This window comes from Lepus europaeus, chromosome 2 (assembly GCF_033115175.1).
Source record: "Lepus europaeus isolate LE1 chromosome 2, mLepTim1.pri, whole genome shotgun sequence".
Lineage (NCBI taxonomy): Eukaryota > Metazoa > Chordata > Mammalia > Lagomorpha > Leporidae > Lepus > Lepus europaeus.
The window spans coordinates 131,732,450-132,020,807 of record NC_084828.1 but is presented as its reverse complement, the minus strand read 5'-3'; the positions used below and the strand labels follow the sequence as shown (position 1 = coordinate 132,020,807).

Genomic DNA, 288,358 nt, shown 5'->3' with positions numbered 1-288,358 from the left:
CTTCATCCAGGTCTCCTACGTGGGCACAGGGGCCCAAGGACTTGGCCCATTTTCTGCTGCTTTTTCAGGCACGGTAGCAGGGAGGTGGATAGGAAGTGGAGCACCCAGATCTTGAACCAGTACCCATATACAATGCTGGTACTGCAGGCAGTAGCTTTACCCACTACCAACAACAAATTCATTAACAATAACATACAAATTTGAATGCAGTTTCAGATAATTTTATGAAAAATTAAAAATAAGGGAACAGTTATAGACTTCAGAAAAAATGTATCTATGATGTGATATTGAAGAAACATTAAAATCTATGCTATGCACCAAGAATAAATATCTTTTTTGTATTTTTATGTTCAGAGAAATTTTTAAAAAATTTTGCCCTAGTGGATATGGATATACTATTCTTATTTTTCAAAGCAATTCCATGTTTTGAAAATAGTTTTTTAATAGAACTAGCTTATAAGTTCAATAATGATGAGGCTAATTGGTCACTCAACAAATTTTTAAAATAATTATAATTATTTTTAGTAATTCCTTTTATTGTCCAAAGTGTCCTGGTCTGTATGATGAATTGTGCAGTCAGCCTTGCAGGGGCAGTGTCATCTTGCAGGAACAGGTCTGACGCACAGGGACTGAAATTGGTGCACGGCCAAGCCAGCTGAAAAGGCCGGCGCAGAAGCTGGGCCTTGAGGACGCACATGCTCGGCTCCTCGCGGCCTAAGGCCTACACAGAGACAGACCCTGACTGAAGGCTCCCTGGGTGCCCAGCTCCATCAGGAGAAAAGCCTAAGAAATTCTGACCTCCAGCTCCTGAGGCTCAGTTCTCAACCCACGGTACGTGCAGGGCCCTCATCTTGCGGCTTTATTGGTTAAAGAGCGGGTAGTGGACCGGTGTGCCCCTCTTGGGTGTTCCATGGAAGGTAAGAGAAAGGGAGGAAGGAGGCCAACTAAAACACAGACCAAAATCCCACAAAAATCTTGCTTTGAAAACTGGCCACACACACACACACACACACAAGCATTGTGGAAAAAGAGCACAAGGGCAAAATGTAGGAACAATAATAGTGATAGTGGGCACTTGTTGCTGCTCCTCGCTGACATGACTTCCCCCCTAAGTCACTGTATTTCAAAGGCCTTGCTCCCCAGATCGGGTATGACTCCAGTGTTTTCTCAAATGCAAGGAGTCAGGAAGTCTCCCTGCATGGGCCGGTCTGTTCTGCTCCACCCCGAAACAGCAGAGTTCAAAGGTTCTTCGCATTTTCCATGCCTCGTGCTTTCTGTCTTTAGCAGTGGAATCTCTGGGATCGACGGGAAATGCTTCCTAACAAGGAAGAAAACAGGCATTGTAGCTATAACGGAATACTCAAGAAAGTTAGATTTATCACATGTAATTCCTGTTTTAGAAGGAAAAGAAAAATTGGGCTCACCATCGATCTTGTCACTTACACAGAATTATTTCAATTCCCTTTGTGTAACACTTCTGGAACACTTTCATTCCTGCCCATCTGTGATATGGAACAATAGCTCACCTCTTCAACAGGAACTCTCTTTCCTGTCAGTCTCCTTGCAGTTTCTCAAATGCTGGTGCCCTGTTTCTCTTTCTCCGACTGGAAGCCCTCTGACAACGTTGCCCTTTCTTCAAGCGTCCAGTCTCTTCTGTGCCATGGAGTCTTCCCGGGTCACTCTAGCCCACAGTGATGGTTTATGTTGGGAAATGTACACTTTCTTTTTTTTTTTTTTAAAGAAATTTTGAAAGCCATGCCGTGGTTTTTCTATTTTTATTTATTTGACAGGTAGAGTTATAGACAGTGAGAGAGAGAGAGACAGAGAGAAAGGTCTTCCTTCTGTTGGTTCACTCCCCAAATGGCCGCTACAGCTGGCACCGCACTGATCCGAAGCCAGGAGCCAGGTGTTTCCTCCTGGTCTCCCAGGCGGGTGCAAGGGCCCAAGCACTGGAAGAGGAACAACCGGGACTAGAACCTGGCGCCCATATGGGATGCCGGCGCCACAGGTAGAGGATTAACCAAGTGAGCCACGGCACCAGCGCTGGAAATGTACACTTTCTAAAAAGTCACTTCACCTTTGGACATTTTCGTTTCCTTATCTGCAAAGGAAGGTACCATCTACTTGGGGGGGGGGGGGACACTGAATAAATGACACACACATCTCAGGGTCTGCCCATCACAATTACCCATCAGCGTTTGCCATTGCACTTGGGAACTGAACGACATTAGGGAGAGAGTATTTAGGGTCAACCAGCACTGGGTTCCCATGTCGCTTAACTCCTTGACTTCATAAAATTGGAAGAAGAATTCCTATCCAATAGATTATAGTGAAGACCAAAGAAGAAAATATGGGTAAAGTTTCTCCAGCCCTTAGTGCACTCAATTTGTTTCTAACTGATTTCCTTAGAGGTCATTCGTTCATCCCCTAATTCCGTAAACATTTATTGAGGACTTGGTAAACAGTCCTGAATGAGACATAAACAGCCTCCTCTTCTGTGACCTCATAGTGCTCTGATGGAGACGCCCAGGAAGCCCCCAGGAGAGGCACCTGAGCCAGACCCGGCAGGTCAGGAAAGCTGGGAGCTGACAGAAGGAGTGATTGGTGTGACCCTGGGGAGGGAGGCCTGCGGTGGGCTCACCTTCCAGGTAGAGGCACACAGCACACGCAGAGGTCTAGATGAGGAGGGTCCCAGCACACGTAAGTCCAAAGTGCCTGGACAATGTGGACAGCGCAAGGCAGGAGAAGTCCTGTACCCCTAGGTGTGTGTGGCCCTTAGCGTCCTCAAGCAGGTCTGCTCTGACTCTCAAAACAGCTCAGAGACGGTCAAGTCAGGAGCAGTCCACCTCATTTGAAAGCAAACAAGCTCAGAATGATTTAATGACTAGTCCAAGGTCAAAACCTAATTAATGGTGAGGCCTTGTGATAGCTCCTAGGCTGCTATCTGGGTCATTATTAAACTCTTATTTCCTTCATTCCGACAAGGCAGTGAGAGTGCTAAGACCAATTCATGTTTTGCATTTTTATTTTTTGTATCCCTTATAGTGGGAGTCATTGGGTTGGTATTTGGTGAATGTAAGCTGAATGCTTGCATGAACTGATTTGCTTTCTAGAACTTAAAAAGGACAGCAAACCACAACAGGAGAAGAGCAGATATGTGGATATTGAGTTTCATGCAGGTAAACTTAAGTCCTATTCAAAACCATTACAATGTCTCTACATTGTAGTTATGTAATAGGTACATCAAGGTTGTTTCAACCATACACTGATATGTAATGCACCGGTGCCACTGACATGTTACAGCCTTATGATATATCAAATGGGGGGGGGGGGAAGCAAAGTATAACACAGCGCATTTTGGGACCGGCGCTGTGGTACAGCGGGTTAACGTCCTGCCCTGAAGCACCGGCATCCTATATGGGCGCTGGTTCTAGACCCGGCTGCTCCTCTTCCAATCCAGCTCTCTGCTGTAGCCTGGGAAAGCAGTAGAAGATGGCCCAAGTACTTGGGCCCCTGCACCCACGTGGGAGACCCAGAAGACACTCCTGGCTCCTGGCTTCGGACTGTCGCAATTCTGGCCATTGCAGCCAGCTGGGGAGTGAACCATTGGATAGAAGACCGCGCTCTCTCTCTCTCTCTCTCTCTCTCTGCCTCTCCTACTCTCTATATGTGACTCTGACTTTTAAATAAATAAATAAATCTTTTAAAAAAAGAAATGTTTGCATGTTTATACATGACTTAAGAAAATTGTTATAAAATAAAAGGAGGCCGGCACCACAGCTCAATAGGCTAATCCTCTGCCTGCGGTGCCAGCAACCCGGGTTCTAGTCCTGGTTGGGGCACCGGATTCTGTCCCGATTGCTTCTCTTCCAGTCCAGCTCTCTGCTGTGGCCCGGGAAGGCAGTGGAGGATGGCCCAAGTGTTTGGGCCCTGCACCCGCATGAGAGACCAGGAGAAGCACCTGGCTCCTGGCTTCAAATCAGCGTAGTGCACCGGCCGCAGCACGCCAGCCGAAGCGGCCATTGGGGGGTGAACCAACGAAGGAAGACCTTTCTCTCTGTCTCTCTCACTGTCCACTCTGCCTGTCAAAAATAAAAAAATAAAATAAAATAAAAGGAACTGTGTAGGCCTGACTTAAGGAAAACTCAACAAGTAGTAATAGAGGTTACCCCAGGGATGAGAACTGTGTGGTTGAGGGATACTAGTGGGAGGGAGATTTTTAATGCATATCTTTTTGAATAATTTTATTGTATTATCTGCGTTTAGGACAGAAACTAGTCTTGTAGACATAAGAGGCCTTGCAGCTTTATTTTGGTTTTGGTTTTTACATAGGGTTTAATTTTGAAGTTGCAATGCCCTTTTATGCAGTGGTGTATTGGTACGTCTATAATCCCTATGTACTTGCACTCTAATTATTGGTTGATATCTTCGCCTGTGTTGTTGACAAGCAAGGTCAAAGAGAAGCAAGAAAGCTGTATATCAGAACTTCATTCACTCATCAATGGGTGAACAACTTCCTTGCTAAGTTATATAATGATTCTTAAACGTTGGAATAATAGTTTCTCAATTTTTGTGCTCAATTTTAGGTATAATGTTAATAGCTATAAATGAGACATATTTTAAAGTTTAATCTGTATTTTTATCACTGTCCCCATTGTGTCCTTGTTATATTCAGAACAGCGAGTTACAGAAGATTTCGTAGTCTCAGGGCTGATTTATGGAGTCTCTTTCTGAAAGCCAGAGGCTGCATGGGGGCATGTGCTCTCCACATCATGCTGCCCTAGTTGAGCTCAGGGGTAAGCTTATAAAGGTAAAAACCACGTCTTGTTGAAAGTTAATTACAAAACCACGCGTCCTAACATACAGAAGCTAGAATCTTTTCTGCCACAGTGTCTTGGCTTCCATTCCTGAAATGAGGAAACAGGATTGGATCCTAAGTCATCCCTTGTTTTAAAAAAATAAGTTCTAAGACACTGTGGCAAAAAATGTTTTACATGAAGGATCTCTGTGGGTGAGACCCCAATGGAAAGAAGTGGCCATCAAACAAAGATGTAGTTTTCTCTGAAGGGAGGAGAGAACCTCTACTTTGCTTATGGCCTTGTCTAAATACTGACAGAGTTTGTGGATTCAAAAGGCTTCCATAGCCGAGGCAGCTCATGTCAAGAGCCTCGGGTGGTCACTGACATCATACATAAGGGTGCTAATTGTTAAATTAACATCAGGAGTCACTGTGCACTAACTTCCCATGCAAGACCTCTGTCTTCAAAAAGTTGGATTATGAGAGTTAACAGCAAAATTTGTTCTCAAAGATTTACTTTGTTTTAGTATATTAAGTGGAGGATAGTCTTATGTCTCCTAAGTTGTAATTATGTCTAAGTGCTCACAAAAGATGTGTCATTCTTGGGTTCTAAAGTTAATTAAGTCTCTCAGAAAAAAAAAAAAGAATGCTTATTAAAAAAGAAAAAGAAAAAAAAAAACAGTGGCATGGGCTGTGGCAACCTCCTCTCACCTTGCCTTGTGAAGATAGTGTTACCCTGCTGGCTGCCAGCCATGGGAGTTGCCAGTGCTGTGCAACCCGCTGCTGCATGTCTGTCCACTCTTCTTGCTGCTCCACAGTCTCTGTCCTGTTCTGTCCATTCTCCACTACAAATTTCTCTCCATCAGTCCCCTGAGAACATGGTCCTTCCTTTTTTTTCTTATATCTTTCTGTGGCTAAAATCAGTGTGTCTTCTTGCTATTCAGCCATCTTGGATTCACCCAAATTTGGATGTTAAACCTATGCACGTGAAAGCCTTTGTTCTTTCCATCTGTAATCCATTCCCTGACAAGTGCATCTATGTGGGTACTTCAAAAAGTTTGTGGGAAATAGAATTAAAAGATGTTGCTTTGGTGAAACGAGTTTGTCAAAATCCATGCACATGCAATCTGTCTTCGAAAAGCTTATGAAATGCATACTATGAAAAGTTATGCATAGATGTTACAGTTTTTGCACCAAAACAAACTTATCTTTCAATTCCATTTTCCATGAGTTCTTTTTTAAGCACTCTTATATTCTGAGTCAAATTACAGGTCTAGGCCAGAGATAATGATGTAAAAATGAATTTCTTTCAGATTGCACAAGGAGAGAACATTGTTCCAAAATTGGAGCTGTGTCCCTGTTTGGAAAGATGGGAAGAGAATGAAGAGGATTTAAGCTGCAGAGATTTGGAAGGACAAGGAGAAAAGCACTTTATAAACTAAGCAAACTGAATTGCTATGAAGAATCAATTTAAATTCAGCAGAGTACCAATAATTTATCCTCTGACTTTGGCAATGAGCTGTAATTTTGGATCTTGCCCAAGAAGGTGTGGGACAAGCCCCGTCTCTGCAGGTTGAAGAGTGAGAATGAGAAAGTGTCACGTTAATGAGAATAGTTTCAGGGATATCTGCTGAAGGCAAGGAAGACTTCATCCACAACCATCGTGGTAGATTTAGATAGAGGGGTTGCTACTGTGGGTTCTTGCAGTGGGTGAGAGAGATTGTACTCAACTCCTGACATAATTTTGGCTGATGGGAATTTATAACCAAGGAGCAGGCTGGAGGTCAGAGGATAGAAAATTAACAAAAAAGGAAACATCAGGGGCCAGGGGGACTCTGGCTAACTGATATAAGAGATCTTGCTGAAGTCAGGCCAGGGTGATTAGACATCACCTGGGGAAGACAGAGGATGAGCAACCTAATCAGGTGTTGAGGGTGAGGAGTTCTTGCTCCACTGACTTAGAAGGGCTCTTTGCTACACCTGCAGTTCATGTGGAAGCACACAGATAGGCCTAGAAGGTTCAGGAACCTGAGCAGAGTATTGTCAAGCACAAGAGACACTGAGTGATCGTTTTCCAAGGGGCTCAGCTATGACAACATATCTGGAAAGATAACTGTTAACTGCACTCATTACAGATCCCCTTCATGGCTGAAAATGTCACTTTAGGGAGCCCCATCTTACTTGGAGGGGACAGCTTCTCCTTACTGGAGGAGGGGCAGCTGTGGGGAGCAGGATTTTCCTTATGTGACCTGAGGTGGCTGAGAAGGGGGTAAACTGAGGCCTTGCCTTCACTCGGGCAGAAAAGCTCCATGGAAATTAAAGAGAACTTGCAGTATTTTTTTTAAAAAAAGTCTAGTTTCAACTTTAAAAAGTAAATACATATTGATGACTTGGTTTTTAAAAATATTAAAATTATTTAAGAAAAATGAATGAATTTGGAATTGAAGAGCAGAAAGAATGCAGATCCATGGCTAGAAGGGCTTCACAGTTTCTCAAGTTGGGGCTCCTCATCCTCCCCTTTTTTAGACAGACAACTGGTTTTAATTTGATCTTCTTTTTCTTTAATTTTTTTAAATTTCAGGATAGTAAAAATAGTTCCCATGTAGTCCGCACCCAACTTCCCCCATTGTTAACATCTCATTAGAATGATACTATTTGTCATCATCTATAAACCACACCCAGATTCCCCTACCATTGACATCTCATATTAGTATAAAATATTTGTCACAATTAATGAACCTACCATCCTGGATGCACCTGATCCTCGTGTCTCTTTACAGACTGAGAGGTGGAGAGAGGGTTGGTTGGGCCAGGTTGTCTCAGGTGAAGACGGCCCTGGGAAGCAGACACACGCTGTCATAGCCTAACCCGTGTGAATAAGCCCTCTTACAGCTTTAGCTTCTAGGTCTAGTCTGATTTCTGTGTATAATGTCAGTGCTTTCCTTACAGAACTGAGTTTCTTTCTGTCATGTCATTAAATATTATTTTTTAAAGATTTATTTATTTGAAAGGCAGAGTTACAGAGATACAGAGAGAGAGACAGAGAGAGAGGTCGTCCATCCACTGGTTCACTCCCCAGATGGTCACAATGGCCAGAGCTGTGCAGATCCAAAGTCAGGAGACAGGAGCTTCTTCCGGGTCCCCACGTGGGTGCAGGGGCCTAAGGACTTGGGCCTTTTTTTTTTTTTAAGATTTATTTATTTATTTGAAAGGCAGAGTTAGAGAGGCAGAGAGGGAGAGAGGTCTTCCACCTGCTGGTTCACTCCCCAACTGGCCACAATGGTCGGAGCTGAGCTGATCTGAAGCCAGGAGCCAGGAGTTTCTTCCAGGTCTCCCATGCAGGTGTAAGGGCCCAAGCACCTGGGCCATCTCCCACTGCTTTCCCAGGCCATCAGCAGAGAGCTGGATCAGAAGTGAGGCAGCCGGGACTCTAACTGGCACCCATATGGGATGCTGGCACTGCAGGTGGCAGCTTTAGCTGCTACACCACAGCCATCTTGTACTGCCTTCCAGGTCATAGCAGAGAGCTGGATAGGAAGTGGAGCAGCTGGGACTTGAACCAGCAACCATACGGGATGCTGATGCTTCAGGTGGCAGCTTTACCTGCTACGCCACCAGTTTTAAATATTATTAACTTAATATTATTAAATATTAAATATTATTATTTAATTTTAAATATTATTACTGCTGTGTCACTGGCCCCCATTAAATATTATTTTAAAGCAATATTAAAGATCTCTTATTTAAGTGCTACATTTTTATGTATGTAAAACATCTTTTCAGATTACTCTCTAGAAAAATCATATTAGTTTTTTTGTCCATCAAAAGTACATCAGTCCTATTTCACCACACTCTCACGAGTTGGTCTTATCAAAATGTTCCATCATTACTTATTTGATAGGGAAAATAGGGTGTAGAGTTGCAGAATAGAATTTGCATTTATTTGATTATCTTCAAGGTTATCTATTTTAATGGGTTTATTAGTTATGAAATGTTCATATTCTTTGCCTTTTTTGTCTCTTAAGCTAATCATGCTTTTATTAATTTGAAATATTTTAATATCAAGGAAATGAGTATTTACCTGCCATTTTGATCACTTATTTTTAGCAAAAATAGTTTTTATGCAAACCTCTAAATATAAATATTATAATAGTGAGTGACAGTATTTGGAAATCTTTGTTTATGTTTTCCTTTGTCCACTGTAGGTTTTAAATACCAGCTCACATCATCATCACCACCACCATCATCATCCTTACCATACTTCCACATCTATTCCAGGCACTCCTCTCCTTTTTTGCTTGAACTAAGTATTTTCAATTATGACTGTTATATGACATTCCAGTAACGCCAGTCAAATTTGGGTTTCTATCTGGACTACTCAGGATTGACAAGTGGACAACGAAGGAACGGTAGTACTTCTCTATGAAAGGCCTCTTTCCATGAATTAAAATGAAAGCCAAAGCAGTACTTCGTGGTGATTAGGAGTGGCTACAGGTTTAAGAATCAGAAGCCCTTGCACCCCACCTACTACCCGGCAATGCCTCCTTGCAAGCTGCCTCTCTGATTCTGTTTCTTCCTCTGTAAAATTAGAATGCTCAATCCGGCAGGACTTCTGTGAGAGGTAAATGAAAGGCTGCATGCAAGGGTTTAGTTCCAGGCCTGACAGCAGCAAATGCACCACAAATGGTGTGATTCTTGTGTTGATTTGCTGTGGTGCCATTGCAAACGTTATCTCCTTATGCTGCGATGTGCGATTTTTCACGCGGTTCTGCTTCCCAAGCATCTTTTAAAAATACCTGCAATGACCCTGTCTCAAGCTCTGATGCATGTAGACTTAATTATTCCTTTTATGGAATTCTGATAAAGGAGAGGGTAATGATCATTTCCTGGTCATGAGCTCAGTGAATTTTTCTGACAAAGGAGTTGGGTAAACTAACAAGCTACCCCTTGAACAGCAACAACAACAACAAAATGATATTAGTAGTGTAATCAAATGTTTAAAAATTTATGTAAAGAGCTTCCAGATACTCAAAGACACCAAGGGAACTTAGGTGTGGAATAGGAACAAGAAAGCAGAAAGCAAGCAGGAGGTGTTGGATCCCCAGAGCAACTGCTGAGGGTGAAGAATTAACCAGATGTCCCATGGCACACTGTGGTTGATGAGGAGAGGAAAGTAGAAATCAGGTTTTGCTTTGTTTTGGTTTAAATCCTTTCAATTAATTGAAATGGTACTAATTGAGCTTACAACACCAGTTACTCTCCCTTTTCTCAGTTTTTGAAATGAAAAAAAAAAACTATTTCTCGGCTAGCTCACTTTCAGAATATAGAAATGGAAAATAGGAGGTCAAGGCTGGACCTTTCTTAAGGAAAGAAAAGTCATCTCTCAACCACACATCAGTTCCTAGTGTTTCCCACACAAAAAGGTGACTCGTGCTCATTGCTTAGTCTACCTGTCATCTCACCTCCATGTGCTCACTTGTAAGGCCTTTCTGGATAGTCTGAGTAGTTTCTGTCAAAACACCTAGTTTGGTCCAATGCTTCACACACTCTTAATTGCATATTTGTGTTGTGACCACGCATTTTCTGGACGTTCCGTGATGGCAAGGCCCTTGCTGAAGCTCTGTGCACCTGAGCACCTAGCCCCTGGCCAGGTATAGTGAAGGTGCACCATGCAGCTCCTCTGTGCACACTTGTCCCAAGACATAGCCTCAAAGACCAAGTAACTGATCTCCGTACTGTCTCCCCCATTCTCCTGTTGGCTCCCTTCTGTATGTGACAGGGACACACACTTATTTCTCCTGCCATGCGCAACTCAGTCCCTCATCAGTTCCCCCTTAGTCTCTACTGACTCTCAGGGGTCCCAGGAGAGCTAACTGGACCCCTTGGAATAATATGGTTGGGTCCTTTCTACTCATTCCATAATAGAACTTGCTCAGAAAATGAGTAAATCCATTGCGAACATAGGGGATCTTTCAACCTTCAGTTTTTTAATAATAAGAAAGCTAAAGATATTAACAAACAAACAAATAAATAAGCAAAGAAACCAAGCCAACCTTGTTTCCCTGGCCTCCTTGACACCAGAGAGGTGTCTATATTTCTATATTCCGTGCCACTTCCACGCAGGACACAGGGCCTTTGGAGATCTCTCCTGGGGCAGAGCTCTTGGGAGCCAGATTTTCATTTTTAGGTAACAAAACTGATACAAATTCATGTAAATGAAAAATGCCGATCACGCAAGCGTGGACATGGAAACCACCGCCTCCCGGCGCAGGAAGACAAGGGGCAGCCGCTTTCCGGCACAACCTTCCCGGGAGTATTTTTCTGTGTGCTTGTTTATCTCTGTGAGTACAAAGATGGCAACAATGAGTTTTCAAAAGGAAACCTCTTTTAACCTGTCCCAAACATTCAATTGTTTTTGAAAGGCAACATTTTTTCATAGCAGGAGAAATGATGGTTTGTTAGTTCAGGGCTATAACCCAGCTCTTAGCACGTGCTTGGTTCAATCATCCCCTGTTTGAATGAATGAAAGCAAATGACATCACTCTGGTAAACAAGAACGTGGTTCTATATTGAGAGTATCCATTTGTTTATACACATTTCTTTCCTTGTGTAAGAGTTCTCTATGTGCAATCACTGGGCAATTCTTCAGAACCAAATACAGACTTCCTGTTCACGGAGGTCTCTGAAAGTACCCTTAGGTCTTTATGGTCTGCAGGTCCAGGAACTTTAGCCAGAGTGTATGGGGTTTAATTGAAAAGGCCATGTTAATAATGAGCCCAGATCGTTTTGTTCTTTGGAAATAAGCAAAGTCTTTGAGAGTCTGGCATGGTCAGAACATGAAGAAAAGGCTGCTGTTTGAAGTTGTGGCAGAGGAAAGAACTTTCCTTCTACCCTTCTCAGATTTTAATCTGAAATAAAATAGATTGAGAAAATAAAAAACAGAAATTCAGAAATTGATTGACACTCAAAGCTCACATATACATTGGAGAAACCCAGGAAATGAATAACCCAAACAACTGACTTAGAATTCAAGCTTTTTAAACATCGTCTTCAGCTAAAACTCAAGGGCAGCACAAGGTGTTCCTGAAGGATGGGGCTTACGGAGCTGCTCCAGTGTTGTCTGTTTTAAAGTGTATGTTGGGGGCAGGAGGCTGGGGCTGGGGCTCAGCAAGTTAAACCGCCGTCTGCAGCCCTGGCATCCCATATGGACGCCAGTTTGAGTCCCAGCTGTTCCCCTTCTGATCCTGCTCTCTGCTAATGTGCCTGGGAAAGCATGGAGGATGGCCCAAGTGCTTGGGTCCCTGTAACCCCGTGGGAGACCCAGAAGCAGATGCTGACTCCTGGCTTCGGCCTGGCCCAGCCCTGGCTGTTGCAGCTATTTGGTGAGTAAACTAGCAGATAGAAGATTCTCTCTCTCTTTCGCTCTTGCTCTCTCTCCCTCTTTCTCTCTCTCTCTCTCTGTCTCCCTTCCTCCCTCCCTGCATCCTTCTGTGACACTGGCTCTCAAATAAATGGATAAATCTTAAAAATAAATAAATAAAATAAAGTGTGTGCGTGTGCGCACGTGTGTGTCCTGCCATCACCTGTATGGAATATATATATTTTATCTAGATCGCATTGTGGGGAACAATCAGATAAACTTGGACTGAGGGGTATTCCATCATATTTGTGTAAATCACCAGGAATTGCAGTGAAGTTTACAGAGAGACAGGTTTCTTTTTTTTTTTTTTTTTTCTGCTTTCTCCTATTTCCATGATCTTCTAAAGTGAGGTATCCAGGAAGCAGACTATTTTGCTCTGGAAATTGAACTAATTTAATAGAGAGCATGGCAAGATCCCATTCATTACCCAATTAACAGAAACATCTCTCCTTGATTAAAGTTTGTTGACATCATTATCCTAGAGCAGAAGCCATGAGCACGCAGCTGTTCCTAGAGCATATATTCCTGAGCTGATGAAAGAAAAACCAGACTCACGCTGCGCAACCTGAAGTCTCCCTGGTTTATTCGTAAAGCTTTCTGTTGGGCACTTACTGCCTGACCAGATAGTGGCTTCTCCGGGATAGTCTCCCCATCGGCTACCCTGTGCAAAGTAGTCCTGGTCATAGAATCAAGGCTATTGCCGCTGAAGGCAGATTTGAGATGTGATTTTTTTCTCATAAGACAAAGGAGGCAGCAGCCACTAGAAGGTTTGTCTGTTACCAGAAGCCTAAGGCGGGAAAAAGAATGGGAGGCACAGTCCCTGCAAATCTCCCATCCTACCATCATCTCTGGAACACTAAAAATCTGCCATTCCATTTTGACACTCAGAAATGTGGCCAAATATCCATATATTGTAGTTTAGACATCCTTAAAGCTTTGGTACACATCGCTAAACTGCTTCTTGGGAAGTCTGAACAAATTTATATTCATACTAATGATGTGTTTTTGTTTTTGTTTTTTAGAATTTTTCCCTTTCTTTTAAAAAGATTTATTTTATTTATTTGAAAGAGTTACAGAGAGAGATAGAAACATCGAGAGAGGTCATCCATCTGCTGGTTCACTCCCCAAAAGACTACTATGGCCAGAACTGAACCTATCCAAAGCCAGGAGCTAGGAGATTCTTCTGGATTGCCCACATGGGCGCAGGGGCCCAAGGACTTGGTCCATCCTCCACTGCTTTCCCAGACATGTTAGCGGGGAGCTGGATCAGAAGTAGAGCAGCTGGGACTTGAACTAGCACCCATATGGGGTGCCAGGGCTGCTGGCCAGGGCTTTAACCCCCTGCGCCACAACGTCATCTTCCCAACCATGTTTGAGACTGAACAATCATCAAATCTTCATCAAATTTGGTATTATATTTCTTACTGTCATCAATTTAATAGATGAAAAGTGGTATCTCATGCATATTTCAAATTGCACTTCTTTTGTCACCAGTTTAGACATTTTTCTATATACTTGGTGAATTTTTTATGTTTTTTCTTTGGTGTATCATCTGGTCCTGGCCTTTGCATTTCTGCCAAAGTGCTGTCTGGCTTCTGCTCAAGCATTTCTAGTAACAGAAACTACTGTTTCCTGGTCAACAGTCCTGGATGAGGGCTGCAAACTGTCAGAGAATGTCTCCAATTGAACTGAAGTCTTTATATTAAAGTTTTTGACTCCCCCCTAATTCTACTGGGTGGGGCTACCCAAATTGACATTCTCGGCAGCTGATTTCATTGGAATGTTTGGTGACAATTGATATAATCCCCCTAAATTCTCCAAGCCAGCTTCCTAGTTCCTTCCATTGTAATTTTTAAAAAGATGTATTTATTTGAAAGGCAGAGTTACAGAAAGAGGGAGAGACACAGAGAGAAGAGCGCTCTTCCGTCTGCTGGTTTGCTCCCTGATTGGCCACAATGGCCAGGGCTGAGCCAGGCTGAAGCCAAGAGCCAGGAACTCCATGCAGGTCCTCCACTTGGATGCTCAAGCTCTTGGGCCATCTTCTGCTGCTTTCCCAGACATTAGCAGGGAGTTGGATTGGAAGTGGAGGAGCCCATACAGGATGCTGGAGTCAGAGGCAGTGACTTTACCAACTACACCACAACCCTGGCCCCACTTTTTGTCTTTTTATTGCAGCCGTTCTAATTGGAGTGAGCTGACATTTTGGTTTTGACCTGCATTTGCCTAACAGCTAGTGATCTTAAGCATTTTTTTCATAAATTAGTTAGCTGTTTCAGTTTCTTCTTTTGAGGAGTATCAATTTGTATCATTTGCCCATTTAAAAAATTGGGTTATGACTTTTTTATATGACCTCAAAAACAAAAGCAACAAAGGCAGAAATAGACAAGCGGGATATGTCAAACTTAAAAGCTTCTGCACAGCAAAGTGAAACCACAGCCTAAAGAGTGGGAGGAAAAGTTTGCAAACCATTTGTCTGACAAAGGATTAATACCCAGAATGTGTGAAGAACACTCTGAAACTTCTAAGCTAGGCCTTAAGAGGACTAGTGGCTTCTACTTCTCTCTTAAGAGGATCTCTCATGGAATACTCAGGCCTGCCAGGCTGTGAGGAAGCCCAAGTCAGCCAGACAGAGGAGAACCCTGGGGCCCTGGACCACACTTCAGTATTCCTGGAGCCAATCTGCCAGTTGCATGCAGTCATGTGGGCAACTCCAGACAGGACCAGCGAACAACTGCCCAGCCAACACTCAGGTTGGCGAGAAATCATACTTTGTTTTTGTTTCAAGCCACAAGATGAATTTGCCTCATATGAATTCTTCAAAAATATGATCTTCTTTTATTATTACTGTTACTATCATTTAGAAATGGTGATGTTACTTATTTAGACAAAATTGTCAAAAGAAACCTGTTTCTTTTTCTGCACAGAAAACAGGAACGAGAATGGGTTGATGAAAAAAGGTTTTTTTGTTTTGTTTTGTTTTTATAAATCTTTTTTTTTTTTTGACAGGCAGAGTGGATAGTGAGAGAGAGAGAGAGACAGAGAGAAAGGTCTTCCTTTTTTGCCATTGGTTCACCCTCCAATGGCCACTGTGGCCGGCGCATCTCGCTGATCCGAAGCCAGGAGCCAGGTGCTTCTCCTGGTCTCCCATGGGGTGCAGGGCCCAAGCACTTAGGCCATCCTCCACTGCACTCCCAGGCCATAGCAGAGAGCTGGCCTGGAAGAGGGGCAACCGGGACAGAATCCGGCACCCCAACCGGGACTAGAACCTGTGTGCCGGTGCTGCAAGGCGGAGGATTAGCCTGTTAAGCCATGGCAGCGGTCTGGTTTTGTTTTGTTTTTTTTTTTTTTTAGATTTATTTATTTATTTGAGAGGCAGAATTACAGATACAAAGAGGGAGAGACAGAGAGAGAGGTTCTCCGTCTGCTGGTTCACTTCCTATCCGGCTCCCTGCTAATATTCCTGGGAAAGCAGCAGAAGATGGCCCAAGTCCTTGGGCTCCTGCACTCACATGGGAGACCCAGAAGAATATCCTGGCTCCTGGCTTCGGCCTGGCCCAACCCTGGCTGTTTCAGCGGTTTGAGGAGTGAACCAGTGGACAGAAGATTCTCTCTCTCTCTTTCTGCCAGCCCTGTAACTCTGCCTTTCAAATAAATACATAAATCTTCTCTAAAAATGGCAACAACAATGTGTTATTTCTAAAATAAATAAATAAATAGACATCCCAGACAACATTCATCAGATTTTAGGGCCAAATATCTCTCCTGGGTGTTAAGAGCACCTTCTCTAAGCAAAAATACGGATATTCCAAGTTTTTCACGTCCCTGCCACTCCGCCATGTCTAGGGTTTAACTTTCTTCATCTGTTTTAGACAGAGGAAAGATGTAGCAAGAACATCTCCCTTCAAAACACTGGCTTTTCTCCCTCCAAGCAGTGGTGAGTCCTGCGGAACTAAACGTTCATTTGGGTTTTTTAATTGTTTTTTCTTGACAATGGTAACTTGCTTCTCTAGGGAAATACTGAGGGGGAAAAGCAAAGTCTCATGTTGGCAAATAAGAACTTAAAAAATTCAGACCTCTGGGGAACATGGTGCATGGAACATTGAGACCTAATCACACCTCCCTCCCAAATATTCCCTTAGATGACGGTAAAGCAATTTTGGTTTGGTTTGGTTTCAAGGAATAAGCCTACGACGATGTGGAGGGCAGGGAAGGGGACAGCAGCAACTGCAGTGAGAAAGCTCAAAAGCAGGGCAGTGGTACCGAGTCTACAGAGAGGGGGAAGCTCAGCGCCGAGTGTGTGAGACAGGAAGTCCCACAAACGGCAGGGCTGGGCAGGTAGAAATGTGTTGTCTCACAGTTCCAGAGGCTCCAAGCCCTAGCTTCTGACTGTCTACTGGCAGTCGCTTGACCTCTGCGCCATCTTCACTAGGTTTGCTCCCTGTCTGTGCCTCTGTGTCTCAATTGCACTCTATCTGTAGGGTCACCAGTCATGGAGGATTAGCTCACTCCATAGGCAGCGACCTTGTTTCCAGGAAAGCTCACTTTCAGAGTACTAGGGGTTAGGACTTTAAGATGAAGCTTGAAGGGGACACAACTCAATCCATTACGCTGGGCCTGCAGTAAGAAAGTTGAGAACCAAAACAAGGGACGTCACAGAATCCCTCAAAGTCCCATGTGCACGTGGTGCTGGCTACTTCTGGAGGTGGGGGTGAAGTGTGCAGGATGGAATATGGAGGGAGCTGGAAAATTGAACAGGAAGTTAATTCTCCAGAGCTAAGCTGTACAATAGGATAGCCACAAACCAAATGTGACCAATTTAATTGAAATTTTAACTAATTAAAATCAGATTGACATTCAGCACAATTGCCACAATGCACGTGTTCAGTCGCCTGTGTGACTTGTGGCTATGGTATTGGACAGTGCAGGTGGAGTATGTGTCCATCAATGTAGGAAGTTCTATTGAACACTGCTGCTATGAAGCAAAGAAAACCGAAGGGGCCTAGACTGGGAGATGGCAGGTGTGGTGGAAAGTGGAGGCCACACACGAAAGTGCTGTTGAACCAAGAAACTTCCAACCCTGCAGCCCTCTTCCTCTACTTGACCATGAAACCACACCTTATGGGCACATTGCAATACAGAAATTCATCCCTCTGGCCACAAAAGTGGAAAACCTGTAACTTCAATGTTCTCTTTGTAGCGGGTGGGAAAACAGTGAAGGCACTTAAACTAATGAAATCTCTCCTGTGTATACCAAGTATTCAACATATATTACCTCATTTAATCCTCAGAATGACTTAATGCAATGGACATCATTCTCATCTAACAGGTAGGAAAATTGAGACCCAAGAAGGTTGAATAATTTGCCTTGATTATGAATGCAAACACAGAAATCAAATCCAGGATCGTTTGAGCCAAACGTTCACGTTTTTTTTCCTACCTTACTGTACTCCTTGCCTGGTGACTGGTTACCTCACTAACGGCCTCCCAAGTCCTTGGACTTCTCCAGGTCTTCTTCCTCCCACATCAAATATGTTTAGCGACAATCACTCTACAACATGGCCTGAGAGAGGGCAGAGAGGTATAAATGAGATAACCTGTGAACATTTACATTTACTCAAAATATCCTTCCATCCATGCGGGGAATCCTAACAGAAAAGACTATGCAGACACTTTTGGAGGGCGTTAAAGAACTTCAAGACATCTTGGGGTACTGTTTACCATCTTATCACTGTTTTTTTTTTAACTTTTATTTAATGAATATAAATTTCCAGTGTACAGCTTATGGATTACAATGGCTTCCCCCTCCCATAACTTCCCTCCCACCCCCAACCCTCCCCTCTCCCGCTCCCTCTCCCCTTCCATTTGCATCAAGATTCATTTTCAATTTTCTTTATATACAGAAGATCAATTTAGTATAAAGATTTCAACAGTTTGCACCCACATAGAAACACAAAGTGAAACATACTGTTTGAGTACTAGTTATAGCATTAAATCACAATGTACAGCACATTAAGGACAGAGATCCCACATGAGGAGCAAGTGCACAGTGGCTCCTGTTGTTGATCCAACAAATTGACACTCTAGTTTATGGTGCCAGTAACCATCCTAGGCTGTCGTCATGAGTTGCCAAGGCTATGGAAGCCTTCCAAGTTTACCGACTCTGATCATATTTAGACAAGGTCATAAAAGACAGAGTGAGGATAGTAACCAATGATCCTAAGAGTGGCATTTACCAGGTTTGAACAATTATACAGCATTAAGTGGGGAAGAGGACCATCAGTACACACAGGTTGGGAGTAGAGCCATTGGTGGTAGAGTAGAGGTTATGATTACAAAGGAATGAGGCCCAAGTGCACTAGACAGGTCCTAGAACAAAGGACAGAGTCATTATTAGAGGAGCTAAGAAAGATGCTGTCTAAGCTACAAGTAATTTTTCTGATTGAGAGGCAAATAGAACCTGATAGAAGGGGCTTGATAATAATCTGGTGGGCTTTAGGCCTTGTAAATTCAGAGGCCCAGGCATCTTATCACTGTTGAACTAATGAATAAAAATTTGGTTATTGCATCTGGGTATGTTTCAGCCACATTTAGGGCCAGAAACTTAGATATGTCCAAGTCTTCCCAAAATGAGGTTTTCTCACTGGAAATAGCACTTAGCCCATGACAAAGTTCAACATTGGTGCTCAATGAATGTTGAATAATATGTGAACCAATTATTCATTTGATTCAACATTGATAAATCAGTTGTTAAATCAGATCATAGACTCTGGCAAATGGTGAAATTCTTCAACAATGTTATGAGTGGGTATATGCCACTATGGTACAATATTTTAAAAAATTTTTAAAATATTTTTAAAATATTTCAAAAAATATGTGGGACCATTAGGAAGTCCAACATAGGTCTATGTCTTCTATAAAAGACTTGCTGGTAGGAAAGAGACTTGTGATACTTTATTTCCACGGAGAAGGCTTGGGATTGAGGTTGTGGTTGTGTACCCCCAACCACCACTATATGCATGACTGTATTACCACAGGGTCTGTAGTGTCTTCTCTGTCTTGGCCTTTGCCACCCAAAATGAAGATAGTTACAGTGCAAAGTATAATTGTGCCTGCCAACATGGAAAGTAGCAGAGATTTCCCTGTTGACTCCAAGAGTCCTGGGAGTGGCTCTCCTTGACCAGGGATGTCTTAAACAACAAAAATTAGCTGTGACGCTTCCCTGTGATAGACTTTATAAAAGAGTCATTGCGAGTTGGCCAGCACACTTCTGGCCAAGTGCTTTGTTTGCTGCTGTCCTTAGGTGTATTTGTTTGGTGTGTTTGATATTTGGCAGCTTGGGGTTAGCTCTTCCAGGCTGTAACATTGATTTCAATATCAAGAGACTAAATAAGTGCTAATGAAACATTTTAAAATGTTTTCTGGAAGGACAGGTTGCTCTCTGGTTTCTTCCTAGGGCAGGATATGGTTTCTAGAAAATTCAATTTTCTTTAGCTCAAACATATCTTATTTTTCATTGATATTTTTCTTGAGATAATTGTAGATGCATGTGCAATTGTAAGAAATGACAGAGATATCCTGCAAGTTTTACCTAGTTTAGATACAAGTGTTTTGGAATTGCTCTTCTCATCATTGGTGATGAAACTGTCTCCATAGATAGTTCAGACAATTTGGTCATTTTTTTACATTCTCTAGTTCTCATTTTCTTAAAATTTAGAAGGAAGAAGTTGCTCTAATTCATTTCTTTTTGTGTGTGTGTGTTTTATTTTTTTGACAGGCAGAGTGGACAGTGAGAGAGAGAGAGACAGAGAGAAAGGTCTTCCTTTACCGTTGGTTCACCTTCCAATGGCCGCCGCGACCAGCGCATCTCGCTGATCCGAAGCCAGGAGCCACGTGCTTCTCCTGGTCTCCCATGCGGGTGCAGGGCCCAAGGACTTGGGTCATCCTCCACTGCACTCCTGGGCCACAGCAGAGAGCTGGACTGGAAGAGGAGCAACAGGGACAGAATCCGGTGCCCCAACCGGGACTAGAACCTAGTCTAGGATTAGCCTAGTGAGCCACGGCGCCGGCCGCTCTAATTCATTTCTAAAATTTCATCTAGCTTTGATATTTTATTAGAATCTGAAATTGGGGCTGGCACTATGGTGTAGCAGGTAAAGCTGCCGCCTATGATCCCTGAATCAAATATGGGCACTGGTTTGATACTTGACTGCTCCACTTCCAGCCCAGCTCCCTACTAATGTGCCTGGGGAAGCAGCTGAAGATGGCCCAAGCGTTTGGATCCCTGCACCCACATGGGAGATCCAGAGGAAGCTCCTGGCTCCTGGCCTCGTATCAGCCCAGCCCCTGGGTGTTGCAACCATTTGGGGAGTGAACCAGCAGATGGGAAATTTTCCCTCTCTCTCTCCCCACTCCCTCTCTCCCTCAACTCTGACTTTTCAATAAATAAATAAATCTTTTTTTTAAAAATCTGAAATTAAGTAAGATCTCTAACAAACTGTGGTTACCCAGTTTCTGTACAGTCCATGAGCTAAGAATGATTTTTGTTGTTGTTGTTGATGTTTTTAAATATTTACTTATTTATATAAAAGGCTGAGTTACAGAGAGAGGGAGAGACAGAAAAAGAGAAAGAGATCTTTCATCAGATGGTTCTCTCCCCGAATAGCTACAATAGCTGGGCCAGGTTGAAGCCAGGAATCAGGAACTCAGTGCAGGCCTCCCAAGTGACAGAAACCCGAGCACTTGGATTATCCTCCCCTGCCTTCCCAGGTGCATTAACAGGAAGCTGGATCAGAAGCGGAGCCACCAGGACTCAAACTGGCACTCTGGTATTACGTTTTTAAAAATGCTTTAAAAATAATCAAGAGAATAACAACTTTTTGTGACATGTGAGAATTACACAGAATTCAAATTCAGTGTCCACAAGAAAATTTTATTAGAACATCAGTACATTTGTTCCTTCACATATTGCTTATGGTCACTTTCACCTTCCAGGTGTTGTAGCAGAACCCGAGTGTCCCACAGAGCCTAACACTAGCTGACCCTTTCAGAGAACATGCATTGCCTCCTTTGTAAACCATTCATGCCCTTTAACCTAGAATGCCACTCCTAGGAATTTACCCTAAAGGAAAAGCAGAAACATCCAACACTAGAGGATTCCTTAGGGTTATTGGATGGAGAAGGGTGCACGTGGTGGTTTCTAAGAGTGTTTAATAATGTGGCAAATGCTTGCTATATATGTTCAGTTGAAAATAGAGAAAAACATTGTACACATGGTTTTTGCATATAAAACAAAAATATGTGAAATACATACTTTAAAGTACATAGCAGGTTTGTGACAGCACTGACTAGAGAGGGAGGAAGATAATTAGGAAGTGTCCAATGGGCTGCAATTCTAACCAAAAAGTTTAATTTCATTTTCAAAACAAAAACTCAAGTGCATATGACAACATGTGAACTTTTGTTTTGGTTGTATGTCTGCTTATATAGTCAATTTGTTTATATTTTTTAAATTTTAATTTCTTCTCCTTAACACTGCTTTAAGAGTTCAAAGAAGTGAAGATGGGTGGAGTTCAAAGATTATGATAGTAGAAAAGTGAAAAGGAATTGAGTAATAGTAGATGGTATTGAGTAATTTTGCAATTTATTATAGTGAGGTTTATTCTTATCTATAGGATGGTCTTCTGAGGCCTTATCTCTAGATCTTATCGACCCTAGAAGTCAAGTGCCTACTTTGGTTTCATGTCATGATTAGAACTGGGCCACTGAGTCAGCGACGTTTCAGAGTTCAATGACATTACGGTGACAGCCGTTACCAGTCTTTAACTGCAGAGGAGTGGGCGTTGGGTTCTGTGGTAAAGATGCTACTTGAGATGCCTGTATCCCACATTAGAGCGCCTGCCTTCAAGTCCTGGATCTGTGGCTTCTGCTTCCAGCTTCCTGCCAATGCGCATTCTGGGAGGCAGCACGTGATGGCTAAAGTTAGAGTCCCTGCTACCTACAAGGGACACCTGGGTTGGGTTCCTGGTTCCTGGCGTCTGCCTGGCTCAGCCCCAGCTGCTGTGGGCTTTTGGAGAGTGAGTCAGTGAGCAGAAAATCTCTCTCTCTCTCTCTCGCTCTCACTCTCTCTTTTCCTTTCAAATAATAAAAATAAACAAATAAATAATATAAACTAGAGAAGAGGGTGAGATGTTTCATTTCAATACCTGAGTTCTGAAGGAAGGAGGGAGAGAGGGAGAGATGGAGGGAGATAATTGATTGGTAAGAAGATAATGCACAGGATTCTATTCTCATAGCAACAACTAATGAATATCATCTTTTACAACAGTTATCTACCTTTGATCTGCATTTTTGAAAATTCCAAATGCAGAATTGTAAATGACTTTCTATCCACAAATTTTTTTTAAAGATTTTATTTTTTTTTTATTTGAGAGGTAGAGTTACAGACAGTGAGAGGGAGAAACAGAGAGAAAGGTCTTCCATCCATTGGTTCACTCCCCAATGGCTGCAACGGCCGAAGCTGCGCCGATTTGAAGCCAGGAGCCAGGAGCCTCTTCCGGGTCTTCCATGTGGGCACAGGGGCCCAAGGACTCTGGCCATCTTCCATTGCTTTCCCAGGCCACAGCAGAGAGCTGGATTGGAAGAGGAGCAGCCAGGACTACAACTGGCGCCCATATGGGATGCCGGCGCTGCAAGCGGAGAATTAACCTACTGTGCCATGGCACCAGCCCTACAACATATGTTTTTAAAATCAGATATAGCTAGGAGGTTAAGACCACAAGTGAGAGCCAGGATGCCTGAGTCTGAATCCATTTTATGCTATTTGTCATTTTTGTGATTTTAGGGAAACAATTTGGCCTTTTTTAGTAATTTAATTATTTTAGCTATTTAGGATTTACAGTTTCCTCATCTGTAAAATGAGAAAAATAATTGTGTCTCCTTCTCAAGGTGATTACCTTAAGTAGGTTAATACACATGAAGTCCAAAATGAAAACAAAAATGTCTCAATAAATGACATTTTGTATCTTTGTTCAGTGCATTCATTAAATGATATGATAGTCTCCAAATGTCATGTACTTAGCAGGCACCCTGTAATACCATTATGGTTTGATAGGATTTGGTTCTCCGATTCATGCAGATGCTGAGGTCTGAAAACCATGGATTCATGGTGCTTGCAGGGTAGAGGCTTGATCCAGTGTGGTGTCTGAAGGCGGAGCCCTTTGGAAGGGATTGGATGGGACTGGCTTCCTGGAGTGGGGCCCTGTGATTGAATCACAGTGGCTTTATGAAGAGGAGTGTGCGCCATGTTTCTCTCTGCTTCCTGGCTTGCCATGTGATCCCCCATAGGTGTTCTGCCATCTATCACTTCCATCTGACACTAGACCATAGAGCCGCCCTATCTTGAACTGTGAACCTCTTAAACTGTAGGCTGAAATAAACCTTCTTTCGTAAGTAACTACTCTCAGGTATTGATTATAAGTGATAAAAAGTTAACCAATACAAATACTGATGATAATGAACATGAAACAACCCGAAGTTGGACACAACATTTTGAAGTCGTGACCGAAATCATTATTCAAGTCAGTAGATTGCTTTGTATCTACTCTTGCCCATTGAGGTCCCATCATTCTTGGCACCTCATGCCACAATGTAGTTCAGCCATCACAATCTGCCTTTGTAATTCTACAGAAGTTTCTGAAACATGGCTTTTTGGAGGCTTATGGTTTTGTAAGATCAAGTGGTTGCTCCCAATACAGACAACAACAACAAGCTAGAGGCTTCATAAAACTGAACTTCCTATTTAACCTTCTCACCTCTGAGCCATACTATCCCAACTCCTGTTATCTTTACTTGCAAATATCTACTCATTTAATTTTCTCCACATTAGTTGGGAGCACCACCTGTTTTCTGGGCAGAGTCATACATAGTTCTGTCATTACATATCAAACACAGTATCTTCCAAAATCAGAATGCTACAGAAATCACCAAGGTTCATCTCTGATGCACACTATTTTTTGGCTCTAGAAATTACAATCGATTATTAGTTTATACTGATATTTAAGATTAGCTCATTGCAACTTTATGCTACATAAAATTCAAAGCACAACTTTCTGAAATACTGAGAATGCACACACTGTTGTAATTCTGCATGCCTATTTTGGTGGTATAACCATGGTTTCCCTATATTTCTAATTTTTTAGGCAACACAGAATCAATGTGACAAGAAGTTTCCATAACTGAAAAATTAAAAAGTACAAAAAATTTACATGTAGCTTAACATTTTAGAACATATATTTTGATTTTGTTGAACAGCACATTCAAACTTCCCAGCCAAGAGTATAGAGGATCAAAGATAATTTGGAGTTTTGTTAGAAGCAGGACCACCTCCAACCAGGAAAAGGGTGAGACTTTAGCTTTTAGAACTGTATTCAAATCATCGAATAAGAAGCTGAAGTCTGCACAAGGAACCCTGTTGGATCTCAGAGATGCCAGTCACACACACTTTTCTCTAAGGTCTCAATTAAGAAATATTCCTCCATTGGAACCACAGTTCATTCATGCACACACTCTCCTAGCCAAGCCCTATGACATTTTACATCAACCCTTCATAATGAGGGAAGGCTTCAAAAATAAATAAGCAATTAAATGTAAGGAAGTAATTAACTTTATTAGAGTATATTGGATCATTAGACTCCTTGGTTCCCAGTCATCTGGAGGTGTGGCTAAATAGCTATTTTTAGCAGCAATAAAACATACATAGCTTCCTACACTGCCACTGCCTGTGTGCTCATAGTCCTGACCAGTGTCTGAAGAATGTCCCTGTGGAGATTTGTATAGGATCAGAAGAGCAACGGGAAGTGCAGGTTCTTTGGGCTTATGGGGAAAATCAGGGTCTATTCAATTGTACTTGCGTTTTTCCTTCAAAATGGCTGTGTGATCAGAATATAAGATCAAGACATGGATGAAATCAGCTTCCTCAACTGTCTTCTCTGGTTGTGGGTCGAACCTTATTGTTCAAATAACAAGCCTTGACCAGTGTTTCCTTCTCTCTTGTCCTGTCTGGCGCTGAACACCTACCAGAATCACTTGTGCTTGATACTTTGTGATGGAAATGGCCCTACACGTCCAGTGAAGGTCACTAATCTCTAACTTCAAAATTAAAACCTAGGCAGAAAAGATTGTCCCACTTTAACCCTCTTTTTGAGTACTTAATCCATGGTTACCTCTCTCAAATAAATGTAAATAAATAAATACTTTTTAAAAACCAGTGTAGTTGAAGCTCACATTAGAAGCTGGCCCCACTAGGAAAGGGAGGCGAAGACAGCGAATGTTGACAACTCCTAACTCCTACGGTTTCCTGACTCCATGATAGTTCTATGAATCCTCCTTCACAGCTGAGAACATTGAGACCCCATGAGCCTTATACTAGACTTTAAGCTGCTACATATCCTGGGTGGCACCTACAACAGATTTCATTCTAAACCTAAAGTCTTTCTATTACACTTGATTCTGCTCACTTGCATTCATTTTCCTACATGTTTCAGAGGAGAAATTTTTTCATTTTCCTGAAATCAGGGTGAAATCACCATAATGTGAAATTTCAAGGCCTACATTCCTTTTTCCTAAATCCTCATTTAATTTCATCCCACTCATATTTACAAAACTCAGTGACCTAGGGCTCACTCTGTGTTGGAATGGCGGAGATCCCGGAAGCAAAGTGCCAGCACAGCACTTCCTAACATGTGCCCCTGGGCAGCTTTCTGGGCCTACACTTCCCTACCTGTGTGCAGGGCAGGGACAGTGCCCACCTCATATGAGTGATGTGGGAACGAAATGATGTAACTCGTGTCAAGCACTTAGAACAATGACTGAGGCTAAAATTGGCGCTGATTTCATGGTTGCTTCAAGCAGGGTAAGCCCTGGTGCCAAGCTCCAGGAAAAGAACATAGAGAGTGCTGGGGCTTCCAGACCTCCCCTTCTCCCAGCCCTGGCAGCAGCTCCCTTGAAGAGTGAGGTTTCTCAATCAGTGACTGTATGGTGACACGACAGGCTGCCAGGGTCAAGGAGACTGAAATGTGTGGGTCACACTCAGACTCCCCCCCCCTTCAGTTCTGACTCCGGGATTTACTCCAGTCATGTAGCTCCTCAAGGACCCCCCCCCCCGCTGCCGCCCAGTTCTTCCATCCCCTTCTCCCCCTCCCATGTTATTCTGCCTAATGATGTTTTCATGGAGGGTGACTACCACACATACACTCACTTTGGAAAAATACAAAATGCCCCGTGCTTTAGTGATGACTAAACGAGAAGTTTAAAAAAAAAACCAACAACGCATAGCAATCATGTAATCTTCCTGTGAACTAACTCACTCAGTGACTCCAGGCACATTAATTTCATCATGCCTCAGCTCCTGCTCTTTTATAGAGGAATAAACTGTGACACAGAACAATTGTCCGATAGGAGCCCTGAGTCAGCAGGGCCACTGAGGAAACACCTCCAAGACCTGACTTCCAGCTGGACCGGCAGCTCTAAGATGGCTTCCCACTGTCTTTCCACTGAGACCTTCTGTGACGAACTCCAGCGACTCAGGTGGCTGCCCCCGGGGCTAGAGACCAAAGTTACAGAAAAATCTTGTAGTCACATATTACCTAGCACAGTCCTGGTCTCTTTTATGTAAGTGATCCTGTCCTTAAAAAAAAAAAAATCCCATCGGGCGGGTGTTAAGGGTAAGTCACCTGCATCACACATCAGAGTGTCTGGGTTCAAGTTCTGACTCTGCTCCCAGTTCTGGTTTCCTGTGAACATAGATCCTAGGAGGCAACAGCGATGGCTGAAGTAGTTGCCACCCACGGCATCTGGGTTGAATTCCCAGCTTCTGCTTTTGGCTTGGTCCAGCCTTGGCCATTTCAGGCATCTGGGGAGTGAATTGGTGGACAGGAGCTCTCTGCCTAGTTGTTGCAAATCTCTAGGGTGTGAACCAGCAGATGGAAAATCTCTGTCTCTCTCCCTCTCTCTGTAACTCTTTCAAATAAATAAATAAATTCTTTTTTTCTTTTTTTTTTAACTTTTATTTAATGAATATAATTTCCAAAGTACAGCTTATGGATTATAATGGCTCCCCCCCATAACTTCCCTCCCACCCCCCACTCTCTCTCCCCTTCCATTCACATCAAGATTCATTTTCAATTCTCTTTATATACAGAAGATCAGTTTAGTATATATTAAGTAGAGATTTCAACAGTTTGCACCCACACAGAAACACAAAGTGAAAAATACTGTTTGAGTCCTAGTTATAGCATTAAATCACAATGTACAGCACATTAAGGACAGAGATCCTACATGAGGAGTAAGTGCACAGTGACTCCTGTTGTTCACTTAACAAATTGACACTCTTGTTTATGGTGTCAGTAATCACCCTAGGCTCTTGTCATGAGTTGCCAAGGCTATGGAAGCCTTTTGAGTTTGCCGACTCTGATCATATTTGGACAAGGTCATAGTCAAGTGGAAGTTCTCTCCTCCCTTCAGCGAAAGGTACTTCATAAAGAAATTCTTAAACAAACAAAAAACCCACAACAATATATCATTTCACTTCTATTAGAATAGATGTGAAATAAAAAAGACTGGCAATACTAGGTATTCCCAAACTTGTGGAGTAACTGGAACTCTTATACATTGCTAGTGGAAGTGTAATATGATACACAATGATACTAGAGATCACAACTTGACAATTTCTCTTAAAGTGTCATATGATCTAGAAATTGTATTCTTAGCTACTTACCAAAAATGCGAAACTATAGCCACACAAAGACTTGAACACAAATATTCAGAGCAGTCATATTTTGCTGTAGGCGTCCTAATGGTCCCCCCTACCTAGAACTCATGCATCCGCAGAACACTCTGGCCTTGAGTGTGGGATGAACCCAGAGACTTTCCTCCAATGAAGAGAACGTGGCAGGGGAGGCGTTTACCTCACAGGTAAGCACTGGTTAGGACACCCATGTCCCACACTGGTTTCAATGCCCAGCTCTAGCTCCTGATTCCAGCTTCCGGTTAATGCAGCCCCTGGGAGCAGCAGTGACAAGTCAAACGCCTGTGTTTCTGCCACTCATGTGGGAGGCCAGGATTGAGTTCCTGACTCCCAGCTTTGGCCCCAGTCCACCCCTGGGCATGGAAGTCATTTGTGGAGTGAAGCAATGAATAGGAACACCCTCTCTCTCTCTCCCCCACAGCCCCCACTCTTACAAACAAAAGAAGATGGGGAGAGAGGATATGGCAAAAGTATTGAGAAGTAGCTTCTGAGATTGGGTTAAAAAGGACTGCAGTTTCCTTACTGTTTTCTCTTTCTTGTGCACTTGCTTGCTTGTTCTCATGAAGCCAGGGGTCATGTTTGAGCTTCTCTATGCAGAGGCCCACATGACCAGGAACTGAGTGAGGCCTCTGGCCAACAGCCAGTGAGGAAACTGAGGCTCTCAGTCCAACAGACCATAAGAAGCTGAATCTTGCCAACAACCACAAGCACAGGAATGAACAGCTCTGAGAGAGACAAAGAGCGAGAGACATTGTCCATCCAGTGGTTCATTCCCCAGATGGCCACAGCAGCCATATCTGGGTCAGGATGTAGACAAAGGTGGCAGAGACCCAAATACTTGGGCAGTCCTCCCCTGCCTTCTCAGGCACGTTGGCAGGAAGCTGGGTTGGAAATGGAGTTGGTAGGCCTTGAACCAGCACTTCTTATGTGGGATGCCAGTGTCCAAGCAGCAGATTAACCCACTGAGCCACACTGCCAGTCCCCATGAACTTTCTGAAGACTACCTCATACACCTTTGTCCTAACTCAAAGAAATATGTACTTATAGAGGCATACGAGTATATTTTATTATATGAAAGTTATATATCAGCAAAATTTATTCACAAAGTGAAAACAAATAAACCCCAAAGCAAATATTAGTTTTAAACTCATGGCAGCAAATTTTAAAAATCTGTGAATAATGAACAGGATCCTAACAAAAATGTGAATTATTGAAATTGGCCCAGGAAGAAATGGAAAACCAAAGTATAGAGCAACCAAAAGTATATATTAGATTAAAAGATTAGTAAAGAATACCAAAGATTACTTAGAAGTTATTGAAATCTTGATCCTCTATTTCTGAATCTGTAAAATGGAAAGAAAGTAACACCTTGCAAAAGTTTGAGAATTAAATGAACATGCCTGGCATGATGCTTGGGATGCAGTGGATGTCCAATACTAGTTTGCTAGTTGCATCTCTTTCCAGATGGTCAACATAAGGTTAGTTAAGTCAACAAATGCTGTGTCCCTCCTTTCAAGACTTTTCCCAGATTCCCTAGCTATACAGGTGAGACAGTCTTTTTTTTTTTTTTAAGATTTATTAATTTGTTTGAAAAGCAGAGTTACAGACAGATGGAGAGACAGAGAGGGAGGTCTTCCTCCATTGATTCACTCCCCAAATGGCAGCAATGGCTGGAGCTCAGCCAATCCAAAGCCAGCAGCCAGGAACCAGGAGCCAGGAGCTTCTTCCAGGTCTCCCACGCAGGTGCAGGGGCCCAAGCACTTAGGCCATCTACCACTGCTTTCCCAGGCCATAGCAGAGAGCTGGATCAAAGAGGAGCAGTCGGGACACAAACTGGCACCAATACGGAATGTCAGCACCACAGGCAGAGGCTTAGCCTACTACACCATAGTGCCGCCCCGAGACGGTCTTGATGTAGTATTTTATATCTCCTGACCTAATTACGAAGAAAAGGGTGAAAACACCACCAAAAGGAGGAAGCAGGGGACTAAATGCTGAAGGAAAATGATGGGGGCTGGTGCTGTGGCGCAGTGGGTTAAAGCCCCAGCTTGAAGCGCCGGCATCCCATATGGGCACCGGTTTGAGTCCTGGCTGCTCCTCTTCTGATCCAGCTCTCTGCTGTGGCCTTGGAAAGTAGTAGAAGATGGCACAAGTCCTTGGGCCCCTGCACCACGTGGGAGACCTGGAAGAAGCTCCTGGCTTCTGGCTTCAGATGCTTTTTAGGGAGTGAACCAGCGGAAGGAAGACCTTTCTCTCTGTCTCTCCCTCTCACTGTCTGTAACTCTACCTCTCAAATAAATAAATAAATAAAATCTTAAAAAAAAAAAAAAAAAAAGGAAAAGGACCATAAAAGCTGGCCAGGGAGGAAGAAAGTATCTGAAGAATGTCTGGTGTCTGGGGGGCCGGCACTGTGGTGTAGCTGGTAGAGCTGCCGCCTACAGTGCCGGCATCCCATATAAACGTTGTTCGAGTCCCAGCTGCTCCACTTCCGATCCAGCTCTCTGCTGTGGCCTGGGGAAGCAGTAGGAGATGGCCCAAGTTCTTGGGCCCCTGCACCCACATGGGAGACCTGGAAGAAGCTCCTGCTTCTGGATCTCTCTTTCTCTTTCTCTGCCTCTGCCTCTCTGTAACTCTGCCTTTCAAATAAATAAATAAATCTTAAAAAAAAAAAAAAAAAAAAGGCATGTTTGGAATTGGATGATAACTGCCAATGCTGTCTTGAATGATTCTGGGGTTTCAGAAGTTTAAGCCACGGGGTTGCAAAGCTGACCTCTCAGCATCTCAGCTTGGCAGGGAGATTGATCAGAACCCAGGCTTTGCACCCGTAATGTTTTCACCTCACTCCCCCAGGGCAAGCCGCTGGGCCACAGTGGAGACAGCGCTACCTGGAAGGTTTGGGAGTGGCATTTGGGAAATGTCGTTTCCTGCCAGGTTTAAAAGAATGTGGCAAGTCCATTCTCTGCTGGCCTCCTCACCATCTAGCATTAGTCTCCTTCAAGATATGGGAGGGTTCCAAATAGTTGCTGGAGGCTCCTGCAGGTCTGACTGGGTGATATGGAACGCCAGGGAGTGTTTCCAAGGACAGCAAGGAGGAGACAGTACCAGGCTCTTAATCAGGGGAGCAGAATTAAATTTAAAAAAAAAAATAGCCATTATCATACACCCTCTACCTTCAAATACACCTCTTCTCACACACAAAGAAAAATGGATGCTGGAGTGTCAGGTCATGCCCAAAGGACAGTTGCTAAGAATCTGCCGCTGCATCACGGGAACTTTTTTTTCCCACAGGAGTTCTCTGTGCAATCCCTCCAGAAAAGCACACATCGGAGGAAAGGGAACTGGCATTGGCACTGGGCTCTGCCATTCAGTAACTTTGTAGCCTCAGTTTTCTCATCTCTAAAATGGGGATGATTATATCATGTTTTGAGACTGAAATTAAATAGCAGATGTCAAGTGCATGGCACTGTCACTGGCTAATAATAGAACCTCAATAAACACTTCTCTTGCTCACTGCATTTCACACAGCTCTGTTGGGAGGACACAAAACAACGTACCTCATCCTACTCAAGTTTCCTTTTTGCCCCTTTCTGAAAACCACAGGAAATCTTGTAGAGATCTATTGTGTTCTACAGACAGTTCAACTCAAATTCATCCTGGCAAGTGTTTGTGGTGCACAAGCTATGATCTTTGTAGATACTTGGGGTTAAAAATGATTTCCGGTTACCAACTGCTAAGACCACACCAAAGTATAGTGCCTTCCAACAGCAATACATTCGGGACTCTCTTGGTTCTGAGGGCTCCCTGGGCATGGCTGGCTTGTTCTCTCGAGATGGCAAGCAGTTAACAGTTGAGTCAATCAAAGACTCATCTCGCTTTTCTAGTGTCTCAGTGCTCCTCCATGTGCCATCTTGCTCTAGGACAGTAGTCAGACTCCTCCTTTTTTCAAGATTTATTTTATTTATTTGAAAGGCAGAGTGACAGAGATGGACAAAGACAGAGAAGGAAGAACATCTTCCATCTTCTGACTCACTCCCCAGTTGGCCACAACAGCAAGAGCTGGGCCAGGCTGAGGCCAGCAACCTGGAGCTCCATCTAGGACTTCCATGTGGGTGGCAGGGGCTCAAGCACTTGGGCCATCTTCTGCTGCTTTCCCGGGTGCATTAGCAGGGAGCTGGATCAGGAGTGGAGCAGCCTGGACTCAAACCTTCTGTCCATGGAATATAGCACATGCAAATTACTTCGAAGGATTTGTAGAAAAAATACAAATTAAAAGAAAAGCTTATTTTGATACAAAATAATTGAAATTCATTCATAGCGTATTCATAATACACATTTCCATATACTTTTAAGACCCCTTCTATGCAAAGACTTCAAAAATTTTTGCACCGAAGTTACCTTTTAATTCAATTTTCCATGAACTCTTTGAAGTTCCCTCATGTGTGCAGAAAAGAAGAACTGGTGATGGAAATCTGCTGAGTCTTTTGCTTTCTTTGCTACTGGACTTCTTAGTTCCAAACACTATACATTCAGGCATTAGTGATGTTTTCCACTTGGTTAAGATGGCCTTGTCACCTTGGGACTCGCTTTACCCATGCATTGCAACCTCCTTGTGAGCCCACTACTTTGCAACTCACTGTTCGGTCTGCAGAATAAAGACCAAAGCTTTGATCATTCAGCGCTCTGGCTCCCATCTCCTAAAGCTTCTTTCCTCCTAGGTTTCCTCCAGCATAGCTCTCATTGGGTTCCCCTTACTCAGGGCTGCCTTCCGACTTGAATCAGTCATGGGCCTCATTAGCTCCTTGTACGTCTTCAGATCACTTGTGTAGCCTATAACCTGGTGTTTGTGAGATTGTTGGATTCTTATCTGTTCCTCAGTGGACTGTGAGCTCTTTGGAGTTAGCATGCAGGTCTGTGCCTTATACACATCAGATGCTCGTGATATATATATATATATATATATATATATATATATATATATATATTTGACAGGCAGAGTGGATAGTGAGAGAGAGAGACAGAGAGAAAGGTCTTCCTTTGCCGTTGGTTCACCCTCCAATGGCCGCCGCAGCCGGCACACCGTGCTGATCTGAAGGCAGGAACCAGGTACTTCTCCTGGTCTCCCATGCGGGTGCAGGGCCCAAGCACTTGGGCCATCCTCCACTGCCTTCCCGGGCCACAGCAGAGAGCTGGCCTGGAAGAGAGGCAACCGGGATAGAATCCAGCACCCCAACCGGGACTAGAACCCGGTGTGCCGGCGCCACAAGGCGGAGGATTAGCCTGTTGAGTCACAGTGCCGGCCTAGTGAAAATCTTTGGATGGATAAATTGTCCTTTCTCTCCAGAATGATTTCATGCTACAAGGTCAACTCCATTAAAGGAAAGAAATTTTGGACGTGTATTTATACAAACGTGGTACTGGATTCTTTTTAAGTGTAAGACCTTAGAAATTGTGATATCCAGTTAAGGTGAAATTATCTGATTCTGAGATTGCAGTGTACTAACTGAGTAGCTCTCTCTACTGTTCCCCTCCATAGCAGCAGCCGGGACCTCAGGCTCCCAGGCTGTTCTGATGGAGTATTTCTGGGTTTCACCTCCCACTCACCATTCTGGATGCTGCGTTTCAGCTTCTCGGATTCCTCTCCAGTTGCCTCATGCCCTCTTGCCTAATCTCTTCAAATTCACTTTACAGTTGGAGTGCTCGTTTGGCCTAAAAGTCTCCCTGAACTTCCTGCTTCCCTTAAATACCATCTTTCAAAAATGTTCCGCTTCACCTCCACACCCACACAAAACCCCCGGAATCCTCTCCTGAATTCCAATGCGCTGATTCAGCATACCCAAAGTTACCTCAGTTAGCTTTGGTGCTCCCCAAACTGGAAACAAAGATGAACAGTTGGACTCCAGGAATCTTTTTACCCACTCTTTTTATCAAGGAAAAATTTAAAGGTGAAGAAAATGCTATAATAAACTTGTGTGTGCGCCCCCCCCAGCTTCAGTCATGCCCAACCTTATATGTTCCATGCCTCCTCGAATTCTCCTCTTCACTGCATAATTTTGTTTAAAGATTGTATTCATTTATTTGAGAGGTGAAGTTACAGACAGAGAGAGGGAAAGACAGAGAGAAGGTCTTCCATCCGTTGGTTCACTCCCCAGATGGCCGCAACAGCCAGACCCAGGAGCCAGAATCTTCTTCCAGGTCTCCCATGCAGGTGCAGGGACCCAATCACTTGGGTCATCTTCAAATGCTTTCCCAGGCCATAAGCAGAGAGCTGGATTGGAAGAGGAGCAGCCAGGACGCAAACCTGTGCCCATGCAGGAGGCTGGCACCGCAGGCAGAGGCTTAGCCCACTATACCACGGTGCTGGCCCCCACTGCATGATTCTGAAGCAAGTCCCAGATACCACACAATTTTATCCATCTCTGTTTCAGTATCCACCTCCAAAATATAAGTACTTTTAAAAAGCACCTAAAATAGTGAGGGTTGCATGTTAAACCGAAATTGCAAATTAAAAACATTTTTAAAATTCATTTTGCAACCTCATTATCATAAAGATGAACATATTAATATTATTAATATTTTGTTCACCTAAGAAAATAATCTGAAATACATTATCTGAAGGATTCCAAGACAGCAGAATAGGGAACAATGTACTGCACTACGCTAGGGATAAATAATTTAAAAAAAAGAAAAAGGTAGGGAGTGCACTCTCAGGGGAGAATGAGAGAGAAAACTGCACTGGAAATTCTGCAGAAGGAAGAGGAATGCCATGGTCCTTTGTGGAAGAGGAAGACGCAGCAGAAAGAACACGGACACAACACATGACTGCAGCAGCTGAGCGCCAGAGTGGGGGCAGCTTGGAGACGGAGGTGAGGCCAGACTGCAGCAACCCATGGTGATTTAGCCAAAGGGAGAGCATGGTGTGAGTCTGGCCTGGAGTCCTAGGGGCTAACCATTACACGTGGACTCAGTAGAAGTAAAAGAGGCCCGTTTCTCTCACCCCATGCTCCCCACAACGGCGCTGTAGCCTGGCTAAGAGAGGGCAGGTGCCATTTTGGGCTTGGGCAGCAGCTGCAGAAGCCTTTGTGCGTGTGCACAGCAGCTAGCTGACACAGGACAGTATCTTCTCAGCGGTACTGGCGGCAGTGGTGGGGAGAGGGCAACACTTGGCCGATGACTCTTGTGTATGCATGTGAACCAGCAATTCTAAGGGAGTGAAAAATCTGCAATCCCCAGACTTTTTAGCCTGGATGGGAGGTGGCTGGGCAACCATGAAGGACAGTGAGGGACCCGCAGCCTCCCAACATATCACAGGCTCCAGGGCTCAAGCTGCCCAGGTGGAGCTGACTTAGGGGACATCTGCCTCTCTGTGGACTGGGGCGGCTGGCAGGGAAAAGTGGAACTTCTGCACCCAGTGACTGGGAGAACTTTGTGTGCTGAGACTTCAGGAACTCGGCGGTTGCATGAGAGGGTGCAAGGTTCGCTGGGTCTCTGGGAAATCAGAGTGCGGTTCCACATGCTTCGAGCTCCTTGGTTTCCTGGGGCGGGTCATTGCAGCAAGAACTGTGCTCACACTGAGAACTGCGCAGATCATTTGTATGGTTCATATGGCAGTGTGGATGAGTACTGAACCCACTGGGGGCTAACACCTGGGCATTGCTCAGCTTAGAGGAAAAGAGGTGAGGGGGTGATCACACCAACAGAGATGACCATTCCCCCCTTTTTCTGTTAACAAGAGGAGATCTACCATGCCCAACTAGGGTGGTTACCCTGGGCACTTGCCCCACCCTGGCTCACTGACCAGAGCTCCTTGGTCACACCCACTATACACCTCTTGGTATTCACTGAAAGTGCAGACATTCTACTAAGCCACTGAGGCATAGTTCAAAGATAAAAGCCATAAGAGGAAAAAAACAACAAGAAACTCCACAAATGCTCAAAAATAAATAAAGAATTTCAAGAAACAAAAATAAGGAAGACATCATGACCCTCCAAAAGGAACACAACAACATTTCAATATTAGAACATGAAGACTGGGGCCGGCGCTGTGGCACAGTGGGTTAACACCGTGGCCTGAAGCACCAGCATCCCATATGGGTGCCGGTTCCAAGACCTGGCTGCTCCACTTCCAATCCAACTCTCTGCTGTGGCCTGGGAAATCAGTAGAAGATGACCCAAGTCCTTGGGCGCCTACACTTGCATGGGAGACCCAGAAGAGGCTCCTGGCTCCTGGCTTCAGATAAGCCCATCTCTGGCCATTGTGGCCATCTAGGGGGTGAAGCAGCAAATGGAAGATCTCTCTCTCTCTCTCTCTCTCTTTCTCTCTCTCTGCCTTTACCTCTCTGTAACTCTGCCTTTCAAATAAATAAATAAATAAATCTTTAAAAAAAAAAGTAAGCAATAAAAATATTTATGGAAAAATGGCATGGCCAAGTCATTACTTATCAATTACTTATCATTACTTTGTTGAATGTAAATGGCCTCAACTCTTCAGTTAAAAGATACAGACTGGCCGAATGGATTAAAAACCAAGACCCATCTATTTGCTGCCTTCAAGAAGCACACCTCACCAACAAAGATACACACAGACTGAAAGTGAAAGGATGGAAAAAGATGTTCCATGGTAATGGAAAGTAAAAAAGGGCAGGTCTAGCCATCCTAATATCAGACAAAATAGACTGTAACATAAAAACTGTTAAAAGAGACTAAGAAGGGTGCTATGCAATGATTAAAGGATCTATTCAACAGAAATATGTGACTATAATAAATGTATATGTACCCAATCACAGGGCATCTGGCTATTTAAAAAAATGTTAATGGATCCAAAGGAAGACATACATTCCAATAAAATAGTAGCAAGAGACTTCAACACCCTACTGTCATCAATAGACAGTTCAACTAGACAGAAAATTAACAAATAAACAACAGAGCTAATCAACACTATAGACTAAATGGACTTAACTGATATATACAGAATTTTCACCCCACAGTTGCAGAATACACATTCTTTTCATCAGTGCATAGAACTTTCTCTAGGATCGATCATATGCAAGACCATTAGGCAACTCTCACCAAATTCAAACAAATCTAAATCATACCATGATTCTTCTTTGACCACATGTATGAAGCTGGATATCAACAATTCAAGAATCTCTAGATTATATTCAAACACATGGAGACTGAACAACATGCTCCTGAATGAATAAAAAAAAAATATGGAAATGAATGAAGATGACAATATGTCATATCAAAACTTATGGGATACAAGAAAAGCAGTGTTCAGAGAGAAGCTTATAGCAATTAGTGTCTACATGAAAAAATTGGAAATATACCTAATAAGTGAGCTATCGATGCATCTTAAGGACCTAGAAAAGCAACAAACCAAATCCAAAATTAGTAGGAGGAAAGAAATAATTGAAATTAGGAGAAAAATAAACAAAATTGAAACAAAAAGTACAAAACATCAGTGAAATTAAGAGCTGGATTCTTAAAAAATAAATAAAATTGATATACCACTGACCCAACTGTCCGTGTTCTTTCTGCTGCGTCTGCCTCTTCCACATAGGAATCATACCATATGATCCAGCCATCCCACTCCTGGGAATTTATCCAAACCAAAAGAAATCAGCATATGAAAGAATTGTCTGTACCTCCACGTTCACTGCAGATCAATGATATGTAATCAACTAGATGTTCATCAATTATTAACTGGATAAAGAAATTATGTTATACATACACTATGGAATGCTAATCAGCTATTAAAAAAGAAAAAAGAAGTCGTGTCTTTTGCAACAAAATGGATGCAACTGGAAACCATTATTCTTAGTGAAATAAGCCAGTCCCAAAAAGAAAGATATCTTATGTTTTCACTGATCCAAGGTAACTAATAGAGTGCCTAAAATGTAATGTATAGGAGTGAAATGGGTGTTCTACAATTCAATGATTGTTTCCAGCCCTGTCTCTTCAGGTGATGAACACTGGCTTTTTTCTTTGTACTATTTGTTCAACTCTTTTACTTAGTGTAGGGTTAACTCTATGATCGTTAAGTAAACTGAAAATAGATCTTTGTAAAAATTAAGAGTGGGAATGGGAGGGGGAGGAGGAAGAAGGGTTGTAGAGTGGGTGGGAGGGAGGGTAGAGTGGGAAGTATCACTATGTTCCTAAATCTGTATATGTGAAATACATGAAACTTGTATAGCTTAAATAAAATTTTAAAAAACTAAAATACATTGTCATAATTAAAAATACTCCGAGCACCCTTGGTTGTCAGTCTCAATTCATTTTCAGTCTAAAAGATGCTGATTCAGTAAAGTTGCCTGCTGCTGACTGCTTACACTGCCCTCCCCGCCCATCACCCCTCATGAGCACTTAGAGGAAGGGTCCAGGGATATGAAATACACATGTTTCCGATGGCAACTTTTACTGCCCCCACGCAAGACTCAGTACTGACATACAATTGGTTTTACTGCTGTCAATGTTCTTCAAAGACCACTATGAGCTCTTGTAGTCCCACAAGTTGGTTTTTTACAGATGCTACAGGGGACACACACACCCTGGGGAACCACAGAGCACTTCAGTGAGAAGTTGTCAGAAATGTTGGCCTTGGCTGGATAACAAGGGGATGGATAAGGAAGGAGGGCTCACTGTAGAGTGGAGGTTGCTAGAAAGTGGAGGCAACTGAACTCTACGGCTGGGTATCTCAATAGCATTTCCAAGGCGGGGATGGACTAGAGCCATTGGCAAAAAAGTCATGGTCACTCTTTCTGCCAAAGAGAAGAATGTGGTATTTTTTGTTGCATTGTGACCTTGTTTTTGCCTCACTTTATCCTGATCTGAATGTGACCTCATTTGATATAAATATTCTGTTGGATTGTTTACTACCAACAAGAGAATAAAAATGGCCTGGCTTTGAACATCAGGACAGCTTATAACAACATTGAGGTCTACCTCTGAATGTCAAATCAGTCTGGGATGTCAGGGGCTACTTTTTTCTTTTTCATTGTCCTACTGCTTTTTTAGGGCATATGAATGCAACACAGAATACCTTCTGTACCGGTTCTATTTCACTTTCTGAATCCACTTTTCCTTTTGAATGTTTTTTGTCACTCATTTATTGGTGGCTGTCCTATTACATTATGTTCAGCTGTGTGTGAGCCTCCTTAAATCTTTTTCCAGAAAAGAAGACCTAATTCATGTTTGCATGAATGAAAACATGTTTGAAAACTTCAAACTAGCTCTGCTATTTATATAATATCAACCACTACAAAATCAAGCTGATTTTGGGAAGACAAACAGTATTTTACTTGCATAGGGCAATGACCATGACTACATTGCAACCAACTCATTCAATTAACTAGAGAAGTTTTCTTAAACTTTCCCCCTACTACTGGGATTCTCAGTAAGAAGTTCATTGTACTTAGGATGAAGTACACCACAAAATACACAAACCACACACACACTTTACCAAACCCAAAATTTTGCAGAACAATATTTATCTTTACTAATTGTGATGCTCCTTAATATTTTCTATTTTATTTCAATTAAAAGAAATTGAGAGGGGCTAGCACTGTGTTGCAGTAGGTAAAGCCGCTGCCTGAATTGCCAGCAACCCATATGGGTGCTGGTTCGAGTCCCTGCTGTTCGTTCCGCTTCCAATCCAGCTCTCTGGGAAAGCAGTAGATGATGGACCAAGTCCTTGGGCTCCTGCACTCATGTGGGAGACCCAGAAGAGGCTCCTGGCTTCTGGCTTTGGTTCAGCCCAACTCTGGCCATTGCAGCCATTTGGAGAGTGAACCAGCAAATGGAAGACTTCTTTCTCTCTCTCTCTCTCTCTCTCTGCTCTGCCTCTCTGTAACTCTGCTTTTCAAATAAATAAATAAATCTTGAAAGAAAGAAAGAAAGAGAGAAAGAAAGAAAGGGGGGAGGAGGGAGGGAGGGAGGGAGGGAAGGAAGGAAGGAAGGAAGGAAGGAAGGAAGGAAGGAAGAAAGAAAGAAAGAAAGAAAGAAAGAAAGAAAGAAAGAAAGAAAGAAAGAAAGAAAGAAAGAAAGAAGTTGAGAGACTAATGACCTAAACTGAGTTCATTATCTCCTAATGGCACTGAAACATTATTTTACATAAAACAAAATCTTTATGGATACTGCATTGAATTAATATTGATGCTGCTATTGTTTCTGAAAACCATGATGTGCATTTTGTCATAATCACTTAAAAATCTTTCTGTGCTAAATAATAACAGTCATGTTGAATGGTCTAGATACAAACAAAACATTATTTTTAAAAGATTTATTTATTTATTAGAAAGTCAGAGTTACACAGGGAGAGGAGAGGCAGAGAGAGAGAGAGGTCTTCCATCTGATGGTTCACTCCCCAATTCACCGCAACAGCCGGAGCTGCACTGATCCGAGGCCAGGAGCTTCTTCCGGGTCTCCCCCTGCAGGTGCAGGGGCCCAAGCACTTGGCCCATCTTCTACTGCTTTCCCAGGCCATAGCAGAGAGCTGGATCAGAAGTGGAGCTGCCCGGTCTTGAAGGGCCCCCATATGGGATGCCAGTGCTTCAGGCCAGGGCGTTAACCCACTGTGCCACAGTGCCGGCCTTCAAACAAAATATTTTATGGAGAGAAATCTTAGCTCAGCCTCTTATTACTCATTTGACAACCACTGGGCAAAAATAACCTAGGCAGAGCAGATGTTTCCATTATGCACCAGGACTTACATAACTGGATTTAAAACTGGATGTAGGCTTTAATTTTCAATGCTGAAGAACTACATTGTAGTACTTGTCAGGAAGAATTGCCTGTGTTCTAGACGAACAAAAGCTTTGCTGCAGGGAGTGCCTGTGAAAGGATGGCATGGGAAGACACCTGTCAAACCCAGATCTTTCCCCCATTTCTGCCCTCATCGCAGTCAACATCACTCTCCACTGCTTTCTGGAACTTTCTCAAATTTTCCCAGAGAAAATGAGATTCTGGATGGAGTTTTTATACTCTTCATCAGAAGTAGACTTACTTTGAACATCAAGAGTCAAAGAAGTCTAGAAGTTTATTTATCAACAACAGATCAGAGAGCCAGGCCTCAGCTGACTATCTCAACATGGACACTGCCGTGGTGGGGGAGGGTTGCACTGCTAAGCTGGGGGTTCGGGAGGCCCCATTGTGGAGCTGTGACCAGGAAGGTTGAGGAGGAGGGGAGTAGCCCTCCGGCTGCCCAGCCCTTCCTGGTGAGCACTGCCCTTCAGAGCAACAGATTGTGAGCCAGAGCCCTCAGCTGCCCATGCCACAGCCCTGAGGAGGGCACTTCAACTTGAACTTCCATCTTGCTGAGCTTACTGGTTTTAGCTGATCCAAGAGGGTGGGCCCCTTAAAAAAGAAGGAAATTCTGACACCTGCTACACCAGGGGGATGAACCTTGAAAACTTTCTGCTGAGTGAAATAAGCCCAAAGAAAAGGACCAATATTGTACGATTCTGCTTACATGAGGTGCCCAGGGTAGTCAAAGTCATATAGGCAGAGATTAAAATAGTGATTACCAAGACTAGGACTGGGAGAGAGAATGAGAGTTTGTGTTTAATGGGTTCAGACTTTCCATTTGGGAAGACAGACAAGTTCTGGAGATGGATAATGGTGATGGTAGCATAGCAGGCAGAATGTATGTACTTAAACCAGAGTACACACTTAAAATAGTTTAATTGGCAAGATTTATGTTGTGAATATTTTAGTTTTAATTCAAAAAAATTTTATTTATCGGAAAGATCTCTCATTTGCTGGTTCACTTCCTAAATGTCCACAATAGCTCAGGTTGGGCCAAGTCTAAACTACAAGCTGGGAATTTAGTCTGGGTCCACCGTGTGAGTGGCAGGAATCCAAGCCATCATGTGCTGCCTCCCAAAGTGCACATTCGCAAGCACTCAGAATTGAATTGGAGCAGGACTCAAACTTGCACCCCAATATGGGATGCAGATTTCCAAGTGGCATTCTTTTTTTTTATAATTTTTTTAAATTTATTTTTGACAGGCAGAGTGGACAGTGAGAGAGAGAGAGAGAGAGAGAGAGAGAGAGAGAGAAAGGTCTTCCTTTTGCCATTGGTTCACCCTCCAATGGCCGCTGCGGCCGGCGCACTGCGCTGATCCAATGGCAGAAGCCAGGTGCTTATCCTGGTCTCCCATGCAGGTGCAGGGCCCAAGGACTTGGGCCATCCTCCACTGCACTCCCTGGCCACAGCAGAGAGCTGGCCTGGAAGAGGGGCAACCGGGACAGAATCCGGCGCCCCAACCGGGACTAGAACCCGGTGTGCCGGCGCCACAAGGCGGAGGATTAGCCTAGTGAGCCGCGGCGCCGGCTCCAAGTGGCATTCTTACCCTACACCATGGCATGGACCAGATCTGTTTTTATTTACTACTGTAAACTTAGTTCTCTGGGAACAAAACTGACACTCAACAAATATTTATCAAATGAGTAAATAAAAGAAGAATGTGAGGGGGCTGGCAATGTGGTGTAGCAGGTAAAACAGCTGCTTGTGTAACCAGCACCCCATATGGGCACCGGTTCAAGTCCCAGCTGCTCCACTTTTGATCCAGTTCCCTGCTAATGTGCCTGGGAAAGCAGCAGAAGATGGCCCAAGTGCTTGGGCTCTACTCCCACAAGAGAGACCCAGAAAAAGCTCCTGACTCCTGGCTTTGAATCTACCCAGCTCCAGCTCTTGGAGCCATTTGGGGAGAGAACCAGCGGTTGGAAGACCTCTCTGTGTCTCTCTCTCCCTCTCTCTCTGTAACTCTGCCTTTCAAGTGAATAAAATAATAAATCTTTTTTAAGAAAAAGAACGTGAGACAGAGGCCGGCATTTCACAATGGGCGTGTGCATAGCACTCCTGTGCTCCCCGCCTACACAGCCCCAGCCGCAGGTGCTCCGTGATTCTCAGAGCAGCTCGCTCCGTCCTCACCACCCAGTTAGCAAACCTTTGTCCTTACACACCAAAACAAGCTTCATCTTTTAACTGTATTTTTCCACAAACTTAAGTACCCTCCTATGAGTCAGTAAAATATAAAGTGCTAAGTGTCAAAAAAAAAAAGGGGGGGGGGATTGTATGGTGTTTGAATTCTAAGTGAAGAAAGATTTACTCAAGCATGTATGGGGGTGGAACATGTGTGTATAGAAGCAGAGAGAGAATTAATCAGAGAAAAGTACAAAGAGCTGCATTTCAAACTTATGTATAGAATATGTACATTTTAGATAGATAATCTGACATTTTGTACTTTCTTTTGCAAAATTATATTTTATTTGTGGATGCAATTGTCCCATTAATAAAGCAAACATTTTTCTCTTGATGTGATTCCTACTGAGATCCAAGAGAACATAGTTGCTTCAAAATAGTTTTCAAAGTTTTGATGATTGTACTGTTCCGATGTGAGTCAGGAAAGATTAAGGAATGTGGTATACTATGACCCTGGTGAGAACACACTCATGGAAATCGGCTGGGTAGAGTTCAAGATCTGCGCTCATGTGGCCTTGGGCACTATCTCATGGGCCCCCGCTATCTCATCTACAATGCAGTATCATTGATTTGGCCTCAGTGACTTTCAAGCATTATCAGTCTCTGGTTCTAGAGCTATGTTATACCCAGTAAACGCCCCTCCTTCACCACGGTCGCCAGCTCCCTGGGCCAACTCTTGTGTCTCGGCCCACACCCACTCCAGGGGCTGTTGTGAAGCAAATCCCTAGACATCGCATCATTTTCTCTGTTTTTCCTTACTAAAGGAAATAAAAAGAGGGAGGGCCAGTGCTGTGGCATGGCGGGTAAGGCCACCGCCTGCAGTGCTGGCATCCCATATGGGCGCCAGTCCGAGTCCTGGCTGCTCCACTTCTCATCTGGCTCTCTGCTGTGGCCTGAGAGAGTAGTGGAAGATGGCCCAAGTCCTTGGACCCCTGCACCTGCATGGGAGACCTGGAAGAAACTCCTGGCTCCTCGCTTCAGATAGGCACAGCCATTGTGGCCATTTGGGGATTGAGCCAGCAGATGGAAGATCTCTCTCTCTCTCTCTCTCTTTCTCTCTCTCCCTCTCTCTCTCTGCCTCTCTGTAACTCTGCTTTTCAAATAAATAAATAATTTTTAAAAAATGAAAAGAGGGAAAGCCCAATGTTTTGTGTTTTTTTAAGGTTCTTTTAAATTATTTATTTATTTAAGAGGTAGAGTCACCAAGAGAGGGAGAGACAGAGAGGTAGACAAAGAGAGAGAGGTCTTCTATCTACTGGTTCACTCCCCAAAGGGCTGCAATGGCCAGAACTGGGCCAATCTGAAGCCAGGATCCAGGAGCTTCTTCCAGGCCTCCCACGTGGGTGCAGGGGTCCAAGGACTTGGGCCATTTTCCATTGCTTTCCCAGGCCATTAGCAGAGAGCTGGATTGAAAGAGGAGCAGCTGGGACATGAACTAGCACCCATATGGGATGCCAGCAGTGCAGATGGAGGCTAAGCCCACCATGCTGCAGGATCGCCCCAAGCCCAGCCCACCATGCTGCAGGATCACCCCAAGCCCAGTGTTGTAATGTGGTGCACACCACGGAACATTTGCTCATAGAAAGAAATTCAAGATGATGGGAACTGCAAATGGTCAACAGTTTTAGAACACGTAAAAAGTTCTGCAAGGCATGAAGATCAGAGCCACGGTCAGGAAAAGGGACAGACAAATCTCTGGGAATTCTTTGCCTTTACAAATAGTTTTCAGCAGCCACTGGGCACCTCTGACTGAAGCAATCTGTGTGGCTGGAGATGGAAGAGATCAAGCGTGAGCCAAGGCTCAGTTCCAACAGTGTCGGCCACGCTCTGCCTCTCCACTCGGGCCCAGCTTCGGGAAGGCGGGATGCCTGGGGCTTCCCTGTCATGGCCTCCCCAACACTGCTTAAACCATTGAATTTTGAGGGGTTTTGTTACACAAGTCATTAATGGGCACAGAAATAAGGCAAACCCCCTCATCCCAATATTAGATAATATTCTCTCGATTAAAGCACATGATAATAAAGTTTCTTCTGTGTGCATTTCTTCCATTTATTTTTGCCTTGGGGAGTGGTGGAGTGAGTGGAGGCACTTGGGGAGTACCTCCTTGGGGAGGCTGAGTGAGCAGGAGACTCGGCCACAGGCAGTTGGAGCAGGCGGTTGGGCTTCTGGCTCTCAGACTTGGGCATCCTGCTTCTCCCTGCATGCCAGCAGCCGCGGCACCTACCTTTGAGCCATAGCAAATCCACTTTCACTCTGGTTCTGCTCTGTACTGGCTCTTTGCATTCTAGCAAACTCTCTTGACTTCATTGGCCTCAGCTTCTCTGTTTGTAAAACCGTGGCTACAGTAACACCTGCCTGGCTCACCCACCTCACAGGGGCACTGTGTGAGGTGATGATGGGAACACACATTGAAAACAGAAAGGTGGCCGTGTGCACATCCAAGCGTGCGATGATGCAATGTCATGATGATCACACTGTGGATTGGCTTAGTCAAAATTCCCAAGAAATTTTTTTCTATTGAAAATGATCAGTGTTTGGTCTATAGATGCCAAATACCTGGATTTTATAAACCAAGGGTTTGTGTATTATAGCTAGAGAATCAGTACTATAAATCGATTAATAATTGGCTAACCCTAGATAGCTAATTATTCCACTGCCCAGGCAAAGTGACGGAAGCCCCGAGAGGCCAAGGTGCACAGTTGTTGGGTGATAGAGGCGGTGTTTAGATGCCAGGACCCTTCCCATCACATCCCAGCAAGGATTCCCAAAGGAGCAGGAGGCAGGCTGGCCACATGGACACACAAGGTCACCTCCTCAGAGGAGTCGGCTTCCTCTACAATGATGCCCTGGTATTGTCACGAGAGCAAGGCAGAAAATTCAGAGCACAAACTGCCTCAAACTGGAAGCTTTTGTTTCCCTTGTTTGCTTGGCCCACAGCTGATGAATCATGAGGTTGGCAGGGAACTTCACTGGCATCAAGAGCTGAATTTGCAGTGAGCAGATACTAGAGGGGTCTCACACCTGGGCAGGAGGCCCCATGGGACACGGGACATGGCAACCAAGGTTATACCCACTTGAGGCCCCTCAGCTAGTGTGCACATACCATAGAAAGAATTTGGAGGAAGTTTACTGTGCGGTGCATCTCTACCCAAAATGAACTTCCTGGACTGATCGTGGGACAGTGTTGCACATACTGCATCCTTCAGGTGTTTGCTTTCTCTGGCGGTGGAGAGGTCTATCATGCCTGAGCCAAGGAGGGAACTTCCTCCTGTCCTTATCAGCCCTCTCCCCAGGTTCCTCCTCAAAGTCCATGTCGCCAGCTACATGTGTACACTCCCATAGTTCTCAATTCATTGCTGAACAAAAGATGGATACGCTGAAGCGTTGACTTGAACTTAAAACATGGATTCGGAACTACATTAAAATCATAAACCCATGGAAATACCAGTGTCAGGAGCTTAGGTAAACAGATATATGTACGGCTAATCCAAAATGTGATTGAAACTCAGAGTTCAAGAAATAGAGAAAGGACCCTATCCTGTGTTTTTCATGGTTTGGACGTATAATAGTATGAGTGGTGGTCATTATCACCGTCATCTCCATTATCAGCTAATCTTTTATGGTGCATTGATTAAGTGAAGGCAGCCAATGACGTACAGTGAAGGACTTTACCTCTCGAGGACTGGGTCACCACCTTCAGGGAGTGGCCCAACTCTATTTCTGGAATAGAGGTAAGGTGAAAGGTTTTGACTTATGATAAGTTTGGAAAACAGATCAGCCCTGAAGTTCCTGGAAGGTTGGGGGCAGTAAGCTTCAGCTTGCGGACTTCCACAGAGAACCAGGATAATTCCAGCAACTCAGAGGCAAGCACCTCAGAAATGGTGGAACACTGCTCAGGTCAAAGAAGAAAGAAGCTCAAGACATGGCCACTGGATTCAGCAATGTATGATGGTGCTGATGAACGTCCCAGGGAGATCAGGACAGAGTCAGCCACTGATCAGCAAATGAGATGGGACCAGGAATTGGATAGAGGGGTGCGGCCACAGAAGGAAACTAAGTGGATGGTAGTTGAGGGGAAGGTAGCAAGGCTGAGAGATTTTTTTTCCAAGAAAAAATTCAAAAATGACATGTTTGGGGAATTGTTGAAATTGGTTGATGGGTAAATAGAAGTTTATTATCTAATTATTTCTACTTGGTGGATTTTTTTCACTTAAAAAATTTAGGGAAAGACAGTTGAAAGTGGAACACATGAGATGAGGTAATGAGATGGGTAAATGCGGCTTATTAATGCTGTAATGGACAGTAACAATGATTAGGGTATGGCCTCAGAGCAGGTGTACAGAGAAGGAAACAAGAGCAAAGTGAAGGAATTCACCTTCCAACAGGGGCAGATAATGCAAACTTATGGAAATCAACATAAAATACAGGTTGAAGAGGAAGGCTAGAAGGAAAGTGGATGAAGGATTGGGACCTCCGTTCTGCCAAGTGGGAGGAGAGATTCCGAGGTGCAAGGGAGTGGGGAGGGGAGGAAGGGAAGGGTTGGGGAAGGTGGGAAGGGCAGGAATAACAGTCACGGAATGCGGGAGGGATGAGTAAGAGGGGAGGGGCGGAACTGTTGAGTAGTAGAGCCATCAAGGAGACATCGGCGGCCGGCACCGCGGCTCACTAGGCTAATCCTCTGCCTTGCGGCGCTGGCACACAGGGTTCTAGTCCCAGTCGGGGCACCGATCCTGTCCCGGTTGCCCCTCTTCCAGGCCAGCTCTCTGCTGTGGCCAGGGAGTGCAGTGGAGGATGGCCCAGGTGCTTGGGCCCTGCACTCCATGGGAGACCAGGAGAAGCACCTGGCTCCTGCTGTCGGATCAGCGCGGTGCGCTGGCCGCAGCGCGCCTACCACGGCGGCCATTGGAGGGTGAACCAACGGCAAAAGGAAGACCTTTCTCTCTGTCACTCTCTCACTGTCCCTCTCTCACTGTCCACTCTGCCTGTCAAAAATAAAAAAAAAAAGGAGACATCGGCATGATCTTCTCTCAAAAATTAATTAATTAATTAATTTGTTTTTCAAAGAATATAAATTTCATAAGTACATCTTTAGGAATATAGTTATTTTTCCCACCATACCTGCCCTCCTACCCACACTCCCACCCCTCCTCCTCCTCCCTCTCCCCTTGCCAGTTCCATTCTCCATTAAGATTCATTTTCAATTAACTTTGTTCACAGAAGATCAACTCTATACTAAGTAGATGTTTCAACAATTTCTGCACACACACACACACAAAACTGAGAACAAGTTTTACAGTTAACTCTCATAATACAACTCATTGAGGACAGAGGTCCTGCATGGGGAGTTGGTGCACAGTGACTTCTGATGTTAATTTAACAGTTAACACTCTTATGTATGATGTCAGTGACCACCTGAGGCTCTTAACATGAGCTGCCTAGGCTATGGAAGCCTTTTGAATCCACAAACTCTGTCAGTATTTAGACAAGGCCGTAAGCAGAGTGGAAGTTCTCTCCTCCCTTCAGAGAAAAGTACATCCTTGTTTGATGGCCACTTCTTTCCACTGGGGTCTCACCCACAGAGATCTTTCATGTAGGATATTTTTTGCTACAGTGTCTTGGCTTTGCAGTCAGCATGATCTTCAGTAGACTCACACTTTAAAAACTGCCACCTCAAGCAGGCAGAGAATAGCAAGCCAGAGTGACATGGGATCTCCACTCGTCCCAGAGCTTCTGAAACCCCAACGTTGGCCATGAAGTCTCAAGAACAAAGGTTCGTTAGAGAAGGCAGCAACTGTCACAAACACTTCCCAAGAGCAGAGCCAGTGGGAAATCCACACAAGATTTCAGATGACTCAAGAGCACTTTAAAATTTGACTAGTCCTTGGGGCCAGCACTGTGGCATAGCAGATAAAGCCACCGGCCTGCAGTACCGCATCCCATATGGGCACCGGTTCGAGTCCCAGCTGCTCCACTTCTGATCCAGCTCTCTGCTATGGCCCAGGAAAGCCGAAGAAATGGCCCAAATCCTTGGGCCCCTACACCCACGTGGGAGACCCAGAAGAATCTCCTGGCTCCTGGCTTCTGATCAGCACAACTCCTGCTATTGCAGCCAGTTGGGGAGTGAACCAGCGGATGGAAGACCTCTCTCTCTCTCTCTCTCTTTCTCTCTCTCTCTCTCTTCCTCTCCTCCCTGTGTTAACTCTGACTTTCAAATAAATAAATCTTTAAAAATAATTTGACTAGCCCTGATTTATAACTTTACTCGAAGATTTGATGTATACATTGGTAATCATGGCAATGCTGATTTCAGTGAAAAGTTAGTGGAGGGGTGGGTATTTGGCTTAGCAGGGCAGGCACACGTTACGATGCTCACATCCTTTATCAGAGTGCCCAAGTTGGAGTCCCAGCTCTGCTCCTGATTCCAGCTGTCTGCTACTGCAAACCCTGGAAGATAGCAGGTGATGTCTTAAGTAGTTGGACCCCTGCCACCCATGTGGGAGACCTGGATTGCATTTCCAGCTCTGAGCTTCAGCCTAGTCCTGTTCACTCTCTAGCTTTCTCTCCTGCCCCCAATCCCGGTACTTAAAGAATAAGCTATTGGGTCCCTGAAGTGTGCCTCATGCTACACTGGGTACTATGTAATCATAATAGTTATTTCTGGTAGAAATAGTTTTGAAATTATAATTCAGTCTTGAAATATACTGACTTTCTGTGAACTGGGGCTGATCATTTGATTTCAAGCAAGTGATGCTCATCTTTCAAGCTTGGGTTTTGGACTCACCTGGCTGTGCCAGTGAGTACATATTATCCTAAGTTACTACATAGAATGAATTCCATTTAAAGTTTGACTTTAAGATCTTCAACTCATGATATTTGGTCTTACCTGTGATTTTCTCTCTGCTTGTTCAGTTCTTTTGGGTGTTGAGACCACAGGAGCCTTCTATCTCCCTGCACTGCCCTTTCCTTTTGCTGAGACAAGTAGCAAGTCCTAGCAGACTGGGCTGGAGTTCAAGTTTCGTAGCTGTGTGGTCTTGGGCAAGCTCCTTACCCCTTGAGGCCTCAGTTTCCTGCCATACGGTAAGAGGGAGGTTACTGTACCCACCTCAGACAGACATTGTGGAAAGGAACCCAGTTAACTGTGAAGAGCATTGGGGTTGACAGTGTGATGCAGATTAAGCATCTCTCCACAGTGCCAGCATCCCATATGATGTGCACCCATATAGGTGCCAGTCCAAGTCCCAGCTGCTGCAGCTCTGATCCAGTTCCCTGCTGATGGCCTGGGAAATCAGTAGTAAATGGTTCAAGTGCTTTGGCCCCTGCACCTATGTGGGAGACCTGGGAGAAGCTCCTGGCTCCTGTCGTCAGATCAGCTTAGCTCTGGCCTTTGTGACCATTTGGGGGAGTGAACCAGTGGATGGAAGACTTTTCTCTCTCTCTCCCTCTCTCTCTGTAACTCTAGTTGTCAAGTAAATAAATAAATATCTTTAAAAAAATAATGAAAAGCATTAAAGGCATCCACAGTGTAACAAACTTACAGTAAATACAACCTATATAATATATATGTGTTAGAGTTTTATCCTTGACAGTTAACAAAGGCTCACAAGTGCTGTCTCAGGGATGCTTCCCTGCCCCACTTGATGCCTCTCCCCTCCCCAGTACATGTGTGTGCTTTCGTGGCTGTCTGTCCTCAGAACAGGTCATCTCTTGTTATTGGATGTTTCTGAAAGTTTCTGATGAATGAGGGGCAATGTAACACAGTGGTTAAGAGCACAAACTTATTTTTTTAAAACAAGGATGACTTAGGATCAAATCCTGTCTCCTCATTTCAGGAATGGAAAGCCAAGACACTGTAGCAAAAAATATCCTACATGAAAGATCTCTGTGGGTGAGACCCCAGTGGATAGAAGTGGCCATCAAACAAGGATGTACTTTTCTCTGAAGGGAGGAGAGAACTTCCACTCTGCTTACGGCCTTGTCCAAATGCTGAGGGAGTTTGTGGATTCAAAAGGCTTCCATAGCCTAGGCAGCTCATGTCAAGAGCCTCAGGTGGTCACTGACATCATACATAAGAGTGTTAATTGTTAAGTTAACAACAAGAGTCATTAACTCCCCATGCAGGACTGAGTTATATTGAGAGTTAACTGTAAAATTAGTTCTCAGTTTTGTGTGTGTGTGTTCACAAATTGTTGAAACATTTACTTAGTATAGAGTTGGTCTTCTGTAAACAAAGTTAATTGAAAATTAATTTTAATGGAGAATGGAACTGGCAAGGGGAGAGGGAGGAGGAGGAGGGGTGGGAGTGTGGGTAGGAGGGCAGGTATGGTGGGAAGAATAACTATATTCCTAATGCTGTACTTATGAAATTTGTATTACTTAAAAAATAATTTTAAAAATATCCTTTCTCCTACTACTAGTTGTGAGATCCTGGGCAAGTTACTTAGCCTCTCCCTGCCTCAGTTTCCTTATCAGTAAAATACAGATCAGAAGACAGCTTGCCTCATATGACAGCCATGAGAATTATACTGCAATGCCTTCTCTGCTCTTCTTTTGTTATGAGCTCTGTCCTGTTGTCCCCAGTGCCTGATGTACAATGGTTCAGTAAGCATCACAGGACTCCAACAATTTTTTGGGAAAATAAAATCAAAATACAAGCTTATTTTGCTGCAAAAAATCTTTGAAATTGATTAATTGTTTTTATATAATTTACATTTTCCAGGATCTTTCTGAGGAGACTTTTTATGCTAAAAGAATAAGTGCATGGGGGCTGGCACTGTGGTGCAGTGGGTTAAAGACCCAGCCTACAGTGCCTGCATCCTATTTGGGTGACAGAGTCCCGGCTGCTCCACTTCTGATCCAGCTCCCTGCTACTGCACCTGGGAAAGTAGTGGAGGATTTCTCAAGTGCTTCGGCCCCTGCACCCACATGGGAGACCAGGAAGAAGCTCCTGGCTCCTGGCTTTGGATCAGCTCAGCTCTGGCCATTGCAGCCATTTGGGCAGTGAACTAATGGATGGAAGACTTCTCTCTGTGTCTCTACCTCTCTCTCTAACTCTGCTTTTTGAATAAATCAAATAAATTTTTAAAAAAGAAGTATAGGAAAGCTAAAAATCAGGGGCTAGTGCTGTGGCATAGTAGCACCTGCGGCACCAGCATCCCACATTGGCATCAGTTTATGTCCTGGTTGCTTCTCTTCAGATCCAGCTCTCTGTTAGTGGCCTGGGAAAGTGACAGATAATGGCCCAAGTGCTTAGACCCTGCACCAGCGTGGGAGAACTGGAAGAAGCTCCTGGCTTCGGATTGGCCCAGCTCTGGGCATTGTGGCCATCTGGAGAGTGAACCAGCAGATGGAAGACCTGTCTCTCTGTCTCTCCCTCTCTCTATCTCTAACTCTGCCTCTCAAATAAATAAATAAATCTTTAAAGAAAAAAAGCTAACATCATCTTCACAAAAGTTGCTTGACATAATACTTTAAGTCAGTTGCTTTTGATAACATTTCTAAATTTCATTTGCTCTCTTTTTATTTTTGCTATTGTTTTCTAATATGCTTGTGAATTTTTTAAAGCAAACGTGGGAAAGTAATTTTTAAAAACAGAGAAATTGCAGTTCAGAGACTAAACGAACAGCATATAATTATATAAATTCATAGACATTAAGAAAACAAATGCAATGTTAAAGTTTCTTTGCATTTTACATCCACAGCATGAATTGAGAAGCTCAGTCTACTTCAGAATGTTTGTGTGCGTTTGCTTTGGAAAAGGAAGAAGAGGAAGCTCAGTTAGTGATTGCACTTCATGGACAGCAGAAAGGGAGCTCCAGCTGCAAGTTGACTTTGCACCCACAGCCATGGTGATACAGGAGAATGCTGAAACAAATCGATATTTGGGCATGTCACTCAGGACAGATTTATCATCCAGTGCTCATGCCTCTCAGGGGTCACAGCTGTGCCCTTTTGTACTGAGACCTGCGCTAGAGAGAGTCACACAACACCCATTTGAGTCATGAGGTGGGGCAGCTTGCATTTGCTCATTCAGGCTTTGAAACCAACTGGAGACGCTGACTTGTGGGTGCAGAGGATGCTTGCTTGAGCCCCAGATTCAAATCCTGACTCAAGCTGCACCTACTCACACCTACTGCAGGGTGTTGTCCCAACAATTCAGTCCCTCTATGGGAACCTGAATGCATGCCAGCAGCCCTATCCATGTTGATCAAATGGTAGGTAGTTGCTGGTTTTGGTTTTTGAAGCATCGTATTGTGCTAGTTAAGAGTGTGCTCCCTAGAGCCAGACTCCCCCAGTTCAAATGCACCTGTACCCTGTGCAACAAATTAAAGGACTGCAAATTTCCTGACCCTCGCATGTTAGAGAAGGGTGAGGTCCTTGTCCCCTCCCCTTGCCTGTGAGATGGCTGCAACTGCCCTGATCAACAGAATATGGCAAAAGTGGCCCTGTCCCATGTTCTAAGCCAAGCCTTAAGAAAATGGCATCTAACACTTTCTTTCTTAAAACTGAATATTGGGGGGAGGCATTTGGCTTAGTGTTTGGGATGCTGCTTGGAATGCCTGCAACTCTTATCAGGGTACCTGGATTCCACTCCCAATTCCTGCTTTCTATTAATGTGCACCCTGAGATGGCTCAAGCTCCTGGGGCTATGCTACCCATGTGGGAGACCCTGGTTGATGTGCAGCATTTGGGGACTGAATCACTGAACAGGAGTGCTCTCTTGTGCGCTCTCTCTCTCTCCCTCTCCCCTTTTCAAATAAAATTAAAAAAAAAAAAACAGTCTGACAACACTGCTAAATCTATCACTTGGAGAGCCCAGAGAGTATAAAGAAGGAGGGAGGGGTCTGGCTGAGTCCAGTATCAAGAGCTATAACCACTGTTCCCATCAAGGCACTTGGCACATGAGCAAAGCCATCTTGAATCCTACAAACCCAAGTGATCATGAACCAAACAAAAGCAAATCATCACCCACTGGACATTTACCCATATCCTTGACCCACATAAGCACAAAAAAATAATAGTAATAAAATAGTTTTAAATAAAGTCTTGGTGCAGTTTGTTACACACCCATCGATAAGCACCACAGCACATACCAGCTGTTTTGGTTTCTTTATCTCTAGAACAGGGACGGTAATTATAGTACCTGACTTAGGGACTGTTCAGAGGATCAAATAAGTTAGCAACATTGCACCAGTGCGTAGACCAGTGCGTGGAGCGTAGGAAACGCTGTGCAAAGGCTGGCTCCCGTTCTGTGTGGATGACAGGTCCGGACTCTGAGACAGGGCAGTCTGAGGGTGGGCTCTGTGTCGCCCCACTCTCCAGGCCATTCTGTCCCTGTGTTGCCCAGCCGGCCTCTGCACAGCTGCTCTTGGCAGAATACTCCTACTGAAATGGCCGGGGCACGGCGGGGCTAGTCACGGAGCCGCGGAGCTCATTGCTTCACTGGGAGAACAGCTACTGTCCTCCCTCAGGCCTGAAAGCCCCTCCTCTGGCCCGGCCCCCTTCCTATCCATAGCTCCGCACCCACATGTGCACCCAGCACCGCCCAGCCTCCCACTCCACACTTCACCCATCTTCACCCTTCATTCTCGTTACCCTGCCATCGTCTCAAACGACCACAGGCCTTCTCTCTGCCGACACGCTCCAGCCCAAGGGCTTGGAAGTGAGTGAGCTCCAAGTTTCCCAAAGAGCGCGCTGGGGAGTCCTGTTCCTTCCTACAGGTCGTGCCACAGCAGAATGATTCTGTGAGTACAAGGTTTGGAAAACTTCCCAACACCGTATTTCCCAACTCTTCTGAGATCATTCCAAGTGTATTTACAATTAAAAACCCTAGAAAGTTCTGCTATTCAGAACTTTTTTTAAAAAAATCAAATCTCCCCAACATATCTGGAAGATGAAATACTTTTTTCTATCAATGAAGGCTTCTCGGAAGAAGTGGCTGCTGAGCTGAGCCCTGGATGAAGGTCAGCGGGAAGTGAAGGGGACAGGGAAGGAGGCAGGGAGGTGGGAAGCCAGATCTGGGAGGATGTGAGCCAGGGAGAGCCAAATGCAAGACCTGAGCGCAGAGAAGCCAGCCTCCTGAAGGCAGAAGCCATAGAAGGCCAGGTGTGCACTGGAAAAGGGCATTGGGACTCATTTTAGAAAAATCATTGATTCTCATGACCTACTTTAGATCGTTTAAAAATTTATTTATTTATTTGAGAAGGAAAGACAGTGGCAGAGAGAGAGAGAGAGAGAGAGAGAGGTGGCCCATCTGCTGGGCCAGTCCCCAAACGCTCCTTAATGGCTGGCCAGCGGTGGACAAAGCCAGAAGGCAGGCTGTCTTCAGGTTTTCCGTGAGGGTGGAAGAAACCCAACTACTTGAGCCATCACAGCTGCCTCCCAGGGTCTGCAGTTAGTAGGAAGCTGGAATAAGAAGCCAGAGCCAGGAGTTGAGCAAACGCACTTCAATGTGGAACACAGGCTTCTTCATTTCTAGGCCAAAGACCCACGCCAATCCTTTTTTTTTTTTTAAACTGGAGGTCTATAGTAAGCAAAACATGGTGCATTATTACCCAGTATCTATATACACAGAGCAAATATTGTATAGAACGGCCCTTACTACACACAATCCCCACTTATGTTCTACTATTGTTTTCCTCCTTGGAAAATCACTTCTAGCAATCTGTTCCAGTAGTCTAAGCAAGCAAAGATGGGGACTTGAACTCTAAATAGCAACGTGTGGAAGCTCCATCTTCTCCCTGATGTGCTGGAGGCATAACAAGAGGGATCCACTCTAAGACAGGATGAAGACGCTGTTCTTTGTGTGTGTGCTAAGGAGCAGGTAACTTATCTAAGTTCCATGCATGGATTCCCTTATCTCTTGTCACAGTGGGAGGCTGTAATGCCACTGCGGGCAGACAGAAAGTCTTGGGTGTATTTTGTTCCCTGGGACTGCACTTAGCACACTGGCAGACACATCGTGGGTGCATCAACCACCCTTACTAATTGCACTGCATTGTGTGCTAAAGTAAGAACTCCTCACCCACCACAGGGTAAGGAAGCTTAGAAACGGCAGCAAGCTTCACCCAGGTACTGAGCAGGTGTCCAGCAGGTAACCGGAGTCACAGGAAAACCATCTCCGACTCCTGCGTGTGTTAGCTCAGGAATCGAGTGCCTGTGTCGGCAGAAGGAACCCCTGGACTTCCGGCTGCACAGCCCCCTCCAGACAGACCTTCCAGGAGGTGAGGTCTGTGCGCACAGCAACCACGTCCCTTCTTCTCCCTTCTTCCAGGATCCCTGCTGTCTCACTATGCTTCCAGAGCCGTCATCCAGTCTCCCTTCTGAGGTCTTCCTCCTACAAGACTGGCTACAGAGTGGGGCTTGATCTCCCCAGACACCTCCTTACTGCCCCTAGCCTTTTTGGGTTAGGGGCTTCTTTGCCAAACACGCACAGGAACAGAGGGTGAGCAACAAACCATCCAGCAGGAGTACACCAAGGAGGATTCTCAGAATCTCACACAATTTTCCCCAATGTCTTTGGCATTGTTGGTGACCCCTACTTCCGGAGGGTGAATTTTACCAATGCCCCCCTCTCGTCACGCTCCCTTACTGATTAGGTGTTTCACTTCCTGTTAAAGGCTCAATTCATAGTTGAACAATTAGTGAGTTAGTCACCATCCAAGGGGTCAGGGTGTTGCACAAGGGTGAAAGTCTCTCAGGGTCTCCCCTTCTCCACACAGGAAATACATTATCTCGGGCTCTCCCTCAAAGTTACTCATGTACCACACCTTAAAATCCAGGAGGAAGTCTGAAGTAGGGCCCCCTGTAGCTCATATTTCTTTCATCTATTCACTCACTGTAGATCAACAACTCCAGTCGCTAGTCTGAAAAGTCTAGGATCTCCTGGCTGTGTTGACCAGTGCTGATCCAATGCCACAATTCTAGAAGCACAAGACACAGTCCATGGAGAAAGAAAAAAAAAAAAAAAACCCAGACCCTGAAGGGAAGCGGACTTGCTCCAAGGTGGCACCAGCATTTGACTAATGCAACTTTTAGACGCCTGGAACATTTTTCTTCTTTGCTGTTATTACTCACAAAGCTCTTTGTCGAAAGCTGGTGAGTTATAAATAAAGGCCACGGCCCACCTCTCTGGGGTGCTGGAAAGTAACTGGCCGCAGAGGGTCTCCTGGTGATCATGATGCACCTTGCTTTTTGTTCAGCTAAAACTGGGCTCCCTAAGCAATTCTACCTGCTGCTCTCAGTTCTGACCTCCAAGCTCTCAAGGAAAAGCTGGCAAGGCTTCTTGCTCCACCCCTGATCCTTCTACTGTTACGTAAGCCCAGTACCAGGCAGGGTCATCGCGCACTGTGGATCTTAATCTAGGCGTGGCACAGACTTTCTCTGGTGACACAAAGCAACTGTATCACTCCTCTGGCGGTTGACAGAATTCCCAACAGGGGTGGGTTGCACCACCTCCCATGCTTTGTCCTTTCTGCTTCCAGTCTCCTCTGCCCTGTGGAGCGTCCTTCTCTCTTAGCCTTCGTGAACCCAGTGGTTTCCATTCCTCCATGTAAGATGTAGCTAGGCGGCCGGCGCCGTGGCTTAACAGGCTAATCCTCCACCTTGCGGCACCGGCACACCGGGTTCTAGTCCCGGTTGGGGCACCGGATTCTATCCCGGTTGCCCCTCTTCCAGGCCAGCTCTCTGCTATGGCCCGAGAAGGCAGTGGAGAATGGCCCAAGTCCTTGGGCCCTGCACCTGCATGGGAGACCAGGAGAAGCACCTGGCTCCTGGCTTCAGATCAGCGAGATACGCTGGCCGCAGCGGCCATTGGAGGGTGAACCAATGGCAAAAAGGAAGACCTTTCTTTCTGTCTCTCTCTCTCACTGTCCACTCTGCCTGTAAAAAAAAAAAAAAAAAAGATGTAGCTAGGCGAGCTGAGTAGGAAGACCACGTTGGCTAATTCCATCTCACCTGGTGTGAGACATCGTACTCACTCACTTGAGTAACCAGTGGAGAAACACAAAAAAATAAAAGAATTGCCATCGGCAATTAGACCATCAAATTATTTTCATGTTGAAGAAAACAGCCCACTCTTTGGCTTAACCTCGCATTCCAGGTTCTCCGCGGAAAAGACCAAGCACCTGCACTGCAGACCGTTAAGTTCTTGGGAGGAGAATCTTAACCAGGCTGTAACTCAGTTATGAGGGTTGTTTATGAAGACCCCAGGCGGAAATATTTCTTTAACTGGGCAGGGGCATTGTCAGATCAGAGGGGCAGGGCTTTTAAGCGCTGTCCGTGCCAGCCCCGTCTTCGATCGCAGCAATGCGAGTGTCTTGTCGGCGCTGGTAGATTATTAACAGAGGTTATTGGTCTCCATGGCAAAACGATTGACTGATTGCACTGAGCATAATCTCATTTATGGGGGTGCAGGGAGAATGTATAAATGTCCATCACCGCTGAGGTTCTGCCATACTGGAGCGGCTGACGTGACTCCAAGGACACAGCTCACAGGAATTTGGTTCTGGGTCCCAAAATACTGAGTGCGCCGGGGACAATTACTGGGGCACTCTAGCCAAAACCCTTGAAGAGGCCCCGGGCAGGAGGCAGCCAGGAATCCGTTGCTGCTGAGCAGGGCTGGGCCTCCCAGCATGTGTACGGGGAGCTGTGCCAAGTGCCTGGGGATCACCCTCATCCCCCTGGCCGTGTTTGGCTTGCTGGCTAACATCCTGCTGTTTTTCCCGGGAGGGAGAGTGGCGGACAACAACGACCACATTACCAGGGAGGTCTGGTTTTTCGGAGGAATATGTGGAAACGGGATCTTGGTGAGTAGGGAAAAGCCTTACAGTCTGCCTACCTGGGCTCCCCCTCTGTTCTATCCTAAGTGCAGTGCTTACCGAACAGGGAGACGCTGTTCTGGGTTAACAAAAGCCCGAGCAATGCGTGCTGAGCAGGCAGTGCGTAGTTGACGTCCTCGCTCTGTTAGTCTGACAAGGACAGTCCACTGGGTCTACTGACTAATCCCCTGGCTTGGGCTGGCGGTCCTCATGGGACATTCAAGTCCTGTGAACCAAATCGATGGCCGCATTAAAAAAAAAAAAAAAAAAAAAAAAAAGGAATGCTTTCTAGAGACTTGATTGGCATAAACTACCAAGAGATCAAGAGATGCAGGCGTCAGTGGAGTCTTCCTCCACTGGTGAAAGATTTCTTTATCCCTGGTTTCCAACAGAATTGGGAAACTGGTGGGACAGGAGCTTTTCCTGTCCATTGAGGAACAGCTCCTCGGTCGTGTGCTAACCCATCACCTAAATAAAAACTCGGGGTGCCAGACCTGAAAGCTTGCCATGTTGAAGCTGAAGGCAGTCGGGTCCAATGGAACCTTAGCTCCCATTAACGCTCCTTCTGCCCAGCCAGCCATGCCTGGCTGGCGTTTGCCGCCCAGCCCCTGGGAGCCTCCAAGCCCCTGACCAGGGACGGGGCTCCTGACGCAGCCAGACCCCCTCTGAGAGCTTGTCTCTTGCTGGCAGATGATCTTCCCTGCGCTGGTGTTCTTGGGCTTGAAGAACAATGACTGCTGCGGGTGCTGCGGCAACCAGAGCTGTGGGAAGCGGTTCGCGGTGAGTTCCTGCGGCAGCCACGAGGGTGCGCTGTCTCCCCCCCCGGGATGGGCAGCCTGGGGCAGGGGCAAGTGAGCACCCCCGCCAGGACTCTGGGGGCCAGCTGGGGCGGGGAGAAAGCTGGGAGTCTTTCTGTTGATGCAGAATAACAACAATGATACATCTGTATAGGCGGCAACCCTCAAACTGGTAGGGGATGACACCGCTGTTACCAGGAAGCAGAGAAGTCAGAGCTGGGGAGCCAGAGTGGTGCCATTTAAAGGAAGTAGGCTTGGAAGGTGCAGATGAGGGCTGTAGCTCTCCCCCTGCCACGGACAGGCCACGGGGTCTTGGACAAGGCATTGCCCTTCTCTGGCGCTGCCTTGTTTCAACTGTAAAGAGAATTTGAGACAGGGTGAAAGATGGCACGTTCCCCCTCCCCCTACAGCTCCCCAATCCCCCACCTAAGCCACTGCCGGCTCCACTATCTCTGTGCCCAGCAGTTCCTGGCTCCACCCAGGTTCTGCCTCGGGACCTCGGTTTTCTCTCTTGCTTTGTGTGGCCCTCCATCGGTTAGCTGGAGAGCTGGAGAGATCAGGCAGGTATCAACCTCTGGGGAGGGGAGACGATGCGGGGACCCGGGGTTGGGTCCCCTTCTTGCAGCTGGGCAAGTCCCTGCGCTGTTCTGCCTCCCTTCTCCCCTCTGAAAACGAAGGAAGTGGAACTAGGTCAGAATTTCCCACGTTTGGGGCCAGTCCTGGTGGCAGGTGTCCGGATGCGCTTTATCTTCGAACAGCATAGAATGTTTTTCAATCCATGTAGTTCTAGCAAGGAAAAAAAAAAAAAAACATTTTGATGGCGCTAAGTCTTTATTATTTCTGACCCTTTCTAATCGCCCTGTAGAACAAAGGAAGTTCAAGTCTCAGGCTCCAGGAACACAAGCAACATTAACTAAAATTCAATAATGTGTGCTTGTGTCTGCTTATGAGGTTAGTTCTCATTTATAATAGTGATATAAATGAATAAGACACAGAGTTACTTACAGAAAAAAGCACTGAGTTTAGGTATATCGATGTGAGGAAAACAAAGAAGGAAAAAACGAGAATTACAGGCTAGATGATGAGTAAGACCAGGTTTGCCTCTAATCTCCACGGTTCAGTTCCATCTAAGAGACTTGTGAACCCCAGCAGTGAACTGTACACACTCACTTCAACTTCTTAAATGGAAAGATGTTTCAATCCTTCTGAAACAGAATCATCCGAACATTTCTTTCTCATCGTTATCTGCTCATTTATTCGATTAAAAGTTTATTGGAGGGCTAAGACTGGTGCATTGTGCATATATGAGGGTGCTTCCAAAAGTTCATAAAAATAGGATGAAAAGATACGTTTAATTTGGTGCAAAAATGTTTTTAATTCATGTACAATTTTCTTTATAGTACTTATTTTCCATGAATTTTTAAAAGACCCTTTGTATTAGTTTTCCATTTGAGATCAAAGATCATTCAAAGACAATGTATTCAACCTTCTAACCACCATCACAGGTCTCAAATAAGTATTGATAATTATTCCTTTAACATCTAAAATAATTACTTTAAAAAGACATAAAGCAACCATAATCTAAGATAATTATGAAATATATGTGTATATAAAAAAGATAATATTTTCATATGATGAATTATAAAAAAGGGGAAATATATGATTCATTTTCCCCTTGAAATATAATCCTACTATGCCTTGTCAACTTTGGAGGATACATTGGAAATGAGAGTTTGAAAACCAATTAGCAATGAAGAAAATCAAGTGAAGAAAAGAATCATGACTTGAAAATCTAACATTTCATTTGTAGTGCTAAGTAGAAGGCTGAAGACTGACCAGTATAAAACAGGAAGGTTTTTTGATTTTGGTGTCTTGATAACCACAGTAAGAAGTGAAATATTATTCAGAGTATTATTTTCCTTAGACTTAAACTAAGTCTAAGAAGGCAGAAGAATCCTGTGTTTGCAGGAACAGTTGAGAGAACACACCTGAAACACTGGGTCTGCCCAGGGCACTTGTCTAAGAGCTCCCTGCCTCCAGGTGGGCTTTGCCCTTGGTGTGAGTTCAGAACAACACCTGCAATCGACTGGCGGTCCAGATAGATGGGCAGTGTCCGTCAAAGAGCCAGCTGTGGCAGACTGCAAATCAAGGGACCCAGCCTTGGCCATCCTGGCCCAGGGCCCACCACATGCTAGGGAGCTGTCAGAAGGATTTCTTGATTTTTACGTGTGTGTTCATCAACTGTTAAATTTCAAAAATGAGAGATGACACAAAAAAAAATCTAGATGTCTTACTTTCTTTGAAAAATAAAAACAAAAAAACACACAAAGAATTAGGAGCAGGCATTGTGGCACAGCAGGTTAAGCCACCATTTGGGACACCACCTCCGTCACTGGAGCACCTAGTTTGAGTCCCAGGGCTTCTGACCCAGCTTCCTGCTAGTGTGGCCAGGAGGCAGTGGATGATGGCTTAGGTACTTGAGTCTCTTCCACCCACATGGAGACCTGGCTCCTGGCTTCAGCCTGGCTCAGTCTTGGCTGTTACACTCTGCCTTTCCAATGAAGTAATTAATTAAAAATCAGCCCAACGCTCCACATTTTGGTCCACACTTTGGCACAACAGCGGCCTGCCCTGGGCATGGCCGAGCCCTCTCTGACCACTCCACTCCGTCCTGGCCCCTGCCCCACCCCTGAGGCCATAGTTCCTGCTCATGCTTTACAGCTGTGTTCCTCAGTGTTCAGAGGCTCTGGGGCACTAAGCAATAATCATTTATTTTCTTAATTTGAGAGACAGAGAGATAGAGGAATAGAGCCAGAACTTGTATCCACTGGTTCACTTCCCTGCAACAACAAGAGTTTGGTGAAGGCTAAAGCCAGGAGCTAGGAACTCGGTTCAGGTCTTCCATGCGAGGGGCAGGGACCCAACTACTTGAGCCAACACCTGCTGCCTCCCTGGGTCTGTATGTGCAGGAAGCTGGAGCCAGGAGTAGAACTGGGACTTGAACCCACGTACCCTGGTGTGGAACACAGACGTCTTAACCCAGACCAAATGCAACAAAAAGGAAACAGCTGCAGCATAATTTTGGTGGAATTGTAGTGCTGAAGGTGTGAATTCTTTCCCAACATGCTCCAGGCATGCTTAGGGAGCCCTGTGCCTCTGCAGGACAGTGTTGCAAGATCAGGCAGCCCTGCACCTGCCACCCTCTCTATCTGCCACCCTCACTGTGTCAGCTGCTTGATGGCCCCTCAGCTGGCTCCCTCCTTTCTTGTCTTCCTGGAACAGCCCGGACAGCGGCTGCACCCTTCTCTTCACCTTCCTTGGGCAGTAAAACCAGGCCGTAGGAGGCAGGAGAAGCAGGCTGTGCAGGCTTGGGGAGTGAAGCAATACCAGGAGCTGAAGGGATCCAGATGGCCTCGGCCAGTTTCAGGACAAGACTGAGAAAACGGAGACCGGCTCTCCTTTGAGGCCAAGCGAAAAGGAAGCTCAGCCCCAGGTGTCTGTTGACCTTCAAATAAATTAGGCTCCGTACAAGCTGAGAAAAGTGAGTCCTGGAGCAAAAACAGTGAGCGTAGGTGACTTCCCAGGTGAGCGCTGACCTGGGTTTGTTTTCAGGGTTCCACAGCCATCACACCTCCTGGCAGCCTGTGTGTGGCTGGAGAGCATCTCCTGCCCCCTAATCCTCTAAGAATTTCTATCTCGGGGGCCATTGGGGCAGATCATTAATTTTATCAACTCATTCATGTGAAGGATGTGCTTTCACAAGTCTTTTGGAGACCTTGGACTTGACTCATTATCTTTAATAACGGGATGGGCGGTAGATTGATCAATTAGATAATTGGGGCAGGCAGGCGTTTCAGCATCAGGGAGATAAAGCCCTGGCTCCCCACCCACCATGGTCAGGGTCAGGTGAAGGGTCTGTCTGTCCTGAGAGGACAGCGATCCCACCCTAAGCAGTCTGGGTGCTGTAGAGACAGCACGTCTCCCTGTGCCTGGCTCACCTGCGCCCCCTAGGGACGTCTCCTGAGTGAGCACTTCAGGGAACTCCCTCGGAGTAGCCAATGTAAGGAAGGGATTTAGCAAAGACAAGTCTTTGAAATAACGGATTCTCTTGAAAGGAGAGGTTAAAGTATGGAGCAATATTTCTTCACTAAACATTTTCTCCTGCAGTAGCTCCGTGTCACTAGATCGTTGCAGTAACTGAGGGGGGAGGTTGCATCAGTGAGAAGGGGGAGGTGAGACGTCTTGCTAAGTGCAGAGGGAGTTAAGAACACATGAATCCTTCGAAAATGCTTGTTGGTTGTTGGGGAATGAAATAAATGAACACCCCAGTGACATTCTGGGGGATTTCCATATTTTAGCAGATTCGATTGTCAGGATAATCCGTGTGTAAGCTGTTGAGTTCTTTGGGAGCACTGTCCCCACAGAACTTTTCAAGAAGCATCAATGTATTCACCATTCTTCAGCCCAAGCGGCACACCCAATTTGCTGTTAGTTCTCGCTTCAATTTTAGCAGAATCTTCTCAAAGGGGATCTTTTCTCATGGCTGTCTTACCCTTCTCAGTGCCCCAACCAGATCCTGTCCAGACAGGTCCCAACAGGCCAGTGTGAGTTGACTGTGATACATAAATTATCTGAAACCCAGGCAGTAGTTTTTTCATAATGCACATTTTCCACGAGCTTTTTAAAGACCCCTGGTGAATGAGGAAACAGAAACTCACGCCTGTTCACTCCGACGGCCACCCCTTGCCCAAGTCTTGCTGAAGCCGAAAGTGAGGGACATAGTGTTGTGAGAAAACGTGTGCGATTTGCATAGATCTGTATAGACCGCTTGGATGCCATCTGCATAGATCTGTATAGACCGCTTGGGTGCAATATATATAGACCTGTATAGACCTCTCGGAGTGTTTGCTAGGGAGGAAGGAAATGCCTACCAGAGATATTCCCCAACATGTCTGCATACCATGTCCTCAGACCACCCACTCTTCCTCCCTTCCCAACCCTGCCTCCTCCCTTTCCTTTGGCCAACATAAGCACATATGTGACCAAGGACAGGTGGTGCACAGCTGGGATTGGAGCCCCACAGAGAGGGAAGGAGATGGCAGCGTCTCTCTGTCATCCATTTCAGGACGCTTCAACAGTGTGGACAGAAGGCAGTGCTGGGCAACCTCATGAGAATTAGCACATTTACTTCAGTTTTTCTCCCCAGTTATGTGCTCTGTATTCGGGGAAAGCAAGAGTGTGAGGGAATATGATTTTAGAAAAGAAGTATTGTAGGCCGGCGCCGCGGCTCACTAGGCTAATCCTCCGCCTTGCGGCGCCGGCACACCGGGTTCTAGTCCCGGTCGGGGCACCGATCCTGTCCCCGTTGCCCCTCTTCCAGGCCAGCTCTCTGCTGTGGCCAGGGAGTGCAGTGGAGGATGGCCCAAGTGCTTGGGCCCTGCACCCCATGGGAGACCAGGATAAGCACCTGGCTCCTGCCATCGGATCAGCACGGTGCGCCGGCTGCTGCGCGTCTACCACGGCAGCCATTGGAGAGTGAACCAACGGCAAAAGGAAGACCTTTCTCTCTGTCTCTCTCTCACTGTCCACTCTGCCTGTCAAAAATTAAAAAAAAAAAAGAAAGAAAAAGAAGTATTGTAAAATATGACATTCACCAAGTGCGTGTGATCATTGTGGCAACTCTTCCACTCCGGGGGAATTGGCAACAAAGGTTCTGGGTGACTGATCAGTGACGTGCTGGAGGCCACCTCCACCCGCAAGGGAGTCTGGTTTTCTGGAGCTGGCTACCTTCACTTCCCTGTTTACCTCTTATGAGCTCTGTGTGTCAGGTACTTAATGAGCATTGCGTACAGAAGGCGAAATGGAGACAAAAAGACTCAGTTCCGGAGGAAGTTGAGTTAAAATCAAATATATTATTAAAATTAACCTCTTCTGGCTCTAGTAATTATATAATAGGTTATATAAATTATAAATATATTACAGTCTATTAAATTAATATCTTCTGTTTGTTTTAATGGTGGTTACTAGGAAATTTTAGATTACATATGTGTTTCACGTTGTAGTTCCATTGGCTGGTGCTAGTGTCAGGGTAACTCTTTACTTAAGGAAAAAAATCATCTCCTCACTGGTATTTTACCCTAACCTGAATTTTCATGGCCTCACACTTGCCAGAAATGAGGAAAGTTTGCATTTGTATCCACTTTCTGTATTTCTAAACAGGTGTCTGCTAAAATGTCCTGCAAGTGTTGTCTAAAATCCATCAGTCAGCTCACATAGCAGGAATAACCACAAGTCAGATTTCTCCTCTTGCTGCCAGCCAGCAGGTGTGGAAATCCTGGGCACTTTTGGCTAGAAGACCTACATCCACCTACCCCTCTCCACTGCTTACCATGGTGACGCTGAGCGGGCTGGGAGCCGGCTCTCCCAGAGTCCAAACTGCCCCTGGGGATGCAATGTTGCTTTTTCATTGCAGCGATTTAGATTCTTATAGATTCATGACTATCCTTAATGACTACCTTAATGACTGCTGACTAAAAACCAGAACTCAAGATAAGCAATTCAAGTAGTCAAAAAGACATTTCTTTCCCTATCTGTTGTTTTATTTCTTAATTTTTTTTCAAAGATTGATTTTATTTATTTGAAAGGCAGAGTGACAGAGAGAGATGCAGAGAGAGATATTGTCCACCTTCTGGTTTGCTCCCCAAATAGTCATGATGATCAGGGCCAAGGTCAGGAGCCAGAAACTCCATCCAGGTCTCCCACATTGGGGAGAGGTGCCCAAAGATTTGAGCCATCCCTCACTGCTTTCCCTGAAGCATTAGTGGGGAGCTGGATCAGAAGCGGAGCAGCTGGGACTCGAACCAGTGCCTGATACGATTTGTTGGTGTGGCAGGCAGTGGTTTAACCCATTGCGCCACAATGCTAGGCCCTATGTGTTATTTTATTTCTATAAGAGAACCAATGTCAATCGCAAGCAATACAAATAACAATGTCTGGTGTTGGTGGCAGTGGTGTGGGGGTGGGGAGCAGGGTACCAGAAGTGGTGGAAGGTATAGGACGCCAGGCTGGGGAGGAAGAGACCTGGGTTCTGAACCTAGCTCAGCACCTTCTAGACCTGTGACTTGAGAGAGCTGCAACTAAGAGCAAGGGCTTTGGAAGCAAGAAGCCGTGGATGGAGCCCAGTTCTACCACCTCACTATTGTTTAACTTAGAGCAATTGCCTTAATTTCTAGTAGTCTCGGTTTTTCTGTCTGGGGAACAAAAAGATAATAATACCCATTTCACAGGTCTGTTTGGAAGATTAAATGATATAATGGGCATAGGATTATCATCAAATGGAGCTGTTTTTATTAGCCAGCAAGTGAAATGATTGGGGTTACTCTATGGCACAGTGGGTAAAGCCGCTATCTGCAATGCCAGTATCCCATGTGAGCACCAGTTCGAGTCTCAGCTGCTCCACTTTCAGCCCAGCTCCTTGCTAATGCACCTGGGAAAGCAGCAGGGGATGGCCAAGGTGCTTGGGCCCCTGCATCCACGTGGGAGACCCAGAAGAAGCTCCTGGCTTCAGCCTGGCCCAGGCCTGGCTGTTGTGGCCACTGGGGAGTGAACCAGCACATGGAAGATCTCTGTCTCTGTCTCTCCCCTTCCCCCTCTCTGTAACTCTGCTTTTCAAATAAATAAAATAAATGTTTTTTTTTATAAAGTGAAATGATTTCACTAGATGACTTTTGAGGTCTTCTCTATTATTAAAATATGATTTTAAGAATATTTAACCTGGTTTCAGCCTGACTCAGCCCTGGCTGTTTTAGCCATTTGGGAAGTGGACCAGCAGATGGAAGATCTCTCTCTCTCTCTCTGTCTCTCCCTCTCTCTCTCCCTCTGTAACTGTGCCTTTCAAATAAATAAAATAATTCTAAAAAAGAAAGTTTAACTTTATATTTGGTGGAAATTCTGGCTTTTGCAAATTTGGTTTGTTTCCCCCAAATTATTTAACTATACATCCTTCAGAAAAGACATTGCCTGCTTTATCATGATAAATTGACAAAAATTTTGTTTACTTCTGATATAAATTCTTGAATTCTTGAATTCTGATATAAATTCTTGAACAAATTTCCTAATGGTCACAGTGGATTTAAGATATACAAATCTTAATAGTCAGGGGAAACATTCTAAGATATGAGTAATATGAAATTTTACTCATTGAAAAGATCCAACAAGTAGTCATCCAGTGCCTTAATAAGCTAAGAAGAAAAACCCTACAGAAGGTGGGAGGGGCAGAGCTCCCAAACTATCTCTAAATAACTCCTGTGCATGACTTCAAGGACCTTGTGCTGGCTGGGGGAAGATGGCGATTTAAAAAAAAGAAAGAAAGAAAGAAAAAGAAATTATCCCTTAGTGTGTTGTACGCATTGTGCTATGACAGAACACATGCAATCCTGAGTGGAAGGGAGAGAGGAAGTCTGGAATGGTCAGATCTACAAGGAGAGTCACACAAGGCTTCCTAAGGCACGTGAGACTAGTGCTCACCTTGGAAAATCGCATGAAAAACACTTTCATATACTATGATATAAAAACAAAGGCCAGCTAAAATAGAATTCCACTTTTCCATTGACTCCCATCATCCAGACCCAGTCAGGTCCTCTCCATACCAAGTCTCCCCTCCCCGAATTCCCTGTGGTGACATTATTACCGCTAAGACAGGAAGGGGAAAGAGAAAGCAGCTGGCATTGGACTTACGCTACCGCAGCTAATTTTCCCAGCAGACATTTAGGGTAGGCCCTGTTGTGCTCATTTTATAGGGGAGGAAACCGAGGCTCTGAACACACAGAGGAAATCAGCAAAGCTGAGACGTGAGCCCGGGTCTGCTGTTAGCCCCTTGAGTCGGTCACCAAAGCGATATAGGTGACCACTGTCCACCTCCATCTCCAAAACGATGAATGTTTCCAGGCTACGCCCTCCTTCCTGTCTGGAGCGGACACTGCCAAGTTCTTAGCATCGCTAAGGTTTTGTCATCTGAAAGGGAAGCGGGGCCTGAATGGGCTCCGGGCCTGGTTATGCCTCTCATTTTCTACCACTCTAATTTGACTTTGTGATCGAACAGGGAAAGATGCGAGTCTCCTCTGTTTTTCACTGACTACTCTGTGTCGTATGAAAATATTCAGAAGGACTGGGATCACTGGGATCACTGGGATTGCTTAACCTGGAGAAAGCTCCCAGAAAGCGGAAGGGAGGGTGCGATGTCAGCGCCATCTTCAGATATTCTCAAGGCCGCAGCCACATGGAAGACAGGGTGAAATTAACCTTTTTGGCCTCCAAGAATCTAACTGGGACCAGGGAAGAGATGTAACAGATGTCTGTTCTTTCTGATCAGCAGAACCCACCCACCCCTTGAGACTCCAGTAATGTGGCCTTAGCAGGACGACTGGGCCAGAACACACTGAGGATCACTGCCAGTCCTAGCATCCTTGGTTTCTGTAAAGGATTGGCCTCATCTGTTGGTGCTCTGAGTGAGACTTTACCCTTTACAAAGTTAAAAATCCGTGGTTCAAATGCCTCAGCCCAGAGGCAGCACCTCGGTCATCAAGGAATATGGGAAAAGACAGGCTGAAAGGGGGACTATGGGCAGTGTGGGCATTGGCTCAGCAGTTGCAATGCTGCTTGGTATGCCCACATGCCAGGGCGTCTGGGCTCAGTCCAGCTCCACTTCCAATTCCAGCACCCTGCTAAGGTGCATCCTGGGACACAGGCAGTGATGGCACCACTGTTTGGGTCCTTGCTGCCCACACGGAGGCCTGTGGTTAGTCTCTGGTTCCTGGCTTCAACCGGGTCCAGTGCAGGAGTGAACCAGCAATTGAAAGCTCTCTCTCTCTCTCTCTCAGCCTTTCAAATAAAATGAAAATATATAAATGAAATGTTTCTTAGCAGATTGGAACATGAAAAAAAAAATAAATTTAAAAAAGAAGGGAACATAAGACAACAAAATCCATTCCAGGAGACCCCCTGGGCCCCTTCCACTTCAAAGACTGGCTCCTATCCCACTACCTCCCTGTGGTCTTCAGGTTCAACCACCCGGCTGCTTAGGTTTGCTGTGTAATCTCTGGACCACCTCAAAAAACAGTGCCGTCTTTCTCTTCCAGATGTTCACCTCGACAATTTTTGCTGCGATTGGATTCGTGGGTGCCGGCTACTCGTTTGTCATTTCTGCCGTCGCAATCAACAAGGGCCCTAAGTGCCTCATGTCCGGGAATGGCACCTGGGGCTACCCCTTCCAAAACGGGTAAGGTTGCACCCTGCAGTGCCCAGACGTCGCCACAAGGGGCAGTGCAGGCAACGCACGGGCAGGAGACCCTGCAGGGAAGGTCTTTTTTTTTTTTTTTTTTTTTTTTTTTTTTTTTTTTTTTTGATAGGCAGAGTGGATAGTGAGAGAGGGACAGAGAGAAAGGCAGGGAAGGTCTTCATGCTCTGGCCTGAGCCACGTGCTCTATTGAGGCAGAGCTGGAGCCGTGCAGAGGGGAGAAGTTGCACAGGCTTCAGCTCCAAGGGCTTTTTGAGACAGTAGAAATCACTGGCGGAGCATGTCTCATTTGGTCCGAGCGGAGGGAAGGATCTGTGGTGTCACGACTCACATCCAAATATTTATTAATATCTACAATTCGAGGCAACCAATAACAACAGAATACTGGCTTCCATTATAAGTCTTACAGTAGAAAACAAGGATGATTACTCGGTTAGTATGTGATTATTATTATTCACTAATAACCCAAATTGCCTGTAATTAATCTTTTAAGGTGCAAAATTATAGAGAATGACATTGAAAATATTCTTCCTGACAGTTAATGTTAATAGAATCTGTTAAATAACATTTCATATTTTCGTGGTACTTTGCAGGTTGTAAATAATCTTTTTTTCCCAGCAAATTTATAATTTAATCTCCAAAGGACCCCAGCGGGTAGTTGCTGTCTGCAACTTGATAAATTCATTTGTCATTTCATATATCCTTCTGCCCCAAGACTGCACTACAGTCCAGTCCAGTAACCAGCAGTCACAGTGGTCATTTAAAATGAAATTCATGGGGTGAATGCTTGGTGTCATAGTTACGATGCTTCTTGGGATGCTTGTGTCCCTAACGCAAAGTTCCTGGGTTCAAGTCTTGGCTCCGCTTCCAATTCCATCTTCCTGCTGATGCAGACCCTCGGAGGCAACAGGTGATGGCTCAAGAAGTTGAGTCCCTGCCATCCACATGAGAGACCTGGGCTGGGCTCCCAACCCCAGCATCAGTCTGGCCCAGTCTTGGCTGTTGCAGGCATTTGCAGAGTGAACCAGCAGATGAGAGTGCTTTCTCTCTTTCTCTCTCTCTCTTTCTCCCTCTCCCTCCCTCTCCTTTTCAAACAAATAAAAATACTTTTTACAGTAAGTTAAATTAAATTCATTTCAATGACATAAAGTTAAGAGCGCGAGTCCTCAGCGGCAGTCGCCGCAGTGCCAGGCTCAGTAGCCACGCCTGCCACACTGCTGCTGGATCCAGCGGCACGGAGACAGGACATGATAGCTCGGTCATCACAGATGTCCTGGGAGATGCTGCTGCATGGACTCCAGCCTCCAGGAAGCGTGGGCCGTTCTCTTTCGTTGACTCTCTGGACCTCTCTGCCCTATGCAGCGGCTGGCACATCATAGGGAGTCAGGACATGCGATGTTGGGTCTTCCTGAGCATGGAGGACGGGGCCAGGCTAAAAACAACAGCTGCTGTCCCTGTCGCTTCCAGGATCCCCCAGCGCTGGATACGAGGATCTGCAGATGCTCCAGTCCCTTCTCTGAAACGCTGCATGTGGTCTTTGCATATAACCCGCACACTTGCTCCCGCATACCTTAAATCCCCTCTAGACTACTTACAATGCCCAATCCAATGCAAATACTATGCAAATGGCTGCTATGCCTTCCTGTGCAGGGAATGGTGACAAGAGCAAAGTCTGTCCATGTTCAGTGCAGACGCAATTTTTTTACAAATTCTTTTTGGCCCACGGTTGGGTGAATTGCAGATGTAGAGCCCGAGAGCACGGCGATCCCACTGTGCATTCATGTACAGTGAGGTGATAGAGACCCTCAAGGACAGGCTGCAGCCCGGCGATCCCACTGTGCATTCATGTACAGTGAGGTGATAGAGACCCTCAAGGACAGGCTGCAGCCCGGGGCATGGGAAGTGTTAGTTCTGCTGTGATGCAGGGTCTTGGTTTTTCCCAGGTGTCCCAGCTGAGACTTCCCTACCCCATTCCCACAGCTCAACATGCAAGGCCTCTGACGCCCTGCCAGCACCCGCAGTGACTCCTCGATGACTTTGCTTACTATACAAAGTCCATTTCTCCCGCAAAAGATGGCAAAGGCTCCCCCACCATGCAGCTGGCTTCTGTGGGCATAGGAGTCAGGCAGCAGAGGGCCCACGCATCTACTGAGGTCTCCCTCCTGGGGCTCCCTCTCTCCCACCCCAGGGGTGTCAGTGGAGCTACCAACTGTGTCTCCCTTCCAGGGCCCCTTTCCTTTCACTTCCAACACCAGCATGCCACCAGCACTTTATTCTGTTCTGTACGTGATGCTGCGCTTGATGAGACGCCAATCAACTAGAACGAAATCCATCCCCCAAACCAAGAAAGGACCAATAACAGATACCAAGGAGCGCTCCGAAGTGGGCCAAGGGTCACCTGCATTCTGGCTTTAGGACCTGACAGCCTGCTTGTGTGGACTCACGCCCTGCTTGGGCAGGGCCAAGGTCAGGAGAGTCACAGCTGGCCTGTGGGCCACCCCAGGAAATGCCCATCTGCAACAAGGACAGGAAGCCACTTTTCAAAGTGCTCTGCATTTGACCTTCTCGGGAAGCAGACATCGCTCTCGTCCCAGCTGCTTAGTGTGCATGCTCCTGGGATGGATGGTGTTGCGTGTTGTTTCCGCCAGTCCTCTGCAAAGGAACTGACCCATTCACTAGCCGGCATCAGATTAGAGAGGTTCACAGTTTTAAACAGAACAGAGGCAGGCAAGCGGGGATGTTCCAGAGTTCTCCAGCCATCTTCTGGTCCCGGCACTGCTGTGACAGTGACCTAAAGGGAGGACGGTTTGAATTCCTTGCGGTGACTTCCAACAGTAGAGTGCAATGCAGGTGTGGATTACAGACCCACACTCGGTGTCCTGCACGGTGCCAGCGGCTGGCTGCTGGTCTATCTGAGAGCAGTTTCAACTATTCAGGTCCTGACCGTAGAAGTTAATCCCACTCTCTGTACAAGGAGCGAAATGTACCCCAAGCAGGCACTCAGGGGGAGTAGGTGCAGGCGAGTGTCCCCTTTGCCTCCTGGCACCCTTTTAGTAATATTCCAATGTTTCCTGCTATCTTTGGAGACAAGAACTCACATTCTTTTTTTTTTTTTTTTTTTATAAAGAGTGAGAGAGAAAGGGATGGGGGAGAGGGCACACAAGAACAAGCAATCCCAACTGTTGGTTTACTCACCAGATGCTGGCAGTGTTTTTGGACAGGGCTGGGGGCCCAGAGCCTGGAGCCAGGAACTCAGCCTGCCTCCCACACAGGTGACAGGGAGCCAATCACTGGAACTGTCACCATTGCCTCCCAGGGTTGCATTAGCAGGAAGCTGGAGTCGGGAGCCAGAGCCGGGAATCGAACCCAGAGACTCAGAGGCCAAACACCTGCCCCCACAGTCCCTTGTGATCACAGCTCCCACTCCCACTCCCACTGCAAGGCTTCCCTCCGGCTCCAGAGCTCAGCTGGAGTTCCATGCTTGGTAGGGTCGGTTACCAACCTCCGTCACCCACAGTGGATCACGGTGTCCTCACTAAAGCGCTGTGAGGCTACGAATGCTCTTTCTCAGGAAAGGGAGACATCTTCCTAGTGACCGAGCCGAAGCCAGTCTCTCCGCCTCCGAGTCGCAGTGCTTTCTCTAGAACACTTTACCCTGCCGCCTGCCAGCTGCCTCGTGCCTGGATTTCCCTCCAGCAAAGCTCCCGGGCCTGTCTCTACCTTTCTTGCGATGCTGTGAACTCTTATCCATCAGCTCCCAGGCTATGCGGGAAACTTCCAGAAGCTCATGAGAAACCAAATTAAAAGATAATTTCTTTTAGTTCGAAAATTTTTGTAATCTGTACATATAAGGGGTTTTCAAAAAGTGTGTATTACCAAAAAACTGTGCATGAATCGCAAGTTATTTTCCACCAAATAAAAATATTTTTTTTTTGAGAAGCAGAGACACAGAGAGAGAGAGAGAGAGAGAGAGAGAAGGGAGAAATCACTCATTCCCCAAATACCTGCAACAGATGGGGCTGGGACAGGCAGGAGCTGGCACTGCAGAACTCAAGCCAGGTCTCACGCGCAATGACGTGAGCCATCACCTGCTGCCTCCTGGAGTCTGGAGCCGGAGCTGAGCATCGAACCCAGGCCCCTCTGTGTAGGACACAGGTATCTCAGCCAGTGTCTTAACTGCTAGGCCAGTGCCCAGCCAGGAAGGCTCTTTACACGTCCCTTTGTGTAATAAAGGCAGCACTTGTTTCAGCTGGGAATCCGAGGCAGACGGCTCTTCAGCGCGTAGAAAGGACCAGTGGGAGAGGGAGCCCAGGCAGGCAGGCTTCTGACACCTGACCTTCTTCCCTTCTCACTGAACAGCGGCCCAGGGGACACTGCCTCTCCTTGCTCCTCCTCCTTCTCTTCCTAAGGATTAAGTGTTCAGTGTTTGCCCATGCATGTGTCACTTCATCCCCCTAATAAATTGAAGAAGAATCCTTACTCCTGGTGGAGAAAAATGAGTTCCAAAGGGTCCCATTGCCCAGGGCCACCCCCCGAGGAGTAAGTGAAGGAAAAGTGTATGGGAATGCTCTTTATCAGCTCCCTGCCCCAAACAGGAAAGCAAGACAGACAGGAGGGCAAGCCGAGGGGGACAGCCCAAACAGGTCCTCTGATGCAAGGAGATAGGAAGGGAAGCGCGTCGGGGGGATGGGTGGGGCTGGGGGGTGGGGGGTGGCGCTGGGCACAGCTGATTTGGGAAGAGGAGCCACAGCCTGCCTGGCAGGGAGGGAGAGGCGGGAGAAGGCCTGGCGAGCTCAGGGTGGCCTGGAAGACAGGAGCACACTGGGCACCACACGACAGGCATGTGACAGAGAGGCAGGCCTGCGGACAGACAGCACTGCAAGTAGGGACATGGCGTGGCCACTGTGGGTTTACAGGACCGTGCTGATCCCAGCAGAGACAGGCTCAGTGCCTGAGAGAGAGAGAGAGAGAGAGAGAGGTGGGAAGAGTACCCCAAGGTAAGATCAGAAGCAAAGAGAAAGAGCCCCCTTGTGCCTGTGCGTGTCTGGAAGGGATCACCAGAACACGATGGACAGGGCACAGGGATGTCCGGCTTGGGGCACAGTCTGGGGCTCTCCATGGCCCTAGAATGCAGCGCTGTTTTTCTCAGAAGCATGGCTAACAATGTCAAAAAAGAAAACAGGGTTCAATTTCCTTTCCTTTTTTTTTTTTAAGATTTTAAAATTTATTGGAAAGGATGGAATAGAGGTCTTCCATCCACTGGTTTACTCCCCAGATGGTTGCAATGACCAGAGTGGGGCCGATACAAAGCCAGGCACCAGGAGCTTTTTTCCATGTGGGTGCAGGGGTTGAAGGACTTGGGCCATCTTCCATTGCTTTCCCAGGTGCATTAGCAGGGAGCAGAATCGGAAGTGGAGCAGCCAGGTCTTGAACCGGCACTCAGATGGGATGCCAGCACTGCAGACGGCGGCTTAACCTGCTGCACCACAGCGCCAGCTCCCAATTTCCTTCCTAAGAAGCATCCCAGGGCAGGTGTGTGGTGCAGCAGGCAAGCTGCCTGAGACACCTGCACCCCAGATCAGAGTCCCTGGGCTCAGTTCCCAGCTCTGCTCCGGATTCCAGTTTCCAGCTACTGCACACCCAGGGAGGCACAGGCGATAGCTAAAGAAGTTAGGTTCCTGCCATCCACAGGGGAGACCCAGATTGAGTTTTGGGTTCGTGGCTTTGGCCTGGCTCCATCCTGGCCATGGCAGGCAGTTTGGGAGTGAACCAGCGGGTGGGAGATCTCTGTTGGTCTCTCTGTCTCTGTCTCTTGGCCTTTCAAATACATTTTTAAGAAGTATCCCAGAAGGAAAAAAGAAAGCGGGCCCATTCTGAGACACACCCTCTTGGCTTCCTGCAGAGGGGAAGGTCTTCCCGCCCAAGGTCTTCCTCTCGAGACAATCGGCCACCCCGCCCTTGACCCTGAGCTGCTGAAAGGGAAGCAGCTTTGTGCAGGGCCTTGGGGACAGCTGTGGGAGGGGCCTGCTGAGGAGGGGCCTAGCACATTCTGAGCCAAGCATGGCCCTCCCAGGCCAGCTGGACTGCTCCCCGCCTACCCTCTGGGGACCCCAAGAGCCACACCGGATACGAGGACATGTTCTGCCTGGGCTTGCAGGACAAACCGTGCTTCCTAGCAAGGGGCCCATGGGCTGTTGTGACCGCTCTTGGGAGAGCTGGGTGCCACAGTGACGGGGATAGAGCCGACAGCCCTCACAAGGCACAGAACTTCTCCCAAGCATTAGGGCTAGATTTTGCCCATGGACAACTCAGGGTCCACTCACAGGCTCTGTGCAGAATGAAAGGAACAGGTGCAGGTGAGCATAAAATAGCGTGATGTACATAACGCCCCAGACTGCTTGGTAAACACTGCCTAAGGGTACACTTTTAGGAAATCAACTATTATCGTGACTAAATTCTTCATTATGCACCAGAACTTCCAAAATGTATTTTTTGTTATGATTTTGTGACTTTTATGTCAATCCTTTCCATGAGAGACAAGAAGGCTCAAAGAGAATCATCTCTTTTATAGATAAGCGTTGATTGATGTGATCATAGACAGATTGTGTAATTAAGTGTCATAAATAAATCATAGTTTGCATATCCTAAGAGGCTGTGACTACTCAGAGTATCTGCACTGGCTAAGAGCCCTGGCTTTAGAGTCAGACCTAAAATCCAAAGCAGGACCTTCCATTTTCTAAGCCTCAACTTCTTCATCTGTAAAATGGGTTTGTGCTCATTCATTCGAGGAGCATTTGCTGCAGTTGCTCTGTGGCAGGCACGGCTTTAGTGCAGTAGCACCTCCTGGTAGGTACGAGGGAGCCGTAAGCTGAGGCTGTGCAAAAAGCTGTGAATCCTCAAGGTTCTGAGGTGGCTCTCGGCCCATTTCATAGATGGAGACACTGACGCTGAAAGGTGGCAGGTGACTGTGTGAGGAATGCGCAGCTAGTAAGAGAGACGTTTGAGTTCAACACCAGATTTGTCTGAATCCAAAGTGCTCGGCTGTCTCTGTGAGACCCGGCTGCTTGGATGCAGCAAAGTTGCGATGATGGGCATGTCTGCCGAGCAGGCACCATGAGCAGGCACCATTCTCAGCACGGTGCTTGGAGCGCATGCAGTCCCCGCAGTAACACCGTGATGGACAGATGACGCTATTCCCGCGTTTCAGGGACGTTCACAAGTCGCCCAGCTAGCCAGCCGCCAGAACTGTTGTTCTCCCAGAAAAGCGACTCAGGGACATGAACACGGCTTGGTTTCTAAGTCAAGGGCCACACGCTCGTCCCTTCCTTCATCTTGACGCCAGGGCACCCTCCGCCGTCTTGAAAAAGTGTTCGAATATTAATAGCGAGTGTGTTTAAGTCAGTGTGTAGAGATGCCGTGAGAAGTCAGCGGAAGCAGGTGTCACCACCAAGAGCCCACGGTGATAAGGTGGACACGACTATGAGGAGCGAACAGGGAGTCCCCTCCCGGGCCCCGGGGGCAGAGGACGTGGCCGGGGGTCAGCTCCAGGACTGTGAGAAGGAGGCTGGGGAATCCACAAGCCCCTGCCCACTGTGGTGCAATTTGGTCTCCAGCCTGCTTCCCATTTTTCCTTCAGGCCAGGAACTCCCTCCCTTGATGTCATAAAATACAAACAGATGGCGATTTCTGCTCGTTCTCTTTTCCTAAAATATCATTGGGGTAGCCCATTATTTCTTCCTTTTAGAGAAGATGAATTACTTGTCTTTTCATGTGGAATTCCTGTGTGTTAACAAAAAGCATAATTGGCTTGGCCTCAGATGGACAATTTGGTTAACATGAGGCCTTAAAAAGTATCACGCTGTTCCCTTTACCTATACGACACCGACACCGTTGTATTTGGCGTGGCTTCCAATGACCACTGGACTCGGCAGGTGATCTGGTCTCTCATAATGACAGCGTGGCCAAAGGCCCTGGGGTGTCTTTATTTGGCTCTCTCGGAGAGTGGTTTTAGCCTTCCCCCTTGCCAGCTCATTAAAATGGCTCTGCCACTCCATAGCTGTGTCCTGGGGGAAGTCACTTCACCTCCCTGTGCCTCGCTGTCAGTGAGGGGAAAGAGCCACAGGACCTAAGCAAATATGTATGGCATGTGGGGGGCTGGGCCGGCACACGGACGCACTCACGGAGCACGGCAGGGTTTGCTCTCTGTCCCGTGGTGCTTGTTTGGAATGGGAAGTGTTGCGCACATGCAACCTCTAAGGGTCACGGTGGACTCCACTCTAGAGACTTGTATTCCTTTGACAAAGGTCTCCCTTCTTTCCCCCGGGTCCCCAACAGGGACTACCTCGGCGACCACTCCCTGTGGAACAAGTGCCAGGAGCCGATCGACGTGATCCCCTGGAACCTGACCCTCTTCTCCATCCTGCTCATCATCGGGGGGGTCCAGATGTGTCTCTGTGCCATCCAGGCCATCAATGGCCTCCTGGGGACCCTGTGTGGTGACTGCCAGTGTTGTGGCTGCTGTGGGGTGAGTGAAGGGCCAATCAGATCACAGGGCTACCAGGGGGAGGGCGGGGAGTGTGGCAGGTGCAGAGTGGCAGGGCTGGCCGTGGGGAGGTTTGTCAGCCCAGCCAGTCACCCACGGGGATGTGACGCTGTGTCTCCGGCCCCAGCAGTCCCGCTCCCCATGCATGTTAACACACGGGCGGCAGTTGAACCCATTTGGTGCTGCAGATGGCTGTAGTGCCACGGACAGCAGCTCTGGCTACACTTGGAAGCGTATAAAGATGTTCATTAAAGAGCCACAGTGCTCGTCCTGGAGGCCTGTGGTCACAAGCACACATCAGGGTCTAGCCCTGAAGGATCTCACTCCCAATGGTGAACACAGCATCTTAAAAAATTATTTATTTTATTTGAAAACCAGAGTTGTGGAGGAGACAAAGAGGTCTTCCATCCTCTGCTTCATCCTCTGGTTCACTCCCCAAATGGTCCCAACAGCCAGAGCTGGGTCAGGCCCAAGCCAGGAACCAGGAGCTTCCTCCGGGCCTCCCACATGGGTGCAGGGGCCCAAGCACTTAGGCCATCCTCAGCTGCTTTTCCAGGAGCATTAGCAAGGCAGCTGGATCAGAAGTGGAGCAGCTGGGACTTGAACTGGTGCTCATATGGGATGCCAGCACCTGCTACACCACAGCGCCAGCCCCGAACACAGCATCTTTTGATGTGATTTCTGATCAAGGAAAGGAAAATAGTCCTTCTATGAGGGGAGAAGAAAGTAAACCACTCAAGATTTAGTCTCCAGCCGGCATCTCATAAAATGGGGACGTTAACATATAAACATTTCAAATAGTCTTGTAAACAGTAAGACAATCTGATTATTTCAACTAATACCCAGTTCAGATCAGGTGATTATTCTCACATACCCATAGGTGTCAAAAAGTTCAGACTGATGTATGAGGGAGAAAATTAAATAAAACTCACAAATTCTCCAGCTGAGGAATTATGCAAATAAATCTAAATAAAGATCTGTCCACTTAATATAATAATACCCAAATTTTAAGTGGTCCAAATCATTTAGTTTAATTTTTGGTAACTATTATGTCTATGGCTCCAAACTTAAATCTATACCTGTGTGCACGCACACACACACATAACTATGTAAACTCCCATAGGGAAAGCCTCCTATCTCTGCTACCTTTGCCTTCTCTTTTCTTTTTTTTTTAAGATTTATTTATTTATTTGAAAGGCAGAGTTACAGAGAGACAGAGACAGAGACAGAGAGAGACAGAGAGAGAGAGGTCTTCCATCCTCTGATTTACTCCCCCAAGTGGCTGCAATGGCCAGGGCTGCACTGATCCGAAGCCAGGAGCCAGGATCCAGGATCCAGGAGCTTCTTCCGGGTCTCCTACGTGGGTGCAGGGGCCTAAGCACTTGGGCCATTTTCTACTGCTTTCCCAGGCCATAGAAGAGAGCTGGATCAGAAGTGGAGCAGCTGGGACTCAAACCGGCCCCCCTATGGCAGGCAGTGGTCTTACCCACTACACCATAGCGCCGGCCCCTACCTCTGCCTTCTATGTACCCAAGTCATCCCACTGTCCTCACTGCGTGCACTGACAAAATCCTTTCTGTATCCTCCCAAAGTTTCTTGTCTTTATTTTTATTCCTCAAGGCTACAATAATATTGAAAATGCCAATGAAATCCTGTTATTTGAAAAGAACAGGATGCCAAACAATGTACACAATATGCAATTATGTAAATAAGAATTTACAATTATGTAAATATAGAAAAGTCTAAAGGAATTCAGTCAAAATGGTAAATGACGCTTCTTTGTGGATAGGTGACTGGCTGTTCTCCTGCCTGTTAGCCTGCAGTATTCAAAACAATCTTAATGATCATTCACTGCTTTTAAAATATAACTTTTTAAAAATCCAAAAACATCATCAATATAATGCATGGATTACAGATGTATTTCACTGCCTATTGAATTTTGTCTATACATTTTCAATTCTATTGTATTGTATTTAAATGTTTGAGTCTTCAAATGAAATTGAGAGAAAAGAAAACCACCAGTTACTATCCACAGCATTATTTTTGAGGTATCAATTAGGAATTGAGTATTTAAATCATGCAACTCATCCAACGCAGATGAATATTTGCTAAATCAGTTTCAGAGGGAGTCATACATTTCAGCTGAGTGGTACATTTTCTTTGCAAGACCTACGGAAAATGATTTTTGAACTGATGAGTTTGCGAAATCTACAGATTACCTGTTGAAAGCCCATAAGTGCTGGTGGATTGGCTCTTTTCCATGAGTTTCATTTATTCAGACACCGCATGTTGGTGATCTTAATGGCCAGCTTACCTGCGGAGCGAAAGACAGTAGATGGACCCCTTGGCTGTCAGCCCAGGGCCACGGGGAACCCCAGAGGTTTTTTCTTCCCTTCTTTCTTTCCTCTGCCCTCTCCTTCTCTCTCTCTCTCTCTCTCTCTCTCTCTCTCTCTCTCTCTCTTTCTCTCTCTCTCTCTCTCCCTCTCTCCCCCTTTCCCTCCTTCCTCTCCCTCCCCTCCAACTTTTTATTTTGAAAACTTCAAATCCCCTTAAACATTGAAGGAATGGCACAATGATCACCTGTATACTTTCACCTCTAGCCAGAAATTAAAATCTGCTCTTTTTCTCCCTTGCTCGCTCTCTGAGCTTCCGGCAAAAAATTCGCAGCCATCATGAACGGTCACTGCTATTTCAGCGCATGAGAGCTGCAGTTTTCGTAATCAGCCTGCTTCCTGTTGGCGCCTGCATTCTCACCTTGGTAGTACGTTGTGCGAAGACGTGAACCCTCAGCCTGGTTCCTGCCCTCACTAAGCTGAGTGCAATGGAACCTCTCCGTCACCCCATCCCACCTGTCTCCTGGCCCACATATTCCAGAAGGCAGAAAGTACTCACTGAGAGTTTCCTGAGCCTCACACAGTCCTTAGAAGAGGCGATCACTGGGATCATGCTTTACAGTGCAAGCCCCAAGACCTGGTTTGAACGCCAGCTCTGTGATCTTGGCTAAGTCTGTTGCCTTCGACTGTTCCTTGCCTCCCAAACCTGGTTATGAATACCAGCCTCTTCAGGTTGCTGAGTGCCTAGCACAGGTGACAGATCCGCATCCATCCTGACAGTTACAAGCCTTAGGAATACACTGACGTTCTCTGTGTGAACCAGCAAAGCTTCCAGGCAAGGAGCCAGCCTGAGGGTTCAGCCTCCTGGGTCCAAATCCCTAATCCGCTATGTAATTAGTTCTGGCATCTGACAACAGTGCATGTACCTCTCTGGGCCTCCCACTGAACTATTTTTAAAGATAAATGATGTGGGGCTTGCCCTGTGACATAACGGGTAAAGCCGCCGCCTGCAGTTCAGGCATCCCATGTGTGTAATGGTTTGAGTCCCGGCTGCTCCACTTCTGATCCAGCTCTCTGCTATGGCCCAGGAAAGCAGTGGAAGATGACCCAAGTGCTAGGGCCCCTGCACCCATGTGGGAGACCTGGAAGAAGCTTCTGGCTTCTGGCTTCAGATCAGCTCAGCTCTGGCCTTTGCAGCCATTTGGGGAGTGAACCAGCAGATGGAAGACCTCTCTCTTTCTGTCCGCCTTTGCCACTCTGTAACTCCGCCTTTCAAATAAATAAATAAATCTTCTAAAAAAAGATAAATGATACAAAACAAAATGAAGCTGCAACTCCTATAACCTCTGTACGGGTCAGACCCAGAGCTCTGAAATCAGTCAGAAGAGCGTGGAAAGCAGCCAGCGGGTGACCAGTCAGGAGCAGGAGTCATCGGGACAAAGAGGAGTGATGGACAGCGAGGAGGGAGGGCAGAAGAGAGGCTTCTTGTCAAGGAGTGACATCCTGATTGATTCATTTTTTCTGTCCTCCAGGGAGACGGACCAGTCTAGAGCTTGCTGGAGAGCTGTCCTACCTCCACGTGCGAAGACGCGTTCAACCCGCGCCCGTCTGCTTCCCCGCTCACACCACTCGCGAGGGCGGAGGAGCCCCTTCCCCTCCCCCTTCCCAAGCAGTTGGTTATTTTCCAATAGAAGAGGTTAGCCGCCTAACAAATTACACTGATCAATCTCTCCACTTGGCTTCTCGCTAGACCTTAAGAACAGGTTCAAGGCAGATTTGTCATGACTTTTTTCCTGAAAAGTGTAAAATTTATAAAGTTGGTGCCTTGTCACACTGCTGCTTTGTATATAGAGATGTTTATATCTTTGAGGCTTGAGGTAAATCAAAGGAGGAAAACACAATAGAAATGAGAAACTGAGACCAATTCTTGCTCTTAAGATCTATGGGAAAAAAGGATGATTGATGTATCGTAAGTAACCTCTAGCTGCTGGCGTTGTTGCTGGCTTGCTTGTTACTTATGGCTGGTCTCCTGAGCCTGTCAGCGTCTGCTAGGTTCCCTTATGTACAGTAAATTAAAACCCGAATTCAGAGGCAATACAGTGAAAATTGTGTGTGTGTTCCATGAGGGAAGGCAAAGGGTGAAATGGATAACACCTTCTTCTCATCTTTTCCACAAATGCTTCCTTTGCTCCAACAACCAAAACAAATCTTGATTTGGGTAGTAACTCGTCAGACTGTTACCCACGTAATGAGTATCATTAGTTCTATGTGTTACATTAAGGAATTGGGTTTTTTAATGAATGAGGCACTAACGTGGAGTCAAACCACTCTTTTGATTTGGGTTGCAATCCCAAGTCCATCACATACCGACGTAAGGGTCCTGAGAAAGTGATTTTCCAACTCTCAGTTCTCCCGTCTGTAAAAGGACTGTGGCAAGACAAACATCCGGGGAGTTCTGAGGTCAGCAAGGTTGAGAGAAAGACCTGAGCGGTTTTCACCGTGACCGGTGTGCAGCAAGGAGGATCCCAGGCACTGCCAAGCAAGCCAAAGATCAAAAGCAAATTCCTGGGATCCTCAGGGAAGGGGAAGGGGAAGGGCAGAGCAGGTCCCTGAGCTCTCTGCCCTCTGTGGCACGCCCACGCTGTCCCCTCAGCTCTGCCACACTCTGCTGAGAGCTGCCACTGCCAAGCCGCTCGGTGTAGGCACCGGTGTCCGGAGTCAAAACCGCCAAACTGTGACAGCCCTCGCGGGGGCACCTGTGAGCAACAGAACCACCCTTATTTGAGAAGTGAGAAAACAGAGATGTGAAGACGTTGGACAGCTGGCCAAGGACACAGAGCTAGTCAGTCACAGAGCTGGCACTAAAGCTAGGACGCACACCTGGCCCTGGGTTCCGAGGTCTCCTCTCCTGCTCGTCCTGCCACGTGTCCTCCCAGAGTGAGCTCGTGGCCAAACTGCAGCTCTCCTGCTTTCTCCTGGGCAGGTAAAGGTTCAGATCCTTCCTGGGACCAGTGCTGTGGCGCAGCGGGTTAACGCCCTTGCCTGCAGTGCCGGCAGCCCTTTTGGGCACCGGTTCTAGTCCTGGCTGCTCCACTTCTGATCGAGCTCTCTGATGTGGCCTGGGAAAGCAGTAGAAGATAGCTCCAGTGCTTGGGTCCCTGCACTCACGTGGGAGACCTGGAGGAAGCACCTGGCTCCTGGCTTCAGATCAGCACAGCTCCAGCCATTGCAGCCAACTGGGGAGTGAACCAGTGGATGGAAGACCTTTCTCTCTCTCTCTCTCTCTCTCTCTCTCTCTCTCTCTCCTCTCTGTGTAACACTGACTTTCAAATAAAATAAATAAATCTTTTAAAGAAAAGAATCTCTCTAAGGATCAGCTCAGTGACACCCTACTTCATGTTTGGGTTTCCATCATTTTAAAGTTTCTATTTATATAAGTGTTTTACAATGTACACATACATTAGGATAGTCATATATGTATACAACATAATTTTTTAAGATTTATTTTATTTATCTGAAAGACAGGTTTACAGAGAGAAGGAGACAGAGAGAGAGAGAGTGATCTTCCATCCACTGGTCCATTCCCCAAGTGGCCGCAATGGCTAGAGCTGAGCTGATCCCAAGACAGGAGCCAGGAGCTTCTTCCAGGTCTCCCATATGGGTGCAGGGGTTCAAGGACTTGGGCCATCTTCTACTGCTTCCCCAGGTGCATTAGCAGGGAGCTGGATTGGAAGAGGAGCAGCCGGGACTCCAACTGGTATCCATATGTGGTGCTGGCGCTGCAGGCCAGGGCTTTAACCTGCAGCACCACAGCATCAGCCCCCACAACATAATTTTTTAAATTAATTAATTTATTTGAAAGGAAGAGTTACAGGGCGGGTGGGAGAGGAGGGGGAGGTAGAGAGAAAGAGATCTTCCATCCGCTGGTTTACTTCCCAAATGGCCGCAATGAATGGGGCTGGGCCAAGAGAAGCCAGGAGCTTCTTCCAGATCTCCCATGTGAGTGACAGCAGAAGAACTTGGGCCATCTTCTGCTGCTTTCCCAGGCTATTAGCAGGGAGCTGGAACTAAAGTAGAGCAGCCATGTCTCCAATCAGTGCTAATACAGGATGCTGGCATCACAGGCAGTGGCTTTACCTGACATGCCACAACAACAACCCCTATACATTATTTTAGGAGCAAGCAAACACATACGTTGAGGCTCCATGATTTAAAAAAAAAAAAAAAAAAAAAAAAAAAAAAAAAAAGAAAACACTATGGGACTATCACGAGTCATGGTCCTCAGACTTGAATATGCACCAGAATCATTTCAAAGCTTGCTGAATAAATGCAGATTCCCAACCGCCAGAGTCGTTCAAGTTCATGAGCTTTGATAAATTCACTTTTTACGCTAACAATTTAGGATATTCCAAGGCAGGCAAACCATGGACTGTTACAGATCCTGCTCTGAGAATGCATTTATTTTCCTTTGTACTTAAGAACTCAAAGCCACATATCTCCACACCAAAGGGTATATAGATGAATGCAGAGAAGGCAACATTGTGTGTGTCTTTCTCTTCTCCACTGGCTCCCCAGCTTCTCCCAGCCCTTGCTTGCGGCTCTGCAGAACCCATGCTGGTCACTACTCCACGACAAAGCCATCTTCTGCCCTCTAGTGGTGACTCAGCTCAACTGATGGGGCCACACAAAACAGGTCACTAGCACTTTCTCCATAAATAGCTTTGGCCATCTTTCCAAAACATCCAATTTTTCTCCAATTGTTTCCCTATCAAGAACTATTCTTCGAGAACCTCATAGGCTCAAGGCATGGGAGTGAGAGCAAATAAGTGTTTCCACATAGACCAATCCCTTGTCCAAGCTGCTAGCACAGAACAAGCAAAACTCCCTGCCCTGGAGACACGGACAGGCTTATGGGGGCAACAGTGGTGTCTTACTGTTAGATGGTGTTAGCTGCTGGGAGAAAATATGACCTGGGAAGCAGAGTGGGGCTCTCATCAGGAAACAGGGGTGAATACTTACCGGCCAGCTATGAACGGCTGGCATTTAACCTGAGTCCTGTCTCTCCATCTTCACCACCGTCTTGTTGAACCACCCATTTCTTCGTTGTGCCAATTTTATATGCAAAGAAACTGAAGGTCCAAGACTTTCAGAAACTCAGCTAAGGTCATAGTGTTAATTAGTAGCAACTGCCTGGCCTTGAACTTCATTGCCGGAATGAAGTCTGGGGCGCATTTGGAAAAGAGCGTGCCCACACATGCCTGCTGTTAGCACTCACACACGCACGTCTGCAGGACTCCATGCCCGGCTTCATGCTTCCCCATCGCCAAGCTCCCTCATTCTGCTTCCCTGAAGCTCTTATTTTATTCTGTGCTAATCCTGGAAATGGGTTGTCTTTCTCTAGGACCAGGGGTTAATAACTGCTGATTTCTGCTAATCCCACCACTCCATTTTCTTCCAGGATTAGCGTCAGTAGTCACATCATCACAGCCCAGGAAAGACAGCTGAGCAGGGCCTTGTCCTGGAAGCAGCTCCCCAGTCCTCACGGTGAGAAGGTCAGGCCCAGTGGTTGGGTTTTGAGGAACATGCTTTGCAGTTTGGCTTGCTAAAACACCATCACTTATGGGGACTAGAGCCATAGCTAAAATATCAGCTTCTCAATCTCCAATCAGTTACAGCTATCAGGCTCTTAGGAGTGCGAGAAGAAAGGGAATGTGTTTTCTGGACAAATCTGCCCATCTCCTAACTGTAGAAAATCTGTTCACACACTAAGGTGGCAGAATGGATGAATTTTAATAGCATGCATGAGACAGTGAGCATTTTACACAAAGGGTCGTCAAAACATTCATGGAAATGTATATTATAAAAATTCATGTATGGATTTTTAAAAATTTTTCACCAACATAAATTTGTCCTTTAATTTCATTTCCCATGAATGTCAAAAAATTTAATTTTAATTTTTTTCATCTACTTGAAAAGCAAAGAGAGAGAGAGAGAAATCTTCAGTTTGCTGGTTCACTCCCCAGGTGGCCACAATGGGGTGGACCAGGCCAAAGCCAGAAGCCTGGAACTCCACCAATTCCATCCAGGTCTTGCATGTGGGTGGCAGGGGCCCAAGCCCTCAGGCCATCTTCCTCTGCTTTCCTAGGCATGTTGGCAGGGAGCTGGATTGGAAATGGAGTAGCTGGGACTCGAACCAGTACCCATAGGGATGCTGGCATCACAGGTAGCAGCTGAATCTGCTGTACCACAACCCTGGCCTCTTAACACATCATTTCTGATTGAGTTGGCATATAGTGCCTGACTTCCAAGAATAAGGTTGGGGTTTTTTGGTCTGTTCATCTTCAAGTCTCATTCTTTGAGAATATTAAGAAAATAGACTGAATTGATAGAAGGATTCAGTATCATAAAGATGTCAGTTCTGCCTAAACAATTCTAAAACTGTAATGCTATCCTCCCAAAAAAGAAATGCATACAGGGACGAATGATGCTTTGCTTCTAGAACACGGTAAGTTGCTGATGCATATTGTTTCCTGTCCCTTTCTGCCTCTGTGCCAGTTCCTCACTCCCAGGAAGCCTGCTCCTCCATCTTACCTGACAGCCTAGCCCCAAACGCTCTTTCCTGAGCTTCAGCGGCTTCCACTTGGTGTTAAATTCTTCAAAGCGCCTAAGTTTCTTGGAGGCAGAGCAGAGCCCATGATTTCCATTTCATCCCCTGCTGGTAACGCCAAAAAGGCCCTGACACGTGGAGAGAAGCCGCCAACCTCTCCATTTTGGTTCATCCTCACTTTTCTGCCTGTTCTTTAGGGCAGTCTAATCCTCAGAATATTCTTGTGGCCCCAGTGTGTAGGATAAACTCCAACTCCGGAGCAAAGCGCACAGCTCCTTCAAGGATGACTCTCCATGGACTTCATCTGGGCTCATCTCCCACCTCACTGCCCCCACACTCTCCCCCGCTGGGGCCATGGACTCTCAGAGTTCGGTGCCTTCATCCATGCTGTTCCTTCATAACAATGCCTGGCTGACTCTGAAGAATAAGGCCCAGACGCCACGCCTATTCGGGGTGGTTCACACCTCTTCTTCCCTCCCTACTCTGAGCTCCCATGCCTCTGTCCCGTAGTGTATGGCCCTGATGAGAATATATGCTCCTCTAGAGAAGGAATTGGGAGCCGCCGCTGTGGTGTAGAGGGTTGAGCCTCTACCTGCAGTGCTGGCCTCCCATTGGGTACCGGTTCAAGCCCTGGCTGCTCCACTTCTGAACAACTTCTCTGCTAGTGTGCCTGGGAAGGCAGTTGAAGATGGCCCAGGTGCTTGAGTCCTTGCACTCATATGAGAGACTGGGGAAGCAACTCCTGGCTCCAGGCTTTGGCTTAGCCCAGCCCTACCTGTTGTGGACATTTGAGGAATGACCTAGTGGATGCCAGCTCTTTCTCTGTCTCTCTTTCTCTCTCTCTCCTTCTCTCTGTATCTCTGCCTTTCAAATAAATAAGTAAATCTCTTTAAAAAAAAAAAAAAGGAAAAGGAAGGAATTGAGTTGTCTCCATCCTTGTATTTCCCATGCCTGTTCGGTGCCTTCCACCAGGCACCAGGAACTCAGGGAGTTTTGCATGTCTTAAATGGGCTCACCAGCTTGAAAGTCATTATATCACAGGAGCAAAGCAAGGCATGCCTTGTGTCTCTTCAGTGTCTTCCACCTACCAGGGGTTCAACAAGTACTCACTTACTGTCAAATGAATGGGGTTGATATATATTTGCTAACTGGTTGATATTAGTGACCCAGAGAATACTAGGTGATGTCAAACGTCCTATATTCATTGGGGCCCTCAGCAAAGAACAAATATGTCTTAAGACCAGAGCCCTCACTTGCACCGATTTCTCTTCAACTACCAAAACACAGCCCCGCTGGCTGGCAAGATTGGTGGGAGGTTATCTTAGTAGGCCGAGTTAATAAGTCCCCGGCTTATGGCTTATGAATGCTTTCTATTTTATGGAGCTCCTTCTAGCCTATTCTTACAGAAAGATACTCTGCCCTCGTAGTCACTTGGCCTGCAGCATCGCCCAAGGCCCATGCACAGGAAGAAGGGGCAGGGCTGTCTTCGGGAGCCCATTCCCCAAGTTGTTTGTTTGTTTGTTTTGACAGGCAGAGTGGATAGTGAGAGAGAGAGAGAGACAGAGAGAAAGGTCTTCCTTTTTGCCATTGGTTCACCCTCCAATGGCCGCTGCAGCCAGCACATAGCACTGATCTGAAGCCAGGAGCCAGGTGCTTCTCCTGGTCTCCCATGCGGGTGCAGGGCCCAAGCACTTGGGCCATCCTCCACTGCCTTCCTGGGCCACAGCAGAGAGCTGGCCTGGAAGAAGGGCAACCAGGATAGAGTCCGGCGCCCCGACTGGGACTAGAACCCGGTGTGCCGGCGCCGCAAGGCGGAGGATTAGCCTGTTAAGCCACGGCACCGGCCCCCCATGCTGTTTTACAGCACAGGCCCCACGTTTGCTTTAATGCTCTGCTGCTTCCAATTCTTAATAAATCTGAGCAAGAGGCCCCACATTTGCATTTCGCAGAAATTCCTGCGTATTATGCAACCGATGAGTACAAGTCGCGAACTTCCCAACTTCTTCTAGTTTGACAGTTTTAATACTGAAAGCCTTGGGTCTTGGGACACCCTTCAATCCCATACAAACCATGGCAAGCTGACTGCTGGTCCTCACGCATGCCTTGCTTTGCTCCTGTGATGTAATGACTTTAAAGCTGGTGAGCCCATTTAAGACATGCAACACTCCCTGGCTGGGGTGGGTGTTTGGCCTAGTGGTTAAGACACGGGTTAAGTTGTCCATATCCTGTGTCACAGTGCCTAGGTTTGATTTCCAGTACCAGCTCCCAATTCCAGCTTCCTGCTAATGCACACCCGAGGAGGCAGCAGGTGACAAGGCAAGCGGTCGGATCCCAGCCACTGGCTTGAAAAGAACTGAACTGAGTTCCTGGGCCCCGGCCCCAGCACTGGCCATTATGAGCATTTTGGGAAATTAATAGCAAATGGGAATTGTCTCTCTTTCTCACTCAAATAAGTAAATAAAAAATAAAACCAACAGAGGCCGGTGCTGTGGCGTACTAAGTTAAGCAACTGCCTACGGCACCAGTATCCCATACGGGCGCCAGTTCAAGTCTTGACTTCTCTGCTTCTGATTCAGCTCCTTAATGGCCTAGAAGAGAATACCTTCTTTTTCAACATTTCTTCAGGTTTGAAAATGTTCAAAAGACAAAGAAAAATGCTATTAATTTTTTTAGATATGAAAATGATAATTCTATTATACAGGAAAACATACTTTATAGAGCCACCTATTTAAGTATTTAGGAGTAAATATAATTGTTATTGAATTGTAAACACTTCCATTAAAGAACATGTAAAACAAGTATGGCAAATATTAACAATTCCTTTTTTAAAAATTTATTTATTTATGGGGCAGGTGCTATGGGGCAGTGGGTTAAAGCCCTGGCCTGAAGTTCTGGCATCCCACATGGGTACATATTGTTTGTTTACGATTTATTTATTTGAAAGGTAGAAAGAGAGAAAAAGAGAGCTCTTCCATCCACTGATTCACTCCTTAAATGGCCACAACAGCTAGGGCTATGCTAGACCAAAGCCAGGAGCCAGGAACTCCATCCTGGTCTCCCACACGGGTAGCAGGGACCCAAACACTTGGGCCATCTTCTGCTGCTTTCCCAGGCACATTAGCTGGGAGCTGGACTAGAAGTGAGCAGCCAGGGTTTGAACCAACACTCCAGTATGGGATGCCAGCATTAAAAGCTACAGCTTAACCCATATTACACTATGGGGCAGAGAGTAATGTCAGTGAGCCTCTGGAAGTCAGTGTGAAATGTGTGTGTGACTCACATATATTTGAAAGGCAGTTACAGAGACAGAGGCAGACACATGGACACACACACATGTGTACCGGGCAGGAGGAAGAGAGGGAGAGAACCTTCCATCCACTGGTTCACTCCCCAAATGACAGCAATGGCCAGCCCTGCACTGGGCCAGGCCAAAGCCAGGAACCTGCAGCTCTGTCTGGATCTCCCATATGGGCGCAGGTGCCCAAGCACTTGGGCCATCTTTGGCCAGGTGCATTAGCAGGGAGATGGATCAAAGTGGAGTAGCTGGGACTCAAGCCAGCACCCACACGGGATGCCAGCATCACAGGCAGCAACTTAATCAGTTGTGCCACAATGCTGGCCCCAATCTGTCCTGTTTTAGGAACAGAAGTCCTGGACCCATCTCACTCCAGTGACCAGAAACTCATCCCGAAAGCCTTCTTAGCATGACACAATGTGTGTGATCTTGATTCACTTTAACCTATTATATTCATTTATCTATTCTGGGCAGAATGGCAGGTGTCAACTTCAACTTAACATATTTTCTGTTCATATAGTTGGCCCGTATTTCTGGCACGCTGTTTAGTTTCCTTATTGATTTGTAAGTTCGTGTACATTCTGGGTATCTTAGGTCTGTTCTCCAGAAGCAAACACTGACACAGGGCTCACATGCAAGTGATTTATTTAAGAAGTATTTAAGCAAGGCTCTATCAAGGAAGTGGAGGTTTATAAGGGAAACTGGCAAAAGTGGGGGAAGCAGGGCAGGCAGGGGGGAGAAAGAAGGCAAGAGTGAGCTCTGCGACTCAGGCCCACAGAAGGTCCCCTCTGACCCCCAGGGCACCGCTGGAGTGCCAGTCGCACGCCCACCTGGCACTGCTGAGGGTCCTGCTGGGGGATGTAAGGTCAGTCTCACTTGCAGTCTACAAGAGTGAGATACTTTCCATCCATCGTTATCTGGAACGTTTTAGGAGTCGGGCCATATCCAGGTGCAGGTTGTCAGGGGTGACACAGGCCTTTGCATACGTTGCTGTTGGGAGTAGAAAGTGGCACAATCCTTTTTTTGGGGAAAATACTGGGCAGAACCTATCAAGGTTTAAAATCATGAAGGTGGGCGTTTGGTGCCTCGAATCCCGTATCAGAGTGCCTGAAATGCGGTTTTTAAGAAGGTACATGAGACTGAGGCTCTGGACAAGGTGTTTCCAACAGCATCACTCGCTGGGGCTCAGCTCAGTGCCTACGGCAGGAGTGCTCTCACCTACCAGTGCCACCTAGTGGACACAGGTGTAGGACAGGAGAACCAAAGGATTCAACAGACAGAGGCAAGATACTGTGGCAAGCCCCATCTCGGAATGAAATGACCAGCTGTTGTTTTGGTTTGAGTTCTGACGACGGAAGAGGCCGCATACATATTATAACAATGGAGGAAAAAATGAGAACCCTACAGCTCTGTTGTCTCATCAGATATGAACATGCTGGCAGGACAGAGCAATTTTTTTTTTGTTTTTTCAACAAATACACACACACACACCCCTTTAAAAATCCCAGGGGATTTCTTCAAATAAAGTGGAAACCAGAATCGTATGGACACTTTGAACATGGCATGGGAGCCAAAACGAGGTTTGTCTGTGGAATCTTCTTTCTTTCTTGGTGTGCCGGGGGTGTTACATCAGCCACTCTGAGCGCCACTCCCAGAAACGCACATACACAGATAACAGAAGGACAAAGCTCCAAGTGGAAATTCAATTGTATTTATTTTTCTTATACAGAATCAGAGGAGTAAAAACCAGTACCAAACACCAGGTAAAATGGTTTGATCTGATTGATTCAGTTGCATACTTCTGTATGCATAACATTCTAAATTAAAAATACACACACGTATGTCATATTACAAAATGCAGAAGTCAATTTTTTAAAAAAGTTAAAGTACTAGCACATAAATGATGTAGTGGGTTAGGGAAACGGTCTCTGTCAATCGCCCATTTTCCCAGTGAATCTACAATTTCCTTTTATCTTTTAACAACTTATTGATTTTTTTTTTTTTTTACATAAAAGTTGTCCCTTCCTAAGTCACTTTCTAATGAGGATTATGTCTTGAGAACACAACTTGGAAGAGCGACCCTGCTCTCACTCCACACCACCTTCCACAGAGAGCTGTTCTGCCAGCTGGAGGCGACAGCACCCCACCCATACTGCTCTGCGTGCTCCCCAAGGCGTGGAAATGAAAGGAAGGACACTCACGTCCTAAACATTATGGTGAAGCACTGTCTAACGGTGGCTTAGGTCACAGGATGACAACCCGCTTTTGACAATGTCTTTAACAAAATGTATCAGGAAAAGGATACCTTGAAAGATCTCGGAAGTTATTTTTCAATTTCACTTTTGAAGATGCCTTTTCTGTGCCAAAATTTTGGGGTGAAATTGATTGATTGGGGAATAAGAAGACTAGCTAGGCTGGCAGTTGTTTGATAAGAAATATAGTATAAATTAGCACCTTATTGTGAATTCTGCAAGGGTTTTTAACACTTACAATAATAGGCAATAGCCATTAAAAACTTGCTCTTACTTTATGTTTCTAGCTTTAGTGTTCTTTAACAAAGGCCATATTTTATGGCCCTAAAAACAACAACAACAACAACAACAAAATTATATCTGGCTTCATCTATTAGTAAACACATAGTCAGGGTCTGTATTTTATTCTGGAAAAATATTTAATATATTTATTAATAAATGTTCCAACTAATTTTGCTACAAAAATTCTAGTATTTTCTAATGCCACAAGCTTACTAGAAAATTACTTCTAAGAATTGGTAATACAAATCATCAATGATTCAACTACTTAAAAAAAAAAAGAGAGGGGTATCTATTTCTTTTATATTTAAAAACCTGAAAATGAGTCTATAAAAATATTTTTTAAAAATACAGTAACACTGCTGAGTTTTATTAGGTCCCTTGTTTTATTTATTTTTTTTCTTAGAAAGAATGTACAACTCTTTTTGCAATTGTTGCTAACAAAAGAGAAAAAGAAATAGGGCTCCCTTTCAATTTAGTAGCAAGATAAACATCACCCCACGTCTCTGAGTGCTCAGAGGACACAGAGGGAAAGGACAGGGGGAACAGAACCCATGGGTCCTTCGGGTAAAGGAAATCACTCCATGGTGTCAAAGCCACAGGGGTTCACGCTCTTATCCGCCTGCACGTTCAGCATGGACAGGGCGCCCAGCACAAGCCCTGCGCCTCTGCTTCCCACATAAAGTGCACCAAAGCCTTCTTTTCTCCTACAACAGACTCCTTTGGGTATCAAGGTTGTAGGAGAAAATTGCTGCTTTGTCCTTTTGGGGCGCCTCTCACACCTCCTGCCCGTCTTGCTTTAGGGGTCCCATAACGTGTCTATTTCCTTGTCCCAACAGGCACTTTCTCACTACAGCCCACACCTGCCCCACAGCATCTCCGATCTTTGCACTTGCTTTCTTTCCAACCAGATCAAATGCATCCTGCAGACCTCTATACTCCCGTCGATCCGAAAGGACCTCAGATAAGATCCCCACCAAAGAAGCCCCCTGTGGGAACTGAAAGGGTCCTCTTAGAGACCTGAATTATTAATGACTTTCCAACAAGAGAGTAAATTCATAGATTATAAATAATGTCAGTTCAAAATATTAAACAGTTCAGGACTTCATCGGCAATGCAAGCAGACTGCGTGCCAGGTGAACACGACACTCTCTCAGTCCTTCAAAGCTAATAAACAAGGTTTTTGGTTACATAAGAGGTATTGAATACATATTTCATGCCTTTTTATACCAACTGTAGCAAACAGGATTAGGATAATACACTTAGAAATCAATTCTGCTGAATTCAGAAACATGCGTCTCCACCATAGGCCTTGGAGATCTGCTTCATCCTTCACACAGTTTCATAGATAGGATTATTTTAAACCCTTGACATCTCAAAAGCAAAACTGACAAGGCTTCAGAATTGAGATAGCAACAGCTTGTACGGTGTTCATCAGGCTGAAATTTGTGCTGGCCTGATGTTTTCAGCATAGTTTCAAAGACAAAAAGACAGTTGCCGCTGATCCATCAAAAAACATTTGACTGCCTTTGCCCTCGGTGAAAAAATCACAACGCTTTATAAAATAAACACCACATCCTAAGCTGCAATTTGAAAGTAAAAGTCCAAGTTGCAATTTAAAAGCAAAGTTTTGTTCCATACACGTTCAGAAGCAGTACCAAGCTGGTCTCTTTCACAAGCTCACAGGTGTAAGGCTGTCACTCATATGGCTGGGAGCCTCCCACTGCAAGGCCCATGCCATCTGCATGCCACACAGTAAAATAATGGAGAAACCAGGCCTGGGTGTGCTTTTGAAAATAAGAGCCATCAGAGCCAGCATGGGTTCCAAACTACACTGTAGACCATATAGCAGAATCTTACCAGCCATATCATGATTTTTTTTTTTTAAAGCTCAAGTTAAATACATTTTTTAAAGCATTCGGATCTGCTATCATCAATACAGTTTTTGAAACTGTAAATTAGGTTTAATTTTGTGCACATTTCCTGGACCAAGGTACCCGTCAGAATTCACTGCCTGTGGTCAGCTTTTTATGGTTGGTACTCAATTGATGTACAAATTTCACCTAACCCCCATAAAGCTTAGCCATGGGAGAGTAGAAAGTAAAAAGAGAGAGAGAGAGAGAGAGAAGCAACTCTGCATAATGGATTCTGCACACACCACCCTGCGTATTCTGTCACAGGAACGCAGGCTTGCAGAAAATGAAAATGGAATACGTAATTCTGTTTTAACTTCAGTGAGTGCCAATCCAAACCAGGCAATGATTAGACTGGCCTCAAGGAAAGGAGGGAGCATGAGTTGTGGAGGCAGAAAGGGGTGCACCTGCAGACTTGCTCCGCTCCGTGGCTTTTCCCAAGAGGCCCAGGAAATGTCGGGTCCCAGCTGCATCCACATTACAATGGCAGTGATTACAGCCAGGTCAGAAAAGGCTCGCTTTTGTTCAGAGCGGACTCCACATCATTGAAGAGGGGGATCAGGTCTTCAGATTCCAACGTTCCCAGGTCAACGTTTGTTCCCGGAAGACAGTCAAGGAAATCGGGGAAACGGGTCTGCTGGGGATTGATGTTCACAGGCATCTGCCCTGCATTTTCTCCTGAAACGAAATGAAAGGAAATCATTTTAATTCCTTCCCTTGACAGAGGGATGGTTCAAGTGTGAACAGAGCTCTCGCCCTCAGCTCTTCAGCCTCCCCGTGACTGATCCTCACTGTAAACAGGTGCAGAGATGCTGGGGGGTGGGAGGGAGGCGAATCTTAAGTTGTTTCTGGGTAGACATGGTCCAGAATGTTAAAGTGCAGGAAGATAAAAAGAGGGCACGCAGAAGGCATTGTGGGTCTGACCTACAGTCTGTGCTCCGTGTCCAAGGCATGAAGAGCTGCTTTGCAAGAGGAGGGGGCCCTGCCTGTCACAAGGCACAGCTTCTCAGCTATAACCTATGGGTTATGTTCACCCATTTCTTCTTTCTGTATGTTCAAAGACAGTACGAAAAGTGTTTCCAAAAGTTTACAGAAAACGGAATTACAAGATAAATTTAGGGCTGGTACTGTGGTACAGCAGGTTAAGCCACTGCCTGCAATGCTGGCATCCCGAAGGAGTACTAGTTCATGTCCTGGCTGCTCAACATCCAATCAAGCTCTCTGCTAATCCTACTAACCCACGGAGATGGCCCAGGTGCTTGGGCCCTGGTTACCCATGAGGGGACCCAGATAGAGTTCCCGCCAATATGGTCAGCATGTGATTGGCAGGCCTAACCGACCTTTCCCTGACACATTTGAGTTCTGCCCGCCCCCGGCTCCCCCTCGTGTAGTCGCTGTATAACTACATTTCTCCTTGTGACAGGGTTTTTGCCTACTTCCCCAACTGCCCTCACACAGGTGATCCTAAACTCAGGGAGTCAACACTCACTCAAGCAGGTTGACTTGAAACCCCTGTGTTTGTCAGGCACGTTTCGTACATGACATGAACCTTCTCAGAAGAGAACGTGGTGGCCGGCTCTGTGATCTCATGAACTGCACACCTCTGTGCAGTGAGCACTTATGAGGTGAGAATCTGAGGCTGCACCACTCACCCTAAGCCATCACTATCGGAAGCAGAGAAGCGAAGCTGCAACCCGGATGGCCATCCATGCGACAGATTCCAAACACTTGCTGTTTACTGACCTGAGGTCATTTTAAAAGGCATGGAAGTTGGCTGGGAGCACCGGGCAGTGACAGCCACACCGGGAGAACAGAGGAAGGGGAAGGCCAAGATCCACGACCGGCAGAAAAAGCAGCTCATGAGGCTACGGAAACAGGCCGAAAACAACGTGGAGGAGAAAATCGACAAATCCAGAGGTCCTCAAGACCCACGGACTCCTGGTCTGAGCCCAATAAAGATTTTATTCCTCAAAAAAAAAAAAAAAAAAAAAAAAGAAAAGAAAAAAGATCTACCGGGGCCGGCACTGTGGTGCAGTGGGTTAATGCCCTGGCCTGAAGCGCCAGCATCCCATATGGGTGCCGGTTGGAGACCCAGCTGCTCCACTTCCAATCCAGCTCTCTGCCATGGCCTGGGAAAGCAATAGAAGATGGCGCAAGTTCTTGGGCCCCTACACCCACATGGGAGACCCGGAAGAAGCTCCTGGTTCCTGGCTTCGGATCAGCACTGCTCTGGCCATTGCAGCCAACTGGGGACTGAACCAGCAGATGGAAGACCTCCCTCTCTGTCTCTCTGCCTCTCCTCTCTCTGTGTAACCCTGACTTTCAAATAAATAAATAAATCTTTAAAAAGATCCACCAAAATTTTTTTCTTACTTTATTTTTTTTTTAATCCTTACTATCTTCTCAGTGTTTAAAAAATGAAAATAAATACAGAACTGCCATATGGCTCAGCAATCCCATTATACCGGGTATAGATCCAAAGAAAATGATATCAATCTGCTGAAGAAATTTCTGTACTCCCATGTTTATTGCAGCACTGTAAATAGCCAAGAAATGGCAACAATCTATGTGTCCCTCCACTGAGGAATAAAGTAAATGTGGTACACATACACGATGGAATATTATTCAGCCATGAAAAGGATGAGACGCTGTTATTTTTAACAGTGTGGACGTCACTAGGTTAAGTGAAATAAGCCAGGCACAGAAAGACAAGCATTACATAATTTCACTTACCTGTGAAATCAAATTGAAAGGGAAACTGATCTCATGGAAATTAAGAGTAGAATAGCAGTTGCCGCAGCAGGGGAAAGCAGGGGTAAGTGTGGGATGAGAGACAATTGGTCTACAGGCACTAAGTTACAGTTATAACTAAAGTTATAAACTCTGGTGTTCCATTGCCCAATAGAGTGACTTTAGGATGACAATAATATACTACATATATTTAATTTAAAGGCAAAAGATAAAAGACAGGATTTGGAAAGTTTTCACCAAAGACAGATGATAAATGTTTGAGGCGATGGGTTAACCCTGACTGAACACTGCACAATGTGCATGTGTATCATGATACCATACGGGGTTGCATACGTATGTGCAATTCTTATGTATCAGTTAAAAACAAAATGCGGGCGAGTGTTTGGCCTGGCAGGGAAGATGTTGGTTAGGACATCACAAACCACACTGAAGTGCCTGCATTCGAGCCCCGGCTCCACTCCTGATTCCAGCTTCTCGCAAATGCACACCCTGGGAGCCTGAGGTGATGCTCAGGTATTTAGGGCCCTGGTACTCAAGTGGGAGATTCCTATGGAGTTCCTGGCTCTTGGCTTTGGCCTGCACCAGCCTCAGCTGGTGCAGACATCTGGGGAGTGAACCAATGGGTGAGAGTTCTCCTTGTCTGTCTCTCTGCCTCTCAAATATAAAATGATTTCAAAAGAGAATAGAGTCCATTCTTTTTCAAAAAGACTCCCCTGAGGATTTTTCTGATTTAACTTTGATTTTATCTCTACTGGCTTCCCAGTGTTTAAAAGATGAACATAAACAATGTTTAAACACAGGAAGGAGCCACTTAGGACTGTTCCAAAGACAGTAAAGCCAAATAATAATAATAATAACAACAACAAGGAGAGAGATGGCGTGGAGGCGGAGAGAGGCAGTGAAGCAATGCATTGATGAGGAAAGCCAGCAGTTCAAACTATTCTGTGTGACCTATCCCAAGTCCAGGTCCGCATCCGAGGGCACAGAGGAGGAGCTGCAGGGAGAACCTGGGGCTGCTCCAGTGCCGGGCCCGGGAAACACCTGCCTGTGAGTGTGGCTCTAAGTCTCCGCCAATTTGGATTCACAGCACAAGGAGGACTCAGCTAGAAGAGTGTTAGCAAGCACAGGCACTCGGAACAAATGCTTGAGGAAAGCAATTTTAAAACTTGGTTAATCAATTAATTTGAAAGACAGAGGGAAAGACAGACAAGACACATGAAAATCTCCATGTGCTGGTTCACTCCTCACATGCCCACAAGCAGCTTGGGCTAGGCCAGGCCAAAACTGCTAGCCAGGAGCTCAATCCAGGACTCCCACAGGGGTGGCAGGGACTCAGGTACTTGAGCCATCACCACTGCCTCCCAGGTCTGCATTAGCAGGAAGCTAAGACTGGAAGCAGAGCCAGGACACAAACCAAGGCACTTCAAAATAGGATGTGGTTTGGCCGGCGCCGTGGCTTAACAGGCTAATCCTCCGCCTTGCGGCGCCGGCACACCAGGTTCTAGTCCCAGTTGGGGCGCCGGATTCTATCCCGGTTCCCCTCTTCCAGGCCAGCTCTCTGCTATGGCCCGGGAAGGCAGTGGAGGATGGCCCAAGTCCTTGGGCCCTGCACCCGCATGGGAGACCAGGAGAAGCACCTGGCTCCTGCCTTCGGATCAGCGCGGTGCACCGGCCGCACCGGCCGTAGCGGCCATTGGAGGGTGAACCAATGGCAAAAAGGAAGACCTTTCTCTCTGTCTCTCTCTCTCTCACTATCCACTCTGCCTGTCCAAAAAAAAAAAAAAGGGGGGGGGGGGGATGTGGATGTCCCAAATGGTGTCATAGCTGGACCAAACACCTGCCCTGAAAGCAATCTTTTATTTTCCTCACAGAACAATTAACTTTCTATCATCAGCGATGATGCAAGAAAACTTAAATGCATCCTCCACATGGTGGACACCTCAGCTGTCGTTTATGTTGGGCTGCAGAATACCTTCTGGCAGTTTCTGGTTCCTACAGTGAAGTCTCGATTAGGCTAATAAGACTAAATTCGGATTTTGCAACTGGAAGTCCCACGCCCTGAGAACACATCAGGGAAGTCTGCTGAGGCCAGGCGGAAGGATGGCCTGGCTGGGGATGAGGTAACTAGTCACCTTGGTCCTCTTTGTATTTGCCGAGGGAAGATGTGATTTCCATACTGAAACTGGGAGCTGACCAGTGAGAATCCCCCGAGTTGTTTCACTTTCAAATGCCCCTCCCATTTGCTCCCCAAATGCAGTGAGAGACATGAAAAAATGGATGGTGCATGGCCGTGGAAATATGTGAGCCAGTACCAGTTCCCGGGAGAAAAAGTGGCCGACCCATTACAAGTGCAATCTAGTCCAGCACAAATACCTACTGCGGAAGATGGCGAAGCAGCAGGGGGATCTTAATGCAACTGTGAGGAAGAGGCTATACAAAACAAGGCTCAGTTAAAAAAGGAAAAAAAAGGTTTTAAAATCCTGTGCCCAAGGGCAGATGCTGGTGCAACGGTTAAGATGTTGTTGGAGACTCCCATATTGGAGGGCCTGGGTTTGATTATGATCCCAGCTTCCTGCTAACGTGCACCCAGAGAGGCAGCAGGTGATGGCTCAAGTAGGTTGGGTGCTGGCCACGCACATGGGAAACTTGGATGGAGTTCCCGGCTCCCGGCTGCAGCCGAGCCTAGCCAGAGCTGCTGCAGGTGTTTGGGGATTGAACATGGATGGGAGATCTCTGTCTCCCCTCCCCGCCTCTCTGCTTTTCTAATAAATAAAAGTTCAAAAAATGTAATTAAGCTTTTCCTTAAAAGACCCCATGCCTATGTATAAAGCTGTATTTGGCTGAATATGGAGGCGAGGCTGGAGTTTATTACTAGTGTCGGGGTTGGGTAGCTTTACAGCTGTCATTTTATGCCGCTTAATGGGCACTAGCGCTTCTGGTTGGATGTTAGCATTGAGGTGCCTGAACAGACCATTTGAAACCACAAACACACTGCATGCCCTTGCGTGGCTCTCCTACCTGTGTCCATCTCCTCCACATTGCTGAGGAAGTCCTCTGGAGTGGTGGGGACGCTGTAGCACCCTAACCCCAGGCCGCTGTCGGTGCTCTGCTCCCTCGAGTGGTACGGCCCTCTGGAGGGCAGAAGATGGAGAAGTTGAGATGCAAGCCCACTATATCACTTTGCAAATGAAAACACAGTCACAAAAATTCTAAACCAGTGTCTTCCATCACTCCGCCCAGCTTTCCAGGCAACGAAAGGAAGCAGACTTGTGCCTCCCTTTAACTTTGAAATATGTGCCTCAATGTCATTAAAATTAATACATGGTAAGCAAATAAAACTGGTAATTCACTGGGGTCCGTGCTGCGGTGCAGCAGGTAAAGTTGCTGATATCCCATATGAGTACCAGTTCTAGTCCCAGCTGCTCCACTCCTGATCCAGCTCCCTGCTAATATGCCTGAGAAAGCAGCAGAAGATGGCCCTAGGGCTTGGGGCCCTGCACCCATGTGGGAGCCCCAGAAGAAGCTCCTGGCTCCTGTTTTCAGCCTGGCCCAGTCCTGGCTGTTGTGGCCATCTAGGGAGTGAGTCAGTGTATGGAAGATCTCTGTCTCCCTCTCTCTGTGTCTCTCTAACTGTGCCTTTCAAATCAATCAATAAATCTTGAACAACAACAAAAAATCCTGATAATTCACAGTAAATTGGCACTGATTTCATTTTCACCTCAAAATAACATGGACACAGAGTATGACACAATTTACAGAAATGTGGTTTTTTTGTTTTTTGTTTTTTCAAAACACAGAAAACAGTACTGACTCAATATGGGTACATATACTAGGGAGCAGAAAGAAGTACAGCCTTGGCTGTTGGGGGTTGAACCAGTGCATGGAAGATCTCTGTCTCTCTCTCTCTGCCTTTCAAATAAAATGAAAATAAATAAATAAAAATTTTAAAATAAATGTGATGGACACATCATCTTCTGAATAGCAACTCTACTTGGAATGGAAGAAGGCAAAAAAATGAGATTTCAGTAATGGCAGAGATGGGTTCAAATATTAATTGTAATATGTTGTTTACAGGGCTGGCGCCGTGGCTCACTTGGTTAATTCTCTGCCTGCAGTGCTGGCACCCGGGGTTCTAGTCCCAGTTGCTCCTCTTCCAGTCCAGCTCTCTGCTGTGGCCTGGGAGGGCAGTGGAGGATGGTCCAAGTGCTTGGGTCCCTGCACCCGCATGGGAGACCAGGAAGAAGCACCTGGCTCCTGACTTCAGATTGGCACAGCACTGACCGTTGCGGCCATTTGGGGAGTGAACCAACGAAAGGAAGACCTTTCTCTCTGTATCTCTCTCACTGTCTATAACTGCCTGTCAAATAAAAAAAATACAAAAACAAATAAATAAGATCAGGCGGAAATGTAGCAATCTGGGTAGTGGGTATGTGAGTAGTTCTTCTGTCATTCTTTATACTTTGCTGTATAGTTATTACTTTAAAGTCAACAACTTAAAGCCCCACTCCTTCATTATTTTGGTTACTGTTTTTCTTTTCCTCTCTCTAATAACACTCAAGATTGCATTTGCTTATTTGCCAAAAGTCTCTGCAAAGGCAGAAAAGACAGGAAATAGAGTATTATTTGAGTTTAAAAGGGTACAATTAAAGTTGACTACTTCTACTCATGAAGATATTTCTGCTAAATAATCTTTTCCTTCTGCTGTTGTTTCATTTTTTAAAATCATTGTTTTAATTAATTTTTAATTATAAAATAATTTTAGGCTCGCATAGAAGATGCAAGAAAAGTAGAATGAGTTTCCCTATACCCTTCCCCCAGCTTCCCCAATAATCTTTTACATCATCACAGAACACCCAAACCGGGCCATGGGCATTGTATTGCACCTCAACTACAGACCTTACTCACATTTCATCAGAAACATGACTTCTTGCTTTGTTCTCAATTTACCACAGCACAAGCGTTCGTCTCCCTGTTGATGCCACAAGATTCTTAGAATTCCCAGACAGCACCATCTTGTTTAAATTCTAAGTGCATTTTTGTTTTCAAACTGCTGACTAGGGGTTAACTCCATGTCACACCATCAATTTCTGAATGAGATTTTAAAGAAGGTGAATACTTCCCCCACTTCCCTTTCATCCTGCCAGCTCTGCCCACTCATCCCTCTGTCCTCAGCCCCACCCTCTGACTCCACACCTGTTCCAGTGTAAACAGAGACCATAGTATAGCTAGACCACATATTAAAGTCAGCAAAAGTCAGTGGCCCCCAAACACCAACTTACCCATTGAGGAAAGGATCTGAGCTATTATTCGTGACGGATCTCATGTCTGGAGTCATGGCGGGTGGGTTGACTGCAGCCTGGACCGCGGCCAGAGTGTCAGCTTCCATGGGCAGCTGTCTGCAGAGAGCAGCCTCCTACACAGGGCGACAGAGAGAGGGAGAGGCAAGAGTTACTCACTGTCACAAAATCTGGAGCAAACTTCACATGAAATCTTTTCACTCAATACATAAAGCATTTTATATATACTGCCAGTTAAGTCAAAATCATTAGGAAATCACTAGAGCAGAAAGTCTTAGAGACATAAGTCGCTTTTTCACATTCACAAAGTGAAGGGGACACTCAGCTTCTGGTCACTCACTTTGCAATTGTCCCAACCATGCAATTGTTTAAAAGGCCAAATCAAACAATGACCTCTCAAGGAACTTTTCAGAGACTAGGGTATTTTTATCTCAGCTTCTGAGACCAAACCAGATTCCTCTGAATTAGCAGGTAAATTTCAGTCTTTGCCAATTACAAACCAGTGAAGCGGTGAGATTACAAAATTTAGGTTCTATATGAAAGTATATCTGGCTTTATGACAATAGGCAGGAGAAAAAAATAACTAGTTAAAAAGTTGGTTTAGGAGCCGGTGCTGTGGCACAGTAGGTTAGGCCTCCATCTGTGGCACTGGCATCCCATATGGGTACCAGTTTCAAGTTCCAGCTGCTCCACTTCCAATCCAGCTCCCTGCTGATGGCCTGCGAAAGCAGCAAAGGATGGCCCAAGTGCTTGGGCCTTCCCACGTGGGAGACCCAGAGGAAGGTCCTGGCTCTTAGCTCCAGGCTTTGGATCAGCCCAGCTCCAGTCACTGTGGCCATCTGGGGAGTGAACCAGTGGTTGGAAGACCTCTCTGCCATTCCCTCTCTGTGTCTGTAACTCTGCCTCTCAAATAAATAAACCTTTAAGAAAAAAAGTTGGTTAAAAAAAAAAAAAAGTCAGTGGAGGGGTAGATAGTAGGCATAGCAGTTAAGACTTTGGCTAGGAGTTCTGTGTCCCATTGGGAGTCCTGGGTTTGATACCCAGCTCCAGCTCCTAACTTCAGCTCCCCACTGATGCTAACCCTGAGAAGCAGCAATAACAGCTCAAGTACTTGAACTTGTGCCACCCACATGGGAAACCTGGGTTCAGTTCTGGGCTCCCAGCTTTGGTCCCGGCTAGGAAGCCATGGCAAGCATTTGGGGAGTGGCCCAGCAGATGGGGGCACACAGCACAGCCACCCAGGTCTCTGTCTTTCTCTCTACCTCTCAAACAGATACATTTTTTTTAAAAGTCAGTCAACATGTTAACCAAAAATTTTTAAATAATGTGCAGTGATGCTATAACTAGTACTGAAACAGTATTTTTACACTTTGTGTTTCTGCGTGGGTACAAACTGATGAGATCTTTACTAATTATATACTGAATCGATCTTCTGTATATAAAGATAATTGGAAATGAACAAAAAAAAAACCTGGTGTTAAATTGGAAATGGCATAGAAAATTAATTAATTTTTAAAAAAATATTATGTAGGATCTCTGTCTTTAATGTGCTGTACACTCTTATTTAATGCTATAACTAGTACTCCAACAGTATTTTTCTTTCACTTTGTGTTGCTATATGGGGGCAAACTGTTGAAATCGTTACCTAATATATACTAAACTGATCTTTTCTATATAAAGAGAATTGAAAATGAATCATGATGTGATTGGAAGGGGAGAGGGAGCGGGAAAGGGGAGGGTTGTGGGTGGGAGGGAAGTTTTGGGAGGGAGGGAAGTTTTGGGAGGGGGAAGCCATTGTAACCCATAAGCTGTACTTTGGAAATTTATATTCATTAAATAAAAGTTTAATTAAAAAAAATTTAAAAAAATAAAAAAAGTCAATCTGGTTTTTCTATTTGACAATTTTGTTAACTAAAATGGTTGACTGTTGAGAAAACCATGCAGATCCAATCTAAATCCCATGGAGTTTGGATCTTAGTAGCAAAACATACAAAAGCAAGCATTATTTTTTTAAAGCTAACATTACTTCACCAAGGAGCGAAGACCCAAAAGTTATAAATCTGTTGACTGCATTTACTTTTGGTAAGAAGTCTCTCCCATTTTGACAAACACGAACACACCTCAAATTCCCTTCAGTCTCCAGAACAGTTTTGTATGTTTATCCTCACAGGCCCTTTCCCCATGTGTGCCAAGGGGTTTTCCTCTTTCCACGCTGAAGTCTACTGGTCTCACCATCCCTCAAACCCCAAAACCACAGATACCAGGGCAAACGGAACATTAGGTCACCTAGGGTAAGGTGTCTCTGTGAGATCTCTCCTCTGAACACGCAGAGTACCTGCTATCTAGACAACTCGCAGTGAAGTCATCAGCTATAAAAACCTCAGGTTAAGCCGGCGCCGTGGCTCAGTAGGCTAATCCTCCGCCTTGTGGCGCCGGCACACCGGGTTCTAGTCCCGGTCGGGGCACCGATTCTGTCCCGGTTGCCCCTCTTCCAGGCCAGCTCTCTGCTGTGGCCAGGGAGTGCAGTGGAGGATGGCCCAAGTTCTTGGGCCCTGCACCCGCATGGGAGATCAGGAGAAGCACCTGGCTCCTGCCATCGGAACAGCGCGGTGCGCTGGCCGCAGTGCGCCAACCGCAGCGGCCATTGGAGGGTGAACCAATGGCAAAAAGGAAGACCTTCCTCCCTTCCTCTCTGTCTCCCTCTACTGTCCACTCTGCCTGTCCAAAAAAAAAAAAAAAAAAAACCCTCAGGTTACCAGAGTTCATGGTGCTGCTACTCGGAGTTGTGGGGACAGGACTCTTACAAACCATGAGAGAACTGATTGATAATTAGCCTACAATGAAACAAGGGCTGTGATTCACTTCTGTTCACTGAGTTTGAAATAATCAGAATGCTTCACACGTTTTATCCAGTAACACATAAAAAGCAAACCAAAAAATGAAGATTTTTTTTAAAAGATGATTTTAGTCCATCATTCAAAATCATGGAAGCACCCTCAGAACACATCCAGAAAAACTGAATTATTTTTGACAGTTTTTACATGACAAACAGTGTGTATCAGAAACCTTACTGTCCAATCCAAGCATCCCTAAATGACTTGTATAGAAAAGAACAAAAGGAATTGAACTTGGTACGAGGAACCTGCATGGAGCACATAAGCCCCAATCCCCCATTTACTCAGACCCCAAAGCACAGTTTGAAAACATCCAGTCAGTGGTGTAATTTCTGGTTCCTTATAAATCATAAATGAAAATATCCTTTGGCTAATAATCTTCATTATCGAAAAAAATATGATGGTGCATTTCTTTATACCTAACAAAATTTTAGGCCGGCGCCGTGGCTTAACAGGCTAATCCTCCGCCTTGCGGCGCCGGCACACTGGGTTCTAGTCCCGGTTGGGGCGCCGGATTCTATCCCGGTTGCCCCTCTTCCAGGCCAGCTCTCTGCTGTGGCCCGGGAAGGCAGTGGAGGATGGCCCAAGTCCTTGGGCCCTGCACCCGCATGGGAGACCAGGAGAAGCACCTGGCTCCTGGCTTCAGATCAGCGCGATGCACCGGTTGCAGCAGCCATTGGAGGGTGAACCAACGGCAAAAAGGAAGACCTTTCTCTCTGTCTCTCTCTCTCTCACTATCCACTCTGCCTGTCAAAAAAAAAAAATTTACTCCTATATGTCTTAAGAGTATACTGAATTTGCGATACCCAAGGTCAGAATTTAAATATGATAAGAATAATTTCTGGAATTCATGGAGCTTAAAAAAATACATAAATTATTTATTATCTGTAACAACAGGCAATGTGAACATTTTGCTTATAAAAATCAGAAACTAGATGTAAAGCATATAGTTCTTTTTTTTTCTTTTTTCTTTTTTTTTTTTTTTTTGACAGGCAGAGCGGACAGTGAGAGAGACAGAAAGAAAGGTTTTCCTTTTTCCATTGGTTCACTCCCCAATGGCCGCTGCGGCCTGCGCACAGTGCTGATCCGAAGGCAGGAGCCAGGTGCTTCTCCTGGTCTCCCATGGGGTGCAGGGCCCAAGCACTTGGGCCATCCTCCATCGCACTCCCGGGCCACAGCAGAGAGCTGGACAGGAAGAGGAGCAACCAGGATAGAATCCAGCGCCCTGACCCAGACTAGAACCTGGTGTGCCAGTGCTGCAGGCGGAGGATTAGCCTATTGAGCCACGGCGCTGGCCAGCATAGAGTTCTAAATTCTCTTTTTAAAAATTTTTTATCTATCTGGGAGGCAGACTGAGACAGGCAAACAGAGATCCTATCCACTGATTTACTCTCCAAATGCCCACATGGCAGGGGCTGGGCCAGCCGTGAACCAGGAACCAGGAACTCGATCCAGATTTCCCATGTGGGTGGGCCACCACCTCTGTCTCCTGGTGCCTACATTAGCAGGAAGCTGGTACAGGGGAATCAAACACAGGTACTCTGTCTCTAGGATGCGGCATCTTGATCCATGCCTTGACCACCACGCTAAACCCCTGTCCCCAACCTTTATTCTTCAATTAAACTACTTCAAATATTCCGCATAGAGACAGCATAAAAATAATGTGTGAGTGCTAAATATATACATACAGGTCAAGAGACTATCAGTAATACTCAAAGCTGAAAGGTTCTACACGATGTTGGGGAAAACACTTCACTGTGCAGTTTCACATTGTTCTCTTTGTTTTAAATGAAAGAGATCTGAAGTCAACTCCAAGTCATCCGGAGAGGAAATGCTACATTCTGTCTGCAGGGGGCTCACAGGATCACTTTCTAACTCCAGATGACTAAAACCGAGGGAGAACACAGAAAGGGCGTTGAACATGCCTGAATCTTCCTTGTGTCCCACCAGGATGGATCCTCACCATGGCCGCCAGAGCCCTGCCTGCCAGCCAGCCCTGCCTACCATCCCTCCCTTTCTCTCTTCCCATCAACAGGTCTCCTTGCTGCGCCTCCCACTTCCAGCACCAACTGCTGGAACCGCTCCCTCTGCCTGGAACTCACTCTCCAGACCTTCCCTGAGTTCACTCCCTCACTCACTGCCTGTTGCCTACAAATCTCATCTCTCCAGAGACATTCCTTCCTGACCTTTGTTGAAAACAGCCTCGGGGCTGCCATTCTCTCCCTCTGATCCTAATTGCAGCTTCCTGCTAATGCGCCCGGAGGGAGCAGCAGATGACAGCTCAAGGACTTGGGTACTTGACACCCACACGGGATACCCAGATTGAGTTCCCGGCTCCTGGTTTCAACTTGGCTCCATCTAGGCGGTTGCAGACATTCAGAAAGTGAACCAACAAACAGAAGATCTCTCTCTCTCTCTCTCTCTCTCTCTCTCTTTCTCTCCTCTCTATCTATCCCTAAAATAAATATAATAATATAACATAATATAATAAATATATGAATTAAATGGAGTGTGGTAAGCAGGTTCATTTCACTTAATTATATTTTATAATACAATCATCCTATGCTTAGTACTTTAAAAATCCCAGCCGTTTTTGGAACATTTCCCTATGTCTGATCACGAATTGAAAGAGAAAAACAAAAACAATACAAAACCCAGGGAGTAGAAACAAAAGGTCTAACCTCATCAAGACGTCCCCAGCCGCACACAGGAGGGCTGGGTTTTGTTGTTATTGTTGTTGTTTGAAGACTAAATTTAGATATAAAATTAAAGCCCAGACCCAGAATGATCACGACGGCCCCATGACATCCAATGCCTTCGCACTGGCACAAATAAAAGGCAAACACCCATCTTCACCTAGACCAAGAAGCAGCAGTCAAAAAAAAAAAAAAAAAAAAAAAAGAAAGAAAGAAACTAAAACAATAAGGGCACTAAAGCAGGCTAAGCAAAGACAAAAAATGGGCCCTGGGCTAAGTAAGCGGGCGACAGCTGGGCGAGGCACACAGAGGACATGACTCAGGCCTCCGACTCTGAGAATGGGCAGTGCAGGGCCCAGACCTCAGCTCCTCTGGTGCAGGCAGGAGAATCGGTGCTAAGCCGCAGGCAAGCTGAGCCTCCTGCTTCGTCTCTCTGCTCCCATCCTTGCTCCAGCGAAGCATCTATTGACAGATCCCTCCAGTGTCCCCGCCACGTCCACCCACCCTATTCTGTGGAGCAAGTCTTCAGTTTGCCAGACTCTCAGGACCTGGGCTGCTCTGCCTTGAGCTTGCCCAGCCTTCCAGGTCCTGGTACACCACCTCATCCCGGATGCCTGTCCTGAACACCACAACCACAGCAAGTCACTCCCTCCCACCTTCCCAGCCCTAAACTCCTAACTAAACGTGTCCAGCTGGTATCTGAAACTCCGTCTGGTCCCAGAGCAGGATCTCGTGCTAAGTTCAAGCTTTCTCTTCATGCCATCACCACCCAGCCATGCTCAAAATCTGAGTCAATTACATCTCCCTCAGCCCCCAAAATCATTCATTCATTTGCACCTGCATTTAAAATACTACTGAGCCTACCACGTTCCAGGTACTGTCCTTAGCAGTAGCTATTCAGCAACTGACAAGGCAGACAGCGCCCTGACCTCATGGGAGATTCTAGTAGCGGCATCAAATAAAGGAGTCAAAGACCCACCTCCCAGGTATCTCCATGCGTCAAGACTCCTTCCCATCTGAGCGGCAGGCAGGACATCACTGCTGCTTCAGATATTCCAACTCATCTCCCTACCTCCAGCCAACACAGCTGTGCAAGGCTGCACCTGTCTCTGTCCAACGTTGTACTGAAGTCTTTTCAAAGAGCGCGCAAAGCACAGGCAGTCAGGATGGGCAGGAGACAGACAGGGGGCCAACAACGAAGTGGGGGACTATTTCACCAGCGCAGAGGACTCCAGGGGCACAGCATGGACTCTCACGTGAGCGAAGGAAGAGGTCTTCTACCCCAGATTCGAGACAGAGAGGGAGGACTTTCTGGTTTATAGTCAGTTCAGTGGGGGAACTGGCTGCCTCTCACTTGTCTGGGATATCGGCCACTGGAGGTCTCAAGCAGTAGTTAAGGTTGCAATGCTGCTGGATATGTCCAGGGTAGGAGATGAACTGTCTTTTGGAATCAGAAAGATAGGAGTTCAAATCCCAGTTCAGTATTTATATAGCCGTGGCATTTTGGGCTACAGTCTTAAGCTTCCTTGATAATTTGTTCATCTGGGAAAAAGATGGCTTGTAAGCACTATCTTTTAAAGATTAGAAAGCTCGTAAAGAACACGGCACAGTGAAGCTGTCTAGAGAATGAGCTACTCATAATGTTCAACACATTGGGAGGCAGAGGCGTCACGTACTTGCACATTCTATTTCATTCCATTCCCATGACAACTCCACTGTCTCCATGTTCCAGATGAAGAAAGTAAGGCCCAGAGAGATGGAGCAACTTCCGCCACGATCCCTCCGCTAATCGGTGGTGCTGGGGGAGCCAGGATCTAAATCCAGGCCGTCTGGCCCGAGTGTCTGCTCCCACAACCACCACAAACAGTGAGGCAGAAAGACAGCCAGGGAGGGTTGACGCTGGCGGCCTCACGTCCGCAGCCCTTTCACCTACTTTCGGGCTGCGAGGCTTGGGCAAGTGACTCCATTTCTCTGGCCGGCTTCCCCAGCTCTAAAATTTAAACAGCACGCTGTTTCCCGCGGGCCGTGCAGAGTGGAGTCGGAGGAAGCGGCCTGGTTAGCTGTCCTGCTCGGCGTGGAAGCACACTGCCCGCGATGCAGTCTATTATACTTCTCAACGGACACGGGTGGAGCCGGCGTCCTGGGACCTCCCTGTACAACACGCACGGTCATAAATGCCGATTTTACAGGCCGGCCTCAGGCGGCTCTGCAAAGGCACCACCCCAACCCTTCCTCGCTCCCCAGCTTTCTGTTTTCTCTCTGTCCAAGCTGGGGATGGAAAGACCATTGCCAAATAAGGCCTGGAGGATCTCCACGCGTCTGTGGTCGTCTGTGTGGCTCAAAACAAAAACACCTTCTCCTAGGGGCTGGGGCTGTAAGCAGGACAGGGTGGCGGATGTGACAGACAAACGCTGATTGAGGGCTGAAGGTGTCTCTGGAAGCAGTCCCCAGACCTCCCTTCCTCCCAGTTCCCCCGGGCCTGCAGCTGGCCTGTGGAAGAAACCAACAGAGGAGGTGAGAGAGGCTGCGGCAGCAGTGGAGCCTGCGGCAGCCCCCGGCTGGCCTTGGCTGAGGGAGCCCCTCCCGTTGCCAGCGGGCCCCTGCCCTCCCCGGGAAGGACTTCAAAGGGAGGCACATGACAATCGCCTCTTCAGGGGTGCCGGTGCGGTGCGTGTGGCCAGGGAGTGGACAAAAATGGGAGGCTGGATTGTTTTCATTACAAAGGGTGGAGTGAGCAGAAACAGAAGAAAAGGAAAAAATAAAGATAATGCTTCCAAATCCTAACGTTGCAAGAGTTATTCTGGTGCAGAATAGCTCACTCTCTCTCTCTCTCTCAAAACCCCAAGAAACTTCAGAGGCTGAACACAGAATGATCTACCTTGGGGCCAGCACTGTGGCATAGCAGGTAAAGCTGCAGGCATCCCATATGGGCGCAGGTTCAAGGCCCAGCTGCTCCACTTCTGATCCAGTTCTCTGAATGGCCTGGGAAAGCAGTAGAAGATGGCCCAAGTCCTTGGGCCCCTGCACCCAAGTGGGAGATTCAGAGGAAGCTCCTGGCTCTTGGCTTTGGATCAGCTCAGTTCCAGCCATGGCGGCCAACTGGGGAGTGAACTAGCGGATCAAAGACCTCTCTCTCTCTCTCTCTCTCTCTGCCTCTCCTCTCTGTGTGTAACTCTGACTTTCAAATAAATAAATAAATCTTTAAAAAAATAAAAGAATTATCTACCTGCTCTACAGATGGAAAACTTTCCCCCATACACATCTCTTTCACTCTGGGCCAAGGGATTCTAGAAATTCAGGGCCCTATTTCAGGGAGCCTCTCTCTCCTGACTGCCTCCTCACACACACTCAGCTGCCAGCCTCTCGCAGTCAAAACTCAGATACTCTGGGGAAGGATATGCGGTGAGGCCACAGCTAATACCCCCCGCCTGTCTGCTGCTCTTTTCACTCCTGGTGTATTTAACAATGTTGTGCTGCACGCACTCTGTCTCTGTTTTACAATCACATTAAGAAAACACGATAATGGAGATACACTCTTATATAAATAATGCCAGGTGCAGGCATTGTTGCGCAGCGGCTTGCTCGGGAAGCCCACACCCTGTATCAGAGTGCCTGGGCCCAAGACCAGGTCTGTTTCCATTCCAGCTTCCTGTCAGAGCAAAGCCTGGGAGGCAGCAGGTGATGGCTCAAATATGTGAGTCCCTGCAACCCACATGGGAGAACCAGATGGAGTTCTCGGCTCCCAGCTTTGGCCAGACCCCATCTTGGTTGTTGTGGCCATTTGGGGAGTGACCCAGCAGATGGAAGATCTCTCTCTCTCTCTCTCTCTCTGTCTTCCAAATAAAAACAAATAAATAAAACTTTAAAAGTGCTAAGTGAATTTTGAAATGGAATATTTCTTCCTACTTAAGTGATCTTGTTAACAACAGAAATAAGCTGTATTTCATTGATGGATCTCCACTTTAAAACTAGTTCATTTCATAACATTTTTCAGAGGGGTCTTTTTATTTTACTATCTATTTATATTTTTAAATTGACAAAATTGTACGCATTTATCACATGCAATATGTTGTTTCAAAAAAAAAAAGAGACCCTGTACAAAGACGTGGCCTGGTACCAGTCCTCAACAAGGGGCCATCAGGACACTGCCAAGTGGGTGACTTCTGGGGCCATCTTTGCGGTATTGTCAGCTAAGCTGCCACCTGCAACACAGGAATCCCATATCAAGAGCACCGGTTCCAGTCCTGGCTGCTTTGCTTCTGATCCAGCTCTCTGTTAATGTGCCTGGGAAGGCAGCAGAAGATGGCCCGAGTGCTTGAGCCTCTGTCACCCTTGCAGGACACCTGATGGGGCTCTGGACTCCGGGCTATTGTGGTCTTTTGGGGAGTGAACCAACGGATGGAAGATGTCACTCTGTCTCTTTCTCTCTTTTTCATTCTGCCACTGAAATAAGTAAATATTCCAGGGGGGAAAAAAAAAGTGGATGATTCCTGAGACGTGTGGGCAAGTAAAAGCCTTGAGTGAAGCCAGAATGGAAGATACGGGCCAGGGTTGTCTGGGTCACTGCTGTACATGCAGGGCCTGGAACATCTGTTGAACAAATGAATGAAAGAATGGACTGAAATGGCCGCGCTGCTACTGAAGGAGTTACAGATTCACTCACCACTGGCTGACCTGGCCTCTGACACCCGAGGCCGGGAAGTGCTTTTCTAAAAGCTAAATTCAAGACCCATGTTCTGAAGGAAAGACCAGGAAACAGCCACCATGCGGGCTTCACGAGGCAACACTTCTTATCCCTGCAGAGAGCTGATCTCCCCATGGCACTTCCCCAGACCGGCGCCCCTCACAGTCGCAAACCCCCAGGATCTGCCCTGGGAATCCTGAGGAGAATCCCGAAGCCTCCTTCCGGCGGCCTCCCTGTTGCCCGGGCAACCAGAGGCCAGGCTGAGTCAGCGTTTTTGTCTGACAGGCTGCAGTCCCCGGCCCCCAGGCCCAGCTGAGGGAAGGCTGGGAAATGGTGACGGCTTCCCAAAAACGCGGGCTCAAGAAGGGGCTAGGGAGAGCCAAGGCTTCACCACTTTAGTCTTGCAGGCCCTGGAGGCCGACGCGAAGTTCTTAAGGTTAAAATCTTCCAGGCGGCAGGCTCCAGCTCCAAAGCTTTATATGTAAATATACATAATATTTACATGACACAATAAGACACATGAAAGAAATCTTCCCTTCTGTCAGACCCACCCATGTGTTTTCATGTCAAGGAAAGCTCTTTGAGATGTATAAACAGAAATCGAGAAGTCTGTTTCTCAATGTCTTACCAGTGACTAACATTTTCCATTTTATTTGGTAAAGTTGCAAACATGAGTTTTAGGATACTGAGCAAACACTGTGCTGAAAAAGAACTCAGTAGTTTATATTTTTAAACATTAAACAACTTTTTTCTACTAAAAAACTTCAAAGGAACAAAATTCTAATTTCCTTTTTAAAAATGAAGATACCAGGAAGTAAAAAGAGATGCTTTCTTTGTTAAGACTGCCACTTCTGAGGCCACTACTGTGGCATACCAGGTTAAGCCACTGCCTGCAGTGCTTGGCATCCCATATGGGAACTGGTTCGAGTCCTGGTTGTTCCCCTAACGATCCAGCTCCCTGTTAATTTGCCTAGGAAAATAGCAGAAGATAGCCCAAGTGTCTGGGTCCCTGCCAACCATGTGGGAGACTCTGATGGAGTTCCACATTAGGGAGTGAACCAGTAGATGGATAGAAGATATCTCTCTCTCTTTCTCTCTGTGTGTATGTGTGTGTGTGTGTAACTCTGCCTTTCAAATAAAAACTAAATCTTTAAGGATTAAAAAAAAAAAAAAAACTTCCTTCTGAGTAGAACAAGAAGGTGCCTCTTGGCCCTTTAGGAAATTTAGTAAGAATAAAATTGTATCATGGAAAATGGACCAAGTCTTTCATGAAAATCACTTTATGATGTCAGTGACATATGACCCACTTTCCTAACCAGGCTGTGTACTGCAGACCGTGCAGGGCATCCCTCCACTCAGAGCACCTGCCACATTCTGAGATGATTCATTAGTGATAAGAAAAAGTAGCTCAACTCTGATGCTAAAGTAGAGTGGCAATGGTTGAGGAAATGCTCCCACTTCAGAAGATTCCTAGTCAGCAGAGCCAACAAAGTTCTGCTTAGGTAACTGTTCAAGACCTTGTTGGCCTGAGATCACTGAAAAGAAATAAAAGCATAGCTATTCGGCATGGTGGCTAAGACACTGGTGTGTCCAGATCCCATAATGGGGTGCCTGGGTTCAAAGCCTGACTCTGTTCCTGATTCCAGCTTCCAACTGATTTGCACCCTGGGAGGCAGCAGGTGATAGTTGGGTCCCTGACAACCATGTGAGAGGCTTGAATTGAGTTCTATGCTCCTGGCTTCTGCTTGGCCTAGTTCTGGCTGCCACAGGCATTTGAGTAGTAAACTAAGGGATAGGAGATCTCTGTCTGTCTGTCTTTCCATCTCTCTTTCTCATTACCTTTCCAATAAATAATATGACTTTTAAAAAATCAAGGAAATAAAGGAGCACTTAATACTTGTTTTCAGAGAACTGTTCTCCAGTGTGTCTGGTCTCAGTTCAAGTAATGAAAGTCAAAGATGGTAGCCACTGGGACCTCATGAAGTAGAGAATGGTTTTAATCCTCATTTTTAAAAACATTTATTTATTTATTTATTTATTTGAAAGTCAGAGCTACAGAGAGAGAGGGAGACAGAGAAAGAGCAAGTGAGCTCTTTCATCCACTAGTTCACTCTCCAGATGGCCACAATGGCCAGGACTGGGCCAAGCCAAAGCCTGGAGCCAGGAGCTTTATCCAGGTCTCCAACATGGGTGACAAGAGCCTAAATGCTTGGACCATCTTCTGCTACTTTTCCCAGCCACATTCTTAGGGAACTGGATCAGAAATGTTGCAGCTGGGACAGGAACCAACACCCAGATGGGATGCGCCAGCCTCAGATGTCATTATTTTGCATCCTCTACTAGAAAATAAGTTATCTGAGGGCAGCCATGCCCCACTTATCTTGCTATTGTTTTCTACCACATTGATTGAATGAATGAATGATAAGATAAAGGAAGGAAGGAATGAAAAAGTTTACAACTGGAAATAATGGAGGTTCACTTCAGATTTGCAATTTGTTAATATCCTGCCAATTGCAGTGCCAATGAGCTAACACGCAATGCTCTCATATTGTAAAGTGACATCAGATTGTGAGATAAGGACTGAGAAATTTTTTTCTCCACAGTACACTGTCAAACTATGTGGGCTAAGGAGTAATAGCAGCAGCAGCAGGAAGAAGAGAAAGGAAACTTAACACTTGTGTAACCTATGATTTATAAGGACCTGCCTCATTTATCATTTCATTTAAGAATAGTAAAAATAGGGGCTGGTGTAGTGGTGCAGCAGATTAAGCTACCGGCTGCAACATGGGCATCCCGTATGGGCACCAGTTCCAAACCGGCTCCCTACTAATGGCCTGGAAAATCAGCAGAAGATGGCCCAAGTACCTGGGCCCCTGCCACCCATGTAGAGGACCCAAATGAAGATCCTGGCTCCTGGTTTTGGCCTGGCCAAGAGCAAGCCATTGTAGCCATTTGGGGAGTGAACCAGCAGATGGAAGATCTCTCTCCCTCACTCTCTCTCTCTCTCTCTCTTCCTGTAACTCTGCCTTTCAAATAAAGGTAAATAAATCTTTAAAAAATAAAATAATAATGAAAACATACAGAGCAAGGATGGCATCCTATGAATTATGGATAAATTCAAGTAATAATTAGATTTTGCTAAGCTTCCTTTCTGCTGGAGACAGCGCACTATATGGGGCTTCTCTCTGGGAAACTCTCCTTGGCTAGAACTACAGGTAGGTGGAGATCTACCTGCAGAGCAAGGGTCCTGAGAAGACAGACCGTACAGTTAAGACTTCCTGCAAGGAAGAGGAGAGTCTGGGTCATCACAAACTTTCCAACTAGCAAGGGATATTCAGGCAGCTGTTGGCTACCCAGGACATGAGAGTGGGACAGAGTGGAAAAACGCAAGCCCACAGGTGAGCTTCCTGTCTCAGCAGGACCACTGCTTCCCTCATCCCTACAACTCCTACCAGATGCTGGGAGGCAGTTAAACAGGTAAGCCACAGATCACTCTTACTTCCCATCCTTTTCCCTGCCCCTGCTCTGGCTGAGGAACCAACAGAAGCAGAAAATCGCCAACAGAAAGAAGTCAAAACCCCCACCAAGAGGATAATATAATCCACAAAATCAGGCATTCTGGCAGGTGTTCTAAGAGATTTCAACATCATTTATTACATGAGGGGACTTCAAAATAGTTGTGGAAATGGAATAAAAGATATGTTTATTTTGGTGCATTTATATTTATATAAATATAAATATGTGGAAATTCATGCATACACAGGGTCTTCCACAAGCTCACCAATATAAACTTATCTTTTAATTCCATTTTCCCACAAACTTTTTGCAGTGTCCATGAATGGCCTTAAATTATATCTTTGGCTCTGAAGAGCAAGCTGCTTCTGGATTGGGAAAAAACTTTCCACTATTAGAAAGTTAATTTAGAACTTTTTGTCTTGTACGGTCCCTTCCTCCTAACCACACACACACACACACACACACACAGATGAACTGTGGGAGCCTCTGAGCACATCCACACGGCCTTTTCCCCTGCTGCCCTGAATGGTGGAACTCCTCTCTAGGATGCACCAAAATGCTCCAAGCTCCACAGCCTCCAGGATTAGCATGTAAGGAACCGGGTCCACATTCCTGTAACATGAACCATCAACACTGCATGAGGGTTCAAAGGCACCTACAGCTGGAGTAAAGGAAACAATTTGGGGATCTTCTCCCCACCCCTTTTCAGAAATACTTTCTGTGGGAAAGAAGGAGGTGGAGCAAGAGAAAGACTAAGAAGCAGAAACAGAAATAAGTCCTCCTTTGCAGAAGAGTCACCATGCTTTATTAAAAAACAAAGCCCTCATTTGGCTCATTTAAATATAAAACCAAGAGAGAACTCATAAATGCTGCTCTAATACTATTTAGTTCACTGTCCATGAAAACAAAGAAAATTTATTCTAAGTGGAATCATTATCCAAAGACAGAAAACAATCATACAATTATTTCCTGCCAGAAACACAATATCGTATGTCTACAAACAAGATAAACCACTGTTTCTCTAATATAACCAAGAAAGTTCAAACATAAATCTTCAGGGTAAAAGGCTCAACCGTGCTTACCTTATAAAGCTGTATTCAGCTGAAAAACAAAGCATGATTTATATTCATTTCCTTTATTTTCAAAGGCTATGCCTAAGAAATTGTTTTAATTTTCCATGTATTTTAACTGCACCCAACGTGAGTACTTTATATTCTAGAATTTATTCGATGAAAAATACATTATTCATTGATGGATAAGAACTACATTATTCATTTATAGAAGTCGAAGTCTATTTTTGGAAGTATCAGATAAAACAAAAAAAAAAAATTAAAAAAGTATTTAACCTAACACACACCCCTCCCCACTCCAATAAAACTTTCTGGAATGGTTAAAACTAATTTCCCAAAAGGAGCAGAAGGAAGCTACCCATATATCTTGCTTCATGTGAGTCATAAAGCAAAGTCTGAAGAATTACACCAATAAACTGAACTTTTCTTCCCAAAACGTAGCCAGAAAAATGTCCGAGGTCTGTAAACACGAGCTATGTTAGTTTAGCGACACAGAAGGAAAAATTGCATTCTTCCATAGAACAAACCACCAAAGCAGGGAGAAAACTGTGGGTTCCTTTAGGAACCTTGTACTCATTCTTGTACAGCACTGGATTGGGTTCAACAGTGGTTCTGTTGACTGAATGAATGAGTGACCGAGGCCCAGGCGGCTTTGCAGAGCATGCTAACGGAGCTCATAGACCAACCATTTTCCTTCCTATTCTCCCTTCAATTTTCCCTCTTTTTTCTGCTAATGACCAATAGCAGCAGATTCTTTGTTATTTGTTCTGTGGCACACCCCCCTTCCATGACCTCCTATAATCTGGGGGTGTCCTATAACTGCTATCTTTTCTTTTCTTTTTTTTTTTTTTTAAGGATTTTATTTATTTTATTTGAGAGATAGAGTTACAGACAGTGAGAGGGAAAGACAGAGAGAAAGGTCTTCCTTCCATTGGTTCACTCCCCAGACGGCCACAACGGGCCAGAGCTGGGCTGATCCGAAGCCAGGAGCCAGGAGCTTCTTCCAGTCTTCCACGCGGGTGCGGGGCCCAAGGACCTGAGCCATCTTCTACTACTGTCCTGTCCATCTCAGGGTGGGTGGGAGGCAGCAGCGGCGGTGGCGGCAGCGGTGGTAGAAGCTGCAGCAGTCGTCCTCCCAACAGTTCTTTTTTTCCATTCTCTTTCTGCAGTTCTGGGCACCTCTACCTGCCCCAGGATGGACCCCAGCACTCTCTGGCGTGCTCCCGTGTCACTCTAGCCAACCTTTTGTGGTTCCATCGCTTGACTGCCCCCTCTATTCATCAATTTCTCTCTGCGCAACTTGGCACACCTTGCTGCTGTACCACCATCTTCTCCATGAATGCTTTCATCAGAAGAACATAGCAAAAGTGACTCCATGACGCTTTTCAGAGCCACTTCCTGTCCTTCAAAACACTGTCTCTTGCACACCCAAGCTGCCATGTAGTAGGTCCCACTACGCTGAGGTAGCCATGCTGTAGGTGGCATGTGTAGATACTCTAAGCTTTAGTCCCAGCTAAGCCACACCATCAACAATCCTCACCATGGTGCCACACGCTTAAGTAGGCCATCCTGGACCCTGCAGACCAGCCCGCCCCCAGCTGATATCATTAAGTGACCTTGGTCATCACCACACAGAGCAGAATAGCTCAGCTGAGCCTCTTCCAAATGCCTAACCCACAAAACTGCAGCACAATGAAATGGCTATTGTTTTCAGCCACTAAATGCTGGAATAACTTGTTACACCGCTATAGATCACTGGAACATTCTCTCTACTTTCTCCTTTACCTCCTTCTTATGAGAAGCAGTGGGAGCCAAAAGCAGCCACACTTCTTCAGCTAGCCTTTCTGTTCGCAGCAGTTGGGCACTGAAGACCATGCAGGCGGACGACTAGAGGCAACTGACCCTAACATCGAGACGTAGAGTCAGACTCTAGATGGCAAATGCAATCACCCAGGCAGCAAAGAGTAGCTACCCATCCTTGGCACTGAGGCCCCAGAGCCTCCACCAGGCGCCACCGAAGGCCATACCTGCCTCATGAGCTCCTCCTGGCGCATCCGAATCCTCTCTCTTTCCATCTGGATCCTCTGAAGCTGCAGTTTCTGCTGCTGCTGCTGCTGAGTGGTCAGCGCGCTGGGCATGCTCATGAGCCCCGCCGGTGGGTTCTGAGCAGGGCGGTTCTGCTGGCTGAGGGTACTAGGGGTCATCTGCTGCTGGTGCTGGTGATTCATCACTACAGGAGGGAAAAAAGGACAGGAGGTTACCTACCGGGGCCTGCAGGACCTTATCAGAAAAAGACCATCAGAATGCCCTGTGCTTTGCAGTACACATTCCCAAGATTCCTTCCAAAGATCTTTCCAGTTAATCATTACTGTCTAAGTAATTATTACCTTCATTCAATTCATGGAGGGTCAGGAAGCGGCCCCACTCCTGACTCATCTAGTAAACTTTTGGGTTCTACGAAAAATCTTCTTTCACACCTTCCCTGCGTGTGGAGCCCATTTTAAGCCTTACACAGAACACACTGGCAAAAAAGCAAATTCCACGAGGGTTAACAGGAATTATGAGCTAATTCCACCAAGTCATCTTGGTGTATGCACTTTCTCAGACAAGCTACACACATGTGTATGGCACAGCTAAGGAGAGGACACGCTCATCAGCACGTGCTGGGTCCACAGCCATTGCTGGGGTGGACAGGTGAACTGTCAAGCAACACATCCATCACAGCACCCAGGTCAGGAACCCACACCTGGGTAGGACCTCGTTAATGCCCCGCCTGCAAAGGGAACCCCAAAGAAGGCTGAGCTTCTACAAAGGGAAAAATCAGTGAGAAAGAAAGTGCATAGAAATGCTAAGCATGTTTGTGACTGGATAAAGATGCTAGAAATGTTCTCAACTTTTAAAGGTTCCTCTATTTATCAGCATTTACCAACGTGTGAAATTTCGGCATATACAACTTTAGAAAAAACTGTTTGGGAGCCGGTGCTGTGGCGCAGCAGGATAAAACCCTGGCCTGCAGCACCAGCATCCCATCTGGGTGCCTGTTCGAATCCTGGCTGCTCCACTTCCAATCCAGCTCTCTGCTATTGCCTGGGATAGCAGCAGAAGATGGCCCACGTCCATGGGCTCCTGCACCCACGTGGGAGACCTGGAAGAAGCTCCAGGCTCCTGGCTTCAGAACAGCTCAGCTCGGACCATTGCAGCAATTTTGAGAGTGAATCAGTGGATGGAAGACCTCTCTCTCTGCCTCTCTCTGTAACTCTGTCTTTCAAATAAATAAAGTCTTTTTAAAAAAGAGCCTGAACTCTAATAATGCTATAATTGGAATTGCCACAAAATTATTTATTTTCATTTTTAATGCATTTCTGAAAGTGCTAGTTTTTCTCAAAACAACTGACCATTCAAATTTGCTTCAATTCTGCCTAGGCAATATCATGTAATAACGAAAACAAAATTTTTCCATCTATTTGCTCCTAGGTCAGCGCCAAAGACAGCAAGGTATAATTTTACAACCTCACTCCATTTTCAGGGGTAGGGGGAAGAGAGGACAACCTCAATTTTTGCTATACTTGGTATCACTACCAAAGACAAAAATATTGGGACAGGCACTGTGGCACAGTGGGTTAAGCCACCAGTTGGGACACCCACATCCCATGTCGAATCCACTTCCAATCCAGTTTCCTGTTAATGAGCCTGGGAGGTTGCAGATGATGGCCCCAAATATGTGGGTTCCAGCCACCCACATGAGAGCCTGCAGATGGAGTTCCTGACTCCTGACTTTGGCCTGGTCTAGCCTCAGCTGTTGTACGCATTTGGGGGGTGAACCTCTGGACAGAAGATCTATTTCTCTCCATCTCTCCCTCTCTCTCTGTCACTCTGCCTTTCAACTGAATAAATATATCTTTTTTTTTTCTTTGACAGGTAGAGTTTACAGTGAGAGAGAGACAGAGAGAAAGGTCTTCCTCCCATTGGTTCACTCTCCAAATGGCCGCAACGGCCGGAGCTGTGCCGATCCTAAGCCAGGAGCCAGGAGTCTCCTCCTGGTCTCCCACGTGAGTGCAGGGGCCCAAGCACTTGGGCCATCCTCCACTGCCATCCCAGGTCACAGCAGAGAGCTGGACTGGAAGAGGAGCAACCAGGACTAGAATCCGGTGCCTCTATGGGATGCCGGCGCCACAGGCAGAGGATTAACCTGCTGAGCCACAGCGCCGGCCCAATAGATACATCTTTACACACTGTTTAAATAAAAGATAAAAATATTGACATATTTTAATAAAGTTTAAAAGTTAAATATTTTATATCTTCAGTTTACTGTGGATATTATGTGAAAACAATTTCTAAGTAAATTGTCTTAAATGAATTTTAAAGTACCCAATCATCTATGTATTAAATGTGTGGCATATTTAGTACATACATGCACATGTGCACACACACACACACACACGAGAGGTCTTCAAACAGTGCATGGAAAATGCATTTCATGAAAAAACTAGGTAAGGATTTTAATTTTTTTGCACTGAAATACACTTACATGTTGATCCTATTTTTCTAAACTGAAAAGTCACCAGTAGCAACACTAAAGAGGTTTTGTGGGGTTTTTTTTTTTTTTTAAGATTTATTTATTTGAAAGCCAGAGTCACAGAAAGAGAGAGGAGAGGCAGAGAGAGATCTTCTATCTGCTGGTTCACTCCCCAAATGGTCACAACAGCCAGGGCTGGGCCAGGCCAAAGCCAGGAGCTAGGAGCTTCCTCACACAGATACAGGGGCCCAAGGACTTGGGCCATCCTCCACTGCTTCCCAGGTGCACCAAAAGGGAGCTAGATCAGAAGTGGGCAGCTGGGACTCCAATGGGCACCCTTATGGCACCTTATGGCACCCGAGGCTGGAGGTGGGGTGGGCCAAACACATCCACTGAAGTGTTTGGTGAAGCCCCTCACTCTGATCTTTATGCACTCCCACTGAGTGCCCAAATCTGAGCTTGACACTGGATAAGTAGCTCCTGCCCTCACAGGAAATAACAGGCCTGCATTTTATGGAAAAGGGACGTTACCCCACCACTCTGCCAGGGTCAAATTCAAGGTCTCTGGTACCAGCACCTTTGCCAGTGGTTCATCTTCAAATGACTACAAGCCAGGACAACTTACAGCAGGGACATGGGATTAGCAACAGGAAGAATTCAGGTGAGTTCAGATGGATGCACAGCTCTCTGCTCAGTGACAGGCTACCTAGGGAAGGTGAAACCATTCACAGTGCTCTGCTGAGACAGCTGGATTCCCCAAGGGACTCTCCCCTCCTGGCACCATCCTTGACACACAGGGGGAGCTCGGTACCCGATCTGATGAATGGATGAAACCAGATGGACATTTTTACACTCTTAGGGTGAGAACATCTGTTGTGACTGATGCCAAAGTAACTGCACTGAGTGTTTCACTTCTAGAGTTTATGGGTGCACTATTACAACCTTGACTGGAAGGCCCAGGTGGGATGGCCAGCAATACGCACACAGGGAGTCACAGGGAAAGCGCGCTCTTAAATACCGACCAAAGGAAGACAAAACCCAGATGTCCAGAAGGTTTAATTCATAAAACCGACTTCGAGCCAGGGAAGGGAGGCACAGATGAACAAATGGCAATTATTCAAAGGATGGAAACCCTTTGGAAGAAGCATATTTACTTTTCTGATACAACTTCTGTAGACAACAAAAAGGACGCTCAATATCCTCACTATCAGACAACCCCGGGGGAGGAAAAAGATGTTTGAAAAGCACAGGCTCTTAATCCTTTGTACAATTTTAGCCACAGACTTGGGTCTCATAACTTGCTGACATGACAGATTCGAGCAGGGCTGTCTTCAGTGTCTTCGGCAGAACGTTCTTGTTCCTGTACAAATAGGGTATTGGGTTCACTCCCAAGCCAGTCCTCTGTTAACTCCACGCAGCAACCAGACAAGCTCAGCAGATCTTACTAAATCTTTACCTGGGGGAGTTCCCTTGGAGGAAAGCTCTTCCAAAAACACACCCTTCCCAGCCCCTACCAGAGACAGTCACAGGGAGTAGCCTTGAGATGTTGATTTCTTCCACTCAATTTAGATTTGACCATTCAGACTAAACATCCCTGGTTATTAACTGTGGAGTCTGGAAAAGAGTGGAACGTAGACCATGGCTTTGTTTTCAAAATAAAGTCACACCAAGAGAGCAGGTTGTACTCGGACAGTCACCACGGTACTGTTTATAATAGCAAAGACTAAAAATGACTTTAATGCCCACCAAGGGGAGATTATGGTCTGTCCATCCAGAGAAATTCTATATAAGCATTCCAAAGAATGATGGAATTCTACAGGCACTTACAAGGAACAATCTCTAAGAAGCACTGTTCAGAGAGGAAGCAACCCAAGGGACAGAACTGAAAGTAAGAGCACGCTCCCATTTGCAGGGACCGGCAAGGGGCACTTAGTGAGCACGCACAGTAAAGCTCTCTGAAAGACACACCTGGAACTGGTAACAGAAGGAACCAAAGCCCAAAGAACCAGGGAACTTCATCAAGGTCACGAAAATGGTCACTGTCCTAGAAGCCAGTGTCCTGACTCAATCCAGGAGTCCACAATTCAGTGCCAACTCTGCTCCCTCCAGCTGTGCAGTTTCTAACTGTTCCTAAGTCATGTCTGAAACCAGAGCTCACAAGCAATGGTGGCCAATATATCCAGAAGCAAGCATGCTTTCTTCCAAGGGTTCAGAAATGGCCATCCCTTGAGTAACGGTCATTCCTTCATCTGCACTATGTGTGAGACCAGCATCGTGGAGCAGCAGGTCAAGTCCTGGCTGCTCCACTTCTCATTCAGCTCCCTGCTAATGGACTTGGGAGAGCATTGAAAGATGGCCCCAGTGCTTGGGCCCCTGCACCCATGCGGGAGACCCAGATGGAGTTCCTGGCTCCTGGCTTCAGCCTGGACCAATCTTGGCTCTTGAGACCATTTGGGGAGTGAACCAGTGGATAAAAGATTTCTCCCACCTTCTTCCCCCATCTCTGTCTGTAACTCTCTGCCTTTCACATAAATAAAATAATTCTTGGGGGGAAAAAAAAAACAACCCTGTGTCTGTAGATTCTCAGAGCCCATGGAGACAATGGGACTACAAGAGGCCCCTGGCAGAGAAACAAGGTCCCTAAGAGAGCCTGGGAAGACCAAACACCTAATTTTGAGACAAACAAAACACTCCTTGGGATAATATTCCAGAACACTTTATGGAGAGAATAACAGTTCAAACACACACACACACACAAAAGGCAGAGTATCCCAAAATGCAAAATGCAGCATCTGAGGCCAAACCATACGGGCGGACTGCCATGAACGGCCTCAAAAAGGCTAAAGACCGCGTCAGATCCAGATCTTTGCCAGTCCCCACAGAAAGGAATAACCCAAACAGAAGATGTCTCCATTGAAGCAGGAATGCATTAAAACTAAAGAAGGCATCTTTTTCCTTCCAACAGAGTCAAATTTAAATTTAGATCCCCATTTATCTTTTTCTTTTTCACTGTTCTCATCTCCTTCCTCGCCCTCAGCCTATTTTTTTTGTTGCTGTTGTTTGTAACTGGCTTTGTCTTCTGTGTTTGGAAATTAATAAATCCATGCTCTGCAGATACGTGACCACATGTGATGGTATCCAATCTAAAAGAAAACACCGAGAAAAACAAACGCCCAGCATCTAAGATACAAACACCCTTCTGATGTAACAACCCAGACCTTGGAGAAGAGACCATCAGCACGGGAATGGGGTCAAGGTGAGGGCTGCGCATTGCAGACAGGGACCCCTGGTTAACGCTGCCCTTGGCAACGAGCACTGATGTGCCTGCCCTCTGAGCCGTGCTAGCAAATGCACTTGATCTCTTCTTCTACAAAGCTCTAAGGGCAAGCTCAGGGCCAGTTAGTTCTAAGCCAGCTGTCAACTTGCTATATAAGAAGTGTAACCATAATAAAGTCACTTTCCCTTATTTTCAAATTTTAACTAACAAAAACCCAACTACCAGTCTCGTGAGCTACCCAAGACTAATAATAATGGACAATAATGTTTGCATGAGAATGTGAGAGGCCTACCAAGAGGGGAAGACTGCAACAGCAGCCCTCACACCCAGCTAAGAAGAAAGAGCCCACTGCCTCCCCGACTGATCAAGAAGCCCCCAGACAGACACCTGGATTTCCCCAATGGTCATCAGAACAAAGCCTGAAAAAAATCTGCCTAAATTTGAATAGACTGGACTCTTATTTTTCCTCGCCTCCCTTGCCACCACCTCTTTTCCCTTTGCAAATCCTTATGGCTGGCTTGTTGGGTGGAGAGGAGCATACTTTGGAACAAGAGATCTCTCTTTCCCAAGACTGACGGCTCCTGGAAATAAACCCTTCGCTCTGACCCACCGTCGGCTGTCCCAGTGGTGAGCGGCAAGGGCCTGATGATTTGTCCGGAAAAGGGAAAGGCTTCGCTCCTGAACGCTCTGCCTTCGCAGCAGCAGGGAGAGGGCGAGAGCTCACAAAGTGCTCGGCAGCTTCCCCAAGCCACGAGCTGCAGACCCGGAGGGAGGCCAGGGACTCCAGCCGCCCGGCGCGTCTCCTGGAATGTTTGACAAACGTCTTCTTGGCCTCCGAGAGAGGGTCGGCGGCTTGCCCTTCCGTGCCCTGGCCTTGCCTCCCTCGTTTTTAAAAGTAGGTTTTGGTTACACACACACAGACGCCAGGCCAAGTGAGGAAAACAAAACCGTAAGATCAGGCTCAACTACAAAAACCATCTGTGTGGATTATGGAAAAGGCCAACCAGTGTCCCAACAGCCAGAAGTCACACATAAGCCCTGCACAGACACAGAAAGCACTTTATTCCCTTCAAATCCTCCTCCCCGACTCCCATGTGGGTCTGGGAGGCGCCGAGGAGTACCTGCGGCCGTGACACGGTTCTCGGTTCTCGTCTCGTGCTCAGCCTCCTCTCCCCTTTCGAGAGCAGCAGATCTCCTGGCTAAGGTGTCTGCACCCCCGGTACACGGCCTTGAACTTTGAAAAATGTGCGGCTTTGCCAACATGTCAAAAGCAGCGCAAGTGCATGGAAGTTTATGGGTGAAGCCTTCCCAAGCGCTCTGTGGCTTTTCTACTGCCTACCCACCTCTGCTTTATCAGTAATGGAGAGATTTTCACATTCGTTTTAATAAAAATACAATATCCATGATTCAATAACCATACTAACAAATAGCTGGATGAAAAATTAAACACAGCAGGAGAAGGACCAAATATCCCTTACAGAGCAATTCTGAATCACTTGGTAGGTGCACGGCTCTCAAAGGGGCAGGTGCACTCTTCCTGGCCCAATCTCCGCTATTGCTGGTGTTTAGTGTGTGAACCAGCTAATGAGAGCACTGTATCACTCTCTGTCTCTCTGTTTCTCTCTCTCTGTCTCTCAATAATTAAAAACAATTAAAACCAGAGTGTATACAAACACACACACACATACACACACACACAACACAACGTGCCCAATGAATACCAGGCATGGTGCTAGACACTGTTTCTTTAGTAATCCTTTTAGTGTTTATAGGGTATATAGAAATGGTAAAATATTCAAAGTAAAATGTAGTTTACCTAAAAATAGATATTAAGTTAAAACAAAAAATTTTTAAAGTTGCTTCCAGAAGTGTTCCATGGTCAAATAAGACTGGGAAATGTTGGGCTAAATAAAACTTTAAAATATATTTTACTGGGCTGGTGCTGTGGCATAGCAAGTAAAGCCACCACTGACAATGCTGGCATTACATATGGGCACCGGTTCGCTCCACTTTTAATCCAGCTCCCTGCTAATGGTCTGGGAAAAGAAGCAGAAGATGGCACAGGTGCTTGGGTCCCTGCCACCCACACGGGAGTCCAGGATGAAGCTCCTGGCTCCTGGCTTTGGACTGGTCCAATGCTGGCCATTGAAGCCATCTGGGGAGTGAACCAGCAGATGGAAGATTCTTTCTTTCTGTAATTCTGATTTTCAAAACAAATACATCTGTAAAAAATCATGTTACTGCCGGATTTCTCAGAGCTTTTCATATGACAGCAGACACTGAGACTTTCTGAAAGGGAAGACCCCAATGTAACATTTCAACTCATGGGACCAGTGCTATCTGAAGGCCAGGAAATGCAGGCGCCCTGCCACATAGCAGGGACCCCAGCTGCACACGGAATTAAATACGAGCTGATATTTATTAAGCACCTACTATGTACTCAGCTCTTCAAAAATAAGCAGCTGCTTAGGATGCTGAGCCAGATGTGAGAACAACTGCCAGGGGCTGTCCAACAAAGTGCTCCTAGAATTAGGGGCCATTTGCCGTGAACTTTTTAAAAAAGAGTGTATTTATTTATTTGAGAGGTAAAGTTACAGAAAGAGAGAGGGAGGGAGGGAGGAAAAGATGGGGGGGGGGGGGAGAGAGAGAGAGAACGAGAGAGAGAGAAAGGTTTCTTCCATCTGCTAATTCATTCCCCAGATGGCAGCAACAGCTGGAGCGTGGCTGGAGCTGGGCCTATCCAGATTTCCTACGAGGATATAGGGGCCCAAACACTTGGACCATCTTCTACTGCTTTTCCAGGCCATAAGCAGAGAGCTGGAACTGAAGTGGAGCAGCTGAGACATGAAGCAGCACCCATATGGGATGCCGGCACCACAGGTGGAGGCTTAGGCTACTATGCCGCAACGCAGGCCCCTTCCATGAACTTTTTAAAGACCAGGCATCTGCATGAACTTCAAAAAAATGTTCACAACAACATAAACTTATCCTTTAATCCCATTTCTTAAAAAAAAAGATTTATTTGATTTATTTGAGAGGTAGAGTTACAGATAGAGGGAGAGACAGAGAAAGGCCTTCCACCTGCTGGTTCACTCCCCAAATGCTGCAACGGCTGGAGCTGAGCCGATCCAAAGCCAGGAGCGAGGAGTGTCTTCCAGGTCTCCCACACTTGGGCCATCTTCTACTGCTTTTCCAAGCCATCAGCAGAGAGCTGGATCAGAAGAGTAGCAACCAGGACACAAACCGGTGCTCACACAGGATGCTGGTGCTGTAGGCAGAGGCTTAGCCTACTACACCACAGCGTTGGCTACTTAATTCCATTTTGGGAGAATTTTTTGAGATGCCCTTCTACCACACTTGATCTGGGAACTGGGAAACTTCCTCCTGTATACAGCTGTTGAATTCAGTTTGATGCTTGGGTTAATAAGTTTATATAAATTCCATCAGAAACACCTTCCAGAAACCTAAGCATACCACAAGAGGGGAGTAAGAGAGCTCTCAAATCACAGACTATTAGAATTGATAAGCTTTACCATCAACTCATTCTCTGTGCCTGCACTACACATGCAGAGAGGAGACTGGGCCTATCACAGAGGGTGACCAATTGCCCTGGCCTGCCTGAGGCATTGGGATTTCCAGAGCATGGGATTTTCAGTGCCAGCTGTAGGAAAGTCCCAAACAAATGGGATGGCTTGTCACCTTAGGTCTGTGACTGTTCATGGCCCTGGGGATAACTCATGGCAGCAGAAATTTAAATTTCTGATTTCCACCCTAATCTGTTCTCTTAAAAAGAGAATCAGGTGTCAATAAAAAAAAAATAAATAACCATTTTTATTTAGAGCTAAGGTCAGGCTATCCAGATGAGCTGTCTGTGTGTCCTCTCTGGATGACAGCCAGGTGCTTCTCTATCTCTTGTATCCACATTATTTGATTATCAGAGCAAGAATCTGATACAGCCACTTATTCTGTAACACTTTAAGGAAATCAAGCATGGTTAAGGACACTGCATTGCATTCCCCATAAACATGCCCTTGGTTAAGAAAGAAGAAATCTTCCCTGCAGCATGGTTGGTTGAGCCTTGAGCCAGACACGGAGCTGAAAAGAACCACCAAATCCAGGGCAGCATCACTGAGCATAAGCTGCCACTTGCAATGCCAGCATCCTGGAGTGCTGGTTCTAATCCCAGCTACTCCACTTCTGATCCTGCTTCCTACTGATCATCTGGGATGGCCGTGGAGCATGGTACAAGTACTTGGGTTACCCAGGTGAGAAAGCCAGATAGAATTCCTGGCCCATCCCTGGCTGTTGTGGCTATTAGGGAAGTGAACCAGAGGCTGGATGATCTCTCTCTGTCTCTCCCTCTTTCTGTGTCACTCTGACTTTCAAATAAATAAATAAAGAGGGGGAGAGACACAGAGAAAGGTCCTTCTATCAGCTGGTTCACTCCCCAAATGGCCCCAAGGCCAGAATTAGGCAGATCCAAAGCCGGGAGCTTCTTCCAAGTCTCCCACGTGAGTGCAGCAGCCCAACCACTTGGGCCATCTTCCACTGCAATTCCAGGTGCACTAGCAGGGAGGCGGATCAGAAGTGGAGCAGTCAGGACTAGAACCGGTGACTATATGGGATGCCAGTGTCACAGGGAGAGGCTTAACCTACTACAGCACAGAGCCAGCCCCAATAAGTAAATCTTTTTTTAGAAATTATTTACAAAAAGAACCAGCAAGCCCACCCTTCTCCTGTGACTTGACGCTCATCTTCCTGAGGGGTGCACCTGTACTCTTTATAGACAAAAGCCACAAAGGAACCAAGGTTCCCTGTGACTCTGAAAGCACTGCAATGAAATGGACCTTCGTTCCTTCTAAACCCATGGCAGAACTTCCTCCAGTATGTTTCAGATGTGACTAACATACACAGTAGACACTATGCATTCTCCCTAAACTAACTCAGAGCTATGGGTCAGAAATTGGCTAGAATACACACACACACACACACACACCAGTTTCTTAGGAAGATGATTATCAAAAATTTCTATTTAAAAGGAAGATAATAAAGAAGAAAAATCAGAAAACAGAAAAAAAAAAATGGGCCCACTGCACTCACCGAAACAGACACAACTCTTCCTCTTGAGCAGGCATCTTAACCACTACTCTCACAGTCTCTGTGACTATCTGATGAGCACTAGATTTTGGTTGCTCCTTCCTCTCATCTTTCCAGAGCAAAGTTCCCCACTAGGCACCGATGTCGTGTCATTTTGCTTTATGCTCAGTGGTTGACCAACCCTCACTTTCCCCCACAATACTCAGCACAGTGTTCTCTTTGCTCTGTGCTGTCACAGTTCAGGCTGCCAGGGACCACAGTCCTCTTAGTTCAGTGGCACTTAAATTTTTTAAATTTATTTTCATTTTATTTGAAAGGCAGGGAGATAGACAGAGATCTTCCATCTACTGGTTCACTCCTTAAATGCCTAGAACAGCCAGGTCAGTGCCAGGCCAAAGCCAGGAGCCAGGAACTCAATCTGGGTTTCCCACATGGGTGGCCAGGATCCAAGGACCTGAGCAAAACACTTCCTGCCCCCGAGATGTGTATTACCAGGAAGCTAGATCAGAAGTGGAGAAGCCAGGTCTCCAAACAGGCACACTGCTATGGGACACAGGTGCGCCAATCGGTGACAGGTGTTGCCCAGAACGTCCGCCCTCCGTTTAACTGTTCTTTAGTAGCTGGGTCTTCCTCCAGGCCCAACACATGACACAGAGGCCACCCTCAGGTCCAGGGGGTCATCCAACAGCTAGCCCAGGGGTGCTTGTGCTGGGGCCGGGGCCGGGGCAGGAAGGGCTGGAGTGTTAGCCACTTTGACTGTCTCCTCTATACCCCCTTGGTCTTGCTTTCACTCTGTTCTCCCTGCAGGCATTTTTCAACTGTCATGTGGAAATTTTCAACAAATTTCTAACATCTGTTGAACAGGCACAGCTATTGGAGGTTGGACACCACTAAGTTTAGCTTCTGCTCACATCCCCGGAGATTCTGGCTTGGATCCCTGGGGAACACTTGGAACCAATGACTTGGCCTAACTCACTTGTTTTAGAGATGAAGAAACAAAGACGGTTACATGACTCAGCACAAATCGTGCACGCAGTCTGGGACGAGCCCAGGAGGCCTCAGAGCATCTATCGCACAGAGCCTGGGTCAGCTTCAGGGACCACCACTCGTGGCTCTGTCCTGCCCGCCCGCAGGGATCACAACCTATCTGTGAAGCTAAATTTGGTGGCCACGAGAAGCTACATTTCCTTTCCCCTGTTTCACGGAAAAACATACTGCAGACCATTTTAATTAACATATTTGCTTCAAAATGATGAAATAACACGAATCATATGTTTGCACGGCACCTTATTTGTGTGACCTGGTTTTCCAGAGAATGCTATAGCCCTTGGCTCTTTAATCCTCCAAATAATAAGACAAAATCAAATTAAACCTTGAAAAACTATATTTCACAATTCAAAAAGTTTTATATGGGAAGGAGAAGAGCTGCCGTCAGGCACAAGAGGGTACCTCAAAAGCTCTGTGGCCATGGCACAGATCTGAAGACCCCCGCATCGCATATCAGAGTGCCTGGGTTCGAGTCCTGGTTCTGCTCCAAACGTCAGCTTCCTGCTTAATGTACATGCTGGCAGGCAGGAGGTGAGGGTTCAAATATTGGGTCCCTGCCACCCACCTGGAAAGCCCAGCTTAGATTCCAGGCTCCTGGTTTGGCCTGGCCCTGCCCCAGCTGTTGCAGGCATTTGGAGAGTAAACCAACAGATGGGAGATATTTGCCCCTCTCTCTCTCTCTACCTTTTAAATAGATTAAGTAAATGTTAAAATCCTAATTTTTAACAAAAAAATAACAGCTGTGGAAAACGGGATTAAAAGATAAATTTATTGTTGTGCACAAAAATTTTGAAATCCATGCAAAGATTTCAGAATATGCCTTTTCCATAAACTTCTTGCAGACCCCTGAACTAGAGCTCTGGCCATCACGGCCTTCAGGGAGTAATAATTTGCAGCTGGAAGATGCCCACGCCTACAGGTGTCAATTGTTTCCAACTTATGTGCAAACCCAGCACCACCAGCTTTAAAAAACATTTGAGCAGCAAGGAGTGCCTCCATGCAGCTGCAGGCCCTTCCCTCTCTGTTGCTGGGCCGTCCGTGGCTTAACTCAAGTGAACTGGCCAATGGCAGGTGTCACGCAGCCCTGTCTGATGGAAAACACATGTCCACGGAGGTAGACAAACCCAGCCTCAGCCCAGCCTTGACTCAGCCACAATACAATGAAGCAAGAAAAGGGGTTGCAGACGCGTCTCTCGCCCTCCTTGTGTCTCTCTCAGCCCTGCCAACAATGAGCCGCTTGTTTCTCTTATTTCCCAGAAACTGTATTAGCCGTCCAACAAGGTCAGCAAAAAAAAGGCAGCTTTTCACTTCAGAGTGCACTTGGTTCCAAAAATCTGTAAAGTATTAAACCGAGGAGCTGCACTATCCCAACCTCACACTGGGGCCTTTATTCCAGTTCTGGGTGAGAATAACCATAAGGAAATTTCTCCGCCGGCTCAGCTGATAAGGCCCAGAGCTCAGGATACACGGCCATTCAGCCGCACTTGCGCAGATCAACTGAGTCGAGCCATCAAACCACTTCCAGGTGCCCTGGAGCGCAACAGATGGGCCTCGGGCTCCCCACCTGCCGCCAGCCCCTCCAGTTTCAACCCAAGGTGCCTTGACTTCACAGGAAGTCTTGAATGTTGAGCAGAGGCAATGATTTTCCTACTTGCTAACCCATCTGCTCATTCAAACAGTGATCAGACCACGAGGCAGTGTGCAAGCATCTGGACAACTCTGTACTCCTGGGTGTAAACATGCGAATGCCTGTACCATGAGTTTTTGTCTTCCCATTACACTCATTTTTCATTACCCAAAATGTCTATTGTATGGATACCTACAGGACTTAAGACACCAGTTCTCATCACTGCAAAAAAAAGCCAGGAAGATCTCAGGAAAGAATCACGTCTTCCTGGCATGTTTTTTTTTTCTTCAGGATCCTATTGCTATAAAGAAACCATCTTCTGGGCCGGCGCCAGAGCTCAATAGGCTAATTCTCCACCTGCGGCGCCCACACCCCAGGTTCTAGTCCCGGTCGGGGCGCCAGTTCTGTCCCGGTTGCCCCTCTTCCTGTCCAGCTCTCTGCTGTGGCCCGGGAGTGCAGTGGAGGATGGCCCAAGTACTTGGGTCCTGCACCCGCATGGGAGACCAGGAGAAGCACCTGGCTCCTGCCTTCGGATCAGCGCGATGTGCCGGCCACGGTGGCCATTGTGGGGTGAACCAACGGAAAACAAAGACCTTTCTGTCTCTCTCTCTCTCACTGTCCACTGCCTGTCAAACAAACAAACAAAAAAAATCTTCCCTCCAAGACTTACCCCAGGACGCACTTGTACGGAGCTGGTAACTTTACACAATGACCTAACACGGGAAAAGAGGAAACGGGTGCTTCGCTTTGCTGCTACATGAAGTCAGCCTTGTGCTTTGGGATTTAATGCACAGCTGGGCCACTAGCAGCACAAGCAAAATTGTTTTATTATCTTCAGACAATAGGTATACTTTTATCTCAGCAGGAAATGGAAACTCTGATTTACGCATTTATTTTCATTACTCAGGGGACAGTTCATGACGACTCTCTCGGTCAGCTCTCCTGAATGATTTTAAAACTACACCAGGTGCAAAGCATGGGAACCAGGGCTAAATCACAGCAAACCCATGCACGACTGTGTTCTACGAGGAGGGGAGCGAGGCTGCCAGGGTGAGCCCCTGGTTTTTCTGTTTTCTTTTTGTAACGTGCCATTTTAGTAAATACCTTTATTATTTAAAGAGTTCATACAGCAGACATTAAGACTCCGAGAGACAGTCAAAGGGCTTAAAGGATTTATGAAAGAGTAGACACCATAAGCAATCAAACAAGGAGAATGATCAGTTTCACAACAAATGCAAATTTTAAGAGATCCATTTTTCAGCAACCAAATCAATAAAGATAATAATGTGATGTGGGTGTTCTGTATTGAGCTAGGACCACTCAGGTTAAAAACAAAATAAAACAAAACAAGAGGGACCAACGCTATGGCACAGTGGGTTAACGCCCTGGCCTGAAGTGCCAGCATCCCATATGGGCACCGGTTCAAGATCTGGCTGCTCCAATTCCAATCCAGCTCTCTGCTGTGGCCTGGGAAAGCAGTAGAAGGTGGCCCAAGCCCTTGGACCCCTGCACCCACGTGAGAGACCCGGAAGAAGCCCCTGGCTTCAGATGGGAGCAGCTCTGGCCGTTGCGGCCAACTAGGGAGTGAACCAGCAGATGGAAGACCCCTGTGTTTGTGTGTGTAAGTCTGACTTTCAAATAAATAAATAAATCTTTAAAAAATAAAAACAAAAACAAGAATTTAACCAGAGGTAGCTTAGAGTATCTAGTAAAATTACATGACAAATTTTGAGGATTTGTGCACATATATATTTCATTGAGGACTGTATCTCTAGATGTTCTAGTGGCTCCCCCAACCAAGAAAGTTAATTATCTTTTAACTGAAAATGATATCTTTAAACTGAAAGAAAAAAAAATTCCTGGGCTCAATGCCAGGAGCTGGAAACCAGAGGTAATCCAGGTCTCCCACATAGGTGGCAGGAACCCAATCACTTGGGCCAGCACCCCTGCCTCCCAGGGTCTGCACCAGGAAGCTGGAGTCAGGAGCCAGAGCTGGGTGTCCGACCCAGTTCCTGTGAAACGTCATACCCGCTGTGCTACAGACGGCCCAGGACATCAGCAGCGGTGGTGTTTGAGCACGGATGAGGTTCTGTTCTTTCCAGCGTTCTACACCTCAATCCCTTCCCCTTACTCATCCCCACTGTTCCGAGGTGCTACAGGAGCAGTGATGAATAAGACGGCAGCAGCCTGGCCTTCTGGAGACTGCGGTCTAGTGGCAATAACATACACACGGCAGAGCTGCAGGGATACAGGCTTTGAACAAACCAGTGTGGAGTTATTTTCCGCAGAGAAGCTAAGGAAGGCCTTCCTCCTTAGAGTGTCATCTAAAAACATCTGAACGAAGTGCAGAAATCAGCCTGGGGACATTTTAGGACAAGGGGCAAGTGGGAAGGTGCCTGACCCTGAGCTCCGGGCGGGCCACGTGGCTGGGGGGCAGGGACAGCCTTGTCCGCTGTGCTGAGTAGGGTGGTAGCCTTCAGTACAGAGGGCTCAAGCGCACCACAGGGGAAGCAGCTGGGCTATCTCTTATACCGCTGTAACATTCGGAATGGAGAGGCTCCGGGGGCCAAGGGGCCACCAGTTAGGTGGATGAAGCCTCAGGATCAGTGTCTCTCAGCCCTTCGAATAGGTTCAGGGTTGTCTTCGGGGAGAAAGATCTAAAGTCTGGGGTAGAGGTGGAGACACAGAATCCAAAGCAGCTCTGCTTTTTTATGGGGGGAGGGGAGGAGTCTGTAGTTTTTATTTAAAAAAAAAAAAAAACTTAAACAAATTTTACATATTTCATATATACAGATTTAGGAACACAGTGATACTTCCCACCCTACCCTCCCTCCCACCCATGCTCCAACCCTTCTTCCTCCTCCCTCTCTCATTCCCACTCTTAATTTTTACAAAGATCTACTTTCAGCTTGCTTAATGATCGTAGTTAACCCTACACTAAGTAGAGGTGAACAAATACTAAGAAGAAGAAGAAGAAGGAAAAAAAAAAAAAAGGCACTGTTCCGCAACAGTGGAGACAAGGGCCGTAAACAATCATCGAGTCTCCAAGTGTCCGTTTCACTCCTATAGATTTCCTTTTAGTACTCCATTAGCCACCACGGCTCAGGGAAAACATATCGTGTCTGTTTTACAGCTCTGCCTTTAGACACTGACACAAGGAGATTCTAGTCCCCAGCAAAAGAAAACAAAAACCTGCAGCTCTAAATTTTATTTGGGGTAGGCCAAAGGGGGTTCTCAAAAACACAAACAAACCAAAACACAGCAACAACACCAAAAAGCACACGTCAGCTCTGGAGTTGGCAGATTCTAGCTTCGCCCCAAGCTGGATGTGTGGCGTGCATGTGTTACGGCCTCCTCTGAATGCAGCCTGGCACTCTGCCACACCCTCACCCAGTGCTTGCGAGGTAGCGACAACCTCCCTGCACCACTCCCGGTGTTCACTGTTGGAGGACACTGACCCCCAAATCACACTGTCAAGATGACCTGCAGAGAAAGGGGAACGTGCTCTTAGCGCGTTCAAATTTCTCCTGACACCATGCGAGCCCTCACCTCCTGAATGGCCACACCGGCACAGCTGAACACATCATTCCCTTTGCAAGGGCAGGCGGGAATCTCAGAGCCAACCCTGCAGGCACCTCCAGGTGACCACAGAGGGACCCACAGTTTGCACTTTCCTCCCTGGTGTTTTTGTTTTCTCGATCACAGTCTCTCTTTTAGCCTTTTGAACTATGTGTTTGGCAAGAGACAACAGTAGGGACTAAATGGGTGGCAGCATCACAATTTCATTTAAAAACTGCAGATCTGCATATTTAGCTAGCCATAGCGCAGGCTGGAAACAGTCATTTGCAGGACCACGGAAAGAGTTTAGGTGAATTTAGGCCACACCTTAGGTCTAGTGACCGAAAAACTCTTCTTGATCCTCATTCTTTTTCCTGAACATGCTCATTGGAGAAGCCATCTGAACAAGCAAACTGGGTATCACCTATTCCTTAACCAAGTGGGCCACGTTCACATAACCAATAGCGGAACAGATCCCAACCGAAAAGCAGTCTACAAAATAGCTGGTCTACCTCTTCAAAGATATCAGCATCCAGAAACACAAGGGCTGTGGAATCACTCAGGTTAAAAGATGAAGGAGAGGAGACAGCTAAACGCAATGTATGATCTTCAATTAGATACCCATGAAAATCAAAAATAGCTACAAAGTTATAAATAATGTAAGTAGTTATATATTGTTGGGCCAACTGAGTATCTTAAATATGAACTCTGCATTTGATAGCAGCATTACATCGGTGTCATTTTTTCTGATTCAACACCTGTGCTGTGATTCGGTAACAATATGTTCTTTTAGAAAACAATCTGAAGCATTTAGGAGCAAATAAGCTGGAGGTTGCCAACTTGAATGTGTCGGGAAATAAATAAAAACAAAACATTTACACACACAGAAAGCTACTGAGTATTTCTCAACATTTGGCAAACGTGACTTTGTTTATAAACAAAGTATTAATCTGGGCACAAGGTACACGGAAGTTCCTTGTGCTATAGGTGAAACTCTTGTGTAACTTCCAGAGGATTTCTTAAGAACAATAGCTCTCCACCCCTATCTCAGACTCCCCGGAGACTGGGAACTCTCAGGCTGGCAGAGTCCGAGGCTCCTGTGTGCGGCTCAGCACCCTGGGGCCTTACTGGACTCTGAGGAAGTCCCTCACGGGGGCCATAGCTGACTGGGGAGGGCAAGGGCCCCACCGGAGCCGGAGCCCATGCTGTGTGATTCTGACACCACACACACCCACGGTTCTTCCATCCCTCACCTAAGTGCCACTGAAACAATTCTCTCCAGAAACAGAGAGCACCTAGGAAGAAGGGCAAAGAGCTACCCTAAAGGTCTTTCAGAAGAAACACTCTGGCCAGCTGCCCTGGGACTAGGTTTCCTTGGGAGACGCCTGTGCACCGAGGGGGCCGCTGGAGAGCTGAAACTTTGCCCTGCAAGCCTCTCACCTCCCGGTCACAGCTGAAGACGCTACTCCACAGGGCCTTGATCGATCGATGGATTGATTGATTATAGGAACAACAGAGAGACTGAGAGCTTCCAGTCACTGGTTCACTCCCCAAATGCCTGCAACTGCCAGGGCCAGGCCGGGCCAAAGCCAGGATCCCAGATCTCAACTGGATCTCACACATGAGTGGACGGATTCCCAGTGCTGGAGCAATCATCCGCTGCCTCCCAGGATGCCTATCAGCAGGAAACGGGACAAGAAGCAGGAGAGCTGGGACTTGAACCCAGGCACTCCAGTGATGAGATGCTGGCAAGCAACATCATAACCACTGCACCACATGCATGCCCTTGACCTTGACTGTAGGAAAAACAAGCAAGGGCAGACTGGGAGATGGAGGAGGAACTAGCAAATGTGAACATGTGGAATAAGAAATGTCTCCAACCCTTGAATTACAGGAAAAATAGATTGTGCACTTAAAACCAGACTAGACCCAGAGAGAAAGAGGAAGCAAGAGATACATGGAGGATCTGAAAAGAGAGGTCTCAGGGCAGTGTTCCCGGTGTGAGTGTTCCAGGCGGTAGCAACAGAAAAACCAGTGACACGGTAAGGTAAAGGGGAGGCCTCCAGAAACCCCCGCTTTGGAGCTGGCCTTAGCATCTCAGAACGTGATGATCCATCTAGGGAGCGATTACAGCTCCATTCTAATTAATCCAGGAACTCCAGCAGTTGATCAGGGTGGAAATACAAGAATTTTATTTCTGAAGCTTCAAGTGTGAGTTCTGAGGCAGCTAAACGAAGTGTTCTGAGCCAAGACTAAATCAGCCACATAAACTTCTTTTTTAAACTTTCTTTCTTTCCAGCTCTGCAAATATTTAAGCCTTGGCAAAATTCAAAGCTTACTCTCCACTGGTGTCTGAGAAATATAATACTGAAAAGGACAAAAATAATATGGAATGAAATGCATGACAAGTACTGGGAAGCAAAGACACTTCCAATGAAACTTCCATTTATGGTTTAGTCCAAAACATATGAACATGCAAGCTAAACAGCAGAGGCAGCAGAAAGGCGAGGCACCTGCTTACGAGGACACTTTCTGTGGCGATCTTAAATAATTTTCTTAAGGAAAATAAAAAAGAACACCCCCACATACACACACACAAACAGTGGCTCTTTAGACAATTTCTTGATATGAAATTTGTATTTAAGGGATTTTTATTCTTTACTCAAATATTTCCAAGAAACTAAAAAACACAAGGGAATAAAAGGTAACACTGAGAATGTACATATAAGGATATGCACTGCAGTATCATAATAATAAAAGGTAGACTCAGGTGCAGGCATGTGGTCCTGGGGTTCAAGTGGTCCCTTGGGACACCCACATCCCATACTGGAGGGCCTGGCTTGAGTCCAGGCTCCTCTGCTTCCAGTGCAGCTCCTTGCTCATGCACACCTTGGGAGGCAGCAGGTGACGGCTCAAGCACATGTGGGAGACCCGGATGGAGCTCCTGGATCCTAGCTTTTGCCTAGTCCAGCCCTGGCTATTGGTGGCATTTAAGGAGTAAACCAGTGGATGGAAAATCTCTCTCTGCCTGTCTCTCTCCTTCTCTGTCTTTCAAATAAACTGAAAATAAACAAATAAATATTAAAATGGTAGAATCAAGCTATATCTCTTTTAAAAAAAGAATTAAACAGACTATAACAGAGTCACAAAGGAATATTGTGCAGCCATTAACACGATGTAATGGTTTATGAACCAAAGAAATAAGCCAATGTCCACTCAATACTTCAAAAGAAAATTAAAACAATGAGGGTCTAGTTCCTACCAGAATTATAAAGCCTAGATGGCGTGACAGCTAGCATTTCTGCCAGCTGAGGAGCCGCTCTGGGATGCCCTGATGGTAAACTGGGGTAGTCGTTTAGGAAACACATGGACCAAGAGCTACCAGGACTTTGCGTGCACATACACTTTGATCCTAGAATTCCCCTTTGCAAAATTCCCTTATACATTAACAGCACGCGGTACAAGGATTTATGTACAAGAAGGTACACTGCAGTGTTTCATAACAGTGAACGGTCAGGAAAAAAACTAAATATCTTAACATAGGGGACTGGCTAAATAAAGTTAGAGACATCAACTGGGGGGAATATTATATGTTGCTGACAAAGAATTAATAAATCTGCAAGTGCTAATTTGGAAAGCTCTAAGATATGTTAAGTTTTAAAAAGATGTGTATGCCCAATCATGCATCTGTATTCCTAAAAGAACATTCCAGAGGCTGATGCTGTGCTGTTCTAGGGAGGGGAGAGGGCTGGAGTCTCGGTGGGAAGGAAACTACTTTTCCTGAGTACCCTTTGGAATGGTTTGAATTTTCAGCCGTATGCTTGTTATTTTCCTAATAGAAAACAACCTAGCCAAAAACCACTATCAAAAATATTTACTGAAACAAACAAAAAAAATGCTTATGATACGTTAAGCTTAAACCAGCAGACTACAAAAACAAATGTAGAGGATTTTCCAACTTTTTTTGTTTATGTTTGTATTGAAAAAAGACAAAGACAAGAGAATATACCAGTGGGATTCTAAATGGTAAGATTACAGTGGCTTTTTATTTTCTCATTTGTTGCTGAATAGCATTTTCTACAATGACCAAATAGCAATTATAATATGGAAAAAATATAACATTCTGAAATCTTGCTGCCTCAAATATATTTAGGACCTTATTTTTTCCAGCCTTTTTAAAAAAATCTAAACCAAGCAGAGGGGGGTGACTGTGCTCTTTTTAGCACCGAAAAAAAGACCACCAGGGCTTTTGTTCTCCTGGCTGCTCTATTATTTTGCTGACTTCATCGTGCGGAGTTATTCAGAGTCAAGCATGGCAGAACAGCTGTCCCTGACCACTAGCAACTGCAAAACACCCAGGGCATAAATTTAGACTTCCAGAAAGGAAGACGAAATCAATCAGTGACTACCCAATGGGGGAGGGGAGGATCACACAGGGACGGGGGCAACTTCACCGGGAGCCCCAGAGAGGAGATCGAAGAGTGGTCAAAATGCCACTCAGCACTTGTCAGTTTGGAACCAGAGGCTGAATGATCAACCACCCCGGTATCCCATGGCCTGTACATAGCCTCAGACTTTACCTGGATGAAATCCCCACCAGGAAGAGAATGCCTTGGGCCAAACTACTGGCCATCAGTCACCAGGTAGCACTCAGAGTGTCTAAGAGAGTATAAACTCCATTAACAATGAATGAATGAATGAATGAATGAAGGTATACAAAAAAGGGACTGAAAGTTTGACCCAGTCTTTGACCTTCTTCCTAAAGGAGCTCAGTCTTCTCTGGGGCAGGAGACATCCTTTTGGAATTTTTAAAGGGTTTCTGTTGAAATCAGGCTTATACATTCACCCGGTAAAGTCAGGCAATACAGTTCAATAATTCTGACCTTGGGATGCAGCAGGTTAAGCCACCACTTACAATGCCAGCATCCCATATTGGAGTGCCAGTTCAAGTCCTGGCTCCTCTACTTCTGCCTGAGCTTCCTACTCCTGGGAAGGCAGCAGAGGATGGCTCAAGTTTTTGGGTCCCTGCCATCCACATGGGAGACCAGAGTGGAGTACCTGACTCCTGGCTTCAGCCCGGACCAGCCAAATGTTTCAGCCATTGTGGAATGAAACAGTGGATAGAAGATCTTGCTATCTCTGTATCTCTCCCTCTCTCTTCATCACTCTGCCTTCAAATAAATAAATAAATAAATAAATGTTTTTTTAAAAAAATAATAATAATGCACAAGACTGCTTTGACTCCCAGACCTGGCCAGTATATCCAGGCCCTCAAAAACTGCACACCGCTCCAGACCGCACCCTCATCGCCTGAGACAGAACTGGGGTGGGGCCCCGTGGGCCTGCTTCCAGCAGCAGCCGCCACAGATGCCATCCAGGATGTTCCTTGGCAGCAAACAGGCTCCTGGGGTCAGAGAATGAGTGCGTAAGACACGTCCCATGTGACCCAACTAGTGGTAGACTTGGACCACACTTGGAGCAACAGGATGTTGGGGCCTGGTGAGTAGCGTGCTTGTCACAGGCAGACTCATGCCAGCTGCTGAAGCTGGCCCATTCCAGCTTTGTCCACCTTACACATGAGGCCTCCTGCCCATCACCCCCTCCTCCTCCCCCACCATAAAGAGCTCAAGGTACCAAGTCATTCTCTCTTTGTTATTTCCCCTTTCAGGTATTATAGAAGTAATAAAACCACACTACAGAGAAAAAAGGTCTCACCCATAATCCAAAGGCCTGTCGTTATTATTAACATGTTAAATATTTAATGTAGCTATTCCGTGAATGCATTATGCAAAATGGTGCACTTCTAATGCACATTGCCCTTTGCTGGGAGCTAGAAGTAGGCACAGGGAAAGCCAGGTCTCTGTCCTCAAGGAACTTAGCCTGTAGGAAGAGAGAATCTGAGCAAAGTCTTTTTTGTTTTAACTCATTTATTTATTTGAAAGGCAGAATGACAGAGAGAGAGAGGGAGAGAGACAGAGAGATCTTCCGTGCACTGGTTCACTCCCCAGATGCCTGCCACAGCCACAGCTGGGCCAGACTGAAGCCAGGGGCCTGGAACTGCATCCGGTCTCCCACATGGGTGGCAGGGGCCCAAGTGCTGCGCTCCCAGGTGCATTATCAGGAGGCTGGATCCTAAGTGGAGCAGCAAGGACTTTACCTGGCACTCTGATATGGAGTATGGGCATCACAATGGTTAGCTTAACTAGACGTGCCACAATACCTCCCCTCAAGGTCTATTTTAGAAAACAAAAGCATAATCATAGCATACACAATGTTGCCTGCTGTAAAAAATTAGAATATTATAATAAGCAATTTTCCATGTGTCTCCACAGTCTATAACTGTTATTCCACTGGTTACAAATACATTTATTTTCATATTACAGGCATTATTTATTTACCAGCTATTACAGCTAACATGCCTCTGTATACACAACTTCCCAAAATGTTCACCTTGCATACTACTTGGGAATTTTATCCTGGAGAGTATTTTGGGGGAAAATTTACAGCATCAAACATGTTCATGGCTCCACACACCTGTTACTGATGTTTCCACCTAAACTTCACATGATAAAACCTACATAATCTTCATCGCCTAACCTATCCCTCAAAGTAAGTGAATGCTGATCTAGGTAAAAGATTCATTCACATCAAGATCAATGGAGCGGAGAAAGCACTGTGGTGTAGCAGGTTAAGCCAATGCCTGCAGCGCCAGCATCCTATTCAGACACCATCAGGAGTTCTGGCTGATGCTCCACTTTGGCTCCAGCTCCCTGCTGACAGCCTGGGAGAGCAGTGGAAGATGGCCAAAATGCTTGGGCCCCTACATCCACATGAGAGACCCAGATGAAGCTCCTGGCTCCTGGTTTTGGATCAGTCCAGCTCTGGCTGTCGCAACCATTCAGGAAGTACACCAGAGGATGGAAGATCTCAGTCTCTGTCTGTCTGTATGTCTGTCTATCTCTCTCTGTATCTGTATCTTTCAAATAAATAAATAAATCTTTTTTAAAAAATAGATCAATGGAGCACATCCATGAAAAAACAAGGTTCATTTCTTTATATTCTATTGTACCCCACTTTATTTCATAGTAGAAACTGAATCAGTTAATACATTTTTCAGCCTCCATTTCACACATTTCTTAAAAGCCTTAAAAGAGAGGAACTATAATAAATCTCCTCTCAAAAACAAACAAACAAAAAAAGCAGTTTTCAATAATGTTGGTTGAGGGGCTAGTGCTGTGACATAAGGGGTTAAGCCTCTGCCTACAGCACCAGCATCCCACATGGGGACCAGTTCGAGTCCCAGCTGCTCCACTTCTGATCCGGCTCCCTGTTAATGTGCCTGAGAAAGCAGTGGAAAATGGCCTAGGTGCTCGGGCCCCTGCACCCACGTGGGAGACCAGGATGAAATTCCTGGCTTCGGTTCGGCCAGCTCCAGCCATTGGGAAGTGAACAACGGATGGAAGACTTCTCTCTCCCTCTCTGTAACAGCACCTTTCAAATAAATGAAATGAATCTTTAAAAAACTAATGTTGGTTGAAGTGAATTCTGACAACAGACAGCTTCCTCAAACCCTAAGAAGGTAGCACTGATTTTCCTACAGTGTTTACAAAACGCTGCTGCTTTTAATGAAGAGAAGCCCTCTTTTAACAGGACCCCTTTCCCCTTTTCCTGTGCCGGCCAGTCTTCCTTCCTTTCCATAAACACATGCTTCCTACCAGCACCCACCACCTGCACCCCCCCCCCCCTTAACGCCCATGGGTTTCTCTCTCTTCGATAGTCTCTGGGTTTGCGTGTGTATACCCCTGTGCACTTGAGGCTAATGTATGCTGCATAAAACAAAGTTCAAAAACTAGTCAGAACATCGGAGCTGGAAAAATTGCAGTAGCCGGATGTGTCTGCCAGGAACTCGCCATACAAATTTAATTAGACAGAAAACACCGGAAAAAGGAAAGTAGAGGATACCTACGTCTAAATCTGACTTTTAGTGGACTTTCAGGCTCCCCTCCCACATGCCTCCAGCAACGCTGGTCTGCAGTAGCCCTTCTCTATTTATTTGCTGTTGATAAAATAAAATGCCTTTAACTGCCTCTGTGCACTTCCTAGGGGGAAGAAGCAGCCAACTCACTTGAGCACACACAAGATTTTCCATCTTGTCTTGAAAAGCATGCCCAGAAAATTAAAAACTCACACATGTGTTTATAATTTGAAGTACAGATCAAGACACAGACCTGAAGGATTTATGCTCTGGGCTGGCAGACGGCACATCTTCAAAGGAGGAAGTGTGTGTGTGTGTGTGTGTGTGAGTGATTTTTTTTTTTTTTAAATTCCGACGGTATTGAAAATACACTCTGGCTGCACCTTCCCAAAGTTTCTGTCCTGGCTTGGGCTGGCAGTCTGGTGAACTTGTTAGACAGTCCTTACTTTTCCTGTATTGTCTGGGAAGATAACTGGCACCCCCGCTAGAGGCCTCTTTCCAACAAAGAGCTCTGTGAATGTGTGGCCCATGATTGCTGAATTTTCATGAGAAAGGCAGAGTCCCATGCCACTTGCTCTTTGTAAAAGCGTCCTAAAATATGGGGACTTAAGCCGCGGCATGCCTGTGGCATCTGCGTACTGAGAAATGGCACGGTCTGACCCTGTCACCACTCAGCAGGGGAAAGGCTCATCTCTTACAACCCAAAGCACAAACACTCTTGACAAGCTCCTGCTGTCCACTGGCTGATGGCAAGAGCGTGGGGACGGCATGCTCCCCTTCATCTTCTCACCACTTCTGCGTGAGGTTAAAGAATATTTCAGGGCACAGGGATGTTCGGCACAGCAGTGCCCGTGCTGCAGTCCCAAGCTCCTCTGTCAATCCAGCATCCTGCTAGTGTGCACCCAAGGAGGCAGCAGCAACGGCTCAAGTACCTGGGTCCCTGCCACCCACGTGGGAGACCAGGATGGAGCTCCTGGCTCCTGACTTCGGCCTGGCCCAGCCCTGCCTGTTGCAAGTATTTGGAGAATGAACAAGCAGATGGGAGACCCCTCGCCCCGTCACTCTGCTTTTCAAATAAAAAAAATAAATGCTTTTAAAAAGTGAATATTCTAGAGCTAGAGTTGTGGCATAGTGGGTAAAGCCACCACCTGGGACACTGGCATCCATATGGGTACCAGTTCGAGTCCCAGCTGCTCCACTTCTGATCCAGCTCCCTGCTAATGCACCTGGGAAAGTAGCTTGAAGATGGTCCAAATTTTCAGCCCCTGCTACCCATGTGGTAGACCCAGATGAAGCTCCTGGCTCCTGGCTCCAGCCTGGCCCAACATTAACTGTTGCTGACATTTAGAGAATGAACCAGTGGATAAAAGACCTCTCTCTCTCTCTCTCTCTCTCTCTCCCTCTCTCTCTCTCTAACTCTTTCAAAATAAAGATTTTGTTTAAAGTGATTATTCTACACAAGCGTTCAGCACTCACATGATTACCAAATGGTAATATCTCCTCCTTACTTAGATCCTGTAAGGTCTTCCTTCCCTCTCCCGCTCACAGGGTATGCCTTGGGATTCAGACTTAAGCAAACTGAGTAAAGCCTTATAGTAGACCCTGTTTGGCAAGCACAAAAACTAAAATTTCAGTTAAAACCACACTATGCTGGAGATGGTTACTTGAATTAAAGTGCAAAAATCATTTTCAGAGCCTGCTTCATTTAAGTGTATGAAAATTCCTTAGCTCCAAAGGCCCAAGGAATCTATCTCCTTTCAGAAGGAATCTGTTTCCATGAAGCCACTAACTCCACGATGAATTTAAGTGAAGGGTTTCTCCTCCCACAATTAAAACATGCTCAATTTATAAGTCACATTTCAGGAATATATTTGACTCTTAGAAAAAAACAAGATACCAGGCATCTACCAGAAGGAAGTTTCTTGGGGGAGAGGAAACTGAAGCATTTCCACCAGAGGGCGCTGTTCTCGTTGGCAGTAATGAATGTGGTATTCCTAACTTAAAGCCCCAAATAAATTTTTTTCTTGAAATTCTTTGTGATGAACAATGAAACTGTCTTAAAATATAACATATTATGGTTAAATACAATAAATATTTACTTTAGCCTATTATAGGCCAAAGTCCTATGTTTTTCACAAATATAATCTCATATAATTTCCTCATACAACACAGAATCCTCATTCTACATATGGGGAAACTGAAGCACAACTAAGTAACTTAGCAGTCACCAAGCTGACAACTGGCAAGGCCAGGATTCAAATTCTGGTAGCACGAGCCCCAAGCGTATCTCACCTATGTCCTGTCTGAATGTGCTTTAACAATGCCACTGATGCTAACACAGCTCTAGAAATATTGAAAATTAGCTGATAAGAGGTGCTAATCCTATTATCAGATAGTAATGTTATTTTGACATCGTTTTCACATATACACAAGTACTTCCCATCGGAGGGAAAATAGCACTTATGTTCACTTATTTGTCATCTACATCTCATGAAAAGTGCCAAAGTTCTAGATTTCACAAGGAGGGAGAAAGGAACTTGCTCTTTTATTTTTAAAGATAATGAGTACGAATCACAGGCAAAGCTGAGGACTGAAGTGAAATATTCTGAGTAAATCATTATTACTAGCACCACCCTGGGACTCAAAATTTTATCCTGGTCTTCAGAACTAACTTGGCATTTCCAATTTTTTTTAAGATTTATTTATTCATTTGAAAGAAGAAGATGCAGAGAGAAAGGAGAAAGAGAGATCTCCCATCTGCTGGTTCACCCCCCAAATGGCCACAAGAGCCAGAGCTGGGCCAGATTGAAGCCAGGAGCCAGGGGCTTCTTCCAGTTCTCCCAATTGGGTGGCAAGGGCCATCTTCCACTGCCTTCCCAGGCATATTAGCAGGGAGCTGGATCAGAAGTAGGGCAGCTGGGACTCAAACATACGTGATGCCAGCACTGCAGGCAGCAGCTTAACCTGCTATAGACAACGCTGGCCCCGGCATTCCTGGATAATATTTATCCTTGGGACACAACTGTGACTCTCTGTAGGCTAACAACATATTCTGAAATGGGCAAATATTCAAGTATTGTTGGAAAAACCCAAGAATATATGTCTTGAGAAATGTACTGCCCTCATTTATTAGAAATATGGAAAGCAAGGTATTTTATTTAGCTACAGTACGTATGTTTCACAAAGTCCCAATCATAGCTTCTTTAGATTACTCCACTAACATGACTGGACTCTGTGTGTGTGTGCACACAAGCACAGACAGTCACATGTGCCTTCAATATCCAGCTTCAACCATTCCAGTCCCTTTCTAATTTAATTAGTACACTTTCTACTTGTTGCACAATTTTTAAAAATTACAAGGAGCACATAGAAGAGCACAATGAAGCATATTCACCACAGTGTTATACGTACCAGCAACACACTACTAACAGCCTAATTATCTATCAGACAGGAACTAGTTAAATAAACTAATCATAACATATCAATATGCTGGACTACTGGGCAACTTTTAAAAAGAATGAAGCAGCTCCATGTGTGTGGCTATAGAGGTGAAAAAAGCAAAGTGCAGAACACTGGGTATAAAATGCTAGGTGCACGCACACACACACACACACACAGCAGGAAACACTGCCTGGTTCCAGGAAGCAAACTGGGAGACTAAGGAAATGGGGATTGAATGAAGACTTACTTTCTGACAGCCCCTTTGAAGTGCTTGAATTTTTTTTAAAAAACATATCCATAAAAGATTTTTTCCAAAGAGAGTAAAGTGAAGGTGAAAATATTAATAACTAGTTTTCTGAACATTACATGGTCAAAGTCACCGCGCAACAGGTGCAATGCCACCCTGACACCTGCTTCCTGCATGAGCTCTCACATAGTTGAGACCAACAGGGCATGGGTGTCTGGGAGGTGCTGGTTTCCAACCGCTGGGAGACGCACCTGTGCCCTTCTCCCAGACCTTTCAGATAAGGAACACCACGAGGTCTACCCCAGGGCAGCTGCTCTCGAGATACGGTGTAGTCTCCAAGCTATGAAACAGCAGGTTCAGGCTTCCTGGAAGAACGGGCGCTTGCAGCTAACTGGGGTCTTCCCAAGTTCACGCTCACTTTGGCTAGGCCCCAGTGAGAAGGAGGACTGTCCAGTAACGCCGCTTCCATTTTTATCCTATCCATTCCTGAAAATCCACCAGGAGATTCTTTTCACAGCCTAAAATTAGCTGCTCCCTGGGTACAGCAGTCTGCGGATATCTAATCTTAAGTGGAAATGTTATCGCAAACAGCATCTTCTTTTATATAACTTTAAATTGGCCCAGTTTTTCTTCTTTGATTTTAGCCCCTGGGGGCAAGGGAGGGAGCTGAGCTGTCCCTGCTGTTCACGGCCAGTGGGCAGGGGTTTAGCTCTCTGGGTGTCCAGGCAGCAGGCAGAAAATGCGATCCCCTCAAGTCTGAAGGCCACACCTGCACACGGTGACGCAGTGGAGGATGAGTGACACTGTCCCCAGGGTCCACAGAGGAGCTGCGTGTTGGCTATGCAGTGGTTAACTGGATTGTGAAGTCGGACTGGCCTGCATGGCTGGGAAAGTCTCCTCTCATCTACAACACGGGGATCCTGTGCTGAGGATTTGATGCAACAGGGCCTGTGTGTGACAGTGACCAAATTCACAGACGGGGGCAGCTGCCCTATGTGCCTATGTGTGTGTGAAGACAGGAGGCCTAAGGGATTTTTCTTTCTTTTAATTTTTATTTATTTAAAAGGCAGAGAGAGAGTTCTTCCATCCCTTGGTTGACTCCCCAAATGCACGCAACACCCGGGGCTGGGCCAGGCTGAAGCTGGGAGCCAGGAACTCCATGCGGGTCTCCCATGTGGGTGGCGGGGATCCAAGCAGTTGGGCCATCACCTGTGTACTAGCAGGAAGCTGGAATGAGGAATTGAACCTGGGACTTGAACTGAGGTTCTCCAATATGGGACGTGGGTGTTCCAAGTGGCATTTTAACCACTGCTCCAAATGCATGCCATAGGTGCTGTTTTCAAAGAGCTCCCATGAAGGGAACTGGAGCAGAGGTGGCAGTCCGTGTCAACCTAAGGTGGGGGCAGCAGTGTCATGAGCCATGTGGTAAAGAGACCAAGGCAAAGGGGGCAAGGAGGGTGATAGCACCAAGAAGGAGGAGAAAACCCTGCCTGGGTGCAGGAAGAGGCACCGAGACGACCAGAGATGCTCCTGCCCAGAGCCCGCGGGCGGACCCTGGTAACTCCAGCGGGCAGGCAGCGTGCGGGGCTTACCGAGACTTGGCTGGGCCACTGCCATGGACCTCTGGGGCACTGGCGTGGAAGTGACGGCAGCGTGCAGGTTCATGTGATTCAGGGGCTGATTCATCGCCTTCCTAGGGTCTTGCCATGTGGTGATTTTTTCTATGTGACTAAAAGAAGGAAAAACAATTCTCTTTTTAATTGCCAGCATCGTTATCACCACCACCAAAACCAACACAGCAGTTAAGTGACACCAACTCTCAGCTTAGGCTGCTTACACATGGCTGATGATTGTGACTGGCTTCTCCAAGGGTGCACCTGCCCATGTGGCCCTCCTTGGGGGGGCAGTGTCCCACTGAGGATTTTGCAGGGGCCTCTCTGGACACCAGCTGTGCTGTCCAGACTGCTCCCAGGTGCAGCAAGCCCCAACAAAACTCCCCTCGACCCCAAAAGCCGGTTCCCTAGCATTCCCAACACTCAGGGGATGATGCTTCCCCACCATCCCCTTCCTGGGGTGCCATGGTGTGAGCCCCTCCTCCAAAGTAAGGCCCCAGCTCTCCTCCCCTGCTGCCAGCCCCCCACATTCTCTCCATCATGGAATTAGCATGAGAAGGCTCTTTCACCTGTCCTCTGCCAAAGACGGGCCCTGACCCAGCCTCTAACTGGACACCCCCGAGCTCTTCCTCACAGGGAGGCTTGCTGAGGCCTACAGGGTAATACATAAAGCCCTCCGGGAGCTCACCTTCCACCAAGCAAGGCAATGGCTCGTACTGCGGGGGGAGAGGAGCAGCGGCAGCAAAGTTGAATATGCAAAGTTAGGCAAGTACCAGATTATGGAGAAACCTGCACACTGAGGTGTGAAAGTGTCCCAGGCAGGGGAAGATACCCTTAGACTACTGAGCATACACAACTCCCAACAGTTGCTACTATAATTCATCTCTGAGAAGCCAGCTCCAGGGTTTCCAGGACGTCCTTGGAAAGTTGGGAAGGGCCTCCAGCTTCACCCACCTCCTCCAAAACCTCATTGCAAGTCACTTCTGGGGCCTCCCAGGCCCTGTTCCACTCTAGCAAGCTCTACCTTTAATGAGAGTGTGTTCTACACATCATCAGCCCTCCATATCTATGGATTTCACATGCACAGATTCCCACAGATCAAAAATAGGGTCAGGAAAAAAAAAACTGCACCTGTACTAAACATGTATGGACCTCTTTTTCTTGGCCCTAAACAAAGCAGTTTAACGACTAGATGCATAGCATCTACATTGCATTGGGTATTACAAACTTTGTGCCATTTTAAGGAAGGGACCCGAACACCCTCATATTCCGGTATCTGCGGGAAGTCCTAGACCCAACACCCTCAGATACCACGAGTTGACTGCATGTATTTTAAAGATGAATCACATCTGCCGGCACCGCGGCTCACTAGGCTAATCCTCCGCCTAGCGGCACCGGCACACCGGGTTCTAGTCCCGGTCGGGGCACCAATCCTGTCCCGGTTGCCCCTCTTCCAGGCCAGCTCTCTGCTGTGGCCAGAGTGCAGAGGAGGATGGCCCAAGTGCTTGGGTCCTGCACCCCATGGGAGACCAGGAGAAGCACCTGGCTCCTGCCATCGGATCAGCGCGGTGCGCCGGCCGCAGCGCGCCTACCGCGGCGGCCATTGGAGGGTGAACCAACAGCAAAAAGGAAGACCTTTCTCTCTGTCTCTCTCTCTCACTGTCCACTCTGCCTGTCAAAAAAAAAAAAGATGCATCACATCCTCCTGGTGCTCCTATTTTTTATTTTCCAAATGGTATCAGGTCTTTCTGTGTCCATCAAAAACATCACACTTTGATAGAAGACATTGGATATTGGCTTGTTCTATGTCTTGCAGCTAGGTCTGCCTCTTCCCCGTCAAGCCCCACCCACTGCTGACCCTTCTTGGCACACACAGAAGCGAGCCTGGTAGTGTTGTAGGTAAGGGACCAGAGGAAATGCATCACCACACCCTTCCCCCAGGGTTGCCTCTTAAAAACTTCTTCCTTGCCCTGCAGCTTAAAATTGCTATTGTAGCAATGCCACACTGGCCTGGCCAAAAAGATCCAGCGGACTGCATCCTTCCATGATCTACAGGCCATTACGATATCATCATAATAAAGCTAACCATGCCTGACACGCCCAGTGCCACCATGCCCCCGGTGCCACGACACATTGAAGACTTCCTAAAAAGGTGAGAAAAGTGGCAGTCACCAGACTCCTGGAAATCTCCGCCATTTCCTGGAAACCCCACCAAAGCATCACCCCCGTACCTCCAGATCTCAAAATGGGATCATCCCGGAGGGATGCAGCTCACTCTGGACCACGCCTGCACCCCTGCTTTAATGTGTACTTCTGCTTTGCTAATAGATCTTACTCCTCTGCTAACTTTTATCTATGTCGAATCTCTTTGTTCACAGGAGACAAGTACCTGGACCCCAAGCCTCCCAACAGCATCTCCTTGTTAAGAATCCTTAATTTAAAATAATAATAATAATAATAATAATAATAATAATAATAATAATAATGGAGATCTCGCTCTGTGGCACACCAGACTAAAAGCAACCTCCTGTGATATGAACACCGGTTCAAGAGGCTGCTCCACTACTGATCCAGCTCCCTGCTAATCACCTGGGAAAGCAGTGGAGGATGGTCCATGTGCTTGAACCCCTGCCATCCACACCCAGGGAGACTTGGATGGAGCTCCAGGCTCTTGACTTCATCCTGGCCCAGCCCTGGCCATTGCAGCCATTTTGGGGAGTAAGCCAGAGGATGGAGGACCTCTCTCTCTCTGTAATTCTGCCTATTAAACAAATAAGTAAATCCCTTTTTTAAAAAATACCTAATGCCTACTAAAAACAATGGCATCCGTGGAACCTTTGGTGTCCGGATCCTCTGTTGGGATCATGCAGCTTAATTCTAAGTCAAGGCCGGCGCCTCGGCTCACTAGGCTAATCCTCCACCTGTGGCACCGGCACCCCAGGTTCTAGTCCCGGTTGGAGCACTGAATTCTGTCCCGGTTGCTCCTTTTCCAGTCCAGCTCTCTGCTGTGACCCAGGAAGGCAGTGGAGGATGGCCCAAGTGCTTGGGCCCTCCTGAACCCACATGGGAGACCAGGAGGAAGTCCCCGGCTCCTGGCTTCGGATCGGCGCGCCGGCCGTAGCAACCATTTGCAGAGTGAACCAACGGAAGGAAGATCTTTCTGTCTCTCTCTCTCACTGTCTGTAACTTTCGCTCTCTCTCTCTCACTGTCTAACTCTGCCTGGCCAAAAAAAAAAAAAATCTAGGTCAAGAAACCTCTTTGCACTGATTGTGTTTGTCTCGTTTTTCTTCCCTTCTGTTTGCTCACATTTCAATACTGAAACCAAGGCAAGCATTGGAGCAGAGTTTAAGATGCTGCTTGTGGGGGCCGGCGCCCTGGCTCACTTGGTTAATCCTCTGCCTGTGGTGCCAGCATCCCATATGGGCGCCAGGTTCTAGTCCCTGTTGCTCCTCTTCCAGTCCAGCTTTCTGCTGTGGCCTGCGAGGGCAGTGGAGGATGGTCCAAGTGCTTGGGCCCCTGCACAAACATGGGAGACCAGGAAGAAGCACCTGGCTCCTAGCTACGGATTGGCACAGCGCCGGCCGTAGCGGCCATTTGGGGGGTGAACCAACAGAAGGAAGACCTTTCTCTCTGTCTCTCTGTCTATAACTCTACCTGTCAAAAAAAAAAAAAAAATGCTGCCTGGGACACCTTCAACCTATATCCCAGCCTCTTCCAGTTCTAACTTTCTGCTAATGCATACCCAAGAGGTAATAGGTGATAGCTCAAGCACTTGGTCCCCACCACCCGTGTGGGAGAACCAGAATAAGTTCTGGTCTCCTAGCTTTGGCCTGGTCCAGATCTAGCCATTATGGGCATTTGGAATTTGAATGAACCAACAAATGGAAGATCTCTATCTATCTATCTATCTACCTATCTACCTACCTACCTGCCTATCTTGTCTTTATCTCACTGCCTTTCAAATAAGTAAAAATAAATAAATAATGAAAGTAGTAAATGCTGACAGTGTTAAAAGTCTTATTCAGATTTCTTCATTGAAGACTTAATGGTATTGTTGTGGGGAATTCATCCATTGCCTTGAATGAAAACTTGGACGTTTTCCTAAGACTTTTTTTCCCTTGAGTATTATTTTATTTAAGTGAAAGGCAGGGTGAGAGAAGCAGATTGTCCATCCACTGGTTCACTCTGACTGAAGCCAGAGGCCCAGAACTCTATCCAGGTCTCCCACATGGGTAGCAGGGAATCAAGTACTTGGGCCATCACCTGCTGCCTCCCAGGCCCATTAGCAGGGAGCTGGATCAGAAGCAGAGCAACAAGGACTCGAACTGGTGCTCTGATATGGGATGCTGGTGTCACAAGAGGTGGCTTCTCCCACTGCATACAACATTGTCCACTTTAGAAGACTTTGAAATGAATGTGATCTTAAAAGTCAGCCTCTAAAAAGGAAACAGAGTTAACTACTGAGTTTCAAAACTGTAGATGCCTTAAAAAGTAAAAAATTAGTAAGTCCAAAATTATCACAAAGAAATTAAAATAAAAGAACCAAGTCTGTCTTGGTAAGAACAAAGCATTAGGCCGGTGCTGTGGCGTAGCGGGTAAAGCTGCCGCCTGCGGTGCTGGTATCACATACATTGAATGCCGGTTTGAGACCCAGCTTATCCAGTTCTGATCCAGCTCTCTGCTATGGTCTGAGAAAGCAGTAGAAGATGGTCCGAGACCCTGGGCCCCTGCACCCACGTGGGAGACCTGGAAGAAGCTCCTGGCTCCTGGCTTTGGATCGGAGCAGCTCCAGCAGTTGCGGATATCTAGGGAGTGAACCAACAGGTAGAAGACCTCTCTCTCTCTCTCTCTGTCTGTCTGTTTCTGCCTCTCTGTAACTCTGCCTTTAAATAAATAAATAAATCTTAAAAAACAAACATTGGGAGCCGGCAATGGGTGTGGTGGGCGCTGGTTCTTCGTGTCCCAGCTACTCCATTTCAGATGCAGCTCCCTACTAATGGCCTGGGACAAGCAGAGGAAGATGGCCCCAGTGTTTGGGCCTCTGCTGCCCAAGGGAGATCTGGATGAAGCTCCTGGTTCCTTGCTTCTGGCTTCGTCCCAGCTCAACCCTGGCCACTGTGGCCATGTGGGGAGGGAACCAGCAGATGGAAGATCTCTCTTTCTGTGTGTCTTCCTCTCTCTCTCTGTGACTCTGACTTTCAAATAAATAAATAAATCTTAAGGCTAAACTAAAGAGATGAGAATCACTTCCCTAAGCATTAAAAAAATTCAAAAAGCAAAACAACAGTTTTAGTTCCAGTTTCAGACCAGCCGTTGTAATTCTGCTTACAGCTTTCATGAAATCCTTCTGGCAACTTTCCGGCCTGCTGGAGGTGGGGTAGGGGTGTCCCAGCCAGGCGCAGGGGGGTTGTCACAGGCCCTCAGAGCCAGGCACCAACAGCCGAGGAAGTGAGGGTGGGCAAACTCCCTTCAGCCAAGTAAGGAGAGCTCAGAAACCCTTTGATTTGTCCTTTAGGACCCACCCTATTAAAAGCTGTTTTCCAAGGTAGGCACGTCCTACACAGCCACTTTCTGTTCGGGTAGCAGAAGGCAAAGAATCCTTCCCTTTCATGCAGCTCCCTCTGACCCTCTGACTCTCCCACCCGGCAGGGCTCCTCACGGGGCGAGAACCAACCCCAGAGGAGGCAGCCACAGGTTCCCCCCGTGGCAGAACACGCAGGACACTGCTGCGGGGGAAATTCAGCTGCCAGTGGGAGGCATCACCCAGGAGCCGCACTCTCCCTCCCATCCTGAACAAGTGGAGGAGAGAGGCGTCCAAGGCAGAAAGAAAGCCCTTAGGGAGGGCAGCCGCCACCCGCAGGACCCAGTGGGTGGCGCCTTCAGGCGGCCACCCCCTCCCTCGTCCTCACCGGTCTGACCTCAAGGAGGTGCAGCTCACTCGGAGGCCTGTCCCCAGATGCCCACCGAGCCTGGGAGCCCCGGTGGCTCGCCCGTGCAGCTCCCTGCTCAGACTTGTGAAGTCTGTCTTGTTGTAAAGCAGTCTTGTTCCCGGCGGGTTGGGTCATGAAAAGTGTCATTCACTGTAGTCCCCGCAGACAGAAGCACAAGAGGGAGCCTTTCTGAAGTGGGCAGTTCCCATCACTCTGAAAGGGCTCTGAGGCAGCCCCTCAAGACCCCAGCCCAGCCGCAGAGCAGTCCACGGGACCAGTGTGGTCCTCAGGCTCCCCGTGGAGTGCTGTCGACAGTGGCTCCCGCTCGGAATGCAACAAGCCACGGAAAGTGCTCAGCACAGGTGCCTGACACAGCACTGATGATCTGAGCTGAAAACCAAATTCTCCAGCCTTTCCAATCATTTAGAGCCCCCCCGCCCCCTGCAGGGCTCCTGCTGCTACTCCTTCCCCCCTCCAAGCCTGGATATGCCATTCACTCTTTCATTCTGCTGTCTCACCCCTGCTCGCTCTCTCAATGCTACTGAGTCACTTCCTTTCTCATATTTCTCAGTGGAACCCTATTGTCTGCCAGGACCCACAATTTAGCCAGATTAATCCCTCCTTCCTAGGACTCCCACCTCCTTCCTGGCTCCACTCCCTTGCTGAGTCTACTTAAAAAAAAAAGTCTCTCCACTGTTCAGAAAGTACAACTTCCCCGGGAAATCAACACGCAGAGATCGTTTTCAATCCTCCTATACTGTAGATGCACATTCTATAAATACATACTCCGAGGTGGGCGTTGTGCTGGGGCCACCTGTGCTAGTCACATCCCATATCAGCGTCCCGGCTCCTCCGCTTTCCATCCAGCTCCCTGCTAATGCACCCGGGAGCAGCAGAGGATGGCCCAAGTCCTTGAGCCCCTGCCACTCACGTGGGAGACACAGATGGAGTTCAGGGCTCAGCCTGGCCCAGACGCAGTTGTTGTGGGCATTTGGGGAGCGAACCAGCAGACGGAAGATCTCTGTCTCTCTGCCTTTCACGCAGATGAAGATAAATAAGCTGTATTCTGTACAGTTTTTTTCATATTTGAAAATGGAATAAAAAAATAAAAAAAGATACCAAACTGTTTATGGTGACTGAAGTAAGTAACAGGCTATGTGGTTATTTTTTTCCTTATCTAAACTTCTCTGCACTTTCCAGCATTTAGTAGTGACTATGCATTGTTTTCATAACCAGTAAAAACAGAAACACTCACAAAGGTACAAAAAGACAAGGAAAACTGGAGCATGGATACGCAGGTCACGGGGTACTAAATAGTTGTTGAAGATAAACAGATTTGGCTTCTGTCTTCCAGTGGTCCAGGTAAGAAGTGGAATGGAAATCAATTATCCAGTCTTAGCCGGCGCCGCGGCTCACTAGGCTAATCCTCCGCCTTGCGGCGCCGGCACACCGGGTTCTAGTCCCGGTCGGGGCACCGATCCTGTCCCGGTTGCCCCTCTTCCAGGCCAGCTCTCTGCTGTGGCCAGGGAGTGCAGTGGAGGATGGCCCAAGTGCTTGGGCCCTGCACCCCATGGGAGACCAGGATAAGCACTTGGCTCCTGCCATTGGATTAGCGCGGTGCGCCGGCCGCAGCGCGCTACCGCAGCGGCCACTGGAGGGTGAACCAACGGCAAAAAAGGAAGACCTTTCTCTCTGTCTCTCTCTCTCACTGTCCACTCTGCCTGTCAAAAAAAAAAAAAAAAGTGGAACAATTATCCAGTCTTGCACGGCTTATGTCGAGAAAGGATACCAGTTCCGAAGGAGAAGGAAAACTTCTCTAAACACCAAAAAAATATTTTTTCCCCTAGACTTAAAATACACACACACACACACAAAGATCTCACTGAAAAGGAAGCTGTCTGTGGCCGGCACAGAGGGAGTGGTCTTTCCCCTTCCTTGGAGGCCCCTGGGCCCCTCCTTCCCAGACGGCCTCCCTCTTTCAGTCCGGGAGAAAACCAGACCTAGGGCAGCCACATTAGGACATCTCAGAGAAGCGCCCTGCTCCCAGGACAGGGTGCTCGCCAAGGGGCAAGAGAGGCCAGCACTTCCCTCAGAAGATACTTGGCTGGAGCTTATGAAAAACCGTTGTGTGAAATTGTTTTCCCTTGTGGATGAATACTTTCTTCAATAAAGACAAATTTAGAAAGCTGTTGCATTTATGAAGCTTAGTCTTCATGTGGGGTGAAAATGTCATTGGAATCGGCAAGGGTGACACGCTCACCCTCCCCGCCCCCCTCCCCGTTGGGACCTGCCCCTCCCATCAACCGGAGGGAGGCGGGGCTAACTCGCTAGCTCTCCACTTCAGCAACCCACAGGCTCCTTCCTGAACTTTCACCTAGATGAGAATGCCACAGCCTGAGGGCTTCCCCTCCTGCTGTCTTCGTTGTTTCCTTCTTTGCCTTCCCCTAACCAGCTCTTCTCTCCTCCAGCCTCATATCCCAAGGACATCTGGGACCCAAGCCACCCCTGGGTCCTGGGTCCTCACTGTCCATGATATAAAAGTATCACTCCCACTGGAATGTCCCTGGCAGAGCGACCAGACCCCATGGGCTCTGCAAAGACCACAGTCCTGCAGTCACAGCTACCTGGGTACCTGAGTTTAAGACTAGCTTTGACCCTGCATGACCTATTTGGACAAGGCATCTAACCCATCCCAGACTCAGCACTGTATCCATGAGACATGGGTTTAAAAAAAAAAAAAGCTAACAGATAATACCAGTTTTTGTTCTGCAGCTCTTCCAACTGCCAAGGTCATCTGAAGATTTAAGACCAGTTCACTGGTTTCCCAACCTCACTCGGCGGTGAGCTGCGTGGAAGGCAGCTCTGGCCTCAAGCCCAAGGCTGCAGGTTTATTCAGCAGTCAGGGACTGACTGTGCACCTGTTATGCACAGTGCATAATGCACCAGGTAGGCATAAAGAAATATAAAATGGGGCCGGTGCTGTGGCGCAGCAGGTTAACACCCTGGCCTGAAGCGCCGACATCCCATACGGTCACCGGTTCAAGACCAGGCTGTTCCTCTTCTGATCTAGCTCTCTGCTATGGCCTGGGAAGGCAGTAGAAGATGGCCCAAGTCCTTGGGCCCCTGCACCTGCGTGGGAGACCTGGAGGAAGCTCCTGGCCCCTGGCTTCAGATCGGTGCAGCTCCGGCTGTTGTGGCCAATTGCGTAGTGAACCAGCAGAGGGAAGACCTCTCTCTCTCTCTCTCTCTCTCTCTCTCTCTCTCTCTCTCTCCCTGCTTCTCGTTTCTCTGTGTAACTCTGACTTTCAAATAAATAAATAAATATTTTTTAAAAAAAGAAATATAAAATGAAAAACTCCTAACCAGCAACGGAACCACCAAAGGCAAAGAAAATCTTGTCTGGAAAAATCGAATCCACCTACTTCTTTCCCAGGAAAAAGCCTAAGGTTTTTAGATGGATTTACCCTCCATGTCTTGACCTATCACACTAACTTTATGAAAGGAAGCCACGGAATAAGGGCATTATTAAACAGAAAAGACCTGTGTAATACATTCTGTATTGCTGGAGCATACAAGGATATAAAAACAGGAATGACTACTAGTGCTTCATTCTGTAGGAATTTAAAATTCTTAGCTGCATGTTGCTTGTTTGTATGGGCAAAGATTTTCATCCTCAAGCCAAGTACTTTGTCTTTTTTCACTGGGCCTCCTGTCCGCCCCCACTTCTGTAACATGTTAGAGTTTCATGTTTGTGTCAGACAGCAGGGCTCCCAAGCACCCACAGAACTGTTGGGACAGGACTTGCAGACAACCTCCAACCTGCCTCTTCTTTTCCTCCACACCCTGGCGAGGCAGTTAAGAGCGCCAGGCCATGAGATGGGAGTTTAAAGGCAGCCTGCAGTCATGAAATCAAGGCCGACCCTTCCAAAGTCAATCACAGGGCTGTTACGTGACTTCATCCCCTCACCCCCTTGATGATGCTCCTCTTCAGTGGCGGCCACTGCTCCTTCTTTCGGGGTGTTCCTATTGCTCTCCCAGTGTACTATGAGCTCATTGCTGGCTCCATGGAGCACAGGAGAGTGTTCTACCATAGCAAGCATTTGAAAAATACACTCTGGCAACCCCTGTGATAGTCACAAGCCCAATTTAGGAGACAAGCAAACTGTCTTATTTTAGAAAATAAATAAGAATTTAAAAAATCTTTTGATTCGCTGCACCAATTTGCCACCCTCTTAACGTTAAAGCAAATGTACCCACTGAAGACTACTTAAAAACTGACAGGGGCCTGAGCTGTGGCAGAGCAGGTAAAGCCACTGCCTTGCAGTGCTGGCATCCCTTATGGGCACCAGTTCAAGTCTCCGATGCTCCACTTTCAATCCAGCTCTCTGCTATGGCCTGGGAAAGCAGTAGAAGATGGCCCAAGTGCTTGGGCCCTGCACCTGTATGGGAGACTCAGAAGAAGCTCCTAACTCCTGGCTTCAGATCGGGGCAGCTCCAGCCATTGTGGCCATCTGGAGTGTGAACCAACAAATGGAAGACACACTCTCTCCCTCTGCCTCTCTCTAACTCTTGCCTTTTAAATAAGTAAATAAATATTTTTTAAAAATTGATAGAGTAAAAAACTTCGCAACTTGCTTTTTGCAAGCCATTCTAGTTAGACCCATTAGTGTTAAAAATGAAAACTGAAACAGATTTAGAAGAGGCTGATAAATTCCCACACAGGGTTCGCCAAGTGAACTTGACCCACTGTCAGCAGATAACAAATGCTGTGCCAAATTTTAATCCCATGCCAGATGGCAAAAAGACTTGCCCAAGACTCATATTAAAGTTTTGAAAATTTCCCCAATTACAATTAGAATATAAGTATGCAAAAGCTGGTTTGCCTTTTTGTTCCATTTCAAGGATAAATGCTGCTTATATTTCAATCAAATTAAACATTCCTGTGTTTCTGCTGAAATTTCAAAACCTAGGAAATAGCACTTATCTTATTCATATTGTGCATTTCTCTAACTTCTTCTATTTGTTTCATTGTTTGCCAATCGCTCTTAGCTCTTCCAACTGACACCCAGACAGGTCTGACCAACAAGAACAAATCTCCATGGCTGGACGCACACTCTTTCTCCAGAGTCCCTCGGCTGTCACCCTAAGCCAGAATGCAATGGGAGTCACCATCACTGTGGGTGCTCAGCTCTCGGGCCCCGTCACAACCCAACCTGATCATGTTTGTAAGATCAGTAGCCACACAGTAAGCTGTTGCCCTGTGCTTAACCCTATCCACCCTTTTGTGTAATGGGGAGTCAGCTTCGGAACTTCAATGCCCTGACAATCAGCAACAAAGTGTTGGCTCCTCACGTGGCTGAACAGATACACAGCTTGTGTCTTACTGTAAACCCAAAGCGATTAGTTTCCCTCTCAAGTTGTCACCCTTCCTACTTTCACCCCAGCTGATGATGCTTTGTCCTAAAGCAGCTTCTATAACACTTCCAATTGGTCACAGTTCTCCATTCTGTCCAAATGCTACACAGCACGAGCACCAACTCCTGCTAAGAACTCCAACACATTCAAATGAAAGAAAGAGACAAAAGCCAGGCTGCAAATGCACAAAGCTGACACCTCCATTAGCAAAACAGCAGTTTAAACCTCCATGCTGTAGAGAGAGATTCTCCCATCATACAACAAAGGTGACTGTTCACCTAACAGAAATGTGCTGGATGAGGAAGCGCCTCTTTCTTTGAAACCACAAGGAATTTATAGTTAAAAGGTTCCGGTCAGATTTTCACCTAGGCAGCTCATCAAACATAGCTGCAGTCTATGACCCAGAAATAATAACTCTTATATAAATAGGGGATTTTTTAGGATCCTCTAATAAAAGACGACCCAAGAGCAGAAGCATTATTTTGGTGTACGCTTCCGGTCTCCACCATTCATTTGCCAATCCAAAAAAATTTCAGAGTTCTCTGGAATTCTGCATGAATGGCAAGGATTGTATTTTTAACTACCAGGCTCTAATCCTCGACTTCCATCCCAGCCTTGCCAAGAAGCCTCCACTTGTTTAAATTAGCAGCAGCAGCGTGAAAGGTCTGCTGGGATTGCCGCTGCGGCAGCTGTGCCGATCCGTCTACCTCGAGTCCTCCCGCTGCGCACCACTGACCCCTGCACACTCATTCCTTCTGAACCCGGCAGGGTACAAGCTGAGTCCAGCAGAGCTGCTGGCAGACCCAGGGAGCAGGGTGAGCCCGCTTGGGATCATAATATCCGTGGTTCCTACAGGGGTTTACGTATCAGAGTATTTTGTCCCGGGGATAGGAAAGAAGGGGACATTATGAATGTGTCACTTCTCCGAGAAACCTCTTTGGGAAGCGGGTGACTCATTCACACAGTCCCACAGTGTGACTCACAGACCGGGCTTCCAAGGGTGAGCAGTTCAGCCATTGTGTCGGAGACACCCTATCATCCGTTCGGCTCCCCAGTATCACCCAGCACCAGCAAACCTCCCTTCACCCCTGCAAACGGCGCCAAAATCTTGCTTAACCTCATTCCTCCCAGAGACTGGGAGCTGTTTTGTTTGCTGGTTTTTTACTTGGGTCAAGAGCCCTATTGATAAACTTTGGCTGAGTCACAAACAATTTTATTATCAACACTAGCATGTTTTTTCTCTTCTTATGGCAATATCAGTAAAGCTGAAAAAGGTTAGCAGAGGTGGGCATTTAGCCTAGCGTTTAAGACCCCAGTTAAAGATACCCATGTCCCATACTGGAGAGCCTGCATTCAATTTCCAGCTCCAAATGCTGGTTCCAGCTACCTGCTAATGAATACACTGGAAGGCAGCAGGTGATGGGTCAAGTAATTGGGTTCCTGGCCCCGAAGTGAGGACCTGAGTTGAGTGTTTGGCTCCCGGCTTCAGCCTCAGCCAAGCCCTAGCTGGTGCAGGCACCTGAGGGGTGTGCCAGTGGATGGATGGTCTCTTTGTCTCTTTTCACAGATTTACAAATCACTAAGTTTCTTGTGCTGGAACTGAACAATGCATGAGTTTATTTCACTACATTTTAAGTAATTTCTAGGTGTTAAGTATAAAACATGTACCTGGTAGAGTCTTTATTCCATTTTCCCCCTTTCCCAAGACAAAATCATGGGATGGGAAGGAAGCAGTGTGAAGAAATGACAAGGCTCCTTATGAATGCTGAGTTCTAGAAGTATCAGCATAACATGGGAAGGATTTATCCATTTATTTACTGGACAAACATTTATTGTGAGGTTCTGTTTTCCACAAGGATTTGGTTCCAAACTCAGTTTTCACACATGTGGACCGTGGTGAAAATTACCCCCTGAAAATCCTTTAAATACACAGTCCACTGGGCTTTGTGTATACGGTACGATATTACCTTTCAGTATGTTCACTGCAGCCAGCTCCGCCCACAGAGAGGATACGGTGCTGTTTCTGTGGCTGAGCCCCAGATTAAACAGAGCTGCACCCAAATACGTATGTTGGGATTTGTCACTCAAAGATGTGTATGGTGCTGAGGGCCTCGAGGAGCTGCGATCCAATGGGTGGGGAGGCGTGGCCGTGAAAGAAGGGGCTTAGAGCACAAACCCTCCTGCTTCTGCTGTCAGACAGCCCCAGAACCGAGGCTCTGTCTCAATGGCTGCATTTGAGATCCGCTCTCCATCCCCGCCGCATCTGACATCTTGGAGGCAGCTCCAATCTCACTATTAGTTGTAAGAAGGAGTTTGGGCCGGCGCCGTGGCTTAACAGGCTAATCCTCTGCCTTGCAGCGCCGGCACACCGGGTTCTAGTCCCGATCGGGGCGCCGGATTCTATCCCGGTTGCCCCTCTTCCAGGCCAGCTCTCTGCTATGGCCCGGGAAGGCAGTGGAGGATGGCCCAAGTGCTTGGGCCCTGCACCCACATGGGAGACCAGGAGAAGCACCTGGCTCCTGGCTTCGGATCAGCGAGATGCGCCGGCCGCAGCAGCCATTGGAGGGTGAACCAATGGCAAAAAGGAAGACCTTTCTCTCTGTCTCTCTCTCTCTCTCACTATCCACTCTGCCTGTCAAAAAAAAAAAAAAAATTTTTTTTAAATTTTTTAAAAAAAGGAGTTTGGTTTTAAGCCACCAAGCTACGGTAAATGCTAAAAAAAGGTGTTTTCCCAGCTCTCTTCCTGGAGAAAGTGTCAATCCCGCAAGACTGGCTCACTCCTTTTAATAGATGCCTTTCACAAGCTCCGTGGGACCCATCCTTCTAACCGATCAGCTGTAAGTCGGAGTTTCCACTTGGCAACATTCAACCAGCTTTCAAGTAGCTGGACACATGGAAGTTTCTGGAGGGTGGTGCATCCAGGTAGGACATGGAAGCTTGGAGCCCCTTCCTGCATGCTTTGCCCTGTGAACCTCTTCTGTCTGGCTGAGCATCTGTAGCCTTCCTACGATCCTTTATAATACATGGGTACTGCAAGTTAAATGTTCCCCTGAATTCCAGGAGCCATCCTAGCAAATTAATCAAATGCTCTCAGTGGTTGGTGGAAGACCTGATGGAGCTCCTGGCTCCTGGCTTTGCATGTGCCCAGCTCCAGCTGTTGGGGCCATCTGGGGCGTGCGCTCTCTCGCTGTCTCTCTCTCCCCATCCAGTAGCTCTGCCTTACAAATAAATAATCTTGGGGCCTCCACTACTGTGTAGCAGGTAAAGCTGCCGTCTGCAGTACCGGCATCCATATGAGTGCCGGTTCCAGACCTGGCTGTTCCTCTTCTGATCCAACTCTCTGCAATGGCCTGGGAGAGCAGTACAAGACAGCCCAAGTCCTTGGGCCCCTGTACCCATGTGGGAGACCCGGAGGAAGCTCCTGGTTCCTGGCTTCGGATCAGCCCAGCTCCGGCTGTTATGGCTAAATGCGGAGTGAACCAGCAGATGGAAGACCTTTCTTTCTGCTTCTCCCTCTCACTGTCTATAACGCTACCTCTCAAATAAATAAATAAATAAAAACTTTTAAAATAAAAAAAAAAAAGTGGAAAGCCATTCAGTATTCTTCTTACTGTGCATTTTACTCCAAGCTGAACCCTAGCTTATAGTTTACATGTGGGAGTAGAAATCTTGCTGCGATTCTCACAGAAGGCACAAGGCAGGTAACAAGGAGTACTAAGCAATCACAGTGGCCATTATTAGAAAAAAATAAGGACAGGAGGTGTACAGCCTTAAGACACATCTTCTATCAGAGTGCCCAGGTTACGGTCCTCACTCCACTCTGATTGCAACTTCCTGCTATCGCACACTCTGGGAATTAGCAGTTGATGACTCAAGTACTTGGGTGCTTGCCACCCACGTAAGAGAACTGGATGGAGTTCCAGGCTCCTAACTTTGGCCTGGCCCAGCCCTGGCTGTTGTCAGCATTTGAGAAGTGAACCAGAGAATGGAAGATCTCTCTCTCTCTCTCTTTCTCTCTGTCTCTGTCTCTCTCCCTGTATCTCTATCTCCCTCTGCTTATTTCTCTGTCAATCTGTCTTTCAAATAAAAATAACTTTTAAAAAAGAAGTGGAAAAAAATATATGAGAAAAACATTTAAGTTTGCAGGTAAATGTTCTTCCAGTGCTTGGAACGAACATTGTATGTGTACAAAGATTGTGGAAAAAAATGATACACAGCAAAAATTTCCACCCCAACCTCTTTAGATGTATGACCGAAGCAAAAGAAAAAAAAAAAAAAAACACAGCAGCAGGAACAACCCTTGAAAATACCCACGGGGCAGCGCTGTGGTGAAACAGGCAAAGTTGTAGCCACAGGCAAGCCATACGGGCACCGGTTCAAGACCCAACTATACCACTTCTGATCCAGTTCCCTGCTAGCTAATGCACCTGGGAAAGCAGCAGAGGATGGCCCAAGCACTTGGGTCCCTGAACCCATGTGGAAGACCTGGAAGAAGCTCCTGGCTCCTGACTTTGGCCTGGCTCAGTTCCAGCCGTTGTGGCCATTTGGGGAGTGAACCAGCAGGTGGAAGATCTCTCTATTTCTCTCCTTTCTCTTTCTTTGCAACTCTGTCTTTCAAATAAATAAACAAATCTTTAAAAAATAATATTAATAGGTGCCAGCATTGTGGCTTAGAGGATTAAGCTGCCACTTGCTATGCCTGCATCCTGTATTAGGGACTGATTCAAATCCCGGCTACTCTGCTTCCCATCTAGGTCCCTGCTAATGCTCCTGGGAAAGCCCGGAAGATAGTCAATTTGGTTCCTGCAACCCATGTGGGAGACTAGATTAGAATTCCAGGCTCTGGGCTCCTGACTTCGACCTGGCCCAGCCCCAGCCACTGGGGCCATCCACGTGGGGAGTGGACCAGTGGATGGAAGATCTTAACTGCTGTCTCTGTCTCTCTGTCACTCTGCCTTTCAAATAAACAAATAAATCATAGAAAAAAAAATGGAATACCCACAAAATGCTCACAAAAGAACCTGTAAACTTGCGAAGGGTCACTCTCATTACCAGACTTCCTTTGGCTCTGCCTCTCTGGAGGACAGCTGATTGACAGGTGACAGAAGCCCTGGTCCGGCAATCCCACCTCCATAGAGTGGACCCCAAGAAACAGCAGCAACAGCCAGCCGCCCTGGAAGATCCGCTCTTTCAGTCTGGGTGCTGGGAACGGTCACGGCAAGTTCTGGATGCGCTGCGTGGGCCTCTGGAGAAGTTTCTTCAATGGGACAGAGACCCAGACTTTCAGCTTTCTACTTTTCCTCTTTCCTCCAGTTTGGAATGTGAACACGACAGTCAGAGCTGGAGCCACCCACTTGAATCAATAGGAATAGAAGCCACTCAGCAAGAGCAACTAAGCAGAGAGACAGCTGCGTGTGGAGCCATAAACCCACCAGGGGACGCCTCATTTCAGATTGGTTCAATGTTCTCTAATAAGCAATCGCATTCCCTGTCCCTATAAACCACAGACACAATTCCAAACCAATACAAGTTTGCAAAATTAATGCACAAAGAAGTCCACTGCAGTTTTGTTTACAATTAAAATATGTGGTGATCGAATGGCTAAGGAAAGCATAGCACAGACAATGGCACACTGAACACACAGGAATGATACAGCGCTGCCTTTGCTAAAATGGTAAGATAGTCACAGGCTATTGCTGAGTGAACACAATCCGGTTTTGGTGAATAGAATACATATGAGGGAGGGAAAATAGACTTTATACCTTTAGGGTTTTTAAACTTAATTCATTGTGTTCAATAACAATTATTTTGCTGGGGTCAGGGTTGTGGCACAGTGGGTTAAGCTGCCACCCGCAATGCTGGCAGCTCATACAAGCACAGGTTTGAGTCCCAGCTGCTCCACTTCTGAGCCAGCTCTCTGCTAATGCATCCTGGAAGGCAGCAGAAGATAGCCCAAGTGCTTGGGCCCCTGCCACCCATGTAGGAGACCCAGATGAAGCTCCTGGCTCCTGGCTGCAGCCATTTGGGAAGTGAACCAGTGAATGGAAGATCTCTCTCTCTCTCTCTCTCTCTCTCTCTTTCTCCTTAACTCTTTCAAATAAATGAATAAATCTTTTTTAAAAAAATATTTTCCTCATCAGAAAAAAAGATAATGACAAAGCTATCCTCCCCACATACGAACCCACTTCCTGCTTTAAAAATAATTTTGCATTCCACACTGGAACCCATACCTGCTAATTATAGCCTCTGGAAATAACTCCATAGCTAGAGTATAGGGTTGAAAGTCTTGTCAGTCCTTTTCCTGGGGGTTGGAGGTGGCGCCAGCGCAATGCTCCCATGAGCGCTAAGCCTAAAGGTGTTCTGAACTGGGGACAGGCACCAAAAAGGGGGGAAAGGCGGTAGAAAGCCGGGATAAAGAGGATCAGGAGAATTCTATAATTAAGCACTCCTTGGTGACTGCCCCTGGCAGCTGCTGGAGGGAGCAGGGGAATGTGAACGGGGCGTCAGCAGCCCTCTCGGGCAGATCAAGCGGGCCTGTCACTCTGCTCAGGGACTGTGCTTCACACAAGCCGGGCCACCTTATATCCAGCCACCTGTCAGCCTCGGAGACGCCCAGCTGTGGCACCGCGACTGCTGTCATCTGCCTGATCCACAAGGCCAGACAAGTATTGTATCTAGAAAGAAAGATTAGGGCAAAAGATCTTTGTTCTGATGAAAGAAAACGCATGCCTCCTGTTTGTTTTCTTCCTGCCTTCTTTCTTTATTCATTAAAGGAAGAAGCCTCCCCTTGCAGCTGTATTTGTCATTTTTAACTCCCGTGTTAATTATATATGCACCACAAATAACGGTTTAAATTTAGTCTGATGACCGGCCACAAGGCCCCTTCTCATCCCACCGTGAGGCACATCCTGCCTTCAAACCCCTTCACAATTCCCATTGACTCGCAGAGGAACCCTGTGCAAGAAACGAAACAGGATACAGACCCTGAGGGTTGTCAGAGGAAACGGTGCTTTCTTCACAGGACACACTTAGATGTTTCCTTTCCTGAGACTTTTTAAAATGATGTTGAAATCGAGGGAGGCCTTACGTAAGCTGTGAACTTCTCAGCACATGCAACTGTGAACTGAGTGCAGAAGGCAATCCCACAGCAGATATCCCAAAACGAACCATGGAATGCATGAACGAGTCAAGAAAGACAGCGTGAATGAAAGAACATAGTTAATGGGTTTACGTCAGCAAATTGCTTTGTTTCTCAGTATCAAACGCAGCAAACAAAACGTCCTCCCTTATATCTTGAAGTCCTCATAAACTGCAGACAGGATGTTTTGTTATTCACTTGTCCCAGGAAGGCCACAGATGCTAGAGAGTGATACGACACCCTCTATGACAAATCAAACCATCAGTTCATTCCCATTCAATTCAGCATACTGGCTGACTGAGACCCTACCAGGTACCACACACCATGGGCCCTAAGTCTGCACCAGGTCATGCATCTAGTGGGATAGTAAATGCTTGTTGAATGAACGAATGTATGAATTGGTACCAATTTTTATAATAATGACAGTCATGATAATAATGATTCATACCAGCCATTCTACTAGTCACAACGTTCACAATAATCATGGCAATAATGTCTCATAATAACAGTTGACACTTGACAAAGCATTTTATGGGTTCAACATTTATCTTAGCTCAATCACCCTAATAGGTTTAATAAACTCCTTTTGTAAGACCCAGAAATTGAGTTGGGGCAAGTTAGTCCTTAGTTTCTATGGGATAGAGCAGGGAGTTGAGTCTTATTCTCCTAGGAGTCAGGCTGGGGGCTTTGTCCATGACATAGTTCTGCCTCCTGAATCCAAAGAGGCTGACGCACATAACCCAGCCCACTAGGAAGGAAGGAAAAGAGGATACGCACAGGCACTGCTGCTGACGGCCTGGCTTTGCCCCGAACCATCTCCTGCAGGCTCTGTCCTCCCCCGGCTTCAGTGATACATCACCAGCCCTCCTAGTCTTTCCTGAGGCCCTTGAGTCACATAGCATGCGAGCGGGCCTGCAAAGCTGACCTTTTAACAGCCTGGGTTTAATCAGGCCCATCCTGTCCAGAAAAGAGATTCGCGTGACAGTTAAATAAATGAGCTCCATGTGATCCTGTAGCTGACGTCGTGGGAGCAAGGAGAAGAAGAAATACAAGTACTCCTTTTTCACCCATAAACCAAACGCAAAGCAGAACCCAAACTCTCCACTGTGGCTTCAGAGGACCCCGGTAAAGATGGGTCTGAAGACACAAGGCCGTAACTGAATTTACCCTGAGCATCGCTGGAACCCGAGCTACGGAGGGAAGTGGGACGGTCACAGCCCTGTGTGCAGAGACAGCCAAAGCTGCTCCCTCAGAAACCAGCCTCCAGGAACCACAGCTTCAGGCTGACTCACCTTTCATTTTTATTAACAGCCTTATTATTAATGACTATGAAAAATATTAAAATAGGCTGGTGTTTTCTAAAAGTCATAAATACGTTCATCCTATAATAAGCAGTGTTACCAGCCTTTACAATTATCTGTAATTACTTAATTAAAATCTAGCATATATGTTAATCTCTCTTACTTTATATTTTCACCAGAAAAAAAAAGACTAATAAAGATAAATTCCAATTTTTCAAAGCCACTGTCTGCTAGCTTTTCATTATATTTCACTTTTTTTTGGGGGGGGGGGGGGGACAGGCAGAGTGGATAGTGAGAGAGAGACAGAGAGAAAGGTCTTCTTTTTTGCCGTTGGTTCACCCTCCAATGGCCGCTGCGGCCAGCGCATCGTGCTGATCCTAAGGCAGGAGCCAGGTGCTTCTCCTGGTCTCCCATGGGGTGCAGGGCCCAAGCACTTGGGCCATCCTCCACTGCCTTCCCGGGCCATAGCAGAGAGCTGGCCTGGAAGAGGGGCAACCGGGATAGAATCCGGCGCCCCAAGCGGGACTAGAACCCGGTGTTGCCGGCGCCACAGGTGGAGGATTAACCTGTTAAGCCACGGCGTCAGCCTATATTTCACATTTTTAACATCCATACCACGTAGATTATTATAACGAGCACTGAAAGGAAATAGTTAGATTGGAAGAAATATTTCTCATGGGTTAGGGTTTGCAGCCATCTTAAAAGATTCTTTTTGTCTGTTTGCTTGTTTTTTGAGACACAGAGACAGACCCAGCTCCCATTCACTACTAGTTCACTTCCCAAATGCCCAAAACATGCAGGGCTGGGAACCAGGCACTCCATCAAGTCTCCAAAGTGGGTGGCAGGGACCCAACCACTTGAGTCATCACCTACTGCCTCCCAGGGTGCACAGTAGCAGAAAGCTGAGATCAGAGTGGGACTTGAACCCAAGTTCTCCAACACAGGACACGGGTGTCCCAAGCAGCAGCTTAACCACTAAGCCAAATCCCTACTCCTTGAAAGACTTCTTAAGAAGTTCATGTTTGGGGTCAGCAGAGTGGCACAGAGGGTTAACCAACACTTGTGATGCTAGCATCCCATATCTAAGCGCTGGTTTGGATCTTGGCTGCTTCTGGTTTGAGATCCACTCCCCTGCTAAAGAGCTTGAGAAAGGATTGGAAGATGGGACAAGTGCTTGGCCCCCTGCCACTCATGTGGGAGACCCAAATAGAGTCCTGGTTCCCGACTTCATTCTGGCCCAGCCCAGGCCATTGCAACCATTTGCAGAGTGAACCAGCAGATGAAAAATCTCTCTCTCTCTCTCTCTCTGTCTTTCTGCCCCTCCCTCTTTCAAATAAATGACATAAAGCTTTAAAAAACAGAAGAACTTCATGTTTGTCCATTCAGGACATAATAACTAAATACAACATTAACATAAAGGTGAGGGAAATGTACAAACGTTAACTACCGTAGTATGTGATGCCTAATGTGGAGGGAAAAACAGAAAAATTATTACTACACTGAGATGTAGTCAAGAGGAAAATGACAGAAATTATCCTTATCTGATTACCTAACTGAACTATCTGTTTTCTCAATACACTCCAGAATGTTCCATGAATGTTAAATTTCTGTAAACATTCTCCTACAACAGAGGCTCGGGCAAGCCAAAAATAGGGCTTAATCTGGAAAACTCCCATCAACTACACTGACAACAACGATGAAAATGCAAGTGTGTGTTGAGGTGAGAGTGTGCAGGGAGTGCGCACAAGTGGCCGTGACGTCCCCGGGGGAAGCCACTGCTGACCCTTCTGGTACCGCTGTGCTCAGAGACCTCCTCTGCAGCCTAAAACCCACTGCTCAGGTAGCTAATGGGTGTTCTCGGGCTCAGCCAGACTGCCCAGGAGGCGGCACGGTCCCGGGGCAGGGAGGTGCGTTCTACAGAACTCCAGTCCTGGGAGATAACCACCCTGGAAACCCTAACCCCCAAAAAGGCTCTCTTACCAAATAAGTTTAGAGCACAAGGCAGGCTGTATTTCCCTTGGAAAAGCTACACAACACATGTGTATAGAAGAGGCTCTGGGCCTACCTTTGCTTAATGCAACATCTCCAATTTATGCAGTGTTATCCTTTTCTTCCCTTAATTAATGACATCCAGTAGAAGGCATTTTTAGGACTTACGTCACAGAATATACTGTTTGTGCTACTGAATCCAAGCGTGACATCCGATATCAATTCAGCAACACTGTACTCTATGCTTCAGACATGACAGCAATGTTTTCCTATGCAACTGACTACAAGTACAACCGCAAGGACAGTTCCTACCAGGAGTCACAGCGGGATGTAAGTATGATGTCAGGACACCTAGGTTCCAAAGCATCCCAGTGTCAAAGTTCATTCAAAGCAGAGCTAACAGAGATTCAACAGAGAGAGACAGCCTGGCTTACATACAAGCCTGTCTGTGGAAGTGTGGATGTGACAACACAACATTTTTAAATGAAACGAAACACACTTAAGTGGCCTGAGCTGTTGGCACCCACAAAGCTTTGACTTGCCCTCCTGATTTTAAAAACCAAGGGTCTGTGTGTAGCTAGCTATTCTTAGCGCAGCTTCGAAAGGAAGCCTCCCTTGGTTCAGGGTCACAGCTGCTGCAAAGCACTGTGGGTGACTCCCCTGCATCCCTTTGAAACAACTGGTGGGAACCTAGCTGTAGGCTGTCAACCCAGCTGTTCAGTCTTACTTTCTAAGTTTAGCAAACCACTTTGCCCCTGGAGTCACTAGGGCATGCCACATGGACAGCCACACCAGTGGAAGGGAGATTCCTAGCCCCCTAAAGAACTCCAGGCACACAGAGCCAAGTCACACTTGTGCGCTAGCTGCGGTACCTCCCAGACTCCACTCCCAGGATCCATGGGACCTGATTCACTGGGCACACCAGGGACATCAGAAGGTCCCTGAGATGCCATCAGCTGCCTGCCATCTCTCCCCGTAGTACAGCCCATTGGAGAGTTATCTACCAGCAGGGGCAAAGCCCAGCAGCCTGGTGACTAAAAGATCGTGAAAATCAACTTGGATTCAAGACACTCGCACATGCACTGAGCTGTCCGTTGGCTTTCTTATTAACATGCAGGTTGCTTGCTTTTTCAATGTTAACGCACCCTGCACCTGTCACAAAGCCCACATGATGCAACCGGCAATATATGTCCTCTTCCTAGTTTTCTTTTTTTTTTTTTTTAAACTGTATGTTCATTGTAATTACTTGCCCTAAAGCCAGGAGATTTCAGAGTTATCTGTTGATTAGCCTTTGAGAGCTACTAATTAAAACAATTTCCTCCAGTGAAAAGAGTTGCTCTTTTCCTGAATTCGCCTGGACGCTGCTCACGCTGCTCACCACAGAGAACTCAAAGAATGCCTTGCTAAGCTCCCCTGTAATTCACTGCCTCCATTGTGAACATATGCGTGGACTTAAAAACATTAAACAACTCACACAAATGGAAACAAAATGCCCTTTGAGTTCGATTGATAACTTAACCTTTAGCGTTTTGGATGAAATCCCAATTCTCCGAAGCAGAGGGAACCACTGAACGAAACCGTTATGTCAGACATGGTGATCCGAATGATTTTATGTGAAAATGTACACAGTCCATCATTTTTAATGTCTTTGAAGGTGGGCTTTCATTTAGAATGAAAACATAAATATCTTTTCCGCTTTCTCTACTTAGCGCTTCCTCTCTCAGGGACTAGAAGTCATCATAAAGATGGATGTTGGGGGAGGGTTCCCCCTAGAGACCGAGGGTCTAGAAGCGGGCAGGTGGTGCTTCCAGACCCAGGAATGGCATGTTTCTTGGTCCAAGAGCTGTGTACAGGATGTGTTAAATATGTGAAAATTCAAATAGTGTACTTACGGTTTATATCCTCCATACAAAAGTTCTCCTTCATTTTTAAAAGTAAGAGAAATCATTTCCATTTTTTATTTTTATTTTTATTTATTTATTTATTTATTTTTTTTGTGGAGAGGGGATTGTGAGAGAAAAGGCAAGAACTTTTTTTTTTTTTGACAGGCAGAGTTAGACAGTGTGAGAGAGAGAAAAAGAGAGAGTTACAGAGAAACAGAGAGAAAGGTCTTCCTTCCGTTGGTTCACCCCTCAAATGGTTGCGCCGATCCGAAGCCACGAGCCAGGTGCTTCCTCCTGGTCTCCCATGCGGGTGCAGGGCCCAAGGACTTGGGCCATCCTCCACTGCCTTCCCCGGCCACAGCAAAGAGCTGGACTGGAAGAGGAGCAACCAGGACTAGTACCCAGCGCCCCAACCGGGACTAGAACCCGGGGTGCCAGCGCTGCAGGCAGAGGATTAGCCAAATGAGCCACGGCACCAACCCCATTTTTTCATTTGTATAAAAGAAAAAAGGATACAATTTCCATCTAACAGAAGCATAACTTAAGGTCTTTCCTAAGAATTAAATTAAGACTATAGTTTATTTTTCTTATTTTTTAAACAATTTTCATTTTATTGAAAGGCAGAGAGAGAGACACTTTCCAGTCTGCTGCTTCACTGTACAAATGCCGGCAACTACCAGGCAGGGACCAGGCTGAAGCCAGGAGCCTAGTGCTCCCCCTGGATCTTCCTGGTGGGTGGCGGGGACTAAATACTGAAGCTACCGGCTGCTATCTCCCACGGTGCACAGTAGCAGGAAGCTGGATCTGAAGCATAGGAGCTGGGATTCAGATAGACACACCAACGCGGGCTGTAGGCATCCCGAGCTCAGGCTTAACAATTGAAACAAACATCTGCCCGACTATTTATTTTTAATGCTGTACAATATATAATTTGACCAATGTTTAAAAAAAAAGAAGGGGCCAGCACTGTGAAGTGGTGGGCCAGGTCATCACCTGGGATGCTGGCATCCCATATGGGTGCTGGTTCCAGTCCCGCCAGCTGCTCCCTGCTGATGCCCGTAGGGAAGCAGTGGAAGATGGCCCAGGTCTTCGGGTCCCTGTGTCCATGCGGGAGACTCAGATGAAGCTCACGACTCAAGACTCCTAGCTTCAGTCTGGCTCAGCCTTGGCTGTTGGGGCCATGTGGGGAGTGAACCGGCGGGTGGAACATCTTCTCTCTTTGTCACTCCCTCTCTCTCTCTCTGTAATTCCACCTTTCAAATAAATAAAACAGATCTTTTTTTAAAAAAAATCTGAAAGCATCAGGAATATTTGATTATGTATCATGTATTAAGAAATTATTGTTTCTAGGCCGGTGCCGCGGCTCAATAGGCTAATCCTTCGCCTTGCAGCGCCGGCATACTGGGTTCTAGTCCCGGTTGGGGCGCTGGATTCTATCCAGGTTGCCCCTCTTCTAGTCCAGCTCTCTGCTATGGCCCGGGAGGGCAGTGGAGGATGGCCCAAGTGCTTGGGCCCTGCACCCCATGGGAGACCAGGAGAAGCACCTGGCTCCTGCCTTCAGATCAGCGTGGTACGCCGGCCATGGCGGCCATTGGAGGGTGAACCAACGGCAAAGGAAGACCTTTCTCTCTGTCTCTCTCATTCACTGTCCACCCTGCCTGTCAAAAAAAAAAGAAAAAAGAAAAAAGAAAGTGAAGCATCAAGAAATTATTGTTTCTGTCATGGTAAAATGTGCATGTATTTTTGTCAAAAAGTTTGATCTACCTACCAGGTTAAGGGGTCTATACCCAGCTCCACTTCCTGACCTCCATTTTGGGGTAATACAAATTCTGGGAGGCAGCAGGTGATGGCTCAAGCAACTGGGTTCTTGCCACCCAGTTCCCAGATCCACTCCTGGACCAGCCCCTGCTCTTTCTCACACTTGAGGAGCAAACCAGTGGACAGGAGCACTCTCTCGCTCTCTGCCTCTCAAACAAACAAACAAACTAAATTCCCTCAAAAATTTTGTTGGACTAACCTAATCACAGAGAAGCTCGTGCCCAAGATGATTCTGGTCTAAAGAACTTTAAAAAAAAAAAGTTAATGTGTAAAAGATGAACAAAATGTTTGAGTATACCCTGCATTTGGAGAGCACACACACACAACAAAAGTTTCTGGAACTAGGGCATTTGAATACAGGCTATCAGGTTATATTACTGAAATGAGGTTAATTTTCTTGGGTGTAATAGTAGAGCTTTGCACTGTGTAGAGGAACACCCTAGAAAGTACGTGCTAAAGTATTCAGGGGGCCGGTGCTGTGGCATAGCAGGTAAAGCTGCCGCCTGCAGTGCTGGTATCCCATATGGACGCCGGTTCTAGTCCCAGCTGCTCCATTCCGATCCAGCTCTCTACTATGGCCTAGGAAAGCAGTAGAAGATGGCCCAACTCCTTGGGCCTCTGCACTCATGTGGGGGACACAGAAGAAGCTCCTGGCTCCTGGCTTCGGATCGGCCCAACTCCAGCCACTGCAGCAGTGAGCCAGCAGATGGAAGACTGACCTCTCTCTCTCTCTGCCTCTCAAATAAATAAATAAATCTTGAAAGAAAGAAAGAAAGAAAGAAAGAAAGAAAGAAAGAAAGAAAGAAAGAAAGCGTTCAGGATAAAATCTAGTGTTGGAACAGCGCGGTGCGCCGGCCGCAGCGCGCTACCGCGGCGGCCATTGGAGGGTGAACCAACGGCAAAAGGAAGACCTTTCTCTCTGTCTCTCTCTCTCACTGTCCACTCTGCCTGTCAAAAAAAAAAAAAAAAAAAAAAATCTAGTGTTGCCTGTAACTTGCTTTCAAATGGCCAAAAAAGAAAAGAATACAGAGAGAAATGTGGCAAAAATGTCAACAACCTCTAAATTTAGATGAAGGTAGAATACCCTCTTTTTTTTTTTTAATATTTATTTATTTGAAAGTCAGAGTTACACAGAGAGAGGAGAGGCAGAGAGAGAGAAAGAGGTCTTCCATCTGGTTCACTCCCCAATTGGCTGCAATGGCTGGAGCTGCGCCGATCCGAAGCCAGGAGCTTTTTCCAGGTCTCCCACATGGATGCAGGGGCCCAAGCACCTGGGCCATCTTCCACTGTTTTCCCAGGTTCACTAGCAGGGAGCTGGATAGGCAGTGGAGCAGTCTTGAACTGGCACACATATGGGATGCTGGCGCTTCAGGCCAGGGCGTTAACCCACTGCACCACAGTGCAGGCCCCAAGAATACCCTCTTTTTCAACATTCCTTCAGGTTTGAAAATGTTCAAAAGACAAAGAAAAAAAATGCTATTAAATTTTATAGATATGAAAATGATAATTTTATTATGCAGGAAAATGTACTATATAGAGCCACCTTTTTTAAGTATTTAGGAGTAAAATACAATTGTTATTGACTTGTAAACACTTCCATTAAAGAATATGTAAAACAAGTATGGCAAATATTAACAATTCCCTTTTTTAAAGATTTATTTATTTATTCAAAAGACAGAGTTACACAGAGAGAGAGGGAGAGAGCGGGAGAGAGAGAGAGAGAGAGAGAAAGAGAGAGAGATCTTCCATTCACTGCTTCACTCTCTAAATAGTTACAACAGCTGGAGCTGAGCCAATCCAAAGTTGGGAGCCAGGAGCTTCTTCCAGGTCTCCCACATGGGTACAGGGGCAACAAGGACTTGGGCCATCCTCTGCTGCTTTCCCAGGTGTATTAGCAGGAAGCTAGATTGGAAGTGGAGCAGCTGAGTCTAGAGCCGGCTCCCATCTGGTATGCCAGCACCACTGGCAACAGCTTTACTTGCTATGCCACAGCACCGGCCCCTATTAACGATTCTTAAATCCAGGTCCGTATTATAGGGTAAGTCATTCTTTGATTCTCTCTCCTTGCACATTTGACAGTTTAGATAACTTTTCTGTAAGAATTATTTATGTATTTGAAAGGCAGAGTGACAAACAGAGAGAGGGAGAGACAGAAAGAGAGAGAGAGTTTCCATCTATTGGTACGGTATATCTTATGACATTTCTTCTGTCTTTAACCATACAGGACTTCCCAGGTTTTTTGGTCTCAAATTTTCAAAACTTCAGGAGAATTCCTCCCTGATTCATACTCATGTTATAATTTAAAGTTCTCCAGCACCTGTAAAGCCTGGAGAGACACCACTATCTCGGGGGACAGGAACTGTGAGTCCCTAAATAAAGGCAAGTGGCCCACTTCCTTCCATCCTCCAGTATCAGCAATAATTAAGGGACAAGACAACAAACCCAGGGAAGACAAGTCCTGAAGTCTTTTCTAAGACCTGAAAGTTACAGGGGTGGACAGCAAAGACAAGTCCTCCTACTCCTGTCCTGCTCCCTCCAACCTGCCACCGATAACACAACAGCCACAGGAATTCACTTCTTTCTTCTGGAATGTTCTCCACTGGGGAATTAACACTAGCACGGTTAAGGCCCTTGCTGAGCCCAGGCATCACGGCTTCCCCAGAGTAATCGCTCTGGAAGCTGCTGCCAGGTCAGGGCACGATTAACTGTGAGAAGGAAAGCCCACTTGTCTGAACTCAGAAGAGAAACTATAGGTTGTAATACACAAGGCAGCAGCCCTAGTGCAGTGGGCCTTGGAGGGAATCTTGTCCTGCATATGCGTTTCCTTGGCTATTAAGACAACAGAGGAAACACCCTCAGGGAAGCACCTAAAGCCTTAGGACTTCAAAGACAGGTTGCCTAACAGGCAACAATGTGGGCAGGTAAGCCCTGCCCCTTACTCCAAGTGTGACCTTGGACAAGTTAGTCTCTCTGGGCTTCCTTATCTGCAAAATGGAGATACTGCATGCTTAAGAGGTCTACAGCCAACTGTGCTCCAATCATTCCTGTACATTCCTAGTTCTAAGATCTTGAGCAAGTCACTTCATCTCTCCGTGTCTCGGTGTCCCACTAATACTCCAACAAAGACCTTAAAGCAAAGCCTGACAGAAAACATTAGCTGCCCGCCTCTATTAGAAAAAAAGTCTCCACCCCATAAAATTACCCTGAAACTAAAGCTACTAAGCCATGCAAAGCTCTTCGCATGGTGCCTGGTGCATGTAATTGTTTAATAAATGTTAGCTACTGTCATTGGGCTTCACAGTAATTCTGTTGGGTAAACAGAGTCCATGTGAGTACTGCACTGATAAAGAAGGGGAGGATCAAAAAGACTCAATGGCATGCTGACAATGACTCCACAACTCTACCCTGCTGCCTGAAATTCCCCATGACGCAAGGATCCACTGTAAAGAAGGCAGAAACCCTAAAACAGCATTTAAAGCTGCACTCATCAGCATCCACATAAGCATTCTGAAGCTCAGTTTAAAGCATAACCTAGTCAGTGATGGAACAACCACAGGCTACTCCGGGAAAGAGGAGCATAACCTTGGACACAGGTGCACTTGACTTGGTACCACCCAAGCCGATATTTTTAGTTGGTTGGTTGGTTGGTTGGTCCAGTCACATTCTAAGTGCACAAAAAAATCTCCCTTTGAGAAATAAATTTTCTTGGAGTGAGCGTTGTGGCACAGCAGATCAAGCCATCACGTGGGACCCCAGCATCCCCTATCGGAGTGCCAGGCTGAGTTTGGACTACTCTGCTTCCCATGCAGCTCCTTGCTCATGCATCTCAGAAGCAGCAGCTGATGCTTCAAGTACTTGAATCCCTGCCACTGAGTGGGAAATCCAGACGGAATTCCTGGTTACTGGCTCCAGCTGTTGCAGCCATTTGGGGAGTGAACTAGCGATAGAAGATTCTCTCTCTCTCTCTCTCTGTCACTCTGCCTTTTGAATAAATAAATAAATCTTTTTCTAAAAAAAAGTAAGGGAAATAATTCTATTGCCAATGTTTTTGAAAAGCGAATGATTATTTTTCCTAAAGAAATAAGCTCCACACCTTTACAAATGTGATCATAGATACAGGTTGTTCTGTGTCCGTGTTAACGCAAAACAAACAGCACCTATACTCAAATAGGCGCACGCCTTCAGGGAGGTGTTGTTGGTCCACCTCTGATGGACAAAGACAGTCCATAAATCTACAGCATTGATATTTGACCTCCAAAGGACTAGAAAGCTGTTAAAGGCAAAATTTCTCGATAGAGCCTTGCATTACCTGTTTCTCAGCAGCACATTAAACATCAGTGCACAAAATCACAATAGAAAACCAAAATCAAGAATACAATGCAGAATACCTTTCTGGAATTATTAGGACTGGCTGCCACCCAGATATTATCTCCCAGAATTTTACTTGTATCATTCTCTCACTGAACACTCACATCAATCTTGCAAATAAAACTCATTACCCCTGCATTGGTTTGGGTGTGTCCCTCGAAGTACGTGTGCTAGAAACTTAATGTAGGGGTTTTTTTATTTATTTATTTTTATTTACTTGAGAGACAGAGAAGAGGCAGACAAGCAGATCTTCTATCCCCTGGTTTACTCCTCAAATGCCTGTAACAACCAAAGCTGCACCAGTTAGAAGCCAGGGGCCCAGAACCCAAACTGGGTCTCTCACATTGGGGACAGGGACTCCAGGACAGGGGGCTGCTGCCTCCAAGGTTGCACAGTAGCAGGAAGCTGGAATTAGAAGCAGAGCCAGGACTTGAACCCAGGCACTCCCAGACAGGAGGGGGTGTCCCAAGCAGCATCTAAACTCTGTACCACAGTGGGCCCCAAAGTCATTTGGTAAGGGTATTTGCAGTGGGGCCTCTGGGAGGTGGCTGGTTCATGAGGGCTCTGCCCTCCTGCGTGGATTAATGGACACGTGGGTTACCTAGGAAACGGCTTTATTGCGAAAGGGAGCTGGCTCTGGCAAGTCTGCCCCGTCTCTCCTGCGATTTCTCTGATGCAACAGGAAGACCCTTCCCAGATAACCAGATATAGGGTAGGGGCTGGCCCCATGCTCTGGGACTTCCCAGCCTTCAGCACTGTGTGCCAAAACCTGCTCTGTTCTTTATAAATAACCCAGTCTGTGGAGTTCAGTCACAGCAACAGAGAACAACCAAGACAATCCCATTTCATGAATGAAGAAACTGAGGCTCAAAAGTTTAGGAGGCTTTGCCCGAAGCTCCAGGGCTTATAAACAGAAGGGTAGGAATTCAGACCCAGGGCTGCCTGGCACCAAAGCCAAGTTCTCTTGACATTTTCTTTAATCTTCTTTTCAGTATCCCATGGAAGAAGAAAGAAGATACTCAAATTCTTAAGAATCTGAACCTAAAATTAAAGGAAAACAAAGACTGTAAAGAATTAAGCCCAGTCAAGTCCAGGAATTCCTCCGCGGGCTCCGTGCAGATGAAGACATCGTTTTCTAAACAATGTCGGCTGCTGGGTTCCCCACCCCTGTGCTTGGCTTGGCTTGGCTTGGCTTACTGGGGATATCGCCTCTTGCTCCAGTTGAAGCCAGCCATCCACAGTGCTGGCCACGGGCTCTGTCTCTCACTGGCTCGCTACCTGGAGATTAGCATTCTCAACTCCAATCTCAGCTAGTGGACTGAGAGAGAGAGAGACAAGGGGGACACTTCCCTCCCACTAAAGAGGATGTGATTCAGAGGCTGAGCTACCTGAGGAAGGAAAGCAGTCTGATAGCCAACATAACGTTTCAAGTTGAACTTCAGTTCTAGAAAAGTAGCACTAACTTTCAGTGTACTGCCTTCACACCACAAGGTTGAATTTCTCAAACCTGCATTTCAGTAAGTGTAGGTTTTGCATATTTTCATTCTCTATCACCTCTCAATTGCCAGGCTTTCTTCCCAGACTTCTTCAGGAAGATAAAGCTCAACTGAAAGGGGAAGACCTCTAGGAGTGGAAGCACCTAGAAGGATTATTTTTTTCCAGCCAAATAAGTATAGGTGGCATTTTTAATCACTGAGACCTGCAGTGGAAGGTCCAAAACAGTGAGGGAGGGAAGGGGTATGGCACTATGACATGTTTATCTATATCATTCCTGCAGTTTCATACATGCAGGCTGGTCTACTTGCTTGGACTTTCTATTATTAAAGTAAACAAAAAGAATAAAATTCTGATGTTTCTTGACACCTCAGTGACACAAACATCAAAGTCAAGGGTTTTAGCATATTTTTTTTTAAGATTTATTTTTTTATTTATTTGAAAGGCAGAGTTTTAGAGAGAAGAGGAGACAGAGAGAGGTCTTCCATCCACTGGGGCACTCCCCAAATGGCCAGAACAGCCAGGACTGGGACAGGCCAAAGTCAGGAGCCTGGAGCTTCTTCCAGGTCTTCTACGAGAGTTTAAGGGACCAAGGACCTGGACCATCTCCCACTGCTTTCAACGGTGCATTAGCAGGGAGCTGGATCAGAAGCGGAGCAGTAGGGCAGTGCTGTGGCACAGCAGGTAAAGCCACAGCCTGCAGTGCCAGCATCTTATATGGGCACCAGTTTGAAATCCAGCTGCTCCACTTCTGATCCAGCTGTCTACTATGGCTTGAGTAGCCCAAGTCCTTGGGTCCCTGCACCCATGTGGGAGACCCAGAAGAAGCTCCTGGCTCCTGGCTTTGGATCGGCCCAGCTCTGGCCATTCCTGGGGAGTGAATCAACAGATGGACAATCTCTCTCTCTGCCTCTGCCTCTCTGTAACCCTGCTTTTCTAAATAAATAAATAAATCCTTAAAAGAGAGAGAGAGAGAGAGAGAAATGGAGCAGTGGAATCTTGAACAGGTGCCCGTATGCCAGCATTGCAGGTGGAGGCTTAACCTGCTATGTCACAATGCCACACTCCCCCCCCACCTTTTTTTTTTTTTTAATATTTATTGATTTATTTGAAAGACAGAGACAGAGATACAGAAAGACTGCCCATCCACTGGTTCACTTTGCAAATGACCACAACAGTCAGGGCTAGATCAGGACAAATCCAGGAGCCAGGAACCTAATTTGGTTCTCCCACAAGGGTGGGTAGCAGCCACTCAGCTAACTACCTGAAACATAACTGCTGCTTCGTAGAACACACCTCAGCAGAAGACAGAATCAGAAGCAAAACCACGACTTGAACCCAGGGACTCCAGTGTGGGATGCAGGAGTCCCAGATGGGGTCCTAACCACTGCACCAAAGGCCCACCCGGGAAGCTGAGAGTTTGAGCATTTTCCTATCGAATTTTTGATTCCTTCAGGGGGAAAACTCATTTAAACACACTTTTAAGGACTAAATTTACTTCCAGATATGGACCACAGTATTATGATTTTCAAGAAAGAGTCTTGCAAAGTTCAAACTATAGATCGTCCTTCCTCACTCCCATCATATTTTGTCTACCCATGATATCAACAATTAAAATATCCAGATTCTTTAATACATCCCAGATTTCTCTAGCAACTGTCGAGGTGCATCCACTTACTGCAACTGTTGTGTTGCATACATAAGCAACTCTTCCAAAGAAAGCTGCTCCTACCTGATTGTTCCTACGTGGCCTACCTAATTTATAGATGTCTTCACAGCTGGTTCACCTGATCAAGTAAGTGCTTTCATTATTATTTTTTTTTTAAGATTTATTTATTTGAAAGTCAGAGTCACACAGAGAAGGAGAGGCAGAGAAAGAGAGAGAGAGAGAGGTCTTCCATCTGCTGGTTCACTCCACAGTTGGCTGCAATGACTGGAGCTGCACCAATCCAAAGCCAGGAGCCAGGAGCTTCTTTCAGGTCTCCCATGCAGGTGCAGGGGCCCCAAGGACTTGGGCCATCTACTGCTTTCCCAGGCCATAGCAGAGAGCTGGATCGGAAGTAAAGCAGCTGGGACTTGAACCGGTGCCCATATGGAATGCCTGCACTATAGCTTCACCTGCTACGCCACAGCCCCAGCCCCAGTGCTTTTATTATTAATAGTACCCAGCAACGTGTAAACATTAGCTGAAGAGCTCTGTTTCTGAAAAGCTGTTGCTTAATGCATCATTTTAAACCAAAGCCTTTTTTTTTTCCTTCTGCTTGCATCATGATCACAGAGCTTGCTCCTGGGAGGCAAAAATGTACACATCATTCCACGCACATCTAGGATGAAAGAATCTTGGGGACTATCTGACCTAACTTCCTTCTTAATTCCTCTTCTACTTTACGGTGCCATGTGCCTACGTGGCAGCCAGAAGTATTGGGATTGCACGCATGTCACAGGCTGCCCGCCCCACACTGAAGGGAGAATGTGACTTGGGCAAGCATGCCTTTTTCTCTGGGGCCAGCCCAGTGGACCACCCCGCCTTCCATTGTTACAGGGCTGTGTTCTTCGTTTCAAGGCCTGGTACTGTCGACAGGCAACAGGCAGCAGCCCTGTTCAGCTGGGTTCCTCAATGCTAACAGCTGATTCCCAGAAGAGAAGGCCCTCACAGTCCCGTATCCTGACCCTCTGTCATTAGTTCAGGAATTTTGTTCACTTTGTAATTCACCATCCGAAATAAAATCTCAGACAACCTTGGCTTGAGAAATTGCCTGGGTCTTTGTATTAATCAGCTATAATAGCAGGGGGTCTTCAGAAAGTTCATGGAAAATGCATTTTATGAAAAAGTATAAAAGGACTTCAAAAAATTTTGCAGCAAAATAGACATCTTTTAACTCCATTTTCCATGAATGTTTGGAAATTCCTTCATATTTAGAGGCTGCTTTCTGGTAAGTAATGCCAGTGACTCTATGGGGGCCGGCGCTGTGGCACAGCAGGTTAAAGCCCCAAACTGTAGGGCCGGCATCCCATATGGGTGCCAGTTCCAGTCCCAGCTGCTCCACTTCCAATCTAGTTCCCTGCTAATGCGCCTGGGAAACAGTGGAGGATGGCCCAAGTTCTTGGGCCCCTGCACCTATGTGGGAGACTCGGAAGAAGCTCCTGGCTCCTGGCTTAGGATCAGCTCAGCTATGGCCATTGCACCCATTTGAGGAGTGACCAGTGGATGGAAGAACTCTCTCTTCTTTGTCTCTGCTTCTCCCTGTAACTCTGTCTTTCAAAGACATAATATAGAAAAACAAATATTTTTCTTTCCGGTACTCTTATCATGTCTCTTTCCTTTTGAAAATGTATTTTATTTATTTGGCCAGCGCCATGGCTTAACAGGCTAATCCTCCGCCTTGCCGCGCCAGCACACAGGGTTCTAGTCCCGGTTGGGGCGCCGGATTCTGTCCCGGTTGCCCCTCTTCCAGGCCAGCTCTCTGCTGTGGCCAGGGAGTGCACTGGAGGATGGCCCAAGTCCTTGGGCCCTGCACCCGCATGGAAGACCAGGAGAAGCACCTGGCTCCTGGCTTCGGATCAGCACGATGCGCCGGCCGCAGCGGCCATTGGAGGGTGAACCAACGGCAAAAAGGAAGACCTTTCTCTCTGTCTCTCTCTCTCACTATCCACTCTGCCTGTCAAAAAAAAAAGAAAAAAAAAAAAAAAGAAAAGAAAATGTATTTTATTTATTTGAAAAGCTGAGTGGCAGAGAGAGAGAGAGAGAGAGAGAGAGAGAGAATCTTTCATCTGTTGGTTCACTCCCTGAATGGCTTAGAATGGCTAGGAATGGACCAGGCCAGGCAGAAGCCAGGAGCCAAGAACTCCATCTGAGTGTCCCACATGGGTAGCAGAGGCCTAAGCACTCGCGCCATCTTCTGCTGCTTTCCCAGGCTCATAAGCAGGGAGCTGCATTAGAAGCAGGGCAGCCAGGCCGGCGCTGTGGCTCAACAGGCTAATCCTCCGCCTTGCGGCGCCGGCACACCGGGTTCTAGTCCCGGTCGGGGCACCGATCCTGTCCCGGTTGCCCCTCTTCCAGGCCAGCTCTCTGCTGTGGCCAGGGAGTGCAGTGGAGGATGGCCCAAGTGCTTGGGCTCTGCACCCCATGGGAGACCAGGATAAGCACCTGGCTCCTGCCATCGGAACAGCGCGGTGCGCCGGCCGCAGCGCGCTACCGCGGCGGCCATTGGAGGGTGAACCAACAGCAAAAGGAAGACCTTTCTCTCTGTCTCTCTCTCACTGTCCACTCTGCCTGTCAAAAATAAAAAAAAAAGAAGAAGCAGGGCAGCCAGGTAGTCCTATGGGATGCCAGCCTCAGGTGGTGGCCTAACTTGCTGCATCACAACACTGGCCCCTCAGGAGTCTTTTCTAGTGCATGCTTTCTCATGGCTGTGATTATACTGTGTAAAATGCTGTATTATGCCTTTTAATTTTCCCTTTAACATCATAACAATATTCCCATGGCATTAAAAACTTCTCTAGGGGTAGTCATTTAGCCTAATGGCTAATATGCCTGCCTCTCACATCCACGTACCTGAATTCAATGACCAGCTCCAGCTCCTGACTCCAGCTTCCTGTTAATGCCGACCCTGGGAGGCAGTGGAATTCCTGTCCCTGGAGAGACCTGGCTCCAGTTTTGGCCCTGGCCTTTGCAGGTATGTGAGGAGTGAACATGGATGAGAGCTCGCTGTCTCTCTCCTTCTCTTTCTGCGTCTCAAATAAATTTTAAAAGAAAAAAAAAAAACTTCTTAAAAATCATAATTTACTTAACCAATTCCTTACTGTGAACATCTAGATGTTGTTTTTTGTTTTTTATTACAAGTAATGCTTCAGCAAGCATCCTTGAGCACAAGCTTTTCTGTGTTCCAGGTCACTTCTTTAGGCCAGTGTCCCAGAATCAGTACAACTGGGCCAAAGACCATCAATGTTTTATCTTTTGTTTATTTTTAGAGAGTGAAAAATTACAGCCTTATTACTGAGGATAACTCACTATATATGCGCTTTCAAAATTATTTGTGCATACAAGCAATTTTAATAATATTTACACTATTAAATTATCTTTAATTCAATAAACAAATTTAAACCATATCCAATGATGTTTCATTCCTGCCACATTGAATTATGTCAGTCTATAAGATAAGGATTCCAAAAGGGCAATGAAGACAGTCTACCATAAGAACTTTGTTCAGAAATCAACACTACTCTACATAGTACCAACTTGTAGATTAATAGCTGGACATTGGAAGGAAGATCTGATTCATCAAAGTTAATAGGCTGGGGAAAACAATAGGACTAATTAGCAAATGGATTATTCTTGGACCCTTTGCTAGTCTCCAAAGGATAAGCTATTGGTTCCCATAACAGAAAACAGAACAAATAACCAGGTTAATCGCTAAGTTCAAAAAGTTGGCCGGCAACGGTTGTTAAGGGCTCTGGGTCCAGGAAATCCCTCCAGACAGGCACTGTTTGCAAATGGCTGGGAAATATGGTCTGTTGCCATGAAAAACAGATGAAAAGCAGGATTTGGTTAAAAGAGTGAGTGTTTGCCCAAGCAAACCTTTCCAAAATAAAGAAACAGGGTATGCTGGCTGCCAACTGACCTCAGCTGCAGAGAGGGGACAGTCCCACACTGATGCTCATTATAACCAATATCAAAACTACTTAAATGGTGTTGAGTGGAAATAAGACTCAATCAAGTAAAGACCTGCCAACTCTGACAGTGTGGTAATACCCCAAACTAAAATACTCAAGATTATTATGTAATCAGATTTGTTTTCATTTAAAAGTAAGATACACTAAGACAATATCTACACTATGGTATCTATTCAATAACAATGAAAGAGAATTCATGTAGGCATGAGTTCAAAAACATCAAAATGCTAAGAGCTGCAGACTATATTTAAATAGAAACAGGTATATCTCATATAGTCATAAAACAGGGCAAGAGATCACTATTGGTTATATCGTCAAAAAGTAGTGTCATTAAGAATCAAGAGCTGTAACTCTTAAGATTTTCCATATAGCAGAGTCTCCTATGGAAATATAGTTAACATCTGTAAAGTGTCTGGAGCATAGTAAGCACTGAAAACTATAGGCTAAGCAAATGAAGTCACAGGGCCAAAAGAGCAAAGAGGCACCTGCCACTTCCTCACTGTAATCCCAACCCAAGTGTGTGCCTTCCCCATCCCTCCAGAAGCCCAAGCAGGGAGCCCAGTCCTCTGTCCTCAACACTCCACTAACCTGAACAGGAACACTAAAGCTGTGCCCCTTGGGCTCAGCACCTTCCTTGACACTTGGATGGAAACAAGGCCAACTTCCCCAGGGCAAGAACTACTGAGTACCCATTTGATGCATTAAATGAAATTCAAGTAAAGTATTTCCACAAGTCAAGAAACTGCCTATTGAAAATTCACATTATCAGCTGCTTGGTTCACGGGCAATGGTACATATGATGCTCTGCCAGTGTGTGGACCCAAGTCTTAAGAAACTCTTATTTTTGTTCTCTTGCAATGCTCTTTCTTGAGACCCAGCCTCCATGCTATGAGGAAGCCCAAGCAGTACTGAGGGGGTCACACAGAAAGAAGCTGATGCATCCAGCTGACGACCAACAGCAGCATGCCACCTGTGAATGCCCCAGCCCCCTGCCAAGCCGCTCCATCTGGAACTAGCAGAGCAGAGGCAAGCTGTACCTGCCACACTAGGTCCTCACTGTAGATCTGCAGGAAAAATAAATGATTTGAAGCAAGTTCTCTCCCCACTGTCCTCCATTATCTCAGTAACACACAGAGCTATGCTCAGGTTTGAATTAGTCAACACTTCTGAACACAAAATTTATCAATTTTAAAAGGTGGGTGTGGGGGCTGGCACTAGGGCATAGTAGGCCATGCCTCTCCCTGTGGTGCTGGCTCCCATATGGGTGCCGATTCCAGTCCTGGCTGCTCCACTTCCAATTTAGCTCCCTACTAATGTGCCTAGGAAAGCAGTAGAAGATGGTCCAAGTGCTTGGGCCCCTGCACCCACGTGAGAGACATGGAAGAAGCTCCTGGCTCCTAGCTTTGGATTTGCCCAGCTGTGGCCATTGCAGCCATCTGGGGAGTGAACCAGCGGATGGAAGACCTCTCTTTGTGTCTCTCCCTTTCTTTGTCTGTAACTCTGCCTCTCAAGTAAATAAATAAATCTTTTAAAAAAAAAATATGGAGTAGGTATATATTTCAAAAGAAGCCATTCAAACAACAGGCCAGATCCTTTCTCCTTTTCTGGAGACTGTAAGGTCAGTCTCCCCTCTAGGAACTTGCCCAGAGCTAACACCTAATGCTTCTCTAGCGAACAACCAGCCCAGATACCCTAAAACTAACATAGCTCCCATTTCTCCATTGTATATAAATGTTCTTGGTTTAAAAAAAAAAAATGTTGTATTAGGCCGGTGCCGTGGCTTAACAGGCTAATCCTCCGCCTTGCGGCGCCGGCACACCGGGTTCTAGTCCTGGTTGGGGCGCCGGATTCTATCCTGGTTGCCCCTCTTCCAGGCCAGCTCTCTGCTGTGGCCCGGGAAGGCAGTGGAGGATGGCCCAAGTGCTTGGGCCCTGCACCTGCATGGGAGACCAGGAGAAGCACCTGGCTCCTGGCTTCGGATCAGCGAGATGCGCCGGCCGCAGCGGCCATTGGAGGGTGAACCAACGGCAAAAAGGAAGACCTTTCTCTCTGTCTCTCTCTCTCACTATCCACTCTGCCTGTCAAAAAAACAAAACAAAACAACAACAACAAAAAAAAAAAAAAACAGGAAATGAGGAAACAGTCTTCCCTCAGACGTAGGGCTGAGAGGGGATATCAGGACAACCAAGGGCCAAGTTCAGCGAGAATTTTTCATCCACCGAGTTCACAAGTCCTTCCTATTCCTGGATGAGCATCTGCATGTATTTTTGCTAGCAATTACTTCACAGTGAGCTGAGGATTTGGATTAAAAACTAAGACGGCCTTGGGATGGGAGCAGGCCCAGATGGGAAGGCGTTTCCGGCAGTGGAGTCCGTTTCACCCCCAGCAACCTTGAAATCCCAGCAGTCACGCGGGGTTCTGAACACTCAGGACCTTCTCACGAATCGCACAGCCTGAGACACAGAAAGCGCAAGGTCTCAACAGGAACTTCAGCCCTGGCGGTTTATACCTCCCAGGACATCACTCTTGCACGGGCGGTCAAACCCCTCCCACGGCTGATTCGCTCATCATTGTCCAAGTGGGCCTTACTGATGCTCAAATAATTTATGAGAAAAGCCCAATTTTAAAGCCAAGAAGGAAAACACAAATAACCCGGCAGCTCTTCACCCGAGGTCTAGCTGTGGAAATCTACCTCCAAACTTCATAAGCGATCAGCGTTGGACAAGAATGCTAACTTTAGGGGAGCAGGGTCCCAGTGCCCCACCTTCCTTTGTCCCCACCCATCAACCCACACACCCACGTCCCTGCTCACGACCACTCTCTGGCTTCCCACCAAGTCCTTGCGAAATGATTTACCAAGCTCAGTCAAGTAACCAGATTCTATGAAATCATAAAAGGAAAATGGAGTTCAGGACCGAAATCAAGCTGGGCGGAGACATAAAGAGTCTTTTGTTCAAAACAGTACAAGGGAATGCAAATGAAGACCGGCTTCACAAGGAATTCTGACATCTTAATGAAGATTTATGAAGAATTTTTGGCATAAAAGTCTTAAATACAAGGGGAAACGGTCACATAAAAATACCGCTTTAGGGTTTCTTTAAAGACAACTCAAAAGACGGTTCCTTCCTAATAACGCTAATAATCCAATTGTGGAGAATTCCTTTTTTCTGATCTCTAATTGCATTCCCCATCCCCCCGCCCCGCATTTCTTTCTCTGGTTAACTCTGAAGTGGCAGCGCTCACTGGCGTGCCCTAAAGCTGTGAACTGCCCCACTGATGAAATCATGGGAGTGATTAAATTTCTCTGTTCTACACAGAAAGTTTTGTGTTACACAGTTTTCTTTGTTCATGCCCTTGGTAACGCAGAAAATCAACTGACATTTTCTCCTAATAATGATTGGATTATGAGATAATGTCAATGAAAAAAATGCTGCGGCAGTGAAATGCTGTCCTGGTGCTACGTAAATGTCACACAGCAAGACAGCCATGTGAAGGAGCACAGATCTCAGGCAGAAACACACTTGCCACATCCAAGGTCAATGACAGCTTGGTACAGTCACGGACTTTAGGTTGCATTCATGATACATATGGGTAATCAGAAACAGTGCTCCTGAAATGTACTCAAAGGGAAGAAATTTTTTTTTAAAGATGTGTTTATTTATTTATTTATTTGAAAGGCGGAGTTAGTTACAGGGAGAGGAGAGATAGAGCGCGCGCGCGCGAGAGAGAGAGAGAGAGAGAGAGAGAGAGAGATCTCCCATCTGCTGGTTCACTCCCCAAATGGCTGCAACGACTGGGGCTGGGCCAGCCAGAAGCCATGTGAGCCAGGAGTTGCTTCTGAGTCTCCCATGGGTGGCAGGGGCCCAGGCATCCTCCACTGCTCTGGGACTCAAACCAGTGCTCACATGGGATGCCGGTGTCGCAGGCAGCAGCTTACCGCACCGGGCCACAACACCAGATCCCAATTCTCCTAATATTTATTTCATGCTCTAACCCCCACCTTACAGCTGAAGAAATGGAGGAATAGAAGTTAAGCAACATCCCTAAAACCAGGCTGCTGGACGAGGGTTGAGGCCTAACTCCCAGTGTTGGGCCTCTTCACCACAGTTCACCGTCTGCAAACTCCACTGCTCCCTGGGAAGGGGTTCGCCCAGGACTTTGCAAGGGCACCTACATTAGCTGCCACTTCCTCGTCTTCAAGAGGAGCTCCTTAGCTAAACAAGCAGCTGCTCTCAGGGAACCAGAGCTAACAGGGCCTGGTTCACTCCTCGGATTCCACCTCAGCTTTCAGCTGTAATTCAGAAAATGCAGGAACGAAGGAAGGAGGTCGAAGGAAGAGCCCCTGGACTTCAGGAGGGCCAGGTGCTCCCTGAGGCGCAGCTGCTACTCCAGGGCTGCCTTAATCCCTAGCCCTCTAGCCCAGCCCCATTCCTCCCAGCCCACTTGCTGGCCAGCTGCTCAGCACTTCTGTGCAGGAGGGGGTGGAGGCAGATGTCAAACAAGCCGGGAGCCCCCGACCCTCCTGCCCATGCAGCACCGAGTCCTCACACCCTCCCTCAGTCTCCTGTCCCTCAGATCAGACTCAGTGGCGGGCCAGAAGGCAGGTGCAGCAACAGGCGTCAGGAGAGAGCAGCCACCCAGAAACTGAAGCCGTACATCCTGCATTCTCACCCTCGCAGCAAACAGAGCCAAATGTCAACCAAAGACCCAAGCAAAGCTGGGGCTTGTGCTTACCTTATTCTCTGGGTTTCTGGACACTGAGGTTCAGAGACAGTGGAGAACGGAAGGCTCACTAACTGAGGAAACAAGTAATTCAGACACAGGGAACAGCACAGCGAAGTCCCCGAAGCTCGAGATGGTACTACAGATGGGGGGAACTGAGGATCATCACTACAGAGTGGACATCTGGTAGCAGGGGCTTCATCCGCTCAGTTAAAGCATTTGAACTTTATCCTAAATGCCTGGTGAGGAGCTTTAAGGCACATAGCACGTTAGCAACACATCTGTCTTTTTCAGAGGATCATTCTGGCTACAGAATGACAATGAATCAGAGGAGAATAAGACAGGACTGCAAAGGACATCAGTTGGGCTACTACTGCCCGAGGCTGGGCAAAAGATGATGGTGGCCTAGGCCAGGGAAGGTAGGGAAAGGAGTAGGGGACGTGGGAGAAGGACCGGATGTGACAGATGAGGAGGAGATGATGGGTGATGTAAGGCCACCACAAAACACACCAAACACTGGGATAAGGGAAAGGGTTTATTGACGGGGGGGGGGGGGGGGGGGGACCCCAACAGGCCGGAGGGAAAGGGTGAGGAAAGGGAAGCTGGGTGGGAAAACAGGCCTTGTTATAGGGGCGAGGGAATGGGAAGAGCAAATCCCATTCAAGTGGGGGTGGGGTTGGCACTTATGGTTGGGCCATTTGGTCACCTGACTCCTCGTAAGCCAGGCTGGGTCCTGGAGAGGCCAAGATGGCATCTAGGGCTTAAGATGTGCCTTTAGATAAGACGGCGCCACTTCCCTAACAGGTGAGGCTCTGGCTTGAGAAGTCAGGCTGTGAGTCGGGCATGAATGCACTCTGGCCATGTTGCCTTGGAGGTGACTATGGTACATGCAAGTGGACAAGTCTGGTGGGCAACTGCACAGAAGGATCCAGCACTCAAAAGAAAGGTGTGAGCTAGAGCTAAAGGTCTGCTGAATCCTTTTCTCAAGTTATTGACATGTGGTCATGAGCTACCAACCCCCTTAAGCCTCCGCCACTCCACGAAGCTGCTTTCTCACCACTATTCCAACTCCTCTCCTGAGCCCAATACAACATCACCCCTAACATGTTGGGAATAAAAGAGAAGACAGGTATCCACACAGGTGCTGCCAATGGCTGGACACTGCTATGGTCTGAATGTGTGTGTCCTTCCTTGGATTCATAGGATTCATATACAGCCCCAAGGCGGGCCGTGTGAGGGGTGATCAGGGGTGAGGGCAGAGCCCTAGTGAATGGGAGAGTGCTCTCATGACAGCATCCAGTGGGTGCTTACTTATCCCTCCTGCCACTGGAGGACTGAGCGAGACAGGGCCTTCCACGAGGAAGAGGCCCTCACCAAACAGCAAAGCTGCCAGTGCCTGGGTCCTTGAGGAATGAATGCACGTTGTTCAAAAGCCAGTTCGAGGTATTTTTGGCAACAGCAGCCCAAGCAGACTAAGACACATACTATTTCATGCATAAGTATTTTTCTGTCCCATCTAAGTTTAGGCTGTTTAAGAACCAAAAAACAAACCAACCAACCAAATATGTCTGATATATATGGGTGTTGGTTCCAAATATTCTGGCCATATGCATTCTTGTGCCATTAAGATTTCTGAAAAACTGCAATGAATTCAAGCAGTATTTGGCCAAATCCAGCCCATAAATATTAATGAAAAAAGCATAGGTTAATATTAAGACTAAGACTCATAAAAGACACATAGAACTACAGGATGAGGAAACATCCATGTCTATCACTAAACCCCATAAGTCAGACCCTGCGTTGATAATGTTCTAACTGAAGTGCCCGGGGAGGAGGCAGACTCTAGGGTCACACCAGGCTGGTGTGGCATCCTGCCCCGTCACGTAGAGGGACGTCATCTTGGGCAAGCAGCTTCACCTCTCTGCGCCTCAGAAGCTTCTTTTGTGAAAGGAGGTTGGAAACACACAGGACTGCTATGCCCATTCATACCAAGTGCTGGGTGTGGGGACAGGCAACACAGACTCTCCTGTCCTCCAGTTTATTGTCAGAAAGTGACATCAATCTTTAATCAGAGAAGTGCAGGATGTTAACGGAGCAATGTTCGGTCCCTAGGAAGGCCAAGGCAAGCCTCCACGACAAGGGATCTTCCAAGGTGAGATCCATCAGGATTTAACTATGTGGTAGGATTAGTGCGGGAAGGACCCCGGGGAGTGGCAAGTGTATGTGTGAAAGCTCTGATGCCAGATTTAACTTCCTTTTATTAAAAAAAAAAAAAAAAAAAAAAAGGCTGGATTAAGCCACCCGCATCCCACATTGGAGTGTCTGAGTTCCGGAGTGTCTGAGTCCCGGCTCTAGCTACCAACTCCAGTGGTTGGGATCCTGCTACCTATGTGGGAGACCTGGAAAAAGTTCCCAGCTTTCAGCATCAGCCCTGACCCAGCCCCAGCCGCTACAGGTATCAGGGGAGTGAACCAGCAGATGGGATGACACTCTCTCATTTCCTCTCTCTCTCTCAAATTAAAAGAAAGTAAAACAAAAACAAAAACAAAAAAAAACCCTGAAAGACAGACCACTCTGATTAGAAGGAGGACAGGGTGGGGAAAGGCCTGGAGGGGAGTGACAGGGAGTGGCAGCTTTTGCTATTGTTGGTTACTCATTATTATAATAACATGACTATTATTATAATGGTATTTTTCTAGTTGGAAAGCCCAAGATTGTCACCCTCATAAAAATAAGCAAAGTCTGTGATACCTAAGCTAAGCTATGAGGCTGCTTTAACAGGTTTTGGGAAGTATTTTCAATTGCTTTTACTTCACTCATCTTTTTTTAGTGCTCATTGAATCGATGCATCTAAAATCCTTTTTCATAAGATGCGCCGGCTGAGAGTCTAGGTTAAGTAACCTTGGAGAACCTGAAACAGTGATTTCCTCGGGGATGTATTTGCTGGAACTTCCCTCAAATTTTAAGCTGATCAAAGTATTTCCAGATTAGCTAACATAACTAAAATGAGTGAATTAAATCAGTCTTCTTCAATGATTAACAACCTTTAGGAGACTGGGAAGGTTAACAAACACCCGCGTGACTAAAATTTCCTCTGATAATTCAAAAACATTACTCAGAGATTTGCCAAGAGATAATGGATACAAAATGAGTAAGCAGCCCTCTACTGAAAGCACAAATAAAACCTCCCGCCGTCCATCTTCTTACTTAAAAAAAAAAAAAACAAAACAAAACCACAGATTTTATCTCTGCGTTTGAGAGTCCCGTGACAGAGAGATAGAGAAAGAGATCTTTCATCTACTGGTTTACTTCCCAAATGGCCACAATGGTTGGAGCTGGGCCAGCCCAAAGGCCGGAGCCTGGAACTCCATTCGAGTCTTCCACATGGTGGCAAGTCCAAGCACTTGGGCCATCCTCTGTTGATTTCCTGGGTACATGAGCAGAAAGCTGGATAGGAAGTGGAGCAGCCAGGACTTGAACCTGCACTGCAAAATAGAAAGGAGGCATTGCAAGCAGTGGCTTAACCCGCTGTGCCACAGCACTGGCCCACTGCCTGTCATCTTCAACAGCAGTCTGCTCCAGAATATGAGCTTCCTGGGGGCAAGCAGTCTAGTCCTCAACACCCAGACCAGTACGTGGCACGTAGTAGGTGCCCAAGAAATATTTTTTTGAATAAGTGAATTAGCAAAGGAAGAACTAATGTAACCTCAAAAAGCAATATCTGATATTTTTATTGAATTCTAGATTATTCATATATTTTTAAAAGACTTCTTTATTTATTTGAAAGAGTTACAGTGAGAGAGGGAGAGACAGAGAGAGAGGAGGGAGATCTTCTATCTACTGGTTCACTCCCCAGATGGCCTCGATGACCAGGAGTCAGGAATTTCATCTGGGTCTCCCACATGAGTGCAAGGCCCAAGCACTTGGGCCATCCTCCACTGTCCTCCCAGGCACATTAGCAGGAAGTTGGATCAGAAGTGGAGCAGCCCGAACTCAAAGAGGTGCCCATATGGGATTCCAGAGCTGCAGACTGCAGCTTAGCCTGCTGCGCCACAGCACTGGCTCTCACATGATTTATTTTAATAAATGTATTTTAAATACCTAATTATTTACTATATTATTTTTAATAACTGTAAGAAGAACAATGCAAAACAGAAAAACAATTTCATTTGGAATACTGAAATATGTGTTTTTTATCCTCACTGCCCCCTCTTGCCCTCACACACACAACACACACACACAACGACAACCACCAAATCCTGTACAGTTAGCCCATTATTACTTTATCAGCAAATATCTAAAAATAATTTTTAGGTCAATTGCAAAAACCATCATCAGAAAAAAAAAAACTAATGCACAAGTGTTAAGAGTCTAAAATGTTGAAATCTACAGAAGCCTTAGAAATCATCTGGTCTAACTTGCTTATATGCCAAAGGCAATACAGGTTCAAAGTGGGACTCAGCTTTCCATCAGTGGGGCAAGGACAAGACCATGAGAAGCCTACAGAGTCAGCCAAACTCCACCTAGGATCTTCTTCACCTGTCTGTGCTAACTAATCATAGTCCGGTTATCCATTAAAAGGCACTGAAGGGGTGGGTGTTGGGCATAGTAGGCTCAAATCGTGACTTGGGACACCCACATCCCCTCTCGGAGTGCCCAGTTTGAGTGTGGATTACTCAGCTTTGGCTGTAGCTCCCTGCTAACGCACACCCTAGGAAGCAGCTGTGAGAGCTCAAGTGCCACCCACATGGAAGACCAGGCGCATAGCTTCGGCCTGGCTCAGCCCTGGAAGTTGCAGGCATTTGCGGAGTGAACTGGTGGATAAAAGCTCTCTTTTCCTCTGTGTGTGTCTCTTTCTGCCTGTCTTTCAAATAAAGTAGAGGGCCAAGGAAGGTGGGGTGGGGTGCACAGGTGCTGAATGTGGACCATGTTCACCACTGCACCCACTCACCCCAACAAATTACTGTGCTGATTCATTAGAATAAAGTAAGCAACCAAATTTCCTCCACTGCCCATGTTTGTACAACAGGTAATCTAAGAATAGTTTTTACTTCTTTAAATAACTGAAACAAATTAAAAGAATGACACTATTTTGTTACAGTGAAATTTCAAATTTGGGTGACCACAAAGTTGCACTGGGCCACAGCCAACAGGCTTCTGTTTATACATCGTGAATGGCTGCTTTGACAGCACGATGGTGACTGGACGGCCGGCAGAGTATGAATTAAGTACACCTGGCCCCTTTACAGGACATGTCTGCCAGCCCAGGAGACAGTTAATGTGACTTTGGTAAATTTCACCTTCCAAAGGACCAGCCTGGTCCTGGTCAACCAGCTGTAGTCACTCACATGCTATTTCCTCTTCTTTGATTATTGAAACTCCACAGCAAACTATTGTTTTTACCAGTCACCCAGAAAACAAAGATAAAAGTTTCCACAGAGGAAATCATAGCCTTCCTTTTCCAACATCCCCATCTGCCTCACTTCCAGTGAAATTAAAAGCAAGGTTTCATTTCCGGGGGTTCATCTGGGACGCTCTCCCCAAATGCATTCAGAAGACTTCAACAGCTCATTTTCACGGTAAAGGGCAGGAAAAAATTTGCCAGGTAACAAACTTACCCTAAGAAAAAGAGGAAGGTTTAAGATCATATAGAAGTGAAAGTATGTCTTTGAGATGCTATTCTTTCTAATATCAAAATATGCATATTGCCCTGTCACCATCTAAAATTATCTATCATCATCTAAACCTATCATCATCTAAAATTGAAAATCATAAAGTCTATTTTGAAATTTTCAACCGGCTGGTTCTCCATCTGAACACGAAGTGCCAGATTCAAACCTGCTCCATGTTGCAAACAAATGATTTCAAAACAAAATGAATTTTTGGTTTGATTTTGCTCCACATGACTTTCCGCCCCCAGTGGACACAGTACTGCCTTGTAATGCAGGAGTTAGGAAAATCCCATTCCTGGGGTCTCGGGAAATAACCTGAAGGGTGTCTATGTGTTCACTTACATCATGAACCCAGCTGTTATGTTCCTAAAGTGACAAACAGCCACTCTTGGTTTTAATAGGACATTTAAAGAAACCTCATGTTAGTTCCACACGGGTAAACAGTCTCCAACACAGTATAAATAAAGAATTATTTGAACTGTAAATAGTAGTTGCTCAAAGGAGTGGAAGAGTGGCTGAGGAAAACAGAGCAGAGCAGTCTTCTCCCCTCCCTTTCCAACAGCGGAGTGCACACAGCAGGGAGAGGAGGCAGAGGGCCCAGGCTGGAAGGGCTCAGCTGTCCTGAAGCAGGTGGCCACCGGTCACTCACTGTTCTCTCATCCGGGAAATGTCGACTGAACACCTTCCACCTAGACAACATCCAAGGCTTACAAAACAGGAGAGAGGCCTGACTCTGCTCTTAAGAAGCCAGTTCACGGCCGGCGCCGTGGCTTAACAGGCTAATCCTCCACCTTGCGACGCCGGCACACCGGGTTCTAGGCCCGGTTGGGGCGCCGGATTCTATCCCGGTTGCCCCTCTTCCAGGCCAGCTCTCTGCTGTGGCCCAGGAGTGCAGTGGAGGACGGCCCAAGTCCTTGGGCCCTGCACCCCATGGGAGACCAGGAGAAGCACCTGGCTCCTGGCTTTGCCGGCCACAGCGGCCATTGGAGGGTGAACCAACAGCAAAAAGAAAGACCTTTCTCTCTGTTTCTCTCTCTCACTATCCACTCTGCCTGTCAGAAAAAAAAAAAAAAAAGAAGCCAGTTCACATTTCTTAACATGCTGAGGTAAAACATACACTGACCAATAAACCTACACAGTGGATCGAGACATAAGCCAGGGCTCAGCTAGCTGCAGCTTGTTTTTATTAATAAAGTTTTATTGGAATGCGGCCCCATCCACTCATTTATGTATGGTCTAGGGATGCACTCCCAGAGTTGAGCAGATGCGACAGAGACCTTGGGGATGTCAAGAACCAAAAATATTGACCATCTTGTCTTCTTGAGAAGAAGTTTGCCAAACCCTGACACAGGCCAGAGAGAGATCAATCCAACCAGGGTCACCAAAAGAGAGCGGACATCTGCTGGGAGTCATGGAGACTCTGCTTTGAAAGGCAGGAACAGGAGAGGAACATGGTGAGGGGCAGAATGGCCGAGCCAGGATGCATCTGAGCAGTGGAAGGACCAAATGTGAATGGAGCGCAGGATGTGAGAAGGAAACCGTGGGAACGTGGTCAGTGGCCTGCCTGGGTTAACAGTTAAAATTGACAACACCTTTCAGGAGTGTTTGCTAACTTATTCACAACGTTATTCCTTTTTCCTGTGCTTCCTTGACGTTTACAGCAAACCTCTCTGGGACCTAGCAAAAGCCTAGATGCGTTCATTATACAAGCTCAAAAAACATTTGTTCACTGACTGATCACCATGATCCATCGTAGATTTCCATCATTTGAATTTCAAAAACACTTGTATTTGCATGATTGTCTAAACTGGCCCTTCATCTTCAACCTTTGCAGGCATTATTATTCCTGCTTGCCTTTGATGGCTTACCTCACCAGCATGTGGAGTCAGGGGCCAAGCAACTGATTTGGAGGTCTAAATTCTCCGCTGCACCTCATGCCTTACCTTGGGAAGCTGCCACAGCACCACGTTCTAGACTAGGAAGTCTGATCAGCAAATACCAAGTCATCAAACAGAAATGTTTTCTGGGGACACATCCTTGCCCAATCTGAACTGTGGCTTGATTGTAGCATTAGCTAGAGCTTACTGCTACCCAACTTCCCGATTAAAGTGCTTGAGGTAAATTCATTTGGTGCTTCAACAAAATCTGGCCAATTCATACCATGTAGCTATCTGAGAACCAGGTAAATTTCACATGGATTATCTTAAAGCCCTCACAGAAAGGGAGGGGAAAAAATCCACCTACCAATATAGTGTATCTTCTTTGACAGTTAGATTATCTTTATTTTGTACTGGAAAATTTGGAATCCTGAAAAGAAAGGATTCATTTGTCATTCATTTCCATCTTGCCGGCACAAAATACGTGATGTATGAATGAGTCTCTTAGAACACCTAGGTGCCTACCAATCAGGTGATACCTTCTTTACAGAGAAGTGCGTGAAAGAGATCCGACTACTTGGGTTGCTGAGTATTTGCTATGCAAGAGGATATGAGACTGGAGCACTGAATTTCTCCACCGTTATCACACCCAAAGTCAGAGCGTCCACACTCCCCAAGTTGTGAAGTAGTTCCTCTAACCACTGTGTCCTCTTCACCCCTTCTTCCCCAAGTCGCTTCACTCACACCTCAACTCCATCTTCATCCCTCAAAACATCTCTTTCTACACAATTTTCTGATATGATGTAACCACATTATGTCCATCAGAGTTAAATTCAGAACAGACTGTAGTCCAATGCAGGTCTGAAAACCATCCTGCAATACTTCACAATTCTTCTCCCGTGGGTGGCCAAGCAGGGAAGCATTATCTGGGAAAAGGAGGAGCTACACCTCATCCCCAGGCCCCACACACTCTGCTGGTGTCCTGTCTCTCAGCACCTGCCACCTCCCCGCCACTCCCAACAACCCTGAAGCCTGGGCAGCCTCAGAGGGCAGATCAGGGAATGTCGGCGGCAGAGGACAGAACAGAATCAGGCATGAAACGTAAACACAGCCTCGGAGACTGGCCTTAGGAACTCGGGTCAATTATCCTCCCACCTGGCCTAATGAGATGACGTCAGGAGGGTGAGCAGCACTCGCCACCATCAGCAATGGGAAAACAGGCAGGCGCCTGGGAGCAGGGGAACGCGTCGGTGCTGGTCCTCCCTCCTGTCACCAGCCTCAGGACAGCCATCTCCGCTGCTCGTGTGCCTTCTTTTATTATAGTACCTTACATTCTTGCTACCTTTTACACTATCAAATAATCCCGGCTCATGGTGAAAATAGTCTGTACACTACAGATAATAAAAATGAGAAAGACAAATGCACAGGCAGAAGGAAGGGAAACCCAGAGAACCCATTGCTAACATTTCAGCGCTGCTCTCCCAAACGAGTTCCTGCTCACACGTCTTCTGAAGGGTCTGTCTCGAATTGCCTGCAGACAGAAGTTCCAGTCTATTCTCTGCCTTGAAGAGCCAATTCTGGGGCCAGTGCTGTGGTACAGCAGGTTAATGTCCCGGCCTGAAGCACTGGCATCCCATATGGGCACCTGTTAGAGACCCGGCTGCTCCACTTATCAGCTCTCTGCTATATCCTGGGAAAGCAGTGGAAGATGGCCTAAGTCCTTGGGCCCCTGCACCTGCGTGGGAGACCCAGTAGAAGCTCCTGGCTCCTGGCTTCGGATCAGCGCAGCTCCAGCCATTGCAGCCATTTGGGGAGTGAACCAGTGGATGGAAGATCTCTCTCTCTCTCTCTCTCTCTCTCTCTCTCACTCTCTGCCTCTCCTCTCTCTGTGTAACTCTGACTTTCAAATAAATAAATAAGTCTTTTGGGGGAAAAAAAAAAGAAACTGGGAGAAGAGTACAAGGGCTCTCTCCACTTTATTAAAAAAAAAAAAAGAGTTCTTCTGACAGTTCCTACTACTTGTTTCTCAAAGGCAACAGCATGGATGATTAAGGGTTTCTTTTCATCTAGAGTAACAGAAATGGTTGATAGCTTCCTCCCAAATCAATAAGACTGTTTTGATCCAGGAAGTCTTATACAAATAACACAGCTTGCAAAAGGAAACACATCACAGTGATGGCTTAGGAGGCAGGTATGGGGATTGGAGGAGCACGTTAGGGTACCCCGCCAGCACTGGGGAATGTTTGAAATCTCCCCTTATGAAAAAAGACCATTCTGGGAAGTACTCAGTCAATGAAATAAACAGCATGTTGTACTTTCAAGTTACAGTCTTTAATAGAAGAGTTTACACATGTTCTGATTTAATGCAGAAATAATTAAAACTCAGCTGTTTCTTGCCATTTTTAAAAGGGTTTCTTCTTTGGCCACTGACTTAAAAATTCCATACACACAAAACTTTATGCTATCTGGAATTTGATTTCAAATACTTTAGCTAGCAAACAATCATTACAAATTTTAAAACATTTCTAAAAGAAGGTAGGGGGCCAGAGAACAAGAATGGTAGAATGTTGGTAATTGTCAAAGTGGGGTGATTGGTGGGTACACCGAATATTATTACACTGTTCTCTCCACTTTTATGTATATTTGGACATTTTTAAAAACAAAGTCTTGTTGTTTTTATTTTTTTAAGATTTATTTATTTTATTTGAAATGCAAAGTTACACAGAGAGAGAAGGAGAGGCAGAGAGAGAGAGAGAGATCTTCCATCTGCTGGTTCACTCCCCAGATGGCCGCACCAGCCAGAGCTGTGCCAATCTGAAGCCAGAAGCCAGGAGCTTTTCTAGATCTTCCACGTGGGTGCAGGGGCCCAAGGACTTGGACTATCTTCTACTGCTTTCCCAGGCCAGAGCAGAGAGCTGGATCGGAAGAAGAGCAGCCGGGACTCAAACTGGTGCCCAAATGGGATGCCGGTACTGCAGGCAGCGGCTTTACCTGCTATGCCACACTGCCGGCCCCTTGTTATTTCTAAGTCGCTGTGGGGGTGAGCGCTAAGCCTAGTGACTAAGTTGTGCTTCTACTGGAGTACATGGGTTTGATTCCCAGCTCAGGCTCCTGACTCCAGCTGCTGTGATGCAAACTCTGAAAGGCAGCAGTGAGGGCTCAAATGATGGGTTCCCAGCACCCACGTGGGGACCTGGATTGAGTTTCCACCTGCTGCCTTGGGCCCTGGCCCAGCCTCAGTCACTGAGCACCTGAGGAATGAACTAACAGAAGGGAGACATTTCTTTCTCTTCCTCTCTCTCTCTCTCTCTCTCTCTCTCTCTCTCTCTCTCTCTCTGTCATTCTTTGTCTACCTCTCAAATGATTTTCCTTTAACACATCAGAATATGTTGCTCTAATTATGAATAAATCCTGCCATCGCAGGCATTGGGGAGGGAAGCAATGAGTAAGAGCGCCCTTTCTCTGTGTGTCTCTCTCTCTACTTCTCAAACTTTTAAAGAATCACTGTGAGGACACTGCTCTAATTATGAGTAAATCTTTCATACCCAGTGTCAAAACAGCTCAGCTTTCACACAGTGGCCCCCTGTGCACCCAGCACTGCTCCTAGGACTTCACACTCATCCACTTGTCACACCAGGCCTGCCTAGCGGGTGTTACTGGTCCTGATTCACTATCTGAGGAAACTGAGGTCCAGAGAAACCAGCAACTTGGTCAAGAACGCAAGGCAAATGAGAAGGGGCGGGGGCCTGGCCTCCCTGTAGAGGTGTCTGCGACACATATTGTTCGGTCCCTTTATAAATATTATTGTACGTGAGCATGTCTGTCTCATTGTCACTTGCAGTATTTTAGTGCATCCTGTTTTTCTAGAAAAATGAATCAGCCTCTCTCTGTTTATCCAAGATAACAAAACAAAACAAGGCCATCCTGACTGCGAGAGGAAGCGCCCCTGAGTCAATATCCTCAGTGAGAGACATCCCCTCATAGGGCAGCCCAGGAATATTCCAGCAGGGTTCAAATCAACATCAACAGCCACACGGTTCCGTGGAAGCCACCCCGCGCTCGGCAACCCACACTGCCTGCAGGCTTTTCCTGTCTCGCTGCTGCACTCCGACCAACGCCTCTGGCTGCAAAGTTCTGGAAGGTTTCTTCTCCCCCTGAACTGAGAACGTCTGCTTCCCGCCCCTCTTCTCCGCCTGTCGAAGTTCTCCACCAGCCCTAAGAATCCGGCTCACGGAGCACCGCCTCTGTAGGTCAATACAGTCACAACCCCTGGCTGGAACCCGGGGTTTCTTCTTCTGCACTTTTCTCATTTAATAACTTTTCTCCAACCTGCCATGCAACACTGAAAGTGTGAGCTTCAGGATAAAGGCCCCATACGGACCCATGACCTGGGTCATGACATCCCACAGTTCCGGCACACACACAAGGCAGTGGCAGATCAGTGTGGAAGGAAATGGAAGGAGGGAAGGAGTGGATGTTGCTGCACGGGCCAGAGATGGGTCTAACAATGGAATCAGATTCTCAAGTCTCCAAGTAAAAGCAAAACTACCACTGGAAATCCCTGAACTGTGGAGCAGGCATTTGGCCTAGCAGGTACAACTCTGATCAGCTGCCCTCAGCCCACACAACAGTCCCCGAGGTTCATCTCCAACTCTGGCTACTGACTCCAGCTTCCCACTAATGCAGACCCTGGGAAGCAGCAGTTAGAGTTCAAATAACTGGGGTCCGGCCACCCACAAGGGAGACCTGGGTTAAGATGGCAGCTCTTGGCTTTGGCCCTAGCTTAACCCCCAGCCATTGCAGGCACTGGGGGAGTAACCCAGTGGATGGGGCTCTTTCGATTTCTCTAGATCTACCTCCGCCTCCCAAATATAAAAGTAAAAGAAGAAAAGATTTTAGCTATACATTCAGTGTGTGGAGCTATTTTTAGATTCTCTCTCTCAGTAAAACAAATATACTCAGCTTTCCTCCAGTGCGGAACAGACAGCTGACAAGAGGGCTGGCTCTCACTGAGCAGCCACACTGTGCCAGGAGGGTGGTCACACTCTGAGGGACTCCTGGAACCAAGATGGGCAGGAAGAGAAATGAATGTGCATCCCCTCCACACTCAGTTCAAGGGAGGGGAACTGCAGTGCTACCCAGGCCTTCTTCACTCCGAGCTCACACAATCACATGAGGGTGAACCCAGCACACACACAAAACAATGTCACAGAGCTTCTTCAAGTTCAGCTACTGGAAGTTTATAGAGAAACAGACATTAGTCACTTTCATTATTTCTAGCTGGTCTCATTCTAACAGAGAATTTGGGACCTTTTAAAAATTCCAAAAATCATATCGGTATTACTTATGGGCACTAAAAACTCCTCCCATGGATTCAAAAGTAAAGCATAAACTATCCCACCACTGGCTAGAAGAAAATAACTGTTATTGGAACCAACACTGTGGTGCAGCAGGTTAAGCTACCCTCTGCAGTGCTGACGTCCCATATTGGCACCGGTTCAAGGCCCAGTTGCTCCACTTCCAATCCAGCTCCTTGCTAATGCCCTGAGAAAAGTGGCAGAGGATGGCCCAAGTGCTTGGGCCCCTGCCACCCACATGGGAGATTGGATAGAGTTCCAGGCTCCTGGCTTCTGCTTGGCTCAGCCCCAGCCTTGCTGCCACTTGGGGAGTGAACCAGCAGATGGAAGATCTCTCTCTCTCTCTCTCATGTGTGTGTATGTGTGTGTGTGTGTGTGTCTTTCTCTGCCTTTTTTTTTTTTTTTTTTTAGTATTTATTTATTTGAAAAGCAGAGACAGAAAAAGGGAGAAACAGAGAGAGAAATCTTCTATCTTCTGGTTCACTCACCAAATGGCTGCAATGGTCAGAGCTCAGCTGATCCAAAGCCAGGAGCCAGGAGTTTTTTCCGGGTCTCCCACATGGATGCAGGGACCTAAGCACATTAGCAGGGAGCTGGATCAAAACTGGAGCAACCAGGACTCAAACCAGCACCTATATGGGATGCCAGTGCCACAGGCATGGCTTTACGTGCACCAACTCTGCTTTTCAAATAAATAAATAAATCTAAAAAAAAAAAACTTATCATAATTATAATACATGCACAGAGGAAAACCTAGAAAGACATTTACCATATACTTCCTAAAGGCCAGTGTGTCAAATTCTTAGGGATGGGCTGAAATAAAAAAGATTCCACAGTGCCAGTGCCCTTTGCAGGCCTGTTCTCTCAGACACTGAAGAATGGTATAAGAGGGTTCCTGGAGCCAACAGGCCACGGGCCCAAGCTGGCCACCAAGCCTGGGACGACAGTGTCATGGGCCGGCAGATTATGTTCAGGCGTGCTGATGGAGTCAGAAGACACCCAGGCACTGCTACCAAGCTGAAGGTAGGGCCGAACATCTCTCAGCATCCATCTGGGCCAGTCCTTATGCCAGAGGTCCAACATGTACTTGTATCTCTAATCCACACAACAGCAGCCAAGGCAGGCAAGAGGCTGGATTACTTACTCAGGGTCACACAGCCAGGAAATGGCACAGCCAGGGAAGTGAGGTATAAGCCAAGCTCCTGAAAGTGCCCTTAGCCAGTGTAATACCCATGAAAGGGTGTGACCCCCACACACCTGGAGCTTACAGACAAACGGAGGGAAGAAGTAGCAAGAAAAGGTCAGGTGAGCACATAAGTGAAGGGTGAGTCCAGGGAGCCTTGAAAAAAACCTGGGGAAGCACAGTGCTGAGATTCGAACCCAGCTCTAGCTGAACCTGATGTCTTAATGGCTGGCACAAAGCCAAGTTGCTCCTCCAAACTGCAGGAACCTAGAAAGGACAAGGACAAATGGGCTCCTTGTTTCTCCCCCTCCTCAAGCGCCACCTGGGCTCCTGAAAGAATCCACACAGGAGCCCACACCTCCTTCCACCCCACTGACATCTGTGAGCTACTCAGAGATAGTCAACCCAGAGACAGGTTGCTGGCCAAAGAAGGAAATGCGAGATAAACCCGCCATTCTGTCATGACCTCATCCTGACGGGAGACAGGCAGAAACAATGGCAACAAGGAACAGCCCTGTGTGTTTTCACAGCACCTTTAAGGAAGAGATGAAAGGTGCCATCAGCCACACCTCTCCGAGGTTACACCATGTGGCTGGTGAGGCACAGCGAGGGAGGCGGGGAGTCTCATGAAGGCAATCCTGTGGGCCCCCCAAAACTAAAAAGAGCACTGCTCTGCCTCAAGCGCTTCACACTGATTGACAGGAGCCCCTGGGAGGCAGTGTTTGTCAGCAGTGTCATTAAGAAAGAAATCAGGTTGACTTCACTGGTTGATTTCTTCATCCCCCACACTTCGTTCAAGTTCATTATCACTTCCAGCTTGAAGAGATGGCCAAAGGAAGGCCCATATCTTACCTTTACTGGCCAAAGATGTGATGGCCTTAGCAATCCTGCCTGCTTGGGCTGCTGGCTAATTCTCTCACAGACTGGACCTAGGCCTCGTGCCATGCCCATGATCTATTGCTCTCAGCATCTCAGGGGATTGGTTTCTACATCTTGCTTGCCAAATTGGTGGTCCTTTGGAAGCATCTAGAATTCTGCCATTACACCTTCCTGAAGGTGCCCAATGAAAGATTTGGCTCCATTTAACATCAACACCCTTTGACTGTTTGGGTCCTGGCCTCCATCGTTTGGTACTTGACATAGCCTGGCTCTCTTAAGTCTGAAAACAGCCTTGATGGAGAAGTGCTTTAGAGATGAGGAAACAGAGTTGAAATTCTAGAACCTGTGTTCTTAGCCACTACGCTAGACTGCCTCCTTTAAAGATGGATGGGTGATGTGGCTTCTTTATCTTCTAAATGAGATGCTCACTGAGGGAGGCAAGGCTGTGGAACACAGAGCCAGAATGGACATCCCAACCTCAGTACTGTGAATTGTGGTTCACACTGTGGTTGGCCCTTAAATTGAAACAATCACAAAGCCTATCTTCTAAGATGATGGTAAGTCTGACCCCAAAGGAGAGAATTCAAGGGTCTATACAGATTCACTTCCAACTGCTTAAAGAAGACCCTCTGGGGAAATGGGATCTTGGGTGTTGCTTGTTTCAATCTCCTGAACCACCCATCCACACGCGCACACACACACCCATCTACCTTTGTAAAGGACTTCATTTAAACAGCAGAGTATATCTTATCTATGCATTTTTTTTATAGGTACCAAACAAAAGTCTGGATCATTTTCAGTCTACTTCCTATCTAACAACACCTTGAGTTCCAGCTCAAATCCCATCTGTCTTCCCACTAACAGCATTTCTGTTACAAAAGGAACTAGTATGCCCGGGCAAATGGCGGGCAGGGTCCTGTGCTTGGGCTGCAGAGCGAGGAGACCACACACATCAGCCTGGACATGAGAATTCCCAGCGTCTCCCCTGGAGTGCCTCTGCCTACTCTGTTTGCTCTACCCAAAATCTGGAGCACCATAAAAGAACTGGTGTCACCTCCCGTACTGGAGTTCGTTTTGCTGAATGAACCACAGATCCCTGAAAACAAATTCACTGCCATTCTTATTTTATGATCCTGCAAATATCACAGGACGACATGCTGTTTTCTACCTTAGCTTTTGCTTTGCTTGAACTGTCTTGAGGTATACTAAATACAGCACACTTGAAAGGGCAAAAAACACCAGCCCCACAGCTTTTAGGCCTCCCTTATAAAGGAACAGGCCTTGTTTTTAAACTTCTCAAGCTTCTTAAATTTGCTTATTCAAACTGCAAAGTTCCAGACAGTGATTCTAATCACAGAAGCCTTTGTGAAATGATATTTCTGTGACTTTTTTTTTTTTTTAACTCAAGCAATGTTGTTGGAAGGAAGCAGAAACCACAGTGCCCAAACAGAAGTGACTAACGCTGGTAGCCAAGTGCAATAATAAATAAGGCCCCCTCCAGGGCAGGAGACCACTGCACCACAGTGGCCCGTTGTATATTACGATGGGCTGGAGTATTTGGAGACTTAGCAATCAGATTTTCCAACTCTCTTCATGTGCTCATCATGAAAGGAACCAGAAGCAACTCCCTTCACTAGCCATCTTTTGCTAAAGATAATAGAGGGAAAACTTCTAAGAGGAACAAAAACTAAGGAAAGCAAGAAACCTAAATAAAGCCTTCAATTTGGTAGAAAACAGAAGTCATGTTGCTATAGGCCTATACCTGCTTATGTTCCAGAACAGTTTTCAAAGAACTATATATGTTTATTGTCTGACATTATGCAATGCAAGTGTTCTCAAAATTTTACATGGAAGCCAGACCAGTGATCCAACACGAAACTATGAATTTCTCTACTGCTGTTTCAACATGTTGCTGGCACAGCCTCAAAAGTAGTATGTGGTTTCCCTAAGGAACCATAAGAATGGTTCTTCTGGGATGCAAGAGAGGCAAAATGTCTTAATCAATCATTGAAATTTCTTTATCTTTATTGTTTCAAATGTCACTCACTCACCTTTACCCAAACATATTTTGGCACTAACTATGAACCCACATCCCACACCCTCACCTTGCAAAAAATGGTGAGCCTATCTACTACTGATCACTACACACACACCTCTCATCTTATGACATGACAGGTTATCACTATTTCTTCATAAATATAGGACTGGTCACCTCAGAAACAGCAGGGGGCTTGTTTTAGCCCTGTCTTAGAAGATGTTTCTCTGACAATGACAACAGTGATGCGGGAGGCTGCTATTACTGTCCCAGATGCTAGGACCTCTTCTATTTGAATATATCTAGCATTTTATATGAATGATTGGCTTATTTTTCAAAAACATGACAATATGATGAATTGTCAGGATAATTTACTAGAGATATTAAACAATGAATTTATACCGATAGTATATAATATGAATAATATATAACAATAATAATCTTTCAGTACTCAGTACTTAGAACAGGTGCTAGATGAACAAATTGGAGTACAGCTATAAAATGGAATGTTGGGCAGTCACTAAATGCCAAGCTGTGATGCCATTCATTGTGAAAGACATCCCCAATCATTTACGTTTGCAGAGGATGTTGTCTTGCTTTATGTGAATTCAAGGCTTTCTCCATTGGATAGCATCACCTCCATGAACTTGCGTTCTGACATGCTTATGTGAACTGGATAGAAATATTTCTGATGAGTAGATGTAGACCTGCATGTATAGAACATTATATTACATTGCTTTCAGGACTGAGATTTACCATGCGGCCATGGAGAAGAGGGATACAATCACAAGCAACAAGAGCACTATGGCAAATAGGAAGCTGCAGACAGCGCTAAAACTCACAATAGGGGCTGGCACTGTGGCGTAGTGGGCTAAGCCTCTGCCTGCAGTGCTGGCATTGTATATGGGCACCTGTTCGAGTCCCGGATGCTCCTCTTCTGATCCAGCTCTCTGCTATGGCCTGGGAAAGCAGCAGAAGATGGCCCAAGTCCTTGGGCCCCTGCACCCACGTAGGAGACAGGGAGGAAGCTCCTGGTTCCCGGCTTCAGATCGGCTCAGCTCTGGCTATTTTGGCCATATGGGGAGTGAACCAGCGGATGGAAAACTTTTCTCTGACTCCTTCTCTCTCTCTCTGTAACTCTACCTCTCAAATAAATAAATAAATAAAAATCTTTTAAAAAATAAAATAAAATCTCACAATATTCTGTGAATGACCATGGTTTACACCGATGGTACTGAACTTCACACTTCCTCACTACCTTTGCCTACTTTTGGCAATGCTACACTGTCTCCCATGCAGGCCTGTTATCTACAGGGGCCTTGTCTTCCATGTGGCTTCATCACTCTCTACAGGAAAAGTATGCAGTTACTGTCTGCCCAGCATCTCTTCCTTTCTTCCAGCCACAAAATCTCCCCACCTCCTCCCACGCCTCTCACCACCACCACCACTACTACTTCCAGTGACAAACTATTCTTATTCCATTCTAATTATGTGAATCCTGCATGGTGACCAATTCAGGACCCTCCTCCACTGAGCTCGGGGGAGGGCAAGTAAGCAGATACATAGGTACACACATTGAAGTTGGGGGTTAAGGGAAGCCCTCTCCTCCTTCCTGAGAGATATGGACACGGAATCCCAACTGTGCCTGAAGCCACATCCCTGACAATGAGAGAAGGGAATGCGGCCAAGAGGTAGAGACACCAAGGAAAACCGATGGGGGAGTCCAAATGACACTAAAGAAATCCCAGAGGCTGGAGCCAGCCTTGGCTTCTCTAGGAACATGGATCAACCAGGGCGAGTTGGACTTGGGTCATCTTCAGCTGCAACAGTCCTGACGAGTCCGGAGACAGAACCATAAATCCTGTGCTGCACTTGTGGCCAAAAGGTTCCAGGCTCTGTTGTTCAAGTCCTCAGGCTGGGGTAGTACCTTGGATATGGGTCACGGCTGGGGACGTGAGACCCAGTTTGCTGCTCCATTTAAAATGCCAGTGCTTATACCAAGGGGAAGGCTCTGGCTCATTCTGCTTCTTACTAAAATCAGAAAAACAAATCATAGTAATTTTTCATCTTCAAAGGAAGCCTCAGTCCAGAAAAGCTTTGCTGTCAATCAAACTAACATCTCTGCTCTTTTTTTCCCCCCTACGTCCAGGGAAAAGAGTTACAGCTCAGTGTTTGTATGTTTTAATGAAGCAGGAATTAAGATCACATGCAAACAAGTGTTTTCTCACAAGGAAACGAGTTGTTCTAAGCATAGCACTAAAAGCCCTGACTCAAACCAAATGCCAACTTCTTAATCACTAATCCGCCCCCATTCAGCACCTTGAGTTTCCCACTGAAGTACCTACAGGGTCCCTCCCTTCCTAGATGTGTGACACCCAGTTGAGCTCATGGATCAAGGTGACATTCATAAACTACTCCTAGCAATGAATGTACTATAACCACACAGTAACGACGGCAAGGTAATCGTCGCTCGTGACAAATGAGTTTTTCCTGCCAGGCCCAGGAAATTAAAACATCATAGATGACTTTTTGAGTCAAACCAAGGTTAAAGGGGGCAGGTTGTAAGCTGGGGAAACTGTACATGTGACTACTGCAGTAGGAAACTACTGTAAATAAATTAATCCTCCATTGTCAATCCTCTATATTCGTTACTAGAACCTACTAATTAATAACAGAGCCTCCGAAGAGAGTGCCAAAACCCAGTAGGCACCCAACATCCAGGGGCAGACCTTCTCAGATAAGCATCCTTTGTGCCTCAGGTTTAGATTTCATAGGGTTTATTTTCTCCCAGCCGAAATCAGTCACTATATAAAACAAAGATAATAACTTACACTTGCTTGAACCAGAATTTTTTTTAAAGGTCAGAGTTATAGAAAGAGAGGAAAAGACAGAGAAATAAAGAGATCTCCCATCTGCTGGTTCACTCCCCAAATGGCTGCAACGGCCAGGGCTGGGCCAGGTGGAAGACAAGAACCAGGAGTTTCATCCGGGTCTCCCAGACAGGTACAGGGGCTCAAGCCCTTGGGCCATCTCCACTGCTTTCCCAGACTCATTAGCAGGGTGCTTGGTGGCGCAGCCTGGACTTAAAACAATGCCAATATGGGATTGGAGCATCTCAGGCGGCAGCTTTACTTGCTAGGCCACAACACTGGCTCCGTGAACCAGAATTTAAAGGGAATCTTTATAGACCATCAAATATGTATTCTCTAGTATGTGGAGAAAAAAAAAAAAAAAAAAAGGACCAGAACCAATGTTACATTTAGCATGCAAATGCAAATCATTTCTTAAATTAAAATAATTGGCACTAAAACCTCAAAAGCAGACCCAGTATTATGGTTAGAAGTGAAATTCTACTTCTCTTTTTTCCAAATTCCAAGGCAAGGTACTGGAGGTGTTTGCCCAGAAGGATTACAAAAGAGCATCAATTGGAAAATAGCCCACACTCAGTGTGTGGGCAGACAGGGTGATGAAATACATAGAACCTATGAGTGCATCCAAGAATAGTATCAAAAACAAGGCGTTGCCCAACCTTGGCATATAGTGAACAGGTAGTTGAACACCCACTCTGTCCCGAGGCTACCAAGCAGCTGCTTGGCCAATCCTTTATTTATGCCCTGCCCTGCCCTCTCTTCATGCCCACTAGTGTAATACCCTGCCCACTATACCACTCCCCAGCACATCCACAAAGCGAAGAAAGCTTAGGTTAAGTAAGTGACAAGCTAATAAAAAAAACATGAAATGGGACATGAGAAGTATCCTAAGGACTTGGGGTTCCAGATCAAGCAATAAAAATGCAGGATGCCCAGGTAAATCTGAATTTAAATTTAAATCAATCAACAAATAATTTGTTTAGTAGAAGTATGTCACAGGCAACATTCAGATGCAAAACACTAAAAATTCACCTGCTGTGTCTCTGAAATTCAAATTTAACTGGACCTCTTGATTTCGTCTGGCAGCCCTCCTTAGGGGAAGCCTCTGTTGTTGCCTACCCTCTATGATTCCTCTTTTCCTGACCACAATCCAAACTTTCTTTGGGAAACAGGGTCCATCTTCAGCCATGTGAGGCAGTCAACCCTGAATTCATGCTGAGCGATGAGCTGTAAGGAGCAGAGGAAGTTTGAGAGGAAAGGAAGTGATGGCTGCTGCCACACCTGTCCCTGCAGCCCCTGCTCATGCCAGAGAAGCCAGAAAGGAGTAAGCGTGGTGGCTGAAGACCGCGTGTTGGTAACCCAACGAGGGACACCATGGTGTACGGCCCGTGACACTACAGGTGTCTTCACCCATTGCTAGGACTGATGAAGCTCTGCGGGCTGTGTCTCCCTAGCTTTTTCATAGAGTGCAACCTGTAAGAGTGGTATTATTTTCTAAGAATTCTAAAGGCATTTTAAAAATTCCCATTATTAAGCCAGTTTGAGGCACTCTGTGAACTGCCCGCTTCCAGAGAAACCCAAGCAAATACTCTTCTAAGAAACAGCTGCCGCCAAAGTCAAAGTTGTGTCCTTGGCAACGCTGACTGCTCTGTGTGACTGGCTAATTCTTCCCCCAGGAGCGTCTTCTGCCATGTGAGGGAGTACAGGTATCGCTGCCAACAGCAGACAAGATGAGCTCTTGGAGGCTTGGGGGAATGGGTGCCTTGAGCCAATCCAGCAATTTCAGACCTCAGTACCAAGAAAAATCCTAGTCTTGCAGATGAATCGTGTAGTATGTGATCTCCACCAAGTATTTTAAGGAAAGGCTAAAAGAAGAAACCTTTCTCCGACTTGTGCAGCATGGGTTGAGATGGGGGGAAAAAAACAGTCTCCAACTCCTATAGCACTTTGTAGGAAGACTGGAAAGGCCTCAGCCTCTCTATTTAAACAAATATCACAATTTTAAAAAATAAAATAAAAACCGTTGAGGTCGGCACCATGGCTCACTTGGTTAATCCTCCGCCTGTGGCGCTGGCACCCCATGTGGGCGCCGATTCTAGTTCTGGCTGCTCCTCTTCCAATCCAGCTCTCTGCTATGGCCTGGGAAAGCAGTAGAAGATGGCCCAGGTCCTTGGGTCCCTGTACCCACATGGGAGACGGGAAGAAGCACCTGGCTCCTGACTTCAGATCGGCACAGCTCCAGCCATTGAGGCCATTTGGGGAGTGAACCAATGGACAGAAGACCTTTTTCTCTGTCTCTCCCTCTCACTGTCTGTAACTCTACCTCTCAAATAAATAAATAAAATATTTTAAAAAAATAAATAAAACTGTTTCACTCCTTTCTCCATCAAACTAAAATCTCTCTTTGATTTTAAGCAGAGACGCTTAGGCTCTCAAAAGTCCTATGGTTGTACTTCCTGTTTCCTGGGGGTTCTTTTGGTTTTGGTCTTGGTTTTTTTAGGCTATTTATACCCTTCTAGAGGAGGGCCTCAAGGATCACCTATGAGACCCAGTTGAATATTTGTCGGGTTGAGGAACCTGCCAAGCTTGACTACGGCTTCTGAAAGCTCTTTCCACTTAAACCCATGGTTTCCTCAGCATCACTCCTCTGCTTTGTCATTTCTGAATCAGAGGAAATTAGTCCCTCTCATCTGGTGTCCAAAGAGCTGCTATCCATTTGCTGAAGACTGAATCAAAGGCCATGAAGATAATCCTTCCCTACCACAGCAATCTTTGATAATCATCTATTGTTTTGGACATGACTGACACTAAATGCATTTAAAAGCCCCTGGAGGTTTCAAATCTTGGAGAATGAAAGCAAAATGGAACAAAAATGCTTTTATATCTGTCCAACTACTATGGAATACCTGATCGTGAAAGACTATAATATGAAAAGCAACATATGCAAGCAGGAGAAACTTGAAGGGTATTAGAATGATATTTTTCAGTGCTTTTTTCCTTTTGCAACAAATGCCCAAGTATCATTATAAGCTATTTTTGCAATAAATAATATTCTAATAGCTAGGTGGATCATAATTCTAAGAGTGTCAGTCACCCCCCCCCAAAAAAAAAAAACTTGCCATCGGATCAGCGCGGTGCGCCGGCCGCAGCACGCTACCGCGGCGGCCATTGGAGGGTGAACCCACGGCAAAAGGAAGACCTTTCTCTCTGTCTCTCTCTCACTATCCACTCTGCCTGTCAAAAATAAAAAAAATAAAAAAAAAAAAACAAAAAAAAAACTTGCATTCAATGAAAGTCTTTCATTTTACTACTGCCTCCAGCTCTAACAATGAACAGGTAAAGATAGAGAAAGGTGTTCTGTGCAGGATAAAAGGAAACCAGTAACTTATCTCAGACCAGCAGCAAAAGACAAGGATCTAAAATGATCAGGCCATTTACTGTTTCCACTCTCTGCCTGGGTGCCTCTTTGGCAAATGAAGCCTCATGTAGGGACACATGACCAGAATTTCTACTCGCTCTTCCTTCAGACCTGCTCAGTCCTGCCCAGCCCACTGTATCTTCCAGGCAGCCGTGAGCCAGCAATACAAGGCCAGGGCTTGTTGCTTCATGTGAAGCCCTAGTCACGTGCCCAAGCGCTTCTGCCTATTGAGCTGACAAACAGGAGCTTGCATGTAAATAAGGGCACCTCAGCCCAAGGGGCAACAGGAAAGCAGAGTCCCGAAGCCGACAGTAATGAGACAGGTTAATAACACAAATGATTAAACCCCTCCTTCTCCAGGGTCATGCTGTAGGCCTGGAAGCCTTGAAGTCGCCCCAGGAATCATGCACACATGTTTTTGCAGCTTGCATTTAGATGGAGCAAACAGAATCTTCTTTGCCTGTTCCTTGCTTGTTTCTAAGTTCTACTTAGTTCTAAAAAGGGTCAAAATCTAATGAAGGGAAGGGCAGAGTTAACGGATAAAAAGGGATGCCAGGGACAGGTGTGCTGTAGCTTCGGCTGCCTGCAATCCGCATCAGAATGCCGGGGCCAATTCCCGTCTCTGCTTCCGCTCCAGCTTCCTGCTGATGTCCACGCTGGGAGGCAGCAGATGGTGGCTCAAGCAGTTGAGTTCCTGCTACCTGTTCAGTTCTGGCTCCTGGCTTCAGCCTGGCCCACATCTGGCTGTTGTGGGCATTTGAGAAGCAGAGCAGCAGATGCAAGATCTCTTTGCCTCTGTCTCTCTCTTACTAATCTCTACCTTTCACATAAATATTTTTGTCTGGATGTAAAGGCAGGCCATGCCCAAAATCCAAAACTGCAGGGTTCCTTGATTCTTAATAACATTAGCCAAATAAGCGACACTGTTATGACTATCACATTCCAAAATCTGGATCAATTTAACTTTTTCTCTCTCATTCACCCAGTTGCCAAAAAAAAAAAAAAAAAAAAAAAGACATTTGTGTTGTCACATGCAAACCCCAAATACATAAGCCAATAAATGCTTAATAGCCATAGCAAGCTCCTAGTGACAAGCTACACTCTGAGACAACGAACTTCAGGGTAGAAAACCTCCAAAGGAGGTGACCCATCTTCCCTGCCTACCCTCAAAGAATGATTGACTTCCTCTGGATCTTCTCAAAGAGGGAAAAAGTCTCACCCGTTAGTCATTCTGCTTAATCAGCACGATAAAGTAGTGACTGGAGCACAAATCTATACACAGGATCAAGGCAGCCAAGATCACATGTGCAATTGTCCCACCAAGACCAGGTAGGTTCATGCTGACAGCTGCAGCTAGGATGGGGACTGAGCTACAAGCTGGGAAGGGAAGGTTGTAAGGCACTCCACCTCTCTAACACTGACAAGCTGAGTACTCCCTAGGACCGCTCTCTGCCACTGAAGACCAAGCATTCAACCTGTCCAACGCTACTGTGCAAACACAGCCATTTGGTTCAGATTTCTACTTCTAAAGCAACAGAGAGAAACTGCTATTGGCCACTCAGTGCTATAGTATTTAGCCATAAAGAATGAAATACTCAGGCCGGCGCTGTGGCTTAACAGGCTAATCCTCCACCTTGCGGCGCCGGCACACCGGGTTCTAGTCCCGGTTGGGGCGCCGGATTCTATCCCGGTTGCCCCTCTTCCAGGCCAGCTCTCTGCTATGGCCCGGGAAGGCAGTGGAGGATGGCCCAAGTCCTTGGGCCCTGCACCCGCATGGGAGACCAGGAGAAGCACCTGGCTCCTGGCTTCGGATAAGCGAGATGCGCCGGCCGCAGCGGCCATTGGAGGGTGAACCAACGGCAAAAAGGAAGACCTTTCTCTCTGTCTCTCTCTCTCTCACTATCCACTCTGCCTGTCAAAAAAAAAAAAAAAAAAAAAAAAAGAATGAAATACTCCTATGTGCTAGGACACGGAAGACCACATCTGATTTCATTTACACACAATGTCCAGAGCAATCAAAGCTACACAAAGGTAGACTACTGGCTGCCTAAGGCAGGGAGAGCCGAGGCTAAGTGGGTTCAGGACGGAGGTGATAGCAATCATTGCCAAGCTGATAGGGGATTCTCTTTGCCAATGAAAATGTTCTCAAATTGACTATGAGGACGGTTGCACGTATCTGTGAATGTACTAAAAACACCCAATGATACCCTTTAACTGGATGAATTATTTGGTATGTACATTATATCTCAGTACACCTGTTTTAAAAATAAAGAAGTGTAATTGGTGAAGTAAATGAAAAAGAACCTTGGGTAAAATCTTCTTTAAGTTTTTCAATTAAAGATGAAGAAACCAAGCAATGGGCCCAATATTAGAGTCTAAATCGGTGTCAAAATGTGCCCTGCCTGTGAATCCCTCTGCTCAATGTCGGCTTCAAAGATGCCCATGCCTCCCGGAACTCAATTCAGCGCCAGGCCGGGAACAGTGAGCTTAAAGCAAGGTGGGCTTTATCAAGCCTGAAACAAGGAAGTCATGGCCAGCAGCCGCAGCACTGGGCTCAGGAAGGCGAAGACCCTCAGAGCTGAGTAGCTGGGCAGGGAGGAAGGCCCGGCTGGACCTGCAGGGTGAATGGGCTGGATGGAAGCTGCAGGAGAAGCAAGGGCACGCCAGGGAAGGGGACAGGCCTTGCCCAGGGGCTGTGTCACCACATGGGTCAGCAAGGGAGGGGAGCCCAGACAAGCAGACCAGGGACATCACTGGAGAAGGTTGGAAAGCCGGCGAGAGGTCAGTCCTGACACGGCAGCATGCCAGGGAGTGCTGGATAGCAGCAAACAACGGGATGAGAACGTTCCAAAGGAAGATTAGCCTGGCTCTGGTGTGTGAGGAACTGCGGTGCAGGCCAGTAGGCTGCACTCCTCACACTGGAGTGGAGGCAACAGAACCGGAGAGGCAGAAAGAAAACAGAAGAGATTCCAAAAACAAAACCTCAACCACTTCCAGGCCTGTGGGAGGGCAGAGGACAGCCAGGGCCCTGCCTCTGGGCCCAGACTGCCTGGGTTTAAGGCGTTACTGGTGCTGACGTCAGTCAAGTTACTTAAAAGCCCTAGATCTCAGTTTCCTGAGTAAAGTGGGGGATAAAAATAGTGTTCCTATTATACAATTGTTGGACAATTACGCGTGGACAGTGTTAGAACAATGCTTGGCAGAGAGTAAGTGCTAACTACATGTTTGTTAGATAAATTCGTGTAAATGCAAATCACAACCTCCATGACCCAGCTTCTGGATACACCAGCAGCATCACTCTATCCCATCGGTTTCCTTTCTCAGTCTTTTTTCCCCATTCATGCATCCCTGGATTCTAGGAAGACTAAGACTTGCTCCTAACTCTAGAGGGTGGACCTGCTGGGAGAAACAGATCAGAAAACACAAGAATGACTACTCCCTGCTAAGGAAGGTCCATGCCCAACAAATGGCTGAAAGGCATGCCTGGTGAGGCGCCCAGAGAAGCGAGAGAAAGAACACTGACCTGGCACGGCTGGTGTTCTGTGGGTAGAGGTCGGCCTGTGGAGCTCCTGTTTAAAAGGAGGACAAGGCGCAGGTGTTTGGCCTAATGGTTGAGACACCCTCATCCCTATCTGAGTGCCTGGTTTGATTCCCAGCTACTCCACACCTCCTACTAATACACCCTGGGAGGCAGCAGATGATGACTCAAGTGCTTGAGTCCCTGCAACCCACATAGGAGACCAGGATGGAGTTCCTTGCTCTGGCTTCTTCCGGCTCTGGCTTAACCCAGCCCCTGCTGTCACAGGCATTTGGGGAGTGAACCAGCAGATGGAAGATCTCTCTCACTCTCTATCTCTTTGTCACTATGCCTTTCAAATAAATCTTTATTAAAAAAAAAAAAAGGCAAATTAGGATACAACAACAACAAAAATCTGAACCATAGGTTTCTACCTGGAGAACAGACCCTGAACTGAGCAAGGGGCTCACCTGCAGGGGACGTGAGCAGGACTGGGGACAGAGTCCGAAGAGACTGGCAGTTCAGCTGGATGTGTTAAAGCAGGAATGCACTCATGTATCAACTGGGAAAATTCTAACATCAAAATAGATAATATTGCATTTAAAGATGACCACCTATGGGTAAAGTAAATCTGGTTTTTAATTTTAAATTCTTCTTCCCTTAATTCCCTTAATTCTAGTCAAAAAGGGGCTCATTTTCCCACTCTTCTGAGATCTGAAAAGTTGATAACCTTATTAGACTGGAGGTCTGAATAATCTCAAGACATGTAGAAAACAAAAGTGCTCCAGCCAAATTTTAAAATGAAGATATTAATCATGAATATATGATTTAGAATGTTATGTTCCCATAAGAATAATTTCTCCTGGGTTTATCTGGCGAAACTTCCTCTCTAGTTTGCTTGTGGATGATGACGACACACTGAGAATGAACTTGACGCTGTATTTAAATAGCTGCTGCTAACTGATTCTTCTGACATCTTTGTGCTAAGCACAATACCATTTCCTGGCATACAATATATGCTCAATAAATAGCTTTGACTTATTACATAAGAAATAATCACTAGGTGATCTAAATAAAGGAGATATTAAGAAAGCATTTGGGACCAGCACTATGGCATAGTAGGTTAAGCCTCTACCTGTGGAGCTGGCATTCCATACAGGTGCTGGTTCAAGTCCCAGCTCTCTACTTCCAATCCTGTTGATGGCCTGGGAAGGCAGTGAAAGATGGTCCAAGTACTTGGGCTCCTGCACCCATGTGGGAGACCTGGAAGAAGCTCCTGGCTCCCGGCTTTGGATCAATCCAGCTCTGGCCATTGTGGCCATTTGGAGAGTGAACCAGCAGATGGAAGACCTCTCTCCCTCTGTCTCTCCTTCTCTCTGTCTGTAACTCTGCCTTGCAAATAAACAAATCTTCACCAAAAAAAAAAAAAAGAAAAAACCTTTTGGCATAAGTACTCTCCAGCAAGACAAACAATAAAAGGTTGTCCATTATTTTTTTTTAAAGATTTATTTATTTATTTGAAAGTCAGAGTTACACAGAGAGAGGAGAGGCAGAGAGAGAGGGAAAGAGGTCTTCCATCCGATGGTCCACTCCCCAATTGGCCACAACGGCTGGAGCTGTGCCGATCCAAAGTCAGGAGCGGGAACCAGGAGCTTCTTCCAGGCCCTAGCAGAGAGCTGGATCGGAAGTGGAGCAGCTGGGCCTCGAACTGGCGCCCATATGGGATGCCAGCACTTCAGGCCAGGGCGTTCACCCATTGCGCCACAGCGCCGGCCCTGTCCATTATTTCTAAACTGAATTTCACATCGATTTTGTTGGCATATCCAATGTATAAAAGCATCTGTTTCTGCTTCTGATCATCCAGTGACAGTTTACTCCAACAATATGTTCGATATCAGCATTGACCTCAACAAATATTCCCCGGTACCAAGACGTGATGGCATGACAGACATACAACAATGTGTCCACATTCTGAGAGTGGACACATCTGGGGAATGACAAACTCACTCATTTAGAAACAAACCTTCCTCAGCATCTTACTAGACAACAGAAAAGATTAAGTAGGGACAGATCAAGCTGCCATGAAGGTCTCCCAGAGGGGACGGCTTCCAGTGAGGTGGTCCAGGCAAGGGACACAGATACCCTGGCTGAGTCCTAACAGACCAAGTACAGAGATGAGAACATTCCAGAAGCAAGAGCAACAACGACACCGCACTTCTAGTTGGAAGTCCAAAGATGAGCCACTCTGGATGAAACATGCAGCGACTGTGAGCATAATAAAATTGGAGAAAACTAGAGTAAAAAGTAGCATAGTCATTTATGGAGCCTCCTTCTGGCCCGTGTATTAACACATCTCACCTCTCTCCCGCTGACCTGTTACGCACACGCATGCATTGAGATGAAGGGGACAGACCAGAGATACAAGCTCAAAGCGAAGTATAAATCCCTGACATTTGTGCTTTTAAGAGTTCAGTTAAAGGGCAAGGCATTCGCCTGATACCAGCCTCGGACTCTGGATTTTTAACCAAATGTGGAAAATGACTCCTTCTCCCTCCTTGTCTCTACGGGTGCTTCTCTGGCTCTCGGTCTTGTTTTCTTTGCTCTTCCTTTATTTTTCCCTCTCCATCCATCTCAGTGTAAGTCAAGAAAATAAATGCCACAAGTCTGCACGTTTAAACTCAGCCCACACGACATTTCCTTCGCATTTAATTGCTTCCATACAATTTATATCCGCTAGTCACGCTAGACCCCAGAGTATTAAACATGCTCTTTTACAAAGGAGCTCTTGTCCTTTAATAACCCCCATAATCAAAGTTCAGGAATTATGGGTAAGGCCCAGCCGGCTGACAGGCGAAACAAACAGGTTTTTTAACTCACCCAGACAGGAAGCAAATCAAAGCCAGCCATTCTGCCATCAGGCCTTCGAGAGAAAGCTCGGAGCACTGACTCCAGCAGAGACCTGGGCATCTCTACACAAGAGCAGGTCTGGGGTGGACACTGTATCATAGGTGGCCGTGAACACAAGCAGCCTGCGTGTGACTCCGTGAGACACCTGGTGACATGCTCTCTGCTCTCGAGTCTGCCCACTCCAAAAAGCTCTAGTGATGGCCCTCAAAGGCTGCTCTGTTAAAGCACCCTGAAATGAACCCCTCGTTTCTCCTTATCATTCTGAACAGACTCAAGTTACACCTCTCCTCTCTTCCAGCAAACAACTCATGCAACATTTCTGATCTTGTCCTGTAAGCAAGAGACATCCAAAAACATCTCAAGGTCTTCTTTGAAGCACCCTTACATTGCTAGACATTTGTCCAGCTTACCCCATGACCTGCCCCCCTCTCCACAAACCACCTCACTGGAAATTCATCTTTGAGATTCTGGCACTACACAGGGCACTAGTATGACTTTTTGTGTCTCCCTTGTTCACACAGCCCATTTTTCACAAGAGCTGGCCCTACTCTTCTTACAAAGTCCCTCTTTGCAACAGTGTTACTCTTCTCGCTGTATTCAGATGTGTACGTCTCCACCAGGATCAGAAACAATTGTTAACTCCATGCACTCTCTTCTCGTATTCAAAACTGATGCAGAGCCAGAGCAACACAATCTCAACTGTTTATCTGTCCCACACAGTCACATCTTTTTTTTTTTTAAAGAAGATTTGTTTTATTTATTTGAAAGTCAGAGTTACACATAGAGAGGAGAGGCAGAGAGAAAGAGAGAGAGAGAGGTCTTCCATCCGCTGGTTCACTCCCCAATTGGCCGCAACAGCCGGAGCTGTGACAATCCGAAGCCAGGAGACAGGAGCTTCTTCCGGGTCTCCCACATGGATGCAGGGGCCCAAGCACTTGGACCATCCTCTACTGCTTTTCCAGGCCATAGCAGAAAGCTGGATCAGAAGTGGAGCAGTCAGAATTCAAACTAGTGCCTATATGGTATGCCAGCAGTGCAGGCAGCAGCTTTACCCACTACACCACAGTGCTGGCCCCACAGTCACTTCTTAAAAGGCTTATTAAAAGTTTTGACAGTTTGTCCCTCAGCTGGTTTTCATAAGCCAATGACTTTGTCTATGGATGAAAGTTAAAACCAAGACAGTTTGGGGTCGGCACTATGGTACAATGGGTTAAGACACTGTCTGTAATGCTGGCATCCCACATGGGTGCCAATTCAAGTTCCAGCTACTCCACTTTCAATCCAGCTTCCTGCTAATGCACCTGGGAAAGCAGCAGAAGGTGGCTCAAGTGCTTAGGCATCTGCGCCCACGTAGGAGACCCAGATGAAGCTTCTGACTCCTGGCTTTAGCCTGGCCCAGCCTTGGCCGTTGCAGCCATTTGGGGAGTGAGCCTACAAATGGAGAATCTCTCTTTCTCTCTCTCTCTTTTCTCTCTATGTAAATCTGACCTTCAATCGAATAAATAAGTCTTAAAAAATAGTTTGGCTCAGGCAATCATTCATTTTAAAAAGTGACAGATGAGGCCATTTTACTTATAGCCAATGAGCTACTTTTATATAATAGTTGATTTCTATGAAAATAACTCCTGAGTGATCACTAAAACATAGTTGCCCATGTGATTTATTGACTTTTTACCTTCTACACAGATATGTTATCTGTTGTAACAGTCTAGATCTGCACATATTCAGAGCTATAATTATCTTACATATCAAATCACTGGCAAAAAAATCCTCAAATTTTAAAAATATTCATTTAGAAACTCACCTTTACTTTTCAGAAATGAAACCTGCAATTTAAGTGGCATTAGCTAGTACTTATTGTGCAGTGTCCTCTCTCGCCACACTATAAGCTTTTGTTTTGTTCTTAGCAGACTTCAACACTCACCATGCAAAACAGACACTGTTGGAAAAACCCGCTTGTAGTAAATTGGGAGTAAATATGATCTTTCCCTTCAGCTGAAGCAACTCCACAGCATCAGTCTACACCTCAATGCTGACCTGGAGATTTAGAGTATCTTTTTCTTCAGCTCTCAAACCTGGACTCAAAAGGTACATGTTGGTCGCCGTTTGTTTACCAGGCCTCAGAAGAACCTTCCGAGAACTCTTAAAACCTAACTTGTTGGTGGTGCTTTTCTTTGAGGTGAGTATGGACAGGCACTTTAATTAGCCAGACCACGGTGCCTTTACTCACAGCCATGAGGTAAGCTGGACATTCCATTGCATGTGCAACTGGGAAGTCTGAGTCGTTTAATGGTTTTCAACCAATTAACTAGGGCTGGCCAATTATTAGGTTAAGCGAAAAGCACCGTGACAAAACCTGACTCACTTCACTATGGCTAATAATTAAAAAGGGCTGCGCTGGGGCCAGTTCTTGCTCTACGCACCTGCCCAAGTTTCAAAGACTTCAGCGGTTTGGGAATCTAACCTTTAAAATCATTTCTTTAATGTTGACACTCCAAACTGTCCACAGTGACCCAACACTATTCTGCTCCTACTGTTAAGTATGTTAATAATCACCAGCTACTCCAGAGCTATTAAAATGTAAGCAACAGGAAATACAAGGAAACAACGGCCCGGCAGGGTTGCCTGCACATCACAGCCTTTGGGCCTTCCCTGGTGAACTTTCCCCAGCCCAGAGCACAGCCCTTCCATCCTCATCCTCAGAATTCATAAATGCAGGACCAGTGACTCATGTTTAACTTCTCTGAGACTATAGACAAGATAGCTACACTTCTTTTTTCTTTTTTTTTTTATTTAGTAAATATAAATTTCCAAAGTACAGTTTATGGATTACATTGGCTTTCCCCCCCATAACTTCCCTCCCACTCGCACCCCTCCCATCTCCCACTCCCTCTCCCGTTCCATTCACATCAAGATTCATTTTCAATTATCTTTATATACAGAAGATCGATTCAGTATATATTAAGTAAAGATTTCATCAGTTTGCACCCACACAGAAACACAAAGTGTAAAAATACTGTTTCAGTTCTAGTTATAGCATTACTTCACATTGGACAACACATTAAGGACAGATCCCACATGAGGAGTAAGTACACAGTGACTCCTGTTGTTGACTTAACAATTTGACACTCTTGTTTATGGCGTCAGAAATCTCCCTAGGCTCTAGTCATGAGTTGCCAAGGCTATGGAAGCCTTTTGAGTTCGCCGACTTTGATCTGATTCCGACAGGGTCATAGTCAAAGTGGAAGTTCTCTCCTCCCTTCAGAGAAAGGTACCTCCTTCTTTGATGGCCCCGTTCTTCCCACTGGGATCTCACTCGCAGAGATCTTTCACTTGGGTCTTCTCTTCTTTTTTTTTTTTTTTTTCCCCAGAGTGTCTTGGCTTTCCATGCCTAAAATACTCTAATGGGCTCTTCAGCCAGATCTGAATGCCTTAAGGGCTGATTCTGAGGCCAGAGTGCTGTTTAGGACATCTGCCATTCTATGAGTTTGTTGTGTATCCTGATAGGATATAGGCCTAAGAAAGAAGGATTATATTTTAAAAAGTACACTCGGAGGTGGGCGCCGTGGCTCAACAGGCTAATCCTCCGCCTAGCGGTGCCGGCACACCGGGATCTAGTCCCGGTCAGGGCACCAGATTCTGTCCCGGTTGCCCCTCTTCCAGGCCAGCTCTCTGCTATGGCCCGGGAGTGCAGTGGAGGATGGCCCAAGTGCTTGGGCCCTGCACCCTATGGGAGACCAGGAGAAGCACCTGGCTCCTGCCTACGGATCAGCGTGGTGCGCTGGCCGCAGTACGCCGGCCATTGGAGGGTGAACCAACAGCAAAGGAAGACCTTTCTCTCTGTCTCTCTCTCTCTCACTGTCCACTCTGCCTGTCAAAAAAAAAAAAAAGTACACTCGGTACAGCTTAACTTCTGAGTCACGGATCTGTACACCATGCCTGTCTTTTCCCTTAAGATGTTCTGCAATACAGATTTCTGTTGCATTTTATGTGAAAATGCACAAACAGGGAACTATACATTGGATGATATGACTATGCAATAAGAACCCGTAGTTGCCCAAGGTCCATATACACAGGCTTATCCTTCATAGAACCCAAAACAAGGGTCCATGGAAGTGGGGATAACTGCACTAGAAAATGTGTCTTTAGAAAACATAATTAACCTTTTAACCAGCAGTGAAGTTCACCACCTCTTTTATGATTGTTAGCCTTGTGACAAAACGCAGATGGTGTATACAAATTCCAAACCTGTAACTAGGCTCCCAGGTGCTGCAATCAGCAAAACGCGGCAGAACAGCCTTTTAAACACAATCATGCTTTAACTACAACACGTATTTGGTCTCAAACTCTAACCAGCATGACATCATCAAGCACTTTATTTACCCTATACTGGGAAAGGGCAAAGAGGCCTAGAGAATTTACCAGCATTAACTCCAGAACCCCCTTCCAACTATCCAAATCAGTTCTAGCAAAAAGAGGAAAGATACACACTTTCCTGAAAACTAGTTACTTAATATTCTAAGCCATAAAGTTTTAACTGGTATTCTCCAAATATAATCTGCTATTTTTATGGCTGTATAATGAGTCCTGGTAGTCACAGTCCCACGTGCTACCAACTGTGACAAAGACTTTGCCATAGCTAAGAGCAGAGTCTGATTTTCTTCACAGCAAGTAATTATCACATCAATTAGAGTAATATTTTTACCCAAGTCTTATAACGTATCTCAGTTATAAAATACCGATTTTACAACAAATGCTGACGAGGATGTGGGAAAAAAGCTATCCTTATCCACTGCTGGTGGGGATGTAAACTGGTGCAGCCACTGTGGAAGACACTATGGAGATAACCTCTCTCAAAAGGATCTCACCCATATCTGCATTTTTTTTTAAGATTTTATTTATTTCTTTGAGAGAGTTACAGATAGAGAGAGGGAGAGATGGCCACAATGGCCGGAGCTGGGCCAATCCAAAGCCAGGAGCCTGGAGCTTCCTCCAGGTCTCCCACATGGGTGCAGGGGCCCATACACTTAGGCCATCTTCTACTGCTTTCCCAGGCCATAGCAGAGAGCTGGATTGGAAGCAGCAGCCAGAGGCTTAGATCACTATACCACAGTATGGGCCCCCCCTTAAGTGCATTTGACTAATCTTACAAATATATGAGGGGGCTTCAGAAAGTTGTTGGAAAAGTGGTATTAAAAGATAAGTTTGGGGCCAATATTGTGACACAGCAGATTAAGCAGCTGCTGCAATGCCATAATCCCATATTAGAACCTCGGTTGGAGTCCTGGCTGTTCCACTTCCAATCCAGCTCTGTACTAATGCTTCTGGGAAAATAATGGAAGACGCCCCAAGTGCTTGGGCCCCTGCCACCTAGGTGGGAGACCCAGATGGAGTTCCTGGCTTCAACTTGGCCCAGCCCTGGTTGTTGTGGCTATCTGGGGAATGAACCAGCATATGGAAGATCTCCCCTCTCTCTCCCTCTTTTTCAAATAGATAAAAATATTTTTAAAAAGGTAAAAAGGTATGTTTATTTTGGTGTTAAAAAAAAAAAACTTTGAAATCCAAGAACCGTTTTTTCATAATAGTTTCCATGAACAGTTTTTATCAATATGTGTGTGTGTGTGTGTATGGTAGAGACAGAAATCTGAGGCGAAGAGCCAGGAACTCAGTCTGAGTCTCTTAACATGGGTGGCCGAGACCCATGTAAGTACTTGAGCCATCACCTGCTGCCTGCTGGGAGTCACATCAGCAGGAAGCTGGATCAGACGTGGAGCCAGGACTTGAACCCAGGGACTCTGATATGGGGTACAAGCATCCCAAGCTGCGAGGGAACCTGCATCTACTGCCCACTCACTTCCATGAGCTTTTTGAAGCCCCTTCATTATACAGTACTCACCGCCCACCAGGTAACTCCTTTGGATATCTTAAAATCATCTCCAATTCAGCGTGTTGACAACCCCCTCCCCCACTTCCAGCCCTCTCAACACTGCTCACGACAATCAGAGTGTAATGACATCATTGTGTCATTTTACAGCCAGCAATTTGCAAATCTTCCTTCACCTCTTTCTCTCACTACCCTGATGTAATCCTGTCTCAAATTATTTCACTCCTTTTTCTCCCGGCCTACAAAAGCAACTTTCCAATAAATAAATCACTCTCGTGAGTGCCTTCGCTCCAGAATGGAGATTATTTCAGTCACTGCTGATGAGTTCTGAGGACCCTGAAAGTAAAATTTGTACCCCCAGGAGCAAGCATTTAACAGAGCAGTTAGGACCCAGTTGCATCCCATATCACAGCAACTCAGTTAAATGCCCAGCTCCAGCTCCTGGCGGCAGCAGCAATGGCTCAAGTAGTTGGGCTCCTGCCACCCACATGGGAGACGTGAATTGTGTCCCTGGCTCCCAGCTTTGGCCTGGTTGAGCCCCAGCTGTTGGAGCCATTCGGGGAATGAATCATCACTTGGGAGACATCCTTCTCTCTCTTTCTTTCTCTCTCTCTCTCTCTCTCTCTCTCTCTCTCGGCCCCCTAATCCTGCATCTCAAATAATAAGTAAAAATCTTTAAATCTGATTAGTTTTGGAGCCCCAAATACATAAATTTCCTGATCCATAAAACCAAATCCCAGCTTCTGAACAACGATTTCTCCAACAAGGCCTTTTACCCGGAGACCCCCCATCAGTCGTCGCATCTACTTATTTACAAGGCAGAGTTACAGAGAGAGGGGGAGAGAGATCGTCCATCAGCTGGTTCAGTTCCCAAATGGCTGCAGAGCTCATCCAGGCTGAAGCCAGGAGCCCGGAACCCCATCCAGGTCTCTCACATGGGTGGAAAGGCCCAAGGGCTTCGGTCATCCTCCTCTGCTTTCCCAGGCGGCGGCTTGACCTGCTGCACCACAACGTTACCCCCAAGTTCTCCAGAATTTAACACACACACCCCCACACACACATTATAGATCCTTAGAGGATACACAGTCAATAGCGGTTAGTTTTGAGGAATAACCCCAGGAGGCCGAGTCAGGGTGGTGGGGTTAACGCTTCACTTTGTAGCCTTCAGTTCTGTTCGAACTTTTTTATTACTGTGTATTACTTTTTTAACAAAAGCCAGAATTTTTAAAAAAGATTTATTTTATTTATTTGAAAGTCAGAGTTACAGAGAGAGGTAGAGACAGAGAGAGAGAGAGAGGTCTTCCATCCGCTGGTTCACTCTCCAATTGGCCGCAACGGCCGGAGCTGAGCTGTTCTGAAGCCAGGAGCCAGGAGCTTCTTCCGGGTCTCCCACACGCAGGTGCAGGGGCCCAAGGACTTGGGCCATCTTCCACTGCTATCCCAGGCCACAGCAGAGAGCTGGATCAAAGAGGAGCAGCCGGGACTAGAACCGGCACCCATATGGGATGCCAGCGCTTCAGGCCAGGGCATTAACCAGCTGCGCCACAGCACAGGCCCCAAAAGCCAGAATTTTTAACAGCCCACCAAATAAAATCTAGTCACTAAAAGTACCGTTGTTCATTTTAGTCACATTTATCATTTCTTGCATTGTCTGCTTTATTACAGTTGCTTCCTCAATCTTTGAAACGTCTTTCACAGGCAAATTGGAAGACAAATATACCATATCTTAATATTTTCAGAAAAGCCATCACAAAGGCATATTTTTTAAATAAACAATCGAGTATGTGTATTTTTTTCCCATCACTGTGTTTTGACTCCTGCGTCTGTGGCTGGCATGCTTGCAGGCTTGACACTCTAAAGAACAGACACTGGATGTAACCGGAGTGCTCAAAATTGAGGTGTCCCAAGGCTTATGTCTGAGACAGAGCTAGTGTAGAGGTCAAAGACATAAGATGTGCGAAGTACTCAAAAACAGATAAAGTACAATCTTTATGTTGTACAATTTGCTTCCATATTGACACTTATTATTCAACTTCTTAGACTGGTTAGTCTTAAGTTAATGATAGGTGTGGTTAATTGATTGCTTGATTTGACAGGTAAAATAGTCATAAAGATGGATGGAAAAATAAAATGATTGGTAAAAAGATGGATGGAAAAGAGAAGGAAGCAAGGAAGGAAGGGAAGGAGGGAGGGAAGGAGGGAGGGAAACAGATCAGTGCTTTTCAAACTGCCTGATAGTTTGGTGAACAGCCGTTCTGTCAAGACCAATAATACCAATACGCAGTCCTGTTGTGGATGTGATGCACACAGCTCAGACCACATGTGACTCACCACACAAGTCTGACACACCCAAAATACTCTGTTTCACAAGACAATTCCACTGATCAGGAGCTCGGATGTCATGGCAATGCCATTTTGCCAAACACTCTGATGTCTATACCCGAGCCCTTTGGGGGCCAGTTACAGCTGCATACCAATTCAGCCCAGGGACCACCATTTGAGTAGCACTGAGATATGAGCACCCACTTCACACTTGTATGCCATCTACTCTGGGCTCCATTTGCCAGACCCGTGTATCACCCTTGAGTAAGATAAGCAGACTCCTGATAGTACACAACAGACAGATTTGTTCACAGAGAAGCTAGTGAAAAAGATACTTCTGTTGAGGAAGATCAGAAGAATTTACTCCCCATTTTGCTCTCTCCATTGGTATTTGGGCATCTGTGACCTTCAGCATTAAAAAGAGAAAGTCAGAAGCAAATTTAATATTGGACAGTAGAGAACCAGGTTTTATTAAAAAAAAAAAAATGCAATGTAGCCATACAGTGAAATAATGCTGTCTAGTCCTTAAAGAAGTAAAGCAGATATTTATGTGCAGAAGATTAACGGGCTCCATGATATACTTAGGGAAAAACAGGAGGTCCTGAAGAACGTGAACAGCTCACGACCATGAGTACTGTATTGAAAATGGTCTAGGTGGACATACGCATTTACTGCATACAGACACACATGCTTATACTCAGTTTCTCAGGAAAGACAGAAAGAAACCCTAGGGGCCAGCGCTGTGGTACAGCGAGTAGAGCCACCACCTGCAGTGCCGGCATCCTATATGGGCACCCATTTGAGTCCTGCCTGCTCCACTTCCCATCCAGCTCTCTCCTCTGACTTAAGAAAACAGGAGAAGATGGCACAAGTCCTTGGGCTCCTGCACCCACATGGGAGACCCCGAAGAAGTTCTTGGCTCCTGGCTTCAGATCAGCTTAGCTCTGGCCGTTGAAGCCAACTGGGGAGTGGATGGAAGATCTCTTTCTCTCTCTCTCTCTCTCTCTCTCTCTCTGACTCTCCTCTCTCTGTGTAACTCTGACTTTCAAATAGATAGATAAATCTTAAAAAAAAAAAAAAAAGAAAGAAAGAAAGAAACCTTGGCTCTGGAGGGGGCACTGGCAGATGGGGCGGGATGAAAGAGACTTCTCACAGTGTATGTTTTCTGCTATTTAATTGCTTTGTTTATGACTAACTCAAAAAATTTCTTTCTTTTAATTTGCAGAGGCCATCTGCAGGCACTAACTTGTGAGTTTGGAAAGCATGCACTGGAGAGGGAGGCCACTGGCTGCTCAGGCAAGGCATGGCCTGAGGACAGGGCCTCAGTGGGCCTCGGCAGGAGGACTGTGGTTCCAGAATCTTAATTTCACCTGTGCCCAGTTGCTCAGCCTCAGAGAAACTACCCAAAAACCACAGGACAGTATTCTTGGAACTAGACGCAAAAGTTATTCATTTATAAGCAGACATGGCAGATTCAGTGGGGGCGGGCCTTGAGTCAAGGGTTAAGCTGGTACCCCACAGCCGTGGAGAGCAAAGGCTACATTTACTAAGCTGAAGTTATGGCAGATGGGTAAGTCTATGGCTGGATGGATAGGGGAATTGTTGCGAAAGGCTCAATCATTCTCACAATCTTTTAAGTCAGTATAAAATGCTTAGTTCTCTAAACAACTAGTAAGATATCAACACAGGGGACACCGATGGAGTCTTACGCCATGTTCAGATAAAGCTAGGATTGGTGTATTTCAAAAGCAAGAGGTAGGGAAGTTGACATTTTCCAGCAGAAGGTTTAAAAGGATCTGGGACGTGTGGTCATCTGGCAGTCAGCACTTATCTTTTATCCCAGACAAGCCAGACTCTTCTTGGCCCGAAAAACACATCCTCATCACTTCAGACACTGCATTTCTTTCCATTCCCTCTTTCCAGAAAGGGCTGACTGCTTACCCACTACATCTCTCCCATTTTTCAAGACCCCGTCTATGTCCTACCTCCTTTACCGAGACTTCTCTGAACATTCAACCTTCTGCGATCCCAAAATTGGAACTTCCATTCTAAACTGTCAGTCCAAGGAGCACAGACATGATGCTATTCCATTCTCAAGCACAGCAGATTTCTATCAGGAATTCCAATGTGTAAGTTTGCAGGGCAAATGGCCAAAAGATGACCAAAAAAGAGGGGAGGAGGGCCGGGGCTGGTGCTGTAGTGCACTGGGCTAAAGCCCTGGCCTGAAGCACCAGCATCCCATATGGACGCTGGTTCGAGTCCCAGCTGCTCCTCTTCTGATCCAGCAGGAGAAGATGGCCCAAGTCCTTAGGGCCCTACACCCACGTGGGAGACCTGGAAAAAGCTCCTGGCTCCTAACTTTGGGTAAGCTCAGCTCCAGCCGTTGTGGCCATTTGGAGAGTGAACCAGCCAATGGAAGAACTCTCTCTCTGTAACTCTTTCAAATAAGTAAAAATAAATCTTAAAAAAAAAAAGAAAAGAAAAATCACACGATTTTAGGACCAGCATTGTGACACAGCGGGTGAAGCCACTGTTTCTGGTGCTAGCATCCCATATCAGTGTTGGTTCCAGTTCCGGCTGCTCGACTTCCAATCCAGCTTCCTGCTAATGCACCTGGGAAAGCAAATAACAGCCCAGTGCTTGGACCTCTGCCATCCATGTGGGAGAATCAGATGGAGTTTCAGGTTCCTAGCTTCAGTCTGGACATTTGAGGAGTGAACCACCAGACAGAAGATCTCTCCCTCTCTCTGTTACTCTTTCAAATAAATAAATATTTACAAAGAAAAATTACAGGATCTCTTCCTTATTAAATACCTACTGTGTGTCATGCATTACGTCCAGTTTTTACAACATCAACAAAACAAACACCATTCTTGTCCTCGTGGGGACCAGTGCTATGGCTTTGAGACTCAGGGAGCTATGGCAGAGGTAGCAAGCGCATCTAAGAGTGGAGCCTGTGGCAGGCCAGAAGCCCTTGCCTAAAAGCAGCAAAGGCATTAACCAGGCCAAAAGTGGGGAAATAATGTTCCAGGCACAGGCATCGGCTTGTGCCAAGTTCCAGGCTGGAAGGAGAACAGCCAGTGGGAGAAACCAACTTCTGTTCAGCACGGTTGCACGTTTCGGACCTGTAACCATAATAAAATAACTGACTTAGGGCACACCTCAAGAGGGCTCCCAAGCCACCCCTGCCAGGTGCAGCTCTGGAGGCTACAGCACCACACAGGTTGGAACCAGCTGTTTAGCTAGTTTTATCTGGGTTCCTCTTCTCTCCCCAGAGAGCCCGCCGGCTGCTTGAGGTGACAGGTCAATCCCACACTTCCTCGCACCCACGGTTTCTAGCACTCAAGGGGCTCCAAGGACTTTTCATTGTCAATTAGCTGAATCAGCTCCAGGTCTTTCAGGAAAGAGCAGCCCCCATGAGCGCCTAAACCTGGAATAAAGACAGGAATGAACCTGCACAGGTGTGTACTGCGCCCGGCATGGCCCTGCGCACTCAGTGCACATTCCTTCCCGCTGAGCAGGCGAACATCATCTTTTCCTTTCTTATTCATCATCTGCTGCGTCTCCACGGGACACTGACTAAAGGCTGAGCCCAGGAAGGAGCACATGCAACTAAAGAGAACAAGGCGAAAGAAATCTATGTCACCTACGATTTGTCACTAGCCTGTTTTTTATCCTCAGGGGACTTCTGTGCCGATTTTTTTTTGGTTGAGATTTGAGCAACTACTGTGTTCAGTTCATTTCAAAGTAAGAAACACCCAAGCAGCTCCCAAAGAACACCCATTTAGTACCATGAAACCCAGTTGTCAGATACTGAGCTACCGCTTACACAGCCCCACACCTGGCCAATTCCACCCTCAAGCCTCACTTGCTGTTTGCTTGCTTGCTTGCTTTCCCCTGAATTTTTTATAACCCCCACACTGATATAAGGAGAAATACTTGTTTACTATAGTACAAGGCCTATTCTCTCCAGAAATGTAGAAATCAGACAACAAATATCATCCATCATTTCAGAAATCACCAATATGTGATGTGTTCTCTGTCTTCCTCTCTCATGCAACACACACACACAAACACATAAACACACATTCACATGCATGTGTCCAGTCTCTAAAATCAGGACTGGGATACAATCACTATTACTGTAGTGGATCATTTTCTTGTTTCTCTTTCTTCTTGTATTGCCATCTCCATGAGGGCAAAAATGGTATTTGTCTTAATTGATATTGTGTCATCCAAGCACAGCGCCTGGCCCATGGTAGGTACTTGACAAGGAAGAAATGTTGGGATTTTTTTTCTCTTTTTTAGTCATTTGCCTTACAAGCTCCCACATTGGAATTCCTCATAGGAGTCTGCCATACTTGAGAATGGAATTCCCTTAGGATTATGATACTATTACACTGTTACTGGACTGTAAGTGTTGGCTTTCTCCTCTATATCCCACTTGTATGATATTTAGAGCCACTTCTTCTCTTTTTTTTTTCCAGATTAATTAATTAATTTGAAAGGCAGAGTTACAGAGAGGAAAAGACAAAGCGATCTTCCATCCTCTGGTTCACACCCCAAACAGCTCCAACAGCCTGGGTGGGACCAGGCTGAAGTAGGAAACAGGAGTTTCTTCCAGGTCTCTCATGTGGGTGCAGGGGCCCAAGCTCTTGGGCCATGTTCTGCTTTCCCAGGCAAATTAGCAGGGAGCTGGATTGGAAGTGGAGAAATGGGGGCTCAAACTGGTCCCCCTATGAGATACTGGCGTCATATAAGGCAGCTTAACGTCGGCACCTTGAGCCATTTCTTACGGCTACATTCTTAGCATCTCACATATTTGTAAGCTTTGGTAATTGACTATTAAATAAAAAAATATAAATGAAGGGGCTGGTGTTGTGACACAATGGGTTAATATACCATTTACAATGCCCACATAGCATGTCAGAGTGCCTGCATTACTGCACTTCCAATCCAGCTCCATGTTGATACACCTGGGAAGAAGTAGATAATAGTCCAAGCATTTAAGTCCTTGGTATCCATCCACATGGGAGATCTAAATGGAGTTCTTTGCTTCTGGATTCAGTCCAGCCTAGCCCCAGCTGTTGTGGCCATTTGGGGAGTGAACCAGTAGATGGACGATCTCTCCATCTTTCCCACTCCCCCTCTCTCTGCAACTGCCTTTCAAATAAATATTTGAAAAGACAACAAATACACATAAAACACACTGAAAAGGAAAACTATAACTATCCTCAAACATGAAACTCCAACTCTAAAATAATAATGAAGTTCACAAAAAGATTTCCCAAAGTGTGTTCTGTAGAACATCCCTATGTGTGTTCTAACAGATGGTGGTTAAAATAAAAACATTCAGAATTCATTCAAACATGTTTGTGAAATACTAGGTTAAATGAAAATAGTTCTTCCAAAAAGGAACTTTCGTATTTTCAATGTATATTGTGAATCTTCAAGATAGAGCATGCCACATATCCCCAAACCTATTGGTCTAGGAATTCTTTGACAAAGCATCTGAACCCACAGAGTTTCAGAGAATATACTGTGGAAAACACTGCTTTACCAATATTTCCACGCAAGAAAGTCTTCATGGTGCCCCACAGTGAGCAGAAGAGCCATCCTCTCAGAATTTGCCCTCCAATGATGAGCTAATTACTGGGTCCTCATTCTCCCAAATCACTCTTAAAAAAGAACAAAATTGCCCCCTAGATTGGCTGATTCCATACCCCCTGCCTCTGGTTAGGTGTTTAACTCAGGTAGGAAGGGGAAGAAAGAGCTGAGATTCAAGGTTGTAAATTCTCTACGTCTGAACTGAGTTTGTTAGCAAACAGACTCAACGCTGCCTCAGATCTCTACCACACTGTACGAGGGTTTGTCAATAAGTTTGTAGGAAAATGAAATTAAAAGATTTTTTGTGGTGGAAAAAAAATTTTGAAATCCATGGGTAGTTTTCTCATAATATACATTTTCTAAAAACTTTTCAAGACCCCCACATATTTTTAGTTGCCGCAATATAAAAGCAGTTTAGCAGCAATATTGCTGTCTTTCTTCTTGAAACTACCAACATTTTCTAATTAGCACTGTCAACAAGTCCACAGCAAAGCACCCTCTCCTGCCACCAGCTGAGATGGATGGGGACCTCCGTCATCCACCCTTCCTGTCGTGTCTGTGTTTACTGCCACATGATGTGGATTTATCTGGTAGAAATCTTGATGAGAATAAAATATATAAATAGGCACTCACTGAAGGTATACTACCCGTTTCTGGTTTGCTTGGTTTCTCATCATTTCTATCTCATCAGCCACAAGAGCTCCAAATAGGATCACCCAGGCTCAGTTCAGAAGCAGATGCTAATGGTCCATCCACCACTCCAGAGTTATCTGGTCACCAAGAATATTTAATTACAGGGGCTAATTATGAGCACATAATTGGCGTGAGACAGCATGGCGTGAGGGTAGGAACACAGGTTTTGGAATCACGCAATTCGAATCCCATTTCTGCCACTCACCTGTTATGTGACCCCGGAACATTTACTTAACCTCATTGAGCCTCAGTCTCCTCAACAGTAAAATGAGATAATAACATGTACCTGTTCACAGGGCCACTGGGAGGGTTAAAGGGAGAATACATACACAACCACCTAGGGTTGTGAAAAACGTTTCCATGGGCATGTGATGCGGTGCTATCTCTCTGGGAAGCGCTGACTCAGCTCACAGCCTTGTCTGGCAAAGAGCAGGTCATCAGCAAATGTCAACTACCTTCCCTCCCGCCCTCTTGTCTTCCCCTTCTCCATCGCTGTCCACTCCCCCATCTCAGGCACAATAATGACCCAACTAGAAGTTACAAGGAAAGTTCCAAACAACAAAAAGTAGACACTCCTCAGAACAGGATGGGTACCCTCTGCTCAAGACGCCCAAGTGACAGGGCACCCATGGGGGACATTTCCATATAAGTTTTTTTAAAACAGGAAATCTTTACATTTTAAAAGCAAATTTTAATTCCAGACAGATCCAGACTGTCATTCAGAGCCATACTTATAATCGGGAGTTGACTATCACCCTACCCAGAACTGACATTGTGGCATACTTGGTAAAACCATCACCTGCAATGCCAACATACCATATGAGCAACAGTTCAAGTCCCAGCTGCTCCACTTCCAATCCAGCTCCCTGCTAATGTGCCTGGGATTCAGCGGAAGATGGTCCAAGTGATTGGGCCCCTGCACCCACGTGGGAGACCCTGAAGAAGCTCCTGGTTCCTGGATTCAGCCTGGCCCAAGAACAGCTGTTGCAGCTATCTGGGGAGTGAACCAGCAGATGGAAGATCTCTCCCACTTTGTCTCTCCCTCTCTGTAATTCTGCCTTTCAAATAATTAAATAAATCTTAAAAAAGGAAAGAAAGAAAACCACCTACCCTACTGCCAAGGTTTCTGCATCTGATTTTGGCCAAGTGAACCATGCCCATGAGTTGAGAGAGGGGAAGGGAAGGCAAGAACTAACTTGTCCCAAGCATCTATTATGCAGCAGATGCTGTAAATGCGTTATCTCATCTAATCTTTCAAGCCACCCTGAGATAAGTATTACTATTCTCATTTTACACATAAGGAAACAGAGGTAGCAGACAACATATTTTGGATGACAAAAGGCCCTTCATGAAAATAGCTCCCTGATCCTGTAAAGAGAAAAAAAACAAGCCAGAATCACTTCCTATTTTAAGGAAAATAAATTGAGAACAACTTTTAAAGCAAATACCTTTAGATGGAAAATGATTTCAAAAATGTATCTCTCAAAAGCATTCCTTAAGAGGTTACTACAGCATGGCCTGTGGCAAAATGAGGGCATGAACCAAGAAAGAAGATATGGGAAAAGGAAACAGCACTTTCAGCCCTGGAGAGACGTCCCAAGATGACAGGATGACAACTCTGCTGGGAGCCTGAAGACAGTCAACGCAGACCAGCACAGCAAGATGAAGGAAGCTGAACATAAGCTCAGGGAAAGAGCTGATGGAAGAGATGGAGTGAGGTGTCTAGAAAACTTTTGAGATCATAAAAAAGACAAACAGCATACAAACACATGAAAAGGCGATTAGAAATACCAGAAAAAAGTGTTTAAGAAAGTCCTGATGCAGCCGGCGCCGTGGCTCAACAGGCTAATCCTCCGCCTTGCGGCGCCGGCACACCAGGTTCTAGTCCCGGTTGGGGCGCCGGATTCTATCCCGGTTGCCCCTCTTCCAGTCCAGCTCTCTGCTGTGGCCCAGGAGTGCAGTGGAGGATGGCCCAAGTGCTTGGGTCCTGCACCCCATGGGAGACCAGGAGAAGCACCTGGCTCCTGCCTTCGGATCAGCGCGATGCGCCGGCCGCAGTGCGCAGGCCGCAGTGGCCATTGGAGGGTGAACCAATGGCAAAAAGGAAGACCTTTCTCTCTGTCTCTCTCTCTCTCTCTCACTATCCACTCTGCCTGTCAAAAAAAAAAAAAAAAAAAAGGTCCTGATGCAAATACGAACAAACTCAAAGGTGACACGAATGCAAAATAACTGGTGGAGACTAAGAAGAAATCCATTGAGTTTGGTGCTGGATATATCATCTTCTGATTGGCCCAGAAATCCTGACAGCAGACCCCAATGTGCAAACCTAAAATCCAACCCTAACACGCAGGGTGATGACTCATTTTATAGAACTGGAATTATATAAATGTGGTCCATGGATTTGCAACTTTAAGAATCACTTATAATATAGATAAGGACAACTTTTAGGCAAAGCATCAATATAGGTTACAGGCTCAGGGCTTTGGCAATGTTAAACAGTCTTTGTTTAAGAAGTGAATAGCAGGGCAGGTGCTGTGGCATAGCTGGTAAAGCTGCCACCTGCGATGCCAGCATCCCTCATGGGCACCAGTTCAAGTTCCTGCTGCTCTACTTCTGATCCAGATCCCTGGTAATGCATCTGGGAAAGCAGCAGAAGATGGCTCAAGTGTTTGGGCCCCTGCACCCATGTAGGAGACACAGAAGAAGCTCCTTGGTCCTGGCTTCAGCTTGACCCAGCCCGGCTATTGCTGTCATCTGGAGAATGAACCAGTGGATGGAAGATCTCTCTCACTCACTCTCTCTCTCTCTCTGTGACTCTGCCTTTCAAATAAATTAATGGATCTTTTAAAAAAAGAATAAAGATGGAAAGTTTATCTGAAGCTAGATCATTTCTTCTTTATAATTCTCCATTTTCTGATTTATGTACACAAAGCATGTATAGCCACAAATTTTTAAAAAACTGAATGGGATCAATGTGAAAAGTCAGAATGGGTAGAGCTCCACATCTATGCATCCCAAGCTGATCCAGGAACATCAGAGAAGCAGCAGTGTTCAGAGGCCTTGTGTTTTTCCATCGTTACATATTACCCTAAAGGAATGCCTGCACACCAAGGAAGCTGTGAATACTCAGAAAAGGTAATTTTGGGAGGTCCCAGGACGTGATTGCATCATATGCCTGAAACAATCTTACCGGAGAAAACAACAAAAGGCTTTTGAAAGCTCAGATGTTCAGATTCTGTTTCCCATAAAGCGTACAGCTTGTCTAGGGAAGTGACACAGGGAAAGGAGGGGATGGGAGGGAAGGAAAACTCTGTAAGTAGACAGAAACAGTCCAAGGTCTACCACTAAACAACCAGTGACCTTCCCCAAGTCACACTCTCGTCCTTTCCTAGCCAAAGAGGCAGAAGTGTCCCTTGTCCATCCTGAAGTCCTCTGGTTTCTGGTTGATAAAGCCCTCAACTCCCAAAAGACTGAATAGGATTCTTCCGCTAGCTCCACTTACAAGGTCGGTTGCCACCATCTTTCAAGGTTCTACTTAATCCACCAAAACACACTGCCTTTCAAGTCTAACAAATGTAACACATATCATTTACCTTATTCCAACTTTAAACAAAGCACTCAAAGAAACTCAGAGACCTCTTGGCAGGTTGCTTATTCTGAAAGACAGTAGTCACAATGACTTAATTTCTTAAATTCTCTAAGTTACTTGTATATAGATACAGATAGATAGATAGATTTTATATATATACATATATATATACACACACATATAGATAGATAGATAGATAGATAGATATCCAGGACAGCATGAGCCCAGGCCAATCAACTACAGATACACTTTGTTCAGCTGTCATTTTCCCAGAGCATGCAAAGTGAAATGAAGATGGCCCCTGCTCTGGGTTAGGGAGTGGCTATGGTTGGGGGGGGGGGGGGGGAGGACAGCAACTTACTCTAAACCCAAGACTTAACTTCCATTTTTGCCCTAATTCACAAGAAGTTCTGAGCTACTCCAATCATTCAAAACACATTATAAAATTAATTTTTTGCTTTTGTTTAGGGATCTTTTTCATTTACTTAGGCAAGCGCAACTCTTACTTCATATTCCTGATAATCAGAGTTACACTGAACACATACCTTGTGCATGTGTGTTCATAAACAGTTGGAAAACTATTTTTTTTTAATTCTTTTTTATTTTGGAAAACTATTTGAGACCAAAAAGAATCCCCCGAAATTATAGAGTCTGCTTCCATCTATATTTATTATTCTTCCATTTTTATAAAAGTCACAATAAAATACGCAAATTTGCATTTGCCTAGACAAAAGTAACACAGGCCGCTAGCTGCTTGGATTAGGACATACTATAGGAATCAGTGTCATTCTTGGGAACGGTATCAGATTTAGAAAAATGTCATGTCTTGACATCACCTACCAGACTTCCAATTAGCCATGCAGAAGCCAAAGCACCAAGCTCCTTGTCCACAGTACTGTTCAAGCCCAGGAAGACCAGCTTTGGAATAAATAAACGGCCATCAAGTCTGTTTCTGGATCTCAGCATCGCACCAACCCCAGAAACAAAAATGAACTCCTCCTTGCAGAAGCTGTCAAACAGCTTTTGGAGGGGAAGGAACAAAAATTGGTCACCAGTCTGAACCCAAGAGTTGGCTGTAATACACCTCACCCATCTGTGTGGATGCATGCATAGAGTTCTCTCATGGCAATCGAAGTGCCCCATAGGAGTGCCAAGAAAGACTTGAATAATATTTTTTAAGTGGGCCATCATGTTTTAGAACAACTTCTGAACGAAAGTTCTTCCACCAAAGGAACACAGGCAAGTTCCTGGAAGAGGAGTTGTTCTCGCTGGCAGAGAGTGCAATCAAGTGCAGGCAATCCTGAACCAAGTGGCCCAGCTGGCACCATTTCCACCCAGGCCTTTGCTAGCCTGACCCTCCATGACCTCACTAGCTACATTTCAAGTTCCAACTTGGTTTCTCCTCAGGAATGTAATTATCCTAGGGTACCACAACGGAAACAATAACCTCCAGTGTTTGAGAATGTATTTTCCTGTAGGCTCTAATTAGAAAACTCGAACCTAACTTCCAACCCATTGTAACAGAAAGCTGGAACAAGGCTAAGGGCAGAAGCAGCAGGCTGCCCGATGTGATGGTATTTTAGGTGACCCAGTGCAACCTCATAAAACTCCTGACCCAATTTCCACACAATTGATTAGGCCAGCCCACGAGGACTTCACCCCAGTTGCTAATTACATCACTGTGCTGTGTGGTCATTACTTCACCCTGATGGGTGCTGCACCCGGCTGCTCCCTTTCCCAGCTTGCTCCTCCTGAGAAGCCAGGGGCTGCAGACCATCTACTGTACCAACGGCCCCTCCAGCCCTGAGCCTCCCAGCCTCTCTCTCACGGGATCCCCCTCCGTCCAGCAAGCCGCGAAGGCTCTGTGCTAGGGGAAACCTGTTTCAATCCCCCAGATTCAGGGTGAAGTACAGACGTGTCCCGTGAGCATTTCCCCAGTTTTGTTTTCTCCTTGGTACTTCCAGAACGCCGATGAACCTTACCAGACTCTGCTCTGCCCCTGGTCCCTTACAAGTATGTCCACACCCAGACAGTCCGTACATCCAGCCTTCGGGATTCGGGGGGGTGGGGGTGGGGACAAGATCCGTGGAGCACACGCACCATCTCACACTCACACACGCACACACGACAAGGCGCGCGGGCCCTGAGGACGCGGGGATTCTGTGCCCGCTCGGCTCCGGGTGGACTTACTTGAGGAAGTACTTCTGGCCAGTGGCCGTGTAGGCCATCTCCCAGCCCGGGGGCAGCGGCGGCTCGTCGGTCAGGTCGTAGGAGCGCTGGCAGAGGTGTACGTGGGGCTGCGCGGGGCTGCCCGCGGCGGCCGCACCGGTGCCCAGCTGCAGGGACGCGGGCGACGAGTGGGAGCGGACGTGCTGGGCGCCGCCGGCCAGCCGGGGCCCCGGGTGGCCGCCCGACGAGTCGGTGCTGGACTGGCGCGAGTGCGAGCCCGAATCCGGCTCCTTGAAGAAGGACTCGGGCAGGATCTTCTTCCGCCACGAGCTGGGCTTGGGGTTCATGACAGAGTTGAAGAGGGCTTTGAGGTCCGTGTCGAGGTCCTGCGTGACGTGGATCACTTGCTGCCCGGGCGGCGGGAGCGGAGGGGGCGCCGAGGCCGGATTCATCTTCTGCAGGGAGAAGGGAGGTCAGTCTCTTATCGCAGTTGGAGGACGGGCAGGGAGGAAGAGAAGGGAGAGGACGGGTCGGTGTCGGCCTCGGGATACCAGACGCTCGGCCGGGTGGGGGAGGGGTCCCTCCTGACCTCGGGAATTATGCAACTTTCTTGAAGCGAAGAAGTTACCGGGAATAGGAGAAGGAAGGGCGGGGTGGGATTTAGGGTGGGGATGGCGGACGTTGCTGCACGGCTGGGGGCACAGGACAGGGCGCAGCCTCCCGCGGCCGGCAGCCCCCTGCAGCCCACCTCCCCACCGCCCCCGCCCGCCCCCGGGAAGTCTCACCCCGAGCCAACCCCACGCCAGCCCGACTCCGGAAGGCAGGAGAGCCCGGCGCCCTGGAGCCGTGCCGGGCAAGCGGGCGCGCTCCGGCGGGCACTACCTGGGCGCGCAGCGAAGCCGAGCCCGAGTGCGCGGCGGCCGCCGTCCCGCCCGAACGTGCCGTCTGGCCTCGGTCGCCCGGCTGCGTCCCGCGCGTGCGGAGCTGGAGCCGGGGCCCGACTGGCAGAACCCGAGCCGACTCGGTGCCTGGCAGCCGAGGGGCTTCGGCTCTCACATCCCCCGAGCTGGCCTCAGGCGCTCGCTCTCGGCGAGAAGGAGGCGGAGGAGACGCCGACAGCGCGGCCGCAGCAGCTCCGGGACTGTCCCATAAACAAAGTTTGGAGCAAACTCCCACCCCCAGGAAAGAGGCGGGCCCGAAAGTTGAACTGTTGAATTATGCATGACCTGCAGGTCCTGAGCCTGCCTGCCTGCCCCCGCTCGCCCCTCCTCTTCCTCCTCCTCCCACCCCCGGCTCCAGAAACCCCTGGGCGTGTGGAGTACTTCACAGGGTAAGAGGAGACGGGTGCCCCCCACCCACTCCTCCCGGCCCGCGCGGACCTCTCCCGCGGAGCTCCGGATCTGCATTCCTTTTAGTTTACCACCGACTTGGGGCGGGATCAAAGGGAAAGTGGCCCGAGCCTGTTTAATCAAGGGGTTGTGGACCGAAACCCAGGCTGGGGGTGGCGGAGGGCAGGCGGGTGAGGGGCCCAGGCCGGGGAAGGGCCGGTCCAGGGCGCTGCGCCTTCGCCTAGAGTCCGGCGCCCAGGCCTGCAGAGCACCCGCAGCGCCGCGCTGACCCACGATGCTGCCCGAGGGCGGGCCGGGGTACGCCCCGGCGCGGGGAGACTCCAACAAGGCCAGCCTTTCCCCGGGAGGCTGCTTAGCGCTTGTGACCATATTTGGTCTGGCGAGGAGGCATTTTGGCCGCTCGGCTTTCGATTGTCTGCTAAAGAGCGCGGACGGTGCCCCCACAGAGTGCCGCTGTCGCTGGAGATGCGGCTTCGCCCACGGGTGGGGTGTAAACAAACAGCCTCCAAACCATTCACCAACCCTCGGTTGCCTCGATGGCTTGGCCCGGGCCGCTAGGGGCCGAGAAGAAAGCGGGTCAAAGCTGGGAGCTTCGAGGCGAGAGCAGTTGCGCCCCCCCCCCCTCCCCGTGACATCCGCGCGGTAGTGGGAGGATTGGAATGTCCTTGACGCCCTCCAGGGAGCCAGGTCCCGGCATGGAACCCGAGCAGGTGGCTGCGAGCAGAGGGGGTGCCGGCGACCCGGAAAAAGCCACCCACCCTCCCACCGACGGATCTGCGCGAAGGCTGGAGACCCCCTGCCCTTAGCCAGGGGAAGAAGGTCAAGCCTGGCAGACAGCTGCGGGAAGTGGGAGGCGGCCGTGCCCTCTGGAGCGGCTTAATTCCTCCGCTCCCTCCTGCCCTTCTGCATTGCGGAAAAAACGGAAAAACGGGAGGGTGGCCGGGAGGTAGATTCCAGAAAGCCCCCACACCACCCTGTTGATTCAGATTGAAGTTTATTAAATAAATCAAATGAGGCAATATTTGTAAAACACCGCACAGCAGAGGGCAGGCTACCAAAGTGTTTGTTAAATTAAAATGTATTAAATGCAGGCATTGTACATCAACATTTTTATAAGGGTGAAATAAAGGGGGTCGGCGCTGTGGCACAGTAGGCTAAGCTTCCACCTGCAGCGCGGTTCCAGTCCTGGCTGCTCTACTTCCAATCCAGCTCTCTGCTCTGGCCTGGGACAGCATTAGATGGCCCAAGTCCCTGGGAGACCCAGAAGAAGCTCCTGGCTTCAGATCTGCCCAGCTCTGGCTGTTGTGGCCATTTAGGGAGTGAACCAGTAGATGGAAGACCTCTCTCAATGTCTCTCCCTCTCTGTCTGTAACTCTACTTCTCAAATACATAAATAAATAAATACATTTTTTTGGCTTGAGAATGCATCACCCCCGCAAGTCCTCATCACATCAGCAGACAGCCATAAGTCACGTTTCACTTCCTGCTCCAAACCCATCTGTATGCTCCATGTCAAAGTCCTCGACCAGCTCTGAGTCCTCCTCCTTGGGTGAGAGCTGAGCCCCACACTTGTGGAGCCAGGCCCGGCGCTGCTCTGCAGACAGGTGTCCAGGTCCAGGGGCATCACCAGCGTGCACCGTGGCTCCCTGCAGCGGATGCGAATGGTGGAGCCATCTTGCTTGACCAGCAGCTCCGGGTAGAGGCACTCGGGTAGGCCAATGAGAGAGGCTGTGCTGCTGTGAGCCCACCAGGGGGACACGTGCAGGCAGCGGGGCTTGGGGACAGCCGTCTTCATGGCAATCTGCCACAGCAGGCTACACACAAACGTGATGGTGTTGGGCAGGCAGTGCCGGCTGGTGCCCGTCAGCCATGATGGAGAACTGCCCAGCCACAGGAAGCTGACAGCTTGGTGACACGTTCTAGGGGAGGGATATGCCTCCAGGCTCATGAAGAAGATCCAGGCAGTGGCTGGGCAGCTCTGACCTCAGCCGGGAAGAGGCCGCGGAGGTGACCAAGGATGATGATGCAGCCCTCTCCTGATGGTACTCCAGGGGTCTGGACGGCCATGCTTACCCAAGCAGGCTGCCCGCAGCTGCCATTCTTCCTCAGAGCCTCGGGGACACATGCAGGGGTCAACTGCAGACCCTGCTGCTCCACCCGCGGCCGCTGCTGTCATCATGGATGAACTTCGCTGGTCACATGGAAAACAAGCTAGGACCAGGGACAGGCAGGGGGTCACGGCCCATTGTACGCCCAGACTATAGCTGCGTGTTGCTCATGGCCTGCATCGTGCAAATAAAATCTTTTTGAAAGAATGAAATAAAGTCCAAATTAAACTCTGGGGTTGCCTTGAAGAAGAGTTAAAGGGAAAAACAAGGTCACTCCTAGATTTGCCTTGGGAAAGGTGGGAGCATTTGGGGGCCATTGCCTGAAGGGTTGCATCCTGAGCAGGGGTCACGTCCCCCTTGTTTGTGCTTGGGGTTGTGCTCTGCTTCAATTTCTCACAGACCAGGAGAAATCAGGGCTGTCACAGATGAAGGCAGGCACGGGGAGCACCTTCAAAGAAGCCTTCCAGGAGAAGCCTCTGGACTAGTGTTTTCCATGCAGCAAGGTCTCTTCTCCCAGGACTAGCAGAGGGAAGGGGGTGCCACTCCAGGTCACGCCACAGAAAGCAGAATCTGCAAGCTATGCAACTAGAGGAAGTGGCCAGGACCAAATGGTTACTAATTCAGAAGTCTCAAGGCTGCCTTGATTTTTTAAAAATGATTTATTTATTTATTTGAAAGGCAGAGAGAGAGAGAGAGAGAGAGGGAGAGAGAGAGGTCTTCCACCCACTGGGTCACTCCCCAAATGGCCACAAAGGCTGGAGCTGGGCCTATCTGAAGCCAGGAGCCAGGAGCTTTCTCTGGGTCTTTCACATGGGTACAGGGCCCCAAACACTTGGGCCATCTTCCACTGCTTTCCCAAGCACGGTAGCAGAGAGCTGGATTGGAAGTGGAGCTGCCTGGACTTGAATCAGCGCCCATAGGGGATGCCGGCGCTGCAGGCAGTGGCTTTACCTGCTACATCACAGCATCAGCCCCAGAGGCTGCCTTGATTAAAGATGGAAACTTGAAGCTAGCCCTGCTCCTGGGCAAGGCTTCAGTCTTTATACCTTGCCACGCTGCAAGAAGTAGATAGTGGAGGGCAAAGGAGTAGTCACAGAAGTAGAAATTGTCTTCTTTACAGGATAACCCCCAGTGGCCAAGCAGCCTATACATGCAATAGTATATGATTCAAGAGATTTGCTATTGTCCAAGGCTTTCCAACAGTATCTTCAGATTAAATAATATTTACATGGTCTCAGCGCTGTGGTGCATCAGGTTAAACAACTGCCTGTGACACCAGCTTCCCACATCGGAGCACCAGTTTGAGTCCCAGATACTCTAGTTCCTAGCACCTGGGAAAGCAGCAGAAGATGACCCAAGTGCTTGGGCCCCTGCCACCCATGTGGGAGATCCAGATGGAGTTCCCAGGTTCCTGGCTTTGGCCTGGACCAGCTGCAGTCATTGCAGCCATTTGGGAAGTGAACCAGCAGATGGAAGATCTTTCTGCATCTGTCTCTCTCTCTCTCTCTCTTTCTGTGTGTGTGTGTGTGTGTATGTGTCTTTCTGTCTGTCTGTCTCTCTCTCTCTGTTACTCTTTCAAATAAATACAATGTTTTTAAAAATAAATAATATGTATAGGTTCCATATAATTAACAGATTCATAGGAGGTTGTATAGTGGACTGGGTAAATGTGTAAGGATCCTTCCAAAAAGTTCATGGAAAATGAAATTAAAAGATAAGCTTATTTAATTTTTTAAGTTTTTATTTATATTCATTTTATTTGAAAGAGAGAAATAGACAAAGATCTCTAATCCTCTTGGTGTACTCCCCAAGTGCCTGCAACAGCCACAGCTGGGCCAGGCCAAAGCCAAGGGTCTGGAACTCAATCTACATCTCCCAGGTGAGTGGCAGAGACCCAAGTTGTGAGTCATTACCTGCTGCCTCCCAGGGTATTGCAGTAACAGGAAGCTGGATGGGGAAGGGAAGGGCCATGAGTCAAAACAGGCACTCTGATATGGAACATGGGCATCCCTTGCAGCTTCTTAACTGCTTAAGTTAAATACACTTAAGATAAATCTTAGTTCAAAAAGTTCCACATCTATAAATACATTTTTCATAATACGCATTTTCCATAAACTTTTTGAGGTTCTCTCATATGATTTTTGGAGCAAAGTATCTGAGTCACCTAGTGCAAGATACAATAAACTCTCTATTCTTGGGTTTCCTCCTTTGTACATCAGGCATAATAACAGTGCCCACTTCGGAGGCCGCTGTTGTGGCATAGCCAGGTAAGCCACCGCCTGCGATGTCGGCATCTCATATGGTGCCAGTTCGAGACCTGGCTGCTCCACTTGCAATCCAGCTCCCTGCTAATGTACCAGGGAAAAACAGCGAAAGATGATCCAAGCGCTTGTGCCCCTGCACCCACATGGGAGACCCAGGAGAAGCTCTGCGCTCCTGGCTTTGTGGCTATTTGGGGAGTGAACCAGCATATGGAAGATATTTCTCTGTCTCTGTGTAACTCTTCCTTTCAAATAAATAAAAATAAATCTTAAAAAAAAAAACCAAACAAATCAAAAAGTGCCTACTTTAGGAGATTCTAGGTTAAAGCACCATACAAGGGACTAGCATTGTGGGGCAGTGGGTTAAGCCACCACTTCATTCAATATATGAGGGTTGGTTGGAGTCCTGGCTGCTCTATTTCCAATCCAGCTTTCTACTAACTCACTGGAAGACAGCAGATTATGGCCCAACCCTGGCTGTTGGACCACTTGAGGAATAAAACGACTGAAAGCTCTCTATCGTCTGTCTCCTCCTCTATTTGTCATTCTACCTTTCAAATAAATAACTCTTTTCTTAAAAAAAAAATGTATTTATTGAAAAGGTGGGATGAAAGAGAGAGAGAGAGAGAGACCTTCCATCCACTGGTTCACTCTCCAAGTAGTCACAATGGCCGGTATTGGACCAAACCAAAGCCAGGAGCCAGAAGCTTCATCCAGGCCTCCCATATGGGTTCAGGGGCCTATGCACCTAGGTTATCTTCCCTCTGCTTTCCCAGGCACATTAGAAGGGAGCTGGGTCGGGCCAGCGCCACGCTCACTTGGCTAATCCTCTGCCTCCAGCACTGGCACCCCGGGTTCTAGTCCTGGTTGGGGCACCGGATTCTGTCCCGGTTGCTCCTGTTCCAGTCCAGCTCTCTGCTGTGGCCAGGGAGGGAAGTGGAGGATGGCCCCCAAGTCCTTGGGTCCCTGCACCTACATGGGAGACCAGGAGGAAGCACCCGGCTCCTGGCTTTGGACCGGTGCGGCGCGCCGGCCGTACGGCCATTTGGGGGGTGAACCAAAAGAAGGAAGACCTTTGTCTCTGTCTCTCTCTCTCTCACTGTCTAACTCTGCCTGTCAAAAAAAAAAGGAGAAGGGAGCTGGGTCAGAAGCAGCTGGGACTTAAACTGGTGCCCACATGGGATGACAGCGGCTTTACCCACTATGCCGCAATGTTGGCCCCAAATAAGTAACTCTTTAAAAAAGAAAATAGCTCTGTCAAAATTTTGTTTGCTGACCCATGATGTAGCACACAAGTTTGAAGTGTCTGGTACTATGCTCTACATTGGGCAAGTAACTTACCCTCCCTCAGTCACCGCTTATTCATTAACAAACTGAGATCATATTGTGACAGTCTGTTACTTCACTGCTCTTACAAACCTGATCCCTTCGATTTAAATCTGGACTGGGCTAGTGACTTACCTTTACCAGGAAAATGTAGCAATAACATTGTACTATTCCCCCTTCCCAGTCCAACACCTGAGAAAGTGCAGAAGCATCTGTCGGGGCTGGCGCTGTGGCACAGCGGGTTAACGTCCTGGCCTGAAGCGCCGGCATCCCATATGGGCACCAAATCAAGACCCGGCTGCTCCGTTTCCAATCCAGCTCTCTGCTCTGGCCTGGGAAAGCAGTAGAAGATGGTCCAAGTCCTTGGGTGCCTGGATTCAGATTGGCGCAGCTCCGGCTGTTGCGCCCAGTTGGGAATGAACCATCGGATAGAAGACCTCTCTCTCTCTCTCTCTCTCTCTCTCTCTCTCTCTCTCTCTCTCCTCTATGTGTAACTCTAACTTTCAAATAAATAAATACATCTTTAAAAAAGAAGAAGAAGCAGCATCTGTCTTTACACTTTTGCAAGTTCTGAGCCACTATGCAGAAAACCCAACAACTCTGTTGGAGAAATCATATGGGGGAAAAGCTGGACCTCAGAGCCAATCTAAGCTCAGATAGAATTATAAGCAAATAAAATGGGTATTGTTTTATCTTTATTTTTTAGAAGATTTATTTTATTTATTTGAAAGTCAGAGTTACACAGAGAGAGAAGGAGAGGCAGAGAGAGAGAGAGGTCTTCCATGTGCTGGTTCACCCCAAGTTGGCCACAGCAGCTGGAGCTGCACTGATCTGAAGCCAGAAGCCAGGAGCTTTTTCCAGGTCTCCCACAAGGGTGCAGGGGCCCAGGCACTTGGGCCATCTTCTACTGCTTTCCCAGGCCATAGCAGAGAGCTGGATTGGAAGTGGAGCAGCCAGGACTTGATCCGACACTCATACGCAATGCCTGCACTATAGATGGCAGCTTTACTCGCCACACCACAGTGCCGGCCCCTTGGGTATTGCTTTAGACCAAAAAGTTTTGTATGCAGAAAGTTCATTCTAAGGATTAAATAATTTATTTATTTATTCAAAAGGCAGAGGAACAGAGAGAGGGTGACACAGAGAGATCTTCTATCTGCTGGTTCACTCCTCAGATGACCACAGCAGCTAGGTCTCAGCCAGGCCAAAGCCAGGAGCCAGGAACTCCATCTGGGTCTCCGTAAAGGATGGCAAGAGCCCGAGACAAGCACAGTAGCAGGAAGCTGGATCAGAAGTGGAACAGCCAGGACTTGAACCAGCAATTCGATATGAGATGTCCACACTGCAAGCAGCAGCTTGACCCACTGTACCACAACACTTACACCCAAATAATATTCTTAACACAAAGTCTCATTGGTACCCAAAGCTTAGATAACATATGACTACATCCCCATTTTTCAGATAAGGAAACTGGCCCAGTGATTTTTGCCCAAGCGCATACAATGAAATCACGAGTTGAGGGGAGAAGTGGGATTCAGCCCAGGGTTTGTAACCCTAGAGAAGAGCTTTCTCCACCTCGGAACTGCATAGTCAGTATAGCATGGTCTGCCTGCCTATCTCCTAGAAACTCCACAGCTTTTGTAAGATAATCAGATGAGAGTACACTCTTGCAGATATGGAAATGTTTCTATTTGCAAATCCTTTCCACCTGCTTCCAAATCCTCCCCTCCACACACTTCCTATTGAAGCCTCTCTTGAATCGTCCCTCACTCCTCCCTCTCTGTCCACATCCAATCAGTGACAAGGGCTATTGATTCTTTCCTCTGGTGTCCTTCAAATCCGCCCTCCCTCTCCCACAACAGAACCTTATCTTAAAATACTCCCAGTTGCCTCTTAACTAGTTTCTCTGCCTCCAGTCTCTTGTCTCCTGTTTTCATGATGTCATGGCCTGGCTCAGAACCTTTTAAACTACTGCCCACAAGAACAAAGGTCACAGCTATCAATCTAGCACCGAGATCTCCCAATAAACTGCCATGTATGCAGCTTTCTGAACTTGGTTCATACATGCCCCAATAAAACTGTGCCTTTCATCTACTCCAGTAAGTTCTCACCCAGGCATATTTGATCTATTCCTTCAGTATACTTTTATCTTTGAACCCTGCTCAAAACTGCCCTCCAAACTCCATTGTCAAACTTTCATTAATCTCTCCCTTCTTCCTCTAAAATTCTCATTGTTCTCTTTTTCACTCCCTTGACATAATCAAACCTAACACCACCTTCCATTGTATTTTAAAGGTTAACCTCAGATTAACATTTAGATCTCTTCCCTCCCTAGTCAATTGTCAATAGTTGTAAGGCAGGAAGCATCTTACATTTCTTAATGGGATTGCTCCTAAGAAGGCTTCAATTCTTTGTTGAGGGCATGACAATCCTTACATGATTTTGCCTATTCATCTCAATGTGTGCTTTTAAAAAAAAGATTTATTTATTTGAAAGGCAGAGTTACAGAGAGGCAGAGAGAGAGAGAGAGAGAGAGAGAGAGAGAGAGAGAGAGGTCTTCCAGCCACTGGTTCACTACCCAGATGGCTGCAATGGCTGGAGCTGCATTTATCTGAAGCCAGGAGCTGGGAGCTTCCTGTAGGTCTCCCACATGGGTGCAGGGGCCCCAGGACCTGGGCCATCTTCCACTGCTTCCCCAGGCCATAGCAGAGAGCTGGATTAGAAGTGGAGCAGCCCAGACTCGAAGCGGCACCCATGTGGGTTGCCGGCATGCAGGCAATGGCTTTACGTGCTACGCCACAGCGCCAGAGCCGGCCCCCTGTTCCTCTCAGTGTGCTCTTGACAGTTTGTAAGGTATTCCTCCACCATTCACCACCATTCTGTTGCTGTATATAGACGCAAACCCTTCACAGGATTGCAAGCTCTGAGCAAAAGTCTAAGAGGACTTCATTTTGTTTTTGTTCTTCCCATGCGTAACAAGCTGTTCTCTGTGTAGGTGTGTTCAGTATATGTGGCTGCCTCGCCCTGTGGCTGTTCTGCCATTTTTGCCCGAGGAAAGCCTCAAGCTTCTTAGGCCTAGCCCTTGGGTTGGTAACTTGGTCCAAGTGGCTGACTCCAGCCAAGGTGAATGGTTAGAAACTTGGTGCGGTAGCTAAGCTATTAGAGGACTAGGGCCCATAAGCCCATGGGACAGAACCTGCCTGGACTTGCCAAACCAGTATGGAGAAAATTCCCAAGGCTTGGGTTGGGTCACCATTAGCAACCCAAAAGGAACAAAACAGACAAGGACCTTAAATTGATAAGGGCTTGAATAACGAAGAAGAGTCCAGAAAACTGTTGACACTAAGATTGGTCTTTATTTCAATATGAACATAAAACCTGACAAATTCCTTGACAAATGAACCATAACACTTCTTGGTTCATCACTGACTACATTCCAGGAGTCCAGAATATAGCGAGTATGCAAATGCTTGACTCAAAAGGAGTTGGTGCTGTTATTCATGTTTGCATTTTTTCTCCTGGAGCAGATCTCATTGCAACTCCTCACTTCGGTGTTCTTCACTAATGCATCACTGGCGTGAGGAAGAGGAAGACCATTCTGATGACGAAGGATGGGAGCTGACTTGTGCCTCACGCTATCTAATGCTTCAGCAATGCACTGGGGCCAGAGCAAAAGGGAACTCCTTAGATTTAGTCTATTCTTACCTTTGGTACCTTGTGCAAGTTATGTATCCTTTAGCAGTTTCACTGTTTGCTTTTCTGGAGGGGAGGAGCTGGGGAAAATATTTTCAAGTGGGAAAAATAATATTTTCCTGGAAAATAGAAATACTCTTTTTAAAATGCTTAGCTATTTACACTGACGTAGAAGTTAACTATCAACCTATATGGCAAAGTTACCAATTGCATCATAGTACCTGGTGGGGAAAATCTCCTAGACAATTAAGAAAAGAATAGCTGAGTATATTTAATAGATTGTTATGTGTGATGAATTTTTGGTAGCTATATGAGGTGGTGTTTGAAAGACAATATAACAACCTTGAAAGGATAATTTTAATAATTTTGATGAGAAAAATCCACACACATCTGTGTCCCCCATAATTATAACTGTGTTCAAAAACATGGGAAAATGAGTGAAAAATAAGATGCTAAAATAGTACCCCAAACTGAAATACTTACATAAAAATAACAAGACAACTGTTTCCCTTTGTGTGCTTGGATCTGTGTGTACGTGTAACATGATAAACTGAATCATCACTCTCAGAAGCCCAAGTCATATTATTAGTATCATTTTGGGTATAAAGAGAGAATTAATTAGTAGTGACTGGGAGGAAATTTCAAGGTACTCACTACTATCCTTCCGCTCAACAAATACTTACTTTTTTCAGTGCTCATTGTGCGCAGCCCAGAAGTTGTCTTTCAGGCTGAGCTTGGAAGAATTATCCACCTGATAGGTCACTCATTAGTTGATGAGTTCAGGACATCCACTGGTTAATGATGTCATTCAACTCCTCCCTTTACCCAAATAAGTCCCAGATCTGGTTACACCAGCTGTTCAAGCCACTGCTCTTCCTCTTTCTTATTTTTCCTGTTGACAAGAGCCAAGCAAATGCAAGTTCTATTATCTCTGTATCTCAGCCTTGTGCAGACTCAAGTTGGGACATACTTCATGCCTGGTCAGGAAAGGCCCGCTTGTGGTTTGACGTTAGAGAACCTGAGACATCAAAATGAGGCACAAAGCGAAAGCCCAGGACTCTAATGCTGCTGTTCAAGTTGGCTGCCACCTTAGGGCCCTCATTTAATTCACATGTGCTTAAAAATGATAACATTTTTCCTTTTAAAATGCATATTTCCTTTTAAATGCATATTTCTAATCTTAGACTAAGAGGGTAGAGTTATTCTCATACAATGCCTGCCACATAATATTCCTTTTTTTTTTTTTAAAGCATTATTTTATTTATTTGAAAGACAGAGTTGCAGAGAGAGGTAGAGGCAGAGAGAGAGAGAAGTCTTCCATTCCGCTGGTTCACTCCCCAGGTGACTGCAACGGCCAGAGTTGAGCTGATCTGAAGTCAGGAACCAGAAGTTTCCTCTGGGTCTCCCATGTGGGTGCAGGGGTCCAAGGGCTTGCATCATCTTCCACTGCTTTCCCAGGCCATAGCAGAGAGCTGGATTGGAAGAGGAGCAGCCGGGACTCAAACCGGCGCCCATATGGGATGCCAGCGTGGCAGGCTGGAGCTTTAATCTGCTGCACCACAGCGCCGGCCCCCATAATATTCCTAACTTGACCACATAACTAAAGGTACCTCCATCTTTCATAATCTTTGAAAGTTGTTAGCATTTAAGCTATCCTAATAGTAAATATATATATATACACACACACATATATACATATATACACACACATACATATGGTACCGACTACAAAATAATTTCACATGTGCCACCACACATGAATCCCATAGTAACCCAGTAAGAATGGGCAGATAAACCTTACTATAACTCCTATTTCACAGACAAGAAAACCAAGGCTCAGAAAAGTTTGTCTTGAGTCAGATACTGTGGCCCAGCAGGTTTTCTTCTTTTTCTTTCTTTCTTTTTTTTTTTTTTTAATTTTTTATTTTTGACAGGCAGAGTGGACAGTGAGAGAGAGAGAGAGAGACAGAGAGAAAGGTCTTCCTTTTGCCGTTGGTTCACCCCCCAATGGCCGCTGCGGCCAGCACACTGCGCTGATCCGAAGCCAGGAGCCAGGTGCTTCTCCTGGTCTCCCATGGGGTGCAGGGCCCAAGCACTTGGGCCATCCTCCACTGCCTTCCCGGGCCATAGCAGAGAGCTGGCCTGGAAGGGGGGCAACCGGGACAGAATCCGGCGCCCCGACCGGAACTAGAACCTGGTGTGCTGGCGCCGCAGGCGGAGGATTAGCCTGTTGAGCCACGGCTGCGGCCTTCTTTTTCTTTCTTTTAAAGTATTTGTTTGTTTATTTGTAAGGTGGAACACAACAGAGAGGGAGAGACAGAGACATCTTCCATCCTCTGGTTCACTCCCATTAGGGCCACATACGGGTTGCCAGCACTGCAGGCCAGGGCTTTAACCCACTGCACCCCCGTGCTGGCCCCTTGGAGGTTCTTAAAATGCAATCAAGGCCAGCGCCGTGGCTCGACAGGCTAATCCTCTGCCTTGTGGCACCGGCACACCGGGTTCTAGTCCCGGTTGGGGCGCCGGATTCTATCCCGGTTGCCCCTCTTCCAGGCCAGCTCTCTGCTATGGCCAGGGAGTGCAGTGGAGGATGGCCCAAGTGCTTGGGCCCTGCACCCGCATGGGAGACCAGGAGAAGCACCTGGCTCCTGGCTTAGGATCAGCGCGATGAGCCGGCTGGAGCAGCCATTGGAGGGTGAATCAACGGTAAAAAGGAAGACCTTTCTCTCTGTCTCTCTCTCTCTCACTATCCACTCTGCCTGTAAAAAAAAAAAAAATTAATAAAAATGCAATCAAACCTTCACTTATGTGCATCGGAGAGTCATTCTGTGATGTGACTCATCATACCTACTTAATATGGAATAGGCAGTCTCTGTTTTTTTTTTTTTTTGAAATGTTGTGTTCCTAAAGTTGTTTTATATTTTGGTGATTTGGAACTCAGAATATGTTTTATTATAGAAAAAAAAATTACCAGTGACAAGCTAGGTACTCCATGCACACACTGTGCTCCATGTCCTTGGAAACCCCCAAATTTCAGTCTGGTCATGTTCTCCTGACTTGAAGGTATAACATGACTATCTCAACAGCAGTCAGGATTTGCATGGTTTTTTTTTTAAAGATTGATTTGTTTGTTTGTTTGTTTGAAAGGCAGAGCCACAGAGAGGCAGAGGCAGAGAGAAAGAGGAATCTTCCATCCGCTGGTTTACTCCCCAAATGGCTGCAATGGCTGGAGCTGAGCTGATTCTAAGCCAGGAGCCAGGAGCTTCTCCCGGGTCTCCCACCTGGGTGCAGGGGCCCAAAGACTTGGGCCATCCTCCGCTGCCTTCCCAGGCCAAAGTAGAGAGCTAGATCGGAAGCAGAGCAGCCAGGAGGCCTGGCCCACTGCGCCACATCGCCAGCCCCTGCATGTGGTTTGTCACATCTCCCTTCTTCCCCAGACTTATGCAGGACAAACACAATGCACACAGGTACAGAAATCCATGTTCCTCATCTCTTGTCAAGTGATGTTGTATGCTGCCTCGGGACACTGCCAGCAAGAAGCCATCACCAGAACTTAGCCATGAATCTCCAAAACGGTGAGCTAAATACAGCTCTTTTCTGGGCAGACATTTGGAGCTACAGTAAAGATGCCACCTAGGATCCCCATGTGCCATACTGGAGTGCCTGGCTCAAGTCCTGGCTCTGCTTCTGACTTCACCTTCTTGTGACTGTGCATCCAAGGAGGCAGCAGGTGGTGGCTCAAGTACCTGGGTCCCTGCCACCCACATGGGAACTCTGGATTGAGTTCTGAGCTCTTGGCCTCTGCCTGGCACAGCTCTGGTGTTTTGGGGAATTTGGAGAGTGAACCAGCTGATGGAAGGTATCTCTCTCTCTCTCTCTCTTTTTCAAATAAAATTAAAAGTAATTAATTAAAAATAAATAAAGAAATCTCTTTTCTTTATAAAGTGAGCCTGCCTCAGGTATGTTATTGTAGTAATGAAAGTTGACAAAAGCAACAGCCAAACAATATCATGAGTATGTGTACTAACTTACTGGCTTCACACTGTAGTTCTATTGCATCATCATCTCTCATTTCTTCAGTAAAGATTTTAGACAAGCGGAATCTTTTCGTTTACTCCATATATTTCCTTCCACCTGCCATCATTTCCTGTTTCACATGAGGGAAAAGAATCTGAAGATATTTGAAAAGAGAATTATATCATCTTGACAAAAGAGAAAACTAAAGATTTATCTACCACCTTACTTAGAAATTTTGTACTGTTGGGGCTGGCTCTGTGGCGCAGCAAGTTAAAGCCCTGGCTTTCAAAATCAGCATCCCATATGGGTGCCAGTTCAAGTCCCAGCTGCTCCACTTTCAATCCAGCTCCTTGCTAATGTGCCTGGGAAAGAAGTGGAAGATGGCTCAAGTCCTTGGGCCCCTGCACCCATGTGGGAGACCTGGAAGAAGCTCTTGGCTCCTGGCTTCCGATTGGCTCAGCTCCAGCCATTGCAGCCATTTGGGGAGTGAACCAGTGGATGGAAGACTTCTCTCTCTCTCTCTCTCTCTCTGACTCTTCTCTCTCTGTGTAACTCTTTCAAGTAAATAAATAAATCTTTTTTTAAAAAAAAAAAAGAAATTATGTACTGTCTATGAAAGTGTTAATGAAGACTCTTCCGTACTGTAGATTGCACTGTGAGGACTTCAGCATTAGAGATGATAATACTTCTGAGTCCAAGAAGTTGGCATTGACTCTATAAAAATAAAACTGGGGGTGGGAGTTGGGCATTTGGCATGGCAGTTAGGTCACTGCTTGAGACACCACGTCTCATAGAGGAGTCCCTAGCTCGAACCCTGGCTTCTCCACTGTCCATCAGCTTCCTGCTAATGCACACTCAGGGAGGCAGAAGATGATGGCTTTGGTTCTTGGGTTCTTGCCAACCACGTGGGAGACTCAGGTGAAGTTTCTGGCTCCTGGCTTTGGCCTGGCCCAGCCCTGGCTGTTGCAGGCATTTTGGGAGTGAACCAGTGAATGGAAAATCTCTTTCTGTCTGTCTCTCTATCTCTATTTCTCTCTGCATTTCAAATAAAAATGAAAAATATTTTTAAAAAGCAAAAAAAAAATATTGGTTAGCGACTTTTAGGGAAAGAGGTATCTAGAATTTTAGCCATCCACTTTTCTCGTAGGTGTAAAAAAAGACTTCCTTTTTTGCAATTACATATGGCAACTTGTACTTTTTTAACAAGGAAGGACAAAGTTCCTTGTCTAATGGTGATTCAAATACTTTCTTAAATAGGAAATCGGGCTGGTACTATGGCGCAGTGGGTTAAAGCCCTGACCTGAAGCGCTGGCATCCCATATGGGCACCAGTTCTAGTCCTGACTGCTCCTCTTCTGATCCAGCTCTCTGCTATGGCCTGGGAAAGCAGTAGAAGATGGCCCATGTGCTTGGGCCCCTGTGTGCACATGGAAGACCCGGAAGAGACTCCTGGCTCCTGGCTTCAGAACAGCTCAGTTCTGGCTGTTGTGGCCATCTGGGTAGTGAACCAGCAGATGGAAGACCTCTCTCTCTGTCTCTACCTCTCTGTGTAATTCTGTCTTTCAAATAAATAAAATAAATCTTAAAAAAAAAAAAAAAAAGGAAATCTCTCTCTTCCATCTACACCAGGGATAGGTCTATTGAGGTGCCTATGAGCTGACACTTAATTGTTTCATAGCAAAGCAGAAGTGGTAGATCCTGGGTCCGGTGTTTTGGCATAGTAGATTAAGCCACCACTTGCGATGCTGGCATCCCATGTGAGCTCCAATTTAAGCCCTGGCTGTTCCACTTCTGATCCATGTCCCTGATAATGTGCCTGGGAATGCAGAAGATGGCCCATGTGCTTGGGCCCCTGCCATCCATGTGTCAGACCCTGATGGAGTTCCTCACTCTTGGCTTTGGCCTGGCCCAGCCCTGGCCATTGTGGCCATTTGGGGAGTGAACCAGCAGATAGAAGATCTCTCTTTCTCTGTAACTGTGCATTGCAAAAAGTTAAATAAATCTTTTAAAAAGATAATTCCACTTTTTAAAAAAGGTTTATTTATTTATTTGAAAGGCAAAGTTACACAGAGGCAGAAGCAAAGAGAGAGAGAGGAGTCTTCCATCCATTGGTTCACTCCCCAAATGGCTACAAAGGCTGGAGCTGAGCCAATCTGAAGCCAGGAGCCAGGAGCTTCTTCCAACTTTCCCACGGGGGTGCAAGGACTTGGGCCATCTTCCAGTGCTTTCTCAGGTCATAGGAGAGAGCTGGATCAGAAGTGGAGCAGCCAGGACTCAAACTGGCACCCTTATGGGAAGCCAGCACTGCAGGCGCTGGCTATACCCACTATGCCACAGCACCAGCCCCAATTCTACTTTCTGAACAAAATAAGTAATTACCAATAAAGAGGGCCCTTTTGATAAATTCCTTGACAACTACAGGGCCAAAGTTATGTTAATTCCTCCACATCAGCTCCCTCAGGCACTCTACTAACCAAAACATGTAATCTGGGTTTCAATAATTTTCATGTTAATATCTGAACACCCCACAAAGAGACTACCACACAGGTTCTGTCTATTTGGCTGAGACGAGAAGCACAACCTGGTGGGAAATTCTGTCCTTGTTAATGAATCCTTCCTTTGACCTTCTGGGCAGCTTTGCCAAATGAGTAAGTTTATAGCCTCTCAAAGCAAGCTGTTGGCATGGAAAGACCCAGCTCTTCCTACCCAAGTTCACTGAAGGCCTTTATGTAGGTTCCCACATATTTACCTTTAGTCCATGTTTTCTATTGCATTGCTGCTGGGGTTTTGCTTTTCTGGGAGTGCTAACAAGAACCCTACGAATATGTGTTTTCCTCCCAAAAGAACATCCTCGGAGACCAGAAAATCCCAGCAAGGAAAAACCCACCAAAGTTTATTTCAGCATCAGCGCCATTGATCTGCCGCGTGGGCAGCCGTGGGTGGCTGGTCTGGGGACCAAGTGCTCTTTCTTCTTACACACCCATCCTAACTGCCAAGGGCCACACGTAAGCCAGGCATTTCCATTCTGGAAGCATCATTTCATTTGTACTTCAAGTCTTGTGTTTTAAAGGAGACACACAGGGTCCCCACTGCTGGAGTCTAGTGGGAGAAGAAAGAGAAGGAAACATAAAAATAATCCGAAAAACTTTGAAGGTGAACTTGACCTTTTGAAAACAATACAAAAAAAAAAAAAAAAAAAAAAACAGTAGACCTCGGCATCCCTCCTACGACTTCCAGAAGAAGTGAAACCATCCTGGATATCCTCAGGGGAATTCAATTACAGGACGCTGGCCAGTGGTTATGTCTGCATTTATAAGGTAGGGGTCTGTTCAACCTTCAGTGTTCACATATCCATCGAGGGCAAAAATGTGGGGAACCACAGATGATTCCTCCGGGAATAACTAACAGAGCATGATTTGTAGGTCAGTTCAGATCCACCAGGAAGCAGAAAGATGTATTGGGGGAAACACTTAGGAAGCCTGAGGAGGAAAAGGAAGAAGTCGGCTCAGGAGAGAGCCTCCAGGTTGCAAAGGAAGTCTGACCCTGGGGAAGGAGGAGAGGGTGATGGAGGACTGGGCAGGAAGAGCCTCAGACCGCACTGCACCTCTGTGAGGGTCCCAGCAAGGCTGAGAGGAAGCTTCACAGCAACAACTGTGCATTAGACGTGGCCCCCGGAGGGATCAGTGGCCCGGCTCCAGCCCCCTGCTGGACTCAGCCATTGGCAGATGCAGCAGACATGGCCCTCAGAGTGAGCAGTGTGGTAATTTCACAGGTTTGGCAGCTGGAGCTGTCAGCTCACTGCTGTCCTTGTGGTGGGTGCTCTATGCACAGAGTGAGCTGTCCGTGAATACCACACAGCTTAGACAGCAGCTCACACACTCTGCATGGTGTCAGTTGACCTTTTGATCCATCTTTAGGAAGCAGTTCTTCCAAACCTTCCATGGGCTCCTCCTGCGAGGAAGCTTAAAAAAGAATTTAACGAGACAGACCACAGCCACTGTGGCTGTAGTTGGTCTTGGGGCCACAACTCTTTATCCTCTCCCTCTTCAACTATCCCAAGTTCTCCACATCTTATACTATCACCTCTGCAGGTACTGATAGCTGACCTGGTGATGCAACTTAAATCTCCAGCCCTAAGAAGTGCAAGCCCTTGAAATCAAACCCTTCCCAGATGAGGCTGCTGCGTATGTCCATGTCCAGATGTAACTGGGAAGGACGTTCCCAGAGGCGCCTCTTGTGTATTACCTGGTTGTGCACATTCCTTCTTGCTTGCCTTGGGCAATAGCAGCCTTAACTCCTCCTGCCGCTCAAGGTCACTGACCCCAACCAGAATGATCCGGCAGCTTGTACCTTTCAATAAGGAATGACAAAGTTCTTTGTCTAGTGATGATTCAAATACCTCCTTGGGTAGGAACTCTCTCTCTTCCATCTGCCCCAGGGGTAGGTCTATTGAGGTGTCATAAATTGACACTTCATTGCTTCACACCAAAGTAGCAGTAATAGATCCTGGAGTCAGCACTGTGGCATACTGGCTCACACCCCTTGTGAGCTCTAGCTTGAGTCTAAAGTGTCAAAGTGGCATGTGTAGTTTATAGTTCAATAGTACCCTTGCTATATCCCCTAGCAAAAATATATTCCCTTTGGGACCTGGATCTCTAACCCTATAGAGCCCAAAGTTGTGAGGATGAGAAACACCGTGTTCAACAATGGATAATTGAGAATGATGGTAAGTGGGGCCACTCTTGCTTCCACATCTTGATTCTTGGATCTGTGATTCTTCCTGTTAATGACACAACATCATATAAAGGTCCCTGTACACACAGTGCCTTGAAGAATGCTACCTCTTCCCTACAGAATGTTGCCTACAAGCTAGTGCTTCAGCTGTGCCTTCTCTGTACCAGTTTAGCTAATTCTGGGTAACGCAGTATGTGATACAACCAAAGGATTCCAAAGTCAGGGGGTCATTCATAGATCTCTTTTGCTGCACACTGGATCCCTTAATGGATGCTATATTGTGTTGGATCTCATGCCAATGGAACAGGCATTCTATTAGTTTGTAGATAATGGGACTTACAAAAGCTCTGAGGGCAAGGAAGGAAATCCTGTACTTAAAACAGGTATCGTCTATGGCCATACCACCCTGAACATGCTTGATCTCATCTGATCTTGGAAACAGATATGTATTCCTGTGTGGGCAAACTAGATGGAAGGAGCCCATTATAGTGAGCCAAGTGGCCGCTTGGACTCCTCTAGGAACTAGTGTCTCAGATTCTGTTGTTGCCTTGTTGGACATTTGGAAGCAGCAGCAACTTGATAAGCATTGGTAAGTGGAAGTCCATGCTGTTGGGTTCATGTGTAGCCTCTTCACTTCCATTTGCCTTTCCTATCAATTCTGTGGTGGTTACTAGCAAAGGCTGACCAACATCAACTGACCAAGTGTATTTTGTCTACGTGGTTGTTTAATGCCCCTTCATTGGTGAGTGTTTTGGGATGAACGCTGACATGTTGCAAAAACTTTGAGGCTTTATGTCCCCTCCCATAGATCTATCCACGTGCTTCTGCCTCTGACTTGTCTCTAGTCTTCTGGTCGGTCCTTTCTCCCAGGGACACCACAGAGGAAAGTACAGATGACTGTATTCCCGCCCTGAGCAGTCACGTTCTCCCTTTACACAAAATGAAATAGCAGTTGCAATGCTTGCAGCTCTACTCAATGAGAAGTTTCCGAGTCACATTAACTGGTACCCCTACGCTTAGCCAACAGATCCATAAGCCAAGCGTATGCTAGTTCCTTCCCCTTCACTGGTTGGGACCCTGCAGGGAGTAAAGGGAACTAGTGCACCCACAATGGGTGACACTGGGGTGTGGGATACCAGCTCATGCGGTTTGCTGATAGCCATGGATCCTGCTCAGGCTCAGTCCCAGATGTACCAGTTCCATTTTATGATGGATGGAATGCTTTGGGGTCTGTCCAGCTCTGTGATTTGATAGAATTAATAGAGCTCACCTCATCATAGACTATTCTAAATGCATGCTCACTTAGGACCACATGGCCAAGTGGCCAAGTCCTCCATCTGTGCCAGAACCTGGTAACAAACCAGGAGCTATTTCTCAAAAAGATGTATAATTCTATGCTTCAGATGGCTTCCTAGGACTCCCGTTGTTATTCCCTCACTGAGGTTTTCTAGAAGTCTCATGCTTTCTACCCTACCTCCAACATTTTGGACCCTGCCAGGTCACATGATCAAGTAACATTGGGTTGCTTGCACCTTGGCTTGTCCTTGTTGTAGGGCCTTTTCTCTCTCTAGCCTTCATCCAAAGATACCAGTCTCCCATGTCACATTGTGTTTGGAAGATAATGTCTCTAATATCCAAAGAAGCCCACCAGATCCTGTGCTTCCTTCTTTGTGGTAGGAAATGCAAGATAGAGCACTCTGCTTTGTTTTAGAGAGGTTGTACCAGAACGCTCTAACCACAGAAGCCTTTAACAAAATTTCACTGAAGCATCGAATTCCTGAATTCTCGTAGGGTTTATCTCCCACACTTTGGAGTGCGTGTCTTTGAGCGAGGCTTCCAGCACACTAGCCACATCTGGCTCATCCTGCCTCATACGCACAGTCATGGATGAAGTGGATCAGCGTCGTGTTCTGAGAGATGTTTGGACGGTTTAGATCTATAGCTGAACTATATATCACAAAGGGCAGGGGAGTTAACATAGCCCCGAGGCAAAATTACAAGTAAATATTGTCCAGTCACATAAATATAAGCTGTTCCTGATTCTGTTTTCTAAATGGAATGAAAAATAATTCTTTTGCCAGATTAACAGCCTCCTGCTCCCACTAGAGGCCTTATTCATCTGCTCCAGCTAGGAAAACATGGCTGCCCAGCAGCTGCGATCATGGCTGTTTGAACTCACATTGGTAGTGAGGATTGGTTCGGGTGCCAACTTGTCTTGGATTGAAGGATGCTTACAGAATTGGAAAATCATTACTTCGGGATGTGTCTGTGAGAAGACTGATGTGTGGGTCAGCACACGAAGCAGGGGAAGCCCCACCCTGAATGGGAACCAGCACCATCCAATCATGGGGCCTGGATAGCACAGGATGGAAGAGGGGAGAGATATGCTATTATGTTCTCTCTGGCTCTGGTTCTTCCAGAGTGGATGTCTTTGCTGCTGCTGTCCTTAGACATAGACTCCAGGTTCTTTGGCCTTTGAACTCGGGAACGTGCACCAGCAGTCCTCCAGGAGGCTCTTGGACATTCGCCCTTGGACTAGAGGTTACATCATCCATCTTTTTCATTCCGAGGCTTCTGGCTCTCAGCTACAGCTTCCCAGGCTCTCCAGCACGTAGATGACCATGGAGGGAGGGGTACTTCTCACTTTCTGTGATTGCATGAGCCAATCTAATAAATCCCCTCTGATATAAACACATATTCTATTCTATTTCTCTGGAGAACTCGGCATAATACAATAGCTTAGAATTTTTGGCACCCAGATTTGTGGATTAAACAAAGATATGACAGTGACTTACAATTCCGCTGCATGCTTTGGAGTTTTAGTGATAGCACTGATCTCTCTCACCCCACCTCTCACTCCTACCTCCAGGAAGCAGTATTGGCATCGATTTAATCTTACGGGGTGTGGGCAGATTGGAAGGATGTCATTTCAGAGGGTTCCACGTGGCCTTCACCACTGTGATAGCTCTTACCCCACAGGCCGAAGTTCCTAGTGTGGGGATTAGTCTAACTGCCAACTGTGTCAATCCCAATTACATTCTTGAAGACTGGAGAAATGGTTGCTAGACAGACCCACAGACTCAGGGGACACATTGACTTTAGCCAGAACTCTGTTTATTTATCCGGTCCCCAAATTTCTCATTTTAATCATGGGAGGGGCATAATGATGGGAGGGGCATAATACATGTCAATGACAACACCGAATATAATACTCCTTTAAATGACTGAATAGTCTTCTTCCCCCGTGCATAGTCACCTAAGCCACAGCTTCCTTTGGAAAACAACTGGGAATTATTTTTTTTTAAGTATTTATTTATTTATTTGAAAGATAGAGTTACAGAGAGAGGTCTTCCATCTGCTGATTCACCCCCCCAGATGGCCCCAACAGCCAGAGCTGGGCTGATCCGAAGCCAGGAGCCAGGAGCTTTTCCTGGTCTCCCATGCGGATCCTTGGGCCATCTTCCACTGCTTTCCCAGGTCATAAGCAGAGAGCTGGAATGGAGGAGGAGCAGCCGAAACATGAACTGATGCCCTATGAGATGTCAGCACCACAGGCAGAGGCTTAGCTTACTGTGCCGCAGTGGAGGCCTCCGTAACTGGAAATTCTTATAGAATTACTCTCCCTGGTGATCTGGGCTCCCTAATTCTGAGGCTTTGATCACCTCTTCAGTCAAGGGGTTCTCAAACTGACCATCAGCTCAGGCCCAGGAACTGAGCAAGAGATGGTGACTTTTCTTTTCTTTTTTTTTAAAGATTTTTTTTTTTTTAAAGACAGAGTTACAGAGAGAGGTAGAGACAGAGAGGTCTTCCATCTGTTGGTTCACTCCCCAGATGGCTGCAACGGCCAGAGCTGCGCCGATCCGAAGCCAGGAGCCAGGAGCTTCTTCTGGATCTCCCACACGGGTAGAAGGGCCAAGGACTTGGGCCATCTTCTACTGCTTCCCCAGGCCATAGCAGAGAGCTGGATCAGAAGAGGAGCAGCTGGGACTCGAACCGATGCACATATGGGATGCCGGTGCTTCAGGCCAGGGTATTAACCCATTACGCCACAGCGCCGGCCCCAAGATGGTGACTTTTCAATGACCACTCATAGCCTCTTACTCCTTCCTTCCTGTCTTATTATGGCCGTGGGTGTTAAGCAGCACCCGTCAGGTTATGTCTAACACCTAAAATGAGAAGCCTCCCTCACTAAATGTTAAAGGTGACTTGTTTAAAAGGCAGTCTTAGGGGCCAGCGCTGTGGCACAGAGGTAAAGCCACCACCTGCAGTGCTGGCATCCTATATGGGTACCAGTTCGAGTCCCGGCTGCTCCACTTCCCATCCAGCTCTCTGCTATTGTAGTAGAAGCTAAAGTAGTAGAAGATGGCCCAAGTCCTTGGGTCCCTGCACCTGCATGGGAGACCTGAAGGAAGCTCCTGGCTCCTGGCTTTGGATTGGTGCAGCTCCAGCCATTCCAACCAGCAGATGGAAGACTACTCTCTCTCTGCCTCTGCCTTTATGTTACTCTGCCTTTCAAATAAATAAATAAATCTTTAAAAAAATAATAAAAGGCAATCTTAATTAATAGTCCAAAATATTTAAAGCCATGAGCTTCTACTTCTAGGTATAAACCCAACAGAAATGTTTATATACGTTCACCCAAAGACATATACTCAAATATTCACAGTTCATAGCAGTAAAAGCTCCTAACTGAGAAGATCCATATAACCTTCAAGGTAGATTAAAAGGACCAGTGATGGGTCACAGTGGGTAAAGCCACAGCCTGTGATGCTGTTATCCCGTATGGGTGCTGGTTTGAGTCCTGGCTGCTCCACTTCTGGTCCAGATCTCTGCTAATGCACCTGAGAAAGCAACAGAAGATGGCCCAAGTTCTTGGGCCTCTGCATCCATGTGGGAGACCAAGATGGAGTTCCAGACTATTGGCTTCAGCCTTGCCCAGCTGTGGATACCTGTGGAGTGAACCAGCAGATGGAAGTCTCCCTTCTCTCTCTCCTATAACTCTGCCTTTCAAATAAATAAATATGTCTTTGAAGAAAAAAAAAAAATAAGTAGAATTGGAAATATGGAGGAGCCAGGCACTCCGATGTAGGATGTGAGCAAGCAGCATCCTATCCTAGTGTACCACAATATCCACTCCTGGTAAATTTTTGGATGCTTAAAATTTTTTTTTTAAAGATTTATTTGTGTATTTGAAAGGCAGAGTTAGAGAGAGAAAGAGAAAGAGAGAGAGAGAGAGAGAGAATCTTCCATCTGCTAGTTCACTTCCCAAATGGCCACAATGGCTGAGGCTGTGCCAGGCCGAAGCCAAGAACCTGGAAACTCTTCAGGTCTCCTCCATGGGTGCAGGGGCCCAAGCACCTGGACCATCCTCCACTGCCCTCCCAGGCACATTAGCAGGGAGTTGGATCGTTAGTGGAGCAGCCAGGACTCAAACTGGTGACCATGTGGGATTCTGGCGATGTAGCACCAGTCCCATTTTTAAAGTTTTAATCATTAGATAAAACCACAGTGAAATTTCTTCCTGTGAGATTTTGATCTCCTTTAGAGTGACTTTGTTTCAGGGGTCTTTTGTCTGTTACTTTTGATAAAAAGGCCCTATTGTAATGCACACACTCTTCCATCCTTCCCTCGAGTTAAGTTAGCAAGGCCAACTAAAAAGACTTTGGTGATAGCATTTTTTACAGCTCTTAGAAAGCCTATCCTATCCGTGAAATTAAACTTGAGTCCTTTACAAGAGTAATAGTTTTTCATCTTAGATATTAAATGGACAAGTACCTGCTTTACGCAAGGCAGTATGCTAAATCACTATGGGAATCATAATGAGAAACAAACTGTGCGATAAATGCATTAAATGTGATTTCATTCAACGTCAGCGTGAGGTTTACATCACCACCTCCACCAACACTACCACCTCCACCACCTCCTCACCACCTCCACACCGTCATCACTGGTACACTTGATCTTGGGCGAAAGGCGTCACCACTATTAGCAGCACCTCTGCACTACCACCATCATCATCACCAGCACCGTGGCCTCTGCCACCACTGCCATGGCCAGCACCACCTGCACCACCCCAGCACCAGCACCAGCACCCTCACCAGCAGCAGCAGCAACCACATAGACCTCACAGCATAAAATACGGCTGCCGTGAAAGCTGGGCTTACAGAAAGAACTTTGCCCCACAGTAACTTGGAAAACAGCATCTCTCATGAATTTAATTCACTGGTACTTCTTTTGGAATGTATCACATTATCAAATGTTACACACCAATATGCTGTCCTTTTCAGAGCCATTTTTCAGGATTTTGGACCTGTAAGAGGAACTTTTAAGTGTGAAGGAATTGTAAACACCAGCTGTTCCACCAGCTTAGCGAGGTGAAGTGACTTGTCCAGGGTCACGTGAGGAGGCAAGGACAGAGCAAAACGAGCACTCTGTCTCCTTCATGTACTGCCCAGTCGCCCGACTGCTGCTGCGGGGGGACCAAGTAAGGAAAAAGTCAGCGCAGCTCGCAGGTGGACAGAAAGTCCCTGAAGAACAGGAGGCAGTTCAGTCCTCTCCTAGTCCTGGGTTAGCTCAGTCGCTGGCAGCTCACGGACATGAGGAGGCCCAAGGGGAGAATGGGGTCGCCAGCTTCCTGGGGATTAAGCAGGAGAATGCTGTATGTCCTGGGAAGAAGACCATACTTTGTGCTTGTATGAAACCCTTCCTCCGTCCAACAATAATAAGTCAGTCTTTTGTACTTTCAGCCAAATATTGCAAAGTGCTTGACAAAGGTTTAACTCATGAATCCTCAGAACAATCGAGAAGGGAAAACTTGAAAGGAAGAAAGCGAGCAGTTCTCAGCCTCGTGATTCAAATGGCCACTCCAAGGTCGTCAGGGAGGGGCGAGTGCCCCCCTGGGCAGGCCACACCCTGGCAGGGCTCCCGACTCCCAAGCACATGCCTGGGTTTGAACACTGGCTACCGGGACCTGACACAGAATTCTGAGTAGGGTGGAGCTACAGCAGAAAAGCCGCGGCTCGTTCTTCCAGCCCAGGGCATCTACGAAACCTTCAGAAGAGGCTCGGTTCTGAGTCTGTACAGGTTCCTTGAAGCTCCTTCAAAGGTTGTTGTTGGCCCACCCTCTAAACACACCTTTTTTTTTTTTTTTTTTTTTTTTGACAGGCAGAGTGGACAGTGAGAGAGAGAGACAGAGAGAAAGGTCTTCCTTTTTGCCGTTGGTTCACCCTCCAATGGTCACCGCGGCCAGTGCATCGCACTGATCCGAAGGCAAGAGCCAGGTGCTTCTCCTGGTCTCCCGTGGGGTGCAGGGCCCAAGCACTTGGGCCATCCTCCACTGCACTCCCAGGCCACAGCAGAGAGCTGGCATGGAAGAGGGGCAACCGGGACAGAATCCGGCGCCCTGACCGGGACTAGAACCCAGTGTGCTGGCGCTGCAAGGCAGAGGATTAGTCTATTGAGCCACAGCGCTGGCTAAACACACTTTTACAAACCATGTGCTTCTTACAAAATTTTTAGTTGACATACAAAATATTTCACTTTATGTTTACATAATTGCCAAAGTTCCAATTTCTGCTATGGTATTAATGCAGTTGTTTTAAAATAAATTATTGTGATTATCTTTAGAATAACCACTCAAATCTAAAATTCAAGTTTTAAAATTTACTTTACGGGGCCGGCGCCATGGCTCACTTGGTTAATCTTCCACCTGTGGTGCCGGCATCCCATATGGGTGCTGGGTTCTAGTTCAGTTGCTCCTCTTCCACTCCAGCTCTCTGCTGTGGCCCGGGAGGGCAGTGGAGGATGGCCCAAGTGCTTGGACCCTGCACCCGCATGGGAGACCAGGAGGAAGCACCTGGCTCCTGGCTTCAGATTCGTGCAGCACCAGCCATGGTGGCCATTTGAGGAGTGAACGAATGGATGGAAGACCTTTCTCTCTGTCTCTCTCTCTTTCTCACTGTCTATAACTTTACTTGTCAACTAAATAAGAAAAAAAATTTACTTATTTGAAAGGCAGAGAGAGAAAGAGAGACAGAGAGACAGCTCCCCTCTGCCGGCTCACTCCCCAAATGCCCGCACTGACAGGTCCTGGGCTTCCAAATCACTTAAGTCATCACCCACTGCCTTGCCGGCTGCACAGCAGCAGTAAGCTGGAATGGAGAGCGGAGCTGGGACTTGAACTCAGGCCCTCTGATATGAGATGAGGACATCCCTAGCAGCATCTTAATCACTGTGCCAAAAGCCTGCCCTTAAAATTTAAGCAACGTGATACCCACCATCATCCATCTCAAAAGTATACAAACAAGCTGTTACTTACCATCAGAAATTTTACATCATTCTCTTTTTTCCTTAGGCTCATCTTTTAATGTGGAATTTCTTAAATATTCATGTTATTTATTTGAAAGGGAGAGAGAGAGAGAGAGAGAGAGAGAGAGAGGCTCTTCTACTTGCTGGTTTATCCCCCAAATGCCCACAATATCCAGGGCTGGACCACGTGGAAGCCAGGAGCCCGGAACACCCTCTGGGCCTCCCATGTAGGAGGCAGGGACCCAAGTTCTTGCCTTTCCTGGCACATTATCAGGAAGATGCATTGGAAGTGGAGTAGCTGAGACTCAGACGAGCACTCCGATATGGGATGCCAGCATCACCAGCACTGCTTAACCCACTGTACCACAATGCCTGCTTCAGGCTCATCTTTTTATTCCACGGCTCTTATGTATGTACTTTTAACCTAATGTACTATATTACTATACTTCAAGGTCTTACTCATTTTCTTATACTTTTTTTTTTTTTTTGACAGGCAGAGTGGACAGTGAGAGAGAGAGAGACAGAGAGAAAGGTCTTCCTTTGCCGTTGGTTCACCCTCTAATGGCCGCCGCGGTAGCGCACTGCGGCCGGCGCACCGTGCTGTTCCGATGGCAGGAGCCAGGTGCTTCTCCTGGTCTCCCATGGGGTGCAGAGCCCAAACACTTGGGCCATCCTCCACTGCACTCCCTGGCCACAGCAGAGAGCTGGCCTGGAAGAGGGGCAACCGGGACAGGATCGGTGCCCCAACCGGGACTAGAACCCGGTATGCCGGCGCTGCAAGGCGGAGGATTAGCCTGTTGAGCCATGGCGCCGGCCTTTTTTTTTTTTTTTTTTTTGCAATAAAAATGCTGGTCATTTAATTTTATTTCCTGTATTTCTACTAAACTGGGCTGCAAACACAAGTAGACCCAAGCATGTAATGGCTCAATATAAAGTTGATTTCCTTCTCACAGGATAGCTCTGCTCACATAAGCAAGGTGCTCCTCTCTGCACAGTTATGAGGGAACCCAACTTCCTTCCATCTTATGACTTCACTGTTTCCTGGAGCAAGGGTTCTATCCTGTAGGCTATTTTTGTGTATCCTGGGAGCTAAGAATAGATTTACATTTTTAAAATGCAACTAAGGGGCAGGCAATGGTTAAGCTACCACTTGGGTAGGAGCGTAGCCAGTACAGCCTCCACCTGTGACGCCGGCATCTCGTATGGGCACTGGTTTGTGTCCTGGCTGCTCCACTTGTGACCAGATCCCTGCTAAGGGTCTGGGAAAAGCAGAGGAATATGATCCAAGTGTCTGGTTCCCTGCCACCCATGTGGGAAACGCATATGAAACTCCTGGCTCATGGCCGGCGCCGTGGCTTAACAGGCTAATCCTCCGCCTTGTGGCGCCGGCACACCGGGTTCTAGTCCTGGTCGGGGCGCCGGATTCTGTCCCGGTTGCTCCTCTTCCAGGCCAGCTCTCTGCTGTGGCCCTGGAAGGCAGTGGTGGATGGCCCAAGTGCTTGGGCCCTGTACCCACATGGGAGACCAGGAGAAGCACCTGGCTCCTGACTTCGGATCAGCGCAGTGCGCCAGCCACAGCGGCCATTGGAGGGTGAACCAACGGCAAAAAGGAAGACCTTTCTCTCTGTCTCTCTCACTATCCACTCTGCCTGTCAAAAAAATAAAATAAAATAAAAAGAAACTCCTGGCTCCTGGCTTTTGCTCGCACATTGCTGTTATGGCCATCTGGTGAGTGAATCAGTACACGGGAGGTTCTCTCTCTCTCTCTCTCTCTCTCTCTCTCTCTCTCAGTAGCTCTTTCAAATAAATAAATAAAATCTTAAAAAAAGAGAGAGAAAGAGAGGTGCCTCATGGGATGCCTGCATCCCATATAGGAGTTCCTGGGTTTCAGTCCCTGCTCGGCAACTAATCCAGCTTCCTGCAACAAGCACCCTGGAAAGGCAGCAGGTGATGGCTCAAGTTCTTGGGCCTTTACCACCAACATGGGAGACCTGGAGGGAATTCCAAGCTCCAGGCTTCAGCCTGGCCCAGTCCTGGCTGTTGTGGGCATTTGGAGAGTGACCAAGTGGATAGGGGATTCATTCTCTCTCTCTCCCTCTCTCTCTCCTCTTTCTGCTCTTTTTCTTTCTGTCTGGACTTTAAAATCAATAAACATAAACAAAAGGCTACTAAGAAAAATGAAAAGAATGAACAACAAAAGTCTTACCTGGTCCCAAAGCCTAAACACAGTAACTGGCTCTTCACCAGCGTTTGCCAACATTTTCCTTCAGAGTCTCATCCACGTATGTAGCTGGTTGGAGGAATACAACAAGGAAGGGTGTGTGGAAGAGATTCCATGGGAGCAGGCCTGGAGGTGGCCTGTCTCATATCTACTCATATTTGGCTCCCACAATTGCATGGCCACACCGTACAGCAAGGGACGTGGGGAAATACAGACTTTGCTGCGCACCCACGGAAGGACACAACAGATTCAGGGGCACATGCACTTGAACCATCTTCAGCTGCTTTCCCAAGTGCGTAAGCAGGGAGCTGGATCAGAAGCAGTGCAGCCGGGACTTGAACTGGTGCTCATAAAGGATGCTGGTATTTCAGGTAGCAACTTAAGCCGCTGCACCACAACACTGGCCCTTCTAGGAGTTTTTCCTACTGTAGTAGACTGTAGTAATCCCAGAAAACATTTCCGTGCGATTGAAAAGAATTCTTACATTATGCTAAAATTGCACAAGTTCAGGAGGATTGTCCTCAGTGCATTCTACTAAAGGTGAGTGTCACCTGGAAAGCATTTGAGGAGTGTTCCCTGCAGGTGTGTCCCTCAGGCCTGGATCTGCATCCCTGTCTGGTGAGCATCTGCTGCTCACGGTTCATTCAGTCCAGCTAATGGCACCTTCAAATAGCAGAAAACAAATGGAAGACGTCCTCATTTCAGCATCTGAAGTGTTCTTGCCTCTACTATCTTGCATCTCTCCCTCAAGAGTTATGCTCTTGGCTGGCGCCGTGGCTCTATAGGCTAATCCTCCGCCTTGCGGCACTGGCACCCCGGGTTCTAGTTCCAGTTGGGGCACCGGATTCTATCCTGGTTGTCCCTCTTCCAGGCCAGCTCTCTGCTATGGCCCGGGAAGGCAGTGGAGGATGGCCCAAGTCCTTGGGCCCTGCACCCGCATGGGAGACCAGGAGAAGCACCTGGCTCCTGGCTTCGGATCAGCGAGATGAGCCGGCCGCAGCGGCCATTGGAGGGTGAACCAACGGCAAAAGGAAGACCTTTTTCTCTGTCTCTCTCTCTCTCTCACTGTCCACTCTGCCTGTCAAAACAACAAACAAACAAAAAAAAAAGAGTTATGCTCTTGTTGATGAAAATCAGGAGAGAGAAGATGCTGAGTCATACTACCCTATAGCATCTCGGAATCCAGAGCCTCCCAACACAGGCCACAGACCCTCCCTCTATACTTCACCCTTATGGAACCATCTGCAAAGCTACTTAATCATTAAAGGGGGTTTTCCCAAAAATGACTACATCAAGAAGTTTCTTTGTTTCCTTCAAGACCACAAAGGGACAGAAGTGAGATTCAGGATGGCTAAGAAGGACAGCTATTTTGAAATGGAAGGTGAAAATAACGAATTTATATCAGAGGCCAGCATTGTGGTGTGGTAGGTAAAGCCGGCATCCTGTATGGGCAAAGTCCTGGCTGCTCCATTTCTGATCCATCTCCCTGCTAAAGCACCCGAGAAAGCAGCAGAGGATAGCAGATGATGGTGCTTGGGGCCCTGATCCCACGTTGGGGACCTGGATGAAGCTCCTGGCTTTTGCCTGGCTCAGTTGAAGTTGAACCATCACCTTCTACCTGCCAGGATGTGCAATAGAAAGGAGCTTGAAGCAGGGGCAGGGCCACAGCTCAAGCAGGCTCTCCGATGGGGGATGCAGGCTTCCCAGATGGTATCAGGATTGCTGTGCCAATGCCTGCCCCCAACTTCCTGATTTTTGAGCCTGTATCACCAGGAGGATAATGGAACAAAGAAATTTGGAAGGTCAGAAAGATAAAGGATTCCCAGGAAGATGATTAGACTGTCAGTGTTATAAATGCCAAATATGCAAAGTAGATGTGTTTTTAGGTGGAAATGACTAGCACCTGATTAGAAATGCGGGCTGGCGTGGAGCTAGGAGGTGATATCAGGGCCTGAAAGTGTCAATGTGGTGGTTATTTGAATAAACTGGTATCTACGAGGGGAGGGGTAAGGAGTTGTGGAACCCTGACCACGTCCCAGTGCCCATGTCTAACTCCTCTGAGGGGACTCTTACACCAGAGGAAAAAGGTAATAAGTTCCCGACTGCTTGAAGAAAAGGAGAAAATATCCCTGCCAAGCTATTCTGAAGATAAAGATCTGCTTATATTCTAGAATAGGAATCCTGATCCCCAGAAAAGAGGTGCAAAACAGGCAAAAAACTTCAGCATCGACCCTTCATAAGAAAAATTTAATAATACTATTTGTTGACAACTGAAGGATTTTTTTTTTTTTTTTGGACAGGCAGAGTGGACAGTGAGAGAGAGAGACAGAGAGAAAGGTCTTCCTTTTTGCCGTTGGTTCACCCTCCAATGGCCGCTGCGGCCTGCGCATCTCGCTGATCTGAAGCCAGGAGCCAGGTGCTTCTCCTGGTCTCCCATGCGGGTGCAGGGCCCAAGCACTTGGGCCATCCTCCACTGCCCTCCCGGGCCATAGCAGAGAGCTGGCCTGGAAGAGGGGCAACCGGGATAGAACGCCAGCCCAACTTAAGGATCTTAACATCTCTGGTTTTAAAGAGGAGTCCTAATTATCTCTGATTCTCCAGCAAAGTAAAAATTCAGTCTCATTGAATCTGAGCGTAATCTTTCTTTTTTAAAGATTTATTTATTTAGGCCGGCGCCGTGGCTCAACAGGCTAATCCTCCACCTTGAGGCGCAGGCACACCGGGTTCTAGTCCCGGTTGGGGCGCCGGATTCTGTCCTGGTTGCCCCTCTTCCAGGCCAGCTCTCTGCTATGGCCCAGGAAGGCAGTGGAGGATGGCCCAAGTGCTTGGGCCCTGCACCTGCATGGGAGAGCAGGAGGAAGCACCAGGCTCCTGCCTTCGGATTGGCGAGATGCGCTGGCCACAGCGGCCATTGGAGGGTGAACCAACGGCAAAAAGGAATACCTTTCTCTTTCTCTCTCTCTCTCTCACTATCCACTCTGCCTGTCAAAAAAACAAAAACAAAAACAAAAAAAGATTTATTTATTTAAATTTTTTAAATTAAGATTTATTTATTTATTCGAAAGTCAGAGTTACTCAGAGGGAGGACAGGCAGAGAGAGAGAGAGAGAGAGAGAGAGAGAGAGAAGAGGTCTTCTATCTGATGGTTCACTCCCCAGTTGGCCGCAATGGCCAGAGCTGCGCCAATCTGAAGCCACGAGGCAGGAGCTTCTTCAGGGTCTCCCACATGGGTACTGGGGCCCAAGGACTTGGGCCATCTTCTACTGCTTTCCCAGGCCATAACAGAGAGCTGGATTGGAAGTGGAGCAGCCGGGTCTCGAACCGGCGCCCATATAGAATGCTGGTACTTCAGGTCAGGGCATTAACCCATTGAACCACAGTGCCGGTCCCAATTATTTCTTTCTTTTGAAAGTCAGAGGTAGAGAGAGAGAGAGAGGAGAGAGGAGAGAGGAGAGAGGAGAGAGAGAGAGAGAGAGAGAGAGAGAGAGTCTTCCATCCACTGGATCACTCCACAATTGGCTGCAACAGCCAGAGCTGAGCCGATCTGAAGCCAGGAGCCAGGAGCTTCTTCTGGATCTCCCATGCAGGTGCAGGGGCCCAAGGACTTGGGCCATCTTCCACCGCCCTACCAGGCCACAGCAGAGAGCTGGATTGGAAGTGGAGCAGCCGGGACTCTAAATCAGCGCCCACATGGGATGGTGGCACTGCAGATGACAGCCCTACCTGCTATCCTACAGTGCCAGCCCCAAGCGTTGTCTTTAAAGAACCATATTCTTTGTGGGTTTACAAAAAGATAAAAGCAGGCCATAACTCCTGAGAGTGGGCAAAGCAAAGAGTTGAGCTCCTAGGGATGATGATAAAAAGGTGGAACAATGATACACTTTTCTGAAGAAGTGGGTAGACTTAACTGCCCTAACCTTCCTGCCACCTGAAGTCACTATCAGTGTCCCAGCTTTTACGTGTTGACTTATTGAGGTTTACATTGGAAGCTGATGGAAGGCAGGTGACATTTCTTTGGCCCAAGAAATTATAGATAGTTCTCTTCTGGTCTCTACTTACTACGTGTGACCTTGGGCAAGTTACTTAACATTTCCGTTACCTCATCTGTAAAATGAGCTGATGACAACTAGGATCTCATTGATAAAGTAACAACAGAATTTGGTGTCCAAGAGAGGCATTTTTGAGAGTGAAAGGATCATTACTAATTATGTTGTGACAGGTAAAAATGGAGACTGTCCTGATGTATGGTCACCTTATTCCTAAGGCAATTGTGAATATCAAATAAGCCAATACACCACAAAAAATACTTAAACATGACTAGAATATAATAGTAATCATTAGCTATTTTTTAAATTATTTATTTATTTTTGACAGGCAGAGCGGACAGTGAGAGAGAGACAGAGAGAAAGGTCTTCCTTTTGCCGTTGGTTCACCCTCCAATGGCCGCTGCAGCAGGCGCACCGCGCTGATCCGATGGCAGGAGCCAGGTGCTTCTCCTGGTCTCCCATGCGGGTGCAGGGCCAAGCACTTGGGCCATCCTCCACTGCCCTCCCGGGCCACAGCAGAGAGCTGGCCTGGAAGAGGGGCAGCCGGGACAGAATCCAGCGCCCCAACTGGGACTAGAATCCGGTGTGTCGGCGCCGCAAGCGGAGGATTAGCGTATTGAGCCACGGCGCCGGCCAATCATTAGCTATTCTTTTTCTTTTTACATATATTGTATAACATTGTGTAGCTATACTATAATATATATGAATTCCATATTGATAAATGTTTTGGTTATTTTCAGTCTTTTTCAATACAATGTTACAAAGAATTTATATATTATTCTTTGTACATAAAACTTATACCTACACCTTTAACACCAGGAGAGGAATTTTGGGCCAAAATGGGTGTATATGCGTCTGAAGTTTAGATACATATGAGCCTACAGCCCTTGAAAGAGATTGAATGTGCCGGATACGAATGACCATTTTCTCATATTCTCTCCAACTTCAGATTTTCAATCATGATCAACATAATTTTTTTTTTTTTACTTTTTGACAGGCAGAGTGGCTAGTGAGAGAGAGAGGCAGAGAGAAAGGTCTTCCTTTTGCCGTTGGTTCACCCTCCAATGGCCGCAGCGGCTGGCGCGCTGCGGCCGGCGCACCGCACTGTTCCGAAGGCAGGAGCCAGGTGCTTCTCCTGGTCTCCCATGGGGTGCAGGACCCAACCACTTGGGCCATCCTCCACTGCACTCCTGGGCCACAGCAGAGAGCTGGCCTGGAAGAGTGGCAACCGGGACAGAATCCGGCGCCCCAACCGGGACTAGAACCCGGTGTGCCGGCGCCACTAGGCGGAGGATTAGCCTGTTGAGCCACGGTGCCGGCCAACATAATTTTTTAAAGATTTATTTTATTTATGTGAAAGAGTTACAGAAAGAGAGAGAGAGAGAGAGAGAGGGGTAGTCCATCCACTGGTTCACTCCCCACATGGCCAAAGGCTGGAGCTCGGCCGATCCAAGGATAGGAGCCAGGAGCTTCTTCCACATGGGTCTCCCATGTGGGTGCAGGGCCCAAGGACTTGCGCCATCTTCCACTGCTCTCTGAGGTGCAGGGAGCTAATCGGAAGTGGAACAGCTGGGTGTTGAACTGGAGCCCATATGGGATGCCAGCACTGCAGGCCACAGCTTAACTTGCTATGCCACAGTGCCAGCCCATTTTTAAACTGGGTTGTTAGTTATTTTGCTATTGGGTTGTAGACATTCCTTTTATATAGAATTTTTTTATACAAAAGGATTTAAAACAGGTATTAGCACTATCATGTTCACACAGCACTATTCACAGTAGTCAAGGATGTGGAAACCAACCTAAGTGTCCATCAATGCATAATGCTTAAAGAAAATGTGCTGTAGGGGCCAGCACTGTGGCACAGTGGATTAAAGCCCTGGCCTGAAGTACCGGCATCCCATATGGGCGCAAATTTGAAACCTGGCTGCTCTACTTCCGATCCAGCTCTCTGCTATGGCCTGGGAAAGCAGTAGAAGATGGCCCAAGTCCTTGGGCCCCTGCACCCCTGTGGGAGACCTGGAAGAAGCTCCTGGCTCCTAGCTTCGGATAGGTGCCATCTTTGGCCGTTGCGGCCATCTGGGAAGTGAACCATCGGATGGAAGACCTCTCTCTCTGTCTCTACCTCTCTCTGTAACTCTTTCAAATAAATAAAATAAATTAAAAAAAAGAAAATGTGTTGTACACATACACTAGTATATTATTCAGCCTTATACAAAGGAAATCTTGGGGGTTGGCGTTGTGGTATACAGGGTAAAGTCACCACCCGTGCTACCATCATCCCATATGGGTGCTGATTCATATCCCAGCTGCCACTTCTGATCCAGCTCCCAGCTAATGGCCCAGGGAAGCAGCAGAAGATGACCCAAGTGCTTGGACCCCGACATCTATATGAGACCCAGAAGGAGCTCCTGGCTTCTGGCTTTGGCCTGACACAGGCCTAGCTGTTGCGACCATCTAGGGAGTAAACCTGTATGTAAGAGCTCTCTCTCTCTCTCTCTCATCTTCTCTCTATGTGGTTCTAATTTTTCTAATAAATAAATAAATCTTTTTTAAAAATGTAAATCATCAATATGCAACAATATGAAAGAGTCTTAGGGACATTATGCTAGTACTAAGTGAAATAAGCCAGTCACAGATGGATGAATGTTGCATGATAACATTTGGATGTAAAATAGTCCAATTCCAGGTAGACATTGTGGTGTAGCTGGTTAAGTCACTGCTGTGACACCTGCATCCCATATTGGAGGGCCTGGGATCAAGTCTCACCTCTGCTTCCGATCCAACTTCCTGTTAATGTGCCTGCCAGGCAACAGGTGATGGTCAAAGAACTTGGCTTTCTGTCACCCATGTGGAAGACCCACATGGGGTTTCTGGCTCCTGGCTTCAGCCTGGCCCATCCCCAGCTGTTGGAGGCATTTGTGGAGTGAATTAGTGGATAGAAGATTTCTCCTTTGTATATCCTCCTCTCTCTGTGTCACCATGCCTTTCAAATAAATAAGTATTTTTAAAAGTACAATAGGCAAATTCATAGAAGCAGAGAGCAAAAGGGGAGGGGAACAGGAGTTGCTAAAGTTTGAGTCAGGTAAAGTGAGTAAGTTCCAGCGATCTGCTGCACAACACTGTGCCTTTAGTTAACAATATTGTATTGTACTCTTAAAAATCTGTTAAGAGGGTGGATCTCAAGTATTCTTACCACAATTAAATTGAAATAATAAAAAACCCTCCTGACTCATAATGCAGCAATGAGAACTGTGGACCGCGTCCATCACTTCCCCTGCTATTGTTTAAGACTCCCAGGACTCTCAGTGATCAGTGGGTGAGCCAACCCCAACCTTCCCGGCGCCTCCAGGCTCCAACCTCAGCTCTGTAACTTTGGCTGTACTAAGGAAACACTTAATAGTTTTGAGGACAATGCTCCAGGATAGTGAAATATGTCATCCTAAAGTCAAAAAAGTTAAGGTTATTTTTAAAGGCAGATAATAATAACAAGTGAATATATAAGCAATTAAATTGATAACAATGGGCTGGGGCTGGTGCTGTGGTGCAGCAGGTTAAAGCCCTGGCCTGAAGTGCCAGCATCCCATATGGGTGTCGGTTTGAGTCCCAGCTGCTCCACTTCCAATCCAGCTCTCTGCAATGGCCTGGGAAAGCAGCAGAAGATGGCCCAAGTCCTTGGGCCCCTGCACCCCCGTGGGAGACCCGGAAAAAGCTCCTGGCTCCTGGGTTCAGATTGGCACAGCTCTGGCCGTTGTGGCCAACTGGGGAGTGAACCAGCAGATGGAAAACCTCTCTCTATCTCTGCCTCTCCTTCACTCTCTGTGTAACTATGGCTTTCAAATAAATAAAATAAATCTTTAAATAATAAAAAAAGATAACAATGGGCCAACGTTGTGGCACAGTAGGTTCAGCTTCCACTTACAAGCCAGCCAGCATGGGAGGGCCAGTTTCAGTCTGGCTGCTCCATTTCTGATCCTGCTCCCTGTTAATGTGCCTGGGAAGGAAGGGGAAGATGTCCCAAGCACTCGTCCTGTCACCCATGTGGGAGACCAAGATAGAGTTCCTGACTCCTGGTTTCAGCCTGGTCCAGACCTGGCTGTTGTGGTCATGGGGGGAGTGAACGGTGGATGGCAGATCAGTCAGTCTCTCTGTATGTCTGTCTCTGCCTCTCTGTCTCTCTCGCTCTGCCTTTCTCTCTCTGTGTCTCTCCTTCTGTCACTGTTGCTCTGCCTTTCAAATAACTAAATAAATCTAAACAGGGTATTTGTCTTTTTGGGACTGGTGCAATAACATACTTTCAATTTACTTTATAATCACAGGCTTAATACATCGTTTAAAATGACAAAATAGGGCCGGCGCTGTGGCTCAATAGGCTAATCCTCCATCTTGCGGCACCGGCACACCGGGTTCTAGTTCTGGTCGGGGCGCCGGATCCTGTCCCGGTTGCCCCTCTTCCAGGCCAGCTCTCTGCTGTGGCCAGGGAGTGCAGTGGAGGATGGCCCAAGTGCTTGGGCCCTGCACTCCATGGGAGACCAGGATAAGCACCTGGCTCCTGCCATCGGATCAGCGCAGTGCGCCGGTCGCAGTGCCCCAGCCGCGGCAGCCATTGGAGGGTGAACCAACAGCAAAAGGAAGACCTTTCTCTGTCTCTCTCTCTCTCTCTCTCACTGTCCACTCTGCCTGTCAAAAAAATAAAAAATTTTAAAAAAAATGACAAAATAATCATTAGTTTCTCTTCCTCATCCATTTCTTCAAAAAAGGTATAGTGTTTCAGTTGCCCACTGTCATGTGTGCCACCAAGTGCACAACTCAGCCACAGCTCTCCAGCCAACGACGTGAACCTCATCCAAGAGGGACAAACCAGAGCCTCTCTTCTGAGAAGTTGTAACTGGAACAGAAGACCTGGCTGAGTCCCTGTGCGGCACCTGCATTAGTCTCTTACCAAGAGGTCCCAGAAAGCTGGGCTGGGCTAATTGAGATCATACACCCAACAGACAACCAGTCTGCAGAAAGTGAAGAATGAGGCTGAGATACTGAAAAAAGCAGTCAGCCAAAGACCAGATGGCGCCTCCCAGAACGGCCAGGGCCTGCTTCTCTAGGGTCCAGTTCTGTTCTGCCTGGACTTTTTACTCTGGATTCAAGTCCTTGTCCTTGCTTAGTTGCCTTGACTGGGTTTCTGGTTACTGCAACCAAAAATTTCCTCAGACTCTTGCCTTGGCAAACAGAGCACCGAGAAACACAAGCACATCCCCTTGAATCCTTCTCCAGCCCACCTCCCTCCCCACCAACCACCATCAAGTCCCAGTGCTGGCGCTTCTTGACCCATCACTTTCTCCAGATCTAAGTCTGTGCTAACACTCACTTGGACGTCACTGATCATTTTCCTGTCACTCTCACTTTTTCTGGTATTTGTTCAACATCATTAGCAGAGTGAACTTTATTTCTCTATTATTTTCAATTGCACGTTGTAAATGTATTTCAAACTAATCAGCATTTGTAATATAACACATGGCATTTTAGGGACAAAGAGGAATTGGTGCACTTTTAAGTCCAAGATGTATAGTGAATTTATTTGACAGTATATAGTATAAAAAATGCTAATGTCACTTCCTGAGTAGACTTTTTTTGATTCCGTGTTGCCTGCACAACAAGGCTAAGCTTCTTTGTTGCCTCAATTCTGACACAAGTAACAGAAAACTTGGGAACAAACTGGCTTAAACAGCAGTGAGTGTTTGTTATCTCAAAAAAGGAAGAGGTCACCAAGTAGGGCACCACTATGTGCCTAACACATTGCCCCACAATGGCATAAATGACCCCAGTTTGTTCCAGCGCTGCTTTACAGTTCTTGGATTTTCAGCTTGGTCTTCAGACTAGATCAATTAGTAGGTCGACTTCAGGATCACATCCCAGACACCCACGCCAGTGGAGGCAAGGGGGCTGTCTGTTCCTTAGGCTTCTTTTAAGAGCGGAGTGATCATTCCCAGAGGCTTCCTAGACAACTCCTCACTATTTCTCATTGGCCAGAATAGGGTCACACATCTACACTCAGACCAAAGGAAAGGAGATTCTTCTAGATGTTTACTTAGCTATTTATTTGAGGGAGGCACACAGAGAGAAACAGAGGGAGAGATTTCCTGTCCTTTGGTTCACTCCCCAATATCCATTTCCCATAATAGCTGTGGTTGGGCCAGGCTGAAGCCAGGATACTGGAACTCAACTCAGGTGAGAGGCAGGGACCCAACTACTTGAGCTATCCCAACTACTTGCCTCCATGGGTGCTGGAAGCTGGAATTAGGAGCAAAACCTGGATTCAAACCCAGGAACTCCAGTATGGGACATGGGTGTCCCAGGTAGTGTCTTAATCACTATAGCAAACATCCACCCTGGAAATGAGATTCATATTATGATTGGTATAAACAATTCAGGATGTGTACCTAAGCTGGAAATAGGGACATATTCCCTAGATGAAGGTATTTGAGTGGTAGGAAAGTGTGTACTAAATATGAGGCAGGCAACAGACAGAGTCTGCCTTACATGGAATTTAAAAAGCAGTGTAATTTGGCCTCTTTTCCTTTCTCCTATAGCCTCAGCTCTCATTGCTCCCCACTCCACTGCACTATGGAAATTCTGAGAACATCTGCTGTGCATCTTTATGACTCTGCAAATGCTTGTGTCCAGATCTAAAATGCCTTTGCTGCCTTATCTGGTCTACTGTCCAGCTGTCTCACCCGAAGGTCAGTTACTTTTAGCCTTCAGGGACGTGGGGGAGGCATCCACAGACTGAAGGAACTGAAGCATTAATTGCCACCTCCAGGCTCCAAGCTTACTCCTGGCGATCTCCCCCAGGCTTCCAGCCTCACTGTGTTCCACCAGCACCTATCACTCTTCCCCACATTACCTTTTGCCCACTAAGACTTGACCCTGGTTTTGGAGCAAAGGTTTCCTTAGCAATTTGCCCTGTGTGCTTCTAACGGGGTGACTACACCACATCCTTCCAGCACTGACTGGAGACTCACTCTTCAGAGAAACACTCCCAGGCTTATCTTGCCACTCTAATCATTACTTCAGTCTTAGCCACAACAATATTTTATTCTGAAATTGTTTTTTAGTTTAGATTAGATCTATTTGAAAAGAAATGTCATACCTGATGCCTAACATGTGAGTTTAGGAGAAGAAAGTACTTCCACACTTTTCGTTGCAAATATAGCAGCTAACAGTGGTGCTGGTTATGAGCCAGGCCCCTATGTAACGCATGCACCCTTTACAGCAATCCTCGGAGGAAGGTTCTATTCCCTATCAGTCTCATTTGGCAGATGACACAGTTGAGTTATTCGCTCAGGATCACACAGTCAGGATCTGGCGTTGCCTTGAAGGAGACAGGCGTGGTGAAGCGATGTGGGCACTGGACTCAGACAGAGGCAGACTGAATTTGCCACCTTCTCTGTCCACTTCTTGTGTTCCTCCACCCAGAGACCGCAACTACCAACCACTCAGCTGCCCAGACGTGCAGCTGGAGAGACACGCTTGGCTCCTCCCTTTGCCCTTTAGATCCATTCTCTGTTCAGCCAGAATGTGATTGCATCACTTTCCTGCTAAAAATCTTCAGAGGCTTTACAATGCCCAGTCAATTCAGACCTCCTGACCCCTCCTGGACTGCCTCCGGGCACACTTGCACCGCAGCGCTGGTCACCCTGAGAGCCCTTCCACAGCTCGGACTGAAGATGACTCTTCCCCCTACTCTCCCGTGTCCCCGTGTCTCCCCCTACACAAGGCTCTTAGTCTCTCTCTCTCTCTCTCTCTCCCTCTCTCAGATTTATTTATTCATTTGAAAGGCAGAGAGAGAGAGAGAGAGAGATCGATCTTCCATCTACTGATTCATCCCCCAAATGGCCACAACAGCTGGGGCTGGGCTAGGCCATAGCCAGAAGCCAGAAATTCCATCCAGTTTTCCCACATGGGTGCAGGGGCCCAAACTTTTGTGACATCCTCCACTGCTTTCCCAGGCATATTAGCAGCTAGCTGGATCGGTAGTGGGGCATCTGGGACTTGAACTGGCACCTGTAAGGGATGCTGGCTTTGCAAGTGGAGTGGTGGCTTAACCCACTAAGCCACAATGCCAGCCCCTGGGAAGTAATGTTTTTTTCTAGCAACCCTCCTCAGTGTACTAAGCTTAGTTGATTCCACTCCAGTAAACACCACAACACATGGTAGCTTATCTCGTGACTTTTCTAATTTGATTATAGGTATTTGAAATCAGAGAGGAGAGAGAGAGAGAGAGAGAGAGAGAGAGAGAGAGAGATTGCTCATCTGCTGATTCCCTCCTCTAATGCTTGCTTGCAACAGCTGGAGCTAGACCAAACCCAAGCCAGGAGCCTGGAATTCGCCCTGGGCCGCCCATCCAGGTGGCACAGACCCAATCACCTGGGCAATCACCTGCTGCCTCCCAGGTTGTACATTAGCAGGAGGCTAGAAACAGGAGCACAGCCAGGAGTTGAACCCAAGCACTGTGACACAGGATGTGGGCAACCTAAGCAGTGTCCTAAGCACTGTGCCAAACACTGTCCCTTGGCTACTTTTTAAAAACCCCTCCACTAGACTGAGAGGAGGGCCCTGGTGGCTCACCATTACATCCTCAAAGCCTAGCATGGTACTTGACCCATTATTCACTCAGTAAATACCAACGAAACTAATGTTGGTTTCACTCTGAAGCAGCTATTTGAGTAGCCACAGAGTTCACATTTAGAGCATGTAAAATGAGGTTAAAAAAAAAAATAGAACAAAAATGCAGAGGGAGGGGCCGACACTGTGGGGTAGCAGGTGAAGCCGCTGCCCGCAGCATTGGCATCCCATATGGGCTACTCCACTTCCGATCCAGCTCCCTACTGGTTCACCTGGGAAAGCAGTGGAAGATGGCCCAAGTGCTTGGGCCCCTGTACCTACACGGGAGACCCGGAAGAAGCTCCAGCTCCTGGCTTCAGATCAGCCCAGCTCTGGCTGTTGTGGCCATTTGGGGAGTGAACCAGAGGATAGAAGAACCCTCTCTTGCTATCTACCCTTCTCCCTCATCCCCTCCTTTTTCTCTGTAGCTCTGCCTTTCAAATAAATGGGTGAATCTAAATAAAAATGCAGATGGAGCCCATACTGGTCTCTTTTTTCCTTTCCTAAATCCTAAAAAAAAAAAAAAACAAAAAAAAACCAAATTGAGTTAATTGGAGCAATAACCAGTGACTTGAATAACATGATATATCTAAAGTCCTGGAATCTCTGGAAATATTACACAAAACTGTTAACAATGGATAACACTGGGAAGGAAGTCTCCAGGCTGGGGGCCAGGGACAGAATAGTCTCACTTTAGCATCTGCCATAATCCTTGGACACATAGAGAGCATTCAAAAGAACACGGGAATTAAAAGAAAAGCAGGGCCTGGCACACACTAGTCCTTCAGCAAAGGTGAGTTTCATTGCCGACAACAAGCTTCAAGTAGCTGATTAGCACCAAAGCTAGGACCAGGTCACAGGACTCCAAGTCTGTAGTTTTTCTACTGAGCAGGGAGGGTTTTCGAGAAAATGAGAGCCCAGGCAAGTGGCAACGTCAGCTGACCCCTTCTGTACTCTGTATTTGTCATCTGTGTACCTGTGATAGATGATGATCTCTGTCCCATGACTGTACTCCTATACATGCATATGAAAGAGATGGACAAGTTGGCCATACATCAAGAAGAGACGCATGCGATTCCTCTTGCTGTGTGGGTAATGCACCTGCACCCAGAGGTGAGCACTATCAACAATGTGCGCTTACAGACATTTCCTTGCCATGGCAGGCTGGCTCAGTGTAGTCTAGACTTCAAGGAAAAATGTTTTAAATCTTGCTTTTAAATTCCACTTCAATTTTTCAAATATTATTTATTTGAGGGAGTGAGAGCAACAAAGAGCTCCCCTGTGCTGGCTCACTCCCCAGATGCCTGTGATGAAGCCAGAAGCCAGAAACCCTGGGAACTAGGAACTCCATCCAGGTCTCCCGCGTGGGTGGCAGAAACCCAATTACTTGAGCCATCACTGCTGCCTCCCAGGGTCTGCACTGGAAAGAAGATGGAGTCACGAGCTCCAGCTGGGAAGCAAACCCAGACACCCTAATATGGGAGGCAGGAATCCCAGCTGGCATCTGGATCAATAAGCCAAAACCTCCACCCTCTACTCCTGTTCAATCTTTACTTTGTGGCTCAGATTAACTAAACATCTCAGAATCTCATCTTTTTCATATGTAGGATGACTACATTAGTAATGTAATACTACAGACTTGTTGGGGGAGATTAAATAAGATCGTGCATGTAAAGCACCTAGCAAATGGCAGGCACTAAGTAGTAACAATTACTGTGATTTCTTTGGTTTCTAAAAACAGCTTTTCTTGACTTTGCTCTTTAAATCAAATAAATAACAATAACAGACGCACATTCTGATTGGCTATTGTGTTTTGTTGTTTATGAAATAACAAGTAGGATCAGCCTTCCTTGAGGATGGAGGTTAGCATTAAGGAACATGGGTTTGGTTTTGATCTTTTTTTTTTTTTTAAGGTTTATTTATTTATTTTGAAAGCCACAGTTTTAGAGAGAGACAGGGAGAGACAGATCTTCTATTCGCTAGTTCACTCCACAGATGGCCACAATGGCCAGAGTTGGGCCAGGCTGAAGCCAGGAGCCAGAAACTTCTTCCAGGTCTCCCATGTGGGTGGCAGGGGCCCAGGTACTCGGGCCATCATCTGCTGCTTTCCCAGGCTATTAGCAGGGAACTGGATTGGAAGTGGAGCAGCCAGGACTTGAACCAGTGCCAATATGGGATGCCAGCATCACAGGTGGCAACTTTTTCCACTATGCCTCAGTGCCAGCCCCAGGAGCACTGGTTTTGACTGTTGCTCACCAGGCTGGCCCTGGCATTTCTGAGACTGCAAGGGCTGTTGCTTTGGTTTTGCTGTGAGACCTGCCACATCCACATGCCCACACAGCTCAGGCTCTCTCACAGGGCAGCCTGAGTTGTCCATCCTGAAATGAGCTCTGCCGGGGAGGGCATCATTTGTGGAAATTCTTGACTGGGCACAAAATGTGGAAGGAGTTAACATTTATTATGAGCGGAATCCTTGCTCATCTCATTGCTCCTCACCATACCCTAAGACAGAACCTACTCATGTCTCACTGTGCAGAGAGAGGTAGAAAATTAAGTCTCCTACTCCAAACAAAAAGATACTGAATGGAAGTATTTGCTCCTTACGCGAATTTTAGTCAGAGTTCTCTGCAGAGAACTGCCAGGAAGCGAGATGAAATGAATAGATTTGGGGGCTTGTGTTTGGGAGTCCCTGGTGCTGTGAAGGAGGGTGTCACGGAATGGGAGCCTGGATCTCTGAGCCCATCTGGGGCACACATGTTGTTTACATCCCCAGCCACATAAAAGGTGGTGAACAACCCAAGAGGGTGTTGCCAACAAATAGAAACATTTACCACGCAGCAGTTACGCCGGCCAACATCTTAGAGACTGGTTAGAAATTAATGAATACGTTGACACAACTATTCTAAGATACATTAGTCCATCTCATCAGAATTCTTTGATCTGGGATTCTGGCACAGGAAAATCTACTTTTGCAGGATGAATTACTACACTAAGAGTATCTTTTAAAAATACCAATTAAAGGTGGCTGACTGAACAAACTTGTTTATCCTTAAACCTCTATTAAAACAAAGATAAAGGGATTTCTGAAAAGTAAAAGAGGGAAGAAATAATGATAGTATCAAAATTTTAGTAGCTAAAAAGTAGGATAATTGGTATTTTACTTAAAACTGAAAAAATGGACATTTGGCTCAAGGATGCCTGTATTCCGTGTCTGGAGTGCCTAGGTTCGAGTCTCAGCTCCACTCCTGGTTCCCACTTCTTGCTAAGGTGCACTCTGGAAGGTGGCAAGGACCCAAGTAGCTGGACCTAAGTCCTTGCCAGCCACGGGGGAGACCTGGACTGAGCTGCAGGCTCTTGGCTCCTGCTTGGTTCAGCCCTGGTTGTTGTGAGCTTTTGGGGAGTGAACTAGCAGATGGGAGATCTCTGTCAGTCTCTACCTCTGTCTCTCTGCTTTTCAAATAAAATAAAATAAAATAAAATAAAATAAAAATTTTATTTT

The 288,358-nt window shown here is 46.5% G+C and overlaps 2 protein-coding genes across 3 annotated transcripts; one reads left to right on the top strand and one right to left on the bottom strand.

Moving 5' to 3' along the window:
- The first annotated feature begins 58,393 nt into the window (after positions 1–58,393).
- Positions 58,394–82,876, top strand: TM4SF4 (transmembrane 4 L six family member 4). Its single transcript, XM_062178549.1, has 5 exons — positions 58,394–58,803; positions 59,506–59,595; positions 69,749–69,888; positions 78,241–78,430; positions 82,314–82,876. Exons 1-5 carry the CDS (start codon positions 58,630–58,632, stop codon positions 82,329–82,331), a joined length of 612 nt encoding a protein of 203 aa, XP_062034533.1. The 5' UTR covers positions 58,394–58,629; the 3' UTR covers positions 82,332–82,876.
- A 9,496-nt stretch (positions 82,877–92,372) lies between these two features.
- WWTR1 (WW domain containing transcription regulator 1) lies at positions 92,373–243,118 on the bottom strand. 2 transcript variants are annotated; one of them, XM_062213196.1, is made up of 7 exons: positions 243,027–243,118; positions 242,166–242,599; positions 150,413–150,549; positions 120,063–120,265; positions 103,158–103,291; positions 100,897–101,009; positions 92,373–95,805 (listed from the first exon to the last, which is right to left on the bottom strand). In XM_062213196.1, exons 2-7 carry the CDS (start codon positions 242,594–242,596, stop codon positions 95,621–95,623), a joined length of 1,203 nt encoding a protein of 400 aa, XP_062069180.1. In that variant the 5' UTR covers positions 242,597–242,599; positions 243,027–243,118; the 3' UTR covers positions 92,373–95,620. The 2 variants fall into 2 exon arrangements, with proteins under 2 accessions (XP_062069180.1, XP_062069188.1); XM_062213204.1 differs by lacking the exon at positions 243,027–243,118 and adding an exon at positions 242,930–243,002.
- Between the last annotated feature and the right edge of the window lie 45,240 nt (positions 243,119–288,358).

What these genes read in the sequence shown, in the direction of transcription:
- TM4SF4 (XM_062178549.1), top strand. Translation starts at nt 58,630, where the DNA reads ATGTGTACGGGGAGCTGTGCCAAGTGCCTGGGGATCACCCTCATCCCC. An exon ending in TATGTGGAAACGGGATCTTG is followed by an intron (nt 58,804 to 59,505) that starts GTGAGTAGGGAA and finishes TCTTGCTGGCAG; the next exon opens with ATGATCTTCCCTGCGCTGGT. An exon ending in GGCTACCCCTTCCAAAACGG is followed by an intron (nt 69,889 to 78,240) that starts GTAAGGTTGCAC and finishes GGTCCCCAACAG; the next exon opens with GGACTACCTCGGCGACCACT.
- WWTR1 (XM_062213196.1), bottom strand. Translation starts at nt 242,596, where the DNA reads ATGAATCCGGCCTCGGCGCCCCCTCCGCTCCCGCCGCCCGGGCAGCAA. An exon ending in AGTGGCCCAGCCAAGTCTCG is followed by an intron (nt 120,266 to 150,412) that starts GTAAGCCCCGCA and finishes TCCCTCCTGTAG; the next exon opens with TGATGAATCACCAGCACCAG. An exon ending in TGTGGAGGAGATGGACACAG is followed by an intron (nt 95,806 to 100,896) that starts GTAGGAGAGCCA and finishes ATTTCGTTTCAG; the next exon opens with GAGAAAATGCAGGGCAGATG.